The 288,358-nt window shown below is 41.5% G+C and overlaps 2 protein-coding genes, 3 long non-coding RNA genes and 2 pseudogenes across 13 annotated transcripts; 3 read left to right on the top strand and 4 right to left on the bottom strand.

The window, feature by feature from the left end:
- The first annotated feature begins 88,682 nt into the window (after positions 1 to 88,682).
- Positions 88,683 to 238,863, top strand: LOC110988584 (uncharacterized). Of its 9 annotated transcripts, none has more exons than XM_087135699.1 (9): positions 88,711 to 88,849; positions 102,429 to 102,580; positions 137,932 to 138,049; positions 162,173 to 162,314; positions 178,411 to 178,619; positions 199,480 to 199,683; positions 218,879 to 219,020; positions 229,747 to 229,810; positions 236,172 to 238,863. In XM_087135699.1, the coding sequence occupies exons 2-8, from the start codon at positions 102,439 to 102,441 to the stop codon at positions 229,783 to 229,785; spliced, it is 996 nt and encodes a 331-aa protein (XP_086991825.1). In that variant the 5' UTR covers positions 88,711 to 88,849; positions 102,429 to 102,438; the 3' UTR covers positions 229,786 to 229,810; positions 236,172 to 238,863. The 9 variants fall into 9 exon arrangements, with proteins under 9 accessions (XP_086991824.1, XP_086991825.1, XP_086991826.1 ...); XM_087135700.1 differs by lacking the exon at positions 236,172 to 238,863 and adding an exon at positions 229,927 to 231,142; XM_087135698.1 differs by lacking the exons at positions 88,711 to 88,849; positions 229,747 to 229,810; positions 236,172 to 238,863 and adding exons at positions 88,683 to 88,704; positions 229,927 to 231,142.
- LOC110990246 (uncharacterized) lies at positions 117,111 to 123,598 on the top strand. Its single transcript, XM_022255138.2, has 11 exons — positions 117,111 to 117,932; positions 118,198 to 118,262; positions 118,884 to 118,964; positions 119,330 to 119,404; positions 119,597 to 119,668; positions 119,907 to 119,936; positions 120,458 to 120,532; positions 120,943 to 121,017; positions 121,265 to 121,342; positions 121,781 to 121,849; positions 122,223 to 123,598. The coding sequence occupies exons 1-11, from the start codon at positions 117,752 to 117,754 to the stop codon at positions 122,769 to 122,771; spliced, it is 1,350 nt and encodes a 449-aa protein (XP_022110830.2). The 5' UTR covers positions 117,111 to 117,751; the 3' UTR covers positions 122,772 to 123,598.
- Positions 121,873 to 126,578, bottom strand: LOC147799372 (uncharacterized). The gene is made up of 2 exons (XR_015425011.1): positions 126,079 to 126,578; positions 121,873 to 124,919 (listed from the first exon to the last, which is right to left on the bottom strand). It is a non-coding gene; the product is annotated as an uncharacterized LOC147799372 (long non-coding RNA).
- On the bottom strand, positions 130,794 to 132,433 carry LOC147799373 (uncharacterized; annotated as a pseudogene).
- LOC147799374 (uncharacterized) lies at positions 179,510 to 203,058 on the bottom strand. Its single transcript, XR_015425012.1, has 4 exons — positions 201,610 to 203,058; positions 201,038 to 201,118; positions 199,078 to 199,177; positions 179,510 to 180,341 (listed from the first exon to the last, which is right to left on the bottom strand). It is a non-coding gene; the product is annotated as an uncharacterized LOC147799374 (long non-coding RNA).
- Positions 211,760 to 228,322, bottom strand: LOC147799375 (uncharacterized). Its single transcript, XR_015425010.1, has 3 exons — positions 228,301 to 228,322; positions 219,817 to 220,013; positions 211,760 to 213,341 (listed from the first exon to the last, which is right to left on the bottom strand). It is a non-coding gene; the product is annotated as an uncharacterized LOC147799375 (long non-coding RNA).
- A 19,975-nt stretch (positions 238,864 to 258,838) lies between the features above and the next one.
- Positions 258,839 to 263,817, top strand: LOC147799376 (uncharacterized; annotated as a pseudogene).
- The last annotated feature ends 24,541 nt before the right edge of the window (positions 263,818 to 288,358 follow it).

Here is a 288,358-nt window from a genome sequence, read left to right on the forward strand (position 1 = left end):
CTCGAACTCTCTCATTTTTCTAAGATAATTCTCGAACTCGTCAAAATCTGGTCAGGTAACTAGTACCAGTATGTAGAGAAACAAATGCTAGTTTAGATGACTGCACGATTGGCTCATTTGGAGAATTTTCAAATTTTCTAAGCAGAGATATAGAGAGCGTGCCCACGACCAAAGGTGCAGCGTACAGTACAGATAATGCTTGAAAATCAGAAAATAGAATTCGTATCACACTCTAACTTTTGCTTTCTTTCAAAGATAATTTCCAAATTCGTAAGTATATTGTTATGAATCTTGCACTAGTGGTTAGAGAAATATGTTGTCTTTGAGATGACACCACGATTGGCTCTTTCTGAAAACTTTTAGATTTTCTAAGCAGATAAAGAGACCATACCCAAGACCAAACGTCCAGCGAAAAGTACAGACAATCCTGGAAACGAAAAAAATACTATGCGTAACACACTAGTTCAACTCCTTTTTTTCAAAGATAATTCTCGACCTCGCCAAAATCTGGTCAAGAAACTAGTACCACTCTTTAGAGAAACATATTCTCTTTAAGGTGACACCACGATTGGCTCACTTGGAGAATTTTCAGATTTTCTAAGCAGAGATATAGAGAGCGTGCCCACGAGAAATGTGCAGCGTACAGTACAGACAATGCTGGAAACCAGAGAACAGAATTTGTAACACACTCTAGCTCTATCCTCTTTTTCTAAGACAATTCCCGAATTCTTCAAAATCTGCTGAAGAAACTAGTACCAGTCTGTAGAGAAACATATTCTCTTGAACATGAAACCACGATTGGCTCGTTCTGAAAACTTTTAGATTTTCTAAGCAGAGATAAAGAGACCGTACCCAAGACCAAACATGCAGCGTACAGTACCGACAATGCTGGAAACGAAAAAAATACTATGCGTAACACACACTAGTTCAACTCCTTTTTTTCAAAGACAATTCTCGACCTCGCCAAAATCTGGTCAGGTAACTACTACCAGTCTGTAGAGAAACATATTTTCTTTAAGGTGACACCACGATTGGCTCAGTTGGAGAATTTTCAGATTTTCTAAGCAGAGATAAAGAGAGTGTGCCCACGACCAAAGGTGCAGTGTACAGTACAAGAAAATGTGGAAAAACAGAAAATAGAATTCGTAACACACTCTAACTTTTGCTTTCTTTCCGGGATAATTCCCGAATTCGTCAAAATCTGGTAAAGAAACTAGTACCAGTCTGTAGAGAAACATATTCTCTTTAACATGAAACCACGATTGGCTCGTTCGGAAAACTTTTAGATTTTTTAAGCAGAGATATAGAAACCGTACCCAAGACCAAACGTGAAGCGTACAGTACAGACAATGCAGGAAACGAAAAAACAGAATTCGTAACACACTCTAATTCTCTCTTTTTTTCTAAGATAACTCTCGAACTCGCCAAAATCTGGTCAAGAAACCAGTACCTCTCTGTAGAGAACATATTCTCTTTAAGATGACATTGGATCATTTGGAGAGTTTTCAGAATTTATAAGCAGAGATATTGAGACCGTAACCACGACCAAAGGTGCAGCGTACATTACCGAAAATCCTCGAAACGAGAAAACAGAATTCGTAACACACTCTAACTCTCTCCTGTTTTTCTAAGATAATTATCAAACTCGTCAAAATCTGGTCAAGAAACTAGTACCACTCTGTAGAGAAACATATTTTCTTTAACGTGAAACCACGATTGGCTCAGTTGGAAATTTTTCAGATTTTCTAAGCAGAGATAAACAGAGCGTGCCCACGACCAAAGGTGCAGCGTACAGTACAGAAAATGTGGAAAATCAGAAAATAGAATTCGTAACACACTCTTACTTTTGCTCTCTTTCAAGGATAATTCCCGAATTCGTCAGTATATTGTTATGAATCTTGCACTACTGGTTAGAAAAACATGTTGTCTTTGAGATGACACCACGATTGGCTCGTTCTGAAAACTTTTAGATTTTGTAAGCAGAGATATGGAGACCGTACCCAAGACCAAACAGACAATGTGGCAAACGATAAAATACAATGCGTAAAACACTCTAAATCTCTCATTTTTCTAAGATAATTCCCGAACTCGTCAAAATCTGGTCAAGAAACTAGTACCACTCTTTAGAGAAACATATTCTCTTTAAGGTGACACCACGATTGGCTCACTTGGAGAATTTTCAGATTTTCTAAGCAGAGATATAGAGAGCGTGCCCACGACAAATGTGCAGCGTACAGTACAGACAATGCTGGAAACCAGAGAACAGAATTTGTAACACACTCTAGTTCAACTCCTTTTTTTCAAAGACAATTCTCGACCTCGCCAAAATCTGGTCAGGTAACTACTACCAGTCTGTAGAGAAACATATTTTCTTTAAGGTGACACCACGATTGGCTCAGTTGGAGAATTTTCAGATTTTCTAAGCAGAGATGAAGAGAGTGTGCCCACGACCAAAGGTGCAGCGTACAGTACAAGAAAATGTGGAAAAACAGAAAATAGAATTCGTAACACACTCTAACTTTTGCTTTCTTTCCAGGATAATTCCCGAATTCGTCAAAATCTGGTCAGGTAACTAGTACCAGTCTGTAGAGAAACATACTTTCTTAAAGATGACACCACGATTGGCTTGTTCGGAAAACTTTTAGATTTTTTAAGCAGAGATATAGAGACCGTACCCAAGACCAAACGTGAAGCGTACAGTACAGACAATGCAGGAAACGAAAAAACAGAACTCGTAACACACTCTAATTCTCTCTTTTTTTCTAAGATAATTCTCGAACTCGCAAAAATCTGGTCAAGAAACCAGTACCTCTCTGTAGAGAACATATTCTCTTTAAGATGACATTGGATCATTGGATCATTTGGAGAGTTTTCAGAATTTATAAGCAGAGATATAGAGACCGTAACCACGACCAAAGGTGCAGCGTACATTACCGAAAATCCTGGAAACGAGAAAACAGAATTCGTAACACACTCTAACTCTTTCCTGTTTTTCTAAGATAATTATCAAACTCGTCAAAATCTGGTCAGGAAACTAGTACCACTCTGTAGAGAAACATATTCTCTTTATGATGACACCACGATTGGCTCATTTGGAGAATTTTCAGTTTTTCTAAGCAGAGATAAAGAGAGCGCGCCCACGACCAAACATGCAGCGTACAGTACAGACAACGTGGCAAACGATAAAATACTATGCGTAACATACTCAAACTCTCTCATTTTTCTAAGATAATTATCAAACTCGTCAAAATCTGGTCAGGAAACTAGTACCACTCTGTAGAGAAACATATTCTCTTTATGATGACACCACGATTGGCTCAGTTGGAAATTTTTCAGATTTTCTAAGCAGAGATAAACAGAGCGTGCCCACGACCCAAAGGTGCAGCGTACAGTACAGAAAATGTGGAAAATCAGAAAATAGAATTCGTAACACACTCTTACTTTTGCTCTCTTTCAAGGATAATTCCCGAATTCGTCAGTATATTGTTATGAATCTTGCACTACTGGTAAGAAAAACATGTTGTCTTTGAGATGACACCACGATTGGCTCGTTCTGAAAACTTTTAGATTTTGTAAGCAGGGATATAGAAACCATACCCTAGACCAAACAGACAATGTGGCAAACGATAAAATACAATGCGTAAAACACTCTAGCTCTCTCCTCTTTTTCTAAGATAATTCTCGAACTCGTCAAAATCTGGTCAAGAAACTAGTTCCACTCTGTAGAGAACATATTTTCTTCAAGATGACACCACCATTGGATCATTTGGAGAGTTTTCAGAATTTATAAGCAGAGATATAGAGACCGTAACCACGACCAAAGGTGCAGCGTACATTACCGACAATCCTGGAAACGAGAAAACAGAATTCGTAACACACTCTAACTCTCTCCTGTTTTTCTAAGGTAATTATCAAACTCGTCAAAATCTGGTCAGGAAACTAGTACCACTCTGTAGAGAAACATATTCTCTTTATGATGACACCACGATTGGCTCATTTGGAGAATTTTCAGTTTTTCTAAGCAGAGATTAAGAGAGCGCGCCCACGACCAATGGTGCAGCGTACAGTACAGACAATGTTGCAAACGATAAAATACTATGCGTAACACACTCGAACTCTCTCATTTTTCTAAGATAATTCTCGAACTCGTCAAAATCTGGTCAGGTAACTAGTACCAGTATGTAGAGAAACATATTCTTTTTTAGATGACACCACGATTGGTTCATTTGGAGAATTTTCAGATTTTCTAAGCAGAGATATAGAGAGCGTGCCCACGAACAAAGGTGCAGCGTACTGTACAGAAAATGTGGAAAATCAGAAAATAGAATTCGTAACACACTCTTACTTTTGCTCTCTTTCAAGGATAATTCCCAAATTCGTCAGTATATTGTTATGAATCTTGCACTAGTGGTTAGAAAAACACGTTGTCTTTGAGATGACACCACGATTGGCTCGTTCTGAAAACTTTTAGATTTTGTAAGCAGAGATATGGAGACCGTACCCAAGACCAAACAGACAATGTGGCAAACGATAAAATACAATGCGTAACACACTCTAAATCTCTCATTTTCTAAGATAATTCTTGAACTCGTCAAAATCTGGTCAAGAAACTAGTACCACTCTTTAGAGAAACATATTCTCTTTAAGGTGACACCACGATTGGCTCACTTGGAGAATTTTCAGATTTTCTAAGCAGAGATATAGAGAGCGTGCCCACGACAAATGTGCAGCGTACAGTACAGACAATGCTGGAAACCAGAGAACAGAATTTGTAACACACTCTAGCTCTATCCTCTTTTTCTAAGACAATTCCAGAATTCTTCAAAATCTGCTGAAGAAACTAGTACCAGTCTGTAGAGAAACATATTCTCTTGAACATGAAACCACGATTGGCTCGTTCTGAAAACTTTTAGATTTTCTAAGCAGAGATAAAGAGACCGTACCCAAGACCAAACATGCAGCGTACAGTACCGACAATGCTGGAAACGAAAAAAATACTATGCGTAACACACACTAGTTCAACTCCTTTTTTTCAAAGACAATTCTCGACCTCGCCAAAATCTGGTCAGGTAACTACTACCAGTCTGTAGAGAAACATATTTTCTTTAAGGTGACACCACGATTGTCTCACTTGGAGAATTTCAGATTTTCTAAGCAGAGATAAAGAGAGTGTGCCCACGACCAAAGGTGCAGCGTACAGTACAAGAAAATGTGGAAAAACAGAAAATAGAATTCGTAACACACTCTAACTTTTGCTTTCTTTCCGGGATAATTCCCGAATTCGTCAAAATCTGGTGAAGAAACTAGTACCAGTCTGTAGAGAAACATATTCTCTTTAACATGAAACCACGATTGGCTCGTTCGGAAAACTTTTAGATTTTCTAAGCAGAGATATAGAGACCGTACCCAAGACCAAACGTGAAGCGTACAATACAGACAATGCAGGAAACGAAAAAACAGAATTCGTAACACACTCTAATTCTCTCTTTTTTTCTAAGATAACTCTCGAACTCGCCAAAATCTGGTCAAGAAACCAGTACCTCTCTGTAGAGAACATATTCTCTTTAAGATGACATTGGATCATTGGATCATTTGGAGAGTTTTCAGAATTTATAAGCAGAGATATAGAGACCGTAACCACGACCAAAGGTGCAGCGTACATTACCGAAAATCCTGGAAACGAGAAAACAGAATTCGTAACACACTCTAACTCTCTCCTGTTTTTCTAAGATAATTATCAAACTCGTCAAAATCTGGTCAAGAAACTAGTACCACTCTGTAGAGAAACATATTCTTTTTTAGATGACACCACGATTGGTTCATTTGGAGAATTTTCAGATTTTCTAAGCAGAGATATAGAGAGCGTGCCCACGAACAAAGGTGCAGCGTACTGTACAGAAAATGTGGAAAATCAGAAAATAGAATTCGTAACACACTCTTACTTTTGCTCTCTTTCAAGGATAATTCCCAAATTCGTCAGTATATTGTTATGAATCTTGCACTAGTGGTTAGAAAAACACGTTGTCTTTGAGATGACACCACGATTGGCTCGTTCTGAAAACTTTTAGATTTTGTAAGCAGAGATATGGAGACCGTACCCAAGACCAAACAGACAATGTGGCAAACGATAAAATACAATGCGTAACACACTCTAAATCTCTCATTTTTCTAAGATAATTCTTGAACTCGTCAAAATCTGGTCAAGAAACTAGTACCACTCTTTAGAGAAACATATTCTCTTTAAGGTGACACCACGATTGGCTCACTTGGAGAATTTTCAGATTTTCTAAGCAGAGATATAGAGAGCGTGCCCACGACAAATGTGCAGCGTACAGTACAGACAATGCTGGAAACCAGAGAACAGAATTTGTAACACACTCTAGCTCTATCCTCTTTTTCTAAGACAATTCCCGAATTCTTCAAAATCTGCTGAAGAAACTAGTACCAGTCTGTAGAGAAACATATTCTCTTGAACATGAAACCACGATTGGCTCGTTCTGAAAACTTTTAGATTTTCTAAGCAGAGATAAAGAGACCGTACCCAAGACCAAACATGCAGCGTACAGTACCGACAATGCTGGAAACGAAAAAAATACTATGCGTAACACACACTAGTTCAACTCCTTTTTTTCAAAGACAATTCTCGACCTCGCCAAAATCTGGTCAGGTAACTACTACCAGTCTGTAGAGAAACATATTTTCTTTAAGGTGACACCACGATTGGCTCAGTTGGAGAATTTTCAGATTTTCTAAGCAGAGATAAAGAGAGTGTGCCCACGACCAAAGGTGCAGCGTACAGTACAAGAAAATGTGGAAAAACAGAAAATAGAATTCGTAACACACTCTAACTTTTGCTTTCTTTCCGGGATAATTCCCGAATTCGTCAAAATCTGGTGAAGAAACTAGTACCAGTCTGTAGAGAAACATATTCTCTTTAACATGAAACCACGATTGGCTCGTTCGGAAAACTTTTAGATTTTCTAAGCAGAGATATAGAGACCGTACCCAAGACCAAACGTGAAGCGTACAGTACAGACAATGCAGGAAACGAAAAAACAGAATTCGTAACACACTCTAATTCTCTCTTTTTTTCTAAGATAACTCTCGAACTCGCCAAAATCTGGTCAAGAAACCAGTACCTCTCTGTAGAGAACATATTCTCTTTAAGATGACATTGGATCATTGGATCATTTGGAGAGTTTTCAGAATTTATAAGCAGAGATATAGAGACCGTAACCACGACCAAAGGTGCAGCGTACATTACCGAAAATCCTGGAAACGAGAAAACAGAATTCGTAACACACTTTAACTCTCTCCTGTTTTTCTAAGATAATTATCAAACTCGTCAAAATCTGGTCAAGAAACTAGTACCAGTATGTAGAGAAACATATTCTTTTTTAGATGACACCACGATTGGTTCATTTGGAGAATTTTCAGATTTTCTAAGCAGAGATATAGAGAGCGTGCCCACGAACAAAGGTGCAGCGTACTGTACAGAAAATGTGGAAAATCAGAAAATAGAATTCGTATCACACTCTAACTTTTGCTCTCTTTCAAGGATAATTCCCAAATTCGTCAGTATAATGTTATGAATCTTGCACTAGTGGTTAGAAAAACACGTTGTCTTTGAGATGACACCACGATTGGCTTGTTCTGAAAACTTTTAGATTTTGTAAGCAGAGATATGGAGACCGTACCCAAGACCAAACATGCAGCGTACAGTACCGACAATGCTGGAAACGAAAAAAATACTATGCGTAACACACACTAGTTCAACTCCTTTTTTTCAAAGACAATTCTCGACCTCGCCAAAATCTGGTCAGGTAACTACTACCAGTCTGTAGAGAAACATATTTTCTTTAAGGTGACACCACGATTGGCTCAGTTGGAGAATTTTCAGATTTTCTAAGCAGAGATAAAGAGAGTGTGCCCACGACCAAAGGTGCAGCGTACAGTACAAGAAAATGTGGAAAAACAGAAAATAGAATTCGTAACACACTCTAACTTTTGCTTTCTTTCCGGGATAATTCCCGAATTCGTCAAAATCTGGTGAAGAAACTAGTACCAGTCTGTAGAGAAACATATTCTCTTTAACATGAAACCACGATTGGCTCGTTCGGAAAACTTTTAGATTTTTTAAGCAGAGATATAGAGACCGTACCCAAGACCAAACGTGAAGCGTACCGTACAGACAATGCAGGAAACGAAAAAACAGAATTCGTAACACACTCTAATTCTCTCTTTTTTTCTAAGATAATTCTCGAACTCGCCAAAATCTGGTCAAGAAACCAGTACCTCTCTGTAGAGAACATATTCTCTTTCAGATGACATTGGATCATTGGATCATTTGGAGAGTTTTCAGAATTTATAAGCAGAGATATAGAGACCGTAACCACGACCAAAGGTGCAGCGTACATTACCGAAAATCCTCGAAACGAGAAAACAAAATTCGTAACACACTCTAACTCTCTCCTTTTTTTCTAAGATAATCATCAAACTCGTCAAAATCTGGTCAAGAAACTAGTACCACTCTGTAGAGAAACATATTCTCTTTATGATGACACCACGATTGGCTCATTTGGAGAATTTTCAGTTTTTCTAAGCAGAGATAAAGAGAGCGCGCCCACGACCAATGGTGCAGCGTACAGTACAGACAATGTGGCAAACGATAAAATACTATGCGTAACACACTCGAACTCTCTCATTTTTCTAAGATAATTCTCGACCTCGCCAAAATCTGGTCAAGAAACTAGTACCACTCTTTAGAGAAACATATTCTCTTTAAGGTGACACCACGATTGGCTCACTTGGAGAATTTTCAGATTTTCTAAGCAGAGATATAGAGAGCGTGCCCACGACAAATGTGCAGCGTACAGTACAGACAATGCTGGAAACCAGAGAACAGAATTTGTAACACACTCTAGCTCTATCCTCTTTTTCTAAGACAATTCCCGAATTCTTCAAAATCTGCTGAAGAAACTAGTACCAGTCTGTAGAGAAACATATTCTCTTGAACATGAAACCACGATTGGCTCGTTCTGAAAACTTTTAGATTTTCTAAGCAGAGATAAAGAGACCGTACCCAAGACCAAACATGCAGCGTACAGTACCGACAATGCTGGAAACGAAAAAAATACTATGCGTAACACACACTAGTTCAACTCCTTTTTTTCAAAGACAATTCTCGACCTCGCCAAAATCTGGTCAGGTAACTACTACCAGTCTGTAGAGAAACATATTTTCTTTAAGGTGACACCACGATTGGCTCAGTTGGAGAATTTTCAAATTTTCTAAGCAGAGATAAAGAGAGTGTGCCTACGACCAAAGGTGCAGCGTACAGTACAAGAAAATGTGGAAAAACAGAAAATAGAATTCGTAACACACTCTAACTTTTGCTTTCTTTCCGGGATAATTCCCGAATTCGTCAAAATCTGGTAAAGAAACTAGTACCAGTCTGTAGAGAAACATATTCTCTTTAACATGAAACCACGATTGGCTCGTTCGGAAAACTTTTAGATTTTCTAAGCAGAGATATAGAGACCGTACCCAAGACCAAACGTGAAGCGTACAGTACAGACAATGCAGGAAACGAAAAAACAGAATTCGTAACACACTCTAATTCTCTCTTTTTTTCTAAGATAACTCTCGAACTCGCCAAAATCTGGTCAAGAAACCAGTACCTCTCTGTAGAGAACATATTCTCTTTAAGATGACATTGGATCATTGGATCATTTGGAGAGTTTTCAGAATTTATAAGCAGAGATATAGAGACCGTAACCACGACCAAAGGTGCAGCGTACATTACCGAAAATCCTGGAAACGAGAAAACAGAATTCGTAACACACTTTAACTCTCTCCTGTTTTTCTAAGATAATTATCAAACTCGTCAAAATCTGGTCAAGAAACTAGTACCAGTATGTAGAGAAACAAATTCTAGTTTAGATGACACCACGATTGGTTCATTTGGAGAATTTTCAGATTTTCTAAGCAGAGATATAGAGAGCGTGCCCACGAACAAAGGTGCAGCGTACTGTACAGAAAATGTGGAAAATCAGAAAATAGAATTCGTATCACACTCTAACTTTTGCTCTCTTTCAAGGATAATTCCCAAATTCGTCAGTATAATGTTATGAATCTTGCACTAGTGGTTAGAAAAACACGTTGTCTTTGAGATGACACCACGATTGGCTTGTTCTGAAAACTTTTAGATTTTGTAAGCAGAGATATGGAGACCGTACCCAAGACCAAACATGCAGCGTACAGTACCGACAATGCTGGAAACGAAAAAAATACTATGCGTAACACACACTAGTTCAACTCCTTTTTTTCAAAGACAATTCTCGACCTCGCCAAAATCTGGTCAGGTAACTACTACCAGTCTGTAGAGAAACATATTTTCTTTAAGGTGACACCACGATTGGCTCAGTTGGAGAATTTTCAGATTTTCTAAGCAGAGATAAAGAGAGTGTGCCCACGACCAAAGGTGCAGCGTACAGTACAAGAAAATGTGGAAAAACAGAAAATAGAATTCGTAACACACTCTAACTTTTGCTTTCTTTCCGGGATAATTCCCGAATTCGTCAAAATCTGGTAAAGAAACTAGTACCAGTCTGTAGAGAAACATATTCTCTTTAACATGAAACCACGATTGGCTCGTTCGGAAAACTTTTAGATTTTTTAAGCAGAGATATAGAGACCGTACCCAAGACCAAACGTGAAGCGTACAGTACAGACAATGCAGGAAACGAAAAAACAGAATTCGTAACACACTCTAATTCTCTCTTTTTTTCTAAGATAATTCTCGAACTCGCCAAAATCTGGTCAAGAAACCAGTACCTCTCTGTAGAGAACATATTCTCTTTAAGATGACATTGGATCATTGGATCATTTGGAGAGTTTTCAGAATTTATAAGCAGAGATATAGAGACCGTAACCACGACCAAAGGTGCAGCGTACATTACCGAAAATCCTCGAAACGAGAAAACAAAATTCGTAACACACTCTAACTCTCTCCTTTTTTTCTAAGATAATCATCAAACTCGCCAAAATCTGGTCAAGAAACCAGTACCTCTCTGTAGAGAACATATTCTCTTTAAGATGACATTGGATCATTGGATCATTTGGAGAGTTTTCAGAATTTATAAGCAGAGATATAGAGACCGTACCCAAGACCAAACATGCAGCGTACAGTACCGACAATGCTGGAAACGAAAAAAATACTATGCGTAACACACACTAGTTCAACTCCTTTTTTTCAAAGACAATTCTCGACCTCGCCAAAATCTGGTCAGGTAACTACTACCAGTCTGTAGAGAAACATATTTTCTTTAAGGTGACACCACGATTGGCTCAGTTGGAGAATTTTCAGTTTTTCTAAGCAGAGATAAAGAGAGCGCGCCCACGACCAATGGTGCAGCGTACAGTACAGACAATGTTGCAAACGATAAAATACTATGCGTAACACAGTCGAACTCTCTCATTTTTCTAAGATAATTCTCGAACTCGTCAAAATCTGGTCAAGAAACTAGTACCACTCTTTAGAGAAACATATTCTCTTTAAGGTGACACCACGATTGGCTCACTTGGAGAATTTTCAGATTTTGTAAGCAGAGATATAGAGAGCGTGCCCACGACAAATGTGCAGCGTACAGTACAGACAATGCTGGAAACCAGAGAACAGAATTTGTAACACACTCTAGCTCTATCCTCTTTTTCTAAGACAATTCCCGAATTCTTCAAAATCGTCTGAAGAAACTAGTACCAGTCTGTAGAGAAACATATTCTCTTGAACATGAAACCACGATTGGCTCGTTCTGAAAACTTTTAGATTTTGTAAGCAGAGATATGGAGACCGTACCCAAGACCAAACAGACAATGTGGCAAACGATAAAATACAATGCGTAACACACTCTAAATCTCTCATTTTTCTAAGATAATTCTTGAACTCGTCAAAATCTGGTCAAGAAACTAGTACCACTCTTTAGAGAAACATATTCTCTTTAAGGTGACACCACGATTGGCTCACTTGGAGAATTTTCAGATTTTCTAAGCAGAGATATAGAGAGCGTGCCCACGACAAATGTGCAGCGTACAGTACAGACAATGCTGGAAACCAGAGAACAGAATTTGTAACACACTCTAGCTCTATCCTCTTTTTCTAAGACAATTCCCGAATTCTTCAAAATCTGCTGAAGAAACTAGTACCAGTCTGTAGAGAAACATATTCTCTTGAACATGAAACCACGATTGGCTCGTTCTGAAAACTTTTAGATTTTCTAAGCAGAGATAAAGAGACCGTACCCAAGACCAAACATGCAGCGTACAGTACCGACAATGCTGGAAACGAAAAAAAATACTATGCGTAACACACACTAGTTCAACTCCTTTTTTTCAAAGACAATTCTCGACCTCGCCAAAATCTGGTCAGGTAACTACTACCAGTCTGTAGAGAAACATATTTTCTTTAAGGTGACACCACGATTGGCTCAGTTGGAGAATTTTCAGATTTTCTAAGCAGAGATAAAGAGAGTGTGCCCACGACCAAAGGTGCAGCGTACAGTACAAGAAAATGTGGAAAAACAGAAAATAGAATTCGTAACACACTCTAACTTTTGCTTTCTTTCCGGGATAATTCCCGAATTCGTCAAAATCTGGTAAAGAAACTAGTACCAGTCTGTAGAGAAACATATTCTCTTTAACATGAAACCACGATTGGCTCGTTCGGAAAACTTTTAGATTTTCTAAGCAGAGATATAGAGACCGTACCCAAGACGAAACGTGAAGCGTACAGTACAGACAATGCAGGAAACGAAAAAACAGAATTCGTAACACACTCTAATTCTCTCTTTTTTTCTAAGATAACTCTCGAACTCGCCAAAATCTGGTCAAGAAACCAGTACCTCTCTGTAGAGAACATATTCTCTTTAAGATGACATTGGATCATTTGGAGAGTTTTCAGAATTTATAAGCAGAGATATAGAGACCGTAACCACGACCAAAGGTGCAGCGTACATTACCGAAAATCCTGGAAACGAGAAAACAGAATTCGTAACACACTTTAACTCTCTCCTGTTTTTCTAAGATAATTATCAAACTCGTCAAAATCTGGTCAAGAAACTAGTACCAGTATGTAGAGAAACATATTCTTTTTTAGATGACACCACGATTGGTTCATTTGGAGAATTTTCAGATTGTCTAAGCAGAGATATAGAGAGCGTGCCCACGAACAAAGGTGCAGCGTACTGTACAGAAAATGTGGAAAATCAGAAAATAGAATTCGTATCACACTCTAACTTTTGCTCTCTTTCAAGGATAATTCCCAAATTCGTCAGTATAATGTTATGAATCTTGCACTAGTGGTTAGAAAAACACGTTGTCTTTGAGATGACACCACGATTGGCTTGTTCTGAAAACTTTTAGATTTTGTAAGCAGAGATATGGAGACCGTACCCAAGACCAAACATGCAGCGTACAGCACCGACAATGCTGGAAACGAAAAAAATACTATGCGTAACACACACTAGTTCAACTCCTTTTTTTCAAAGACAATTCTCGACCTCGCCAAAATCTGGTCAGGTAACTACTACCAGTCTGTAGAGAAACATATTTTCTTTAAGGTGACACCACGATTGGCTCAGTTGGAGAATTTTCAGATTTTCTAAGCAGAGATAAAGAGAGTGTGCCCACGACCAAAGGTGCAGCGTACAGTACAAGAAAATGTGGAAAAACAGAAAATAGAATTCGTAACACACTCTAACTTTTGCTTTCTTTCCGGGATAATTCCCGAATTCGTCAAAATCTGGTAAAGAAACTAGTACCAGTCTGTAGAGAAACATATTCTCTTTAACATGAAACCACGATTGGCTCGTTCGGAAAACTTTTAGATTTTTTAAGCAGAGATATAGAGACCGTACCCAAGACCAAACGTGAAGCGTACAGTACAGACAATGCAGGAAACGAAAAAACAGAATTCGTAACACACTCTAATTCTCTCTTTTTTTCTAAGATAATTCTCGAACTCGCCAAAATCTGGTCAAGAAACCAGTACCTCTCTGTAGAGAACATATTCTCTTTAAGATGACATTGGATCATTGGATCATTTGGAGAGTTTTCAGAATTTATAAGCAGAGATATAGAGACCGTAACCACGACCAAAGGTGCAGCGTACATTACCGAAAATCCTCGAAACGAGAAAACAAAATTCGTAACACACTCTAACTCTCTCCTTTTTTTCTAAGATAATCATCAAACTCGCCAAAATCTGGTCAAGAAACCAGTACCTCTCTGTAGAGAACATATTCTCTTTAAGATGACATTGGATCATTGGATCATTTGGAGAGTTTTCAGAATTTATAAGCAGAGATATAGAGACCGTACCCAAGACCAAACATGCAGCGTACAGTACCGACAATGCTGGAAACGAAAAAAATACTATGCGTAACACACACTAGTTCAACTCCTTTTTTTCAAAGACAATTCTCGACCTCGCCAAAATCTGGTCAGGTAACTACTACCAGTCTGTAGAGAAACATATTTTCTTTAAGGTGACACCACGATTGGCTCAGTTGGAGAATTTTCAGTTTTTCTAAGCAGAGATAAAGAGAGCGCGCCCACGACCAATGGTGCAGCGTACAGTACAGACAATGTTGCAAACGATAAAATACTATGCGTAACACACTCAAACTCTCTCATTTTTCTAAGATAATTCTCGAACTCGTCAAAATCTGGTCAAGAAACTAGTACCACTCTTTAGAGAAACATATTCTCTTTAAGGTGACACCACGATTGGCTCACTTGGAGAATTTTCAGATTTTGTAAGCAGAGATATAGAGAGCGTGCCCACGACAAATGTGCAGCGTACAGTACAGACAATGCTGGAAACCAGAGAACAGAATTTGTAACACACTCTAGCTCTATCCTCTTTTTCTAAGACAATTCCCGAATTCTTCAAAATCGTCTGAAGAAACTAGTACCAGTCTGTAGCAGAAACATATTCTCTTGAACATGAAACCACGATTGGCTCGTTCTGAAAACTTTTAGATTTTGTAAGCAGAGATATGGAGACCGTACCCAAGACCAAACAGACAATGTGGCAAACGATAAAATACAATGCGTAACACACTCTAAATCTCTCATTTTTCTAAGATAATTCTTGAACTCGTCAAATCTGGACAAGAAACTAGTACCACACTGTAGAGAAACATATTCTCTTTAAGGTGACACCACGATTGGCTCACTTGGAGAATTTTCAGATTTTCTAAGCAGAGATATAGAGAGCGTGCCCACGACAAATGTGCAGCGTACAGTACAGACAATGCTGGAAACCAGAGAACAGAATTTGTAACACACTCTAGCTCTATCCTCTTTTTCTAAGACAATTCCCGAATTCTTCAAAATCTGCTGAAGAAACTAGTACCAGTCTGTAGAGAAACATATTCTCTTGAACATGAAACCACGATTGGCTCGTTCTGAAAACTTTTAGATTTTCTAAGCAGAGATAAAGAGACCGTACCCAAGACCAAACATGCAGCGTACAGTACCGACAATGCTGGAAACGAAAAAAATACTATGCGTAACACACACTAGTTCAACTCCTTTTTTTCAAAGACAATTCTCGACCTCGCCAAAATCTGGTCAGGTAACTACTACCAGTCTGTAGAGAAACATATTTTCTTTAAGGTGACACCACGATTGGCTCAGTTGGAGAATTTTCAGATTTTCTAAGCAGAGATAAAGAGAGTGTGCCCACGACCAAAGGTGCAGCGTACAGTACAAGAAAATGTGGAAAAACAGAAAATAGAATTCGTAACACACTCTAACTTTTGCTTTCTTTCCGGGATAATTCCCGAATTCGTCAAAATCTGGTAAAGAAACTAGTACCAGTCTGTAGAGAAACATATTCTCTTTAACATGAAACCACGATTGGCTCGTTCGGAAAACTTTTAGATTTTCTAAGCAGAGATATAGAGACCGTACCCAAGACGAAACGTGAAGCGTACAGTACAGACAATGCAGGAAACGAAAAAACAGAATTCGTAACACACTCTAATTCTCTCTTTTTTTCTAAGATAACTCTCGAACTCGCCAAAATCTGGTCAAGAAACCAGTACCTCTCTGTAGAGAACATATTCTCTTTAAGATGACATTGGATCATTTGGAGAGTTTTCAGAATTTATAAGCAGAGATATAGAGACCGTAACCACGACCAAAGGTGCAGCGTACATTACCGAAAATCCTGGAAACGAGAAAACAGAATTCGTAACACACTTTAACTCTCTCCTGTTTTTCTAAGATAATTATCAAACTCGTCAAAATCTGGTCAAGAAACTAGTACCAGTATGTAGAGAAACATATTCTTTTTTAGATGACACCACGATTGGTTCATTTGGAGAATTTTCAGATTGTCTAAGCAGAGATATAGAGAGCGTGCCCACGAACAAAGGTGCAGCGTACTGTACAGAAAATGTGGAAAATCAGAAAATAGAATTCGTATCACACTCTAACTTTTGCTCTCTTTCAAGGATAATTCCCAAATTCGTCAGTATAATGTTATGAATCTTGCACTAGTGGTTAGAAAAACACGTTGTCTTTGAGATGACACCACGATTGGCTTGTTCTGAAAACTTTTAGATTTTGTAAGCAGAGATATGGAGACCGTACCCAAGACCAAACATGCAGCGTACAGCACCGACAATGCTGGAAACGAAAAAAATACTATGCGTAACACACACTAGTTCAACTCCTTTTTTTCAAAGACAATTCTCGACCTCGCCAAAATCTGGTCAGGTAACTACTACCAGTCTGTAGAGAAACATATTTTCTTTAAGGTGACACCACGATTGGCTCAGTTGGAGAATTTTCAGATTTTCTAAGCAGAGATAAAGAGAGTGTGCCCACGACCAAAGGTGCAGCGTACAGTACAAGAAAATGTGGAAAAACAGAAAATAGAATTCGTAACACACTCTAACTTTTGCTTTCTTTCCGGGATAATTCCCGAATTCGTCAAAATCTGGTGAAGAAACTAGTACCAGTCTGTAGAGAAACATATTCTCTTTAACATGAAACCACGATTGGCTCGTTCGGAAAACTTTTAGATTTTTTAAGCAGAGATATAGAGACCGTACCCAAGACCAAACGTGAAGCGTACAGTACAGACAATGCAGGAAACGAAAAAACAGAATTCGTAACACACTCTAATTCTCTCTTTTTTTCTAAGATAATTCTCGAACTCGCCAAAATCTGGTCAAGAAACCAGTACCTCTCTGTAGAGAACATATTCTCTTTAAGATGACATTGGATCATTGGATCATTTGGAGAGTTTTCAGAATTTATAAGCAGAGATATAGAGACCGTAACCACGACCAAAGGTGCAGCGTACATTACCGAAAATCCTCGAAACGAGAAAACAAAATTCGTAACACACTCTAACTCTCTCCTTTTTTTCTAAGATAATCATCAAACTCGTCAAAATCTGGTCAAGAAACTAGTACCACTCTGTAGAGAAACATATTCTCTTTATGATGACACCACGATTGGCTCATTTGGAGAATTTTCAGTTTTTCTAAGCAGAGATAAAGAGAGCGCGCCCACGACCAATGGTGCAGCGTACAGTACAGACAATGTGGCAAACGATAAAATACTATGCGTAACACACTCAAACTCTCTCATTTTTCTAAGATAATTCTCGAACTCGTCAAAATCTGGTCAGGTAACTAGTACCAGTATGTAGAGAAACAAATTCTAGTTTAGATGACTGCACGATTGGCTCATTTGGAGAATTTTCAGATTTTCTAAGCAGAGATATAGAGAGCGTGCCCACGACCAAAGGTGCAGCGTACAGTACAGATAATGCTTGAAAATCAGAAAATAGAATTCGTATCACACTCTAACTTTTGCTTTCTTTCAAAGATAATTTCCAAATTCGTAAGTATATTGTTATGAATCTTGCACTAGTGGTTAGAGAAATATGTTGTCTTTGAGATGACACCACGATTGGCTCTTTCTGAAAACTTTTAGATTTTGTAAGCAGAGATATGGAGACCGTACCCAAGACCAAACAGACAATGTGGCAAACGATAAAATACAATGCGTAACACACTCTAAATCTCTCATTTTTCTAAGATAATTCCCGAACTCGTCAAAATCTGGTCAAGAAACTAGTACCACTCTTTAGAGAAACATATTCTCTTTAAGGTGACACCACGATTGGCTCACTTGGAGAATTTTCAGATTTTCTAAGCAGAGATATAGAGAGCGTGCCCACGACAAATGTGCAGCGTACAGTACAGACAATGCTGGAAACCAGAGAACAGAATTTGTAACACACTCTAGCTCTATCCTCTTTTTCTAAGACAATTCCCGAATTCTTCAAAATCTGCTGAAGAAACTAGTACCAGTCTGTAGAGAAACATATTCTCTTGAACATGAAACCACGATTGGCTCGTTCTGAAAACTTTTAGATTTTCTAAGCAGAGATAAAGAGACCGTACCCAAGACCAAACATGCAGCGTACAGTACCGACAATGCTGGAAACGAAAAAAATACTATGCGTAACACACACTAGTTCAACTCCTTTTTTTCAAAGACAATTCTCGACCTCGCCAAAATCTGGTCAGGTAACTACTACCAGTCTGTAGAGAAACATATTTTCTTTAAGGTGACACCACGATTGGCTCAGTTGGAGAATTTTCAGATTTTCTAAGCAGAGATAAAGAGAGTGTGCCCACGACCAAAGGTGCAGGGTACAGTACAAGAAAATGTGGAAAAACAGAAAATAGAATTCGTAACACACTCTAACTTTTGCTTTCTTTCCAGGATAATTCCCGAATTCGTCAAAATCTGGTCAGGTAACTAGTACCACTCTGTAGAGAACATATTCTCTTTAAGATGACATTGGATCATTGGATCATTTGGAGAGTTTTCAGAATTTATAAGCAGAGATATAGAGGACCGTAACCACGAACAAAGGTGCAGCGTAAATTGCCGAAAATCCTAGAAACGAGAAAACAGAATTCGTAACACACTCTAACTCTCTCCTTTTTTCTAAGATAATCATCAAACTCGTCAAAATCTGGTCAAGAAACTAGTACCACTCTGTAGAGAAACATATTCTCTTTATGATGACACCACGATTGGCTCATTTGGAGAATTTTCAGTTTTTTCTAAGCAGAGATAAAGAGAGCGCGCCCACGACCAATGGTGCAGCGTACAGTACAGACAATGTGGCAAACGATAAAATACTATGCGTAACACACTCAAACTCTCTCATTTTTCTAAGATAATTCTCGAACTCGTCAAAATCTGGTCAGGTAACTAGTACCAGTATGTAGAGAAACAAATTCTAGTTTAGATGACTGCACGATTGGCTCATTTGGAGAATTTTCAGATTTTCTAAGCAGAGATATAGAGAGCGTGCCCACGACCAAAGGTGCAGCGTACAGTACAGATAATGCTTGAAAATCAGAAAATAGAATTCGTATCACACTCTAACTTTTGCTTTCTTTCAAAGATAATTTCCAAATTCGTAAGTATATTGTTATGAATCTTGCACTAGTGGTTAGAGAAATATGTTGTCTTTGAGATGACACCACGATTGGCTCTTTCTGAAAACTTTTAGATTTTGTAAGCAGAGATATGGAGACCGTACCCAAGACCAAACAGACAATGTGGCAAACGATAAAATACAATGCGTAACACACTCTAAATCTCTCATTTTTCTAAGATAATTCTTGAACTCGTCAAAATCTGGTCAAGAAACTAGTACCACTCTTTAGAGAAACATATTCTCTTTAAGGTGACACCACGATTGGCTCACTTGGAGAATTTTCAGATTTTCTAAGCAGAGATATAGAGAGCGTGCCCACGACAAATGTGCAGCGTACAGTACAGACAATGCTGGAAACCAGAGAACAGAATTTGTAACACACTCTAGCTCTATCCTCTTTTTCTAAGACAATTCCCGAATTCTTCAAAATCTGCTGAAGAAACTAGTACCAGTCTGTAGAGAAACATATTCTCTTGAACATGAAACCACGATTGGCTCGTTCTGAAAACTTTTAGATTTTCTAAGCAGAGATAAAGAGACCGTACCCAAGACCAAACATGCAGCGTACAGTACCGACAATGCTGGAAACGAAAAAAATACTATGCGTAACACACACTAGTTCAACTCCTTTTTTTCAAAGACAATTCTCGACCTCGCCAAAATCTGGTCAGGTAACTACTACCAGTCTGTAGAGAAACATATTTTCTTTAAGGTGACACCACGATTGGCTCAGTTGGAGAATTTTCAGATTTTCTAAGCAGAGATAAAGAGAGTGTGCCCACGACCAAAGGTGCAGCGTACAGTACAAGAAAATGTGGAAAAACAGAAAATAGAATTCGTAACACACTCTAACTTTTGCTTTCTTTCCAGGATAATTCCCGAATTCGTCAAAATCTGGTCAGGTAACTAGTACCACTCTGTAGAGAACATATTCTCTTTAAGATTACAATTGGATCATTGGATCATTTGGAGAGTTTTCAGAATTTATAAGCATAGATATAGAGACCGTAACCACGACCAAAGGTGCAGCGTACATTGCCGAAAATCCTCGAAACGAGAAAACAGAATTCGTAACACACTCTAACTCTCTCCTTTTTTCTAAGATAATCATCAAACTCGTCAAAATCTGGTCAAGAAACTAGTACCACTCTGTAGAGAAACATATTCTCTTTATGATGACACCACGATTGGCTCATTTGGAGAATTTTCAGTTTTTCTAAGCAGAGATAAAGAGAGCGCGCCCACGACCAATGGTGCAGCGTACAGTACAGACAATGTGGCAAACGATAAAATACTATGCGTAACACACTCAAACTCTCTCATTTTTCTAAGATAATTCTCGAACTCGTCAAAATCTGGTCAGGTAACTAGTACCCAGTATGTAGAGAAACAAATTCTAGTTTAGATGACTGCACGATGGCTCATTTGGAGAATTTTCAGATTTTCTAAGCAGAGATATAGAGAGCGTGCCCACGACCAAAGGTGCAGCGTACAGTACAGATAATGCTTGAAAATCAGAAAATAGAATTCGTATCACACTCTAACTTTTGCTTTCTTTCAAAGATAATTTCCAAATTCGTAAGTATATTGTTATGAATCTTGCACTAGTGGTTAGAGAAATATGTTGTCTTTGAGATGACACCACGATTGGCTCTTTCTGAAAACTTTTAGATTTTGTAAGCAGAGATATGGAGACCGTACCCAAGACCAAACAGACAATGTGGCAAACGATAAAATACAATGCGTAACACACTCTAAATCTCTCATTTTTCTAAGATAATTCTTGAACTCGTCAAAATCTGGTCAAGAAACTAGTACCACTCTTTAGAGAAACATATTCTCTTTAAGGTGACACCACGATTGGCTCACTTGGAGAATTTTCAGATTTTCTAAGCAGAGATATAGAGAGCGTGCCCACGACAAATGTGCAGCGTACAGTACAGACAATGCTGGAAACCAGAGAACAGAATTTGTAACACACTCTAGCTCTATCCTCTTTTTCTAAGACAATTCCCGAATTCTTCAAAATCTGCTGAAGAAACTAGTACCAGTCTGTAGAGAAACATATTCTCTTGAACATGAAACCACGATTGGCTCGTTCTGAAAACTTTTAGATTTTCTAAGCAGAGATAAAGAGACCGTACCCAAGACCAAACATGCAGCGTACAGTACCGACAATGCTGGAAACGAAAAAAATACTATGCGTAACACACACTAGTTCAACTCCTTTTTTTCAAAGACAATTCTCGACCTCGCCAAAATCTGGTCAGGTAACTACTACCAGTCTGTAGAGAAACATATTTTCTTTAAGGTGACACCACGATTGGCTCAGTTGGAGAATTTTCAGATTTTCTAAGCAGAGATAAAGAGAGTGTGCCCACGACCAAAGGTGCAGCGTACAGTACAAGAAAATGTGGAAAAACAGAAAATAGAATTCGTAACACACTCTAACTTTTGCTTTCTTTCCGGGATAATTCCCGAATTCGTCAAAATCTGGTAAAGAAACTAGTACTAGTCTGTAGAGAAACATATTCTCTTTAACATGAAACCACGATTGGCTCGTTCGGAAAACTTTTAGATTTTCTAAGCAGAGATATAGAGACCGTACCCAAGACGAAACGTGAAGCGTACAGTACAGACAATGCAGGAAACGAAAAAACAGAATTCGTAACACACTCTAATTCTCTCTTTTTTTCTAAGATAACTCTCGAACTCGCCAAAATCTGGTCAAGAAACCAGTACCTCTCTGTAGAGAACATATTCTCTTTAAGATGACATTGGATCATTTGGAGAGTTTTCAGAATTTATAAGCAGAGATATAGAGACCGTAACCACGACCAAAGGTGCAGCGTACATTACCGAAAATCCTGGAAACGAGAAAACAGAATTCGTAACACACTTTAACTCTCTCCTGTTTTTCTAAGATAATTATCAAACTCGTCAAAATCTGGTCAAGAAACTAGTACCAGTATGTAGAGAAACATATTCTTTTTTAGATGACACCACGATTGGTTCATTTGGAGAATTTTCAGATTGTCTAAGCAGAGATATAGAGAGCGTGCCCACGAACAAAGGTGCAGCGTACTGTACAGAAAATGTGGAAAATCAGAAAATAGAATTCGTATCACACTCTAACTTTTGCTCTCTTTCAAGGATAATTCCCAAATTCGTCAGTATAATGTTATGAATCTTGCACTAGTGGTTAGAAAAACACGTTGTCTTTGAGATGACACCACGATTGGCTTGTTCTGAAAACTTTTAGATTTTGTAAGCAGAGATATGGAGACCGTACCCAAGACCAAACATGCAGCGTACAGCACCGACAATGCTGGAAACGAAAAAAATACTATGCGTAACACACACTAGTTCAACTCCTTTTTTTCAAAGACAATTCTCGACCTCGCCAAAATCTGGTCAGGTAACTACTACCAGTCTGTAGAGAAACATATTTTCTTTAAGGTGACACCACGATTGGCTCAGTTGGAGAATTTTCAGATTTTCTAAGCAGAGATAAAGAGAGTGTGCCCACGACCAAAGGTGCAGCGTACAGTACAAGAAAATGTGGAAAAACAGAAAATAGAATTCGTAACACACTCTAACTTTTGCTTTCTTTCCGGGATAATTCCCGAATTCGTCAAAATCTGGTAAAGAAACTAGTACTAGTCTGTAGAGAAACATATTCTCTTTAACATGAAACCACGATTGGCTCGTTCGGAAAACTTTTAGATTTTCTAAGCAGAGATATAGAGACCGTACCCAAGACGAAACGTGAAGCGTACAGTACAGACAATGCAGGAAACGAAAAAACAGAATTCGTAACACACTCTAATTCTCTCTTTTTTTCTAAGATAACTCTCGAACTCGCCAAAATCTGGTCAAGAAACCAGTACCTCTCTGTAGAGAACATATTCTCTTTAAGATGACATTGGATCATTTGGAGAGTTTTCAGAATTTATAAGCAGAGATATAGAGACCGTAACCACGACCAAAGGTGCAGCGTACATTACCGAAAATCCTGGAAACGAGAAAACAGAATTCGTAACACACTTTAACTCTCTCCTGTTTTTCTAAGATAATTATCAAACTCGTCAAAATCTGGTCAAGAAACTAGTACCAGTATGTAGAGAAACATATTCTTTTTTAGATGACACCACGATTGGTTCATTTGGAGAATTTTCAGATTGTCTAAGCAGAGATATAGAGAGCGTGCCCACGAACAAAGGTGCAGCGTACTGTACAGAAAATGTGGAAAATCAGAAAATAGAATTCGTATCACACTCTAACTTTTGCTCTCTTTCAAGGATAATTCCCAAATTCGTCAGTATAATGTTATGAATCTTGCACTAGTGGTTAGAAAAACACGTTGTCTTTGAGATGACACCACGATTGGCTTGTTCTGAAAACTTTTAGATTTTGTAAGCAGAGATATGGAGACCGTACCCAAGACCAAACATGCAGCGTACAGCACCGACAATGCTGGAAACGAAAAAAATACTATGCGTAACACACACTAGTTCAACTCCTTTTTTTCAAAGACAATTCTCGACCTCGCCAAAATCTGGTCAGGTAACTACTACCAGTCTGTAGAGAAACATATTTTCTTTAAGGTGACACCACGATTGGCTCAGTTGGAGAATTTTCAGATTTTCTAAGCAGAGATAAAGAGAGTGTGCCCACGACCAAAGGTGCAGCGTACAGTACAAGAAAATGTGGAAAAACAGAAAATAGAATTCGTAACACACTCTAACTTTTGCTTTCTTTCCGGGATAATTCCCGAATTCGTCAAAATCTGGTGAAGAAACTAGTACCAGTCTGTAGAGAAACATATTCTCTTTAACATGAAACCACGATTGGCTCGTTCGGAAAACTTTTAGATTTTTTAAGCAGAGATATAGAGACCGTACCCAAGACCAAACGTGAAGCGTACAGTACAGACAATGCAGGAAACGAAAAAACAGAATTCGTAACACACTCTAATTCTCTCTTTTTTTCTAAGATAATTCTCGAACTCGCCAAAATCTGGTCAAGAAACCAGTACCTCTCTGTAGAGAACATATTCTCTTTAAGATGACATTGGATCATTGGATCATTTGGAGAGTTTTCAGAATTTATAAGCAGAGATATAGAGACCGTAACCACGACCAAAGGTGCAGCGTACATTACCGAAAATCCTCGAAACGAGAAAACAAAATTCGTAACACACTCTAACTCTCTCCTTTTTTTCTAAGATAATCATCAAACTCGTCAAAATCTGGTCAAGAAACTAGTACCACTCTGTAGAGAAACATATTCTCTTTATGATGACACCACGATTGGCTCATTTGGAGAATTTTCAGTTTTTCTAAGCAGAGATAAAGAGAGCGCGCCCACGACCAATGGTGCAGCGTACAGTACAGACAATGTGGCAAACGATAAAATACTATGCGTAACACACTCAAACTCTCTCATTTTTCTAAGATAATTCTCGAACTCGTCAAAATCTGGTCAGGTAACTAGTACCAGTATGTAGAGAAACAAATTCTAGTTTAGATGACTGCACGATTGGCTCATTTGGAGAATTTTCAGATTTTCTAAGCAGAGATATAGAGAGCGTGCCCACGACCAAAGGTGCAGCGTACAGTACAGATAATGCTTGAAAATCAGAAAATAGAATTCGTATCACACTCTAACTTTTGCTTTCTTTCAAAGATAATTTCCAAATTCGTAAGTATATTGTTATGAATCTTGCACTAGTGGTTAGAGAAATATGTTGTCTTTGAGATGACACCACGATTGGCTCTTTCTGAAAACTTTTAGATTTTGTAAGCAGAGATATGGAGACCGTACCCAAGACCAAACAGACAATGTGGCAAACGATAAAATACAATGCGTAACACACTCTAAATCTCTCATTTTTCTAAGATAATTCCCGAACTCGTCAAAATCTGGTCAAGAAACTAGTACCACTCTTTAGAGAAACATATTCTCTTTAAGGTGACACCACGATTGGCTCACTTGGAGAATTTTCAGATTTTCTAAGCAGAGATATAGAGAGCGTGCCCACGACAAATGTGCAGCGTACAGTACAGACAATGCTGGAAACCAGAGAACAGAATTTGTAACACACTCTAGCTCTATCCTCTTTTTCTAAGACAATTCCCGAATTCTTCAAAATCTGCTGAAGAAACTAGTACCAGTCTGTAGAGAAACATATTCTCTTGAACATGAAACCACGATTGGCTCGTTCTGAAAACTTTTAGATTTTCTAAGCAGAGATAAAGAGACCGTACCCAAGACCAAACATGCAGCGTACAGTACCGACAATGCTGGAAACGAAAAAAATACTATGCGTAACACACACTAGTTCAACTCCTTTTTTTCAAAGACAATTCTCGACCTCGCCAAAATCTGGTCAGGTAACTACTACCAGTCTGTAGAGAAACATATTTTGTTTAAGGTGACACCACGATTGGCTCAGTTGGAGAATTTTCAGATTTTCTAAGCAGAGATAAAGAGAGTGTGCCCACGACCAAAGGTGCAGGGTACAGTACAAGAAAATGTGGAAAAACAGAAAATAGAATTCGTAACACACTCTAACTTTTGCTTTCTTTCCAGGATAATTCCCGAATTCGTCAAAATCTGGTCAGGTAACTAGTACCACTCTGTAGAGAACATATTCTCTTTAAGATGACATTGGATCATTGGATCATTTGGAGAGTTTTCAGAATTTATAAGCAGAGATATAGAGACCGTAACCACGAACAAAGGTGCAGCGTACATTGCCGAAAATCCTCGAAACGAGAAAACAGAATTCGTAACACACTCTAACTCTCTCCTTTTTTCTAAGATAATCATCAAACTCGTCAAAATCTGGTCAAGAAACTAGTACCACTCTGTAGAGAAACATATTCTCTTTATGATGACACCACGATTGGCTCATTTGGAGAATTTTCAGTTTTTCTAAGCAGAGATAAAGAGAGCGCGCCCACGACCAATGGTGCAGCGTACAGTACAGACAATGTGGCAAACGATAAAATACTATGCGTAACACACTCAAACTCTCTCATTTTTCTAAGATAATTCTCGAACTCGTCAAAATCTGGTCAGGTAACTAGTACCAGTATGTAGAGAAACAAATTCTAGTTTAGATGACTGCACGATTGGCTCATTTGGAGAATTTTCAGATTTTCTAAGCAGAGATATAGAGAGCGTGCCCACGACCAAAGGTGCAGCGTACAGTACAGATAATGCTTGAAAATCAGAAAATAGAATTCGTATCACACTCTAACTTTTGCTTTCTTTCAAAGATAATTTCCAAATTCGTAAGTATATTGTTATGAATCTTGCACTAGTGGTTAGAGAAATATGTTGTCTTTGAGATGACACCACGATTGGCTCTTTCTGAAAACTTTTAGATTTTCTAAGCAGATAAAGAGACCATACCCAAGACCAAACGTGCAGCGTAAAGTACAGACAATCCTGGAAACGAAAAAAATACTATGCGTAACACACTAGTTCAACTCCTTTTTTTCAAAGATAATTCTCGACCTCGCCAAAATCTGGTCAAGAAACTAGTACCACTCTTTAGAGAAACATATTCTCTTTAAGGTGACACCACGATTGGCTCACTTGGAGAATTTTCAGATTTTCTAAGCAGAGATATAGAGAGCGTGCCCACGAGAAATGTGCAGCGTACAGTACAGACAATGCTGGAAACCAGAGAACAGAATTTGTAACACACTCTACCTCTATCCTCTTTTTCTAAGACAATTCCCGAATTCTTCAAAATCTGCTGAAGAAACTAGTACCAGTCTGTAGAGAAACATATTCTCTTGAACATGAAACCACGATTGGCTCGTTCGGAAAACTTTTAGATTTTCTAAGCAGAGATAAAGAGACCGTACCCAAGACCAAACATGCAGCGTACAGTACCGACAATGCAGGAAACGAAAAAACAGAATTCGTAACACACTCTAATTCTCTCTTTTTTTCTAAGATAACTCTCGAACTCGCCAAAATCTGGTCAAGAAACCAGTACCTCTTTGTAGAGAACATATTCTCTTTAAGATGACATTGGATCATTGGATCATTTGGAGAGTTTTCAGAATTTATAAGCAGAGATATTGAGACCGTAACCACGACCAAAGGTGCAGCGTACATTACCGAAAATCCTCGAAACGAGAAAACAGAATTCGTAACACACTCTAACTCTCTCCTGTTTTTCTAAGATAATTATCAAACTCGTCAAAATCTGGTCAAGAAACTAGTACCACTCTGTAGAGAAACATATTTTCTTTAACGTGAAACCACGATTGGCTCAGTTGGAAATTTTTCAGATTTTCTAAGCAGAGATAAACAGAGCGTGCCCACGACCCAAAGGTGCAGCGTACAGTACAGAAAATGTGGAAAATCAGAAAATAGAATTCGTAACACACTCTTACTTTTGCTCTCTTTCAAGGATAATTCCCGAATTCGTCAGTATATTGTTATGAATCTTGCACTACTGGTAAGAAAACATGTTGTCTTTGAGATGACACCACGATTGGCTCGTTCTGAAAACTTTTAGATTTTGTAAGCAGAGATATAGAAACCATACCCTAGACCAAACAGACAATGTGGCAAACGATAAAATACAATGCGTAAAACACTCTAGCTCTCTCCTCTTTTTCTAAGATAATTCTCGAACTCGCCAAAATCTGGTCAAGAAACCAGTACCTCTCTGTAGAGAACATATTCTCTTTAAGATGACATTGGATCATTGGATCATTTGGAGAGTTTTCAGAATTTATAAGCAGAGATATAGAGACCGTAACCACGACCAAAGGTGCAGCGTACATTACCGAAAATCCTCGAAACGAGAAAACAAAATTCGTAACACACTCTAACTCTCTCCTTTTTTTCTAAGATAATCATCAAACTCGTCAAAATCTGGTCAAGAAACTAGTACCACTCTGTAGAGAAACATATTCTCTTCAAGATGACACCACCATTGGATCATTTGGAGAGTTTTCAGAATTTATAAGCAGAGATATAGAGACCGTAACCACGACCAAAGGTGCAGCGTACATTACCGACAATCCTGGAAACGAGAAAACAGAATTAGTAACACACTCTAACTCTCTCCTGTTTTTCTAAGGTAATTATCAAACTCGTCAAAATCTGGTCAGGAAACTAGTACCACGCTGTAGAGAAACATATTCTCTTTATGATGACACCACGATTGGCTCATTTGGAGAATTTTCAGTTTTTCTAAGCAGAGATAAAGAGAGCGCGCCCACGACCAATGGTGCAGCGTACAGTACAGACAATGTTGCAAACGATAAAATACTATGCGTAACACACTCGAACTCTCTCATTTTTCTAAGATAATTCTCGAACTCGTCAAAATCTGGTCAGGTAACTAGTACCAGTATGTAGAGAAACATATTCTTTTTTAGATGACACCACGATTGGTTCATTTGGAGAATTTTCAGATTTTCTAAGCAGAGATATAGAGAGCGTGCCCACGACCAAAGGTGCAGCGTACTGTACAGAAAATGTGGAAAATCAGAAAATACAATTCGTAACACACTCTTACTTTTGCTCTCTTTCAAGGATAATTCCCAAATTCGTCAGTATATTGTTATGAATCTTGCACAAGTGGTTAGAAAAACACGTTGTCTTTGAGATGACACCACGATTGGCTCGTTCTGAAAACTTTTAGATTTTGTAAGCAGAGATATGGAGACCGTACCCAAGACCAAACAGACAATGTGGCAAACGATAAAATACAATGCGTAACACACTCTAAATCTCTCCTGTTTTTCTAAGATAATTCTCGAACTCGTCAAAATCTGGTCAAGAAACTAGTACCACTCTGTAGACAAACATATTCTCTTCAAGGTGACACTACGATTGGCTCACTTGGAGAATTTTCAGATTTTCTAAGCAGAGATATAGAGAGCGTGCCCACGACAAATGTGCAGCGTACAGTACAGACAATGCTGGAAACCAGAGAACAGAATTTGTAACACACTCTAGCTCTATCCTCTTTTTCTAAGACAATTCCCGAATTCTTCAAAATCTGCTGAAGAAACTAGTACCAGTCTGTAGAGAAACATATTCTCTTGAACATGAAACCACGATTGGCTCGTTCTGAAAACTTTTAGATTTTCTAAGCAGAGATAAAGAGACCGTACCCAAGACCAAACATGCAGCGTACAGTACCGACAATGCTGGAAACGAAAAAAATACTATGCGTAACACACACTAGTTCAACTCCTTTTTTTCAAAGACAATTCTCGACCTCGCCAAAATCTGGTCAGGTAACTACTACCAGTCTGTAGAGAAACATATTTTCTTTAAGGTGACACCACGATTGGCTCAGTTGGAGAATTTTCAGATTTTCTAAGCAGAGATAAAGAGAGTGTGCCCACGACCAAAGGTGCAGCGTACAGTACAAGAAAATGTGGAAAAACAGAAAATAGAATTCGTAACACACTCTAACTTTTGCTTTCTTTCCGGGATAATTCCCGAATTCGTCAAAATCTGGTAAAGAAACTAGTACCAGTCTGTAGAGAAACATATTCTCTTTAACATGAAACCACGATTGGCTCGTTCGGAAAACTTTTAGATTTTCTAAGCAGAGATATAGAGACCGTACCCAAGACGAAACGTGAAGCGTACAGTACAGACAATGCAGGAAACGAAAAAACAGAATTCGTAACACACTCTAATTCTCTCTTTTTTTCTAAGATAACTCTCGAACTCGCCAAAATCTGGTCAAGAAACCAGTACCTCTCTGTAGAGAACATATTCTCTTTAAGATGACATTGGATCATTTGGAGAGTTTTCAGAATTTATAAGCAGAGATATAGAGACCGTAACCACGACCAAAGGTGCAGCGTACATTACCGAAAATCCTGGAAACGAGAAAACAGAATTCGTAACACACTTTAACTCTCTCCTGTTTTTCTAAGATAATTATCAAACTCGTCAAAATCTGGTCAAGAAACTAGTACCAGTATGTAGAGAAACATATTCTTTTTTAGATGACACCACGATTGGTTCATTTGGAGAATTTTCAGATTGTCTAAGCAGAGATATAGAGAGCGTGCCCACGAACAAAGGTGCAGCGTACTGTACAGAAAATGTGGAAAATCAGAAAATAGAATTCGTATCACACTCTAACTTTTGCTCTCTTTCAAGGATAATTCCCAAATTCGTCAGTATAATGTTATGAATCTTGCACTAGTGGTTAGAAAAACACGTTGTCTTTGAGATGACACCACGATTGGCTTGTTCTGAAAACTTTTAGATTTTGTAAGCAGAGATATGGAGACCGTACCCAAGACCAAACATGCAGCGTACAGCACCGACAATGCTGGAAACGAAAAAAATACTATGCGTAACACACACTAGTTCAACTCCTTTTTTTCAAAGACAATTCTCGACCTCGCCAAAATCTGGTCAGGTAACTACTACCAGTCTGTAGAGAAACATATTTTCTTTAAGGTGACACCACGATTGGCTCAGTTGGAGAATTTTCAGATTTTCTAAGCAGAGATAAAGAGAGTGTGCCCACGACCAAAGGTGCAGCGTACAGTACAAGAAAATGTGGAAAAACAGAAAATAGAATTCGTAACACACTCTAACTTTTGCTTTCTTTCCGGGATAATTCCCGAATTCGTCAAAATCTGGTGAAGAAACTAGTACCAGTCTGTAGAGAAACATATTCTCTTTAACATGAAACCACGATTGGCTCGTTCGGAAAACTTTTAGATTTTTTAAGCAGAGATATAGAGACCGTACCCAAGACCAAACGTGAAGCGTACAGTACAGACAATGCAGGAAACGAAAAAACAGAATTCGTAACACACTCTAATTCTCTCTTTTTTTCTAAGATAATTCTCGAACTCGCCAAAATCTGGTCAAGAAACCAGTACCTCTCTGTAGAGAACATATTCTCTTTAAGATGACATTGGATCATTGGATCATTTGGAGAGTTTTCAGAATTTATAAGCAGAGATATAGAGACCGTAACCACGACCAAAGGTGCAGCGTACATTACCGAAAATCCTCGAAACGAGAAAACAAAATTCGTAACACACTCTAACTCTCTCCTTTTTTTCTAAGATAATCATCAAACTCGTCAAAATCTGGTCAAGAAACTAGTACCACTCTGTAGAGAAACATATTCTCTTTATGATGACACCACGATTGGCTCATTTGGAGAATTTTCAGTTTTTCTAAGCAGAGATAAAGAGAGCGCGCCCACGACCAATGGTGCAGCGTACAGTACAGACAATGTGGCAAACGATAAAATACTATGCGTAACACACTCAAACTCTCTCATTTTTCTAAGATAATTCTCGAACTCGTCAAAATCTGGTCAGGTAACTAGTACCAGTATGTAGAGAAACAAATTCTAGTTTAGATGACTGCACGATTGGCTCATTTGGAGAATTTTCAGATTTTCTAAGCAGAGATATAGAGAGCGTGCCCACGACCAAAGGTGCAGCGTACAGTACAGATAATGCTTGAAAATCAGAAAATAGAATTCGTATCACACTCTAACTTTTGCTTTCTTTCAAAGATAATTTCCAAATTCGTAAGTATATTGTTATGAATCTTGCACTAGTGGTTAGAGAAATATGTTGTCTTTGAGATGACACCACGATTGGCTCTTTCTGAAAACTTTTAGATTTTGTAAGCAGAGATATGGAGACCGTACCCAAGACCAAACAGACAATGTGGCAAACGATAAAATACAATGCGTAACACACTCTAAATCTCTCATTTTTCTAAGATAATTCCCGAACTCGTCAAAATCTGGTCAAGAAACTAGTACCACTCTTTAGAGAAACATATTCTCTTTAAGGTGACACCACGATTGGCTCACTTGGAGAATTTTCAGATTTTCTAAGCAGAGATATAGAGAGCGTGCCCACGACAAATGTGCAGCGTACAGTACAGACAATGCTGGAAACCAGAGAACAGAATTTGTAACACACTCTAGCTCTATCCTCTTTTTCTAAGACAATTCCCGAATTCTTCAAAATCTGCTGAAGAAACTAGTACCAGTCTGTAGAGAAACATATTCTCTTGAACATGAAACCACGATTGGCTCGTTCTGAAAACTTTTAGATTTTCTAAGCAGAGATAAAGAGACCGTACCCAAGACCAAACATGCAGCGTACAGTACCGACAATGCTGGAAACGAAAAAAATACTATGCGTAACACACACTAGTTCAACTCCTTTTTTTCAAAGACAATTCTCGACCTCGCCAAAATCTGGTCAGGTAACTACTACCAGTCTGTAGAGAAACATATTTTGTTTAAGGTGACACCACGATTGGCTCAGTTGGAGAATTTTCAGATTTTCTAAGCAGAGATAAAGAGAGTGTGCCCACGACCAAAGGTGCAGCGTACAGTACAAGAAAATGTGGAAAAACAGAAAATAGAATTCGTAACACACTCTAACTTTTGCTTTCTTTCCAGGATAATTCCCGAATTCGTCAAAATCTGGTCAGGTAACTAGTACCACTCTGTAGAGAACATATTCTCTTTAAGATGACATTGGATCATTGGATCATTTGGAGAGTTTTCAGAATTTATAAGCAGAGATATAGAGACCGTAACCACGACCAAAGGTGCAGCGTACATTGCCGAAAATCCTCGAAACGAGAAAACAGAATTCGTAACACACTCTAACTCTCTCCTTTTTTCTAAGATAATCATCAAACTCGTCAAAATCTGGTCAAGAAACTAGTACCACTCTGTAGAGAAACATATTCTCTTTATGATGACACCACGATTGGCTCATTTGGAGAATTTTCAGTTTTTCTAAGCAGAGATAAAGAGAGCGCGCCCACGACCAATGGTGCAGCGTACAGTACAGACAATGTGGCAAACGATAAAATACTATGCGTAACACACTCGAACTCTCTCATTTTTCTAAGATAATTCTCGAACTCGTCAAAATCTGGTCAGGTAACTAGTACCAGTATGTAGAGAAACAAATTCTAGTTTAGATGACTGCACGATTGGCTCATTTGGAGAATTTTCAGATTTTCTAAGCAGAGATATAGAGAGCGCGCCCACGACCAAAGGTGCAGCGTACAGTACAGATAATGCTTGAAAATCAGAAAATAGAATTCGTATCACACTCTAACTTTTGCTTTCTTTCAAAGATAATTTCCAAATTCGTAAGTATATTGTTATGAATCTTGCACTAGTGGTTAGAGAAATATGTTGTCTTTGAGATGACACCACGATTGGCTCTTTCTGAAAACTTTTAGATTTTCTAAGCAGATAAAGAGACCATACCCAAGACCAAACGTGCAGCGTAAAGTACAGACAATCCTGGAAACGAAAAAAATACTATGCGTAACACACTAGTTCAACTCCTTTTTTTCAAAGATAATTCTCGACCTCGCCAAAATCTGGTCAAGAAACTAGTACCACTCTTTAGAGAAACATATTCTCTTTAAGGTGACACCACGATTGGCTCACTTGGAGAATTTTCAGATTTTCTAAGCAGAGATATAGAGAGCGTGCCCACGAGAAATGTGCAGCGTACAGTACAGACAATGCTGGAAACCAGAGAACAGAATTTGTAACACACTCTACCTCTATCCTCTTTTTCTAAGACAATTCCCGAATTCTTCAAAATCTGCTGAAGAAACTAGTACCAGTCTGTAGAGAAACATATTCTCTTGAACATGAAACCACGATTGGCTCGTTCTGAAAACTTTTAGATTTTTTAAGCAGAGATATAGAGACCGTACCCAAGACCAAACGTGAAGCGTACAGTACAGACAATGCAGGAAACGAAAAAACAGAATTCGTAACACACTCTAATTCTCTCTTTTTTTCTAAGATAATTCTCGAACTCGCCAAAATCTGGTCAAGAAACCAGTACCTCTCTGTAGAGAACATATTCTCTTTAAGATGACATTGGATCATTGGATCATTTGGAGAGTTTTCAGAATTTATAAGCAGAGATATAGAGACCGTAACCACGACCAAAGGTGCAGCGTACATTACCGAAAATCCTCGAAACGAGAAAACAAAATTCGTAACACACTCTAACTCTCTCCTTTTTTTCTAAGATAATCATCAAACTCGTCAAAATCTGGTCAAGAAACTAGTACCACTCTGTAGAGAAACATATTCTCTTTATGATGACACCACGATTGGCTCATTTGGAGAATTTTCAGTTTTTCTAAGCAGAGATAAAGAGAGCGCGCCCACGACCAATGGTGCAGCGTACAGTACAGACAATGTGGCAAACGATAAAATACTATGCGTAACACACTCAAACTCTCTCATTTTTCTAAGATAATTCTCGAACTCGTCAAAATCTGGTCAGGTAACTAGTACCAGTATGTAGAGAAACAAATTCTAGTTTAGATGACTGCACGATTGGCTCATTTGGAGAATTTTCAGATTTTCTAAGCAGAGATATAGAGAGCGTGCCCACGACCAAAGGTGCAGCGTACAGTACAGATAATGCTTGAAAATCAGAAAATAGAATTCGTATCACACTCTAACTTTTGCTTTCTTTCAAAGATAATTTCCAAATTCGTAAGTATATTGTTATGAATCTTGCACTAGTGGTTAGAGAAATATGTTGTCTTTGAGATGACACCACGATTGGCTCTTTCTGAAAACTTTTAGATTTTGTAAGCAGAGATATGGAGACCGTACCCAAGACCAAACAGACAATGTGGCAAACGATAAAATACAATGCGTAACACACTCTAAATCTCTCATTTTTCTAAGATAATTCCCGAACTCGTCAAAATCTGGTCAAGAAACTAGTACCACTCTTTAGAGAAACATATTCTCTTTAAGGTGACACCACGATTGGCTCACTTGGAGAATTTTCAGATTTTCTAAGCAGAGATATAGAGAGCGTGCCCACGACAAATGTGCAGCGTACAGTACAGACAATGCTGGAAACCAGAGAACAGAATTTGTAACACACTCTAGCTCTATCCTCTTTTTCTAAGACAATTCCCGAATTCTTCAAAATCTGCTGAAGAAACTAGTACCAGTCTGTAGAGAAACATATTCTCTTGAACATGAAACCACGATTGGCTCGTTCTGAAAACTTTTAGATTTTCTAAGCAGAGATAAAGAGACCGTACCCAAGACCAAACATGCAGCGTACAGTACCGACAATGCTGGAAACGAAAAAAATACTATGCGTAACACACACTAGTTCAACTCCTTTTTTTCAAAGACAATTCTCGACCTCGCCAAAATCTGGTCAGGTAACTACTACCAGTCTGTAGAGAAACATATTTTGTTTAAGGTGACACCACGATTGGCTCAGTTGGAGAATTTTCAGATTTTCTAAGCAGAGATAAAGAGAGTGTGCCCACGACCAAAGGTGCAGCGTACAGTACAAGAAAATGTGGAAAAACAGAAAATAGAATTCGTAACACACTCTAACTTTTGCTTTCTTTCCAGGATAATTCCCGAATTCGTCAAAATCTGGTCAGGTAACTAGTACCACTCTGTAGAGAACATATTCTCTTTAAGATGACATTGGATCATTGGATCATTTGGAGAGTTTTCAGAATTTATAAGCAGAGATATAGAGACCGTAACCACGACCAAAGGTGCAGCGTACATTGCCGAAAATCCTCGAAACGAGAAAACAGAATTCGTAACACACTCTAACTCTCTCCTTTTTTCTAAGATAATCATCAAACTCGTCAAAATCTGGTCAAGAAACTAGTACCACTCTGTAGAGAAACATATTCTCTTTATGATGACACCACGATTGGCTCATTTGGAGAATTTTCAGTTTTTCTAAGCAGAGATAAAGAGAGCGCGCCCACGACCAATGGTGCAGCGTACAGTACAGACAATGTGGCAAACGATAAAATACTATGCGTAACACACTCGAACTCTCTCATTTTTCTAAGATAATTCTCGAACTCGTCAAAATCTGGTCAGGTAACTAGTACCAGTATGTAGAGAAACAAATTCTAGTTTAGATGACTGCACGATTGGCTCATTTGGAGAATTTTCAGATTTTCTAAGCAGAGATATAGAGAGCGCGCCCACGACCAAAGGTGCAGCGTACAGTACAGATAATGCTTGAAAATCAGAAAATAGAATTCGTATCACACTCTAACTTTTGCTTTCTTTCAAAGATAATTTCCAAATTCGTAAGTATATTGTTATGAATCTTGCACTAGTGGTTAGAGAAATATGTTGTCTTTGAGATGACACCACGATTGGCTCTTTCTGAAAACTTTTAGATTTTCTAAGCAGATAAAGAGACCATACCCAAGACCAAACGTGCAGCGTAAAGTACAGACAATCCTGGAAACGAAAAAAATACTATGCGTAACACACTAGTTCAACTCCTTTTTTTCAAAGATAATTCTCGACCTCGCCAAAATCTGGTCAAGAAACTAGTACCACTCTTTAGAGAAACATATTCTCTTTAAGGTGACACCACGATTGGCTCACTTGGAGAATTTTCAGATTTTCTAAGCAGAGATATAGAGAGCGTGCCCACGAGAAATGTGCAGCGTACAGTACAGACAATGCTGGAAACCAGAGAACAGAATTTGTAACACACTCTACCTCTATCCTCTTTTTCTAAGACAATTCCCGAATTCTTCAAAATCTGCTGAAGAAACTAGTACCAGTCTGTAGAGAAACATATTCTCTTGAACATGAAACCACGATTGGCTCGTTCTGAAAACTTTTAGATTTTCTAAGCAGAGATAAAGAGACCGTACCCAAGACCAAACATGCAGCGTACAGTACCGACAATGCAGGAAACGAAAAAACAGAATTCGTAACACACTCTAATTCTCTCTTTTTTTCTAAGATAACTCTCGAACTCGCCAAAATCTGGTCAAGAAACCAGTACCTCTTTGTAGAGAACATATTCTCTTTAAGATGACATTGGATCATTGGATCATTTGGAGAGTTTTCAGAATTTATAAGCAGAGATATTGAGACCGTAACCACGACCAAAGGTGCAGCGTACATTACCGAAAATCCTCGAAACGAGAAAACAGAATTCGTAACACACTCTAACTCTCTCCTGTTTTTCTAAGATAATTATCAAACTCGTCAAAATCTGGTCAAGAAACTAGTACCACTCTGTAGAGAAACATATTTTCTTTAACGTGAAACCACGATTGGCTCAGTTGGAAATTTTTCAGATTTTCTAAGCAGAGATAAACAGAGCGTGCCCACGACCCAAAGGTGCAGCGTACAGTACAGAAAATGTGGAAAATCAGAAAATAGAATTCGTAACACACTCTTACTTTTGCTCTCTTTCAAGGATAATTCCCGAATTCGTCAGTATATTGTTATGAATCTTGCACTACTGGTAAGAAAACATGTTGTCTTTGAGATGACACCACGATTGGCTCGTTCTGAAAACTTTTAGATTTTGTAAGCAGAGATATAGAAACCATACCCTAGACCAAACAGACAATGTGGCAAACGATAAAATACAATGCGTAAAACACTCTAGCTCTCTCCTCTTTTTCTAAGATAATTCTCGAACTCGCCAAAATCTGGTCAAGAAACCAGTACCTCTCTGTAGAGAACATATTCTCTTTAAGATGACATTGGATCATTGGATCATTTGGAGAGTTTTCAGAATTTATAAGCAGAGATATAGAGACCGTAACCACGACCAAAGGTGCAGCGTACATTACCGAAAATCCTCGAAACGAGAAAACAAAATTCGTAACACACTCTAACTCTCTCCTTTTTTTCTAAGATAATCATCAAACTCGTCAAAATCTGGTCAAGAAACTAGTACCACTCTGTAGAGAAACATATTCTCTTCAAGATGACACCACCATTGGATCATTTGGAGAGTTTTCAGAATTTATAAGCAGAGATATAGAGACCGTAACCACGACCAAAGGTGCAGCGTACATTACCGACAATCCTGGAAACGAGAAAACAGAATTAGTAACACACTCTAACTCTCTCCTGTTTTTCTAAGGTAATTATCAAACTCGTCAAAATCTGGTCAGGAAACTAGTACCACTCTGTAGAGAAACATATTCTCTTTATGATGACACCACGATTGGCTCATTTGGAGAATTTTCAGTTTTTCTAAGCAGAGATAAAGAGAGCGCGCCCACGACCAATGGTGCAGCGTACAGTACAGACAATGTTGCAAACGATAAAATACTATGCGTAACACACTCGAACTCTCTCATTTTTCTAAGATAATTCTCGAACTCGTCAAAATCTGGTCAGGTAACTAGTACCAGTATGTAGAGAAACATATTCTTTTTTAGATGACACCACGATTGGTTCATTTGGAGAATTTTCAGATTTTCTAAGCAGAGATATAGAGAGCGTGCCCACGACCAAAGGTGCAGCGTACTGTACAGAAAATGTGGAAAATCAGAAAATACAATTCGTAACACACTCTTACTTTTGCTCTCTTTCAAGGATAATTCCCAAATTCGTCAGTATATTGTTATGAATCTTGCACAAGTGGTTAGAAAAACACGTTGTCTTTCAGATGACACCACGATTGGCTCGTTCTGAAAACTTTTAGATTTTGTAAGCAGAGATATGGAGACCGTACCCAAGACCAAACAGACAACGTGGCAAACGATAAAATACAATGCGTAACACACTCTAAATCTCTCCTGTTTTTCTAAGATAATTCTCGAACTCGTCAAAATCTGGTCAAGAAACTAGTACCACTCTTTAGAGAAACATATTCTCTTTAAGGTGACACCACGATTGGCTCACTTGGAGAATTTTCAGATTTTCTAAGCAGAGATATAGAGAGCGTGCCCACGACAAATGTGCAGCGTACAGTACAGACAATGCTGGAAACCAGAGAACAGAATTTGTAACACACTCTAGCTCTATCCTCTTTTTCTAAGACAATTCCCGAATTCTTCAAAATCTGCTGAAGAAACTAGTACCAGTCTGTAGAGAAACATATTCTCTTGAACATGAAACCACGATTGGCTCGTTCTGAAAACTTTTAGATTTTCTAAGCAGAGATAAAGAGACCGTACCCAAGACCAAACATGCAGCGTACAGTACCGACAATGCTGGAAACGAAAAAAATACTATGCGTAACACACACTAGTTCAACTCCTTTTTTTCAAAGACAATTCTCGACCTCGCCAAAATCTGGTCAGGTAACTACTACCAGTCTGTAGAGAAACATATTTTCTTTAAGGTGACACCACGATTGGCTCAGTTGGAGAATTTTCAGATTTTCTAAGCAGAGATAAAGAGAGTGTGCCCACGACCAAAGGTGCAGCGTACAGTACAAGAAAATGTGGAAAAACAGAAAATAGAATTCGTAACACACTCTAACTTTTGCTTTCTTTCCGGGATAATTCCCGAATTCGTCAAAATCTGGTAAAGAAACTAGTACCAGTCTGTAGAGAAACATATTCTCTTTAACATGAAACCACGATTGGCTCGTTCGGAAAACTTTTAGATTTTCTAAGCAGAGATATAGAGACCGTACCCAAGACGAAACGTGAAGCGTACAGTACAGACAATGCAGGAAACGAAAAAACAGAATTCGTAACACACTCTAATTCTCTCTTTTTTTCTAAGATAACTCTCGAACTCGCCAAAATCTGGTCAAGAAACCAGTACCTCTCTGTAGAGAACATATTCTCTTTAAGATGACATTGGATCATTTGGAGAGTTTTCAGAATTTATAAGCAGAGATATTGAGACCGTAACCACGACCAAAGGTGCAGCGTACATTACCGAAAATCCTCGAAACGAGAAAACAGAATTCGTAACACACTCTAACTCTCTCCTGTTTTTCTAAGATAATTATCAAACTCGTCAAAATCTGGTCAAGAAACTAGTACCACTCTGTAGAGAAACATATTTTCTTTAACGTGAAACCACGATTGGCTCAGTCGGAAATTTTTCAGATTTTCTAAGCAGAGATAAACAGAGCGTGCCCACGACCCAAAGGTGCAGCGTACAGTACAGAAAATGTGGAAAATCAGAAAATAGAATTCGTAACACACTCTTACTTTTGCTCTCTTTCAAGGATAATTCCCGAATTCGTCAGTATATTGTTATGAATCTTGCACTACTGGTAAGAAAAACATGTTGTCTTTGAGATGACATCACGATTGGCTCGTTCTGAAAACTTTTAGATTTTGTAAGCAGAGATATAGAAACCATACCCTAGACCAAACAGACAATGTGGCAAACGATAAAATACAATGCGTAAAACACTCTAGCTCTCTCCTCTTTTTCTAAGATAATTCTCGAACTCGTCAAAATCTGGTCAAGAAACTAGTTCCACTCTGTAGAGAACATATTTTCTTCAAGATGACACCACCATTGGATCATTTGGAGAGTTTTCAGAATTTATAAGCAGAGATATAGAGACCGTAACCACGACCAAAGGTGCAGCGTACATTACCGACAATCCTGGAAACGAGAAAACAGAATTAGTAACACACTCTAACTCTCTCCTGTTTTTCTAAGGTAATTATCAAACTCGTCAAAATCTGGTCAGGAAACTAGTACCACTCTGTAGAGAAACATATTCTCTTTATGATGACACCACGATTGGCTCATTTGGAGAATTTTCAGTTTTTCTAAGCAGAGATAAAGAGAGCGCGCCCACGACCAATGGTGCAGCGTACAGTACAGACAATGTTGCAAACGATAAAATACTATGCGTAACACACTCGAACTCTCTCATTTTTCTAAGATAATTCTCGAACTCGTCAAAATCTGGTCAGGTAACTAGTACCAGTATGTAAAGAAACATATTCTTTTTTAGATGACACCACGATTGGTTCATTTGGAGAATTTTCAGATTTTCTAAGCAGAGATATAGAGAGCGTGCCCACGAACAAAGGTGCAGCGTACTGTAAAGAAAATGTGGAAAATCAGAAAATAGAATTCGTAACACACTCTTACTTTTGCTCTCTTTCAAGGATAATTCCCAAATTCGTCAGTATATTGTTATGAATCTTGCACTAGTGGTTAGAAAAACACGTTGTCTTTGAGATGACACCACGATTGGCTCGTTCTGAAAACTTTTAGATTTTGTAAGCAGAGATATGGAGACCGTACCCAAGACCAAACAGACAATGTGGCAAACGATAAAATACAATGCGTAACACACTCTAAATCTCTCATTTTTCTAAGATAATTCTTGAACTCGTCAAAATCTGGTCAAGAAACTAGTACCACTCTTTAGAGAAACATATTCTCTTTAAGGTGACACCACGATTGGCTCACTTGGAGAATTTTCAGATTTTCTAAGCAGAGATATAGAGAGCGTGCCCACGACAAATGTGCAGCGTACAGTACAGACAATGCTGGAAACCAGAGAACAGAATTTGTAACACACTCTAGCTCTATCCTCTTTTTCTAAGACAATTCCCGAATTCTTCAAAATCTGCTGAAGAAACTAGTACCAGTCTGTAGAGAAACATATTCTCTTGAACATGAAACCACGATTGGCTCGTTCTGAAAACTTTTAGATTTTCTAAGCAGAGATAAAGAGACCGTACCCAAGACCAAACATGCAGCGTACAGTACCGACAATGCTGGAAACGAAAAAAATACTATGCGTAACACACACTAGTTCAACTCCTTTTTTTCAAAGACAATTCTCGACCTCGCCAAAATCTGGTCAGGTAACTACTACCAGTCTGTAGAGAAACATATTTTCTTTAAGGTGACACCACGATTGGCTCAGTTGGAGAATTTTCAGATTTTCTAAGCAGAGATAAAGAGAGTGTGCCCACGACCAAAGGTGCAGCGTACAGTACAAGAAAATGTGGAAAAACAGAAAATAGAATTCGTAACACACTCTAACTTTTGCTTTCTTTCCGGGATAATTCCCGAATTCGTCAAAATCTGGTGAAGAAACTAGTACCAGTCTGTAGAGAAACATATTCTCTTTAACATGAAACCACGATTGGCTCGTTCGGAAAACTTTTAGATTTTTTAAGCAGAGATATAGAGACCGTACCCAAGACCAAACGTGAAGCGTACAGTACAGACAATGCAGGAAACGAAAAAACAGAATTCGTAACACACTCTAATTCTCTCTTTTTTTCTAAGATAATTCTCGAACTCGCCAAAATCTGGTCAAGAAACCAGTACCTCTCTGTAGAGAACATATTCTCTTTAAGATGACATTGGATCATTGGATCATTTGGAGAGTTTTCAGAATTTATAAGCAGAGATATAGAGACCGTAACCACGACCAAAGGTGCAGCGTACATTACCGAAAATCCTCGAAACGAGAAAACAAAATTCGTAACACACTCTAACTCTCTCCTTTTTTTCTAAGATAATCATCAAACTCGTCAAAATCTGGTCAAGAAACTAGTACCACTCTGTAGAGAAACATATTCTCTTCAAGATGACACCACCATTGGATCATTTGGAGAGTTTTCAGAATTTATAAGCAGAGATATAGAGACCGTAACCACGACCAAAGGTGCAGCGTACAGTACCGACAATGCTGGAAACGAAAAAAATACTATGCGTAACACACACTAGTTCAACTCCTTTTTTTCAAAGACAATTCTTGACCTCGCCAAAATCTGGTCAGGTAACTACTACCAGTCTGTAGAGAAACATATTTTCTTTAAGGTGACACCACGATTGGCTCAGTTGGAGAATTTTCAGATTTTCTAAGCAGAGATAAAGAGAGTGTGCCCACGACCAAAGGTGCAGCGTACAGTACAAGAAAATGTGGAAAAACAGAAAATAGAATTCGTAACACACTCTAACTTTTGCTTTCTTTCCGGGATAATTCCCGAATTCGTCAAAATCTGGTGAAGAAACTAGTACCAGTCTGTAGAGAAACATATTCTCTTTAACATGAAACCACGATTGGCTCGTTCGGAAAACTTTTAGATTTTTTAAGCAGAGATATAGAGACCGTACCCAAGACCAAACGTGAAGCGTACAGTACAGACAATGCAGGAAACGAAAAAACAGAATTCGTAACACACTCTAATTCTTTCTTTTTTTCTAAGATAATTCTCGAACTCGCCAAAATCTGGTCAAGAAACCAGTACCTCTCTGTAGAGAACATATTCTCTTTAAGATGACATTGGATCATTGGATCATTTGGAGAGTTTTCAGAATTTATAAGCAGAGATATAGAGACCGTAACCACGACCAAAGGTGCAGCGTACATTACCGAAAATCCTCGAAACGAGAAAACAGAATTCGTAACACACTCTAACTCTCTCCTGTTTTTCTACAGTAATTATCAAACTCGTCAAAATCTGGTCAGGAAACTAGTACCACTCTGTAGAGAAACATATTCTCTTTATGATGACACCACGATTGGCTCATTTGGAGAATTTTCAGTTTTTCTAAGCAGAGATAAAGAGAGCGCGCCCACTACCAATGGTGCAGCGTACAGTACAGACAATGTTGCAAACGATAAAATACTATGCGTAACACACTCGAACTCTCTCATTTTTCTAAGATAATTCTCGAACTCGTCAAAATCTGGTCAGGTAACTAGTACCAGTATGTAGAGAAACAAATTCTAGTTTAGATGACTGCACGATTGGCTCATTTGGAGAATTTTCAGATTTTCTAAGCAGAGATATAGAGAGCGTGCCCACGACCAAAGGTGCAGCGTACAGTACAGATAATGCTTGAAAATCAGAAAATAGAATTCGTATCACACTCTAACTTTTGCTTTCTTTCAAAGATAATTTCCAAATTCGTAAGTATATTGTTATGAATCTTGCACTAGTGGTTAGAGAAATATGTTGTCTTTGAGATGACACCACGATTGGCTCTTTCTGAAAACTTTTAGATTTTCTAAGCAGATAAAGAGACTGTACCCAAGACCAAACGTGCAGCGTAAAGTACAGACAAAGCTGGAAACGAAAAAAATACTATGCGTAACACACTAGTTCAACTCCTTTTTTTCAAAGATAATTCTCGACCTCGCCAAAATCTGGTCAAGAAACTAGTACCAGTCTGTAGAGAAACATATTTTCTTAAAGATGACACCACGATTGGCTCAGTTGGAGAATTTTCAGATTTTCTAAGCAGAGATATAGAGAGCGTGCCCACGACAAATGTGCAGCGTACAGTACAGACAATGCTGAAAACCAGAGAACAGAATTTGTAACACACTCTAGCTCTATCCTCTTTTTCTAAGACAATTCCCGAATTCTTCAAAATCTGCTGAAGAAACTAGTACCAGTCTGTAGAGAAACATATTCTCTTTAACATGAAACCACGATTGGCTCGTTCTGAAAACTTTTAGATTTTCTAAGCAGAGATAAAGAGACCGTACCCAAGACCAAACATGCAGCGTACAGTAACGACAATGCTGGAAACGAAAAAAATACTATGCGTAACACACACTAGTTCAACTCCTTTTTTTCAAAGACAATTCTCGACCTCGCCAAAATCTGGTCAGGTAACTACTACCAGTCTGTAGAGAAACATATTTTCTTTAACGTGAAACCACGATTGGCTCAGTTAGAAATTTTTCAGATTTTCTAAGCAGAGATAAACAGAGCGTGCCCACGACCAAAGGTGCAGCGTACAGTACAGAAAATGTGGAAAATCAGAAAATAGAATTCGTAACACACTCTTACTTTTGCTCTCTTTCAAGGATAATTCCCGAATTCGTCAGTATATTGTTATGAATCTTGCACTACTGGTTAGAAAACATGTTGTCTTTGAGATGACACCACGATTGGCTCGTTCTGAAAACTTTTAGATTTTGTAAGCAGAGATATAGAAACCATACCCTAGACCAAACAGACAATGTGGCAAACGATAAAATACAATGCGTAAAACACTCTAGCTCTCTCCTCTTTTTCTAAGATAATTCTCGAACTCGTCAAAATCTGGTCAAGAAACTAATTCCAATCTGTAGAGAACATATTTTCTTCAAGATGACACCACCATTGGATCATTTGGAGAGTTTTCAGAATTTATAAGCAGAGATATAGAGACCGTAACCACGACCAAAGGTGCAGCGTACATTACCGACAATCCTGGAAACGAGAAAACAGAATTCGTAACACACTCTAACTCTCTCCTGTTTTTCTAAGGTAATTATCAAACTCGTCAAAATCTGGTCAGGAAACTAGTACCACTCTGTAGAGAAACATATTCTCTTTATGATGACACCACGATTGGCTCATTTGGAGAATTTTCAGTTGTTCTAAGCAGAGATAAAGAGAGCGCGCCCACGACCAATGGTGCAGCGTACAGTACAGACAATGTTGCAAACGATAAAATACTATGCGTAACACACTCGAACTCTCTCATTTTTCTAAGATAATTCTCGAACTCGTCAAAATCTGGTCAGGTAACTAGTACCAGTATGTAGAGAAACATATTCTTTTTTAGATGACACCACGATTGGTTCATTTGGAGAATTTTCAGATTTTCTAAGCAGAGATATAGAGAGCGTGCCCACGACCAAAGGTGCAGCGTACTGTACAGAAAATGTGGAAAATCAGAAAATAGAATTCGTAACACACTCTTACTTTTGCTCTCTTTCAAGGATAATTCCCAAATTCGTCAGTATATTGTTATGAATCTTGCACTAGTGGTTAGAAAAACACGTTGTCTTTGAGATGACACCACGATTGGCTCGTTCTGAAAACTTTTAGATTTTGTAAGCAGAGATATGGAGACCGTACCCAAGACCAAACAGACAATGTGGCAAACGATACAATACAATGCGTAACACACTCTAAATCTCTCATTTTTCTAAGATAATTCTTGAACTCGTCAAAATCTGGTCAAGAAACTAGTACCACTCTTTAGAGAAACATATTCTCTTTAAGGTGACACCACGATTGGATCACTTGGAGAATTTTCAGATTTTCTAAGCAGAGATATAGAGAGCGTGCCCACGACAAATGTGCAGCGTACGGTACAGACAATGCTGGAACCAGAGAACAGAATTTGTAACACACTCTAGCTCTATCCTCTTTTTCTAAGACAATTCCCGAATTCTTCAAAATCTGCTGAAGAAACTAGTACCAGTCTGTAGAGAAACATATTCTCTTTAACATGAAACCACGATTGGCTCGTTCTGAAAACTTTTAGATTTTCTAAGCAGAGATAAAGAGACCGTACCCAAGACCAAACATGCAGCGTACAGTACCGACAATGCTGGAAACGAAAAAAATACTATGCGTAACACACACTAGTTCAACTCCTTCTTTTCAAAGACAATTCTCGACCTCGCCAAAATCTGGTCAGGTAACTACTACCAGTCTGTAGAGAAACATATTTTCTTTAACGTGAAACCACGATTGGCTCAGTTGGAAATTTTTCAGATTTTCTAAGCAGAGATAAAGAGAGCGTGCCCACGACCAAAGGTGCAGCGTACAGTACAGAAAATGTGGAAAATCAGAAAATAGAATTCGTAACACACTCTTACTTTTGCTCTCTTTCAAGGATAATTCCCGAATTCGTCAGTATATTGTTATGAATCTTGCACTACTGGTTAGAAAAACATGTTGTCTTTGAGATGACACCACGATTGGCTCGTTCTGAAAACTTTTAGATTTTGTAAGCAGAGATATAGAAACCATACCCTAGACCAAACAGACAATGTGGCAAACGATAAAATACAATGCGTAAAACACTCTAGCTCTCTCCTCTTTTTCTAAGATAATTCTCGAACTCGTCAAAATCTGGACAAGAAACTAATTCCACTCTGTAGAGAACATATTTTCTTCAAGATGACACCACCATTGGATCATTTGGAGAGTTTTCAGAATTTATAAGCAGAGATATAGAGACCGTAACCACGACCAAAGGTGCAGCGTACATTACCGACAATCCTGGAAACGAGAAAACAGAATTCGTAACACACTCTAACTCTCTCCTGTTTTTCTAAGGTAATTATCAAACTCGTCAAAATCTGGTCAGGAAACTAGTACCACTCTGTAGAGAAACATATTCTCTTTATGATGACACCACGATTGGCTCATTTGGAGAATTTTCAGTTTTTCTAAGCAGAGATAAAGAGAGCGCGCCCACGACCAATGGTGCAGCGTACAGTACAGACAATGTTGCAAACGATAAAATACTATGCGTAACACACTCGAACTCTCTCATTTTTCTAAGATAATTCTCGAACTCGTCAAAATCTGGTCAGGTAACTAGTACCAGTATGTAGAGAAACATATTCTTTTTTAGATGACACCACGATTGGTTCATTTGGAGAATTTTCAGATTTTCTAAGCAGAGATATAGAGAGCGTGCCCACGAACAAAGGTGCAGCGTACTGTACAGAAAATGTGGAAAATCAGAAAATAGAATTCGTAACACACTCTTACTTTTGCTCTCTTTCAAGGATAATTCCCAAATTCGTCAGTATATTGTTATGAATCTTGCACTAGTGGTTAGAAAAACACGTTGTCTTTCAGATGACACCACGATTGGCTCGTTCTGAAAACTTTTAGATTTTGTAAGCAGAGATATGGAGACCGTACCCAAGAAGAAACAGACAATGTGGCAAACGATAAAATACAATGCGTAACACACTCTAAATCTCTCATTTTTCTAAGATAATTCTCGAACTCGTCAAAATCTGGTCAAGAAACTAGTACCACTCTTTAGAGAAACATATTCTCTTTAAGGTGACACCACGATTGGCTCACTTGGAGAATTTTCAGATTTTCTAAGCAGAGATATAGAGAGCGTGCCCACGACAAATGTGCAGCGTACAGTACAGACAATGCTGGAAACCAGAGAACAGAATTTGTAACACACTCTAGCTCTATCCTCTTTTTCTAAGACAATTCCCGAATTCTTCAAAATCTGCTGAAGAAACTAGTACCAGTCTGTAGAGAAACATATTCTCTTGAACATGAAACCACGATTGGCTCGTTCTGAAAACTTTTAGATTTTCTAAGCAGAGATAAAGAGAGCGCGCCCACGACCAAAGGTGCAGCGTACAGTACAGACAATGCTGGAAACAAAAAAATACTGTGCGTAACACACACTAGTTCAACTCCTTTTCTTCAAAGACAAATCTCGACCTCGCCAAAATCTGGTCAGGTAACTAGTAACAGTCTGTAGAGAAACATATTTTCTTTAAGGTGACACCACGATTGGCTCAGTTGGAGAATTTTCAGATTTTCTAAGCAGAGATAAAGAGAGTGTGCCCACGACCAAAGGTGCAGCGTACAGTACAAGAAAATGTGGAAAAACAGTAAATAGAATTCGTAACACACTCTAACTTTTGCTTTCTTTCCAGGATAATTCCCGAATTCGTCAAAATCTGGGGAAGAAACTAGTACCGGTCTGTAGAGAAACATATTCTCTTTAACATGAAACCACGATTGGCTGGTTCTGAAAACTTTTAGATTTTCTAAGCAGAGATATAGAGACCGTACCCAAGACCAAACGTGAAGTGTACAGTACAGACAATGCAGGAAACGAAAAAACAGAATTCGTAACACACTCTAATTCTCTCTTTTTTTCTAAGATAATTCTCGAACTCGCAAAAATCTGGTCAAGAAACCAGTACCTCTCTGTAGAGAACATATTCTCTTTAAGATGACATTGGATCATTGGATCATTTGGAGAGTTTTCAGAATTTATAAGCAGAGATATAGAGACCGTAACCACGACCAAAGGTGCAGCGTACATTACCGAAAATCCTGGAAACGAGAAAACAGAATTCGTAACACACTCTAACTCTCTCCTGTTTTTCTAAGATAATCATCAAACTCGTCAAAATCTGGTCAAGAAACTAGTACCACTCTGTAGAGAAACATATTCTCTTTATGATGACACCACGATTGGCTCATTTGGAGAATTTTCAGTTTTTCTAAGCAGAGATAAAGAGAGCGCGCCCACGACCAATGGTGCAGCGTACAGTACAGACAATGTGGCAAACGATAAAATACTATGCGTAACACACTCAAACTCTCTCATTTTTCTAAGATAATTCTCGAACTCGTCAAAATCTGGTCAGGTAACTAGTACCAGTATGTAGAGAAACAAATTCTAGTTTAGATGACTGCACGATTGGCTCATTTGGAGAATTTTCAGATTTTCTAAGCAGAGATATAGAGAGCGTGCCCACGACAAATGTGCAGCGTACAGTACAGACAATGCTGAAAACCAGAGAACAGAATTTGTAACACACTCTAGCTCTATCCTCTTTTTCTAAGACAATTCCCGAATTCTTCAAAATCTGCTGAAGAAACTAGTACCAGTCTGTAGAGAAACATATTCTCTTGAACATGAAACCACGATTGGCTCGTTCTGAAAACTTTTAGATTTTCTAAGCAGAGATAAAGAGACCGTACCCAAGACCAAACGTGCAGCGTAAAGTACAGACAAAGCTGGAAACGAAAAAAATACTATGCGTAACACACTAGTTCAACTCCTTTTTTTCAAAGATAATTCTCGACCTCGCCAAAATCTGGTCAGGTAACTAGTACCAGTCTGTAGAGAAACATATTTTCTTAAAGATGACACCACGATTGGCTCAGTTGGAGAATTTTCAGATTTTCTAAGCAGAGATATAGAGAGCGTGCCCACGACAAATGTGCAGCGTACAGTACAGACAATGCTGAAAACCAGAGAACAGAATTTGTAACACACTCTAGCTCTATCCTCTTTTTCTAAGACAATTCCCGAATTCTTCAAAATCTGCTGAAGAAACTAGTACCAGTCTGTAGAGAAACATATTCTCTTTAACATGAAACCACGATTGGCTCGTTCTGAAAACTTTTAGATTTTCTAAGCAGAGATAAAGAGACCGTACCCAAGACCAAACATGCAGCGTACAGTACCGACAATGCTGGAAACGAAAAAAATACTATGCGTAACACACACTAGTTCAACTCCTTTTTTTCAAAGACAATTCTCGACCTCGCCAAAATCTGGTCAGGTAACTACTACCAGTCTGTAGAGAAACATATTCTCTTTAACATGAAACCACGATTGGCTCGTTCGGAAAACTTTTAGATTTTTTAAGCAGAGATATAGAGACCGTACCCAAGACCAAACGTGAAGCGTACAGTACAGACAATGCAGGAAACGAAAAAACAGAATTCGTAACACACTCTAATTCTCTCTTTTTTTCTAAGATAATTCTCGAACTCGCCAAAATCTGGTCAAGAAACCAGTACCTCTCTGTAGAGAACATATTCTCTTTAAGATGACATTGGATCATTGGATCATTTGGAGAGTTTTCAGAATTTATAAGCAAAGATATAGAGACCGTAACCACGACCAAAGGTGCAGCGTACATTACCGAAAATCCTGGAAACGAGAAAACAGAATTCGTAACACACTCTAACTCTCTCCTGTTTTTCTAAGATAATCATCAAACTCGTCAAAATCTGGTCAAGAAACTAGTACCACTCTGTAGAGAAACATATTCTCTTTATGATGACACCACGATTGGCTCATTTGGAGAATTTTCAGTTTTTCTAAGCAGAGATAAAGAGAGCGCGCCCACGACCAATGGTGCAGCGTACAGTACAGACAATGTGGCAAACGATAAAATACTATGCGTAACACACTCAAACTCTCTCATTTTTCTAAGATAATTCTCGAACTCGTCAAAATCTGGTCAGGTAACTAGTACCAGTATGTAGAGAAACAAATTCTAGTTTAGATGACTGCACGATTGGCTCATTTGGAGAATTTTCAGATTTTCTAAGCAGAGATATAGAGAGCGTGCCCACGACAAATGTGCAGCGTACAGTACAGACAATGCTGAAAACCAGAGAACAGAATTTGTAACACACTCTAGCTCTATCCTCTTTTTCTAAGACAATTCCCGAATTCTTCAAAATCTGCTGAAGAAACTAGTACCAGTCTGTAGAGAAACATATTCTCTTTAACATGAAACCACGATTGGCTCGTTCTGAAAACTTTTAGATTTTCTAAGCAGAGATAAAGAGACCGTACCCAAGACCAAACGTGCAGCGTAAAGTACAGACAAAGCTGGAAACGAAAAAAATACTATGAGTAACACACTAGTTCAACTCCTTTTTTTCAAAGATAATTCTCGACCTCGCCAAAATCTGTTCAAGAAACTAGTACCACTCTTTAGAGAAACATATTCTCTTTAAGGTGACACCACGATTGGCTCACTTGGAGAATTTTCAGATTTTCTAAGCAGAGATATAGAGAGCGTGCCCACGACAAATGTGCAGCGTACAGTACAGACAATGCTGGAAACCAGAGAACAGAATTTGTAACACACTCTAGCTCTATCCTCTTTTTCTAAGACAATTCCCGAATTCTTCAAAATCTGCTGAGGAAACTAGTACCAGTCTGTAGAGAAACATATTCTCTTGAACATGAAACCACGATTGGCTCGTTCTGAAAACTTTTAGATTTTCTAAGCAGAGATAAAGAGACCGTACCCAAGACCAAACATGCAGCGTACAGTACCGACAATGCTGGAAACGAAAAAAATACTATGCGTAACACACACTAGTTCAACTCCTTTTTTTCAAAGACAATTCTCGACCTCGCCAAAATCTGGTCAGGTAACTACTACCAGTCTGTAGAGAAACATATTTTCTTTAAGGTGACACCACGATTGGCTCAGTTGGAGAATTTTCAGATTTTCTAAGCAGAGATAAAGAGAGTGTGCCCACGACCAAAGGTGCAGCGTACAGTACAAGAAAATGTGGAAAAACAGAAAATAGAATTCGTAACACACTCTAACTTTTGCTTTCTTTCCGGGATAATTCCCGAATTCGTCAAAATCTGGTAAAGAAACTAGTACCAGTCTGTAGAGAAACATATTCTCTTTAACATGAAACCACGATTGGCTCACTTGGAGAATTTTCAGATTTTCTAAGCAGAGATATAGAGACCGTACCCAAGACGAAACGTGAAGCGTACGGTACAGACAATGCAGGAAACGAAAAAACAGAATTCGTAACACACTCTAATTCTCTCTTTTTTTCTAAGATAACTCTCGAACTCGCCAAAATCTGGTCAAGAAACCAGTACCTCTCTGTAGAGAACATATTCTCTTTAAGATGACATTGGATCATTGGATCATATGGAGAGTTTTCAGAATTTATAAGCAGAGATATAGAGACCGTAACCACGACCAAAGGTGCAGCGTACATTACCGAAAATCCTGGAAACGAGAAAACAGAATTCGTAACACACTCTAACTCTCTCCTGTTTTTCTAAGATAATTATCAAACTCGTCAAAATCTGGTCAAGAAACTAGTACCACTCTGTAGAGAAACATATTTTCTTTAACGTGAAACCACGATTGGCTCAGTTGGAAATTTTTCAGATTTTCTAAGCAGAGATAAACAGAGCGTGCCCACGACCCAAAGGTGCAGCGTACAGTAGAGAAAATGTGGAAAATCAGAAAATAGAATTCGTAACACACTCTTACTTTTGCTCTCTTTCAAGGATAATTCCCGAATTCGTCAGTATATTGTTATGAATCTTGCACTACTGGTTAGAAAAACATGTTGTCTTTGAGATGACACCACGATTGGCTCGTTCTGAAAACTTTTAGATTTTGTAAGCAGAGATATAGAAACCATACCCTAGACCAAACAGACAATGTGGCAAACGATAAAATATAATGCGTAAAACACTCTAGCTCTCTCCTCTTTTTCTAAGATAATTCTCGAACTCGTCAAAATCTGGTCAAGAAACTAGTTCCACTCTGTAGAGAACATATTTTCTTCAAGATGACACCACCATTGGATCATTTGAAGAGTTTTCAGAATTTATAAGCAGAGATATAGAGACCGTAACCACGACCAAAGGTGCAGCGTACATTACCGACAATCCTGGAAACGAGAAAACAGAATTCGTAACACACTCTAACTCTCTCCTGTTTTTCTAAGGTAATTATCAAACTCGTCAAAATCTGGTCAGGAAACTAGTACCACTCTGTAGAGAAACATATTCTCTTTATGATGACACCACGATTGGCTCATTTGGAGAATTTTCAGTTTTTCTAAGCAGAGATAAAGAGAGCGCGCCCACGACCAATGGTGCAGCGTACAGTACAGACAATGCTGAAAACCAGAGAACAGAATTTGTAACACACTCTAGCTCTATCCTCTTTTTCTAAAACAATTCCCGAATTCTTCAAAATCTGCTGAAGAAGCTAGTACCAGTCTGTAGAGAAACATATTCTCTTTAATATGAAACCACGATTGGCTCGTTCTGAAAACTTTTAGATTTTCTAAGCAGAGATTAAGAGACCGTACCCAAGACCAAACATGCAGCGTACAGTACCGACAATGCTGGAAACGAAAAAAATACTATGCGTAACACACACTAGTTCAACTCCTTTTTTTCAAAGATAATTTTCGACCTCGCCAAAATCTGGTCAGGTAACTAGTACCAGTCTGTAGGGAAACTGTTTTCTTTAAGGTGACACCACGATTGGCTCAGTTGGAGAATTTTCAGATTTTCTAAGCAGAGATAAAGAGAGTGTGCCCACGACCAAAGGTGCAGCGTACAGTACAAGAAAATGTGGAAAAACAGAAAATAGAATTCGTAACACACTCTAACTTTTGCTCTCTTTCCAGGATAATCCTCGAACTCGTCAAAATCTGGTCAAGAAACTAGTTCCTCTCTGTAGAGAACATATTCTCTTTAAGATGACACCACCATTGGATCATTTGGAGAGTTTTCAGTTTTTCTAAGCAGAGATAAAGAGAGTGCGTCCACGACCAATGGTGCAGCGTACAGTACAGACAATGTGGAAAACAATAAAATACAGTGCGTAACACACTCTAGCTCTCCCCTCGTTTTCTAAGATAATTCTCGACCTCGCCAAAATCTGGTCAAGAAACTAGTACCAGTCTGTAGAGAAACTGTTTTCTTTAAGGTGACACCACGATTGGCTCAGTTGGAGAATTTTCAGATTTTCTAAGCAGAGATAAAGAGAGTATGCCCACGACTAAAGGTGCAGCGTAGAGTACAAGAAAATGTGGAAAAACAGAAAATAGAATTCGTAACACACTCTAACTTTTGTTCTTTTTCCAGGATAATTCTCAAACTCGTCAAAATCTGGTCAAGAAACTAGTTCCTCTCTGTAGAGAACATATTCTCTTTAAGATGACACCACCATTGGATCATTTGGAGAGTTTTCAGTTTTTCTAAGCAGAGATAAAGAGAGTGCGTCCACGACCAATGGTGCAGCGTACAGTACAGACAATGTGGAAAACGATAAAATACAGTGCGTAACACACTCTAGCTCTCCCCTCGTTTTCTTAGATAATTCTCAAACTCGTCAAAATCTGGTCAAGAAACTAGTACCACTCTGTAGAGAAACATATTTTCTTTAACGTGAAAACACGATTGGCTCAGTTGGAAATTTTTCAGATTTTCTAAGCTGAGATAAACAGAGCGTGCCCACGACCAAAGGTGCAGCGTACTGTACAGAAAATAGAATTCGTAACACATTCTTACTTTTGCTCTCTTTCAAGGATAATTCCCAAATTCGTCAGTATATTGTTATGAATCTTGCACTAGTGGTTAGAAAAACATGTTGTCTTTGAGATGACACCACGATTGGCTCGTTCTGAAATTTTTTAGATTTTCTAAGCAGAGATAAAGAGACCGTACCCAAGACCAAACATGCAGCGTACAGTACCGACAATGCTGGAAACGAAAAAAATACTATGCGTAACACACACTAGTTCAACTCCTTTTTTTCAAAGATAATTCTCGACCTCGCCAAAATCTGGTCAGGTAACTAGTACCAGTCTGTAGAGAAACTGTTTTCTTTAAGGTGACACCACGATTGGCTCAGTTGGAGAATTTTCAGATTTTCTAAGCAGAGATAAAGAGAGTGTGCCCACGACCAAAGGTGCAGCGTACAGTACAAGAAAATGTGGAAAAACAGAAAATAGAATCCGTAACACACTCTAACTTTTGCTTTCTTTCCAGGATAATTCCCGAATTCGTCAAAATCAGGTGAAGAAACTAGTACCAGTCTGTAGAGAAACATATTCTCTTTAACATGAAACCACGATTGGCCCGTTCTGAAAACTTTTAGATTTTCTAAGCAGAGATATAGAGACCGTACCCACAACCAAAGGTGCAGCGTACATTACCGACAATGCTGGAAACGAGAAAACAGAATTCGTAACACACTCAAACTCTCTCCTGTTTTTCTAACATAATTATCAAACTCGTCAAAATCTGGTCAGGAAACTAGTACCACTCTGTAGAGAAACATATTCTGTTTTAGATGACACCACGATTGGCTCATTTGGAGAATTTTCAGATTTTCTAAGCAGAGATAAAGAGAGTGTGCCCACGACCAAAGGTGCAGCGTACAGTACAAGAAAATGTGGAAAAATAGAAAATAGAATTCGTAACACACTCTAACTTTTGCTTTCTTTCCAGGATAATTCCCGAATTCGTCAAAATCTGGTGAAGAAACTACTACCAGTCTGTAGAGAAACATATTCTCTTTAACATGAAACCATGATTGGTTCGTTCTGAAAACTTTTAGATTTTCTAAGCAGAGATATAGAGACCGTACCCGAGATCAAACGTGAAGCGTACAGTACAGACAATGCAGGAAACGAAAAAAAGAGAATTCGTAACACACTCTAATTCTCTCTTTTTTTCTAAGATAATTCTCGAACTAGTCAAAATCTGGTCCAGAAACCAGTACCTGTCTGTAGAGAACATATTCTCTTTAAGATGACACCACCATTGGATCATTTGGAGAGTTTTCAGAATTTATAAGCAGAGATATAGAGATCGTAACCACGACCAAAGGTGCAGCGTGCATTACCGAAAATCCTGGAAACGAGAAAACAGAATTCGTAACACACTCTAACTCTCTCCTGTTTTTCTAAGATAATTATCAAACTCGTCAAAATCTGGTCAGGAAACTAGTAACACTCTGTAGAGAAACATATTCTCTTTATGATGACACCACGATTGGCTCATTTGGAGAATTTTCAGTTTTTCTAAACAGAGATAAAGAGAGCGCGCCCACGACCAATGGTGCAAACGATAAAATACTATGCGTAACACAAACGAACTCTCTCCTGTTTTTCTAAGATAATTCTCGAACTCGTCAAAATCTGGTCAGGTAACTAGTACCAGTCTGTAGAGAAACATATTCTGTTTTAGATGACACCACGATTGGCTCATTTCGACAATTTTCAGATTTTCTAAGCAGAGATAAAGAGAGTGTGCCCACGACCAAAGGTGCAGCGTACAGTACAAGAAAATGTGGAAAAACAGAAAATAGAATTCGTAACACACTCTAACTTTTGCTCTCTTTCCAGGATAATTCTCGAACTCGTCAAAATCTGGTCAAGAAACTAGTTCCTCTCTGTAGAGAACATATTCTTTTTAAGATGACACCACCATTGGATCATTTGGAGAGTTTTCAGTTTTTCTAAGCAGAGATAAAGAGAGTGCGTCCACGACCAATGGTGCAGCGTACAGTACCGACAATGTTGCAAACGATAAAATACTATGCGTAACACACTCTAACTCTCTCCTGTTTTTCTAAGATAATTCTCGAACTCGTCAAAATCTGGTCAAGAAACTAGTACCACTCTGTAGAGAAACATATTTTCTTTAAAGTGACACCACGATTGGCTCACTTGGAGAATTTTCAGATTTTCTAAGCAGAGATATAGAGACCGTGCCCACGACAAATGTGCAGCGTACAGTACAGACAATGCTAGAAACCAGAGAACAGAATTCGTAACACACTCTAGCTCCATCCTCTTTTTCTAAGACAATTCTCGAACTTGCCAATATCTGGTCAGGAAACTACTACCAGTCTGTGGAGAAACATATTCTCTTTAACATGAAACCACGATTGGCTCGTTCTGAAAACTTTTAGATTTTCTAAGCAGAGATATAGAGACCGTACCCACAACCAAAGGTGCAGCGTACATTACCGACAATGCTGGAAACGAGAAAACAGAATTCGTAACACACTCTAACTCTCTCCTGTTTTTCTAAGATAATTATCAATCTCGTCAAAATCTGGTCAGGAAACTAGTACCACTCTGTAGAGAAACATATTCTCTTAATGATGACACCACGATTGGCTCATTTGGAGAATTTTCAGTTTTTCTAAGCAGAGATAAAGAGAGTGCGCCCACGACTAAAGGTGCAACGTACAGTACAGACAATGTGGCAAACGATAAAATACAATGCGTAACACACTCTAACTCTCTCCTGTTTTTCTAAGATAATTATCAAACACGTCAAAATTTGGTCAGGAAACTAGTACCACTCTGTAGAGAAACATATTCTGTTTTAGATGACACCACGATTGGCTCATTTGGAGAATTTATAGTATTCTAAGGAGAGATATACAGAGCCTCCCCCGACTGAACGTGCAGCGTACACAACAGACAGTGTGGGATATGAGAAAATAGGATGCAACCACACTCTAACTTTTGCTTTCTTTCCAGGATAATTCCCGAATTCGTAAATATGTTGTTATGAATCTTGCAGTAGTGGTTAGAAAAACATGTTTTTTTTCGATGACACCACGATTGGCTCGTTCTAACAGTTTTTTTAGATTTTCTAAGCAGAGATATAGAGACCGTACCCAAGACCGAACGTGCAGCGTACAGTACCGAAATTCTGGAAACGAGAAAACAGAATTCGTAACACACTCTAACTCTCTCCTGTTTTTCTAAGATAATTATCAAACTCGTCAAAATCTGGTCAGAAAACTAGTACTACTCTGTAGAAAAAACATATTCTCTTTAAGGTGACAGCACGATTGGCTCACTTGGAGAATTTTCAGATTTTCTAAGCAGAGATACAAATAGTGTGCCCACGACCAAAGGTGCAGCGTACAGTACAAGAAAATGTGGAAAAACAGAAAATAGAATTCGTAACACACTCTAACTTTTGCTTTCTTTCCAGGATAATTCCCGAATTCGTCAAAATCTGGTGAAGAAACTAGTACCATTCTGTGGAGAAACATATTCTCTTTAACATGTAACCACGATTGGCTCGTTCTGAAAACATTTAGATTTTCTAAGCAGAGATATTAGAGACTGTACCCAAGACCAAACATGCAGCGTACAGTACCGACAATGCTGGAAACGAAAAAAATACTATGCGTAACACACACTAGTTCAACTCCTTTTTTTTCAAAAATAATTCTCGACCTCGCCAAAATCTGGTCAGGTAACTAGTACCAGTCTGTAGAGAAACATATTTTCTTCAAGGTGACACCACGATTGGCTCATTTGGAGAATTTTCAGATTTTCTAAGCAGAGATAAAGAGAGTGTGCCCACGACCAAAGGTGCAGCGTACAGTACAAGAAAATGTGGAAAAACAGAAAATAGAATTCGTAACACACTCTAACTTTTGCTTTCTTTCCAGGATAATTCCCGAATTCGTCAAAATCTGGTGAAGATACTAGTACCAGTCTGTAGAGAAACATAATCTGTTTTAGATGATACCACGATTGGCTCGGTCTGAAAACTTTTAGATTTTCTAAGCAGAGATATAAAGAGCGTGCCCACCACCAAAGGTGCAGCGTACATTACCGACAAAGCTGGAAACGAGAAAACAGAATTCCTAACACACTCTAACTCTCTCCTTTTTTCTAAGATAATTATCAAACTTGTCAAAATCTGGTCAGGAAACTAGTACCAATCTGTAGAGAAATATATTTTCTTCATGATAAAAGCACGATTGGCTCATTTTGAGAGTTTTCAGAATTTATAAGCAGAGATACAAAGAGCGTGCCCACGACGAATAGAATTCGTAACACACTCTAACTTTTGCTTTCTTTACAGGATAATTCCCGAATTCGTCGATATATTGTGATGAATCTTGCACTAGTGGTTAGAAAAACAATGCTGTCTTTTAGATGACACCACGATTGGCTCGTTCTGAAATTTTTAGATATTTTAAGCAGAAATATAGAGACCGGAACCACGACCAAACGTGAAGCGTACAGTACAGACAATGCTGGAAACGATAAAGTACAATGCGTAACACACTCTCACTCTCTCCTTTTTTCTCAGACAATTCTCGAACTCGCAAATATCTGATCAGGAATCTAGTACCACTCTGTAGAGAAACATATTCTCTTTAAGATGACACCACGATTTACTCATTTGGAGAATTTATAGTATTCTAAGCAAAGATAAATAGAGCCTCCCCCGACTGAACCTGCAGTGTACACTACAGACAGTGTGTTACATGAGAAAATAGGATGCGACCACACTCTAACTTTTGCTTTCTTTCCAGGATAATTCCCGAATTCGTCAATATATTGTTATGAATCTTGCACTAGTGGTTAGAAAAACATGTTGTCTTTTAGATGACACGTTCTGAACACTTTTAGATTTTCTGAGCAGAGATATAGAGACCCTAACCACGACCAAACGTGAAGCGTACAGTACAGACAATGCTGGAAACGAAAAACAGAATTCGTAACACACTCTAATTCTCTCCTTTTTTCTAAGATAATGCTCGAAATCGCAAAAATCTGGTCAGGAAACTAGTACCAGTTTGTAGAGAAACATATTCTCTTTAAGATGACACCACGATTGGCTCATTTGGAGAGTTTTCAGAATTTATAAGCAGAGATATAGAGACTGGAACCACGACCAAACGTGAAGCGTACAGTACAGACAATGTGGCAAACGATAAAATACAATGCGTAACACACTCTAACTCTCTCATTTTTCTAAGATAATTCTCGAACTCGTCAAAATCTGGTGAAGAAACTAGTACCACTCTGTAGAGAAACATATTTTCTTTAAGATGAGACCACAATTGGCTCATTTGGAGAGTTTTCAGCATTTATAAGCAGAGATATAGAGACCGTACCCACGACCAAACGTGAAAAGTACAGTATAGACAATGCAGGAAACGAAAAAACAGAATTCGTAACACACTCTAATTCTCTCCATTTTTTCGAATGTCACGGGTCAGGACAGGGTAGTGCTTTTTTGCACTTCGTTGTGGTGAGTCCGCCAGTGTTTTATGACCGGATGCTCCAAGGGAAACAGACAACAGTCCAGAAATAATTAATCGTGAATCACACTAGTATTCAGTTTTAACTTCACTGTAATATTTGTTAACTTATCTCCAGATCACAAAAAAAAGATGACAAAGTTACCCCAATAAGGTTCTGATACAAAAGACAATTCCCCCAAAATAGGTTTCTCTAATAAATTCCCCGGCCTTAGTAAATTCCTAATCTAAATTCCCCGGACGCCGGTCGGGACCGCCCTCACTCTACACAGTGGCTGCGTACACAAGAAAAAGCATAACATGACATGAGCATGCAGTACGGTACACATATGGTCGCACATGTAACGAACGGTCGATCACATGTGATGAACACACATGTGATCGCTAGAATTGTTGACAGGATTTGTGGGCACAAAATATCTCATTTAGGAGACGTCCAATTGGCTGGACAGTCAACCAGCAAATCGTAGAGAGTCGAACATTCGTGCATGTCAACCCAGGATGACCATCAACAAAAATGCTATATCGGTCATCCAGTCCCAAGAAAGACAAGACAGAAACACCACTATGCTGTTCCCTGACATGGCGCAAGAGGCGGGCTGGAAATGAGTGCCCAAATAAAATCACTGATATTTTGCCTGACATAGCCCAGGAGGAAACTTAGGCAGTTATTGTTTTCTGTGTACTTCACAATACAACCGCACTCTAGCAAGATTACAAGCAAAAATGTCTTATGGATGATTAAGGGTGGAGACCTCATATACGAGAAGGAAGCAAGCAGCTGATGGAATCCCTTCTGGACTCTATAATCAAAAAAAAAAAAAAACCCAACAGTTACATATAATACATTATAGTCAGGTAATGGCATTAGGCCAGCAACCGAACCGCTTCTGTCGAAGACGGTCGGATCGTCTTAGGACAGTTTCAGGTGCAGGTAACGGAGCACGACCCTTGGTACTTGGTGATGAAGCACTGGTCTTCATTGATGTGTTGCGAGGGGGTCCACTTATACATGTATCTTTCTTTGTTAGGGCATCCTCCACCACAGGTGTGTGTGAAGAAGGCTGTGAGCTTGGAGTGGTACTATCAGGACAGGGTATGACTGTCCATTCATACTCATCGGAGGAAGAATTACCTTCAGCCTCACTCTCGTCATTACCCTCAACGAAGGGTAGGTTGAGAGGGGGCATACCCAAATTAGACCCAACAGACCCCCCCTAGGATCAAGGACTAACATCTTCCGATTGACCCACTGCAGAGCACCCCCATCAAATGGCCTGACCGCATACAGACCCCCCTCTTCATTACGCTTCACCACGATATGCTGCAATTCACCATAAGTGTTTGCTAACTTGTGTCTACCTGTGAACGCGCACTCCTTCAACAGTACCCGGCTACCAACAGGGAGGGGGCTTGTGTGCACGCGCTTGTCGTAACGACGCTTGTTCGCCTGTGCTGCTTTCAGCAGGCGCTGCTTTGCTAACCCATGTGCTTCTTGGATGAGTTTAGCCTGTCGCTCCACAATGCTTTCATCCCAGTTGGAATGAGTACGGTTTATTAGTTGATCTAGTGGCACCGTCGGCTCACGGCCAAACATAAGTGTGTATGGGGTGAATCCGGTCACGCCGTGTGGCGTGGAGTTGTATATGAAAACCAAATGGGGAAGCAAATCTGGCCATTGACTACGGTTCTTGCGATCAAGTGATTTGATTAACCCACAGAGTGTCTTGTTAAAACGCTCGGTTTGAGCGTTTCCTTGAGGATGATATGGGGTTGTCCTCGTCTTGCGAACTCCATACAATTTGCACAATTCCTGAATGACATTGCCCTCAAAATTTCGGCCTCTGTCCGAATGCAATTGCATTGGGACCCCGTACCGAACAAACCAATGGTCCCTCAATGCTCGGGCCACTGTGGATGCTTTCTGATCCCTGCAGGGCACAGCTACTGCAAACTTTGTAAAAGAGTCCGTCATGACGAGGACATCCTCGATATTGCCTCGTCCCTTGTCAAGTTTGAGAAAATCGATCACTAACCGCTCTAAGGGTTGAAAGGACAACAGATGTTGCAAGGGTGCTCGTACAGTAGGGGTAGGAATCTTGGTGATAGTACAATGATAGCAAAGGCGAATATGTTCGCGAATGTAGGTATTCATGCCCGGCCAGAAATCGCCTCTTCAAGAAGGACAAAGTTCTCCCAACCCCCTGATGTCCCCACTGATCATGGGCCGCCTCTACTAGGGTGTTGCGAAGAGACTTTGGAACCAAGAGTTGCTCTATTTGCCCAAGACCAGGTTCATCCACAACCCGATACAGAACACCATTATGTTCAGCCAGATGAGGCCACTCCTTAACCCATCCCTTCACTTCAGTGGTAAAAAGGCCAGGGTCAAAGCCCAGGCTCCCAACGTCTGTCCCACAGGACCCAGACTTTCCCTAGGGCATCATCCTTCTTTTGCAAAGAAGTCAAGTCACTGAAAGAAAAGGACGGCAATACTGAAGGTGTGACACCGGGCAAATCACCCGTGTCCACAGGAGAACTAAGCTCATCTCCCTGAACAGCCTGTAGGTGTGCAGGAATAGGGGAACTCAGAGTTACTGGTTCAAATAACTCAGCCACCTCCACAACATCTTCTGGGGGGTTCCGACTAAGGGCATCGGCGCACTTATTCGTACGGCCAGAGCGGTATCTGATTTCCAACTCGAAAGGGGCAAGTTGCGCAACCCAGCGCTGCTCGGTTGCTCCTAGTTTGGCAGTTTGAATATGTGCTACAGGATTATTATCGGTCCAAACTACGGTTTTCCTCCCCAAAAGGTACTCTTTGAACTTCTCAGACACCGCCCACTTAAGGGCGAGCAGCTCCAGTTTGAAACTAGAAAAGTCACTATAGTTACGTTCTGCCCCTCGCAACCCCCTACTGGCATATGCCACCGGGTGAAGGTTGCCACTCTCATCGTACTGAGAGAGACAGGCCCCACGACATTTCATGGATGCGTCTATCTCGAGAACAAAATCCCTATCAAAACGAGGGAATGCAAGCACCGGGGCCTCACAAAGAGCACACTTAAGGGTCTCAAAGGCTTTATTGGCCTCTGCTGACCATTCAAATGGTCCAGCATACTTCCCTGCTTGTTCCTGTGACTTAACACTCAGTTTGTGCAAAGGTGCAGCGATGGACGAAAACCCTTTCACGTATCGCCTATAATAAGAGGCGAGGCCTAAAAAGGACCTCAGCTGACTGGAACTGGAGGGGATTGGCCAATCTCTAACTCTAGCAACCTTCTCTGGGTCTACTGCAATGCCCTTATCACCACCACATGCCCCAAGTGTGAGATCAATGTCTGGAAGAGCTTGCACTTTGATCCCTTTAACTTCAAACCGTTTTCCTTTATGCGCGAGAACACCCTGTCAAGCCTGACTAGGTGTTCCTCAAAGGTCTCAGAGAATACGAGGACGTCATCCAAATACAGGATGACTTCGGATAAGTTAAGGTCTCCGAAAATGAGCTCCATCACCCGTTGGAAGGTGCTGGGGCTATTTGTCAGACCTTGAGGCAAGCGAAGAAATTCATACAGGCCCCAGGGGACCCGGAAAGCTGTCTTTGGAATGGAGCTGGGATGCAAGGACACCTGAAAATATCCATGCGTCAAGTCTAGTGATGAGAAATACCGGGACCCACCAAGGGCCTCAAGGGTTTCCTCTATTCTTGGTAGAGGGAAAGCATCCTTGTGTATTTTTGCATTGAGGCATCTGTAGTCTATACAGAGCCGTAACTGTCCGTTCTTTTTCTTGACTAAGACCACTGGGCTTGCACAGGAACTAGTCGACCTCCGAATGATATTTCTGTCTAACAAGTCTTGCAACATTTGCTTAACCTCGGTTATTTGGCAAGGCACCACCCTCATGTAGGGGAGGTTCACATGCCTATCATCGGTGAGCTTAATTTCGTGGGGGATAAGGTTACAATACCCCAAATCTAATGGACTTGACGAAAAGGCATCATTATGTCTCTGAATTAGCCTAGCTGCCTCAACAGCTTCATTGTCGCTAAGGTTTTTCAAACTTAAACCAGGGGGCAAGAGAAATTCTTCCCCATCGGGAAATACAAATGGCTCCCTAGGTTTATCCAAAGTCTCTCCCTGAGGGACTTCCTCAGACTTCTGTTTAGGAGATTCAACACTAACCTCAGCAAAGTCAGTATCAATAGAGACAGTACTCTGCACAGAGACAGTAATCTCATCGCTACCAGGATTCACTACAATCTTTTCAGTCGACCTCACCAAGGTAGCGGTGGCTACCTTGACATTACGGGGTATCAACACTGGTTCAAAGCCAGTGTTGATGATAACCAACATGATTGAGGTACTGTCAGCATGATGAACACCTTCAAGTACGTAACAAGACCAGCATGGCTCATCATTACATGTATCCATTACAGGATCATCCTTATGACATGGGCAAAGAGGGCAAGCATGTAACAACAAGGGGCCCCTGTCTGGGCTCACATGCGCCGCATCCCTAACTACATCACAACTAACAATCTTACCTGACTCTGGGGGGATGGATGCACTCTCTTGTATCCTCACATCATAAGTAGGGTGATCCTTATCAGCATCCTTGTCATAACCTACACAACATTTCTCAACTGATCGAACCCATCTCAATGCCAGATCCCAATCTGACCCTGGTTGTACATTGGCTATACACCCTTGGTGGTGAGCAATCATCCGTAACACATTACAACCCAGCAATATTGGGTACTTTTCCCTACGTGGATTGGGGTCTCCAGTGGATGCACAGTTAGTAACAAGGAAACTTGCAGTTAGCTCCTGTCCAAATATCCTGATCTGTGTTCTTAAATAGCCCTTGACAGGTATTTCCTGGTCATTTGCTCTTCTCAGATTTATAAATGTCCCTACATTGCCTAACTTCCGTACAACCTGCTCTAAGTGTTGATGATAAAATTTGAAAGACAGGAGCGAAGTCTCTGCCCCAGTATCAAGGATGCAATCTACCGTTTACCCCCGATGCATATTTCAGCAGTAGGACTTTTGGCAAGGAGCTCACGACGAAGAGTGTGTACATCCACCCTATCACCCCGGTTTGCTCATATGTGTGGGTATCAGAAGTGAGCACCTCGCTGCCCTCTGCCACAGCGCCCTCTATGACAGAGGGGGAGCATTTCCCGAACTTGACTGCAATGCTGGCTGCGGATTTGAATTTGGTTTTCCTGTCTCAGAACTACCACTGTGACTAGTATTTCGGGCCTCATCGTTTTGGCGTTTGTAGCAAGTCTCAATTACATGGCCACGTTTCTTACAGTAAGTGCATCGTGGTACTGGCCTACTAGATTGCTTTGGCTCCTCTATGTGTACAGCGAGCCTGTTTACTGCTGCACTCAAGTCAGCGATTGCCTTACTTGTTTGCCCTCGGTTTGAAAGCACACCTTCCATGACCTTAAGGAGTTGAGCCTGACCATTCACTGAAGTGTCTAAGGCTTTCTGGGTTGCACCCCCTGCAACTACCTTATCAACCACCATTGGTTCAATGTCACGGCAAGGACTCCCATTAACATCATCCAAATCCTGGAAAAGCCCGACCGCCAAATCGCGAAATTCGAAAAATGAAACTGCAGGGTTATCCATCTCTAACCGACGCAGCTCACGACGCAAATCTGGCCTTGCAGCACCCTTTACAAATTGCTCCCTAAGAGCCTTCTCGCGGAGATGCGCAAGAGCTTCAGCCTCCTGAGGATCAGCAGCTGCTGCCTCGACACGGTTATAAAACATCATCAACGCACGCCCAAAGTCAGCCAATAATTCACCCTCCAACTGGGTGCGCGCATAAAATGCAGAGTTAAGAGACTGCACCGATTCCCGCGAGCCAAATCTAGTGTTCAGAACTTTGACTAGCTTTTCCCAATCTTCCCACCTCATACAGCCATTCCCCCAATGTAGGTTCCCCGGCCCTCCTGGGTTGACCATAAAATTTTGATAATTTAGCTGTTGGCACCCGTTGGCATTTTAAGCCCTGGAGGGCACCAGCCAGTGTTTCTGCTAAGGCCTTCTGGGATTCTGCAATGATTTCTCCTACATTTGGATTTGCCATATCTGGGTTTGCCATGTCTGGGGCAGGGGACCAGTCAAGCAATAAGGAGAAATATGAAAATATTAAACTAGTCTTGCCCAAGTTACACACAAGATATGATTCTCAGTAGGGCTAGAGTAACCCAAACATGTATGGCTCACGGTTAAAAGAAAATCTAAACGATAACACTGCCTGTGCTACCCTATGGTTGTCTCATACAAAACTAGAAGGAAGCATATATATGTGCTCAATGCGAAGCACCGACTACAAAAATGCTCTGACAGTATATTAAATACTAAGGGTGGGGAAAACTAAGTACGATATCCCACACACAATTAGTATACTGCAATAAGGCACAAATACTAGTAAAAAAGCATCAGTCGGAAAAATTGCCGCAGCACCAAAAATCCTCCTGGAAGACAACACAGAGAGCAAACAGCAGGAACAACAATGTTGGCAACAGGATGTGCCACGTCTGGCTTGAACATGCAGAATTCTTGCTTGCCACTGTACTTAATTCAAGAGCATCTATAACGGTGACGCAGAGTGACATGCAGCACGCAGGAGAGTGTTGTCCACGTTCACGACTAATCACCAAGAGAAACCAGCCAGCGCCCGGGGAATGTTATTTCAAGAATCAACAGGTCAGAAAAAGACTAAATTACCATGTACACGGATCAACTATAATGCTGTTATACCCCTAGAGCATCTTGTCTACGACGCCAGAATGTCACGGGTCAGGACAGGGTAGTGCAGTTTTGCACTTCGTTGTGGTGAGTCCGCCAGTGTTTTATGACCGGATGCTCCAAGGGAAACAGACAACAGACCAGAAATAATCAATCGTCAATCACACTAGTATTCAGTTTTAACTTCACTGTAATATTTGTTAACTTATCTCCAGATCACAAAAAAAAGATGACAACGTTACCCCAATAAGGTTCTGATACAAAAGACAATTCCTCAAAGATAGGTTTCTCTAATAAATTCCCCGGCCTTAGTAAATTCCTAATCTAAATTCCCCGGACGCCGGTCGGGACCGCCCTCGCTCTACACAGTGGCTGCGTACACAAGAAAAAGCACAACATGACATGAGCATGCAGTACGGTACACATATGGTCGCACATGTAACGAACGGTCGATCACATGTGATGAACACACATGTGATCGCTAGAATTGTTGACAGGGTTTTTGGGCACAAAACATCTCATTTAGGAGACGTCCAATTGGCTGGACAGTCAACCAGCAATCGTAGGGAGGGTGAATGCACTCTCCCAACCTCAAGATTACAACAACAATGGCATATGTGAGAAACAAAAAGCAGAAAAATAGGCCCAATTAAAAACGCTTGCCTCACCATTCGGTGTCAGCCAGAAAAGGAGCGAGCGTTCGTCCGGAAGACACATTTCCCTATAATATTCATACGCTAGAACAATACCAAAAATGTTGCAAAATGAAGACGCGCAAGTTTAGACCCAATATTAATTATTGAAAATTTTTGGAGGTTAATTGCCTTTACATTGGCACGTAAATGATAGATTCCAACGAGACTTTATTACAAAATAATTGGACTAATATGTGTGAGGGCGACAGGCCCTTGGGCGGTAATTCGCCTTCCAGAAGTTTCCCGAAGACAACAATACGGTGTTTCTGAAAAGGCTACCGACCCTCACACTAAGATAATTCTCGACCCCGCCAAAATCTGGTCAGGAAACTAGTACCAGTCCGTAGAGAAATCATATTCTCTTTATGAAGACACCATGATTGGCTCATTTGGAGATTTTTCAGATTTTCTAAGCAGAGATATAGAGACCGTACCCACGACCAAACGTGCAGCGTACAGTACAGACAATGCCGGAAACGAAAAAATACAGTGCGTAACACACTCTAACTCTCTCATTTTTCTAAGATAATTCTCGAACTCGTAAAAATCTGGTCAGGAAACTAGTACCACTCTGTAGAGAAACATATTCTCTTTAAGATGACACCACGATTGGCTCATTTGGAGAATTTTCCGATTTCCTAAGCAGAGATTAAGAGAGCGTACCGACGACCAAAGATGCAGCGTACATTACCGACAATGCTGGAAACGAAAAAAACAGAATTCGTAAGAAACTCTAACTCTCTCCTGTTTTTCTAAGATAATTATCAAGCTCATCAAAATACGGCCAGGAAACTAGTACCACCCTGTAGAGAAACATATTATCTTGATGAAGACACCACGATTGGCTCATTTGGAGATTTTTCAGATTTTCTAAGCAGAGATAAAGAGAGCGTGCCCACGACCAGAGGTGCAGCGTACAGTACAGACAATGTGGCAAACGATAAAATACAATGCGTAACACTCTCGAACTCTCTCTTTTTTCTAAAATAATTCTCGAACTCGTCAAAATCTGGTCAGGTAACTAGTACCACTCTGTAGAGAAACATATTTTCTTTAAGATGACACCACGATTGGCTCATTTGGAGAATTATAGTATTCTAAGCAGAGATATATAGAGCCTCCCCCGACTGAACGTGCAGCGTACACAACAGACAGTGTGGGACATGAGAAAATAGGATGCGACCACACTCTAACTTTTGCGTTCTTTCCAGGATAATTCCCGAATTCGTCAATATATTGTTATGAATCTTGCACTAGTGGTTAGAAAAACATGTTGTCTTTTAGATGACACCACGATTGGCTCGTTCTGAAAACTTTTAGATTTTCTAAGCAGAGATATAGAGACCCTAACCACGACCAAACGTGAAGAGTACAGTACAGACAATGCTGGAAACGAGAAAACAGAATTCAGGAAAGTCAGGAAACTAGTACCACTCTGTAGAAAAATCATATTCTCTTTATGATGAAACCACGATTGGCTCATTTGAAGAATTTATAGTATTCTAAGCAGAGATATATAGAGCCTCCCCCGACTGAACGTGCAGCGTACACAACAGACAGTGTGGGACATAAGAAAATAGGATGCGACCACACTCCAACTTTTGCTTTCTTTCCAAGATATTTCTTGAATTCATCACTATAATGTCATGAATCATGCACTAGTGGCTAGGAAAACATGATGTCTTTTAGATGACACCACGATTGGCTCGTTCTGAAAGCTTTTAGATTTTCTAAGCAGAGATATAGAGACAGTACCCACGACCAAACGTAAAGCGTACAGTACAGACAATGCTGGAAACGAAAAAACAGAATTCGTAACACACTCTAACTCTCTCCTCTTTTTCTAAGATAATTGTCAAACTCGTCAAAATCTGGTCAGGAAACTAGTACCACTCTGTAGAGAAACCTACTATTTTCTTTAACATGACACCACGATGGGTTCAATCGGAGAGCTTTCAGAATTTATAAGCAGAGATATAGAGACCGTAACCACGACCAAACGTGGAGCGTACAGTACAGACAATGCGGGAAACGAAAAAACCGAATTCGTAACAGACTTTAATTCTCTCCTTTGTTTCTAAGATAATTCTCGACCTCGCCAAAGTTTGGTCAGGAAACTAGTACCAGTCTGTAGAGAAGCATATTCTCTTTAAGATGACACCACGATTGGCTCATTTGGAGATTTTTCAGATTTTCTAAGCAGAGATGAAGAGAGCGTGCCCACTACCAAACGTGAAGCGTACAGTACAGACAATGTGGCAAACGATAATATACAATGCGTAACACACTCGAACTCTCTCATTTTTCTAAGATAATTCTCGAACTCGTCAAAATCTGGTCAAGAAACTAGTACCAGTCTGTAGAGAAACATATTTTCTTTAAGATGACACCATGATTGGCTCAGTTGGAGAATTTTCAGAATTTCTAAACAGAGATACTGAGACCGTACCCACGACCAAACGTGCAGCGTACAGTACAGACGATGCTGGAAACGAGAAAACAGAATTCGTAACCCACTCTAACTCTTTCCTTTTTTTCTCAGACAATTCTCGAACTCGCCAATATCTGGTCAAGAAACTGGTACCAGTCTGTAGAGAAACACATTCTCTTGAATATGACATCCCGATTGGCTCATTTGGAGAATTTTCAGATTTTTTAAGGAGAGATATAGAGAACGTACCCACAACCAAACGTGCAGCGTACAGTGCAGACAATGTGATAAACGATAAAATACAATGCGTAACACACTCGAACTCTCTCTTTTTTCTAAGATAATTCTCGAACTCGTCAAAATCTGGTGAAGAAACTAGTACCAGTCCGTAGAGAAACGTATTCCGTTTTAGATGACACCACGATTGGCTCGTTCTGAAAACTTTAAGATTTTCTAAGCAGAGATATAGAGACCGTACCCACGACCAAAGGTGTAGCGTACAGTACCGACAATGCCGGAAACGAAAAAACAGAATTCGTAACACACTCTAAATCTCTCCTTTTTTTCTAAGATAATTCTCGATTTTGCCATAATCTGGTGAAAAAATTAGTACCAGTCTGTAGAGACACATATTCTCTTTAAGATGACACCACGATTGGCTCATTTGGAGAATTTAAGAATTTATAAGCAGAGATAAAGAGACCGTACCCAAGACCAAACGTGCAGCGTACAGTACAGACAATGCTGGAAACGAGAAAACAGAATTCGTAACACACTCTAATTCTCTCCTTTTTTTCTAAGATTAATCTCGAACTCGTCTAAATTTGGTGAAGAAACTAGTACCAGTCTGTAGAGAAACATATTCTGTTTCAGATGACTCCACGATTGGCTCGTCCTGAAAACTTTTAAATTTTCTAAGCAGAGATATAGAGACCGTACCCACGACCAAAGGTGTAGCGTACAGTACAGACAATGCGGAAAACGAGAAAACAGAATTTGTAACACACTCTAATTCTCTCCTTTTTTCTAAGATAATTCTCGAACTCGCCAAAATCTGGTCAAGAAACTAGTACCAGTCTGTAGAGAAACGTAACCACGACCAAACGTGTAGCGTACAGTGCAGACAATGCGGGAAACGAAAAAACAGAATTCGTAACACACTATAATTGTCTCTTTTTTTCTGAGATTAATCTCGAACTCGTAAAAATCTGGTCAAGAAACTAGTACCACTCTGTAGAGAAACATATTCTTTTGAAGATGACACCAAGATTGGCTCATTTGGAGAATTTTCAGAATTTATAAGCAGAGATAAAGAGACCGTACCCAAGACCAAACGTGCAGCGTACAGTACTGACAATGCTGGAAACGAGAAAACAGAATTCGTAACATACTGTAACTCTCTCCTTATTTTCTGAGACAATTCTCGAACTTGTCAAAATCTGGTCAAGAAACTAGTACCACTCTGTAGAGAAACATATTCTCTTGAAGATGACACCAAGATTGGCTCATTTGGAGAATTTGCATATATTTTTAAGCAGAGATATAGAGACCGTAACCACGACCAAACGTGGAGCGTACAGTACAGACAATGCGGGAAACGAAAAAACAGAATTAGTAACACACTCTAATTCTCTCCTTTTTTTCTAAGATTAATCTCGAAATTGGTCAAAATCTGGTAAGGAAACTGGTACCAGTCTGTAGAAAAACACATTCTCTTGAATATGACATCCCGATTGGCTCATTTGGACAGTTTTCAGATTTTCTAAGCAGAGATATAGAGAGCGTACCCACAACCAAACGTGCAGCGTTACAGTACAGAAAATGTGGAAAATCAGAAAATAGAATTCATAACACACTCTAACTTTTGCTTTCTTTCTAGGATAATTCCCGAATTCGTCAATATATTGTTATTAATTTTGCACTAGTGGTTAGAAAAACATGTTGTGTCTTTTAGATGACAGCACGATTGGCTCATTTGGAGAATTTTCAGAATTTCTAAGCAGAGATGTAGAGAAAGTACCCACGACCAAACGTGCAGCGTACAGTACAGGCAATGCTGGAAACGAGAAAACAGAATTCGTAACCCACTATAACTCTCTCCTTTTTTCTCAGAAAATCCACGAACTCGCATATACTGGTCAGGAAACTAGTACCAGTCTGTCGAGAAACATATTCTCTTTAAGCTGACACCACGATTGGCTCATTTGGAGAATTTTCAGAATTTCTAAGCAGAGATATAGATACCGTAACCACGACCAAACGTGCAGCGTACAGTACCCACAATGCGGGAAACGAAAAAACAGAATTCGTAACACACTATAATTGTCTCTTTTTTTCTGAGATTAATCTCGAACTCGTAAAAATCTGGTCAAGAAACTAGTACCACTCTGTAGAAAAACATATTTTCTTTAAGGTTACACCTCGATTGGCTCATTTGGAGAATTTTCAGAATTTCTAAACAGAGATATAGAGACCGTAACCACGACCAAAGGTGTAGCGTACAGTACAGACAATGCGGAAAACGAAAAAACAGCATTCCTAACACACTCTATTTTTCTCTTTTTTCTAAGATTAATCTCGAACTGGTCAAAATCTGGTCAAGAAACTAGTACCACTCTGTAGAGAAACATATTCTCTTTAAGATGACACCACGATTGGCTCATTTGGAGAATTTTCAGAATTTCTAAGCAGAGATAAAGAGACCGTACCCAAGACCAAATGTGCAGCGTACAGTATAGACAATGCTGGAAACGAGAAAACAGAATTCGTAACACATTGTAATTCTCTCCTTTTTTTCTACGATTAATCTCGAACTCGTCTAAATTTGGTGAAGAAACTAGTACCACTCTGTAGAGAAACATATTTTGTTTTAGATGACTCCACGATTGGCTCGTTCTGAAAACTTTTACATTTTCTAAGCAGAGATATAGAGACCGTACCCACGACCAAAGGTGTAGCGTACAGTACAGACAATGCAGAAAACGAAAAAACAGAATTCGTAACACACTCTGATTCTCTCCTTTTTTTAAGATAATTCTCGATTTCGCCAAAATCTGGTGAAGAAACTAGTACCAGTCTGTAGAGACACATATTCTCTTTAAGATAACACCAAGATTGGCTCATTTGGAGAATTTTCAGAATTTATAAGCAGAGATAAAGAGACCGTACCCAAGACCAAACGTGCAGCGTACAGTACTGACAATGCTGGAAACGAGAAAACAGAATTCGTAACATACTGTAACTCTCTCCTTTTTTTCTGAGACAATTCTCGAACTTGTCAAAATCTGGTCAAGAAACTAGTACCACTCTGTAGAGAAACATATTCTATTGAAGGTGACACCAAAATGGGCTCATTTGGAGAATTTGCATATATTTTTAAGCAGAGATATAGAGACCGTAACCACGACCAAACGTGGAGCGTACAGTACAGACAATGCGGGAAACGAAAAAACAGAATTAGTAACACACTCTAATTCTCTCCTTTTTTTCTAAGATTAATCTCGAAATTGGTCAAAATCTGGTAAGGAAACTGGTACCAGTCTGTAGAAAAACACATTCTCTTGAATATGACATCCCGATTGGCTCATTTGGACAGTTTTCAGATTTTCTAAGCAGAGATATAGAGAGCGTACCCACAACCAAACGTGCAGCGTTACAGTACAGAAAATGTGGAAAATCAGAAAATAGAATTCATAACACACTCTAACTTTTGCTTTCTTTCTAGGATAATTCCCGAATTCGTCAATATATTGTTATTAATTTTGCACTAGTGGTTAGAAAAACATGTTGTGTCTTTTAGATGACAGCACGATTGGCTCATTTGGAGAATTTTCAGAATTTCTAAGCAGAGATGTAGAGAAAGTACCCACGACCAAACGTGCAGCGTACAGTACAGGCAATGCTGGAAACGAGAAAACAGAATTCGTAACACACTCTAATTCTCTCCTTTTTTTCTAAGATTAATCTCGAACTCGTCTAAATTTGGTGAAGAAACTAGTACCAGTCTGTAGAGAAACATATTCTGTTTTAGATGACTCCACGATTGGCTCGTTCTGAAAACTTTTAAATTTTCTAAGCAGAGATATAGAGACCGTACCCACGACCAAACGTGCAGCGTACAGTACCCACAATGCGGGAAACGAAAAAAAAAAAAACAGAATTCGTAACCCACTATAACTCTCTCCTTTTTTCTCAGAAAATCCACGAACTCGCATATACTGGTCAGGAAACTAGTACCAGTCTGTAGAGAAACATATTCTCTTTAAGCTGACACCACGATTGGCTCATTTGGAGAATTTTCAGAATTTCTAAGCAGAGATATAGAGACCGTAACCACGACCAAACGTGCAGCGTACAGTACCCACAATGCGGGAAACGAAAAAACAGAATTCGTAACACACTCTAATTCTCTCTTTTTTTCTAAGATTAATCTCGAACTCGTCAAAATCTGGTAAGGAAACTAGTACCACTCTGTAGAGAAACATATTCTCTTTAAGATGACACCACGATTGGCTCATTTGGAGAATTTTCAGAATTTCTAAGCAGAGATAAAGAGACCGTACCCAAGACCAAACGTGCAGCGTACAGTATAGACAATGCTGGAAACGAGAAAACAGAATTCGTAACACATTGTAATTCTCTCCTTTTTTTCTACGATTAATCTCGAACTCGTCTAAATTTGGTGAAGAAACTAGTACCACTCTGTAGAGAAACATATTCTGTTTTAGATGACTCCACGATTGGCTCGTTCTGAAAACTTTTAAATTTTCTAAGCAGAGATATAGAGACCGTACCCACGACCAAAGGTGCAGCGTACAGTACAGACAATGCTGGAAACGAGAAAACAGAATTTGTAACCCACTCTAACTCTCTCCTTTTTTTCTAAGATTTATCTCTTAATCGTCAAAATCTGGTCAGGAAACTAGTACCAGTCTGTAGAGAAACCTATTTTCTTTAAGATGACTGCCCGATTGGCTCATTTGGACAGTTTTCAGATTTTCTAAGCAGAGATATAGAGAGCGTACCCACAACCAAACGTGCAGCGTTACAGTACAGAAAATGTGGAAAATCAGAAAATAGAATTCGTAACACACTCTAACTTTTGCTTTCTTTCTAGGATAATTCCCGAATTCGTCAATATATCTTTATTAATTTTGCACTAGTGGTTAGAAAAACATGTTGTGTCTTTTAGATGACAGCACGATTGGCTCATTTGGAGAATTTTCAGAATTTCTAAGCAGAGATTTAGAGACCGTAGCCATGACCAAACTTGCAGCGTACAGTACCCGCAATGCGGGAAACGAAAAAACAGAATTCGTAACACACTCTAATTCTCTCCTTTTTTTCTAAGATTAATCTCGAACTCGTCAAAATCTGGTAAGGAAACTAGTACGACTCTGTACAGAAACATATTCTTTTTAAGAATGACATCCCGATTGGCTCATTTGGAGAATTTTCAGATTTTCTAAGCAGAGATATAGAGAGCGTACCCACAACCAAACGTGCAGCGTACAGTGCAGACAATGTGGCAAACGATAAAATACAATGCGTAACACACTCGAACTCTCTCATTTTTCTAAGATAATTCTCGAACTCGTCAAAATCTGGTGAAGAAACTAGTACCAGTCTGTAGAGAAACGTATTCCGTTTTAGATGACACCACGATTGGCTCGTTCTGAAAACTTTTAGATTTTCTAAGCAGAGATATAGAGACCGTACCCACGACCAAAGGTGTAGCGTACAGTACAGACAATGCGGGAAACGAAAAAACAGAATTCGTAACACACTCTAATTCTCTCCTTTTTTTCTAAGATAATTCTCGATTTCGCCAAAATCTGGTGAAGAAACTAGTACCAGTCTGTAGAGACACATATTCTTTTTAAGATGACACCACGATTGGCTTATTTGGAGAATTTCAGAATTTATAAGCAGAGATAAAGAGACCGTACCCAAGACCAAACGTGCAGCGTACAGTATAGACAATGCTGGAAACGAGAAAACAGAATTCGTAACACACTCTAATTCTCTCCTTTTTTTCTAAGATTAATCTCGAACTCGTCTAAATTTGGTGAAGAAACTAGTACCAGTCTGTAGAGAAACATATTCTGTTTTAGATGACTCTACGATTGGCTCATCCTGAATGACACCACGATTGGCTCGTTCTGAGAACTTTTAAATTTTCTAAGCAGAGATATAGAGACTGAACCCACGACCAAAGGTGCAGCGTACAGTACAGACAATGCTGGAACCAAAAAACGGAATTTTTAACCCACTCTAACTCTCTCCTTTTTTTCTCAGACAATTCTCGAACTCACCAATATCTGGTCAGGAATCTGGTACCAGTCTGTAGAGAAACATATTCTCTTTAAGATGACACCACGATTTGCTCTTTTGGAGAATTTTCAGATTTTCTAAGCAGAGATAAAGAGAGTGTGCCCACGACCAAATGTGCAGCGTACAGTACAGAAAATAAGAAAAATCAGAAAATAGAATTCGTAACACACTCTAATTCTCTCCTTTTTTTCTAAGATAATTGTCGGACTCGTCAATACTGGTCAGGAAACTAGTACCAATGTTCAGAGAAACATATTGTCTTTACGATGACACGATTATGGTAGTTTGCCTCATGTGGAAGATTTTAGATTTTCTAAGCAGAGATGAATAGAGCCTACCCACGACCAAACGTGCAGCCTACACTACAGACAATGTGGGAAGCGAGAAAATAGAATGCGTAACACACTCTAACTCTAAGCAGAGACTCTAAGCAGAGATATGGAGAGCTTAAACACTACCAAACGTGCAGCGTACAGCACAGAAAATGTGGAAAATGCGAAAATAGAATTCGGAACACACTCTAACTCTCCCCTTTTTTCTAAGATAATTCTCGAAATGGTCAAAATCTGGCCAAGAAACTAGTACCAGTTGTTAGAAAAACATTCTTTTTTAGATGACACCACGATTGTGTTGTTCCGAAAACTTTTAGATTTTCTAAGCAGAGACATAGAGAGCCTAAACACTTCCAAACGCGCACCGTACAGTACAGAAAATGTGGAAAATGAGAAAATAAAATTCGTAACACACCCCAACTCTTTCCTTTTGTCTAAGATAATTCTCCAATTCGTCAAAATCTGGCCACGAAACTAGTACCTGTCCGTAGAGAAACATATTTTCTTTAAGATGACACCACGATTGGCTCATTTGGAGAATTTTTAGATATTCTAAGCAGAGATATATAGAGCATGCCCCAACCGAACGTGCAGCGTACAGTACAGACAATGTGGGAAACGAGAAAATAGAATGCGTAACACACTCTCGCCTACTTTCTTGGATAATTCTCGAACTTGTTAAAATATGGTCAAGAATCTAGAACCAGTCCGTAGGCTGAATGTTTGGTGAGGCAGATGGCACCTATAAATCTCACCTTTTAAAATTCAACAATTTTCCAAGTGATACAATCCTGGTGTCATCTGGAAGAGAATATGTTTCTCTATCCACATATGCAAGTCTACTGACCCTATTTTTACGAGGGAGAAAATTATCTTGGAAAGAAAGCTAGAGTTAGAGTGTGTTACGCATTCTATTTTCTCATTTCGCTCAATGTCTGTACTGTACGCTGCACGTTGGGTCGTGGGTAGGCTCTATATATCTCCCTGCTTAGAAAACGTAACAATTTTCGGAACGAGCCAATTGTGGTGTGATCTTAAAGAGAATATGTTTTTCTACCCACTAGTGGAAGTTTCAAGACCATATATTGACGAGTTCGAGAATTATCTTGGAAAGACGGCGAGAGTAGGAGTGTGTTACGCATTTTATTTTCTCATTTCCCCCATTTTTGTACTGTCCGCTGCACGTTGGGTCGTGGATAGGCTCTATATATCTCTGTTTAGAAAATCTAAAAATTCTTCAAATCAGCCAACCGTTGTGTTATCTTAAAGAAACATGTTTCTCTACCCACTGGTACAAGTTTGATGACCATATCTACAGTTTGAGAATTATCCTGGAAAGAAAGCGAGAGTTAGATTGTGTTACGCATTCTATTTTCTCATTTCCCACATTGTCTGCACTGTACGCTGCACGATGCAACTAGTGCAAGGTGGATTTATTCCACCTTCTTCCCCTACCTGTGCTTCTGCAGTGGGTCTTCAGGGAGTGCAACAAACACCTTGATTTATTCCACCTTCTTCCCCTTCTGCTCCTGCAGTGGTTCCTCAGGGAGTGCCACAACAACTTCATGAAGTGACTGGGGAGGCGTTTGTTCCTGAGAGATGTGATCAGTGTGTTTCTTCTCCTTTTGTCTCAGTTGAATCCAAGTGATTTCAAGTGGATGGCATTGGCAATTAAGGTCTGTCACCAAAACGAAAGGATAGTCAATCTGAAAATGTCCTTATCAAGATGAAAGGAAACAAAGGAGATTCCTACACGACTGAAAAGTCAGGCAAGTCTATGTGTGCCAAACGTGGAAGTGTAGACAGTGTTCTCATTTCGTTGTCTTGGCCGTGATTGTAACAAGATATCACAGATGAACAAACCAGACTGAACAATGCATCTCACGAGATGGGTTCCCTGCAAAGGCAGCGCGAATGGACTCGATTGCAAGACATGTTTCTGTGGACCGCATGGCTAAGCCCTACCACGAATATCAATATTCCCTTCCAAAGGCGGAGTCAACTTCAGAACGATGGGTTGTTTGCAGAGGCATGTTTCTGAACATTTTGAAAATATCGGACAAACAGATTCGAACTGTGCTATCAAAGCTCGACAGCTGCGGGGTTCTTAAAGGGGAAAAGAGAGGGAAAAGGTAGAAACAAGACAGGGGTAATATTTTGAGAGAAGAGGTAAAGGCACAAATTTCCTCGCTTGGAATTGCACTATTGCCGTGCAAATAGTAAATGCCAGTACTTGTCGTCTTCATTGAGCACAAGCATTATGCATGACATGTACAAGAGAAATCATCCTGCTGGCGCTTCTTTGTCATTTTACAGGAATATATTCTTCGCTCTTAACCTCAAGTTCATTACCCTAAGAAAGATTGCTGCGGATTGTGTGAATCATACAAGCATTCAAACGACTCCCAGAAAAGATAACTTCAGGCAGGCTATCTGAAACATACCCAAGAGAAAGAAAAAGTGCGTTCCATCAAAACCATGGCAAAGAAGAAATCAATGGCATCTGCTACTTATGCTGCTGCTGTTTTTGACTTACAGTCAGTTATATATCTTCCTCGATCTCAGAGATCAGGGATTTTCTACAAGAGGCGCCTTGCCTGCTTCAACTTCACTGTTTTCAACCTAGCCAACAAGGAAGGGCACTGCTACATTTCACGTGAAGGTGAGACCAAACGTGGTTCCTGCGAAATTGCCTCATACTTATATCATTTTTTGCATACACTTGATATCCAGGGTGTCAAATCTGTTGATCTGTTTTCTGATGGGTGTTTCGGTCAAAAATAAGAATTCGGTCTTGCCAACCATGCTGATGTATTTTGTTTCCAAGTCGACCACTGTCCAGTGCATCACTCTCCATTATTTTGAAACCAACCATGGACACTCCGAGGGGGATTCTATGCACAGTACCATCGAGAGATCACTGCAGCAAGTTGGTGACATGTTTGTTCCAGCTCAATTGGTGGTACTGTGCAAGATGGCCAGAAGAACCCCAAGTCCGTATAATGTTGTAACTGTCAAATCATTTGACATCTTGGATTGGAAATCCTGTTCCCAGAAGCAAGGCATCTTAAGAGTTCACTTTTCTGACGATGGCCAGCGTATTGACTGGACACGCTTCTTGCAGATACAGGTGAGGAAGAATATGCCAGATCACATCTTCTTCAGGTACTCACATACAGATGGGAATTTCTCTTCCATCAATCTGAGTGGAACAAGGCGAAATGTAGAAACGGATGCCACCCTTGTCCCTCAACAACTTTACGTGTCCAAACCAAAGATATCTGCATGTAAGTACGAAGATCTGATGAAACTTTGCACAGGATCAACTTCAGTCATTCGTCACCCAGAATACCAGGATTTCTATAGGAAACTTCCTCACTATTCTTCAAGCAAAAAGTGAATTCATTTCTAGCGTCTATTCCAAACACGTTTCTCTTCCTTGGAAGAAATATACATGTATATAGGCCTACACTATTTGCCTTTTAAAAAGTTTATTTCAAATAGCATCCAACAATACAGATATATAAATATAATTAGATAAGTAAAAAAAAACAAATTTGCAGACATCCACTCCTCAACAAGTAACAAAATAATAATAACAAAATAATGCCTTTAAAAAATACAATGGTAGTTTGTAAAATGTTCTTATTTAGAAAAGGAAACACAAATCAAAGAAGAATTGCACACTTAAAACGGGTAAACCCTGGGCCTCACTTTTCAATCCACAACTGGAGCTGCAGGCCTCCTACAAAGTTTTCAAAATGGAATTCTGGACTTCTCCAGTTACACAGCGTGTGAAATACATTGGAGTAATTCCCAATGTGCAGCGTACGGTGCAGACAATGCGGGAATGGAAAAAATAGTATGCCTGACCAACTCAAACTCTTGCTTTCTTTCCAAGATATTTCTCTAACCCGTCAAAATATGGTAATGAAACTTGTACCAGTAGATAGAGAAAGATATTCTCTTTCAGATGACACCACGGTGGCGGATTTTGGAAAATGTTTGGATTTCCTAAGCCGAGATATTTAGAGACCTACTAACGACACAACGTCAAAATACAATACGGACAATGTGGGAAACGAGAAATTAGTATGCGAGACCAACTCAAACTCTGGCTTTCTTTCCAAGATATTTCTCTAACCCGTCAAAATATGGTCATGAAACTTGTATAAGTTTATAGAAAAACGTATTCACTTGATATGATACCGAGATTGGCTCATTTGGAAATTTTTGATATTTTGTAAGCAGAGATATACTGAGACCTACCCAAGACCCAACGTGCAGCGTACGCTACATACAATGTCAGAAATGAGAAAATAGTATGAGTGACCAACTCAAACTCTTACATTCTTTCCAAGATAATTCTCTAACCTGTCAAAATATGGTCATGAACTTGTACGATTGGGTACGAAATCATATTCTCCTTCAGATGACACCACGCTTGGCTCATTGGCATTTTTTGGGGATTTTCTAAGCTGAGACATTTACAGCTTACCCACTACCCAACGTGCAGCGTACGGTACAGACGTGGGAAATGAGAAAATGGTATGCGTGACCAACTCAAACTCTTGCCTTCTTTCCAAGATAATTCTCTAACCCGTCAAAATATGGTCATGAAACTTGTATACGGAATCATATTCTGCTTCCGATGACACTACGATTGGCTCATTAGGATTTTTTTTTTTGAATTTTCTAAGCTGAGATATTCAGAGCTTACCCACGACCCAACGTGCAGCGTACGGTACACACACTGTGGGAAATGAGAAAATAGTATGCGAAACCAACTCAAACTCTTGCCTTTATTCCAAAATAATTCTATCACCTGTCAAAATATGGTCCTGAAACTTTTACCAGTGGGAAGAAAATCGTAGTATCTTTCAGATGACACCCGATTGGCTCATTTTTAAATTTTTTTTTACATTTTTTTAAACTGAGATATTTAGAGCTTACCCAATGACCCAACGGGCAGCGTACAGTCAAAGTGAAAAATGAGTAAAGAGTATGCGTGATACACTCAACCTTTTGCCTTCTTTCCAATATAATAATTCCGTTACCTGTCAAAATATGGTCTTGAACCTGGTACCAGTGGATAGAAAAACCACATTCTCTCTCAGATGACACCACGCTTGGCAGATTGGGGCAATTTTTGGATTTTCTAAGGAGATATAAAGAGACCTTCCGACGACTAATTAGCGTTGAGCGTACAGTACAAACAATGAAGGAAATGAGAAAATGCGTGAACAACTCAAACTCTTATCTTCCTTTCAAGATAATTCTCTAACCTGTGAAAATTTTGTCATTAAACCTGTACCAGTGGATAGAGAAACATATTTTCTTTCAGTTGACACAACGATTGGCTCATTTGGAAATCTTTTAGGTTTTCTAAGCTGAGATATATGAAGCCTACCCTATCACCCAACGGACACTGAGGGTACGGTAGAATGTGGGAAACAAGCAAATAGTATACGTGACAATCAAACTCTTGCCTTCTTTTCAAGAACCTGTCAAAATATGGTCATGAAACTTGAACCAGTGGATATAGAAACTTATTCGTGGGTGGGCCCTATATATCTCAGCTTATTAAATCCAAAAATTATCCATTTGAGCCAATTGTGGTGTCATCTTAAAGAGAATATGTTTCTCTACCCACTGGTACAAGTTTCATGACCATATTTTGACAAGTTAGACAATTATCATCGAAACAAGGGAATAGTTGGAGTTGGTCACACTCTGTATTTCGAAATTTCCCTTTTGTCCTTTGGTAAGGCTAAGTGTTTTTCAAACAGACAAGACCTATATATCTAAATATCTAAGAAAATCCAAAAAAATTCCAAATGAGCCAACCGTGGTGTCGTCTGAAAGAAAATATGTTTCTCTATCCACTGGTACAAGTTTCGTGACCATATTTTGACAGGTTAAGTAATTATCATCGAATGAAGGGAAGATATTGAAGCGGTTATGCTTCGTATTTTCTCATTTCCCACATTGTGAGTACTGTACGCTTCACGTTGGGTCATTGGGTATACGCTCTATATTCTCAGCTTAGAAAATCCGAAAATGTCGAAATGAAATTGTTCCCGCCCAAAAATGTCCGCATATATTGGATCATAAATGACCCAAAAATTGTTAACATTCTGGCGATTTTGGTGGCATCTGAAAGGGCATATGTTAGTCTATCCAATGACATTAAGTTTCATATTAATTTATCTTAAAATGCCCCCTCCCCCCAAAAAAAACTTCTGGTGGCCAGAATTTGATAGACTTTCTGCCTGTCACTCATCACATCAAGTAGAGTTGATATCTGTTGAAAAATTGGGGGGGGGGTACTTTTTCACAGAAAGAGTTTTCTTGTTTTACCGTTCAAATTCCCATCTTTCCAACACTAGTGTATTTTTATTTCATCTGTCCCGTTCTGTTTTTAATTATACACCTCTGTTAATAGCAAGGTCAACAGCGACACATCGAGGGGCAGTCGATCATACGTGGTCAGTCTGTCTTCCCCTGGTAGTATGCCTAGCTGTGAATGCCAGGATTGGCTCAGGTCAAGGTTACCGTGCAAACATTTGTTTGCAGTACTGACCAATGTGGAAGGCATATCATGAGAAAGTCTACCCTTCGCATATTGCGAATGTCCTTTCAACACCCTTGATAAAGATGGTGTCAGCTGGAATTCCGATTCCTGCAGCACTTCATCCATTGAAGTCAGTCTTCCCATAGACCATGACACCCATGATGAGGAACAGGTGCCAAGTTATAGCTGTTTTTTGAAGAAAGCAGCTAATTTTTTTGCAAGGAAAAGCTACTTGTCCTGTGAGATATGGCATACTTGATCCGCAAAGAGGAGGCACTGAAAAAGATGGAGGTAGAGCTTGAGTCGACATTGTCTCAAATGCAACAGTACCTCACTAGTGAGGAAAACCTTACAGTTGATGTCACAGTGGCTAAGGCAGCCAAAAGGAAAATAGATAATGGAAGCAAGCCAAAGGCTAACCTACCTCTGCTAAAGAAAAAGAAGTTGGAAACTTGAAGAGGTGAAAGAGAAGACAACAAAAAGGTAGAGCAGAAACCAACAAGTGTCGGCGTCATTGATGGTTACTTTCTTATGTTTGCCCCATCTGACTCAGGTACAGGCTGTAAGACAAGGACATTGAGATCGTGTTTTCCATTATGAAATTAACATCAGCAACTTATTCTTTCAATATTATAAATATGGTCAATCAATATTCCACTCCCCAGAAAGATGTTGTCATCTTTTGTTAAAAAGTGAAATCGAAGTTATTGTTGTGAATTTGCAGTACACAACAGCCTTGCTATACAGTTGCTGTAAAGTTTTAGCATACCCACATAATCTGAATGTGTTATTTCATCGCTTTTCATGACTCTTTCATCATCATTTTATCATTTTCATCAGCAGCACGTTCTGAAGATTTTCACATTCTCAAGGCCCCTTCAGCGTTACCTTCAGTGTCAGGTGAGTATCCGTTTTTTTTTGCCTTTGAGAAAACTTCTGCAGGAACGCAACGTCACACCCTCAATAATTTCTGATTTCTTAATCCTCGACAAGGTTTTCCTCGTTTCTCTCATTTTAAAGTTAGCATCATCTGTCACATTCGTTTTCCTCTCTATAATTTGTTTCTTTTAATTTCTTTTTTTTTCAAACTGGAGCTCCATCTCCATCTCATTTCAATTCACTTTGAGGAGTCTGTTGCAGACCACATTTTATTTATTTCTGTTAACAGCACCATCTGCATCTTATGACATGAGCACCTCCGATGTCTCACGAAAGCAGTCTTCAAAGTCGAGTGAGTAGTTTACTGAAAACACTCACCTTCACTTTCTTTAATAAATTCACTTTGTAGAGTCTGTTGCCGACCACATTTTTCATTTCTGTTCACAGCACCATCTGCATCTCATGACATGAGCACCGCCAGTGAGTAGTTTACTAAAAACGCCCATCTTAACTTTCTTAATTGAACTTTACATATAGTCTTCCACTATTTATGCAATTGTATTATTCTGTTCATAGCCTGCAGTGCAGTCTTGAAAGTATAAAATGCAGGAATTATCGACAGCTTTTTGTCGCATTACTTTTTCACAAATCAAAAAGACAGAAAGCACAGAGGCATTCTTAAGTTCATCCATTGAGGTTCAATAACCAGCCGTTCCAAAAAGGCAGGTGGAGAGAGGACTCTGCAACTCCTATTTTGACAAGTATGAATAATTATTTCATCGGCATACATGTTCAGTTTATTTTCTAGTTTTTCCTGTATTCAACTTAGAACTGCTGATCCCGTTGGCTTTCTGTAATATATTCTTAAATGCCCGTCTGACTCTTTCCAATAACATAATTTTTAAAAGTTGTCTTATCTGACCAGGTGACTTGAAAGAAATGCATGCAGCAGAGCAGAAGAAAAAGGTTTCATTTGATCAAGGTGTCAGAGACAAAGAAGGTAACCTTTTCCATTGCAGCTTACGAAAGTAATATTAGGCAAATCTTACTGCTCATCAAACAGTCCTTAGTTTAGTTTGTAAATTAAAAATTTCTTATTCTTATGAAATGTAGATGTAAAGTGTCTCCTCAAGGAATTGAGACAAGAGAGAGAAGTGTCACTGCCAAAGAAAAATACCCAACGCTATCACGTTGCAGGTGATGTTCTAGAACACCAAGATTTCTTGAGCCTTAGACATCCCAAGTGGATAAATGACAAGGTGAGAAGTATATTATGGTGCCTTTAAGGGAAAACGAGCAATTGGCACAATAATTAGGCAAAGGTCTCGTAATCCCCATTCCCCAATTTGTGACAATTTTACACCACTATCCAGGTCTGTAGAAAAAAATGAATCTGCTTTGTACAACCCGGTCTTTTAATTCATTCATTCATTTTTGTCTTTTCTTTGGGATAGGTAATCAATGGGTATTTGCACTCAATGCAAACAGAACACAACCTGAGCAGCTCAAAACATGTCTTCGTTTTGCCGTCGTACGTAGCAGTGCAGTGGACCGTTGGATGGAAACCTTGGTTGTTCAAGAAGGTAAAGTGTGTGTAATATATTCAAATCCAATGTGCAGTCTGGCTGAAACTGTTTGTAATCGTTTCTTATGAACAGGCTTCGCAAAATGATTTATCAATCAAGGGAGGGTCATACATTTGAGCATAAATTTGCTATCTTTTATGACAAATTGTTGTCTTACATAGGTGAAGTTTGGTATGTTTCAGTTTCTTTATGCTCATCAATAAAATCAGAACCACTGGATACTCCTTGTTGCAAATGTTCCAAAGATGACAGTTTCAATATTGGATTCTCTATATGGAAGACACAATTCTATATTCATAAAAAAGTTCATGTAAGTTTTCAAAGAAAGTGTACCGCATTCATTAGATGTCATTGCACTTTGGAAATTAGGGAATAAACGTGTGCTTGGCCAGTCTTAAACGCGCGTTAAAGACCGTCTATTCCCATTCATAGAGTCAACAGAAGTTGGCATATGATGGATTTCCAACGATTCTGCTCTACAATTTTCTTTTCATTTTTCCGAGCACCCTGTCCATAACAATGACACGCATGGTTGAGTTCTGCTTCTTTGAATCATTGTAATGGACGTAAAATTCATGCTATTTATAAGTCTTATGTAAGACTGCCCTGCTCTCACTGGAAAAGTTAGCTTAGGAATAAATGGTTGCATGAGTAGCATTGTTGATGTGTGTGTTGCTGATTAATTTTTAGATTTTTTTTTTACTTAACCAAGGCATACATGGAACTTCGTGGGAAGAAAACTGGTCAAATGTTAGGACATGGACAACTGACAATCGGCTGATGTCAGCAAAGCACATGGATGGCAGCTCCTGTTGTGCATTTGTGATGCTGGTAATGACACGAATGGTTTAACAATCAAGTCAGTAACCCAAATCAAATAACAAACTCTGGAGAATCGTCTCAACTTGGATCCGCTAGGGTAAACGACATAACTGTATGCATGTACAGTAATCAGATACGTTTGCGTGTAACAATGCATTTTTTCTGATGATTTCATCGATGTGTTAAGAATAAAATATTCTAAGACTATATAAGACACAAGTTTCGATTCTTGTCCGCTGTAAGCCATGATACGAATGACTTTCTGTGTTGTTAAGTGATTAAATATTATGAGACTCAAAATGACTCAAGCCTAATGTTCGACTTGAATGAACCTTCATCTAATTACATGACTTGACTCGAATCACTCCAAAAACAATTCACTGATTAAATGTGCTATTCTGCTTGTTTGGTCCATATGCAATTTCAGATGCGTTGTGGACCATCAAAAAAGCACGATTGGATGGATTTTGGCACTACGTGTATAAAGGCATTGCCCTAATGAGTTTCGTTCCTTTCAGACGGTCCGGTTTCACTTCAAAGTGCATTAACGAGGTACACAGTTGGGATCGTTGCTTTCCAGTTGTACCCGTTTGACTTTTTTTATTCAAATAACTTTTCTGCAATGTATCAATCTTGGTGTGAGATTTATCACCAAGACATCCATTGAAGTGATCGTGCACTATGGACATTGTCTGCGAAGGTATCTGTAATTTGTTCGCGTTTCACATCGCCATATGTTTAGAGAGAATACATGTAGTTGGCATTTTAGTTTTCAAGACAAGTCAACTTTACCTGAGGTCTGGCATAATGATGTAGGTGGCAACCCTATTTAGTTGGGATGTTTAGATTTTCTAAGTTTCCATCTGTACAGTTTTTGATCACTAACAGACATTTTTGATTATGTTGCATCTGGTCTTTCCTATAACAGGTGCTTTAATGTCAATGTCCACATAAGTGCTATAATGTTATTCTGCTTTAGATATCGGGAACAGTTGGCCCCTTTACAATTTTGTAGGAATAATTCTCCATATGATGAATTTTGGATTATCGATCTGCTTTTCATCAATAGGCCTGGTATTTTCAGAAATATGAATTTTATCCTATAGTTTATAAGTGGCGTTCATATATCCTCTGCAATCTTCAACTTGCAGTTGAGTATCGCGAGGCGAAACTATTGTTACTGTGCTTGTACGTTATGTGAGGGTTGAGGTCAAACAGAGTTTGTCTGAGCTCTATATGTAAAAATCATGTGATCCCAATTTGTGTCTCCAATGTTAACTAAATTGGTTGTCACATTGCTGTGTATAAACCGTTATCCAAGTTAGTGTCCTGGTGGTGCTTCATAATTGCAAATGATGTAATTACAGTGCTACGCACAAGACAATTTTGTACCCGCGAGCCGGGTACATTTGAGGAGAAAACACTAAGTATGAAAATTGGGTGCAGGTGACTCTACAGTACATCCTGGCGCAAGCCGGGTTCACTTGTACATGTACATGTACACTGTATATGAATGTACAGTACAGTACTGTACACGTACTGGCACATATCATAATATGCATATACATGTACTTGAACATGTACATGTACATGTACATATGACTGACGACGAGCACCACGGACCACTCACCCATGGTCCGTGCCTGAACGCAGTGTGGATTGGGTCAAAACGTCACACGTTGTTTTATTCATACATGTATTACGTCTATGTTGCATTATTCATGTTGTACCCGGCCTGCGCCCCATTTTTGCTTTTTTTTTGGAGTGTGACTAAGTTGTAAAGCGCCGCCCATCCCAGCGGCGCTATGCAATCTTTGGTCGTAAGTACACTGTACATGTACATGTACTTCTTCACGTTTTTGTGTGGAATTGTGGGAGTGTGTCGATGTCGGAAGTCCAGTGCCTCAAAGTCTGAATTTTCGGCTGCTTTTGTCACTTATCCACCATATTATGAAAGAAAGAGAAGTAAGTTACAACGGTATGATTGTAATTAGCATTCTGCCTTTGCTGTAGCTCCAAAATTAGTGACAACTTAGGCCTAATACAAAGAAAAAGTTGCATCAACACCCAGGAAGAGAATGAGGGTGAGCTCCAGTCTAGAGATTGACCGGTGTAAACCACAAGAAAGAGAGGTGGATGACGTCAAGTAGATTTTTAGAGCATTGGCCCACTGTGTGAGCAGAATTTCCGCCAGCAGGAGAGCTTGACATCAAATTGAAACTTCTTTAACTTGTTCACGCAGCCAAAGTGGAAGATCTTAGCAATTAAAGCCTATTAATCTCCAAGATTTTCCATTTAGATGCTTGAACAAGTACATGTATTTAATTTTGAATTTGATATCAAGTCTTCTTCATGAATTTTCCCCAACTTACGAGGGATTCAAAGGTACTTACCTACAGTATCAGGGATGGCTGATATAAATCACTTTGATTTAAATCACTGAGTTAAACATGGGAGTAGATTTGTGCTGGACTGATCTTAAACATGGGTTAAATCTGGCTCGGGAGAATGGATGTGACAAATGTCTAAGCCACAGTGTTGTGTCCATGTAAGTTCACCCCGTCCACTTAGTTTGTGCACATGTGCTAAAATTCGGCAAGTCGAGGTCACTTTCTGTAGCTTGTTAAAATGGCGACGCCAGCCAGCAAATGACTACACCAAAATCTATCTGCGGAGATCTTCCGCACTGTGTAAACGCTTGCTGAATGAATAAATAATCAGGCTTCAGATTTCATTTTGTGATGTGTTTCTTGTTAAAAGTGACTTTTGGGAGAAAATGGGGTGAAAGATGTATGTGTATGTTACATGTCTGAACTTGAAAAGGGTTTTTTAAACTTGAAAATCTGAATTGTTCTCCAGTAAGTCCACACATGCTGCATATCCTGATAACTGAAACAGTGTTTGAAAAAGGCACCATGTTATGTTTAAGCCGTAGCAAATTGTCCTTTGTTAGTTCGATCAATTTCAATTTTGGCTCTCTGTTGACCAGTCGGCCGTGGTTTAAGTGTGCACAGGTGCAAGTTCATGTACATGTATAGTACATGTACCTCATCAACGCACGTAATTACTACGGACTAATGATTCTCGTGCAAGATATTAAATTCGCAATAACTTAAAAATACTACCGATGTTTTAATTAGACCTTTGGATGAACTGGAGAAGTTGTTTTAAAGTGGAAAAGAGCGTGGACGTATTTTCTTTCCAATCTGATTGTGTTCATTTTTTGTAAAAATCACTTTTGCAAAATTTGTTTCAAATTTGTGCAACTTGGTTCATATAATGCGGTGGTTTATTGTTGTCTAATCCATTTTTAGTTATTAGGTTATCTTCATGAACTTTTTTTTGGTGTTGTTAAAATTAATTATGATCTTCATCCGTGAAAAGAAAGTCGGAACGATATTCAACGTCGCCTGCCTCGAAATCCACAGTAAAGTGCTCAAGTACGCATGCGCTAGCTCTCAACTAAGTGGTGCACGAGGGCATGGGAGTGAACATACGTGTGTGTCCATGGTACGTAAATAGCGCCCTCAGGAGGAGAGATGGAGACATGCTGTGCCATTTTGGAGAAGGGAAATAAAGCTGGGTAATTGTTCAGAGTATTTCTAAATTTCTCATGTATTTACTGCATTTACTGAACCTTGAACATAACATATTTTGGCGATGAAGGAGGATAGAATGTACTTACAGGGATTTTACGCCTCGGCATCGATTCCACCTCCTCCATTTTTTTCTCTTAACACCTTGAACTGCGTCCGCTCCATGGATGCAGTGGAGAGGTATGTTTGAAACATACACAATTGCATCAGGCGCCAAAACTTACTCTGCTGTTCGTAAATGTACATGGCCTTGGTATTGAAGGTCAGCACATATTCCATGCATTGCCACAAGAGAATGCAGTTGACAAATATGAAGCTGCTCTCCATGTCCTTGACAGACATTTCCAGCTCAAACTGAACATTGTGGCTGAATGCTACAAATTTCACAGATGTTCCCAATTGCCAGGGGAATCTGTTGAGGATTACATTTGCGAGTTACGTGCGCTTGCATCCTACTGCAACTTTTGTAATATGTCAGATGAACTCATCAGAGATCAATTCGTTGAACGCACATGTACTCAACGCAGATTTGAGAGAGACTTCTTCTGGAACCAGAGCCAACACTTGCAAATGCAATCACCATTGCCCGATCAGTTGAGTCAGCACTGAGAGAGTCCAAAATCATCAGAGAGAAATCTGGCCATACAGCAGATGTGGACGTACATACAGTTAAACACTGTAGGCCTCGTAAACATCACTGACTGTGCCAACATCATACTACTGCTGATAAAGTGCACACCCCGAAACCAGCAACGGTGCAGACACAGTATTTTACAGATGTGGTGAACAATCCCACAAGGCTAACAACCTGAACTGCAAAGCTAGGACTGCTACATGTATATGCACTAAATGCCGTAATTGGGACATTACACTCGTGTTTGTCAGTCTACATGCAATCCAGTTCATGGTATACACACCGAAGAAGATCCTGTCACTCTTCCTGCGTACAGTGATTCCAATGTCCTGACAATCCAGCATACTTCGCATGTGGACAGTGTCAAGTGCTCTGTCATTCTTTGCTCATCTGTTCCCTTTTCATGATTGTTGATACTGGTGCTGCTGTGTCAATACTACATTTGGAAAGTTCTTCGCATGTGAGGCCTTGCAACCTACAACAGATAAACTTACTACATACCTTCGTGATCCCATTACGTTCCACACCACTGTACGTCTTGTGAAGGATCCAAAGCGAAGTGTCTATGGGGTCGCTGTTTCACATTACGAACTGACCACCCAGCTTTGACAACATTGCTTTCTATATGTGGTACTGGTCACAAACCAATGTGCATTGCCAGATGGGTGGCACGCTTGCTGAACTTCGACTACGACGTTGAATTTTGTGCTGGAGCACACAATCGAGTGGCTGATGGTCTATCCAGATGAAATTATTGTTCAGTGGATCTCAGCCTTACTGGTTGATACTTCTGCGGTCACAAAGACTGAACTCCAAACTGCAACAATGACAGACACAGTCCTTCAACCTGTGCCTGACTACATCATCTCTGGTTGGCCCTCTTAGCAGAAAATTACCTCCGAGATACAACCCTACTTCACCCTCAAGGATGAACTTTCAGTTGTTGATAACTGTGTTATGCGAGGCGATCATTTTGTTATTCCATGTGCTCCTCAGCCTGGCTTAATTACCTTAACACATCAAGGGCACCAAGGCATCGTTTGCACAAAACAACGCCTATGTTAATGCTACTGGTGGCCAGAAATGGACAAGCAGATCAAGCACCAAATTCACAACTGTTCTGCTTGTCAAGCTTGTGACAAGACAATGTATACTCGCACTCCATCACTACAGCCTGTTCCCCTTCCTGCAAAACAATGGCAAAAGCTAGCTATTTACATTTGCGGTCCCTTTGAACATGGCCGACACAACTGCAGATTCGCAATTGTCGTTGAGGACTACTACAGTAAGTGGTCAGAAATTGCCTTTACAGCTGAGGCCACTTCACGGTCCATCTGCTCCATGCTTGACTCTCTTTTTGCAAGTGAAGGGCTTCCTGATGAACTGGTTTCAGACAATGGAACACAGTACAGTAAAAAAGATAATCGATGACTCGCGGTGTCGTGTTGCTGGTAGCGATGTTTAGGCTGCTGGTGCTGCTAGCCTTCATCAGGCAACTGAGGTCTGGATGCTGCAGAGTCCGCTACATACCGCTGGACCGCGTCCTCCGTGTGTCCCCCGCCGTGTATTGTGGACGCAGTACGGGTGACCTCAGCGGGCGTCGCACGCTCCATTCCATGGGCGTGAGGGGGCGTGTCCTCGGTGTGGCTACACCGAGGACATGGGTACACAGTTTATTTTTGCCGACTTTCAGTCGTACCTAAGTCAGTGAGGAATATAACACATTCGCACATCTCTGTACCACCCGCAGGCAAACGGTGTTGTTGAGCAATTTAATCACATTCTTAAGCAAGCCCTCCAAATTGCGACTCATGAACACAAATCTTGGAAAGCTGCAACTCTGGAACTACTGACAGCATATCAAGCAATTGTACATGCTACTACTGGCAAGTAACTGGCAGACCTCCCACGTAACCAGCCCATGACTGCGAACCTGAACATTCGGTCCACATAGACTGGCCGATGTATATCACCTTACATCCACAGCAGAGTGGAACATCACTGACTGTTTAGTGACCAGGCAGGCAAGGTGCTTAACGTGGGACTTGTGGTTTTACAGCTCTAGTCAAGCGTAAAACACAAACAGAGGCTTGGTGCACCTGCATCCTGTTTACAGTCTGGATAACCATTCTTAGGACTTACCTGTCTCTAGCTATGAGGAAGAAAATGCATAGGACATTCTTCACCTTTCTTGGGGTAAACAAAGGAGCACGAAGGAGTATGAAATCAACATTTCCTGTGGAGTAAGCTGGAAAGGATCAGAGAATTTACTGAAGCAAAGCTCAAAGAAGAAATATAGAATTTAATGAAAGAAAAGTAAAAGAGGGAAACTCACAAATGGAAGCATAGTCCTGGTCATATAGACAAAAGGCTAACCCATCCCAAGACCTACTTTGGGTTGGGATACACCAAAAAAAATTGCCAACCCTGCTTCCTACTAGTTGTTGAGCAAGAGTGTTCCTGTCAGTGTATTGCATTGGATTGACCTTTAATTAACCTAATAACCTTTAATAAAGTGTTAATTTAAGATTTAAATGCTAAATCAGAAGTTTTTTGTTAAAGTATCCTGCTTTGAATTTTAAACATCTAAAAACTCCACTATTGGACCTTTTTCCTTGAGAGATCTCACGTTCTTTTCCTTCATGTTTAAATAAAGTATGTGGATTGTTAAGTGCCAGGTGAAAACTTACATGTAGAAGGCTTACATTAATGTGTCTTTGTCCCTTACTTGATTTCAGATATTTTTAGTTTTGCACTCTAATAATGCATGTGTATGTAAATTACATGTATAAGGACTGATTCAGAGTAACAAAGGGATATTATCAAACAAATATTTCGTAAGAACTATTGAGATCCAGTAAGTAGACAAGTAGTACTCCTTTTTGAATTTTGAATGGGATAGGTCTTTTTTTCAAATTTTTGCTGTTGACTATCACGGGGTTGTTCTACACACCACTTTTGTCCTTACCTTGGGCTGATTAACTTCAAATCCAGCAAATTGTAAGACTATTACCTGAGGATGTATGCCAAATAATGATGTAATCGTGACATCAACTGATTTATTATAGAATTTTGAATATTTAAATTTTCCCCATATGTTTTGTACACGTTTTCAATGCAACATTTTGGTTGTTCACATGTCATCAAAGTCACACAAAGCAAAGACCTCGAAGCAAATATAATGCTATGATAATCATGTCATGATGATGTCACAAAGTAATTTATCATTAAATTTTCAATATTCAAATATTATGTTAATGTTGTTAAAATCCATATAAAATCAACCGTGGCCTCCCGCAACATTCTGTTTGCGGCAAGTACCAGGGTAAAATTGGGTCTTCAATTCCTCTTGTGTGGGTCAAATCACGTGACTTTCCTTCCGGTTTAAACCGGAACTGGGCTTATCATTTTTAATAAAAGCAGTAATGTGTATCAAGTTGTTTTCAACGGTGTTAGTTGGTGGAGGTATAGTACTCTTGAAATCATCTACTGATGACGTCACATAATTGTTGAGTGCCCTCTAGCGACAGGTTGAAAATTTTGAAAACTGGATTTTTTGGAGGTGTCTATGGCAAAGTCTGTCCGACTCGCCTGAAAATTGACGTGGATGATGGTATTTACCCAGTTAACACATACATGTATGTGAAATTTGGGACAGGTGACGTCATCATACCGGAAGTTACTTTAAAAAATCCTTTTGTTCTACAAAGTTTGGTAAAAAATCAACTGTAAAAGATTTCAGAGTGGATTGTCCGTTAGATGATAGCTGAAACATTGAAGTCAACTGCATGAATTTTTTAATTGGTGTACTTTTTCACAATGTTTGCGAACTCGAAAATCCCATTCGCATACTGTGCATTGGCTATTGCCTGTGTGGACGTGCAATAACTGCCTGTACCATAGGCAGTGCAATGCGCAAACATGTGGCGGGGAAAGCATGGGAGCATAAATTGTCACGCCCCACTGTGGGAAGGAGGGAAGCGGTCCCATTGAAATTTAAACTGCAGACTTAACAACAACTGTTGGAATCCTGCCCATTCCAACTTCCTTTTTTATCAAACCAAACAGGTTCCAAATAGCTAAATGTTTGTCTACCGACAAACACAACATTCCTCTTGTTGTTTTCTTTATCGTTATCCAGGCTTACGTGACTGGCCCTTCAGGAGTAGTAAGGTTGGTGTAGTTACTCTTTCCTCGCATTCCACCTCATAGTTATCCTTGAGGTGGATGAGTCCCTTGTGGCAGCGAGTGCAATCGACGGCCCTGTCAGCCATGAGTTCCTGTAGGAACTTGGGGGAATGTTGCATTTCTTCAGTGATGCCTTGATGTGATATTTACACCTTTTCTTCTGGCCACCAACTGTGACCGTCTGCCAGTACACCACAGAAGACCTGGTAAGGGAGATGCTTGGGGCCCTTGTGACATGTGTGGCCGACCCATTGCAGCTGACGGCGTAGCAAGAGGACTTCCATTGGGGACACACCTAGACGTGTTTGTGACCCGTTGCCACCAGTGCACTCCCAGAATGCGGCACAAGCATCAGTTGTAGTATGTCTCCAGGGTATGGATCTGTGATCAGTAAGGAATGCAGGCCCCAGGATGGACACAGAGACTGCATTGAAGACTGCCATCTTTGTTTGGAAGGTAAACCTATAATTGAAGAAGACTCTAGCCAAGATTCTTCATCCCCTGGTCGGCAAGTCCCATGCAGCATCACATCAAGAACTCAGACCAGTTTTCATCTATCATCCAAGACCTCAAGCTGCAGCCAGGCGACGACATGGTCAGCTTTGATGTTGTGTCACTTTTCACCAATGTCCCCACTTCTGATGCCATCACCATAGCAAGGGGCAGACTCCAGGTGGACACCACCCTCAAGGATCACACGGACCTCAACCCAAGCCAGCTCCATGACTACCTTATCACCCGCGTCAATTCAACCAGCTTCCAATGGCGGGACAAATTCTTTAAACAGTTAGCTGGAACCTCTACGGGATGGCTATTTCCCCGGTTCTGGCTGACGTATTCATGGAGGAATTAAAGCAGACCGGCATCGCCACCACAGACTATCGTCCAAAGATCTAGCTCCGGTATGTGGATGACACATTTGTCATCTGACAGCACAGGCAAGACAACCTTCAACAATTCTTGGAGCTCCTCAACGGGCTTCACAGCAGCTCCAGTTCACCATGGAAAAAGAGAGAAGTGGCAGCATTTCCTTTCCTGATGTTGAGGTATCCAGAAGTCAAGATGGCCACCTCACCTGTGAGGTGTACCGCAAACCCACTTACACCAACAGATACCTCAGCGGCTCCTCCGTCCATCACCCCAAAATCAAGTTTTTTTTTTGCAGGGCTTACAACATCTGTGACAAGGAACACCTCGCAGAAGAAATGCACCACATCTCCACAGCACTTCAATGCAACAGCTACAAACCCCAGCAGATCAAGACTCAAGACCCAAGACCAAGATCCCCTCCGGGCGGAAGGGTCTCCTATACCCAAAGCCAATCAGATGAGGCCCCTAGTTCTGTTACTCTCCCCTACCTAGGTTGTACTTCCCACCACATCCAGCACGTCCTGAGCAAGCATGACATCAAGGTATTCCACACAGCCCCTCTCAAGATCCACAACATGCTGAAATCCCACAAAGACTGACAAGCTGCGTGTCACCGACCAGGGGTGTACAAGTTTCCCTGCTAATGCGATAATGTGTATATTGGCGAGACTAGTAGGGACCCCCCCACCAGACTCAAAGAACACCAAGCTCATTGCAGGAAGGGAGAGTATGAGAAGTCAGTGATAGTCAAGCATTCCCACTCTGAAGACCACCGCATCAACTGGGACCAAGCCCACCTCATCACCAGCATCGAGCACTGGTACCCAAGATGCATCAGAGAAGCCTTGGAGACTCTCAAGCACAACACCGTTCCCTAAGACATCAGCTTCGCCATCAGTGACATCTGGCAACCCCTGCTCCCCTCCCAGCCCAATGGGTCCTCTATACCCTAGGACACCCCCACCCCACCTATGGGTCTTCTAGACCTCCCGGCCACCTCACCCTGCCCACAAATATGCCCTACTGACCTGCTGGACCCCGTCCCACATGAGCACCCAGCTGAATCCACCAGTAGCATCCTTGTCACACCCCACTGTATCCTGTCACCTTATATAAAAAGCATCACCATCAACATCTCTTCAGCCTCCTGACGATGGCCTGAGCATGCAGTCTGAAACATTGAGTATACTCTTGGGTCTTTTCAGAACCACACATACTCATAAGAGATATATTCCTTCGCATGGTGCTACAGCAAGCCTTTCCACCTTTTGCTGAAGAGGCCGAAGGATAGGTTGCATCTTCAAGATGCAACCTATCCTTTGGCTACACATATCAGAATGTGAATCCTAAGGCCCAAAAAAGACTCCAGTTTCTGCTCATGGGCTTGGTCCAAAAGTGATGTACATGCACATATAATTGAGCACATTGCCTTGTTACTATGACAAGTGTGAATTAACAACTTTGAATTAATAAAAAGACCATATAATATGACAAGAGGCAATGGTTTCATCTCGCTCAAACAAGAGGCTTCTATTCTGGGCAGTATTGAGCTTGTTGAAAAACAATAGCGCAACCACGATGGAAAACTTCCTTTGTTTGGTTCACAGACATAGGCGCAGGTCCGAATCAATATTTGCTATGGCTGGAAATTACACCGAGTATTTGGCAGCATCCATGGCCAGTTCCCATAGAATGATGTGTTATATCAAGCCGCAGCCAACTGATTCAGACACGGCCTTCGTGTAAAGATACATAAAGGATGTCATCCGATAAGAGTGCCCTACTGAAATATATGGAGGCATACGGGATTCCTTCACCATATGTATTACTCAACCCCACCCATCAAAAACACATTGAAATTACGCAGTAGCAGAACTCCTGCTGATCAAGTAAGTTTGGCGGCTTTTGGAAATTGTTCTATGTGAAAAAAACTTCTTTATTTTGCTGATGCAGGGCTACTTTGACCCGTGCAGTGACCAAGAAACCGGAGACTTTTTGTTTTTGGCTTAAGCTGGGGATGGTCACGTTGGCAGACGATCACGTTGTCAATGAAATGCCAGTGGCATGAGCGAGGGTGCATCCAAGTCATCTTGTGCTTATTTGATTGTTTGAAGTTTATGTTTAGACTGTGTTCTGAACAGAGAGACGGTAGGCGCAGGCCGTTACAGTTGAGAGTTCCCACTCCATGTGCACCAAGGACACCTTCCCACACAGGTTAGTCACAGCCAACTTGAGCATTAAAGTCACCAAGGAGGACAACTTTGTTTTCCACTGTGATGCATCAAAGCTACTTACCCAGTTGCTTGTAAAACTCCTTCACAGCTTCCTCAGAAACTGGCGTCGGGGCATTGGCACTTAATATTGTGAGTGACTCAGCCTTAAATAGCAAGTGGCCGTACGGTGAAACACCAATGGAAGTCTCAGGCACACCTTTAACATGTGCTGAGCACATAATGAGCCAAAACCATGCTGTGTAGGACCCCCATCTGGGTAGCCCTTCCAGAAGAAAGTGTATCCAAATGTCGGCTCTACCAAAGAACCCTTGCTGTGAAGACGGGTGTTGCTCTAAGTAGCGATGTCGACACTGTAGCATGCCAGTTCTGCAGCAACAAGGGCTGTGCGCCAGCAGGGTTTGAATATTTCATGACACTAGCTTCAAATCCCTGCCGAGATCCAGATCTACTTGGGCTCACCTGATGCATGAGAGACAATTCATGGTTTGAATTTGGAGTGTCCTCTTCGTAGCGTTTGTCTGACAGGACACGACCTACAAGGCAGCAGATGGTTAAAATAGAAAAAAATGTCTCAGTGACATTTTACCCATATCAGGGGCAGTGGTTGGTGTGACGTGTACGCATATTATACCTATGGGGATCATCGCAGCTCTGAGATCCCCTGCAGTTCAGCCTGGGGTGGCAGGATGCCCAGTTACCTTGCGCTGCTACGAGGAGGCTGTAGGGATCCTGATGGTGGAGAGGCTATGTACTGGCACGGGAGACTTATGCACTAGGCTCCCTTTTCTCCCCAAAATGGGGCTAGCCATCAACTGCAGCAGAAGACAGGAAACAGGGTGTGCAATGCTAACTACAACTTCACTCCTGCACAAGATGCATCACACACATACCGTGTGGCGAGGCCACAAACACACACTTCTGCTTAAAAAGAAAGGGGTTGGAATCTACCCCCTTGGAATTGTTTTTTTTTGTGAAGACCCTTCCACAAAGGAGTATTTTCACTGATTATTTCTTAGGACCATTTCTTTATCAATTTCGTGTTAAAAAGTTGACATACCATTGTCAAGAAGTCCTTTTGAGGGGGGGTGCTGTTAACATGCACTTAGATGTACTTGTATGCATGCTCAATGCTTGCATGGATAGGCTGACACTTATGAGGGCATAAACTACCAGTACATGTACCCAATATAAATAACCACAAAACGAAACCCTTGCCAAATGTAAACTTCAAAGATGCACTGTTGATGAGGATATTTCTGTACATGCCAGGTTCCCAAAAGATTGGGCATAGGGCTGTGAAACTCTAAAGGGGGGGAACACCGACTAACTTAACCTAGATACAATGCAAATCAAATAGAGTTGAACTCATTTGAAGTTTTAAGTCGAAGTGTTTGTACCAGATAACCTGATGCCAAAACTTCTCTCAACAAAAAAGAAAATTGTGTATATTTTTTAACAGACAAGCCCCTCAGAAAGACCTTTAAATAAAAATGAGCTGTGAAAAAATCAGTACAAAATTTGATGCAAATTGGGTAAAAATATTTGGCCCTTTTCTTTCTCTTTCACTCCCACCGTACCAGCATATTTGCCATGACTCATCCTTTCTGACACTGAAAATTATATTTAAGTTTGCCTTCATCAAAAATATATAGTGAGTACAACATATTCATTGTGAATGTCATATTTGACAGAATTTCGATGACATTTGAGAATTTTGACATAAAATGCATAATGTAGGTTGTAAGTACCAAATATGTTGTTGCAAGTAACATTAGGGCTAAAAAATTCATCGTGCATTGTTCATTTTGCTGTTAGTTTTTTAGATCCCTGCTCAGAATTACATAGATCTAAGGGCATTTGATTTTCATCACAAATCTTACTTTATGTCTTGTACCTCATTTGTTTACACATGTAATTTTAGTTTTCAGTACGAAGATAAAAATCCCAAATTGTTACACTTCCATGGAGGGGCTCACAAATATCGAATGAAAAAGAGGGCGCATTTTCCTGGCTATTGTCAAAGGTCAAACAGCCCACAAGGCAGCAAAACATTTCTGCAATGTCACTGTTAAATATTGAAGGACATCCTGAAGTTGTCATTATCAGTATTTTAGAGCAGGGTTTACTGAAACATACTTGACCACTTCGTGCTGGGGGCATATATAAATGTTGATTCTGCTGAGCCTGGATATTTCTTTATTTCAATTTTCAAAATTCCTTAAAACTTCATATCTTCTTTTACTGGACACTTACACCCACACATAGGATTGTCTGATGGCTACTCTAATCTGACAAACAACATCTGTTGACGCCGGAGTATTTCATCTAGGCTTGCTGCCTTGTAAAAAGAGCCCAGATTGTGCAGTGTTACATAATTTGCTTTTGTTCCCAAGCTGGCAGAGTGTGCTGCTGACCTCTTTTCAACAGGGGCCAGATTAGCATGCAGCAGTAGTGTGTGGCTCATCACTGCAGCGATGGAACGCTTTTGTCCCCAGTTGTAATCTGCAGACGGATTCGCAGTGAATGCCACAGTGTGGTATACAGTTTCAAAACAAGGCTGGATTATCTCCATTATTTATAGTGGAAAAATGTTGGTACATTTAATTTCCAGCATCCTGGGCTTTTGTTACGAGTATGGTCTTTTGTTACAGGGCCCAGTTTCTTTTGTCTGATTTCAGATACCCCGCCTGCGCATATAAAGATAACATGCCCGAAACTGGGCTGCCAGGCAGCAAGTTGTGAAAAAAAGTGTCATTGTTGAAGTTGTAAAAGGATGATGGTGGTTTGGGGTCCTTTTGTGCATTACTTTTTGATTTAGCCTACTGGCTGTTTTTTACAGTTGATATCATTGACAGAACCGAATGATGTTCACGAATGTCAACTTCAGGACTTGCATTTGTGGGACATGTTTTTCAATTTTGTTATACTTTTAATGTAAATATTGTCTTTCACCACACAAATCTGTTCAAAATTAGTGCATATCCCAGTAATTTTTGGGTTACTAGGATTTACAGGTTGTTCATGTCTGTCAAAAGTGCAACTTTGAGACCATAATTAATCCAATAAGTGTCTAATGGCTCATATTTTGTGTGTCAACTGTTGTTTTCCTACCATCAAGGTAATTTCAGGAATTTTCTCAGGCAAATCCGAGTCAGGTTACATGGGAGATACAATGTACATGTAGTCTAGGCTGGATGCACTTTTCATTCCTCTGTAGCATTGTGCAGCTCCTCCAATCCACCTGGACCGGGGAGGTATTCAGTTATTTGGCGCAAAATGACTCCTGTTGTAACCTGTACGTCATGTTTGCCTCAGTTCATTTTGAAGAAAACACATTGTAGTTGACCTACGTGTAACAGCATTTCCGAGCAAAAAATGACAACTTACTGTACATACCAGTTGGTTTTCAACACTTATGATCCCAAATCAGTATACATATGTGTACCTTAGGTGGCCTGCAAGCACATGTCACTCCAGCTAGCTGGGAGCTGTTTATATAAGTCTCGTACTCACGAAGTGTGAGACCTACGTGTAAACTTGCAGACACCTGTATATGTAAATGTTGAATTGGCCGGTGACAAACTAGTGACTCATTTTAAGCGATTCAATATTCAAATAGTCAAATTTCAAGTCAAAACGGTGCCAATTTCCCTCCCCCCCTTTTTTGATAACCTATTTTTTTTGTTCTGTGCTAACGCTGTGCATCAGCTGCTTCCGTTGTTTAGCAACACCGTGAAATCAGCTTTGAGAACTAGACACCCTGTTTCCAAACTGTGTCTTTTTTTAACAATGGGATTTTCATCCATGGATGATCTATTACATTTGGATAATGTATGAATGTAAAAAAAACCTGTGAAATTCCAAGTTGGACTGATTTTGTGGCGTATGTTTGAAGTTCTAATGTCTGTCTGTCCCTAACAGTGGCAAAGTCACTTGACACTAACACTAAATTAACTTTATTTTGTATGGCATGAGGACTGCTAACAAAAACATGGTTATTTTCTATTTTACATCTGTTTCAGATTTGAAAAGATGAGCACTGAGGCCAGAATTATCGATGAGACTCTTTTTGAGAAGAGTGTACAGGATGTTCGTGCTGATGCAACAGACACCAGCCTACTTATTATTGGTCATGTGGACAATAATCCTGGTCTGGTTGATGTGGTGCACACAGGTAAAATTAGTGCTGTGATAAACAAACAACCCTAAATCTGAGAATTTGGTTCTGGGAAATGATGCCTCATAACAAGAAAATGATAATCAAGTTGCATTGTTGTACATGTATGTCTGCTGGCCTACGACTGGCCACCAGGCCTGGACATCAGCAATACTCTTTAAGATATTCATAGTTTGCTGGATCATGACAGAGTAGGAAATACATACATTTAAATGTATGGCGGAGTTGGGTTGGTGAAGTACTGGTAGTTCTTTCCTCGCCTTTTACCTCCTTGGCCCAAGTTTGATTCATATAGTCAGTCCACATGTGGATTGGGTTTTTCAGTCGCAACCCGATTCCGTGGGTTTTACTCAGAAATTTCCTCTCTGGCATTTTCCTCCCACCTGTAAAAATATGACTGCTTCTTATTGTCTTCTCAATGTAGATGTTGGTGAGTGTGAGTTGTTTGGCAGCTGCCCTAGGTGTGCTTGTATGCCATTGACTCTATCACTTTAATGTCATTATTATCTTTGATCGTCTTTTTCGGCTAGTGCGAAGCAAATGCGAGCCTATGTAATACCGATTTCCATCTTCTGTCTGTCCGACCGTCTTCAAATGTTTCAAGTTTTTCCTTGCATTTGAGTGCTTGTTTGCTTCCTCTTGGAATTCTATCAGTATTTAAATAGTCTCATATGGCATTAATGCTTAGAAACTTATGAATTTAATGAAAATACTCTGTAATACATACAGGTACAAATGTGTCCATAGTAGTATACATGTACATGTGGCATGTTCTTCATAAAATGGACCAAAATGCAACTCCGGATGTCATTTTTCAAACCTTGACTTTGATCATGTACAATACAAACTAGCACCTTCAGATTTATAAAAATGATTATATGGCGATAATTAGGCATAATATGTACTTATGGTGGACATTTGGTTGGCTACCAGTGTAGATCAAAGAGAGTTGAATTCATTTTAAGTTTTACTTCAAAGTGTGTTGCACCAGAGGACTTGATTTCAAAACTTCTCTCAACAAGAAGAAGAATTCAGTATATTTTCGACTGATGTATTTTAAAGCACCTAAGAAATAACTTATATAAGCCACGTAAAAAAGAGCACTAAATTGACGGAAAATGATGAGAAAAGTTTGGCTCTCTTCATTCTCTTACCGTTTATAATCACTCCCACTATACCAACATATTTGCCAGGTCTTGTATATTTCGACCACCAAAATTATCTTTACATTCGGTTGCATCAAAAATTTATAATGAGTACAATATGTTCGTTGCAAACGTTATATTTTACAGAATTTTGATGATGTTCAAGAATTTTGACAGAAAGTGCATGACGTTCGAGAATGCCGAAAATGCTGTCACATGTAGTTCTCAAAAATTCAATGCGCGATTTTCAGTTTGCGGGTTATTTTGGAGATAACTTGCTGAAAATAAAATTAAAATTAACCGCTCTGAGCATTAGATTTTCATCATAAATCGTTTTTTATGTCTTGAATGTCATTTTTTTGCAAATGTCATTCAGAAAGACTGATTTTCTTTTGAGAAAAATTGTTCTGAAGAGAAAAATCGTGGAGTGTGGCCATTCCATGGAGGGGCTCATGAATATCGAATAAAAAGAGGGCGCACCATCTGGGTTGATGTCAAAGGTCAAACAGGCCACAATGCAAGGAAATATTTCTCAAATGTCACCGTGAGAGATTGATGGAAGCCGCAACATCACCACGATTGATATTTTGGACTGCAGTTTTGGGAACATACTTGAAGAAAATGTGTACATCGATGGATTTTACTCGCTTTTTTTTGCAGTCGATTTTTTGACACTTATGACAGAATCGAATGACATTCGTGACTTCCGACTTCGGGACCCGATTAATTGTGAGAGGTACTTTTAAATTTTGTGATTATGGTTTTAATATGTGTAAATATTATCACCTTTCACCACAAATAAATCTGTGTAAAATAACTTCGGGGATTATCACTCCTCAGTAAATTCTATTGGCTCAGATTTTAACAGGGTGTTCATGTCCATCAAAATTGCTATCGTTCGAGACTTTAATTAATTAACTCCAATTAAGTTGAAAGGTTGACACGGTCATCATTGTTCCATATATCAGCCATGGCTTCCCTCATTACATCAAACATTGGATATTAATTCTCTGCGGTTCACTTCAGAAAAAATGAACCCCCAAAGTTGAACATTATCTTATGGTCCATATTTTGAGGAACCTGCCATATGTACAGAGCACTGCACATGTACATGTATACATGTATATACACGTATAGACGGTGTTAAGACACATACAAATGTACATGAACACTATGTGGGGAAAATGTAAGGGGATGGGGGGAACTCCAAGTGACAGATTAGGATGTACATGTACATGTATGTTTGGGGTACCTTTATGAGGAGAATCAGGGGGAAAAGGTACATGTACATGTGTGTATCTGTAGAAAGTGGATGAAATGCTGGATAAGGTTGGCATAATGGATGAGCTTGATAAGTGGGATGATGGGACAGCCAGAGTAAGAAGTGAAGGGAATAATACGAGCAGGAGTGGGGTAGCAGATGGCTCGGATGATGGGGACGGGGAGGTACATGTAGGAAATGGACAAGATGATGGAGGGGTGGAGTCAGATATGGATGCAAAGATAAGGTGGATGTGGAGTTGGAGATACATGTAGAAAGGATGAGAGGGATCAAAGTAGACATAGCAGGTATGGGATGATGGTGGGTAGAATTGTAGAAGATGGGATGACGGGGTTGGATGCAAAGTGCGAAACTGTACTTTAGAGGAATTTAAATTACCTGTCAAACTCACAAATGCACTGCTTATCTGGGCATCCAGGTCTAGTCTGACTGTACTGGATCCACATTCTTTAGGTATTCCTCTCTCCTGTAAAGAACTATGAAGCCTTTGTATGCATGTCTCCCTTGATGGTGGTCTTTGCTGATTTACTTTTGTGCATCTGTATTGTTGTACATGTATGTCAATCAATCTTGTTAAAAATTTTGGTGAATCTTGCTTAGTATTTTTTTATTTAATTAAGTAACCATAGTTGGATTTCTCTTCACATACACTGTACATGTAAGCTGTTATTACAGGAAAGAAATTCAAACTCATAGCAAGCAGTGAGCCACTAAAACTAGAATGGCTTTGCCATTCTAGTTTTCCAGAAAGTTGGGTCAGGCAGGAGGTTTTTTATACTGCTTTCGTTTTCCTCAAGATTTTTTTCTCTTGGCTTTGTCACAAGTTTGCGAAGAAAGGCATTCTTTTTCTTGTTTTTTTTTTTGGCTTTTTTGCAAGTTGCCAAAAAAAGGTGTTCCTTTTCTTGTGATTTTTTTGCTTTTTTGCAAGTTCCGAAAAAGGCATTCTTTTGATTCTTTTTTTCCTTTTCATCGGCTTTTTGGAAATTTTGTGAAAAAGGCATTTCTTTTGTTCATTTTTTTGGGGGGCTTTATTGCAATTTTGCACAAAAAGGCATTCTTTTTGTTCATTTTTTTTCATGTTTCTTCCCTCTTCTGTTGCTAAACCCATTTGTTTTGTGCACATTTCTTCCACTATCAACTTCATTCCCTTTGCAGTTTTGGACCTTAGGCGTCATCCCTAAATTGACTGTGTTCCACGGCGTGGACATTACACAGAATCCCTGCCGAACAAAAGAGCACTTGACAACCCGGCTCCGCAGACAGAACACAATATGCAAGCTTTATTTAAATTACCAACCTCATGAATACCCCGTCCTTCCACGTATAGGCTGGCAATCTGTGGCAACGCGAATTCCACTGAATTAGCATGTGGCCGACTAACTGCGGCGCGGCTGGCGGACTTCTCGAGACAAAATGCCGATTGGCAGGCCGACATGAAAAACCACAAGGTTTTGAAGTCTGCCAGACCTCCTGGTGCGAATTCGGTAACGGATGCTTGCATCAGTGGTGTGGCACATGAGGGCAGAAAGCTGTTTGAATTGTTTGTCAGTGCAGACAATTCAGGAGTATATTTAATATATTTCAGGAGTGGCAACATGTATTTTTAGAGCAACTACAATGCCATTTTATCAGTATTTGTCGTACATTGAACCTCCGAGTGGATGCTGAATGAAAATCCACAACAGCTGCACTTAACAACCCTATTTCGTACCCACGCTATGCCATGTTCTTGCGTCCGTAGCATCTCCCCTTTCGGCACTAGGGCGCAGGCCAACGTTCATGTACATGAACTAGTTACGTTGCTCTCTAGAATAAATATAGCCACCCTATGCAATTAATTCAGTTATACAACGACCCCTGCTAAAGAGAAATCACGCTTCCTACCACCTCAACCACTTGCTGCCGGGGGCTTTGTTAGCGGAGCCATAGGCCTTATGTTTTCAACTTTTACAAATTCACATATTAGAATATTAGAATTAAAGGTGAGTTCATCACAACAGAATTTTCTAGTCTGCACCAATATCAAGAGGAGCATTAGTATTGAAGCACATACAACTTTCTGCTTAAAAACGCAATGACGGTTAATCTATTTTTTGAGCCATACACTACTGATTTAATTGAGGTACCCCTCGAACTCGTACTCGCTCGCACCTGGCGGTTAAAGCCTCGTATCCCCTCAAAAATTTTGCGAGGGAAAACGAGCGCTCGCGATACCCGCGAGCGTAAACGAGCCCTCGCGGGCACGCTCGCGAGACAGCACGAGCGCTGTCGAGTACAGTAAACAACGAGCGTTAGCGAGTGCCACTGGTGGGTGACGGATGACCTCCACGCGTGCTCCGAATACCGGCCCAGTCACGACTCAGTGGCCGTTTACAGTCGTGAAGTCGTTGCGGCCCTTCTGCAAACTTCGTTGCTGCAAGTCTTAAATTCCACGATGACGTTTACAGTGGAAATCGGGAGACATGTGATTGATTCAGTGGCATTGTATTGGCGCTAAAAAGGTGGCCTTTATGGAAATTTCGTAAAATTTTATTGGTCGTTCGTTACTGCGGAAAGGTACTGTGAAGGGATTTTTTTACCTTTGGTTCTTGGTTCAGAAATATTTAGCAGAGCCATGACTCGCTAGGCTTAGTTTAAGTTTACAGTAATTGCTTTGCAATTTCACTTTCAATGAAGCTGAGCATTTTTGATCTCTGAGCAAAAATTAGCTGGCATTTATTTACCCCCAATTTTTTTTCGGCAATCATTTTTAGGGAAAGGTCGGACAGTTGACGTCTTTGTACACATGCACATGTACAAAATGTAACGACAACAGTTTTTGTTAGTTGTTATTTGTTTTGTTATCCATGATACCTGGAAGTGGCGGATTCCACTGTTGGATATCAGATTAAATAAATAAAAATAAATATGATTAGTGGGTTCGGATTGATTGTGTAACCAGATAAAGTAAATGATACCCTTGTTAGACTATGCAGGTCAGGTCATTCCAGCCACCTTGGCTTAATCATACTTTCACAGTCTATTCGCGATAATGTTTCGCCCTACCATGAACGCTTGAAAATATGACAAGCGCAAGTCATCTGCAGCTGTCTTCAAGGAAACCACGTTCCTACAGCATCACCTTATCTTTCTTTGACGGTTAAAGTTGTCAATCAGGCCTACGGCCTTGGCATTTTGTCTAGGCAGTATGGACAGTGTGGTGAAAGTAAAGTCTTGTATAAGTTGTAGCGGTAATAGGGACAAGATTCTTCAGTCATTTGGCGGAATTCTGTCTATCTTGTTTCGACTTACCGGCTCTAATTTTAAGATCTTACTTATTCTTTAGCTCCGATCATAGAAATTGACATTTAACTTTTGACACTGAAATCACTTTCCAGCATACTTTTCTTCTCGTTGTATTTTGACGGTCAAGTTTTTATAACCGTAAATATTCTGGAATAATATTTACAAATCCCTGTTACCTCCATGAGTCACGTCTTTTTACCAGGAAATATACCTCCATGGTACATGTACACATACACAGTGCGTGTACTAGCGCTCAGCATGTATCCCACGTATACATGTACATGTACATGTACATTGTACAGTACTGTACTGTACACGTACAGCGTAATTATTCTGATGCAGCAGTCGCACGAGCAAAGCGCACGTGGTGTGGCCGGTTCCGTACAATGCCGTCGCACAGACCTGACGCCAGGGTAGGATTTGGAGATAAATGTAATTTGAGACATCGGTTTTCATTGGCTCTTTTATGGACAAGAAATGGTAACGTTGCAAACGGACCAATGACATTCAATGTGTGAAGAGTATTCTTGCGCGGTTCAGCGTGTGTCAGCGATCGCTGTTTTCCAAAAGTATAGACGGTAGATAGACTACAGCGTTACCAACACGGTTCGCAAAGAAGCCATTTATTGGGAAGGAGAGGGACATATTAAGTTGATCTACAAAGGCAGTAAAAACTCATGGCGATGAGAATGGTTGGAACGTGGAAACAAACTCTGGATGATTTTTTTCCGAGTTCATTTGGAAATTAAAGGAGCCGGTCAAAGCAAGTGGTACAATACTGAAATAAACCATGCATCATTGGAAAAATGCGATTGTGACTAGCATCAGCCCCAATCAAGTTAAGGAAGACGAATTACCGTATATCGGGTGATATTCTCTATTCCTTTCTATACTCTGTGTTTTTGGGGGATGGGGAAAGATAAGTTTGTGATTTTATTAAGTCGACCTTGGATGACATGGTCCCTTTCCATGCACGTGTTAAGCATTTGGATAATTCGTGAGTAAATGGCTTTTATAAACGTGGTTATTTTTTATTATTTTATAATGGCTAATTTTAAAATCTAAAAGCCTGTGTATTATTCTCTTATCTATACTGACTCTATCGTTTCCATTAATTTTAAACAAATGTGACTTAACTCTTCCTTGATATTCCAGTAGTCTGCTGTTATATTTTAGGTAATGACAACCGTACCTGGGCTAAGTGTACATGTAGTTCGATTTCATTTTTTTGTGTATTTATTTTTGGCCTAAATTCACATTTACTGAGAAATAGCCAAAAATTAAAGTTCGTAAGTGACAAATACATGTACTGTACATGTAGATACAAACAATACATTCATGGGACGGCGTTAATGTTAATTGATTACTGTTGTTGTTATTGTTTTTCTTGATGAGCCCATCCTTATTTGCCAATATGTTTGCATGCCGCAGTCATCTTCAGGTAAACGTGTTGTTTTTAAATATCTGCAGAAATGAATTCAACAGAAAGATCTAAACCCCGGGTTTTTATGGGTTTTTTGAAAGCATTGTAAGAAAATTGATTTTTTGCCGGCTGTGCTCGCATTTTCCGAAGTTCACTGCTAATAACAAAAGAGTGTTCCCCCCAAAAAAAATAAATTTACACGCACGTTAATTCCCACATATTTCTGGACTGTTAAAGTTTGAAATAATTGGTGTTCCAGGCTAAGGCCCGTATTATGTGTATACGCTTCACGTCACGGTCATAATTACAATCTTTAACACCTTGTATCCCCAGCAGACTCAAGGGAGTGATCAAAGATTTTTGTCGCGAGGGGAAATACAAGATCCTGGATTGGACTGATCCCGGTGCTTATTGATAAGGACCAGTAGCTATCTGCTTGGATGTTAAATATACAACTTTTTGGCAGGCCAACAGCGATATTAAGTGAAAAATACACAAATACATTAATTCTCTCTTGATCACCATGTGTTATTTTTTTAAACGAATGCCATTAGTAATTGATTTGGGGCAATTTATTTTAAATGCGTGTTTATTTCGTTGAACTGTAGATAAAAACACATAAAGCGAAATATCCCATTAACTCCTAAATGTGCTTTGAGCGGGCTTCAGCTCATTTACATAAAAACTGCAACGGAGTAGTCAGACGCCTGTATGACATACAAAGACTACACAATGTACATGTACATAATTACGTGACGGGAACCAGTCCAGATCCTGAGTGAGCTGCCTGAAGTGCGTGCATGCGCAAAACCTATACATGAGGCATTTCCTTTGCGAAGTGTGCAACTGTCTATCAGAAGTGAAAACCCGTTTTGAGTGTAGTGAACCTTACTCCCACTATAGGCTCCCATTTCGAGTTTATCTTGGCGAGAGCAACATGGTCCGAAGACTTTCTCTGTACGCGAAGTCTCGCATCTGTCTGCTAGATTCTTCCGGGGCTCGCCAAAAACAGATTATCGAAGACCTACAGAAGGACGGCATAGTCGTAACTCCACGAACGGTACGACTGTTTCTAAAGAAATTTAAAACAACGGGATCTTTCGCGAATAGAGCGGGGTGTGGGCGTCCTCGAAAATTTCCAGCATCCCTAAATCAGCTTATTCACGATTTGTACGAAAATGACGACGAGCTAACTTCTCGTGATGTCAGCCTTATTTTGTATAACATATTTGGTCTTGAGGTGGCAGAATCAACTATTCGCCGCATTCGTTTAAAGTTAGGTTGGGTGGCGAGTGGACCGGCCTACTGCCAACTAATACGTGACGCCAACAAACAAGCACGCCTTGATTTCTGCCGTGATGCTGTAGGTCGTGGTGACACCTTCGACGACGTTATTTTCACAGATGAGTGTACGGTGCAGCTCGACAGGCACAGCAAGCTGACGTTTCGAAAGAAAGGCTGTCCAAGGAAACTCAAGCCGAAAGCCAAACACCCAGTTAAGCTGCATGTGTGGGCGGGCATTTCAAAGCGGGGGAAGACTTTCAAGACATAATGGACAGTCACTTCTACCGGGAGGAAATTCTGGAGAAAACACTTCTCCCTTTCATCCAGAAGCGCTTCCCACGTGGGCATCGCTTCCAGCAGGACAACGATCCCAAGCATACAGCTCGAGAAACTAAAGAATTTATGCAACAGACCGGGATCAACTGGTTTCCTTTTCCCGCAGAATCGCCCGATCTTAACCCCATAGAATGTCTGTGGCACGAACTCAAGCACTTTCTTCGACGCAAGGTTAAACCAGCGAGCAAAGATGAACTCGTCGAAGGAATTCACCTCTTCTGGCGAACCAAGGTGACAGTAGAGTCGTGCACACGGTACATCAACCACCTGAAGAAAGTTATTCCCGCAGTGATAGAAGGCAGTGGGCGAGCAACGGGATTTTGAATCAGCTAAAAAACCAACCGGCTCTTTTCAGAGCCAACACAACTTCAAAAATGAGATAGCATTCTTGTCATTCGTGATTATTCTGGGGTTACATTTAAAACCTAGAGAGCAACGAGGAATCCATGAAACCACTCGATATACTTCTTTTATAAATTGAGCCTGACTAACTTCTTAACATAAACTTTTTGATTTCTCACTTTTAAAATAACACGAGGATTGTGGTTACTAGCCGCCACACTTTGTCCCCTGTCACATTTGTCACATTCAAATCGAACCCCCCCCCAAAAAATAACCTCCAAAAATCCTCAATAAAAAGGAATATATGAACAGTTTTTGCGATAAGTCCAAAGGTCTTAAGCTCAATGAGACGCATGTACAATAGTTATGAACATTGCCAAAAAACCACTCAAGTTCATTGGTTTACAAATCAAAAATGGGTTTCTATACTCAAACATTACAAACTGGAACCATATATGCTTAATAAACTAAGGACAAAGGAAAGAGACAACTCTCAGTTACAAAGATCGTATTGATCCAAATCATTAACAGAAAGACATATACGTTTCTAAAGACCCTCAACCCCTCAATAAAGACGACAACAATATCTACCAGAAATAAGCCTAAACAAACGCTCACCAGTTTATGTGTAAAGTTCCAAGGAAGAGGTATAGGAAATTTGTCGCTCAATTAAAATTTCCGCTACATACATTTCCATATGACTTGAAATCATAATAGCTGATAATAGTTATGGGTATGGGCTTGTACCCTCCTTTACATTCGTTTCCAGTCATGTCAAGAGGAAAAAATATTAATGACAAACGTAGGTAGGTACATCAGAACACAACACATAGTCCTGGGTAACAGAGGCAATAACCTTGTGCTCGTCCTTCCCATATATGCATTGCAGACTGTCCAAATATGTTACATTTTCAAAGGTCCTCCTTTTTGCGAGGGGGGAATAGTTGAGCTCTTAGCGACTTTAAAGCCACGAAACATGATTGGTCACTGGGGCATGGGCATGTACATTGTACAGTAGACATACAAATACAGTAATGTACATGTACACTCTATACTCTATTTTTATAACTAGACACATCCCTAGCCCTCCCGCATTTCACGTACTCGCCCGTATGTCCACCCTAGCACTCAAACATGTATGTCCACTCAGTTCAAGTGTGCCTGTGAAAATACCCTTACAAAATATATGTGTACCCGCACGTCCGCGTAAGTATAATGTACATCTGCTCCCCCATCCAACAATATAGACCTACATGTAATTTTTTTTTTGAGAACCAGAATTTAGGTTTGGCTTAAGTTAGGGTTAGACGCACCCCTTCTCCCATTTCACGCACTCGCCCGTAAGTCCACTCAGGCACTCGTAATTTCCCGCATGTCTGCGAAACCCTTGCACAGTATTTGAGTATACATTGTACGTATCAGCAACACAGCCGTTTTGCATGGAAATCCCGATTTCAATATTAGAATTTCAAAGAAAATGAAGATGCTCAAGAAGAATGAACAAAACTGAGCTTGTTGAAATTGCACGACGTTAAGACCGTCTTATTAATCATAAAAAATTATACTTTTGTATCTGTACAACGTGTCTGCATGCGATCACTGAGCATGAGTGATGCGATCACGGTGCCGTTTCCCCTTCCCCCTTAAATAAAAAATTAGCAGCAAGAATTTGTGAGACAAAGGGGAAATCCAGAAAAAAAAAGCATCTTGAGACCACTTTACGGGATATTTAACATCACAGGGGAGGAGAAATCGTCGGAATTGGTATTCATGACACTAAATTAAAAAAATCAAAAATTAAAACTACTTTCTTCATTATTGTGTGTCGGATACCAAAATTTGAACAACCGACTTATCCTGCACGCAACACATATTTATTGTTTGGGCACCCACTAAGACAAAAAAAAAGTTCCAAGCACCATTTGACTTGGAGCCCCATATCTTTGACCACCCATAAAGGCAGACTCCCGTAGTTTGAAGCACCATTGACTTGGAATGCCATCATAAATCAATGTTTGGGCTTCCACCGAGGCCAAAGAGCGCCAGGTCGAAACAACAATTCGTTAGGACAGTGCCAGAACAATTCAAAACTTCACCAAACTGAAATGATTTTATATACATATCTAATGTCAACTCATGTTTCCAGACACCGTTCTTTAATTAACTTTCTTCGTTTGCACTCCCCTGTTGCACTAACTCAAGGGAGGACATGGTTGCAACAACTGTTAGACACTCGCTACTCCTTCGACTTTGTCATACAATGCACAGCATAGAATTTTATCTACTCTATTATTTTCATCATGTCAACAGTAAGGAATCGTTCATAAATTAAGTTGGTGTTTTATCCGCTTTAAAGATATTGCCCCACGCGCAGTGCACGGCTCAAGAAAGAAAAAAACCCATTCATGAAATCCTTAATCCATAACAGGTAGTAAAATTGCTATAATTTCCTCTGAAAATACTTTTCTTCCAGAAACAAATGGATACCATCTGGCCTATAAAGGTTGAAAAATGCCCTTTGAAATTAGTTGTGCTTTATCAAAAAGACACGAAGACGTTGGGAAACAAGAGCGCGCCCACTTGTTGACAGCTATACCATGCCTGCCGATTGCCTCCTGGGGGTTAGCCCCAAAGTAAAATGCTGGTGGGATGGATTTCGGACCAGGGCAAAAATGTTCGGGGGTCAAGCTCTCTGCTGCTATGAACAAACATAACGCCTCTGTCGTATTGAGAAGAAATCAACTTGACACATTAGTGCCTGAATGAACCACAATAGGTCCTCTCATATCCTGTAATCAATCTCGTCGGGTCATATACAGGCACTTCCAGGACAATAAAAAATTGCCTGGGTTAAATTTTAACCCCAGGGAAGGTGAAAACTGCAAGTACTCATTACTTTAGGTTGTTTCAACCCAATATTATGGGTGTTTGAAATAGATTTCTGGTTTACAAACAATGTTGATATCCACTCATTTGGTGGTTGAAAAATTAAACACAAAAGAATTCTCATCCTAAAATTGGGTCAACACAGCCCGTATTTGGGTAGTTCCAGATTTTACCCTTCCTTGGGTTAAATTAAAGCCATGCAATTACTTTTTTCAACGTCCTGAACTTTTTTGAGGGGTCTTGCGTCCCAATAACTTAATACTGAATCCCCAGTGATCCCTTCTGGCACAGTGAAGACGGATAAATGACGGAAAGAATATTGAGGTCAAGCCTCGGGCACTCAACCTTTAAATGTTGACCACGGGCAACTCAAGTTAACACCGCTCCGGACCGCCAATACCCCATCCTTTCATCTCAATGGGTTGAAAACTCAATTCGTAAGCAGTTTTGGCGGCCCCAGTCCGAAATGAGTGAGCTCTTTTTTTCCACAGAAAGGCACTGTTTTCTTCAAGTTCGCGTTTGAAATTGCTATGCATTCAGTACAGACCCATGAATGGGCAAAAGAGAGGGCCAAGGCCCGATGGACGACATGATACATACTCGTGCAAGGTTGTTAATGGATAAAAATCCGGGTTGTTGGTGGCATTTAGTTGAATTCTTTGAGGGGAGTCGGTTTTGTTATTTTCACTGTATGGGAAGGAAGTCGGCGCTGATAAATGGGGAACTCCATTTGCCAACTCGATGTGAGATAGACACAACACAGATTCTTATAACTTGAAATGTATGAAACCAAAGAGAATGCACACACCACGGCAGCTATAGTAAATGCATGCATGTACCTGTACATGTATATGTACAGTAGTTTTGTTTCATACTGTGCAGAGTACGTGGATTTTTCTTCCGTGCATGCACACGTGGATTCCTCACTACCTCAAACTCGGCCGCAGAAAGTCTATGTCCATGGACCAGAAGCAGCCATGGACGACAGTGATAAATATTCCCAAACCAAAAATCAAGAAAATATAATTTTCACAGGTGTTCAAGAAACATATCAAAGGAAAGCTCACTTCCTCATCTTTCATTTCCCTTCCAATTTTCAGTGGACCAACCGGTGACTTTTGAAAAAATTCTCTTCAGAGAAAACCCACCGCTCAAAACAGTCACGAGGCCATCGCCATTTTGAAAATTGATGCCTACACTCTATTGCAAAATACAGCAATTAGGAGGGCCCTGATAATTTCCTAAAATACAAGGTGGCAGTCCCACTCCCACCCCAGGATTTTATCCACCGTACAATTCACGTGCACAGACTCTAGTACTAGCAGACTCTAATACTTGCCCGCTTTGGCAATTATTGTCATCTTTACTGGCCAGCAACATGCAGCTGTACATGTGTGTGCATTTTACGAGGGCATCCTAGGATTGACCATACACTCTGACACCGAATGAGGTCTCAAAAAACCACGATTCTTTTTACCTCATACGTTTCAGTCATGGCGACATTACAACTAAATGATTTTTGACCCAAACCGATAGTAAGATGCGCCCTCGGAGTCTCAATCAAGTCTCGTGCGTGAGACCGTGGTGAGACACTGCAGCTTATGACGGGAGCAAAATAGGGGCTGTAGTAATAATGATTAAAAACAAATTAAAAAAAAAAATCGACAACATTTACATGACGATCTACCACTCACTCCGTATGATTTCAAATACATTTTCATACTCAAAATTATATAAACTTTTTCATCAAAACGTCTGTTTAATCTAAACAAATGCAGTTTTTCCGTGGTTGTAAATTGGCGGAAAACTCAACAATTTTTTTTCTGGGGGGCGGGGCAAGTGTTGCACCCTATCCTGTTAGGGAGTCAACTACAAAGGCGTAGAAAAATGCATGTGACGTGATGGGTTCGTCAACTGCGCGGCTGGGGCATAGTATAGTGCCGGAGAGCTCGCCAGAAAAGTGGAGACATATTCGTGGAAGTTCCTTTTTTTTCTTAGGACTTATTTACGAACTAATTTTCCCTAAATCAAGAAACCCTTCATCATGTCACAATGGGTCCAGTTAAAGAATGGATTTTTTGCGTGGTAACTTTTTATCCTTGATTTGTTGCGATCCTATCGGAACCGCTTAGACCAATTCTGAACTAGGAAAAGTGTTGTCGTAAATGCCACCGATCCTGCGGGAATTTTTATCGACAATTTTGAAAATAACTTAATTTTAATGTAGTGTAAGGACGTGCGCGCTGGAAAAACCAGAGGTCACGACCCACCGACCTGTAATCTGAATTCAAATTAAGATGTAAGTTTTACATCGCACTTGTCGTCAGCAGAGGAATTTTCTGTGACGTAAAATTGACAGTGTAATTATCCTGCAACCCCGTTGGCCCTGTAAAAATTTCGCGTCGGGAGGGTAACTGCGATCGACACTTTACAATTTACACATTTTGTTGGAACTGGCAGCAGTCTCCGAAGGTGCTACCAGAGAAAGATACAGTGCGATGACGGCTAAAAGAAAAGGCGCAACCGCTCCTGCTTTGAGTTGTTGAGGTCATTGCTCTCAGACCCGCACCAGTCCTGTTCTAATGTACATTTACTTCTATAGCGGTAGAAACCTTTTTTTTCGCGATACGCACGCCAACAAGTTTCGCTTTGGCTGCATGTTATTCATATACATGTACCTGTACAGTACCCACAATCACCCTTACTGTTGAAAACGATTTTGTTTGAAAAGGCACATACGCATGTTAATGCAATTGGCTATTATTACTCAATGTATTGAACTCGCTAAACAAATTTATACTATCCACGATTCATGATGTAAAGGTCAGAGTATACTGTATTAATATAGGACTCAATTACTAATATTTGTAGGCCACAAAGCCTAACCGGCCGAGTCTTCCCCATGACCTGAGTAATTGATGTGTGTTGGGGGCATCAACGACCTCAGGGTAATGGGTGTTCAAACTATGACGGGTCACATAAGTTGTCTGTCATTACTTGATCTTAAACAGTGCAAGTGAAACCCATACAGTACATAACAACAGTACTAGTACTACACGTATAGAGTGATCCACCTGCGACATCACTTCTTAAAAACTTGGCACACGGGAAAGTTGGGACTTTGAGTATACACCGTTATATGTACACATACACCGAGCCCCGGAAATTTGCGCAAGAGTGTAACCATGTCTCTGAGGCAGTTATACAAAATTCCTAGAGAAGTGTTGGTTTCGTTTGACGATAAGTCGACAAGCATAATGCCTACAAAACTCATCAAAAACGTGAAACCCGGCATAGAAAGCGGTGAGAGGGTGGAAGTGCTATGGGAAGGGGAATACCTTCCGTGCGAAGTTCTCCGATTTTCAGGTAAGTCAACATGAACTCTCAAACTTTTTGCCTCCACTTTTATTGTTTTAAATGGCTTTCTCAGCCAAACAGAAAGTGAAAGTACTATAGATGCTGTTGAAGGTCTCTACAATATGTCTCAATCATTTTTAAGTATAAGAGAAATTGCGCTGTTGTTTTAAATTGCCGCTGCCAATGTAAATAATGAGAAAGAAATGCTCATGGTGTGGTTTTGCATACAGTTATTTCAATTTCGAATCGTTTTGCCTTCTTCACTTCTGCATAGACGACCACTCTGATCTGCTTTTTCTACAAAGAGCTCTTTCGAGGACCAAAGAAACCGTGGCTAAGGTAGGCCAAAGTGTGTTTTATGTACCTCCAAGGGGCAAGTTCCAACCGCGTTTTCGCTGACTTGGTTTGTGTAAAGCGCATCTATCCCACCCAGGTTGACTTCGGATGGAAATTTGTCCGACGTATCGTGAATAAGTCTAGGAACAGCCGTAAACGTTTGATGTTTGTATCATTTGAAAAATTCTGAACTCTTCTTCACTGAATTCATAATAGAATTTCCGGAACAAACTTCGAAAAAAAAAAGCCTCTTCAAATCCTCCACATTTAGAATCTTTTAAATTCCTGTGATGCTCGCCCTTGCCAAAACTTGCTTCTGCTTGTTTCATTCCGGGATAAAACTTTCCGTCCAGACAAAGTGACTAGGACTATTTTTGTTATCTATTTATTTTTGGTACGACGTTGCCACGAGAGTCCACGTACGGTATTTTGTAAATGAGTTCCAACGCCTCAGTTAATGGGTCTATTCCCGGGTCGTAATTGAGCAGACTTAAAGGGAAATGGCAAGTTCATGGATGAATTTCAAACACCAGAATGAAGCATACATTTTCACCTATGTCCTCCCAGGGCTACCCATAAGTTTGGTCTAATTTCATAGTCGCAGCTTATGCTTCATCTATTTAGGTTCAAGGGACGAATGAGAAAAGAAAAACGACAGATGTCCAAGATGCAGAAACTGCCAGTGCCAGAAATTCCAAGACAAAGGCAAGTACATGTATACAAGGGTATTAACGGGAAACACCGTCATAGTAAAGTCTTAGGAACTTGCTACAAATTAACTTACTATCTTGTATATTTTGTAATGGAAATCATAGGAAACAATAGACTTGAGACATAAAAATTGTGCATGTTATAAGTATAACCCAATATAAACAGTTTCCCACCCGAACTCGACCGTGCGTAATCATGAACAAAATCAAATTGCTACGCGTCTTTAGACGCATAATACATAAATTCGTGAAGATTTTTCTCGTTTAATAATGTAAGTACTATTCTGAAAATGTTTGGTAATGGTTCAAAGGACCAGTAACATAGAAAGGGCTCGTGCATGTACCGGTTTTCCTCATCAGGTACGAAGAACAACTGAGAACCCCCAAAAGCCGCAGGAACAAACTGCACAGACGTCTGGAGCATCAAAGATAAAGGTAAGAGTATACATCTACTCCACGTACAAGGCAAACACCCATGACTCGGGGAAAAAAAACTTAGGTCTAGTTTCATTTTGTTAAAGTATCAGAACTGCTGAATGTTTGATGAAGTGTTAAAACGAAGGGTGGGGAGGCAGGATAAATAAAACAATAAATGGCTTGTAATTGGGAATGTATTGCTTTCATCAGGTTCAAACAAATTTAAAGAAGAAAGGAAAAACGCAGAAGGTCAAAGAGGCGAGAACTACTGGTACATCAAAGGTAACGGTTATTTTAGGAAATTCACACACACAATATTGTAAACGTTTCTCAGGGGAAAAGGTTAAATTTTTTATTTAAACCATAAGAGTGTCACTTTCATTTTTTTGCAAATTGTCATATTTCCATAAGTTTAAAGGACGCTTTCCCCGCCGTTAATCGAACATGAACACACCGCTCGTGTTTAGTACGTGTTCCATCACCAATAACTGTGTATCATGGTAATGTCTTTTCCTGACAGGCAAAGAAGGTGCAGAAAAGGCCAGCTAAGGTAAGTAAATGTACATGTATACGACAGCTGCTTCCCATTTGCACTTTATAATAATTAGCATATTCGTGTGTATGTGCACATGGATTACGAAATTCTCACATTAAGATCTTCCCAAATCTCACATCATTTTAGAAGAAAAAGATTAATAGGAGGAGGGCCTAGGAATCCTGTGGGAATCGAATAATCAAATCAATCATGCCTCCAAAAGGTGGTCAATCTATTGACTTGGTTTTGCCTCACTGATGACCGCACCAAAATTAGCCATGTCAGTTTTTCGTAGGTCTGTAGTGTCATAAGGGAACGACCACTGGTTAATTACTATCATTTCAAAATTGAGGTTTTCCAAGTTGGTAACTCGGATTCATTTAAACGAGAGGAAGGTGGCCGGGTATTAAAACTCCTTCTAATATTCTAGCTTTGGTCTAAAACTGCCAACACAGAATACAGAAAAACTTGGAAATATGTACAAGCATGCTTTGAAATGCACACTTTACATGTAAATATTTTGCACCTTAAATTAGGAGAAGAAGAGAGCAACTGTCCTGGCTCGGTTCTGTGTTGACGATGACGATGTAGAGGCTGTGGAAGAGCAGTTGGTGAGTTGGAAAATGTTGATGTACATGTACAGTTGCGCGTTAATAAGAGCAACGACAATACAAGATTGTGAATACAAGATCGTGATACCGGTGTATTATCATTCCTTATAATACATGTATACAGTTTTACAAGGCTCCTGTTGAAACATGGGCATTTCCCAGTCCAAAGGACCTCTTACTAACAAGGTCAATTGAGCATGTTGATATTCTTCCATAGAGTTATGGAAATTTTGCCACGTCAAGGCAAACTACAGTAATGCCGTCCACAAGTTAAGTTGAGAAACTTCTCCCTTCAAACATTAGTGGAGATCACGCTTCAAAACCCTCTAGGTATACATGTATTTCATCTGTGGGCAAAGCGTTTGACGTCTTTTAACAAAGGTCCATAATTTGCATTTATCTGTTATCAGGAGAGGCTTGAACCACCCCAATCACCTAGGGACCACCACGGGTCAGAAGAAACAGACGGCCCTGTTCTAGCACATGTAAGTGGTACACTCTAACAAGTACTACACAAGTCAGTGCTACCGAAGTACCAGGTTATTTTCAATCCACAAAAGAATTGTCCTTGATTTTTTCATTAAAAAATTATCCCTTTTGCATATACATGTATAGGCCCTAAAAGCACTAAAAACACTGAATTCAAGGAACTCCGACCTTTTGGAACAGTGCGTGTCGAGTACTTGTGTTTAAATCATTGAGATACTATGTTGTCTCGTTCTGTTTCTTTAGACTGCAGATGATGATCAGGCTGCTGAAACCCCGGCCCGTACCAGCTTAGGGTCACCGGATACTATAAGTCCCGAACAGGTATGCGCCCATGATACACTTTTAATAGGCCTACTCCCAAAAGTTAATGCTAACAGTAGAGTCAAAAACACTCAATCTTGAGCGGGTATGTGGCCAAAAATAAGGCATAGACTTTCATTCAAGAGAGGACACGCCAAGCAATATCCAATAATGACAGTCTATCAAAATGACATTATTAATCCTTATTTTGATTGAAACCTTTGCTTATATGTACGTGTAAGGACCATTTTGAAAAGTAGATACTGCAGTCATCAACTTCATTGCTACGTCATTGCATGCCAAATCGAGCCACTCAGCAGCCAATAGCCAAATTGTCTGCCTGTGTTAGCAGATATAAAGTTCATGTATGTACATGTAGATGTATGACATATTTTTCAACTACGTGTACATGTGTATTTAAAGGCACCGTTTCACACGTTACACGCTTTCTGTTGGCAGATACCATACTTCCCGGAGCTCAGTTTTCTATCCGATGAAATGAACAGCAACATGGGAAGCCCCCTAGAAGTAAGCATTCCATTTGACAACAATGGGAATATATGAATTTTTGTTTATTTCATCCTTACTGGAGACTGCACAAGTATATATTTCGCGGCATTCACACAGATTCCTTCCCTCTCCGAAATGAGTGAACAGAGTAAAAACTACATAACTCTGCCAGGTTTGGGGATTTGCAATCCAATTTAGGAGTGGAATTTAATCACAGTTCCACGTATTTCCCGAATGGGCTATCTCTCACTATAAAAACAGCACCAATCTTGTGGTAGGCCACAGCTCTCTCCCACTGGTCTGTATCTAAACATGAGAGATATGTGAGTTGTCATGATTGCATAATGTCACTCATTAGCCTAATGCAGTCTTTCCTTCATTTGCTTCACAGGATTCTTGGTCCCCTGCATATAAAACAAGTACTCCAGCCAAAACACCGATGGCAAGAATTTCAGTAACCGATTTGGAGATGTTTCGTAAAATGGCGAGTCAGATTGACGACTTGTGGAAACACAAGTTCGTCCCTGACTCGCCATCAAAGCGTTCATCTCCAGTCCCTCAAGTGACACCACCACGAATGGGATCATCAAGGCCTGCCTTATCTAATACCGCTTCCACCCCCTCAGACCCTCCAATGAATCTCTCGTCTCTTTCGACGGAAATAATAGCGGACCATAAAGACAGCTCGTCCTCTGAGGCGAACTTTGCGCTTTCGTTGGTCCGTTTATTATTTTCGAAGGAAGAGATGAAGGCAAGTAATTGTAGGGGCGTTAGGGGGAAGACGAAGCTTGACCCAGTAAGATTGAACCACATTAAAGGAATTCTGAAGGGTCGAACATCCCTCCCTCCAGAAACGTTTGAGAAATACTGGAGAAGAGATTGCTTTAAAGCCATTGATGAGGGGTGCAGACGACTTAATCGCTCCAGATCCTTATTGTAATTAGTACACTTCAGGTATGATTAATAGCTAGCTAAAAATATAGCTACCACCAATATAAACTGTCCGGTTTCTGGTCAGCATCTTGCGCCAAAAGTGGTGCGGTAACGCATTTTGTAACCCTCATCTTTTTTTCTGGAATTGATGTACATATACATTGTGTACAGCACGGGTTGTCCATCGCGACTGTAGTAAAATTAATATTGAGACATCATAAATTCATACGGATTCCTTGGATTGAATTTCATTATTTCGCGTACTGAGACTGATTTTGGGGAAAAACTAACATTGAATACAAGTGCAGTTGTACATGCACACCGATTAATTTGACAAATTAAATTATTGTTCATTTTGGCTTTCCAGATTTCTGCCCTCACCTTTTTGCCGGCTGTTATTGATTTGTAATCTTCCCTACACACTGTACATTGTAATTACTCCGTTTTGGTGCTGTGACTGTACATTTTCATTTTGAAGATGTTTTGTTTATGCAGAGATGTCCAGTATTTGACAGTTGATACTGAATCTTTCTCTTGGGGAACTTGAGAATGACCTTACATATTTCATTTTTAAAGTATCTCTCAATACCAACGCATTCTACAAAATTCTTGTAATGTACATGTAGGTCATAGTTACGATCAGGTGTTGCAAATGTTACGTTATTTTATGAAAAAACAAAGACAGACCTGATAAAGTTTTATTACAATGAAAGAGTTGCAACAACGGTCTGTCATCCTGTGTAAAGGTCGACATTCTTCCTTTTGACAACACCACTATACACGATTATGAGGTAGAAATCAACAGTTAACCGAAATTGTATGACGTCAAAATATGTTTAAAAAAATGAATAAAACTATTTGATCGTAAAACAATGAACACCCAAATTCGGAGTGAACTTTAATTCACTCCGAACTATGTAGAAACATTTGTGGTCATGTTAATTAGTTACCTGATTTAATACGCTGACCACAAGACGGCCATAGTTGATTTTACAGCCCATGCTCTCAGCAAATACAATGTATTACATGTAGTCCATGAACAGCTGTTGAAGAAATACCGACTGTCCATTTTCTAAAGTATCTCACAGAACCAGAATTTCTTAACTTAACCTGAGCTCTCCCAGGAACACGTGGCCGTTGTCGTGTTTTGTTACGGATGGCTATAAATATTCAGATTGCAGCGGCTACAAAGATGCTTGTACCTTACTCCAGTAAAATGTGGTCAGTAATCAACTTTGTGAGTTGGAATTCGGGTTCTTCAAAATTCTTTTGAAAATGTAAGCTTTTAGTTTGGACTTTACGGATCGACGAACATGACGACGACGGCTTTCCTAGTTCTAGATCGGTTTAACCAGTTCCGAATCGCAACATATACACGTTCTTCTTCACAAATAAAGAGTAAACACGAGGGAAACCTGTTTATGAAAAAAACTGATTTTTCATTGAAGAATTTCTTCATTTAGAGAAAAATCAATTCATATCTTGGGACATCACTGAATTAAAACGTACAACTTCCGTAACTTTCAATGTTCAGCTGTACATCAAGATAAAGGGGGGCCTATTCTTGAAGTGTATTAATATGTTATGTGGAGTATTTATGACCTTGGGTCATCCTTTCATTTTGAAAGCTTAGTTTTGGAAAGCTATACAAGTGAACTGTGTACTTGACTTAACGAGAATGTTTCATGTGCATTCGATTTGCTACGAATTTCTACCGTTGATTGGTATTGATTTTTCCCCAGAATCGAAGTTTTTTATCCTTACGCAACCCTCTATTTTATACATATTTTTCTGTATTTTGCATATGCTGCTGATTTCATTCCTGCTATAGTTCTACCTACATGTATGGTAGCGTATATTCGGCATTCGTCCCCGATTTGACATAATAGACTGGAAAAGGACCAGGACATCGTTAGTACTGCCATTAGGGCGGATGAACCGTCCGGGAAAGAACAATTTACTGGATATCAACTGGATAGCCACAATTCCATCAATGCACTTCCCAGGCTACACGTATTTTCTAAATTTCATTATAGGCCTACATGTACATATGCATTTATAGAGGCCCTCTAGTCCTACATGACAGTTACATGCTGGAAATTCGTGGACAGTTCCGGCTGTCGGTGATCCCTGCCATATATCGACGGACCTGCAACTGAAAGAAAAAAGTTCATGTCAAGTAATCTGTTTTTATAGTACTTGAAAGGTTTGGAATTACTTTCTACTGTTGCTAACAATAACAAAGGAATCGTTATTCGGGAATGTGTAGGCTTACACCACGGTCTCCTTGTAGTAGTACATTTTATTTAGGAAGCAACCGGGTTATCGAAATGAAAGTAAGAATACTATAATGTCCCAATTTACGCCTATCCTACGAATAGGCTACTTTTTAAAACTTATTTTAAATACATGTATGTCTCGTGTATATACAGTTCTGAAAGACTGAATAATCCTCACACATCACAGGAACTTCAATCGACGATAATAGATTTTAAAGTCGAAAGAAAAGTAACGAAACGTGTTTGTTATTTTTAATGACTGTTAATTTTCTTTTACTGGTGTTGACAAAGGCAAAGTGTAGTCTGCAGTATTGGTCTCAGTCACTTTGTAGTAATTTTAAAATCCCTGAGAATGGGGTGCAATCTCAATATTTCGACCAAGGGAATGGTGTAATGGAGCCATCCTACTTTTTCGTAGTGGAGAATGTAAAGATTCTTTCAATTTCCAACAAACAAATCCATGCCGTGAAATACGAATTTGTTACGCATGCACGAGTAGTGAATTCAGTCCGGCACGTAAGCACATGTGATCCAAAACCAGCAGCAAAAAATAAATGTAGATGTTTGTTTGATTTCAGTAAATGCTTTTAAAAAGGAGACTTTGAAAGATACTTGGATGCGACAGGCATTCAAACCAGATATCATCCCCTAGGCCTATGACTGTGAAATGGGATCGATGGAGATGCCAAGAATTTGGTGGTGTTCCCACCCCCTGTTTCTTCCAAACCGACCGATCATGTCAAAGTGTGAGTTTGAAAATCCGGCCCAAATCCCTCTTGAAGAAATCTTTGGGAAAACTAGTACAAGACGAAATTTGCATCCTTTCAAAAATGCGCTTTTTCGAAAAATAGGCCTATAGGCTATGAATCGGAAATACAAAGGCGAGGTTCCTTAGTTTTCGAGCAATTAGGTTCGGAAAACAGTATAAGAAAATTACAATGCGCCAAAATAATTTCTGCCATAAACTGATCGACATAATTCGTAAGCGGTGTAGTTTGACGTACACCAGACAGTGCAAGTGGAACGTAGGCCTACCTGGCTGCCGCAGGTTTGATAAATTCCAAACTTCAATGTTGCTTGTGCCATGCCGTTTCCGTCCTGTGATCGGATTACATGTATCAGGCGGAACATGGCGTGGAATTATATGTTATGGAATCTAGCTGTGTCAAATGTGTGAAAAATCCATGTTCAGGTGATGCGAAAGAAAATATCCTGAACTAAAACCTGCTAATTAATGCAAAAAAAAGGACGACTGCCTTCGACAACATACGGACTTGCTACACGTGCAAAAAGGGAATTCCCCCCGGTGAGAAATGGCCAGCGCAATATGCACGGCGAACAAGGACACCAGCGTGCCAGTGTTTTTTGAACACACTGGTTTCCGACTGTCGAGTCACATCGGCCGTATGACAATCACGCTTTGCACTTGTGCTAACGTACCCTTATACATTGTACATGTACATAAACCTGTACGTGTACAGTACATACATGTACACGTACATGTACACGTACATGTACATGTGTTTGTATTATACTGTACACTGTACATGTACATGTGGCTTGATTGCCTGTGACTTAGTGACTTGAGCATATTTCTTTCCCATTCACCAATAAAGTATTCTTTGTGAAAAACAAACAAGAAAAAAGAAAAACAAAAAGAACCAAATCATACAAAACAACTGGGGTACATTTGCCCCGGATGGATGCGTCGTGTGTGTTAGTTTCACAGCCACAAAAACCTGACTTTGCCAATCGGGAACAAGATATTTGCCCCATACATGTATTTCAGGTTTGTACATCAGGGTACTGATTTAACAGTATTTATTTTGGGATGAATGCGTGAATATCCGGGCTGTTCTAAATGTTAAGAGAGGTGAGCTGGACTACATGTGCGAACGTTTTTAACACTTTTCAATTTTTTGGTTACTTGGATTACCCCGAGAACTTTTACTAAAAAACCAAGACAAAGAAAAATAACAGAAAGAAAATAAAAATGGCATTTACATTTGCAAAATGGTCTTGAAAAATTAGTTTGTTGTTAAACGTGCAAAGCCTTCCCTGAAGGCTGAAGTCACACTGCTTGCGTGAACTTCATGGACGAGCACATTGATGCACTCAACCCCACGTTATCGCTTGTATGTCCACCCAATCGCTCGTATCTCCACGTATCAAAGCCACCATGCAATAGATGCACAGTAGATATCTGTTCCATGTACAGTACATGTACACTATATGATCGTGTATAATACATGTATTTCCACACCGCGACCTAATTCTATGAAAGTGAATCTTTGCCCCTGGGGAAGATTCCAATAGGATCGAATCGTCTGCAAACCGACAAGTTTTGCATATTGTTTATATCTCGAAAACACTGCTGAAGCATTCGTCAGTGCAGACGTTTGTTCCACTCGACCACAGAGCTTGCCGGCGTCGGCTACCTGGTTGTGTCAGATCGAAGTTGTAGCGGGTACCGCCAACAACTACGTGTATATTCAACAGTTAGTAAAACATCGTATATGTTGTAATACACGTTGGGCATGGTTAAAACAAATAAAAATAATAATTAACATTTCCCATGAGCAAATCCACCCTTCAACATACGTACAATGGAAGTTTAACCCTGTACCGTTGGGCAATGAAGCCATGAGTACCAACAAAGACCCTTGCATGATGCATCTCTTTCTGCAGTCTCTATGGAATGGTAATTTACAATGTGTTTTGTTGAGGTTGAGTAGAGGCTCCGTGATACCAGTGTGTAGCTTAATTTTAAAAATTAATATTTAATCGTAAATCTTTTGATATGTCAGTACGGATTTCCCTCCTTTAAAATCTCCCCACATGCTACATGTAAATCCTTTTCGAATAAAATAGTAATGCATGTTTGGGAGTGTGTCTCTTGTGGGAATTAAAATATGCCATGCCTCCTACAGATGATCAATCTACTAACTTCCTATTGCCCCACCGATGACCATGCCAAGATAAGTCATAATACCTTTACCTAGGTATGTAGGAGAGGTTATAAGGGCAAGATCGCCGGTAGATAACCACTAGGGGGTCATAAAAAATATGTCCGTTTAGCTGTCATTTCAAATTGGATGCTTGCTTTTGAAGTTGGAGAGGTCAAACACAGATTTGTTTAAATGGGAGAAATAATGCGTCAATTATTTGAATCCGTTATTAGATCTTTACAAATTCTGAAAAAAAGGTTTCAGAAGTCGGGAAAAGGCGTTAATTCGACGTACTAGTTTTCAGTATTACGTACCAATAGTTTCATTAAAAAAAGAGAGAATTTGATCAAACCCCTCCAAAAACAGACACATTGGCCTACATGTACTCACAGCAACTAAAAAAGTCCAAGGAATGCCAAATATGATGAACAATATTTCAGTGGTGGGAAAATGGCTTTGGTTCGAAACATTTCTGAACAACATGTAGCACTTTTTATGTAGGCCTAAAGGGCCTACGCTGAACCTCCTCCTTAAAAATTGAAAATTCTAGAAATCAAAATAGTATTTAATTTTTCGCAAAAAAAACCCTTTATGCAACCTTCAGGCTTAGTTGTTCAGGCTAAAACACATTCATGTACATCAACTAAATTCAACGTAATCAAACGTACATGTACATCACTCAAGCATGTTGTACATGTACTTGTATATCACCCCGAACACCAGCAATAACACGTAATTAGTGCCCATGTATCCGTAAACAAAAGGTTTGCCAACAGGTTTTACACAATCTTTAATAGGCCAATTGCTTAATTTTAATTCTTTTATACAACGCATTGGGATCATCCTCACGGACTTAAAATCAAGGTTGCGTTCTTCGGGACAGATGACGTGACCTTCAAACAGAAACACCGCCTGCTAAAAACTAAGCACTGTTCCAGTGAATTTGCTGAGAAGCAAGTACATACATATATCAAAATGGAAGCCCACCTTCAGGTAATCACAAAATTAAAAATCCACGTCAGTTACCCACCACCCCTTCCCAGACAATAAAGTCCACATTCCTGACGGAACTGACATGTATTAATATAAACAGATCGTCGATCAGGTAATACCGAATGCCTGCACGGAAAATTCCTTCCGGAAAGAACACAGCATGTACGAAAATATGTACGAAATGCCAACTTTCAAATGCAGATATACAGTTACGGTAGTTATTTTACTTGCCGACACGACCTGACGGACAACGCAAGGGGCAAAGTCCCTCGTTTGTCGATAACGATGAAATGCAAACACACTGTACAAATACATTACAGTTTGATCCCAAACGAACACGAGGACAGTTCCTTTTGTTGAAAATCATGCTTCCGCAATCCAGTCACTACAGTAAATTTCAATTTGGAGACAGGAATGGTCTAACCTTCGCACTTTCCACTCAAATTGTATAAGCAGTTGAACAGAAATAAAATGCATGGGTAAACCATGATGAAGCGAGCCATTCTCGGGTCGACCACAATTACGGACGTAACCGCAACCTGACCTGATCACAGTCACATACTGGAAGCTTGTTCGTACTTGGGAAGTTAGCCAAAGTTTACACGGGTCAATGGACCCTCGTAGTCGCTCGTTTTACAGTTGTGTCTTTTACGTGCGGGCGCGAGGATAATCGAGCGAGTTCGCGCGAGGGCAAAAAACCGCGAGGATTTGCGAGACATCTCGAGCGGTTACGAGATCTCGTAAACACACTTTAACGCTCGTAAGACCACGTACTCGCTCGCATTTTCATGGGTACTTCAATTAAATCACAAGTGTATGTACATGTACATTTCATGCTGCAATGCTGGTGGCGCAAACAAGCAAGCACGGTGGAACTTGAAAGTCGGTGTGGGCGCTGGGCATGGCATCTGGTTAATTCATGCGTTGGGAGTACAATGTCTATAGTCTTTCTCATTTATTTCGGGTTGATTATTTTCATTTTACCTTTTGCCTACAGGTTAAATTGGTTCATGTATCTACACTTATTTTACATGTAGGCCTACTGCAGGTACATGTACATGTATGTGGTCCCTGCTTTTGGTATCATGGGAGGGGCTTAGACAAGTTCAAAATTGATTGTGGCCTTTGGCTCATTCAACTTGATGTTTGGGGAGAAAAGATATCAAAGCCTTACTTACAGTCCCGAAAAATGCTTCCCTTTTACTCGAAACATACATTGTATTATTAGGAAGAGTCTGGGACAGAACCTCCCTTTTGGGGGATGTGGTGGGTGTATTTAACCTACAGATTTTTTTCAATGTGGCCTTTATGGATGGGGGGGGTGGTGACGATATTCAAATGACGTGTCATGTCGGGGGGTTGATGCAAAAATTGTTGGATTCAAATGGTCTAATTAGCAATTAGTAAAACCAAAGCAGTTTTGAAAATGGATTCTTCTGACCAAATGGTATTGCTAGAAATTAAGTATTTATTAAAGTTTGGGGATATCATGGGGAGGGGACTGAAGAAGTCGAGTATTATTATCATACTTTATTTTCAGCAAACGAATCGTATCTCTTTTGTCTTGTTTTCTTTTTAGGTACATGTACGCTGTCTCGGGTGAAAGATTCTGCGATGGTTATTCATGTTCTCAGATGTGTAAAGGAACCTGCAGAGGAAACGTCCTCCAAGATTTTGCAAACATATAAAGCTTAAAAAACAAAAAATCCAAACATGTAAAAATCTGATTATGTTCTAAAAGATTCCGAATTCGGCCTGGTTGTTGGGTGGTGGGTCACTTTTTAAAAACTTGCCAAATATTAATGAAAATAAGAAAACAAATTCTTTATTTCTGTAGCTGACTACTGTGACTACATGTATGGCTGGAGCATGTAGAACGACTTAACAGGAGTATCACTGTCTTTTAATAGGGGCTTGCTGGCAGGGTAGAAACAAAAATAAATTGGACGCGGGTACCTCCTTTCTTTTTCTTTTCATTTTTATGGAATGCAGGAATCTATCTCTCGTTTGAAACTGTGGTGGCTCTGAAAAGAGCTGTTGGGTTTTATGCTTGGATGATGTGCTGCACATGTCCAGGGACCATTCGTGTTTACTTCTTGTGGACACGCTCTCGTAAGTGGGACATCCTTCTGTCATCTTTTCTGTTCGTTTCAGATTTAAAGGTGACTTTGCAGAGGTTGCAGCTTCCTAGCGCCTTCTCTTGGATGTCTGGCATGTACTCATCTGGGGAGCCTGGGTTTGCATCGACGGCCTCCAAAAATGTCAAGAAGTGATACGGAATAAGTTGAGATGGGTAGGTGATGGAAAGTTGTGGTAGAATGCAACTGCCTCGGGATTCCTCGGGGGTCTGTCAGGACTGTGTTGGCACAGGTCAGTTGGTGGACATTTTGTGAAAATGACCATGCCATCTCTGCAATCCAGATGTGTCTTGAAGAATTTCATGTCGTCCAGGAAGTTTTCTGCGTTCTTGATGTCCCCGTAGGGCCCAGCAAGAAATTGGTGTGCCTGGTCATAGTCTTCGTTTGTGTATGGGCTGGGTCTGTCCTTGCTCTTCCTGTGGCTAACCTTGATAGGTACTTTACTATGTGTCAACCCCTTCCAGTACCCTTCCAGAGTTTCCAGAGCAGCATCAAACACTTGCCCTTCTTGCTCCTTCAATGCTTGCCCGGTCAAGTGTTGCTGTGTTGGAGGGAGTTCATCAGGCAAGGCATCTGGTAGGTATACTGATGTTGCTGCAGTGGTGAGAATTTCCCATACATGCTCTTTGGGGTTATGCGCTGAGAAGCCGGGACAGAATGTGGTTGCAGAGAACGTCAAGATTCATATCTTTTATCTTAATGTCTGCACCACCATCCGCGACGATCGTCACACAAGATTTCCCAGTTTTCTCTATCAGTGGTATCAAATCGTTGCAGCGGCTTGCAACAGTTATTTTTGTGTGAGGGCCTCTATTTACAACATCAATGGCAGTGCACTCTGGAAGCCTGTCAAAGGACAATGAACAGAGAAGATGCAGTCTTGTTTACAACTTTATTTACAAGTGATTGATTTTCCTTTATTATTCAAGTGTAAATATCACTGGATGTCTTATTACAAATATGTTAATGAGCAGGGGTATCCATGGCGGCAATGCAATGCATGCAATGTTGAAACAGTTCCATTGCAACTTTTGGTGGCATTACCACACCACTGAAAGCTGGTATCCGCCCGATATGATGCTGGTGGCTCAAACTAGTAAAATCCTAGTTACACCACTGTAAATGGAGTAATCTATTCAGCTGCTGTATGGAGAATATACAAAGAAATGCATTGACAAACCAAAGAAATCAATTCATATACTATCAGGCAAAATGGTGCATTGTCCACGATTAATTCAACATACAAACCTACCAATAGCTCTGTCTTCCAAGCTTGTCAACCGTCAGCTCAGGTGGGGATGAAGGTGTCATTTGCATGTACATTTACCTGGCTGGCATTATCAGGTGTCATTTGCATGTACCTGGCTGGCATTATCAAGTACCCTGGTGTAGGGAACTCATGGTTGTAGAGGTTGGGGCTGTCATCAGTTGGGAAAATCTGTTGGACAGAACATCTCTGGTCAAATGCAGGGGCACACAAGCTTACATGCAGTTTGTTCTTCTTGCCAACAGAAAACAGTACTGAGGTGTCAGCAAACTTGCTGCAAGCCTCTCTTGCATACTTGACTCAAGCTGAGTAATTATGGTCATTGATGTTCTCTTTCCTCCTTTCGTTATGCTTCGCAGGCACCCTGGCAGCTATGAGGCCCTTGAATCTCTTTGCAGCACTGTTCCTAAGAGATATGGTGGTTTGATCCAGCAGTGAATAGTATTTATTCCTGTCAACCAAAATAAAAATTTCGTTTGAATTGTTGAAAACATAATTGTACTTTTTCATGCCACCTTCCCCCCCAAAAAAAGTTAGAGAAAGTTCATCTTATTTGTTTCAACTCGCTTATTTATAAATCACAGTGTGCGCAGTCAAACCTCAGTTTTTAAATGGTAACTGTGCATGTGTTACACAACAAAGCCTTTGCCACACGATGCTTGTCTTTTGAAGTAATTTTTAGCAAATATTTGACATCATAAGCTTCCTTCAGACTGAAAGCGGACAGTACCACGTAACATGATTCAATACATGTATCTGAACACTGAGTTGTGATCATGTTAATTTAATGTTTATTCAATCAACTTCAAGTTGATAAATAAATGGACCTTCATTCAAAAAATTCACACATTTGACCATACTTTGCGAGAATTACATGTACTTGAATTACATCCAACATACCTATGTTTCATTTGAGTTCCGCCAGACCAGGTGTTACTTTCAGCCAGTGCTGCTTGATACTAGTCAAAGATGTGCCACATTTCCCTGTTGTCGATCCCCAATGCCTGTGAGCCTCAAAGCCATTCTCTTCGGCTAATTTTTTTGTGGTGTCCACTATGTGGGGAAACAGTTTGGCAATGGGAGGTCTGCCTCCTTTTGCCCGGGTCTCGTCCTTGTTTGTTGTCCCTTTCCGTTTTGGAGTGTCAAATTCTGCAATAGGAAAAGTAAGCTGGGATAAAAAACATGTCAGGGTAACGGCCTGTGTATCATGAAATGATTGGATGGAAAGGAACTATTGTATGTTGATGTTCCCGATGGATCTTGTGATCAATCTCAAAGGATTTTGTAAATGTTTTGAGTTCCAGATTTCTTTACAAAATACATTGCACCAGATCATGCCAGTGCGCATCAAGTAACAGTCATGGTAATGTGAGGACACTGACAGTTGTGACTTTCGAATGAAATTAAATACACTGATACACCAAAGTTCAACAGCATGTAATGAGGGCAAGATTACCAAGTTTTTACATAACGAGTTTGGAAACACAGTGGGGAAAGTAGCATGAACGTCCACGAGAACATCACAAGCATAGGTCTGTGACGAGATAGAGATTCGTCAGCATAATATGAAATCTACTTCAGCTACACTGTATATGTACATGTATTTTAGTTACAGCATGGAGGAAGTAAAGGTTACAATTCACAGAACATGAGGTTTAGGGAAGACGCCTTATGTAGTCCATCAACTGCTTACGACCAATTATAAAATTTAATGCTAGTTTTTAAACACAACGTTTTCGGTGCTGGAAAATGTGCACCCATGAATTATTAGCCAAGTTATGCATCAAAAGTCCTTGACGTCCATATTGATTTGCCCAGGAAAATGATTCTGACATTTTATACACAAAGTTACTGGGAGGTTTTTCTGAACGATGTATTTGTAGCCATACATTTTTTCTCACTTTGCTAAGTACAAGATTAATACCAAATATTATCACATCCAAATTTACCTTTTAGTGGTCTCCTTTGCTCAAATGGTCTTTCGCGAAGTTGTGCCAAACGGGCAACACCTGGGAGAAGTTCGTTCCCTTAGGAAACCATGTTCGACATGAAGTCTTGACTTGATTTGGTGTTCTTGGACGAAATTGCAAGAAAGACACTATTGTTGGTGACCAAGCGTGCTTAGCTACTGTTGCCAAACACCCAGGGCCATTTCTAAAGAGAGCTCCATTCACCATTATCAAGTGGGAGCTGAAGCGAGGCAGTATTGGGGTACTTAGAAATGGTCATACTTGTGGATATATATTCACATGGTTTGAGTTGCATTACCTGCAGGATTCATGCCATAAATATTTCCCGTTAAATTTTTTTTCTGGTTTGAAACCACTTCACACGTGTATAGACCTAGCCTAAAAACATGCAATCGCAGATTATAAAAGTACCTTTTCTAGCGTAACAACACTATCATAAAATGTATATTATGATGTGCAAAAATCATTCCAAACCGTCTTCAGTTTGCATGTTCGCACAAATGAAGAATTCCTGAATCGTAACCTTTAATGTTGATACATGTAGTGGAAATGGGGGAACTTCTTTTCCGCAGAACGGTTATCAGTATATTCATGAGGTCCAGAGATATCATGCTTATTCATGATGCTTTTTGTTGCGATGGCAAAAGGGTGAACGGCCACCCCGCTCATTAAACCAGTCACGCTTCAGCGAACACCACCGTTGTGTCTGTGAATATTCCCCCTACTTAGCAAAGCCAGACCAATTGGAAAAAATGCAGACAATACACAGAAGAACGGTCAGTCAGTCAATTTAGGGATGATGCCTTAATCAAACTTATAGCCTTACTTATACCCTTACGCCTACATGTAGATGGTCCCGGAACAATGTCCTAATGATGACGTCATTGAGGGATTTATTATTGATTTTTCAACATTCATTTCATCCCATTGACTTTATACACATTTTTAAGGCAATGTTTTGGTCATTTACCTTCCTTCAGTGGTCCTCAAAGTTACAGCCAGCAAAAACCATAGGGCAAATACATGTATAACACTAAGATAATTATGTCATCAAGTGATTTAATGTGAAATTTTGAATTTTTAAATGTGTGCTACATCTTCAAAACTCCATATGAAATGAACCATGGCCTCCACAACATTCTGTTTGCATCTATTGGCAGAATCTACATGTAATTTGGTCTTCAATTCATCTTGTGTGGGTCAAATCACGTGACCCTTCCTTCTGGTCGAAACCAGAAGTGGGCTTATTGTTTAAAAGTGATAATAGATATTGACTTGTTTTCAATGGTGTTAGTCTCTTGGGGTATTTTACTCTTCAAAACATCTACTGATGATGTCATGCAAGCCCTCTTGCGACAGGTTGAAAATTTCCCAAAATGAATTTTGAATAGATGTCTGTGGCCAAGTGTTTTGGAATCGCTAGAAAATTGGTTTGTATGATGATATTTACCCATTCATTACAGGTGAGAAGTTTGGGGCCAATGATGTCATCAGACTGGAAGTTACAATAAAAAGTCTTTTTAGTCTTAAAAATAAGGTTAAAAATCAACCATGAAAGCTGTAAGCGTGAATTGTCCATGAGATGTTAGTTAAATCATTGGAGTCAATTGCATGAAGTGCATAACTGTTGTACTTCTTTACAAGAAGCACTGCTGACAAAGATCATTTACAGTATTTGGGTACTCAAAAACCTCATTCGCATACTGTGCATTAGCTACTTTGTGCGTGGTTGTGCAATATCTACCTGTAATTAAGGCGGCGCACAATGCATGTATGTAGGGCATACATACTCAGGAGCTAGCAAATTTCCAAGCATGTGCCACGGAGAGTGGATCGCATTGTATAGGATGCCAAAAGGGACAAAAACCAAAAGTGTTTAATATCTGTAATCTGTGCTTTTTCCGTGATAACAATAGTTTTTTTGTTATAAAGGTCTAATTGAGGTGAATCCTTTACAATACTTTATCTCCTGAAGTGCATGTCCAATTAGGTTGGGAGTCAATTTCTTTGTTCATCTTTATCGTTCATAAGCACCTAGTCAGTTTCCCTATATGATTTGTTTCATGATTTATGTTCAAAAAGCCTTATCCTCTTTGAGTGATCCCTGTTTACCACTTCCTAGGTTGTATTAATGTGTAACTGGGGTGTAATCCGTGGTTGCATGGTGTTTCAGGTTTAATGGCTTCTGGCTAACACCCACCAACATCGGGCTGGGTAGCTCAGTTGGTAGAGCACTGGTACGATATTCCAGAGGCCGCAGGTTCAAATCTCACTCCAGTCAATTTCTTTGTTCATTGTTATAATCATTCACAAGCACCGAGTCAGTTTCCCTGTATGATTTGTTTCATGGCATAGGTTGAAACTTGGCAGGTATTTTAGAAAAGGAGGTATAATAGCTGAAATTGACCTCATGTGATGATGACAGCATCAACTGACCATGTAACGTGACATTACAAGTACACTTGTCAAAGCAGTATGTCTTGTGAAGAACAACACATCCGATTGGTTTCAAACCTCGCAGATATCTCGAAAGGGGAGGGCTTCAGAAGAACATTAATTGACCTGATGTGTGGATGACACCATCATATGACAAGTCACATGACATTAAAGGTACATTCTTTAAAGTCCAATGTCTCGTGAACCACATGTCTGTTCGGGTTGGAATTAGGAAGACAGCTAGAAGTGTTATAGACAAGGTGGCATGATGTAAAGGATACAAACTTTAATTTGTTATATCTCCTAATGTTCGAAAAGGTTAGAATATTTTGTCATAATGAGGTCAGCAAAATATTATTAGAAACTTTGGGGATGATTTGTAGCTTGTGGATAGATGTTTGAGTAAGAAGTGAGAAATCCAAATCCTGTGTTTTTCAGGGGTTACAGAAAATCCAAAGAAATGTAAATGCAGCTTGAAAACAGAAGCATCTTGTATGTTTCACCAAATTATGAAAAGTTTAAGAACAATGTGCCAAACAAAATTTAGGTCGTGCACTGGTGATATACATGTATCAGAGAAATATTTCAATGATTTCTGTTTTTGACAATTTCATTTAGTTTTGTGTATTTCCTCAAATTAACAATAATGAAAAGGTAATTAGTGCATAATAATTAAATTTTAATTGGATGATTTATTTTGTTTTATAGACTTATAAGTTGCAAATCAAATGGAATTATTAAATGTAACAGTGATGGAAATAGCTGGATTGGCTTTGCATCTTGTGCTAAAAAACGAGACACATGAAACTGATGTGCAATTTTTGCAAATGGAAATTTCTTATAAAATAATGCATGTGGCAAGCTTGCGGCACGGATTGGAAACCTGCCCCGGCCCCTTAAGGCTTCACAGCAAAAATGAAATGTTTAAGAAAACAAACTCACCCGCCACTTTTTGCCCTAGTTTCGTGCAGCACAAGGCCTACGGAGGCCCATAGGACACACCTGTATATAATGTTTACAGTAAAATTGAAAAGTAGTCTTTCTGAAGCTTGTTGGTGCTTCATGTCTTGTATCATTCCTATTCAGTTGCTTATAAAATATGGAAAATTAGCATTTCCATTCAATTTGTATTGCAGGTTCAGATGTTTCTCAGATGCATGAGTTCCTGAAAGATGACCAAGTGATGTATGTCTTAGCACGGCTTGACACCACCTATGATATGTCAACCACTGTTAAGTTTGTCTATGTTCACTGGTGAGTAATTGAGAATTAAGTTATGTTAAGAGATTATTTTGTGTATGAAATAGTATCAAGTTTGTTTCAACGTTGTTTGCTTCATGCCACTATGTATTGAGAAATGTATGTTCTTGTACAGTAGTCTGAGAAAGGTTGTATACTAGTCAGTAATGGGTCAACTTTTTTATGCTCTGCTGTTGAAGTCAACGGTACAGACCTTTTCTGCCTTGTCCTTTTGTGGGTAAATGTGTGCAAACATGAAATACATTGTGAGGACCTCCACACAAAAGAATTCATCATAATGTTGAGTTAGAAGATGTCCATTGTGAATTTTGGCCACAAAACGAGTCCTGTGTAGTGGGAGATCAAATTTCACGCTCTGAGTACAGTCGTTTTCCAATCTCCAGATCTGCCATCAGCTCAAATAGACCTCAAAGTCCAGTGCAATGTGGTCAGTACCCAGTGAGCAGGAAATACATGTACAAGACTACAATTTCCAAATTGTAAACTTTTAATCTGGACAGAGGTTCGACGACATTAACGACGACACTCTATTTCAAATAAATTCTCTGACTGACCGTATAAAATGTATGCTCATGGGAGGTAATGAACCCAGTTGCCTTTTTAAGGGCTACAGCTTTTGATTGACAATGCCTGACCCAGCATTTCTTTTTATTTATAGACCTAGACCACGCGTGGTTTTATTTTTCCCCGCCCCACTGCGTACTCTTTATTTTTATTCTGTGCAGTCAATCCGCCAAAAATAATCATTCTCCCGATCTTAGCATTTCTTTTAATACAACCAATGATAATTGACAATGTTAAGAGCTTATATATTGTTTGGTTGCTGGTTTCTTGTCTATGTCTTGGCAATAGGTATGTTGACGGTTGGGCATGGAGGATGTCAGTTGATGACTGTGGTTTGATAAGCTAGGAGAGCAGTTTATTCGGTACACAGATGCCAAGCTGCAGTCCTCCGTTTATACACAGTAACAGAAAAACGTTTTGAGACTCGGCCTTCTGTTATGCCAAAAAACCTTGTGCGTGGACAATTGTGACAACTCCGCGATTTTGTTTCACCTGTTGGACAAAATTCAAAGTTTTTTTTTCAACAGAAAGCGAAAGCCTTTATTAGTGAAAATTGCCAGCATCAGGTGAGTGTCTGTGATTCTGTCGGCGCACCGCAGCTGCCTACAAGTACCCAGAATGTAGTCATCTGTGAAAGTATTATGCAAATCTGTACCCTTTGTTATGCAGGAACACTAAGTAGGTCAATGGCGCCGACGGTCGGGCAGCCAGGGTGTGCCGACCCCGGGGCGTAGGTCTATTTTAATTTTATTGGAATCCAGTTCCCTAGCCCTTAATTGTTGCACAAGAGTCATGTTCAGTCCTCGAGGTCCTTCTTTATGATTAGCACTTTTGTGCCTCAGAGTTTGTCAGTGTGTGATTGGTTAGCCCAAATTCATTCACTTTGAAATAGTTGGCACTGGCCAGCGCCTTTCACTGCTGTAATGACAACGGCAACTGTCTTCCTTCAGAGGCACAATTTTAAATTCCCAACGACTGCTGGTAATCTGATTGGAGCTTGCCATCCAATCGCAAAGAAATACTTTGTATAAATGTTTGAGGAGATCCACCGGTCACCTATTCGTGGAACCCGTCAGAGAAGTACACACACAGACACAGGAGCTGTCAATTACTGTTTAGAAAGGGGAATTTTTTTTGCCTACTGAATAATTTTTTACTTTTATTTTGATCGGAAAGGCCCTGGGCCGTTAAAAATTTGATGCCCAAATGTTTTTGTGATGTAAATACGCAAATACACGAGAGGGAATTAGAATTCATGTTTATTGTTGGTCAGTTTTTGCATAATTTTTTAGGGAGAAGGGGCGTAGGTTAATTTCAGAATGAAGTCTTTCAATCTTAAAACAAAGACGGGGCATGTATTTCAAAAATCTTGCATGTCTTAGCCTTTTAAATAAGCATTTTTCCCAATACTTAATGACAGCATACCCGTTTTCTGCTTTAGATTTTTGGCGAGCTGCAAAGCAAGTGCAAGCCTATGTAATGCCGATTTTCGGTCTTCTTTCTGTCTGTCGGGCCATCCGCCCTCCAAAGGTGTTAAAATGTGCCATTGAGTGCCGGTTTGCTTCTTCTTGGAATTCCATCAGTATTTAAATCGTCTCATATGGCACTAATGCTTGGAAACTTATGAATTTAATGAAAATTATAAAAGATGAATGTTAACCCTAACCCCTTGGGTGTATGTAAAATCATATTGAAATTGGAGGATTTGTTACTGTTAGGGTTAAAGTTTTGAGTTATTTTGTGTATTTGCCCTGCATTATGTACAGTACATATGGTATGTACTGAACATTTGTGTAATGTACGTCTGTATGTTTAGGTGCACTGATGTTCCCAAACAATCGTGGACGTTAAACAAAAGAATTAATGACCATCCACAATTCCTGATACATCCACGATTGCCAAACGTGTACAAAACATTCCAAAAAGTATGATCAAAAGAGGACAATAGGAACATCCACAATTGCTTAAAAATATGTTTACATGGGTGTACATGTGAGTGTGTAAACGCCTTCAATCGTGGACCTTTAACAATAGGGATAATAGGGTCCACGGTTGCTGAAGAGTCCACGGTTAGAAAACATGTACAAAACATATGGGAGGTCTTCTGCAAAGGTTAAAGTATGAACAAAAGAGGAACAATAAGGAGTCCACGATTGAAGGCGTTTACACACATGTGTGCGTGTATGTATAGACAGTGTTCTGACACATACAAATGTAAATGTACATTATTTGGGGAAAATGCAAAGGATGGGGGGGGACTCCAAGTGAGAGATTAGTATGTTTGTTGGGGGAGGGGTATCTGTAGGAGGAGGATCATGGGGACAAAGTACATGTATGAAGAAAGTGGATGAAATGCTGGATAAGGTTGGTATAATGGTTGGGCTGGATTAGTGGGATGATGGGACAGCCAGAGTAAGAAGTGAAGGGAATAATGGGCAGGGGTGGAGTAGGAGATAGATAGGATGATGGGGTTGGATACAAATTGCAGAACTGTACATGTACCCAGTACTTAAGAGGAATTTTAATTATGCACCATCTGTCAAACTTACAAATGCACTGCTTATATAATCATGCAGGTCCTGTCTGACTGTACTAGCTGGACCCAATTTCTATGGGCATTCCTCTCTCCTGTAAAGAACTGTGAAGCCTTTGTACCTGTGTCTCCCTTGGTGGTGCTCTTTGTTGATTTCATTTTAAATGACAGGCGCCTTTCAACTCACAGTCTGCACACAGCACTGAGTAGGTTTTTTTCTCATAGAGTACAATGAATTGTATTGCTAAGGTTGATAAAATAGCTTGTACATCTGTATTGCAGTCATATGTCAACCAATCTTGTAAAAAATTTTGATGAAGCTTTGTTAGTATTTACTTGTTTGATTTAGTAACCATATTTGTATAACTTGGATGTCTCTTTCCTGTTATTACAAGAAAGAAATTCAAATTCATAACAAGTAATGAGCCATGGCGGCTTTGCCGTTCTAGTTGTGTCTCATGTTTACTATGTTTTTGGTTAAAATTCAATTATCCCGAGTTTACGATCATATCCAGAAACACCCTGTACATCATTTTTTTGTTGACCATGCCAGCAACCTCAAGGTCATAACCCCGGAGCAACTTTGAGAAGTACTTCAAGTGAATTTTTAGACTCAATAGTCTCTAGAAAATGTACGTGTTAAAGTGGTGAATAAAGTGGGTATTTTTGTCTCATAGTTTTCTTTTTTATTAGATATCAGGGATGTGATTGCTCTGTTTTTTTCCAGAATTGCATTTTTTTGGGCCTCAAAAGTTGACCCTTGTGAATCACGCGAATCGGTTGAGAAAATCGGGGGTACAATATGCTAATTAAATATTCATATCGCATTTGCATGCATGCCAAAATAAACGGAAGAATAAACTCACACGTCGGACTACCTCGGACGTCTGCATTATATTTACAATATGCACAGTACATGTACATGTATACAATGTACATGTACATGTATGTAATGTACACTACTGTGCAACGTACATGTACTTTTATATTCCTCACATGTCCTCATATCTGAGAACGAGGTTTTACAAGACTGGTATTTCACGTGCATTATACATGAGTAAAATGTGAAACCTGGTGCTCGTATCGAGCCCAGCTGCATCGCATGTACGATCACCACTGTGTAAACCGTACGCACACGATTTGACTTCAGACACATGAGAACGATGTCAACACACGCATGCTCCATTGGCTGCAGGCTTCTCCCATAGAGACATGTTCTCGGTGTTGGTGTGCACGTGGGAGTAGTATGGTTCACATTGTTGTATGCGTATATGTACATCCATGTTGCATTCTGGGCTCGATACGTGTACTGCTCTATGTAGTCTAGTTCCTGCAGACGTTGAATGCAGTATCAGTAAGGTAATTCACTTGTTTGAAGATCAAATTAACATAATTTTGCAGTTCGTGTACATGTGCACATTCGTAGTATCATACCGTGTGCGTGTGTACAGTTGTACACGTGCATACGGGTACATGTACAGTACAAAGTCAGAGCCAACGTGTCGCTCTCCAAGTTCAACAAGAAAATTCTCTCAAAAGGAGACTTGTTAGCAAGAGAGCTAGATAAATATGTCACCAATAACTTTAAATGGAATTGGTTGGAAAAGCATGTCATGGTGGACGGCCTGAAAGTGCAGTTAAGCCAGTGTTTTGTCAAACCAACACTCACAGGAAAAGTACTCTATACTTTCTGCCATGATGATGGGGCTGCATACCCGCGGGTAATAGTAGTTTATTTTACTTTTGCAGTCCCAGACCCTCATAACTGTTATTTGTCTTGTTATGTATTCAGATTTTTCTGAACTTTGCTTTGTTTGTTCTCGTGATGGTCAAATAAATAATAATAATAATAACATCAAGTATGCGGCCAGCGGCAAAAAAGCCCTGGTATCGCACGCCAAACTCTCCTAGCATGTAAAGGCTTGGTGAGTTCAACGTGAAAATCTGAAGCTGGTGCTAGACAGGCATCGTTGCTAAAATCACATGTAATCACATTTGTGGCATGTTTGGAAAGAATTCCAGTCCATAGGCTGATGGACAACACTAATTTTACCCTGCAGCGACCTTTTTTTTTTTAGTACATGTATGTCCCAAAAGCAACAAAATATTGAAGCATATCAAATTATTAGGCCGAACAAAAATTTACTTACATTAAAATGCTTTCTGAAACAAATTAAATTTCCCATTTTTTAAAAAGTAATTGAAGCTACATGTACAAATAGTTTCCTTAATTAAGCAGTTTCAGGGTAAGTGTGAATGATAAACTTTTTTTAATGATTTTATTTACTGAAGCATTGCACTTCTCTTTTATTCAGGCGTAGGTTCTTGGAGTGTTGGCAGAGCACAGTATACCTATGACCATGGCACAAGTAGTTATTGAACCAGCTTATTAGCTTACAGTACAAAGGATACCCTTGTGCTCACTTGTAGCTCCCTGCCAATGGACAGAACATCAGCAGGCTACAAGATGCATGGTCTGAAAAAAACTTTCCGTGATAAGACTCTTAAACACATGAAGACTGCACTATTCTGCCTTCTGTGTTCGCAGTACTGGTGAGCTACTACTCTGCTGATGAGGGTCGAATCATGGTTGAGCATCTTGCAGCTGTCGAGTTAATCAGGGTTAATACAGACTCTATCATGAAAGCCCTGGATGACCCCTTTCGAAAACATGAAATCCCCTGGAAAAACCTCATGGCCATCTTGACGGATTCCTGTTATGGGACATGCAATGTGGGGGCAGAGTTACGATTTCTATATTTTGATCTTCTGTGCAATATGCAGTCGCTTTATAATTTGTAACTTTTAAATTTGTTTTTGCATTTTTATGACCTTTTTTGTATCTGGTTCGTACATATGTTGTTGTGTTGTTATTTTTGTGTACACAAGGGTCCCCAGTTAGTGGGCCTGTTTGCCTGTTCGGGGTTTCCCTTTTGCACCACAGGTTGGTTTCCATGTTTTGTGCAATAAAGGTAATAAACTAAACTGATGAGAGGACCAAAGAGTGGTCTTGAGGTGCAGATAAGAAAGAACAAATATTCAGAATTACTGGATGTTACACAATGCTTGCAAAAAGTTTTATGAGCCTTTCGAGCATCATGTTGAAGGCCTCTTAAATAATGTTATCATTGACCATCGGTGGTCAGTTGAGCTCAAGGAGTTACTCTAGGAGGTTTGTGAGCTTTGGAATATCTCATTTATGGTGCCAGAGAGGTTCATAAGCTACCGGTGGCTGTCATGCTACGATTGCTCACTTTTAACGCTTCGCATGTGGGATGCCTATCAGGTATTTTACTATGGCTTCATGACAAGAGGACAGAGCCGTGTATCTCAGTGAGATTATGGTGATTTTCCGGAGACATGATATCAGCAAATATGCACATGAAAAGGCTTAGGGAGATTTGGAAAGTGCTTGGTTCCAAGAACATGACTGATGATGGTGTAGCGGTCTCCAGAGACGGAGCCTCACGCGTGCCTTTGGTCGACCCGAAGAGCAGCTGTATAGGCGACCAGGAGGGCAGGTCCGTTTGGAGGCAGTCTACCGCCAGGCGCCGAAGCCCAACAAGTTGCACCCACGGGTCTGGTCTCGGGGGCTGGCAGAAAGGGGGCCGGTACCGTGGGTTATTGGTACTGGGGGATTTCCTGGACGAACTCAATAAAGACTCTGGTTTGCTTCAAATTTGATTGGTTGATTATTTTAATATTGGCACTCTCTTAAACAGGAGACTCCTAAATAGGCAACTCCTAATTAGGCGGCTTGTGGATTTGCAAATTGTTTACACCACCTACGTCTTTACTTGCACTGTTTACTGCTGAATTACGTAAAAGATGACCATAAAAGAGATGTGAGTGCTTATCAGGACTAATTACAATAATTGAATGAAGTTGCACTAACCTAGTGCCCAGTAATCACTCTCCAGCACAGCGTTCTGCTCTGACAGCCAAACCAAGCAGCAGTACGAACTCGTCACGCACAAATATGACCGAACAACAGAAAGACAGGAAAGACCGCGAGTAGCTCGCGCGCACTCCTTATATACCCATGCGCGGGTTATGATTATGGGATATAAATGCTTAACTGCAAATGATTAAAGAGGGTGCTCTAACCACCCCACTATTTCGCTACAATGGGAAGAAGCGCAAGCAATGCATCATTTCCAAAGTTTTGTTCCAAGCGAAGTCGCTCCTTACACTTTGTTTTTACCAGGCAGTGCTTCTTCTGAAGAGTTACGTAGTGCTCTTTCAGTCAAAGCAGCCTATGGTCCATGTCCTTGCCGACTAACAAGAATAGCTGTTCAGAGACTTCCTGTCATGTTACATCAAACAGGAAGAGGTCATTGGAAAGTCACCAACATGTACATGTAGTTAGCTTAAAGCTACACATATGCCTCTAACTGATAGCAAGTTTCTGAAGAAGCATATGTTCGTCGGGTCAAAGGCAAAAGACATTTTGAAAATGATGAATGCCACTGATTCGCTCTTGTTGGAGTTTAACCACCGAACATTATCTGCTTACCAAGCATGTGGCAAATACCTCCAGAGAAAGCTACCTCTTGACAGTCCTGTACTCAAGGCATTGTCAAGTATAGTTCCAGCAGCACATGGCCACCATATGTCCCGTAAACTGTTAAAAGAGCTACTTCCCCTATTGCCATCTTCAATGCTCAGTGATTCGAAAGAGACAGCTGGGACCTTGAAGTTCATAGGTAAAGTATTGTATAACTCAAAAGTAATATACATGTTATGCTTTTTTTATTTCAAAAGTTAAAATCTGTGAAGCTTATCATTAAATCAGTTTTTAAGACGATTTTGCTTTGTAAATATTGCCTCTTTATGTACATGTAGGTACATGGTAGATCATCACCTCCCCCCAATGCCAGACGAGATGCAGATCGATGAGTGGTGGACACATATCCTGAAGAGTGGCTCCTATCCTTCCTTGTGCAAAGTTCTGACAGTTTGTTCCATCGTCTCAGGCCCACAGGTGAGTACATCTACGTGAACATGCCTATGGTGTTACAAAATTGTTTTAGTAAAGACTAAAGATTTTTCATAAACTGTTACAGGTTGGCATTTTTTGCATTGGGAGTTTAATTAAAGTAACTAAATTTCTATTTTGCACTGACAGGTTATATCTTCCTTCAATACTATGGGTGATGTGATGAGATGTAAAAGTAGTAGGATGAAGGAGGATACATATGGGGCCATTCAATGTGTCAGGTCTGCTCTAAGGGCAAGGAGGACAACAGCGACCAAGGAGACATTGAAGGAGCCAGTAGACAGAACCTTAGAAACATTAGGAATTTAAGTTTTGTATATCATCTGAAGTTGAAACCTCTAAGAGACGAGGGAAAAACAACGGAGGATTATGGAAATTAAGAAAGCTGTGCATAGCAAGAAGGCTGCCAAACAATCCCTAGATGAAAAGAGCAAAATGGAACAGATCAGACACCTGAACCTACAGGGGAAGAAGGCAAGGACCACGGTTCTTCAAAATTTGGCCAAGAGAGTGCAGGAGAAAAAGAAATCCCACACTAGAACTTGGATTGTCAATAAATCATGTCTTGAAGCTAGTGTCGAAAATCATAAGACAGACAGAAAATAAAATACAAATGTCTGTCCATGACACAATTTGTGTTGGAAAGACTACTTACATGGATAGGGGCTTCAGTTGATGAGTCTTCACATTCTTGCAGGTACACACCGGCCTACGTGTGCATGCCGTTTAGTTTTGTCGTCATCCAAGGCAATCAAAAGCCTTGTGATTTAAAAATCCCAGGATCGATGATTTCACACATGTATTTGCTTTTTTAATCTCATATGCACATTAAAATTTTTTTATACGACAGAGGATTTTATTATTCTAAACACATTACAATATATTTGATTAATTCGCTGGTGTTTTCATGAAGTGACAAAAACCTGCTGGCAGAAAATTGAATCTTTTTTAATCGGGAGTTTTTCCTGCCATTTTACTTCCTTTGATCTGATGAACAAATTAGCAGAGTTTCAAAGCAAAATGTTGTTTAATTTCATAGCAGCTGTAAACAAATAACCAACAAAAAGGTTAGCCTCTGTGTTTCTCTATTTTCATGAAGTAACAAAAAGTCACATCATTTAATCCTTGCACAAGCCTGGGTGTACACGTCTGTGCAAACGATGCTGTACGTAAACACCCGCGCGTGTGTTGAAATGCAGGAAAGCGTTGTCCATGTGTGATTTTTGCCAAGTTGCAGCATATAGAGAGTCTGCTTTTTTGTGACAGTCTGAGAAAAATTCACCTTATTTGTGTCACCGACGCTTTGAGTTGCAGATGCGGTGCCCACTTTACACATTCCAAAAATAACCAGTAGATATACATGAACATGTACTTGTACACCGAGCGTCTGTCTGTGCACCACCCATAGAATGTTCGGGTTGACTGCGGTTGCTGCGGCAGGCATGCATAATTCAAGAGCATTAGCATAACAATTGCGTTCATCCTGGGGCTGCCTCATTAAATGTTCTTTTCGTGAGTGAACTTCGATGCGGTCGCCGCAGTTCCTAGCAACAGGGCTTAACCACGGTGACCACGTGCAGTTAAACTGCAGCGACCTTTTAGACAAGCTCTTTAATGGCTGATGCCTGTAGTCTCACTACTGTCCCCCCAGCTTTGAACATTGTTCCGCTACCACCGCTACCATCAGCCTCTTGTCCACCATATTGCATGACAATTCTCAGTATAAGATGTGTGTTCATCATAGTGATAAATACAGCTGCTTTGACGTTTTTAGAGAAGGCTTTGATGACAGTCTCAGGACTTGCTAAGTTCAGAAGGAATTGGGGTTCTACAGAAGGTATAAGGTCTAATATGTTGTTGGCTGACACATCATGTCATTTAAAAGTGGCTTGCAGTTTTATTCATAACATGGTCCAGTCTTAAGGGCCAGCAGTGTTCTAACCTGATTTGGACTTGTAATACTGAAGCTATAGTGCTTTGAAGGGTGCACATTTAATATCATGTGACCTGTCACCTCATGACATCGTAACATGAGGTCAGTAGCATGACATTTCTAAATCAAGACCGGAGTGAGCTAAGGGTGCCTTCATCTTCATTCCTTTTCCTCCCGATTATTGACTGGGTGATGAAGATGACAGCTGACCAGAAAAGGAATGGTATACAGTGGATACTTTGGTCTCGGCTTGATGACCTGGACTTTGCTGATAATTTGGCTCTACTGTCCCACAACCAGCAGCAGATGCAGGACAAGCTAGCCCGCAAGACTCGAGGACTCGTCTGTAAAAGTAGGCCTGAACATCCACCAAAAGAAGACGAAATTCTTTAAGATGAACAGTACGTGTACTGACACTCTATTGCTACAACGAAATGCTCTTGAGGAGGTGGACTCCTTCACCTACCTAAGCATCATCAATAGGGAGGGAGGGATAGATGCAGGCCAGGATTGGGAAGGTTTGGGTAGCCTTTCTATAGCTCCAGACAGTGTTGGACTCCAGGGGACTTCGAAGGGTGTTATTGTTGGTACTATGAGGCTCATTCAAGATACTCCCTTAACTACCTTAACTATATGCGGTAGCATATTGGAAGGCCTTAGCTGGCCGTTTAGGGGAAACACGCTAGGAACTAGTCATGCCCCATTTCTGCTGGCAAGAAGGACGAGGATAAAGGGTTAGTCATTTGAACAGGGGCACTGGCTAAGCCCCTGTCTCCAAGGTCCATTGCTGGTCTACTGAGCCAGCCAGGACCCCTTAGAGTGTACTCCTTCTAACATTTCCCGTGCATGTCTTGCCATCACTGGCAAGTACACCCCATCTATCGATTGCCATGACCCAGAGGAACTCACAGGCCACCTGCGTCAGTATTCTCCTGGAAACTGCAGTAGGCATTAGTCGCAGTTTTGCTTCAGAGAGAAAATAACCTCACCAGTAAGATCGACCAAGTGTACCTCTGCTCGCCCCATCACCGAAAGCACCAGTGCAGGCTTCCCGCACTCAGCTGGGTCCACCCCACCTGCTACACCATCCGGCCAAGGCACCTAACACACTAAAAGATTTCCATGAGTGTTGTAGAGCCCACTGGATTCTTACCCTGTCAAGGCTTCAGACCACCACAGCCCATCCACGGCTCCAGTTTTCAACTGGGCATCTCCGGGACATATCTGACCATGCCTTGACTGGTCTTTCAGCCTGGAATGATACAGCCCGCACTGGCGAAAACCAGCAGTGCTCCTCTGCAGGGAACATGGACCTTGCTTCTGTTTCAGCAGTTGTATCTTAGTCAGGGAGCACGGGCTTCACTATGTGACAGTTCAATTGTAATAGCCTATTATTTCAACCGTCAAGTTGCGACACTTTTCCACCAGTTATGCATTTTAACAGGGGAAACTTGTAATGGATGGAAGACCATGTGATCAACCTTGAGCAGTCCTTATCCCAGGGCTTGATAATACAGTGGCGGACATGTTCTCCCTCTTTGAGTGATGCCACCCTGAATGCCAGCACTGAGTTGGCCTCCCTCCTGCCCGTTGCTACTTCCAGAGGAAACAGTGAACTGCAGTCCGTTGTGAAGGTCGCATTTACTAGGAGCCATATGATGTCCGCCTCATCCCAACGTACACCACAGACAGGCAACATGCTCGCACTGATGCACGAGTCTGAACATGGCATCAAAAAAGATCAACAATTAGTTCCATCGTTGAGGTAGAAGAACCTAATCAAGTTTTAAATTACGCTGATTATTGACAGAAACAAAGATAACGTGTTGGTCAACCTTCACTTTCGAGAAGAAATCTGTTATTTTTCATTTCATTCTGGGATAGCATAGTGAGCAACCAGTACAAGTACCGAAACAATTATATGTCAACCTCAACCCCCATGGACTTCCTCATGTGAGAATGGGCGCAACATGGCAGCTAATAATTGCCATAGGAACAAAGTTGATTACAAGTATGATCGATTGCTGGTAACAAGTATAGCTTCCTGTGTTCATTTTGTGACAGGTTAATAGATATTGTGCTGTCATTAACTATTTATAAGTAAGGGAACCCAACCACCAGCATTGATACGTTTGAACCTCTAAACTGTAGTCCCAGCATACACTGCAGCGTATTTTCTATTTTGGAATGGTTAATGGGGGGGGGGAAGCATGGGGAAAGACTGAATTTCATCTCGGGTTTTATTTTCACATTTTTTGGGATCTAGATTACACAAGTGTTGAATTACACGTAAGTATAGTGCACAGCTTGATTGCACTGCCAGGCCATGCTTAAAAAACAAAATGGCTCACTAGCTAAAATGCTACCAGCTGGACAGTCTTTGCTATCAAATTTGCCAACCCAGACTGGCCATCATTCCCCGATGAACATGGTCAAAGCTATATCAGGGCCCGTGATCTAAGGTATCCACATCTGCAAGTATCTACATCTTGTCTTATTTTCTGGGGCTTGCCCTTCAGACATCTACAAGGCTACAGGTTGAAAGTCTTCCTCTACCTTCAACATTTGCCATCTGATAGATATCTTCAGGTTGACTCCGCACGTGGCAAGGTGGTCTTACTGTCAGCAGAGCAGAGGTCAAGGTGACCTCCTGCAGACCAGGCAAATGACAAGTCATTGTAATGACCTCATTTTGATGAGTCTGGTCTTTGACCTACATGTACTCTAGTGGTGCATCTGTTGTAGTCAACCCCCCACCTGAGACTGGTGCTACACTGCATATGTAGTAACTGTTTGGGCAGATAAATGTAGTGGACTCCTCCCCCACATACATGTGAGGGGCAGATGTGCCGAATATGGTTCCTACTCAAACTGTCCCCACCTGCCTGTCCTCCCCATTCTTGCACTGACTTGAGTTACCTTCAGTAAGAAGGAAGATTATGACAGCTTGACTGTAATGCAGTTTGGGATGTCAGGGTGCTCTATGTATTCAGCGAATATCAATAGGTGCATGGGAAATTTGCATATGTACTGACTATTTGGGTATTTATTGTCTAGCAGACTTGTCCCACATGAATGTGGGGGAGGACTTTATAACAAACATTTTAGGTCACTCGACCTGTCATCCAATGACGTCATCATCACATGGTGTCCATTTTCGTCTATCACACTTCCCTCTATAAACTTACCCTTACAAAAATGTCCCATGAGGGTATCCCATGGGAACATTTTCCATGGGATTACATGGTGAATTGGCCACTATGAAGCATGGGATTTTTACCCATGGGATTTTGCGCATGTGTATTTTAAGAACCCCATGTAATCTCCCAAAATATTCCCATGGTGATTCAATTGTCATATACCATGATGATTTTCCCACACATCCAATGGTGATTTACCCATGTGTCCCATGGTGATTTACCCTTGTGTCCCATAGTGATTTTCCCATGCGTCCCATGGTGGTTGCCCCATTTGTGTCATGGTGGTTGCCTCATTTGTCCCATGGTGATTGTCCCATGCATCCCATGGTGATTTTCCCATTTGTCCCGTGGTGGTTGCCCCATTTGTCCCATGGGGATTGTCCCATGCATCCCATGGTGATTTTCCCATGCGTCCTATGGTGATTTTCCCATGTCGATTGTCCCTTGCATCTCATGGTGATTGTTCCATGTCAATTGTTCCTTGCGTCCCATGGTGATTTACCCATGCCTCCCATGGTGATTTACCCATGCCTCCCATGGTGAATGTCCTGTGCATCTCATGGTGACGGGCAAAGTTGCAGTCATCAAATCAACATTCCATTGCAAACTGTGTACTAATGTGTACTGCAGCTAATGTGGTTTACAATACAACAAAGCCTCTAAGTGTACCTGTGTAGATGCCATATCAGTGCAAATCTCAGTGTTCTCTTGATGATTGCAAACATTTGAATAGTGTTTGTGTGGCGTTTCCGTGGTGTCCGCATACAAATCACATTGTATTCCGATGTAGAGTATAAAAACCCTATGGTGTTCCCATACTGATCATAAAAGCACCATGGTGTTCCCATGCAGATCATAAAAACCCTGTGGTGTTCCCATGCTGATCATAAAAGCACCATGGTGTTCCCATGCTGATCATAAAAACCCTGTGGTGTTCCCATGCTGATCGTAAAAACCCCATGGTGTTCCCATGCTGATCATAAAAACCCCATGGTGTTCCCATGCTGATCATAAAAGCCTCATGGTGTTCCCATGGTATCCACAAAATTACCTATGGTGATCACTTCAACCAACTTTTTTTTGCCAGTCCCATGGCGTACACATGGGGTCCCATGGGATGCCCATGGAATGCCCATGGGATCTGCATGGGACATTTTTGTAAGGGTAGGGCCAGAGTAAAGGTTCCCGCGATGACATATATTTTGGTTGTACATATGTTAGCGCAATACACGTTTACTAAATTCTAGTGCAGGAAATCCTCAATGCATGCAAAAGCTAGGAATGCCGATATACATGTACAAGATACATAAATTGGATAAACTGCACATGCAATGCTTTATGCATGATGGGTAAACTACATGCACAATGTCCTGTATGTCTTGGGAACACTGCACGTGCAATGGGTCCTTGCTCTTTCCTCCTAGAGTTCTTTTTACCACAAGTGTGAATTTTAGAACTGTGAATAAGCAATGTGCATAGACATGTCCCTATAAACTGTGGCACGTCATCACTAAACAAAAGCCTCATGCCTTGTATATGTAAATCTGATTACGATAAAAAACGAACTACATGAAGTTGATCAGTTTGGCATGGCCAGTGCACAACAAACCAACATAATGCTTACATGTACTTCGTTGGTGCATGGGTACATTCCTTTGTACATGAACAGATCAAATGGGATAATTATAATCCACCATGGGTGAAAGAGATCTTACATGTACATCTTCAGTGTTCTCCACAGCCTAAAATTATTGCAGGGCGACACATGATGCAGGTGCATAACGTGAAGCCATTATGACATAGGGTCTAGGGCCTGCTCAAGGGCCCCAGGAAACTTTGGATTATAGATGCTTTGAGGTGCAATCTGAGGTATTTCCTGGGCACTTTCTTTAGACTTCTTGAATCAGATCTGCTCATGTTGAAATGAAGGCAAGATTGTTTTCGGGAGGTTGTCATACGTTGATCTTTTTGGGGGGTATTTTCTTTGTTTTACTGATCTGAACTCCCCTTCAAGTGGATGGTTCAGAATTACATGTACAGTGTGTATGTGCTCACAGTGCGAGTGGATGATGTGCAGTCACTTCCCTAATTCCAGATCTCAAAAATAACTCCATAGTAATGTAACCCGTGGTTCACATTTCAAAATAGCAGGAACCAAATTTCATATTAATTTAATTTCCTTTTGAAAAAACTCTTGACCTCACACAACTCAGAATTTAACGTATGTACAAAAGAGATTTTGTTTTATTGGAGGGGATATACAAGCCAATCAATATGAGAAATATTAAGTGAATCCAGAGAGCACCAATTCAGATGGCCATAAATTGAAATAGGAGATTTACAGAAAAATGCTGGATCTTGTTAAGTTAGAATACACTTTGAGCTCAAGAAAAAAATGGCACCAAAGTTCTAGATTAGAGATGAGTTGCAATGAGTTGTTCCAAGGTGGGAGAACAGGAGTCTGTCATATTGTGTAGCCAGTTGGCAAAGTGAAGAGCAAAAGTTCAGCAGGAGAAATGTAATGCAAAGGAATACGTATGGATCTTGCTAGGTTGATGTTGGTGATTAATGCCAAAGATGCCAAGGTGTACTTGTGCTGTGTCTGCAAGTCACAATATATGAAGCTTGGTGGCTGAGATGCCTGGCAACAGCTCTTCAGGTGGACTACAGAAACTCCCGTCCGGCACCCTCTTTCAGAACATGCAGATCAGTAACTAAGATAGAGAGCCTAAGATAGAGAGCATAGTGGTCCATGCCACATTAGTAATATAAAAACAGTTACAAGGTCAGACCAGCTCAACCGACTTTCTATGGGTTACGTGCTTTGGTAGCTGTACATTTTGTATAAACCTCAAAATAAAATACCATCGTGCATGTAACTTGTAAATTAACATGTAAAGGGAAAATATATCTGAGGCACTGACTTAAAACAAATCTTAAAACTAGACAGGATCACCCTAGGAATACATTTCTCAGTCCAACATATCATAAAGTAGGAATCAGTTGGCGAAAACTCCAACTCTTAATCAGACTGTTTATATATAGGTCTATATGAAAACAAAGTCTAAAGCTTGACCAAGAGACAATTCGTATCTCTAACTTCTGATTAATTCAGTGCATATCAGAATCTACTGAATATTCACGAAACCCTGTTCAAATAAACCATAGAAAAGCTTTGCAAAAGCATCAGTCCTAACTGTAGGACTACTGTCAGTCGTTAACTTACACCATGGATGTGATGGATAATAAGTCCTGACTTACACATACAGTGTATATTCAAAATCTGCAGATGAGCACTCAGCTGAAGTTCATAGCTTTCACAGCTTGGGTAAGGTGTGAACAACAACTAGGGATTAAGTGTCGCAACATCCTGCTGATCTCCTGAAAAGTTTACTGGGAATGTACACACTGGTGTACTAGTCAGAGAATAAAGTCAGTGGATACAAAGAGCATCCTGTGATCTCCTAGGAAAGCAGGAACATTAGAGATAAACAAAATAAAGAGTAGGCTATTTGACAAAAGGAATAGGCAATAGATCAAAGGTTCACGACCGGAACACTGCATTCTTACCAGTAGAAAAGTCAAAAGCTCAGGAAAGAACAATTACAGTATGCAAAAGGAATACATAGTCATATACAAATAAAATGTGAAATTATAACCCAAGACCTCTTTTAGAATGGGGTTACATCAAGATTCCAGTGACAAAATCCTATAATACCGGTGAAATATAGTCAGTAGTCCACCTCATGTATTGTAAAAACTACATGTACAAAATTACTTTTAACATTAAAGTTTTTAATTTGGACTAACCGGATCGTCAAAGGTGACAACACTTCCAGTTCTGAGTCTGTTTAACCAGTTTCGAAAAATAGTGACAAGTTTTTTTCTCATATAAAAAGCTGGCTAGAGCCATTGTAGCAAGCTTCTCTTCTAATTGAGAATTTCTTGATTTTGTGCTTTTGTACTACATGTGTTCTGCATTCTGCTTTGATCACAAATGGTGTGAGGTGCTTTTCTGTTGTGCTGAATAATGATGGCAAACTCATCATGTTTGTTCCATAAAGTGTAGTAAACATCTTTGCATTCAAATGAACTGTGAAGATGATGGAGAATAGGGAAAATCCAATGGGAAAAAGAGCAAGGCGGTGAGAATTTGGCTGGGTAGCAAAACTTTAGCTGGGCGGTCTAATCTTTTGGCAGGGTGGCCCACCCTGCTAAAACCCCTCATGGAGAACTCTGTCTTTCCTAAATGCCGATGCCACTTGTTCTGGATTGGATCGAAGCTTCTTTATGCTTAAAAAAATCTACGTAGGAATCCACTTTTCAGCCAGAACCACCCTAACAAGTAATTTCCTGACAAACTATATATATTGAAATTTTGTCCATGTAACAAAATTCCAGTTCAATGTTAAAATGCAGTACATTTTAAATGGTTAAAAACAGGCATGGATCGAAGGCAAATGCACCTGGCCCTGACGTCCGACACAATTCATTATGAGCGTGTAGTTGGGTACATTTTAAAATGTACATATTTGCATGCCAAATCCAGAAAAAAATGACATGCTGTATATTTAGTCAACAGATTTTTAAGTAATAAGGGAGACACAGAGCATTTTTAATCAATATACAATGGATGTAAGAGTTTCTATGACTTTAGTCTAACAAGATGAACGTAGATCAAATGTTATGAACATGAAACATTTGGCCCTGCAATATATTTGGCTCCTGTTATTATCCTTCCTCACAAGTCAGAGTGCGAGTTGGGAATCTGGCAAAATTGCTTTTATTAATTTTCTGGAAAATGACATTTGTACAAAATTTTTACTTCTTAAAAACCTCACCAGGAAATACAGTTTTGGAGACCGAACCAAAAGGTTTTCCTTTGGAAGTGATCTGGAATGATCCAAAATCTTGAGCTTTGAAACAGCTATACATTGTTCATGTATATCTACTGTATTTCACTCAACAAATGGTATAACCCATCAGACGTCATGTAGAAAAGCCCCAGGCAACTATAGCAACCCATCCATCCAGTGTACTTTGTTTTCTAAGAAAGTGTTATTCTAAAATTAGCGCATAAGACATTCAAACTGAAACTGTTCATATCTCAAATGCATCATGTACCACATTAGCTGTTGTTGCAATGAAGCAACAAAATATACTGTCACAGCATGCAGTTCCCCCAAAGCTCTAGCTTATAGTAGTGCCACTTAACTCTGAACAAGAAAATACAATACAGGCATGGATTGTGTTGCTTTCACCATTATCTTGAGGAATATTTGGATTTTTTAAAATTGCAAATTAACAACGCATAGTGTTCTTCACTGGCTAAAATACTTTTAGCAGGGTGGCAGGCAATCCCAATCTGAATATTAAAATGCATACTCTTCACACTCTTTCCACAGAGTGTGGTAAACTTCAATCGCGATTACATAAACTATAGAAAAATCTGACGACGCAAATTAAAAGCCATGACTACGGGGCTATCCTGTTTGCATGCAGGTTGCCCATGCATGTGAAATTCTTTCTTGACCAATAGGCAGTAGTTAATTGCCAAAGTGCGCATGCACGCTCAGGTTGAGACAGCTGCATGAGTGTAAATGGCCTCTCAGAATGGCGTCTTATAGGATATGTCTATTAAGACAACAAAATGGAGTGGAAGGGTAGCCTGGTAGGAAAAACGGCAGGGTGGTAAAACTTTGCGAGGGGGGGTAACATTCTGGCTGCGTGGCCCTCCTGGCTTAAACCACTCACGATAAGCACTGGTAAAATGGCTACTGATCCACATAAACGGCATCGTACCGCACTGCATCGTAGTAATCTAATTACTGTTTGGGTAAAAATTATTCAGCTTGCGGAAAGCGGTTTGATCTGTAGAGAAATCCAAAGTTGGCTTACTGGAAAAGGATGTATAAACCATTCTTATCGTGGCAGCTCTTATCCCTCATAGAATTCAGTGGCCCTAATAAGATCCGCCACTAGAGGGATGCAGTGTAATTTCAAGTTGTAGACGCAAAAAATAAACAAGGGTCTCGACAGAAGCTTGCAGTTTCAATAATGTATTGTACATCTTCCACTTCAAGATTAGTAGTGACCATTGTAACGAAGCTCAGTCCAGACAGAGATTCAGTATACACAAGTTCAAATGATTATCTCCAACAAAGCTTAGTCTTTGCAGTATGGGTTACGCAGCTCCAGAGAGACGAGTAGAGTATTACATTAACTTGCAAGGCTCTGTGAAAACTGCAATAAACCCAAGTACACATGTGTTGTTATACGTGTAACAAGGCAAGAATTATCATGTACATGTATAAGAATCCAGTGTTTTCTTATGAAAAAACTAATCCAAGACTGAAGCTCTTAAAAACACTACAAAGTTATCATATCAGTAATTCTCATTATTAAACAATACTTCCATGCTTCTTCTGAGATTAAGGCCTTCCAAACAAACAGGAAAGACATGTTTATTGCTCATTCATTTTGGATGATTTGGTGACCAATATGTATCATGCAACAAAAATGACTGTTACAACATGTGCTTTTAGAAAAGGTAAACTCCAGTAGATCAACAGAGGGCACACTACAGGTTTTCCAGGGGCTGCAGTTATAATTCTCTTAAGGGAATAAGGGAACTTTTCACTCAGGAAAAGTGATAAGGTTTGCTATTGTTCAGGCAGAAAAGCCCATTCTTACAAAGTGACCCATAGACATCATCCAAAGAACTCTTCACAGTAACCAAGCAACATCAAAAATTTGAGAAAAACTTGGACAAAACCCGGTCATTGGTTTTCTGCATAGCACGAGGGAACTTGACTTGGTTGGTCAAGATTGGGGCAAAATACTGCAAGATATTTGTTAAGAGAACCAAATAAAAAGTCTGAAATATGTTTCTCAGAAAACAATATTTTTGAAACATTACTGGCAAATCAACAGTCTCAGAAACCCTGTGAATTTATCATCATTCAGAGATAAACTTTTAAAAATGTCAGAGCAGGGAGAGGATTTTAAAAACCTAGGGCGAAACATCCCAGCAACTCAGTTCTGCATTGGAGGTCTGTTTTCCTTCGCCCAAGGTCCATGTGTGGGGTAGAAATTCTCGGAAAGGGAGAACGAAGCTGATGTTTTTGTCAGACCAACAGAACAGACATTTTCACGGACACAATTCTAAAAGATGGAATGAAGTCCTTCCTTGATAAATATTATCTAAATGGTAACCACATTGGTGCAGGCTAATGACCCTGAAACAAAGAGTCGTTTAAGATTTGACTACATTGCAGAAGAGTGCTCTGTCCGGCTGTGGGCTTTTCAGTCAGTGAAGCTCCAAAATTTCGATTAATTAAATGTTGCAAGGTTTACAAACTAAACATTGTAAAAACGCTGGGCAATTTTTGGCCAAAGTTTGGAACTTGGTGAATCACTTTACAGTTGTGTAAATATATTATTTAACTGCAATGTTTTTCTCCTCTAATATGGGCAAACTTGTCTGATTGCTAAACATTTCCAGCAACAATTAAAAGTCTTATTAATAAGATTTACTATATTTGATGGTTACCCCTACCAAGGTACTTTTGTAATGTCGGGCCAATCAGTGCTTCCATTCCTTCATTTCCAGTACCTTGTTTATGATTGATTTATGAACAAAAACGAACGAGGGAGGGAAAAAATGAAAAGCCAAGAAAAAGGAATTAAGATGAATACAAGTCTTATTGGTGTTTCATTTCCCGCACTAACTAACAGATGAGTTTATTTCCTAATGTCAGTGAAAAAGACCAGCAAAGTGGAGCTACCTATGATATCTTTGAAAACATCTGCAAATTGCCTGCAAATGCTAGTTGAATTCAGGAGAAAAAATGATTTTCTCCAATGTTAGACACAAATAAAGACAGGGTCAGCCCCCGTGAAACTAATTATGGCAATTTGCTTTAGGAGAAATAACCACTTCCTGCCGGGAACTCCGGGATCGGAGACGTATGGTTTATATGGCGTGGTCGGGGTCTCCGAACTGGGACAAAGGAAACAGGGCCCTGTAACAAAAGACCGTACTCCAAACAAAAGACCAGGCTGCTGGGCATTACCGACATTTTTCACTCTCAAAAGTGGTGATAATCCAGCCTTGTTTTGAAATCGTATACCAGGGTTTGGGGCATTGAGAGCAAGTGGATTACCACCGGGGACAAAAGCGCTCCACCACCGCAGCGATGAGCCACACAGTACCGCTGCACACTAATTTGGCCCCTATTGAAAAGAGGTCAGCAGTGCACTAAGCCAGGTTTGTGAACAAAAGATACCGCACAATCTGGGCTCTGTTTACAAGGCTGCTGGACTGGCTGAAATACTCGGGCGTCAATGAAGGTCACCTGTCAACTTAGAGTAGTGCCTAAAGATTACTTGGTGCTGCTATAAACGATGAATTTTTGAAGATTGATGATGAATTTTTGAAGGATTTTGAAAACTGAAAAAATGATAGTCATGCCGGCCCAGCATCATCAGCATTGAAAAATGCCCCGGCATGAAGTGGATAACAAGAAGGTTGCAAAGACCAGCCAATAAACTTTTGTGTAAAATCAAAAAAAGAACAAAAGGAAGGCCATGGGAAAATTTTGATTTGTAGATGCTCTGTGATGTTTTTTTCTGCCTCTTGGTGCAATCATTGGCCATATTTTCTTGCAATATGCATATTTTTACTTTAAGTGTTTCTTTTTATTTTTATTCTATTTGTTTGCTTCAGTTGCAAGTTGTTGAAATGGTTACATAAACCCATAAAAGAATAAATATATCAGGTATGTTGATAAAAGTTAGAAATGAAAATAAAAAATGCTTACCGAAACACAGACTGGACAAGCATGAATCAACTTTGAATCAACAATATAACTTAAGGGATAAAACAGAATATATAAACAACAGGACATAGAAACAATTCCATAAGGCTAGAAAAAAAAAATTAGTTTGCAAACTTTCTAAAGTTGGGTAAATAAAAATCATGCTCTTAGGAGATGAAAAATGCAATATAAAACGGAAAAATGACTAAGAATTGTATTAAAGTTAAGCAACAGCAACAATTTTAACAATGCACATGTATAAATCCATGAATATGTATAAAAGAATGCACATCACATGTCCAAGGTTCTGGATTTTTTCAAGTGCGGACTTAGTTGTTGTTGCCTGCCTGCCTACGGTGTATTCCATTCACGTCTATTTCTGCTATTTCGTATCTTGAGGATCGGTCTTCTCAAAGATTGTATCCTAGAGTCAAAGCCTCTTTGGGCAATTATGCATTTGTGTTGCAATAACATTTCAGTGAGTTTTAATTCCCCAAATTGTTTGAAAGCTTGTACAAAACTGTGCACACAGAGTACGTAAAAACTGTGTAGGCAGGGCCCAACTTTGTGCACCCTACGCCAGTTGTGACAAAGCCCGCTACCGGTGAAAGTGTAAAAATATTTATCTCATTTCAAATTGCGGTAAAATGTGTGCTACGATGGGTTCTAGTGGAGATTCTTAGTAATTACTACTTCTCATACAGTAACGGCTGTAAAGAGTCCCACTGACCAAAAAAATGAATAACCGGTTGGCCTCAGGATGTTGTTTACACTCAAGGCTTGCACTTTGAGCTGCACCAGCCACACAATCTGTATTTTCTACACATATACATGTACTGTACATTAGATTCAGTTGCATGGATTACAGGGGTCCAGTACTGTTCGGTGCTGGAAAGTACATGCAAAGTTTGGCCTGGCAGTCACATCGGTAGAGAAAGAAGCAACAGAAAAATCTAGCCTGTTGATTGCAAAAAAGTTGCACATGAAATTTGGCATGTTTAACCAAAATAGTGCCAATTTGCCCAAAACCAGAGATATCACACCCTTGAATATATTTGGGGATGGGTTTTGAGCAAGTTTGTTTTTACAGAATCATTTTGTCATTTTTTCGTTAAGTACATGTAGATACTACCGACATGAACAGCTTTATCAATTGTGCTGGGCACATTTATAAATGATCCTATTAGACAGAGTTAGTAATTCATTCAGTTTAAGTGATGACAAATTTACAGTTGTGCATTCTCACACAGGACATCAAATTATTTCTGTTCAGAACAGTGCGCTAACCTTACATATCTAGTGTGGACTTGTGAACAAAAGATGTCCACACGATACAGGAAAGGAAGACGTCCTGTGGACTTACACATATGTCCATAGGACGTTTCTCCTTCTATGAAAAAGACGTTTAGAGGCATTTTAAGGGTAGGGGTTATCTGTCATATTGGAAGAGGAATAGTCAAGGAAACCTTTTACAAAAAGCCAGCTGAAAAAAGTGTTCCCAGTTCAAGAAAAAAATGAGTATTTTCACTGAGTTTTCTTAACTGCACGAAAAGAAAGGAATGTCCACACTAGGTATGTAAGGTAAGTGTGGGTGGGTTTTTCCGTATGTTGCTTTGAATTGACCAATGAATAAGTGAATTTGATACCAGTTTGCTTACCGCTTATTTGTGTATCATGTCCAGTTAAGTCAGTCAGGGCAAAACAATGGTGAACAATTGCTTTCCTGTTCCTAGAATTCCCCGTTCCTCCCCACTCTGGCTCTGACCTTGAGTTGCTTTCAAAAAGAAGGATGATGGGACTGCAATGCAGTGAATAATAATAGATGCATGCTACATGTACATTTACATATGTAGTGATGGGGTAGGAATTCTCGAGCCGACTTGTCCCACACGAGGGGGAGGAATTTGTGAGTATTATAAATATGTAACCTTGCAAATCCTCCATATCGTTACACCATTTCTACACACTTTTCCCCAAGGAACTCAGTTTGTCTCTTGGATGCATGAAGGAACAATGCAAAGTACTACACTTCATAGTGTGCTCAAACTCAGCGATGTTTCACATTTCAGGATTGGAGTAGATGTACCCCTCATAAAGAAAGCACGCTTTGGAGTTGTACATGAATCAGTTTGTAAACACCTACAGCCTTGTCATTTGACACTGGAAACGGACTCAACAACTGATATCACGAAGGAAACAATGCTTCAGAAGGTAAGCTAAATTAATAATTTAAATTAGCTTTTATGGAGCAGTGGTACCCAAAATGTACAAGGAAAGAAAACAAACTGGATGGTTTGACATGGTTATTATTTGAGGTTCAGGAGTCCTTTCCCCCTCTCTACCCTTAACCCCTTCACCTCGGGATGTTTTTACGGCAACCTACCTGGCTGCTGGGTTTATTTTTCCAATTTTGCTAACGGCAACTGCAGATGCCTACATTGGCCACCAGGCCTATCTGCCAAGTTTGCTTGGTCACACACTGCACACAGCCTGGCTCTGTGTAGTCATGAACCCTGCTGGGATATTTGGATTCCATTCAACAAAATACCAGGGACCCAGCACTTGCCTTGCCTACGCGACAACACCAACTACCCAAGGACGCTTGGCCACAGCGGAGAGTGCAGTGCCCGCTAAGTCATACGGTCTATGCTTGCTTTTAGTGGGCACCGTGGCTCGTGTGCCCGCTTCCCAGTAGTCCATGCATGCCGAGCATCAATGCCCAGCCCCAACTTGAACATTGAGTGTGCTTCACAAGTTTTTATTTCAGCTAATACCCAGTGAAGACTTCCCATAAAATTTCCCTAATGTTTTTATTTTCCGCAAAGTTTGCTTATAATTTTCTTGCACATTTCTAAGTTTATTTGGCAAGTTCTATTCAAATCCCCTTTCCGTATATAATGGTATATATAAACAGCCCCTTCTAAGTTTGAACCTTCCCATGAAAACTATCTTTCCAAACTAATCCTCCCCGTAATTATAAAATAAACAGACACAAGAAAAACACAATTTTCTCACTTTTCTTCTTCTCTGTACGACTTGTCATTTCTTTTTTTCTCTCCTCATATGTACAATCACTTTATCTTCAATTTTATATAAAAAAGGAACCTTTCAGTAAAAACTTAGCCAAAAAAAAAAAAAAAAAGAGAGTAGTTGCACTACACGATGTCTTCAAATAAGTGGAAACTGTTGTAAAAAAGTTAGCCAAAAAAAGGAAAGAAAATAGAGAGCAGTTGCATTACACGATGTCTTGACACAGGAGAAAATTCTTGTGAAAAAGTTTGCCAAAATTGTACACGATTAAGTAATTGATTCAAGTATAATAAACCTTGAAGGATTTGCCTCAAAATTCATGTACTATTTCTTGGAATACAGGAAACTTTACATAAATAAGCAGTTGATTCAAGTGTGATAAACCTGGAAACAAGGAACAGCGCAAAATGACACTTCACAAATTTCACACATCACTTTAGTCTCTTTTCTTTTGCCATTTCTATAACAAACATCACACCATCTGTAGAATGTAGCTTGTTTTCCAGTTTGGGGAATTTCTGCGGCAAAGTGCTTTCCTATCAGTCTACCTGGACCAGAAAGACGGGTTGGTCTACGCAAAGTGGAACTTGGCTAATTTCACACATCAATTTAGTCACTTTTCATTCACCGTTTCTAGAACAAACATAAAATATCATGAACTCTTTCATTTATGATGTCTTGGAATACAGGAAACTTTGCATAAATAAGCAACTGCTAAAGTGTGATATTCCTTGAAACAAGGAACAGCGCAAAGTGGCACTTCACAAATTTCACACATCACTTTAGTCTCCTTTCTTTTGCCATTTCTATAACAAACATCACACCATCTGCTAGAAATGTAGCTTGTTTTCCAGTTTGGGGAATTTCTACGGCAAAATGTTTTCCTATCAGTCTACCTGGACCAGGAAGACAGGTTGGTCTACCTCTAGATCGATACAATGGCAAATTTTGTGCTCTGGCAGAATTGATACACCTTTATGCCAAACCTCCCACACTTCTTGGGGTGGTACTACTTGAACGTCAGTCTCCCTTTGAATTTCCAAAGAGACTCGTCAGTAGTAATCTTGCTGGACGGAATGTAGACAGACTTGAACTTCTCGGTCAGTTCATTTATCACTGGACGAAGCTTGTAGAGTCGATCAGTCACATCTGCAAGCCTGTTATCGATGAAATGCAGATAGGCCAGCAAGTCCATAAACCTGTTGCGGGGCATGGTTTCAGGAAAAAACAGAGTCTGAAGTATTGAGTCTCTCATCCAGTAGGACTTCAAGTCGGATTTCGGAATCAGTCCCATGACTATCATCATGGACAGGAACACTGACATCTCATCTGGTGTTGTGTCAAACCAGCTTCGCATGTGACTTGGACTTGCTTCTGGTTGACTTCTCGGGTGTTCAGCGGCATAGTGGTTGGTCTCGTTGGCAATGTGCAACGTCAGCTCTGGGGTGAAAACCTACTCGAAGATCTCAAAGGAGTGCTGTTCTTGTCCAGTTCTTGTACTTGAACACCCGCTGTGCCTTGAAAGCCATGTCGGCTGGGGAAGTTGTCATCAGCTGTCCATTGAATGGACGAAGTCTTGACCTTCCATGCAGGCCTCGCTAATGGTGGTTGCCCGTTAGAATCGCTGTCACTAGTTACATTTTCTGAACTAAGTTCAGATTCTGACATGAAATCTGAACCACTAGTCGTGGTCAAAGTTTCCTCGTTGCTGGAAGACATTGTGTAATGCAACTGAAAGGCCGGGAAGCGGCCAAGCGAATATATACCCAGTGCCACAGAAAACGCTGCTTTCGACGAAACAAATAACTAATTACACTGAACAATGGCCCATCTATACCCTGAGTGCATGGTGCTGGTGTGCTGCCCACGTGTTCCCAGCCCAGTAGGGCCGTAAACAATGGCGCGAACACCATGTCAATGGCCTGTATTCATCATGCTCTGAGCCCACACAAAACGTGTTGCACAAGCCCTATCCACGGCTTCGAGCTCCGCTCCATGGAGATTACCCAGGGTATTCAATCAAAGACAAAGGGGTGTTTTGATGGAAAAAAAACATTTACCAAGTATCAGGGGATCAATGAACTCTCTAGGTTGCCCCAGATTTCCATTCAATGCAAAGGTCCCTACAGCTGCTTCCCGGTTATTAGACTTTCCTCCCGGTTTGCAAGCTGACTATTATGGAATATGGTCAACAGCTTTCCTATTCAAACTTTTCTCAGCTGCTTCTTTACACCCTCTTGCTCAGGAACTCACCTGAGCTATTCTCATTTCCTGTATTTATTCAGCATAACTGTTGTGTACACCAGCTTGTCCTAAATTGGTCCCCAAAGGCCTTTGCATCAGCTGCCCAAAGGACCTCCTGTTGAGCATCATCCTGGCCTTGGAACTAAAAAAGATGATATTGCTTAGTCACCATAACCTTTTTGCTATTTTATCTGCTGTTTGATTTCTTTCTTTACAACTGCTAATTCTGTACCAATTATTTCATCATCCATCTATTTATACCAAAATTCTTTAATGGCTCTACCCATCTGCTCAATTGTACTTGTAATTCCAGAGTTAGTAATAAAGCCAAGATTTAGAAAACATCAGTTGCAAATTGTGTTGCAAAATACTGCAAAATTGGTGAAATGTTGACCGTTGTTTGCTCACTGTAGATAAACGACTCATTCAAAAGTGATTATGCTACATCAAAATTTGATATCAAAAACATAATCTTTTGTGGGATGCAGATATACTCAGAAATAGCATGAGCATAATCAAGACAAACACACATCCAATTCAAATTCACAACTATAACATGGACACAAAACATAAGTGCTAGACACACTTCAGCAAATAATGTTCTAAATGCAGACATCATCAACCATTCATTATCGTTTCTCTTTCACAACAGTGATAGCCATCATTGCAGATAAGTTACATCATTCAGGACATCATTCACTGATCATTTCTGTTCCAGTATCATAATTTTCAGAATATACATGTAGGCTGCTTGGAGTATAAGCCGCACCGGCATCTTATCAGCATCTTGGTGCTGACAATACCAACCCTCAATCTTCAAGCAACGTGCAAATGAAGTTTGCAATTAAACCTAAACTTCCATAAGTCCTTGAAATTACCAAGCCTCCTGCGTTCACATTCCCCTGCCAAGCCTACATATGCAAATTTCCCATGTGCCTATTACAATTCACTGAAAAGACTTGATAATGCATCCTGCCCCTTGACCCTCCACAATGCACTGCAATCCCGCCGCCATGTTCGTCCTTCTTTTCTCAGCGCCTTTCGTTTACGGACATGTCTTTTATGGCATTTTCGAAGTTGCAAGTTCCATACCCTTTTGCGTTTGTGAATTTACTTGATTTCTGTTTATAAATAAAGAGTGATTTCTTATCTATCGGTAAGAATGGTTATTCTCGTATTTCGTATCTTGTATTTTGTATATTTTGTTGTTCTTTTCTGCCCCCTTTTGCTGTGCATTATCTACAGGTTTGGGTGTGGCCTACTGTAGTGTGTTGTGTATGGCCATTGAACAGGACTGGGCAGCCCTTTGTTCTCTGTGTGGTGCGTGCGTTCGAGTAATAATGGCCCAATGCTGTATGGGTCTGGCCGTGGAGTGGGTCTTGGCGGGCTGCCCTGCTTCTTTGTGGTGTGGTTTGCGCTATTCGATTAATGGCCTTGACCAGACCCAGTGGAATGAATAGGCCGGGGTTGAGCCAGCTATACGACAACACTACCAGACTTTTATCTACATGTACATGATTAGGTTGAGTGAGCTATGCCGCTACAATACCCTGATCACTGATGACCATTACCAGAATAGATCGGGCTGAGCGAGTGGTAACACAGCCCTTGATCACTGATGACCGCTTCGTACACCTACCGACTGGGTAGAGCGTGCTGGGCCACAACACTACCCTGGGTCATCGACACCCACTCCACATATTTACATATCGGGTTGAGTGAGCTATGCCACAACACTACCGTTGATCAAAGTGACCATAGAATGATGCGTGGTTCCTTCTCTATGCTGCGGGTACCGGGCATCGCTACCTACAGCATCCCCGGGTGACCATACCGACTGATGACCCAGCAGGGCTCGCGAGGCAACGGTCTGCTGTCTGCCCAGGGTCCCTCCCCCTTCTGCCAACCAGGCGGTGCTCGCTTGGAAGCCAGGCCAGTCAGCACCCTCCAAGCGGGCAACGGGTTCCACTGTGGTGGTTGACGCACTCCACTGCTTCTGCCACGGGTGAGTCCTGCAATTCAGCATGGTACTCAGCCTCCAGTTGCATCAGATGATGCCGTCCCCTTTGGATTGCTACGCCGCCGGGGCTTTCGTCTGCCATACCCCATCCGCAGCTCTTTTCTGCCGATGGCTTTGTCCATTGGCACTGCACTTGGGGCGAGTAAACTTATTCCCCTGTTCGCCGGGTTTGGGCGTTTGGCATTCACCCCCAGTTCCTATGCTCTGAAACCCTCTGCCGGTCTCCCTACTACCAACGCCTTCAGTGGAAGACATGTATTCACTGTTGTGGCTCACCAGTCTACACCGGGACGGCCTCACGCCTCCCTGGCTAGCCTACAACGACCGCCACACGCCAGGAACTACAGCTGTCAGACGAACCTCACAGCCGTTCACTCAAGCATGACTCGGAAGTTATAATGCCTCGGGTCGATTGGTCATTGTTTTCAGGGGTGGCCCCTTCAGAGGCACCTCCTACATGTAACTGCATATGGGCTCTTCACTGACCACTTTTTGGGCTACAGAACTGCATCATTGCCATAGTTCTCAAACGTCACTCATCATTGCAGCTTCTGGCTACTGGCTAGGTTATCCGCCCAGGGTGTTTCCGTCTCTCGCTTCGACCCAGCATGACCTGCATGCCAGACATACTGCCAGTGTTCTGGGTTTTTAGGTTTTTTCTTTGGGTTCTACGACCGGATTGCTGCACAAAGAAGCGTAAATGCAAGAAATTTCACTCTACACCTAGTCAAGATATTTCTTCATCGGGTTTGGTGACAGCAGTACCCCCTCTCGGAGACACTGTCCACTTTAGCCAGCCACCTTGAGTCAATCTCCACTCCCCCTGCGACTGCACTTTATCAGAATGTCCCGTGTGAGGATCTCATTCTGGATCCTCACCCGGATTTGTAGCTGACTCCACCTCTGACTTCAGATACAGTTTCATCTCCAGCTTCACACCCAGCCCTGTCGGTGTGTCTAATACACGACGGCGCCCATTTACACATGGTTTTTTAATTGAATTTATGCTTACTAAATTCATTCAATAGTAATAATAATAATTCTTCAACTTAACCTGGTTCTACTTATGACTCACATCTAACTCCACCCCTACCTTCACCTCTGCCTTAATCTGTCCACTGTTTGGGGCATCCACGCATGCAGGAACTACATTGTACATGTACACTCTACCGGGCCACCTTACGTCATTTGCTCGTGCGGCCCCTGGTGATGGTGAGTCTGGGTCACATATACCAAATCCTGACTGCAGCTTGAAAAATTGGTCATAGGCCTATCGCTACACTATGCATCAAACTGCCGGCTAGCACCCAAGACTCTCTTGCTGGGGCCAGCTAGGTGGGAAATAGAGAAATTTGCTCTCTGAGTGTCGCTTCACCTTTTTATGGAGCTGTCCCGGTGAATAAACGCGATACGATCAGCCTAATGTGTGTTTTATTCTGACCATACATGTAGGTCTTCTGTTCATTAATGCGTGTGGTAGATGTCATTGCCCTGCTTGCAGACCCATCGAGCCCTCTCATGTCTGAAACCTTGTCATCGGAGGCACTCAGGCGAGTAACAACCAACTGCGATCTCTAGACATGAGTTCCACACATGCGTTCTTCTGAAGTGGGCGTGTCCGAAGCTTAAATACTGTGACTGTTACGAGGTTTGACAAAAGTGTGCCTACTGGCCGTGCTCAGTTTTGTCAACGGTTTGGCACAGTTGCCTTTCACGAACGATTGTGATTAATGGCGCGCGTGACAATTTGGTTTGAATATACGTATTTGTAATTAGGTTTTTGTAACTTGAAACCATGCGAGAAGATATGATTCGTCTGCGACTGTGACATCACTATGTTAATGCACGCAGACATTTCCATGCGTAAAAAAATGAACTTCAAAGTACAATTTTGCAAACCGCATTTTTTACGGAGACGTTGTTGGGTTCTTGCTGTAGTTCAAGAGTTGATGTAAATTTTTAATATTGTCACTATCAAGCTAAAATTTTTTGTTGAGAAAGATTGCCCGATCTCGTTCGCCTATTTTGGATTTAGAAGGTCAAGTTCACGTATTGAACAAGAATCTTCACATCCATATACGTTTTACCGGTTTCGTGATGAAGCAAATATTTCAGTTTGTTTGGAGACTTTAAATAATGAATCACTCAAATAGATCAACCCATCTGAACTCAAAACATTCCAAAAAGATTTCCTGTTTTTTAAAGGTGTTTCACTTGTTTTGCACATCTATTTTTTCTCCTTTTTGCAACTCCAACTGCAACTTTGCAAATGTCGCTTGGGTAGCTTCAGATTTGCCAATCTGTTAAGACCAATGACAGATTGTTTCTAGACAGCAGTTACCAGTGAACATTAAGTTTTGAGAGTCTGAAAAGTCTTGGAAATAAGTACACTTACATGTAGATAAGAGAATAAATTAAATAATGTCTTGAACTGTCAATGATGACAATACAGAACCACCAGACATTAATTTACAAGGAAACAAGGGAGCTTTGACTGCAAGCAAAATTCAGTGTTTTGTTGATTTATTGAAAATGCCAATCGTGAATCAGTACAGAAAGTTTACACATCTCATTCTTTCTTTAACCACTTCATGCCGGGGCATTTTTCAATGCTGACGATGCTGGGTGGGCATGACTATCATTTTTTACGTTTTCAAAATCTTTCAAAAATTCATCATTTCATTTAACGGTCGTTTATAGCCGCACCAAGTAATCTTTAGGCACTACTCTAAGTTGACAGGTGACCTTCATTGACCGCCCGAGTATTTCAGCCAGGCCAGCAGCCTTGTAAACAGAGCCCAGATTGTGTGGTGTTGTATAACTGTCTTATGTTCACGAACCTAGCTTAGTGCACTGCTGACCTCTTTTCAATAGGGGCCAGATTAGCATGCAGCGGTGCTGTGTGGCTCATCGCTGCGGCGGTGGAGCGCTTTTGTCCCCGGTGGTAATCCGCTCGCTCTCAATGCCCCAAACCCTGGTATAGGGTTTCAAAAGAAGGCTGGATTATCACCACTTTTGAGAGTGAAAAATGTCGGTAATGCCCTGTAGCCTGGTCTTTTGTTCAGAGTACGGTCTTTTGTTACAGGGCCCTGTTTCCTTTGTCCGAGTTCGGAGACCCCGGCCACCCATATAAACCATACGTCTGCGATCCCTGAGTCCCTGGCAGGAAGCGGTTAAAGAAGTAAAGGCAGCTTTACCATTTCCTGCCGGGGACTCCGGAGAGCAGCAGTGCACTAAGCCAGGTTTGTGAACAAAAGACAGTTATACAACACTGCACAATTTGGGCTCTGTTTACAAGGCTGCAGGCCTGGCGTCAATGAAGGTCACCTGTCAACTTAGAGTAGTGCCTAAAGATTACTTGGTGCGGCTATAAACGACCGTTAAATGGAAATGATGAATTTTCGAAGGATTTTGAAAACGAAAAAAATGATAGTCATGCAGGCCCAGCATCATCAACATTAAAAAATGCACCGGCATGAAGTGGTTAAATGGTCCAGATTTCCTGTGTTTGTAGTCATTTTCAAAGACATCAGCAACAGCTGTATGGATAGAACACCTGAATTATGAAATCGTGTAGTGGCTTTGTTGTTCAACCGCATTTAATGAGGACTCGTGGACAACATACACGTATGTGCTTTGAAGGTTTACATCCAAAATACCCACTTTTTTAGTCTTTCATTTTATATCAAATAATTTGAAAACTTTAAATAAATCTTTGCCGTCTAATAAAATGTCATCCATACGCTTCAACTCATTTTGACTAATTTTTAATTCTTTCTTTGCAGTCATCAGAGTCATCCTTGACATGCTTGAAATTCCAAATCATCAGCTCAGGCATCACGGTATCCGTGTAATTGCTCCAACTGGAAAAAAATTATAACACTCATGTACTATCAAAAGGTTGTAAAAATAATAATTGGTTTCTCCATATTTGTAGATTTCCAACGGTATTCCTCATCTTGTGTCAGAATCACTTCAATTCAAATTAAATAAAAGATGTTTCTTTTGATTGTTGTTATGTTCAATGTGAGGTGTAAATGCTGCCTTTATCAACTGCAACAAATTCCTGCCAAAAAATGTAACAATCACCTGTTGACCCCAAGACAAGCCAGGCAATGCGAATAAATTACAGATGTTTGCCGGTATAAAGTTCACCACACACATAAAAAAATGATCTGTCATGTCCGTTTTTTGCAGGGTCTTACTTTTCAGCCAACCGAGTTTGACAAAAACTTTTAACCTAAGCCTAGGCCCACCTTTTAACATTTCCAAACATCATTTGGCTAGCACAATGCGAAATGATATCATCCTGGACCAGGTAGTGCCAGGACTGCCAAGGTTGTAAATTGAGGTCTTCAGCATGTCCAGAACTGTGAAAGTGGGGCTTGTAGTTGTACGGTCACGAGATGGAGGAATCCGTCAGTCAGTGCAGTGGGTGCGGGCCCCAAGCCAACCACATGGCCGCCAGCTGCAGTTTCGCGACTGGGGCCGGTGTCAACTTTCTTCCCACGGGTGTCAGCTTCCAGGCACGCTAGATGGCTTGCCAAGCATGGTAGCCATGAAGTGATTCTGACGTTTCTGATCTCCGACAGAAACAAATAAGCCCATAATTTCACATTTTCACGAAACATGCAGCATTAGCTCTGAACTAGAGAATTCTCCAACTTTTCACGACACGGTACACAGTACGTCACGTTCAATTTCAAATCGAAATGTCACCAAAAATATGATATTCAAGGAGTGTTCTCATGATTAAAAAAATTTTTAGCTGTCTTCCCGCAGTGAAAATAATGAACACTGCACCCTTGTTCACCAAAATTTAAGAAGGTAGATTTCTGTAAAAAGTGCGGTTTAAAAATATCCTTACTTTTTCCGACAAATACTGAAAAAATTTGCGATTTTATTCAAAAATTTATCGAAAATTTGACCTTGCATAAATTTATTTTGGAATGGAATATTTTTATCATCTAAAAAATATTTTTATGAATCCATCTAAGCAACTGGGGTGACTAGAAAGCGCCAGATATGATAGATGTCGTCACTGGAAAGAGGGGATGTAATTGGAGAGTAATTGGAGGGGATGTAATTGGAATTGGAGAGGGATTAAAAATTAATATTCATAAGCGATAAAGAGGGGCGCCATTGTCAAGTTTTTTGTCGCATGCGCAAACTCACCTTCACAAGCGGCCAATCGTGCTTTCACAACTGTGCCCTGCATAATTGAAACGAAAAGGCGGACTCGGCAAGACTTTGTTGATTTCACCATTTATCCATCCGCAATCTCTATTCCATCAAATAAATGGGAAATAATGCTTCAATGTAGGATAAAAGAGTTTGGCTGTGGAGCGGTCTTCCATCTCTGGACTCTCCTTACCTGCAATTTGCAATGCATACGGATTGATCTTAATTCTCTGTGCATATGGCTGTAGTCCTCCAACTGAACCCCTTGACATCGGGACTTTTTTCTGAAAGATGACTCTGAGAATTCCAGCCTTGCTTGACCACTGCAAATTCTCAGTTTGTGGCCTGCGTGCTCTGCACGCTTTGATTTAAACAGTGAAAAGGCTCATTGTTCTGTGGCATGCGGCTCTACTCACACATTCCCATTGCCTCTTTTCAAAGTGGGGACTATTGTGAAGCTGGTGACTATTACTTTTCATTTCTTGGCAAGACACAAAGGCCAATCACCATATGTACAAGAGCCAGGGTATGCCTTCTTTCACCATGTTTGCTTGAGCGTGGGGTGAGAATAATAGCTGAAAACTGGGCTGAGGGATCTCAATTTTTACAGCGGCTCTCACCACTTCCCTGTGAGAAGGGGTTAAAGATTCAAGTGGCCACATCGAACATAGTGCAGTGTAACAGGGCTCGCTATTCTTTTCTTGTAACGAATACTTCAGCTTCTGTTTACATGTTGGCCCATCTTCCCAGCAATTACCTCCAGTGGTGAACCATTACCGAGCACCTGTCGGCGGACTTCCCCTTCGTACTTCTAGGTCTGGATGTGTCTGTGATGATGGATGTGTCGCTTTTCAAATGGGGCCTTTCTTCCTCCACTCGATGTCTCCGGGGTCTGGTACACTGCCTCTCAAGACAAACACATCCACAGGTTGGAGCTCCAAGCAGTGTTCCATGCTTTTCACCACTTCCGACAACACCTAGTAAGCCGTTCCGTTCGAGTCCAGAGTGACAACTCCACGCAGTGATGTGCATCAACCACCAGGGTGGTCATCCATACAGCGGGAACCAGCAACAGCAAAGCAGTCACTCTCCTTGGGACGTCATCCAACCAATACGGTGGATTCTTCACCCGAACGTGCTAAGCTAGATCTTTGTGGAGACTGAGCGTCTCCTTATTGACATCTTTGCTTCCACCAACAAAACCCATCTCCATACGTTCTGCTCTAGGTTCCCTCACACATGGGCATGGGTAACAGGCACCCTACAGTTCAACTGGTTGGGCCTTCTGGCGTATGTCTTTCCTTTAATATCCTGCACGCCCTGTCCAAAATAGAACAAGAGCCATGTCGGGTCCTCCTCATTGCTCTGTCCTGGCTTTGCCAACTGTGGTTTCTAAGACTGACAGGACTCCCGGTACAATGGCCGCTGGTCCTTCCAGTCAGGGAGGACACTCTTTGCCAACCCAAATCAGGGACCCTCCACCCAGCACCGGAGAGTCTTCACTTGATGTACTGGATGTCGTCCAACGATCCTTCAGGGTGTTTGGCCTTTATGCAGATGCTGCGTCTGCAGGTGCAACGACCATGATGTTTCTCCAACCGAAGCTCCTGTGAGTTCCGTTGCAGACTTCCTCACGTATCTGTCTTACTCGGGCCTCCAGATTGCCACCATCCGCAACTACTGGTCGGCCTTGGCAGCTGCTCACTTGGGCTTCAGTGATGGATTGACTGTCTCTGACTGCACGCTGCCATCCACCATCTCCTTTGAGGAATGTTTGTCAAGTGTCCCCACGTCAAACGCCTCATTTTATCCTGAGACCTTGGGAGCGTCCTACGCGTTGTTGCTGGTCCCCCATTCGGACTGCTGTCCGATACATCTTACCTCCATCCCAGCATCAAACTGGTATTCCTCTTTATGGTCGTTATATTGAGACAAGGTAGCGAACTTCATGTCCTATCCATTGCCGATGGTCACATCTGCTGGGAGCCACAGGGTTCGCCCTATCCCAACCATCAGGTTTCTTACTAAAAACCAGATACCTACCTTCCAGCCTCCCAACATTCTTGTTTCCGACAGCCTCACTTTCGGGAGATGACTCTGACAAGAGATGGTGCCTGGTCCGGGCTCTCAAGTGTTATCCTGCCAGGACTGAGCATCGCTGAGAATCTAATTCCCAGCTCTTCATCACCACAACGAAACTCTTTCATCTGGCGTCGAAGGACACTGCAGTTTAACACAAACAACACGAGCCCACTTGAGACAAGATGGCACTTAAGACGATCATATTTCTTTAGTCCCGTTCAAAATGTACACATGCCTATGAGAGAAAACTTAATATGAGCTATGCTAAGACGAGAACACGGACAAGACAAGAAATTTAGCCTAACTGGCAGTGTCAAAACCATTGTCCATGGCATTTTTAATACGAGTACAATTGAAAAGCATCTTCAAGAGCTTAATCCCAGTAATCCCAGTAAGGAGTCATCTAAAATCTTGTCCGGGATAAGTTGAGGATAAACTGTGAAAGAGTGTTACGGTGGAATGTTGAGGGCTACTGGAAATTTTCCCCACAATCTCCCTGAAATAAAGCTATCAGTATTTGTTTACACAGTCTCGTTCCCCCCCCTCTGCAGTTTTGGTCAGGCAGGCCACTCAAGGACACTTGTGGTTTTGATGACAAACAAGCCACAGGACTGCACTCCTTACACACAGCTTTTTGAAACTTCTCTAATTGTATCATTTGGAATAAATATACATCAACCCTTTCATGAAATATAAAGCTGCTTCAGGGTTTTTCTTCTCCTGGAAAGCTATGGTCTTACTTCAGGCACATACAACTTTATTGTATTTAATATGGCAATGTTACTGCACAAAAGACATTAACAAGAAGAGATCGGGTACAGGCCCTGTATTTCAATAAATCTTCCTGTTATATCTTTCTTCTTTGCCAAAAAATCAAGGTATAATATACGGAAAGTTAAACCATATTGTTGCTTTGCATTTTATTATCTCTTGATGTGAAATACTGAAATTCTGTTATTACAATCATGATTGGACAATTCTGGCTAGGGAACCTTTAAAAAATTTATAGTAAACACTTCCAGTTTTGAATTCAGAAGTGAATGGATGTGGAGGTACATGTACATGTATCAAAGGGCACAGGTAACACAACTTGTACATTTAACAAGTAAATGAAGCAAAATAAGCAGAGGGACTGACAAAGTCAGTAAGTTTTTCCAAACAACCATCTGATTCAGTCTACAACAGGTATTGAACATGTGACAAAAAATCATGGTGTGTGGAGTTACTCAAGGTCAGTCTCTGGAAACCGCAAACCACTTTAGATAGTAACCACCTATTACAAGCCCACTGGTAATGTAAACAGTCCTTCATAGTAAGTGACCTACTAATGCAAAAATTTCTCCACAATTTCCCCTCAATAAATGAACTGCTACTTGCGGGGAAATTGTGGGGAAAGTATTCACTCCCCCCACAATTTTACCACAACTTGTCCCGGACGAGATTTGAGATGACTCCTAAGTGATTCCTGATGGAACGCGTCAGTATTTCTCAAAGAAATACTCATCCGCTCGGCAATTTGCGCTGCAGTTTTGCCAATGATGACTTAGCGACTCTGTTCCTTGTGCTGCTAGAGGGGCTTTATTCTAGACGACAATAGGTGTTGCGATGTCGCGGCATCAAAGGAGTTTTGATCACAGCGGGTCTGGTCCGAAAGAGGTGTTTTTTAAGCCAAACAGGAACAATTATGGGTAAACCTGACTTGAAAATAGATTCAGTTCCGAATGAATCGAGAAAAATCCATGTTCATTCCCCCTGAATGCAACATTCCAAGTTCAAAAATCATGGGATTGCAGTGTATGATTGTGGAGGGTCAAGGGTAGAATGCATATCAAGTCTTTTCAGCGAATTGTAATAGGCACATGGGAAATTTGCATATGTAGACTGGGAAGGGGTAAGTATCACCAGGAGACCCGACCCACACTAATGTGTTCTGGCTGGGTGGGCCATGTGGCAGTTCTTCATACTTGTGAAATCATAAACAACATGGATTACACAATGATAAAAACAGACCAAAATGAATAGACACACAATTTGTGAGGTGTGAACTGTACTTACAGTAAAGTCTATTCAGTCTCTCTGGACTAGTTTCCATTTCCAACATTGCCAACATGTGAGTTGAGTGACCGTAAATTGCAGCCAATGATAATATGTCTGCCTTGTCCCCAGAGTGCCGTGCTGGTTGCACGTGTTGCTGGCCAGGTAGGCTATGCTGAGGTGGTTTCTAGTCACTGATTTCATCCTTCAAATGTTACAATATAAGCTGCATTGACATTTCCAATGTGGGAATCACCATACAAGCTGTGTCCTATACATGAACATGAACATGTTTTCAGAAAATTATGACATATCGTATCCTTTTTGAACACTGTAAAAGGTTAACTGTTAAAGCTGAATTATTTTGCATGGGCCAACAAACTTGGGGAGAGAAACTGTCATTTTGATTTTGTTTGGTGAAAATTTAATAAATTAATGCCGTGTCAGAAAATTTGCTGTACACCAACAGTTAGTTAGCTAAGGATATTCCGTGTAGAATAGGTACACGTGTTTCATGAACTCAACCACTGCATTATATTAGCATAGAATTATTATAATAAAGGTGCATTATCATGCAATGCAAATGAACATACCGAGCTGGCTGTGACTGATTTTAAGGATTAAATTTAGATTCCAAACTTCTCTTACCTCGCTAACTGTTTAATATTATTAAAACCAGGCCTTAATTTGCCCTTCAAGCTGATGCTTCCAGCCCTTTCATCGCCTTGTAGGATCAGTCTGCTTTCTAAATTTGCAACAAGATGTATTGCATGTATGCAAGCCTTTCTGGATGTGGTCACTTCTTCAATTTCTTTCTGCATTTTTACTTCAAGTTTATCTCTTGATTCACATCTCTCACATCCTACCGTAAGATTAGTTTTTTCAATTTCTCATCAAACATGGTAGTAGAGAATACAACGTACAGTTATAAACTTATTACTGGGAAATTGAATGTAAAGTTTTTAATTATGAGAAAACTGTCAGGGTCCAACCAAATTTTGGAAGGTATGGCATATTAGTTTTATAGATTTCTTAGAGTATCAAGAAGAGTTGACATCAAAGTTACCTGAAACTTGTTAAAATAGAGTATTGCATTCTTTGATACATATATGTGACTAGTGAGAAACTGCTGCCAAAAAACCTAAATTTGTTACCAAAATAGTAAAAATTGTGTGGTGCCCTTGTTATGTGTGAAACCAAGTTTTATTTTAAAAAAAATTACCATGTGAAAAACTTTCAAACTGCTTTTAAAAATTTTACAAGCAACAAAATAATCACAGTTTCGTCACTCTAAAGGGCCCCTCACTGTATACTATATCCTGCAACCTTGTCCAAATATCTTTGTACACCCACCTTCTCTAAATGACTCATGTAACGTGTGCTAAAAAAATTAAACCAAATAAAAACTCACACTGAAACTTCTGGGAGCATTATAGCACAAACAATTTTTGCATGTTTTTATTGTACCAGTATCATGGACTTAAAATGTTGCATGCTACTAGTATATCCTCCCAAAATGAAAATGTGGTTAAATGCACAGAATGATTGTAAAAATTATCTTTAAGAGCCTTATATCCATTATTAAGGGATCACTATTGTAAGAAGAATCTACTTTAATTCAATGAGAATTTTTCAAGTGACTTTGTTTTCACTTTGAAAAGAGTAAAACTCATTTTGCAATCATGTTGCCCTTTTACATCTTTATCCCATTTATAGCTTGAAGAAACAGCAGGGACCATCTCCAAAGTGATGGAAATGAGTGACATAGAGGGTAGACAGGAAAGAGGTTTTACACAAACACAGTCACAGAATTCAAGTAAAATTCCTGGAAAATCAAGTACAGCTACAAGAATTGCTGAGGTCAGTCGGGAAGGTGCATCTGTCACATTTTCACCTGAAGTTTCGGATGCAATAGATGATTTAAGGCAAGTTATTTATTCGGTTATATATATTACACCAAAATTAATAATGCTATATTATGTTCAAATCGTTTGTGCCGAAGATTTTGAGGTGCCTTTGGTTTTTGCAGTAACAAAAAACAAGCATATTTTTATATGGATTTGATATACAAGCTGCAAAACCAAGAGATATTTTTTGGCAAAGTAGGAATGCCTCTGCCACAGTACTGCTAACAGGCCTTTTCCCATCATTATGCAGGTGCAATGTCATTTTACACCATTGCATTAGCTGAACAAAGATGTTTTGATTGAGTACATGCAGTGGCGAAGGAATTAATGTCTGGATCAGAATATTCTCAATAATGTCAATGGAAATGTATAACCCCTCTTTAAAAATTTGGGTCCACTCGGCTTGATTTACCCAGTGCACGCATGCACCAGTGCATGTAAATTTTGCCTTAGGATGCACGACGTGCATGTAACTTTTAACCACCAAAATACTCATTTCCTACATATATTTGCCAAATTATGGTGCATGTGGGTTTTTTCCTAGTGCATGTAGGTTTTTTGGTCTACACGCACCAATGCATGCCACTTTTTTTGTATATCGTGCCCTGGGTCCACTGTTTAGTTGAGACCACCATAAGACAAGACACAAGACCAGTCATACCAGTCATAAGTAACAGGGTGAACAATGACAAAGGAATGCTTTGGTTGCAGTTTATTTGAATGGTTTGTGACTTGAATTCAGACTAAAGGTCTTGTGTGGTTTTGTGAAGGTCTTAAGTGGTCTTGACTACAACAATGATTACATATAAACTTAGTTTCATTATGTTGTGTCGAGTTTTCCCTTATTATGTGCCATTCCCTCATTTTGATGCACTTCTTTATCTTTCATATGTTCATATTGTGTCACGATCCATTATTTGTGTGTGTATGTCTCTTTTCTCTTTTTGCTTGTGCATGTGTTTATGTGCATAGTCGTACGTTGATTCTACAAGGAATTCCTTTTACAAAGTACTTTTATAAGGTCAACTGGGGGACTCCAATTACAATCTCAGAAACAGCACAATAGGCGGGAGGCTTGCCCATTTAACAGATATCTGCTGTCACAGTCCGCCACTTAACCAGGGTGCTGAGGTTAATCTCCAGTGCCCATGTTATTTGCTGTTCCCGAACTGAGCGACACACTAGGCTGCCCACCGGGTTGCCTCCACTTCGGTCTCTCTGCTCAAGTTTGTGTGCAGGACGGAGCCTACTAGAGCGGAACTCAACACCGCAAGCCTACTGAGACAAACTACTCTGCCACTGGTAATGGCTCACCAAGGCTCACGCAGAGATGAGTCCATGCCTCACCTGCCGATCCAAGGGACTGCTTCATGCATAAGCCCACTGACCTTTTTAACAGGGACACCCAGGCATGAATCAGACAATGACGCTCCCCGGACCTATTCCCCATCACTTGTTAGCTCTGCCCTGGTGAATGCGCCATTGGAATGCAGATTCACCACCACGGCTCTCCAGTCAGAATCTAGGGCAACCAAACCCACCTGCCTGCAATGCTGCTTAGGCTTTTGCATGTCCCATGTCATTCTATCCACCAGCTTCTCCTTGGGAAGAATGCTTCCGAATCTACCATCACTGCAGCTCATCACATACTGCCTCCTTCCGATCATGAATCAAAGATCAACCATTCTTCCATTGCTCCCGCCCATCCGGCTTTGTTTGCAAACTCTTCCACAGATTGTTCTGTGCATAAGAAATATAAAAATGTTCTACATCTTTTTCTGTGGGTTAAACTATACATGTACATGTAGTAAGAAGTTGTTTTCCTCCAAATATCAAGATGCATCTTCTTCAGCTATACTCTCACTTTTCCTTCCTTCATTCTTATGGGAGGAAAGTTTATTTCTATTCTTTTCCTCCTTCGGTGGATAGTGGAACAAGGCATGAATGAGTGACAATGAAACACTCTTGCACTTTTGGTAGGTCACAAGTGAGCCTACCATACTGTATCTTTAATCAACAATTTTATCTGAAGGGTGCACAGCAGTGGTAACAGTGGTCCTAGTGATCGATCAAATTAGCCATTACAACAATAGATGGACTGCACATACAGGAGGTGTACAAGTTTGTTAAAATAGAGGAAAAAATAGCTAAAGTTATATCAATTCCTGTACCTTATTGAATGCATTGATTAGTCCTATGAAACTGAGTGGGATGCAGTACATAAATGTATGCATGGGGAATAAAAAGACGGGATTTAAGGGGCATTATATCTTAACCACTTATTGTCGGGGACTCTCGGATCGGAGACGTATGGTTTATATGGGTGGCCGGGGTCTCCAAACTCGGACAAAGGAAACAGGGCCCTATAACAAAAGACCGCACTCCAAACAAAAGACCAGGCTGCTGGGCATTACCGGCATTTTTCACTCTCAAAAGTGGTGATAATCCAGCCTTGTTTTGAAACCCTATACCAGGGTTTTGGGCATTGAGAGCGAGCGGATTACCACCATGGACAAAAATGCTCCACCACTGCAGCGATGAGCCACACAGCACCGCTGCACGCTAATCTGGCCCCTATTGAAAAGAGGTCAGCAATGCATTGAGCCAGGCTCGTGAACAAAAGACAGTTATACAACACCGCACAATCTGGGCTCTGTTTACAAGGCTGCAGGCCTTGCTGAAATACTTTGGCGTCAATGAAGGTCACCTATCAACTTAGAGTAGTGCCTAAAGATTACTTAGTGCGGCTATAAACGACTGTTAAATGAAATGATGAATTTTTGAAGGATTTTGAAAATGGAAAAAATGATAGTCATGCTGGCCCAGCATCATCAACATTGAAAAATGCCGCGGCACGAAGTGGTTAAAGTAATTTACCTCTTTCATCAAATCAAATTTTATATGATGCTATATAAATCATGCTGTTTTAGAACGTGTAAAAAAAAATCTAGGGGGTTGTTGGGGGCTCTGGAGAGGGCTGGTTCCTTTGTGTGTCTGGCTGTTGCACTCCACCTGCTTGTGGACAGGCATCACACTAGGAATCTCAACGCCGTGAATTTGGAGTGAATATATAATTTGCAATGAATTTATCGTGAAACTTGTTTCCACGGCGATTTCAGGGTGGGTTATCTGTTGAAATCAGCGCGAAATAATCCCCTGCATGACCCGGTGAGGACAAAATGGGCTTCAGTAAAAACAATGTGAAAACACAGTGAGGCCTCCCGAGAAGCCCAGCTCATTAACTTTGTGTTTGCGTTAATCTGTTGATCAATTCATGGCTAAGTGGAGATTTCAGTGAGTCCGAAGTATCTTACAAAGTGGATACTCATTAAACTCTGATGAGTTAGATCCAGGCAAGAGTTACGGCAGCACTGTATTGTCTTGGGCGTAACGACCATAAGGTTGCTAAAGGTTTCCATGAAATTTCAGCCCAGCATCAAAAAAGTCCATCATATTCAGCACTTCCAAAATAACCGCGTCAAAAAGCCCAGCAATGCTTAGAAAATTCTTGGAAAATGGTATTAAAATACAAACTTCAGTTTTTTCCACTTGGTGGCGCTTGCCAGTTGCTGCTCAGTATCGGCATTAATAATACCCCCCGACATTACAACCGAAATGACATGAGCGACATTGCATGAGATACGGCCGCTCGCACGCACAACCTTTTGACCACGTTTCCCTTCACGGTTTTAATCACATGCAGTAACGGCATAGTATACTGGTACTCATCACTGGAAATGTACCAATAACCCAGAACCAGTTAAAAGCCAACTACCTCATGAATCATGCAGCAGATTGACCTTTGTGGTCCAGTATGTAATCCGATAGATGCTTACGACATCTTACGTCAAGTTTTGTGGAATTAAAGGGACCGATCTGGATTTTAGGGCCAAAAAAGCAAATTTGTATATTGCGGCTGTTGGAAAGGACCAAGTGGACCAAAGCATCATTTTTCCTCCTAATATTTGTAAACTTGGGTGCTTACAAAATTTTACATAAAGTTGGGTCTCTGTTTTTTAAGATCCTGAGAACTTTTTCAAGCAGTGACAGCGCATGTGAAATTTGGCGAAAAATCCTCTGCACATTCGATGAATCACAGTAACATGTACATATATACTATGTGCAAGATTTTGGTCATGTCCGAATCACTTGGCTACGGCATGATATGACACACCGATCTGTGCTGGCGGCTGTGGCTTACAGCTGTGTGATTTGAACATCGTGCGCAGCACACAAACTGCATCAACATCCACCGCGACATCCTGACTGCAGTAGTAGGGATAGGAGAGTTCTGGAGCACCTACCCTTTCCTCCCCTTTCAACCACTTGCGCCGTGGATTCCCACTTCACTCACCTTGAACTCTTGACCTCGGTGCACTTTTTGTAAACAACCCGTGACTCGACGCCAACCCCCTTTCACCCACACGTGCTGGGGATTTCCACTTCACTGACCTTGAACTTTTGACCCCGGTGCACTTTTTGTGTAAACAACTCGTGACTAGCACCGATCGCACCAGCAATCACTCACAAACAAAAAAGGGACTTCCCCTTGCTACAAGTCGAGACTTGCCCGATCTGAACTCGTGACCTCTACTTGAAGCATGGCTCTGTTCAAAGCAAAACACGCTATGTTTACAACCGCCTTATATATAAAAATAACAATATCAAAAAAAACCATGTCAAGTCAAGTCGTTACAAAAATGATAAAAATTTTAGAGACCTACATATAAATAGAGACATGAGCAACCCACAACACCGACCTCTACTATCAACCTTTAATCGATTTAAGAAGGCGTTTTTAGAAGATTTTGTTAAGCGGTATAATATTCCATTACCAGCACCAAAAACAACCAAAACCCGTAAATCTCACACTAAACCCGAGCTCATTGAAGCTATACGGGCAGATCAAAAACAATTAAGGTACCTCCCGCGTCAGTCATATCGGCAGCTGTTGAAAACGGTACAAAAATATAATATTCCTTTTGCAAACAAAGACAACTATGTCAAACAGGACTTTATTGAAGCGATTAAAGCTTACACTCAGCCCGAGGAAATTGCAGAAGTCGACATTAGAAACGTCAGGCGCTTTCAGGGTAATTTTCGCAATTGGGAATTGATACCCCGTTTCTTTGAATACGGTTTGATACACTTTTTTGATTTTTACAAAACTTTCATCGAGAAAAAAGCTTTGGAAGAACTAAAAGAAATTGGTTCGTACAAATTGCAAACAAATATCAAAGTTCAGTTTAGATTGGAAAAACCCGAAAAAACTGAATTTGGCGTATTCCCCTTTCGGAGCGACAACGATGCAGTCGCAAATAAAGCCGACCTTAAAAACGCACTCACTGAACAGAGGGGAAAACAAATAAAAGAGGTGGAGGGTCATACACAAAAAGGCTTGGGTTGGATCTTTGACAAAGTCGTCGCTTTCTACATCAACATGGTTAAATATAATCCAGTGGGTTCTTCTTACATTCCGTTGCCTAAAGAATTGGGAGACAAAAAAGCAATCATAAATGTCGAAAATAAAGATCAAGAATGTATCCGATGGGCGTTGCGGGCAGCTTTAAAATTATATTCTGACAACGTCAAAGCCAGCTAGAAACAAATTCACAATATAAAGTAAATAAGGAGCGAACATCGACTTACAGGTCAGAATCAGATGGTTTAAATTTTACAAACGTAAGCTTTCCAACTCCGATTTCACAAATCCCACGTATCGAATCGCAAAATAACTTGGCGATCAATGTGTTTGGTTACACTAAAAAAGACGGTCTTTACATTCTTTACAAAAGCAAGCGTCCAGAAGAACTGATCAATTTACTTTATTTCACCTGAGATGAAGAAAATCACTACTGTTGGATTAAAAACTTTTCTCGGTTGACGAGTGATATCGATCATCACAACGGCCAAAAACACTGGTGTTTTAATTGCATGTCGCATTTCGAAACGGAAGAAAAGTTAACCAGACACAAAGAAGATTGTCAAGGCTTAAACGTTCCCACATGTTTCCAAATAACAGTCATTTACTCTTGGAAAAAGGAATTTACCCTTACGAATATATCGATTCCTTTGATCGTTTTCAAGAAACAAAACTACCGCCAGTAGACGCTTTCTATAGCTCTTTGAAGCAGTCCACCGTGACCGAGCAAGAATACGCTCGTGCGGAAACAGTATGGCAAGCCTTTCATTGTAAAAACCTATGCGACTTCCATGACCTATACATGGAAACGGACGTGTTATTGCTAGCGGCTGTTTTTGAAAACTTCCGGAAAGTCTGTAAACAACACTACTGCCTTGACCCGGCTAACTATTACACGTCACTGGGTCTGTCGTGGGATGCACTCTTAAAACATTCGGGTATACAATTGGAACTACTGACAGACATTGATAAGCACTTGTTCTTTGAAAGGGCAAAAAGGGGTGGAATTTCGAGTGTAGGAGCCAAACGATATGCAAAGGCCAATAATCCAGAACTACCTGACTACAACCCAAATAAGCGAGAGTCACAGATCATGTTCCTAGACGCAAATAATTTATACGGCTGGGCGATGAGCAAATATCTGCCTGTAGGGGAATTTACCTGAGAAACAGACTTAGAAAAATTTACGTACTATTACATCCAAGAGGTGCGACTAACTGACGACTACGGTTACATGTTTGAGATTACTATGGATTACCCGGAACGTCACCATGACAAATACAATGACTTTCCACTTGCACCCGAAAATATGTCGGTACTGAACGAATGGCTTTCAAGCTATCAACAAAATTTAATTAGCAACAGAGTAGCGAGTGAAGCGAGCACGGTAGACAAACTCGTGGCCACGTTGGACACCAAACGAAAATATGTGTGCCATTACCGTACATTGCAAAAGTATCTCAAACTAGGGTTGTGGATCAAAGAAGTTCACCGAGTATTGAAATTTCGTCAAAAGCCGTGGATGAAGGGTTACATCGATAAAAACACAAAATTGCGCAAATTGGCCAAATCTGATTTTGAGAAAGACTTTTTCAAATTGATGAATAACTCGGTCTTTGGCAAGACAATGGAAAATGTCAAATATCGAATTGACGGTCATTTATTGAGGGACGTACAAGACGCTGACAAGTACAGAAAATTAACTTATAAACCAAATTACAAATCGACGGTACCATTTAAGGAGTGCGAGCTTTCGTTTGTGGAGATGTACCGAACCAAAACAAAATTAAATAAGCCAATCTATTGTGGTGTAAGTATTCTCGATATCTCAAAAACGTTGATGTACGCTAAAAGCCAATTTTGGTGAGGGGGTACGCTTACTTTACATGGACACTGATTCTCTCTTAGTCCAGATCGAGCGAAGCTCACATTCCTTGGTCGACTATCTGAGTAAAAATCATTCATTATTTGACTTTAGTAATTACCCGCCCGATCATCAACTTTACAGCACCAAAAATAAAAAAGTCAAAGGCAAAATGAAAGACGAATTTGGTGGAAAAACAATTTTAGAAGCTGTTTGCATCAGACCAAAATGTATTCGATTCTGACAGTCGATCAAAATTTAAAGAAGGCGAAAGGGGTCACAAAAGTAGTTACCGAGAAACGGTTAACCCACGAGATGTATAAAAGCTGCCTATTTGACCGGGTTTCTTATTTCAATAAACAGCAATTATTTAGATAAGATAAACATCGGATGTTTACTCTGTCGCAAAACAAACTAAGCCTCTCGCCGTTAGACACAAAGCGCTACATATTGCTGAATGGAATCGATATGTTAGCTTACGGGCACAAGCGAAGCGAGTATTACCGAAGCGAACCTAAGCTAATCAACAACGAAGCGAGCGAAGCGAACTTAAGCTACTCCCGTTATTACTCCGGTAATTCCGTGTCTTCGGGTACGACCTGAAGTTCCTCTTTGACGAAACTTCTATTTGGGCCGTTTAACAGATAATATAAAGTTGGGCCCGTTTTATCCGCTTACCATTCACCCGTTTAAATTTACAGGTGCGCTTTTCAATTTGGTAAACGTCCACAGATGAGACCGGATCTGTTGCCGGTCTGACGGTGCCACCCTCTTGCTCACCAGGGTAATAGAGATACCTAACGACCACATCTGGAGGAAGTTCTTTTTGGGTAGTTCTCACAGGTGCACACGGTGTTTGGCTCGCTACGCTCGCTAATTTTATAGCTTCTGCAGGAACGGCATCGATTAAACGCATTTTTTCCTCGTTCAACGATTTCACGACCTGGGGCAAACGTTCTACCCATTCAACGTTTCGTTCACCCACGTTTATCATTTCTTGAGCGTATTGGTGGCCGAATAAACGCTCGGCTAAAGTGCGGTTAAACCTTTCCACGATTCCTTGAGATCTGTCAACACCCGGCACACCCACTTGAATTTCTACTCCGTGTTTTGCCATTAATCTTTTAAACTCGCCTTTAAATTCAGATCCCGAGTCTACCATTACGAATTTGGGCCAGGTCAGATGTGATCACTCGTAAATTTTCTTGGTCGCTTCACTCACTTGCTCGACGGTTTTACTGGTCAACGGCTCGGCTTCTTTATACCGGGAACCCACGTCTACCACGGTCAAAGCGTGTTTAAACGTTTTTCTTTTAACTCGGTCCCAGGGTAAATAAAGTACATCCATTTGACGCGCGTAATTAGGTTCAACTGATTCTGATTGCAACATTGTAGGTCTGGGTACGTAATTTGGTTTTGGTAAATATATTTGCCAAATGGCCTGCTTTTTTAGCCAGTTCCTGAACACTGATTTGTCAGATGATCGACCGCGCTTTCTCCTCGCCAGTAACCCTGTGGGCTGTAAAATAGTTTTTAAAAGTTTGGTCCATTTTAGAATAAGTTACGCAAATCGATAAGCTAAGAAACCAACCAAGGCTGTCCCGAATATAATCCAAACAAACTGGCGAATCTTTTGATCTTCGGAAGGCTCGTAAAAATCGGATAACTTAGGCTCTGGCGGTAACGGCGTAATACTCTTACCGGTCAATTCCGAATAAGCTCATAGGGCTTCGTCCACGTTTACAAATGTCTGCTGACTCATGCATTCTTGTTGCATTCGTTCGTTTAAAAAGTCTAGCATGTGTACGCGGTTTTGTTCCCAGGATTCTTTCGCTTGCGCCAATTGCTCCAACGCGAGGTCGTGACGCTATTGTTCGCTCGCTATGCTCGCTTCACTTTTTGATAAACTACTAAATAAAAAATTTGGCCCGTGAATGCCAAGGCGTTTACTATCGCTCCTCCCACCATCATCAAAGCACTAGCCATTTTTAAAATAAGGTTAAATTAAAATAAATGAATATTGAAGTTAAAGATCAATTGTTGGAGATTCAAGCAGACCAAACAGAAATTCAGCAGATGCTGGGTGATATCCGCGCCGATATAGATCACATGGGTGATATGGTTTTAGAGACCCAGAGTGAAACGTTTAGAAGGTCAAGTAAACTAATAGAATACCAAGATTTATTTTTTACGGTGGGTGTATCCTTCATTGCGTTTTCTTTTCTTTTTAAAATATTTCAATAAGAATCGTAAATTAGACTAGTATATTATAAAAGTAATATGTCACAACAATACACCAAAAAGCTAAACCCGAGTCGCAGGCTTAAAGTTCCTCGCGCGATTAAAGGCGAAAGGCGGGAAGTAACAATTACACACAACCCGAGTACCATAGCCGGACGACGTCATTGTACCCGGCACCGCCAAACTGGCTTTTAAACTCGATCTAGACGGCGCCTCGGACGACAACCGTACCATGTACAACAACGTGGCGAGAAACCTGGTTTCGGAAATAAACGTGAGTCTACAAGGAAACAAAATCGTAAGTTACCGAGATGCGGACGTATTTCACAATTTTATGGACAATTGGCTACCTCTGTCGCAGACTAAAAACATGGCGTGCTTTGGTTTGGAAAAGGAAAACGTGGTCAAGATATGTCTCGGTGCTGGCGATAAAAAGGAAGCCGAAAACAACGGTAAAGATAAAGCGATTGGGATGCTTTTAAAAACAGATACGCGATTCCACTGGACACGCCGATGTTGACAGATCATTCTCCATTCTACCCGTCGTGGTTTAAAGAGCCTCTGACGTATCAACTGACTTTTAACGGGCACGACAAAGTGGTCATCGTGTCAGATACTGCCGCAGAATACTCCATTTCAGACCTGACCTTGGAATACGAAGTCGTCACCAATCGAGATCTGGCGCAAACCCTGAGGAACAAAAAAACGATGTATTACCTATTCGACCGAGTGCATTCCTGGAAGAAGCAATCGGTAAACAAGTCTGACACGCTATGGAACATCAGCATCGACCAGACGATCAAGAGCTTGAAGGAATTTTGATCCTGTTTAGAGACTCGGCTATAAAAAATCCCCAGAGATTTTATAATCTGCATATAACAAAAACGATTGTGACGGTCGAAGGTAAACCGAACCAATTGTACTCGCAGGGTCTGTTTGAATATCAACATTGGAATGAAATTACAAAATATTTTGGCGATTCGGATAGAGAATCGGCAAGAGCGGTGACCAAGGACTTAAACTTGACTGAAGTAGATATGGCCGAATACTTAAGAGATAAGTACGGTCTCTGGCTCGATTTCAGAAGTTCGGACGATAACAGCGCTCACGGATTGGGTAGACCACTCGGCGGCGGTGGAGATATATCGATACAGATGGAAAGAGCGAGCAAAACCGCGGGACCTCTGACGATGTACGTGTTTTTGGTGATGGATTCTCAACTCACGGTCGAAGACGGAAACTTCAAGAGTTTGGTTTATTGAAATGAGTGAACCGAATGAAAGAAGCGACCAGAGCAAGCAATGAGCGAAGCGAGTGAATGAAATGAACCAGATGTACAAGAATCTGCATTGCGCCTTGATCGTGGGTAAGACGGGTAGCGGGAAGACTAACATGATTTTAAATCTTTTAGAGACTGAATATAAATTTGTGTTTGAAGCTATCGTAATTATCTGTCCGACGCTTTTTAAGAATAAAACGTATTTAAAATGCCCATGGATATACACCGACGAAAATGTTTACCTGTGTGATTTAGATCGAGAGAAACTAGAATTAAACGAGGCAGTCGAACTTTATCAGAAAATTTTCGATGGAATAAATATGTTGTTTATCGTTGATGATTGCGCGGCCGATCAATTTATTAAGTATTGCAAAAAATCTAAGAATAACAATACGTGCAGTCTCAGTAAGATGGCATTCTTGGGCCGACATTACCTTCACATCTGCTCGCTACTTACCCAAAAGTATAATTCCATTTTAAAAGATTTTAGAGAGAATACGGCATGGGCCGCTATCTTCCATTGCAAATATCGTAATTCGTTTGACCAGTGTCTCGACGAAAACGACGTAGTACTGGAAGAAAAACGAGATCAAATCAAAATATATTTACGCGATTTTCGATTTAGTAAATTGGTGTTAAACACGGAGCCACCGGTGAGCTATTTCGTTCAATAAAAATGAGAAAAAATTTTAAAATACTACTAATAAAAGTAATAATGAAAAAAAACTGCGCGAAGTGTCGTTGGCTTTTAAACTTGACAAACTTTAAAATGCAGAAAACAGGCAAAATTAACTACTACACAATTGAGTACCTACGCCCAAAGCAAACGTTCAGCAAATTTAAAACGTATATATTTAAATGGACAACATCAAAAGCGTTCTCACCAATTCAAAAAGTGAAGTGAGCGAAGCAAGCGTTAAAGACAGACTCTGCTCGATAGTTGCGTCAGGTGAAAGTTAGAAGTACCTACGTAAAGAATACTCGATTAAAGAAATTGAAGCTCTGTCACCCAAAGACCAAGAAAAATTATTCAATTTGTACGAAGTTAAATTTGGCAAAGAGATCGTGAAAACTCTAGGTCACGCGATTTTGAGCCTCTACTCTCGCTTGCTCGGTATAGCTACTCCGATCGATCTACTCGGGTTCAACGTCAACTTAATGTCCGAAGAAGTGCTGACCAAAGACCTAAACAACGACCCAATTATAAGTCAGACCATGGGTCACTTACTTACCGAGATCTGTTACAAGTACAGAGTGTATCTGTCACCACTTACAGCCGCGTTAATTACCACTAAACACCTAGAGTTTAACAAAAGTTCTGTTAATTAAAAGAGGATGTCAACGAACAAAGCAAATGAAACGAACAAAGTGAACACTCCAGCGAACAGTCCGGTAAAGAAAAACGTACAGATGGTAACTAAAAGTAAAAATCTGAAGCGTGTAGAACAAGGTAAGAAATTAGCCGAGCACAACAAAAAGATGAAGCAGCAGCTCGCCAAGATGAAATTAGCGAACGAAGCGAGCAAAGAGAGCTGCGAAGAGAGCAACCAAAATAAAATTTATCAAATGGCCATCGAGGACAGAAACTTGATATTTGGTGGATTGGCTATTGGAGCGCTTGCGGTCTATTTAATTTGGAAAAACAAGTTTACGAAACTAACCGTTCAACCAAAAAGTGAACGAAGCGAGCAAAACGAGCGAAGCGAGTATTCTGAGCAAAATTCGAGCCAAAAAACGCGTTGAAATTGACCGTGCTGTCAAGCAGTGCATTGGCTACCCAGGGTTGGTTGGTAGCACAGGGTATATTACCCGCGAGCTGTGAGTACCATCGTTAGTAGTATTGTGGCTAGCACCAAAACCAACGCCGGCTCCTCCTTCCAAAGGTGGAATTACCGATTGGATCAAACGTCAACTGTGGAACCTGGCAAACGTGTTGAAGAAACTCGCTTTGAAACCTTTAGGCGCTTTGCCTGGAATCATCGGTAGCGTTTTGAGTTGGATTTTTAACGTGGCGAGTAAAGCCGTTGGATGGGTGGCAGAGCACGTGTGGACTTTGTTTGTAGACGTGGGTGTTTTGATTTTGACGTACGTGCAAAAGAATGGGTAAATGGGCCAAAAAAAATTTAACCTCACCTCAAATTTGGGGTGAGGTTTTTTTACGCCTTAAATCAAACCGTTTAAGTTAAAATTTTATATAACGTAAAACCGATGACACCCACGGCAACGGCTCCGATGGTTAAGGAGAGTTTTTCTTCATTGTGCGCGTCTAAAGGCTTACTTAAAACTGGCTTTACAATTGGCTTTACAATTGGCCTCGGTAACACTTCCGGATCTTTTTTGTTCGCCTCAGTCGCTTCTTCATTAAAATCAGCTTCGCTATTTAAACTCGGTACGTATCCAGTCTTCATATCCGTAGTCGCGACTTGTAAATTATTGTTATATCCCTCAAAAGTGCCGATGCGTAAGTCCATGTCGGAGGGCACCAGGTACAAACCCGGAGCAACTACGAAGTTAAAAGGCGTTTTCGCGTATTGTAGCGAATCTTGAAATTGGTCGATCGACTGTTCGAGATCGGGGTCCGAATTAATTAAAGATTCCACGATCGTAATAAATTGCCGTTGCGCGTCTAATCCGGTGCCGGTGGCCAAAACGCTGGTCTTGGTCTGTGCCTGTGCCCCGAGTAACGCGTAGACGTAAGCTCGAATTGATTCGTTTACCTTGGTGATTCCCACGTCCGTCAACCGAGACTTTTTAGGAACAAAATCCCACCAGGCCAAAGTGACCGCGTCCGACTGTGAAATCCAGGTGACCGTGTAGGTACTCGCGTGACCGGAACCTTTAGGCGGTTTAGCCCATCCAAATCCCATGTAAGTAGATCCCGCGTATTTACCGTTGGTCACGTGTAACTCGTGCGCGTCGTAGTTTTTACCGGGACAGGTACGTAACCGTTGTCGTAATAATAAGCGGTACCTAATCCGTTTGACAAAGTGTCGCGAGTTTGTTTATACGATTTATTCGGGTCTACTTCGTATAAAAGACACGTGTCCGTAAACTTCCGATGGTCGTAATTATTGCGTAACGCGTCAAATACGTCGTCGCTAGGAATGGGCATCACGCAGTCGTAAAATATTTTTCGTACGGTGTAATATACGTGAAAAATAATAAAGCCGACACGTATGGATTGGGGTCGGACAGCAGATCAAAACCCACACCGCAGGCCGTTGTCGTGCAATAGACCGCGAAATTAAATTGATTTTGGTAAAACGATATCGACTCGGTAGACCAGCGATTGACGGCTTTGTCCGTGGTTACTTTCGGTAATTTATACGCGTGCGTTAAATTTGGAAACTCGGCTGTAAAGGAATTGTCTTCATTGACTGAAATTGTTATACTACTAAAATTGCCTCCCATTTATTTTATAAGATTTTTAAAGGAGGTGCCATCGGTTGGGTGAAAATGGTCAGGTTGATCGTTTTGTTCTGTTTGATCGGTGTGCTCGCTTCATATTTAACCGACTTTGTAAAACTTACTCCCCAAGTTTTTTCATAAGATCTTTTTTTACCACCGCCCGTTCATTGGCTAGCGCTTCTGCTCTCTCGTTGACTTGACGTTCGAATTCTTCTTTGGTGTTCGCTTCGCTCGCTCGCAATTTTGTAGACGTACGCGATCTGATCTTTTCTTTCATTTCGTTGAACTTTTCAGCTCGGATAAAATAAGGACAAATTCCTCCTGGGATATGTCACCGTCTTCAATCGCGTGAGATACGTATTCCTCGATGGTGTTTAATTTAGCCTCTGCCAAAATTCGAATTTGGTCGTGTTTTTAGTTTTGTGGGTGACTCTACGGGTGGTGTATTGCAATATCGCGTAAGCGCCAAACGCACCGATAGCGATGCCTTCCATCACAAGTCCGACAGGTTCGGTGACGACTCCCAAAATGGCGGGAATGCCGACGGCTGCTGAGGTCGCGCCCAGGGCTTCCACGCTGTACTCCACGTATCCGAGTGTGGTTAAAAGTTGTTTGATCTTTCTGTAACTATTTTCCCTCGCGTCGCGTTCTCTTTGGATTTGAGATTTGATTTCTTCGATCTTTCTGAGTCTGTAAATTTTGGTGCTCACTTTGCTCGCTTCAGCCGAGTTTAAAGTCAAATCCGGGTGTTTACTTAAATCCGGGTATACGTTAGTCGTCATCTTTTATAATTACGCGTTTTAAAAATGTCTAACTCGATTGAAATTTTGCTGATGTTATTCAAGAGCTCACCTCTATCGTTTTTAACAGAAAAAGTCAATTCACTGATGTTCCTGTCGATCAACTTTTTAGGCGTTTCACAGTGATTACAGGTGTGAGGCTCGGTAGCTATCACTTTCAGCAAGTCTAAAGACTGCCTGTTATAAAAATTATCAAATGTATTTAATTGTCTGCAATGAATAAATGCTAGTTTCAATGGGTTCAAATCGTACTTGCCTTCGTAAATAACGTTGGGTAAAAGTTTTATTTTGAGTAAGTTCAGTAGCTTGGACACTTCTTTATTTAGTCGCAACTTGAGACTGGGGTCCGTAATGGCCAAAGTCACCCGTTTAGATTCTGAGTGAACTGTAAAAGAAACGCCCGGAATCGAGTTTAATAAAAAGTGAAACCAGTCCATGCTATAATAACCGGGGGATACCACCATGCTTCCTCTTTGGCCCTGGGGTAATGGTTCAGATGAGCTTTGCAAATGAAGTCTGTCGTATATAGGTTCAGTTAGCCCCGCCAAAAACAGTCTTTTAGTTAATTCTCTTCTGGGTCTCGTGGGTGTTACGGGGGATCCAGTTGGGGAATTCCCTTCGTAAATTTCATCTAAAGCTTGTCTTTGTCCCTCGAGCATTGAAGCTGATTTTACTTTTTTATCGTCGATATCAAAAGCTAAGCGAGCTTGCATTTCTGATGGTTGTCTTTGGTTTAACTGATCTTCTAAAGTTGCGATTTCTTGGTTTAGCTGCTCAATTTCATCAGCGATGATTCTAATCTCTTCCGCTAATTTGCCTCTTTTATTTGCTTGGATCTATCTGATTTTAGCTTTTTGTACTAATTCTGAATTGGGAGATACGTCCGTTCTTTCCACTGATGGTATTCCTGGAGGTCGTTCGCCAAGTACCCTGCGGGCCTACCGTCCAAGTTTGTATCCCACTCAATTTCAGTGGCATTTGATATGTTAAAATATCCAGTTTAAAACTGAATATTCTTTACTTGGATGACCTTGTCGCCTTTGGTGTTGTTGATGACTTCTCTCAATTTAAACGTCTGCTCTTCTCGGTTAAGTTAAGTGGGTCTCCATCTTATTATATACGTTTTGAAAAATCTTGTTTGGTGAGGTTAAATTTATCGAGGGCGTTTTCCCAGTGCTTATCCGAAACTTGAAATAGATCTTTCACTTGAGATTCGGTTTCCCCAGTTGTCTCTTGATAACACACCCCGATTAAAGCCTTCAACGGTTTACCTCTAGAGATCTTACCGTTTAAAACTTGGTTTAACTTATATTCTATTTCACCCGCTTCGCCGTTTTTAAAACAAATGTTGTACTTCTGCAACGTTTTTCTCGATTTTGGTGGTGGCGGTTTCCTCCAAATGTGATGCTTGTAATATCGATCTCCCATGTCTGCGGAGGGGGTAAGAAGTGAGCGAAGCGAACCCAAAAATTAGACCGCAGTGTTTACACGCGTATCTTTCATCTATTTCAAGTATTTGGTGGTTACAAGCGGGTATAGATTTACTTTGTTTTTGAGATCCCGGTATGTGTACTTCCTTTAGATTCAGCAAGTGACAAAGCTCCGCATCAATCATCTTTTATTAATAGTTCATTTATTTAAGGTAAAAAAAAATAAACCCCAGTTATTCCGAGGAATAACCGAGGTTACATTGATTTTTCAAATTTAATCGACTTTCAATTCAAATTTGCTAAACGCTTGCAACGCCGACTTACTCGAAATTAGTCCGTCGTTTCTAATTTTCAACATTGCCGCTGTCACTCACAAAATGATTAATTTACTCGGGTCAAAGAGACCGTAAGTGACATTGGGGTCGCAGTTGTCGGCATTGAGATGCTCGTGGTCGTCTGAAGCGATAAATACTTGAGTTGACATGGTTCTGATTTTTCCGGCTTTGACCAAAATTTTTCTCATTTTTATTCGGGCGGGATTTCTACTTTAATTAAATTTTCCACGTCAGCGTCGTATTCAATAATTAATCCAATTTTGTATAAATCCGCGTTGAGTTTAGTCGAGTTTTTTTTTTTTTCGGGCAGTGGCTCGTTCTCTCGCACGTGCCTCAGCTTTTTATGCTTGCCGTCTACGAGCACCACGTGATCCATTCCTTCCAACTCGACACAATTTACGCAGCAGGTGCAGTACGTACAACCAAAACATTCGATACAATGGGCGTCCTCGCAACTGTCCAAGGCATTTGAATTTCGGCAGTCGTATGAATTAAAACAAGCCACGCAATTTATACATCTACCGCAATCGTCGCAGGTAGAGCAGTCCTTACATCTGACGCAATCGTTACATTGGTGACAATTGTGGCATTCTTTACAATCGGTGCATTTGCGTAAACTTTTGGAATTTAAACAACGAAAGCAATCGTACGAATCTATCAAGTTGATCGAATTTCTGGTATCTTTGCAAAAATAACAATTCACGTTTGTAGTTTTATCTACCATTTATTTTTATGTATTTTTATTATTGTTTATTTTTTTTTTGTTTTTTATAAGGGACCAGTGACGGGATTAAGTGTAAACTTTATTTTCCCGGTGTTGAGATTCATAGTGTCACTGGTCCTCATCCATCCCCTAAATCTCTCACGTGTTGGCTCCAAGCACCACATCCTGGGACCTCACCTCATCAGGCATGCTAAACCTGGTGAGGGGTGATTTTAACACTTCATCACCAGGGGAATGACCTCCATGATGCAGGTTACCGGCCTAGGTAGATGAAGTCCCTTAAGAACTCAAATGCTAGGTGTTCAAGACCAAGGCGAGCCACCTAGATGAAGGCAATCGGCTGTGATCTGGCATGAACAGGGATGAGCTCTACCATGTGACATTGCCCAAGACACGCTGTATGAGGATGACAACCACTATTCAATCCATACTGGCTCAGTCATCGTCCGGAACAAGGACTGCACTTTTCATTGCTGGCCATTAGGACAGAGATGAAAAGTATGCGACTGATGGACCAAAATCATTATGTGTTAGAAACAACATTACTATTGGCTCTGGGAATGTTACAGCAGTAGGAAAAGTTGAACTAACACACAAAATGAAGAGATACCCATGGAATATCCTTAGGCTCTGTGAGGTGTCTTGGAAAAACTTTGGAGAAATGTTTACCCCAGAGGGCCATAAACTCTACTTCAGTGGCAGTGAAAATAGACATGAGCATGGAGATCGCTTCCTCATTCACAAAGACACTGCAAATGCAATCATGGGATGCCATCCAATCTCCAGCCAGCTGGCTTATTATCATTCGTCTGAAAGCATGACCTTTTAACATCATCTTCATCAAGCTTATGCTCCAACAACTAATTATGATGATGATGTTGTTGATGACTTCTATGAGCAACTCCAACTTAGACCTGAATTGAACTGATGCGATTGTGATGTCATCGGGTGACAAGTCATGTGTCATTAAAGGAGTACCCTTTATAGTGCTATATCTCATGAAGTAAATGTCCTATTGGGCTGAACTTTGGGGATAGGTAGAAAGGAAACAGTTTGAGATGGAAATGGATTTCATCTCATGGTGGTATCATTATATAAGTCATGTGACATATATCGAGATGACTTACTGGAATGTTTCCACTGCTTTATTTCCATTTTTGGCCATTATTTAACATTATTATTCAATGATTCTGTCAAAACCCTTTTTTTCAGCTCCATGGTTGTTCACAACCACGTCTTCTCTCATTTTTTTGGTGATCTCAAAGAGATATTAGAGCACGATAAACTCCACATACTGGCAATCATGTTTAGATACATTCAATTACAGGTTAGAGTGAGAACTGTGTTAAGTGGGGGAGAGTGGGTAAAATGGTACCTTTAACTTTGAAGCCAATGATATATAAGAATACACTATAGGCACTCAAAATGAAGCATATGAAACAACTTGATTTGTTGTATTGTGCTTTAGGTACCACAAATGTTCAAAAATCATTGTAACGGTAACAAATTTAGAGTGTTAAATCACTGTTTTTTGAGCCCCAAGTGTAGGGTAAAAGGACCCTTTTTGAGGAAAAAATGGCTCCATAGTGCCCTATATAATTGTATGTACAGTGGAACACTGCTATAACGAACACATAGGGGTCCACACTAAATATTCGGAACAGCGGTCATTCGGTATAGCGAAATTTACAGCTGAACGTTTCGTTGCCATGTTGAATAGCACCCTCTTTTGTCTAACTGGAATGCCCCCTCTTGTGATACTATGGTTCTCTGTTTTTTGTGATGTTTTCCTGTTGCATTCACGTTTGAGGTTTCTAGAAATGCATCTGTTAATAATTTTTTTTTTTTATTAAATCTCAAGTTACAAAATTGATATTTAGTTTATCCTAAAAGTCGTGAAGCTACCGCTCAGGATCGATCTCTGATACATGCTGTGGCAAATGTCGGTTAATTTGCAATTACATAATGTTTGGTAGGTTTTGTGCACAAAATATTGGGAGCCAAGGACGCTGTTCGGTTTAGCCGAATGGCTGGTATAGCGGTGTTCCACTGTACTTTATTGAAAGTAGGCTGTAACAGTGATGACTTAGCATACTACAGTGTATGTAAAGTTCAAGCTAACTCATATTGCATTACATTATTTTCATGTGATATTTGCAAAGACACCATATCATACCAGTCATCCTAAGATGACAACTGTCTGAAACTGAACGATGTTACTGAAGCTCTCAAAGAGGCCAGACTCATGAATGTTGGCACTGACATTATCTACCCATATAAATATCACTGTAATGTCAATGCTAGATGGCATTGTGTTCCGTTTATCCCACTCTCCCCAAAGCCCTTCAAATCCAACATCAGTGTGCCTTATGGAGTCAGACTCAACCCCATTTTTTTCCTCTGTACCCTGGAAAAGTACTTAGACAACGTGACCCAGGAACACTCAAGACACCCTTTAACTTTTAAGAAACACAGTGGCGTAACAAGGGTACATTTTGCAGTAGGCATTTGAGAGGCCCCCATTTGTGGAGGGGGGCACGCAGTGGGTTTGGTCAAAGTTGAAACAAAAATACCCAAATGGACTACCGGTATCACCAGAATTTTTCCTTCTCTAATTTCTGACTGGGGAGGGAATGGGAGGAGGGCACACGGGGGGCACAGGCCTGGGAGGGGGACATTACCACGTATCCCCCTTTACCATTGAGGGGGCATGAGGAAATCTCAAGTGCTCCTGACAGATTCTCCATTATATGGTGCAACCACATGCCATACATTGAGACAAAAAGGTTCATTACATACATGCATGTCAGTGATAGTCCACATATCAGATTACTGGTATTTATTTAGGAGTGATGTACATGTACATGAACACTTACAAAAATGTTTATTTTTATACACTGACATAACTATAACAATGGCTTAAAGCAATAATGTTTTCATAGATTAATTTTCAAGATTTTGTTACTTAGTCACATTGTTTGTTTATTCGCTGAAAAATGTAATCTGAATCAACATTTCTTTAGTTCATGAAGCATTTCTCAATGTTTGTGCAACTGTTTCATCTCACCATGTACTGTAAAGTAAAAAAAACCAACTAGAGTTAAGAAAGTTGAGATAACCGTTGCACCGTTTGATATATCTTTTTTTAATACAAGAGATTTCTGATACAAGATAACAGTGGAAATGCACTTTTAACAAGTACCGGTATTAAAACTGAAATCTGTGCTGTAAATAGTGTTCATCTTCTTGCCAAATAACAAAGAATGTTTATGGTTTTTGATGTGCTTGATATCAGTTTTTATATTTCTGCTCAAATGAGTTTATTTTTAGTGGCTTGCAATCAGTTTATAATTTCATTGTTTTGCCCTTATATAGATCAGATAACAGTCCAACTAACTGGCTGGTTGCTGGATATGAAGGAGGAAATCCCAAATCACAGATAGTGGTTGTTAAGTCAGGAAATGATGGTCTTGCTGGAATGAAAGAGCTGTTAGAGGATAATTCAGTGTTTTATGGATTATTGCGGGTTAGCAATGAAATAGATGACATCTCTACCATCAAGTTTGTATACATAACTTGGTAAGTGAGATTTTCTGTTTCCATGAAGTATTTTTCAGTCCATGTCCCTTGGTGAAAAGCTGAGGGAAAATAGAATGCTCTTTGGATTACTGCGGGAGGCTTTCTTCACCATGTGAAGCAGTGAGTATCTGTATGTACTATTGCTTGGCTGAATGGCATGTGGGGTACCTGGTATGATGTGCTTTGTCACCGACGTGCACGTGAAAACACTTTTGGTCCCCCAATTAACTGATATCCCCTAATGGCTTCTTTAGCTGGGCCCGATGTGTATTGCATAAGCCTGACTAATTTCAAGTCACTGTTTTCACATACCTGATCAACATGAACTTGAAACGCTCTAAGGAAATGATGATAATGCAAAGGATTCCTATCAAACACTTGTAACTCGACCTTTGGTAAATTGAGCAAGCCAAGAAACTGTTCTCGAGAAAGATCACAGTATTAGTACGTCTCATGTGAACCAGAATCTTTCTGATCTAAAATGTTAGGATACATGACTAATCACCCCATATTACATTTGGAAATTGAGCCTTTGCTTCTGTGGCTGCTTTGAAGCCGGTAGTTCACTGGCTATTTTGCAGCAAATTATTCAAATAGGGCCATTTTTTCAGAATGGGATCCAATTCCTTCAGAAGTGGAGATAATATCTGTATTTTGAAACCTGCTTTCCCTTCACCAATTCTATTTCTTTTAAATATTAGCCTAATCGTGGAACCTATTTCCTGCACTCGTTAAATTTTAATAATTATTGTCAGTTTAGTTAAAGAAATATTTCTTTTATAAAATACAAGCAAATAAATGGGGCATAGCCCGTCCTTATTATTCGAAATGATGTATATTTTCTCTTGGGGGGGGGTTATCAAGCTATTCTTTCTGAGTATCCTTATGTACTCAATTCTATTTGACAGATAAGGCTCTGCTTTTCGAAACGAAAGATTGCCGAAACCAAATGGAATGATTGCCAGAAATCTTTCCTATAAGTATAATTGTAGGGCACAAAATTAAATGACAAGAGTGCATCGTCAGATTAAACGGGATCAACCCAGTTTTTCCCAGTCGCTTCGTTCTCCCAAATTTTTTGCATGTACGGTTTGGATAGGACTGAAGAACAAAAGATTGGGGAACATTACGTACCCTCTAAACCATGATGAAACTATCTATATACATGTAAGCCTTATGGAATGCGATGACGTCCACACTTTCTGCACACTTTTTGGAGTTAGTCATGTTTGAAAAAGACCCAGGCCTTGAACCATTTGAACCTGGTGCCACTTGTTTTAACGAATGCAGCGGCTAAAACCAATGTGTATTTTAAACTGCGGCCATTAGCAAAAATCTGTGACATTATACTCACCGTTAATCTTATACAATTATCCTCCAGCACCTACTTCCCCAAAGGCATGCAAGGCCAGTGTAGCAGCTGGTCTGTCAATCCCTATATATGCATCAATAACACCCAATTCAATGTTCTTTCCAAATAAAGAATATATACATGTTCAAGAGTCTGTCCGTTTTGTATTTATGCCGATTAACTACAAACTGTTGGACCAGGCTGTTCGTCCCTTACTAATGAGCAGCCTGGCCCAGGAAGCTAGCAGGGTGGACTTTGAGTCGTCTTAGACTCCAAGATGGCTGACTGGAGTGATGGTGGGATCTCCAAATTTTGGGGAGGAGAGAAATTTACAATAAGTTTCAAAGTCTTAGACTTTCCGCAAGCATATGAAAACATATTGGATGTGATTTAGTTTTGCAATTTTTTAAAAAGAATTATAATGAGCCCCGAAGAGATCCCAAGCATTTCATGCATTAACTTTCATTTGGTTTTAATGATGTCACCGTGAATATTTTATACAAATTATGACATCTCGATATAATTATGCATTATAATGGACGTGGGTTTTAATTGGACAAAACAATCTCACACACTGGAATTTCTGAAACTTGGCAGGTAGGTCTGATACTGTTGTTGTAGCAGATTATGGATGACCATTCAGCAGTGTTGTGTGAACAACAGTCGACTGTCGGTAATACGATCTCGGGTAAGACGAGACTCCGGTTTAGACGAGCATATTTGCCAATCCTGACTGAATTGTGCACATTCCTATGAGGGAAAATATATGTAATACGAGCTTGGATGTTATGAGATTTCGGTTAAGACAAGCATTTTTTTAGGCGCTGGCTGAGTGCAAATCTTTTGTTATCTGTCTATTTAGCACAAGTGTTGTTGAAGGCAACTTGTCAATTAGCCAGTCCATTCAATTTTGAAAGGCGCTTGCATAATTTATGCGTGTACTGTGGAACAGCGCTGTGGTTTTCCCTCAACGAATCGAGCTGTTTGTGTCTGGTGCTGCAAGAGAGACAAACAATCGGCATTTTGCATTTGCAGTTCCCTTATGCGTGCCCAACGTAGAAATTCTGTGTGGCTGCTCTCATATCGCCTGAACACAAGCGAGTGCCGCCAAAAGTGCTACAGTATTTAGGACAGTGGTTAACAAAAGAAATCTTTTGTTTGATTCCCCCACCCCCCAAAAATTCCCAAGACCAATGTCCCCCAGGAAACTACATGTAATAACAATTGTGTTCCGTAACCAAACACCTGGCCCCAAAGCTGCCCACTCTCCGTCTAAAAATTGTTACCCGCTCCCCACCGTAACATGAAAGTATCACCCCTTCCGATTTTGACATTTCTATAAGTTCTCAATTTAAGAAAATCATGACTATACCGTGGTTTTCAGTCCAAAAATGTTAAAGAAAATAATAACCACATGTGTTTGGGGAAAAAGTGTATCCCCTGCTGATAATTTTTTCACCACTCCCACACGCCTTTCCAAAGTAAAATCAGACATTCACCCTCTGCTGTCAACATCACCAGTAACTGGTTTCCTCACACTTGTATGTGCAACGATCACTGCTCTGGTGTTGGTTACCAACTAAAATGTTAATGTACTTACGTTACGTGCACGCATGTGGAGCTCATCACGGCGTGCGGGGCCGGGGACTTGTCGCTCCAATTTCCAAATCGACATGACTGGTGGAAATTCTGCTTCCTCCGTTCTTACATTTTGTAATTTTTATTAAAAGTCTTTATTCACTTAACTATATCTGTAGAATATAGATAGTTAAGTTCTTAGAGGGCGCTATTACAACTCAATGGTGCTGAGCCCATTTCCTTAAAAAATTGGTGGCGCTCTTCAAAACCATGACGTTACTTGAAGTCTCCATTTTGATGCAAGAATGTTGGTGTATTTTTCACCTTTTTAGTCTGGCATGTTACCCAATCTGGGTGAGTAAACCCTTGTTAATTGTTCATTATTACTTCTGTGTTAAAACTTTGAGGGATAAGTGGTTATTCTTACTATATTTGTCATCCAAAGTTTCATGTGTATTTTTTGATTATTGTCGCATGGTTGGGACTGTTTGTTAATGTTTTTTACTGATTACTGTTGTGATCCTTTATTGTATTTCATCATAAAGCAAAGCCAAGCCAAGTCAAAGCCAAAACCTAAAGCCTTAAGACAAAGAAAGGCAGAGAGAAATAGACAGAAAAAAACTGGAAAGAAAGAAATAAACCACGGCTTTATCGGCCAAGAGTAACACAGGAAATCAGTTTTCACTTGTGAGATTAAAACCCAACCAGCTACCCCCCGTTCTACACAGTACCTCTCTTTCATAAACAAACTTTTAAAATTCAAATTCGTAAATAAAACAATACTATGTGCCTTGTAACAAAAAAGTTATGCTCACATGTAGTTGTACACATTTACGCTTTACGTACGGTCGATCGGTGATACACACGTTCAGCAACAAGACCGCAACTTTCGCGTAAGACGAGAAGTCTGGATTATACACCCTTAAGTTGCACCACCAACTAGACTTGCCTTTGTCATGATCTCAACCGGAATGGAGGCCCTGCTAGGCTTTCAGAAATCATCCTCCCTCCCAAATGTGATAAGAAATCTTTGCCTATAGCTCAGACATACTGATCAAACTTCTTTGGTAACAATGGATGCTTAAGCTGGCAAGGAATCAAACTGTAAATTCATTTTGTCACGCTGTCTTCTTTTTATTTGTTCTTATTTGGGGTCGACTGATATTGATGACTGGTGTCTGGCTTGACAGGCCCACAACCGGTACAGTTTAACACAAATTTCAACAAAATCGAAAGAGGGTGCTTTTCCTGTAGCTACTATTTTAATTTGCAGAGTAACAGTTGTTATTCGGAATGAAATCTTTTTCATTTACCATCATATGTTTGTTTGATGTGTGCTGTTGTGATAACTTCTTTTCAGCTGTTTTGATATTGTTTGGTACTGTCGCTGAGACTGGGGGAACTTTGACGTAGACAACTCTCACTGTGTTGTCTTATGAGAGTGCAGCCAGCAACATACCGGCATGATCATGGCTTCAGTGACTGTATTCTATATATATTTTGTACCTGATCAAGTCATTGTTACTTCATGCCCAGACTATGCCAGTTACTTCAAGGCTAGTTGATTCTGTCTCAATAAAGACTTGTCTGACATACACGGTGTTGCCAGCTAGAACTGCCAAAGGAATATTCACCTCAAATTCCACTGGTAAAATGGACTAAACATGGAATAACCTGTATGTTTGTGCCAGGTGGCGACCCTACATGGATATAACCAGGTCTCCTGCGTTTGCATACCCCTGCCTAGCCTACATATGCAAATTTCCCATGTGGCTATTACAATTCGCTGAAAGGACTTGATTATGCATTCTGCCCCTTGACCCTCCACAATGCACTGTGGTCCCACCGCCATGTTCGTCCTTCTTTTCTCAGCGCCTATCATTTACGGATGTGTCTTCATGGCATTTTCAGAGTTTTGGTTCTGTTACCTCTCAGGTTTATGAATTGACTTGATTCCTGATTACAAATAAAGAGTGGTTTCTTATCTGTTGGTAAGAGGGCTTATTTTTGTATTTTTGTTGTTCTTTTCTACCCCTTTTCCTGTACATTATCTGCTTGTTTGGATGTGACCTACCATTGTAGTGTGCTGTTCATGGCCATTGAACGGGGCTCACGGGCAGCCATTAGTTTTCAATGTGGTGCGTGCGTTCGAACAATGAAGGCCCACCGTGTTCTGTATGGGTCTGGCCGTGGAGTGGGGCTTGGCGGGTGACCCCTTTGTGGTGCTGTGTGCATTATCTGAGATTAACGGCCGTGTCATGGAAAGACCCAGTGGAGTTAATGGGCTGGGGTTGAGCGTGTTACATGTACAGTATGCCGCAACACTAGCCTTGATCACTGATGAGGAATCTGTACACCTGCTAACCGGGCTGAGCGTGCTGTGCTTCAACACTACCCTTGGTCTCAATGCTCACTCCACATATCTACAGATTGGGTTGAGGGTGCTATGCTGCAACACTACCCTTGATCACCGACAACCACTGCTTGGATTGATCGGATTGAGTGTGTAACTACCACAGCACTACTCTTGATCTCTGACAGCCACTCTGCACACCTACTGATCGGGTGGAGTGCGCTGCACTGCAACACTGCCCATGATCTCTGGCGTCCATTCTGCATAATTTACGGATCAGGTTGAGCATGCCTTACTACAACACTACCCCTGATTATGGTTGACCAGAGCATAGCGAGCTATTCCTCTTTATGCTTCGGATGCCGAGCGGTGCTACCTACCACATCCCCGAGCGACCCTGCCTACCGATGACTAAGCGAGTCTCAGGGGTGACGGCCCACCACCTACCTGGTCCATTACTAGCTTCTACTCGCCATGCTTCTTCCACTTGGAAATTGGGCCAGTCTGCCTCCTCCAAGCGGGCAACAGGCTCCACAGTGGGTTCCCTGCGCTTCACTCCTTCTGCCGTTAGTGAATCTACAGCACAGCATGGTGCACAGCCTCATGTATGTTGCGCTGACAGGACTGGTCCCTGTTCAGTCAAAGTTACCTACGGCACACTCCAGGCACTGGGCTAACACTCAGATCCCCCATCACCACTATATTGCATTGCAGTCAACTTTAGTGCAGAGTGGTGCTGCACTCCAGGCAAGTAAGCTTACTCTCCTGCTAGCCAGGTCTTGGCGGCTGACATTCACCCCCTGTTCCTGTGCTCTGAAGTCCTTTGGCAATCTCCCTTCTACCATGGAAGACCTTTATTCATCGGTATTGCTCACCAGGTTAAACACTGGGATGGCTCCATGCTGCTAAGGCCGGCTACAATGACCGCCACACACCATGAACTACAGCCGTCAGACGAACTCCACAGCGGCTCGCTCAGACGTGACTTGGACGTTACAATACCCTATTTTCCCCGGAAACAAGCCCATTTAGAGGCGTCACAAAACTATGTGGGCTCTTTACTAACCCATCAGCCTGCTGCATCGCTGTGGTTTTTGAATGCCATCCATCACCACAGCTTCTGGCTACCGGCTAGGGCTCTCCATCTAGGGTGCTTCTGTCACAGCTCCCTGGCGGCTCAGCCCACTGCAGCTGATCACGACCTGCATTCTGGACATAATGCTGACACCGCAGGTTTTAAGGTTCTTCTTTCGGGTTCTACGACCAGATCACCCGCACATAAGAAGTGTAAACACTAATCATTTTTTACAGGGTTCAAATTCAAAAACCTCGCTCTCCACATAAAGGAGCTTGTCCAAAGGTTGAACCACTGTTTGAACGTGGACACCGCGGTTTTCACAGGTCCATTAGCAACCAGCCGACTGTCCACTGCCTGTGCCAACTTACCATATCAAAGGAACTGACTAACAAAGCCCCCTTTTGTTATTTAAATTTTACACCGGGTGCAGTTAGTGGAATCCGACCGCGGCACAGACACTTTGGAGAGTCGTGGCCATCGCATCTATTTTAATTTATTGGAATCCAGTCCCTAGCCCTTAATGGTTGCAGGAGAGTCAAGTTCAGTTGACTTGCAGTCCTTGAGGTCCTTCTTTATAAGTTGCACTTTTGTGCCACAGAGTTTGTCAGTGCGTGATTGGTTAGCCCAAATTCATGACTTTGAAATAGTCAGCACTGGACAAACCCGTTCACTGCTGTAATTACAAAGTCAATTGTCTTCTTTCAGAGGCACACTTTTAAATTCCCAACAACTGCTGGTATACCGATCGAAGCTTGCTATCCAATCTCAAAGAAATACTTTGTATGAATGTTTGAGAACCACTGCCTATTCTTGCGAATTGTGGTGGTGGAAACACGTGCGCAATGGTTCACGCCAGGCTGAACCATTGGAAAAGAAGGAATGAAGGAAATGTGGCAACCAGTCAATGTACAATTTCTGCCAAAAAGGGTTGCGAATGGTCCACTACTTGTACATCGTATAAGACTGCAGCTCTACAATTTTTCTGCAGGTTCTCTCTCAAAGAGTGATCTCATGTCTATATTTGTGTTTTCTGTGTTCATGTATGCACTACTCGTATTCGAAATGAGTGTGTTTCCACTAAATTTCCAGATGCAGCAAGAACAAAGAGCTAATTGTCCACCCCTCCAGATGCATCACTCAATCTTACAATGCAATAGACATCATGTGCCAGTTTCCTGTAGTCATGACAAACGTAAGGCACGATTCAAAAATCAGTGATTTTTTACATTGATTACAAAAACGTCAAAACAAAATTTCCCTTCCCAATTCCGATAAAAATACGGCCAAATAAGTTCGCTTGACTACGCTCACATCCGAAGAGCCCAACTAATTGCGCAACACTGAATTATTCAAATTGCTGCAAAAGATCCAGCGTACCCGCCAATGACACTGTGTTTTCATGACGTACATTTTGCAAGACACAGCTATCCAATCGCAATACATGTATTCCTTCATAACATCATGCTTCTTCAGAGACCATCTCGCACGCGGCTGACCGCGCCACGTGGTGGGCGAGTGAGCTCGGACTTTCAATAAATCGTGTCATGCAGCTAAGTGTCGAAAATCGTAAGACAGACGGAAAATAAAATTAAAAATGTCTCTCTGTGACACAATATGTGTTGGAAAGACTACTTACATGGATAGAGGCTTCAGTTGATGAGTCTTTACATTCTTGCAGGTACACACATGCCTACATGCGCATGCCATTTAGCTTTCGTCGTCATCCATGGTGTTCGGAAGCCTTTTAAAAATCCCTGGATCGATGCTTTCACATATATTTGCTTTTTTTAATCTCGCATGCACATTAACATTTTTCATATGACAGTGAATTGTATTATTCTAAATACATCACAATATATTTGATTAATTTGTCAGTGTTTTCACAAAGTGACAAAACCTGCCGGCGGAAAATCAAATATTTTTCAATCTGGAGTTTTCCCACCATTTTACTTCCTTTGATCTAAAGAACAAATTAGCAAAGTTTCAAAGCGAAATGTTGTTTAATTTTGTAGTAACTATAAACAAACAACTAACAAAAGGCTTAGCCTCTGTGTTTCTCTATTTTCACGAAGTGACAAAAAGTCACGTTGTTATGCTTGCACGAGTCTGGGGGTACACATGCATACGAACGATACTGTACACGTACATCTACATGAACACCTGCGTGCGTGTTGAAATACCGGATAGCGCTCTCTGTGTGTGATTCGATGTTGGGCCGAGTAAAATATATATTTTTGGGCATGTGGGGACAATTTGTAGCATATACAGAGTCTGCTTTTTGTGACTTTTTGAGAAGAATTCACCGCGTTTATGTCCCCAACGCTTTATGCCCCATCGAGCTCTCCGACAGCCGAAACTTCGTCATTGGGGGCACTCAGTCGCAGTAACAATCAACCACGATCTCCAGACAGGCTCCCCTCTATCTCTGACTGGTGATCACGCCATTCAATTCAGTATCCATGCCTAGGGCGTCTGAGTTTAACTGAACTTCACGTTGTCGTGAATCCACATGCTCCTTTCATCTAATAATTCCAGGCTCCAGCATATATCCTTCTGTTTGGCCTGGCCATGCCTCACATACTCTCCGGACACGAGTTCCTTTGTAGTGGGCATATCCAAAGCGTGTATACTGTGGACGTTATGAGGTGTGCCTACTGTCAGTGCTCACTGTTTTAATGGCTTATAATGGTTGCATGTCAAACTGCGCCCCACGTAATCAAAATGAAGAGGCATACTCAGTAATTTTTTTGTCAATGTCACCATTTTATCCACTCATGCTCTTTGTTGTAGCGAATAAATGGGAATATTTAATACTTGGATGCAAAGCAACAACATGCTTAACTTTCCATATATAGTACCATGATAGTTTTGATTTAATAAAAATATATTACAGCAAGCTTGTTTGAGATACAAGGCCTGAACACGATCTCTTCTTGTTTTAATGTACTTTTGTGCAGTAACATTGCCAGATTAATTACAAATAAAGTAGTATTTGCCTGAGGTAAGACCATCCCCATCAGTTAAAGAAAACTTTGTATATAATGAAGCTTTCAAAAAGCTCTGTGAAGTGCAGTCCTCTGCCTGTGGCTCTTCTGCCACCAAAACCACAGGTATCCTGAGTGGCCTGCCTGGCCAAAACCGTAAAGTTGGGGAGGGGGGTAGGGGAGAATGTGTATACAAATACTGATAACTTCATTCCAGGAAGATTGTGGGAAGTTTTCAGAAGCCTTCAACATTGCACAGCAACACTCTTCTGTAGTTTATCAACTTTTCCTGGACAAGATTTGAGATGACTTCTAACTCAAGGATACAAACAGCCACTTCAAACATAGTACAATGTAACAAGGCACATTGTTAATTTCTTAGCAAATACTTTAGCCTCTTTTTGCATGTTGGCCAGCCTTAATTTCATCCGGATGTGACCATGATGACGGACGCGTCACTGTTCAGATGGGGGAGCCTCTCTTTCTCCACTCCGCACCTCTGGGGTCTAGGACACTGCCTTTTAAGGCAAACAAATCAAAATGTCAAAACTCCAAGCGGTGTTCAACGCCCTTCGTCACTTTTAACAGCATTTAGTAGGTTGTTCTGCTCGAGTCCCGAGTGACACCTAGCAAGCAGTGGCATGCATTAATCATCAGAGCAACACTCACCCTCCTCAACTCCTGCATCTTTGCTTGACAGCTCATCATGTGGACAATTAATCAGGGGATCAAGCTCAAACTGTCCACTTAGCGGAATTCAGCAACGGACACACTCTCAGGCGCTGTCTCTCAGGCGCTGTCCGACTGACAGAGTGGACTTCTTTATCTGAATGTTGTCAGCCAGATTTTCGCAGAGATCAAGCTTCCTCTATTCGACCTCTTCGTTCCCGCCGACAATACCCACCTTCCGACATTTCGCTCCAGGTTCCCTCATCTGTGGGTGTGGGCAACAGACGCCCAACGGATCAACTGGCTGGGCCCTCTGGCATACACCTTCCCTCCAATCTCCCTCATCCCACTGGTCGTGTCCAAGGTAGAATGGAGCTATGTCGGATCCTCCTCGTAGCCCTGTTCTGGCCTCAACAAGTGTGGTTTCAAAGACTGACAAAACATCCTCCGTCAGCCCACGCCAAGGATCCTCCACCCACCACTGGAGAACCTTCACTCGACGTGCTGGATATTGTCCAATGATCTTTCAGGGTGTAAGGTTCTTCCACGGAGGCTGCGTCTATTTCGGTCAGGGGTCGACAACTGTCCACTCACAAGATTTATATCACCCGACTACATTTTACTAGATAGTGTGACGACCACGATGTTTCTCCAACCAAAGCTCCTATGAGTTCCATCGAAGACTTCTTCTTGTATGTGTTCCACTCAGGCTTCCAGATTGCCCCAATCCACGACTAGCGGTCCGCCTTGCTGGTTGTCCACTCAAGCTTCACCGATGGCTCGACTCTCTCTGACAACGCTGCGATCCAATATCTCCTTTGAGAAATTTTTGTTGAGAGTCCTCATGTCAAATGCCTTGTCTTATCCTGGGAGCTCGGAAGCTTTCCTCGAGTTCGTACAAGTGTCCTCCCCCACTGAACCACTGGCTGATGAGTCTGACCAGCATCTTAGCATCAAGTTGGCACTCCTCCTCACAGTTGTTACATTGAGATGAGGTAGTGAGCCACATGCCCTGTCAATTGCCATTGGTCACATCCGCTGGGAGCCATATGGGGTTTGTCTTATCCGAACCATCCGGTTCCTGACGAAAAACCAGATGCCTGCCTTCCGACATATTCATTCTCACTTTCAGGAGACGACTCTGACAAGAGATGGGCTCGAATTCCGACTCTTAAGTGGTATCTTGCCACGACGAAGTATCGCCAAGAATCTTATTCCCAGCTCTTCGTCACCATGACAAAACCTTTACACCCGGCATCAAAGGACACTATTGCCCGATGGACTGTCTCGGCCATTATCTTCACTAACCGAGACTGGCCAGCACAACATGATGAGACAACCCGATCTCACGTCAGGGCCCACAACGTTCAGGCCGTCCCTGCGTCCTGGTCATGCTTCAGAGGAGTTCCTTTTGCTGAAATCTGCCAGGCGGTTTGCTTGAAATCTCCCTCCACCTTCACTGAAGAGCTACCTGAAAGATGTTCTGCTGAGCGAAACAGCCCATGGCAGAGTGACCCTGCGCTCCACAGTCCAGACAATGTCCAGCACTGTTCGAGGCTGGGCGGTGAATACTTTGACTAAGAAGTTTCTCCTGGTGAGTGTTCGCTCTTTCGACACCCGCCTTATGTTCCTGTTTCTACACTCCCGCCGCCGACCCACCTTCAGGGTTCGGTGCCACCCTGCATATGTAGGCTGGACAGGGATAAATGAACCAGGAGACTCCTCCCGGGCCTGACCACTGAACATCTTCCCTGACCAGTACTGTTTGACGGTTATAGTATGTTTGAGTATAGAGCAAACAGGACTGGCAGAGGTGTGTTAATCTACAATAAAGGGTTCATGAAGACCTCCATGGACATCCCGTTGACTGATTATTTAACAGATTTACTAGTATGCCAGTAAGATGATGGCGGATGTAAAAATAAAAGAAAACTTTTTTTGGTTGTTTAAATTTATTGACCCCTCAAATGGAATGTTTTATTCTTGACAAATGACATTGTTATGTGTGACATACATTTGAGAACCCAAAATAGCAGCAAAATTACAGCCAGGCACCTATTTAATACATCTGGACCCAAGAGGAGCATAGACATTAGACATGAACAGTTTACGTGCCTGTGGAAAGTTCAAACATAAATACAAATTATGTGTTCATGTCGTGGCATACATAAATGGGGCACCCACAACCCATACATGTGAGCATATTGAGTGGAATAGGCCAAGCCGATTTGGAAGCATTTTGTACCCTTTGTCATTAGCCTTTCACTAAAGCTCTTCTTCATCTTCGTTCAAGGGCTTTCTTTGATTTCCCAGAGATCATAGATGCAGCATCAGACTTCAGTAATCATTTAAATTTAATCCCAAACAAGTCTTACAAGTTGGAAGAAAACACTTTGGTCAAAATGTGCACTGGTTTGGAGCTTGCCATCGGTTCTGACCATTTGACCCTAGTCAGCCTGACTTTCAAAGTCAAAATTGTTCTAAATTTCACTTTGGTTGCAAAATCATGCAGGCATGGCCATCTTTATAATACAGGTGTTGCCACAGCCTGCAGCAACACATGTGGTTGGCATGATGTGTACAGTCATTGCAAATCCTCTTTTTGTTTCACAGACATGCAAAAAAATGCAACAATCCCAAAGCTTAAAGTATAGATCCATGGCACTGCTTATGAATAAAAATATCTTCAAGCAAGAAGGATCATGTTCATGCTCAGTGCAATCATGTCTGGATTGGACTAGTCATGGTTTTGATTCACTGGCACTAGGCCCACACGATTGACTTGTCTGTACCATGGAGAAAAGAGACAAGATAGTGGTTGCTCGTGACTGTCAAGTTGTGTAGTGTGTGTGAACTGACTAGCCAAGCTTGGTGTGTACAAACTTTACGTGGACAGGGTGCATTGCTATCATGTGGTTGCTCTTGACATTGATATTTAAATGACCTGACCTAAATTTGAGTTTGCCATTCTGAACACAGAGTGAACAGAATATTCATGTTTCAACATACACCATTCTTGCCGTGTATGGTCGTCATTGTCAAGTACTCTTTTGTTAAAAAAAAGTTTGTGGAATCCAGCGGACTTCCCCCGTGAAGAACAGTTAGGCCTTACTGGAATCCCTGTAAAACCCCAAAAAATGAATTTTCCAAACTGGACCCAAAAAATCCACTTGACAGCATTTGATGCACTAGCGCCAAGGTCATGTCTTCTCAAATTGTATGTCACAGATACGCGGATTTTCTCTCTTATTGAGATACAAGTCGGGGGCGGGGCTGGCTCCCCAAAAACCTTAAAGTAAAAATATTCTTCCATTAAACAAAACACTTTACTTCTACAGTCTGGATATAATTTAAAAATTAAAACCACTTTTCTTGGACCCTTTAAAGACCATATATGTGTTTCTGTTATCAATGACATCATTGTCCCACTTAATGATGTTGAACCACCCATTGTTCCCCAGATATGTATCCTCTATAGTAATATTTGAAATCTACAGCCATACTGACTTGCCTTACAAAGACCTTCTTATGTCAACACATAAGTCAACTTCTGGAACCCCCCTTACCTGTTATGCATTACTTTTGCATATTTCTCCAGCTATTTGTAGCAGCAGCACTTGCATGCTGGGGGCGGATCCTGAGTCTCTGCAGGGTGGAGAATAAACTCGCGTTAAGGGATGTGTGACACAAGAAAATGCACAAGAAGGATGGTGTACATTTACTGATCTGGTTCTTTAAATGGCGTTGCTACATTGCAGGAAAAAGAAGACCCTGACAGATACAAAATAAAAGAAATATTAAGAATAAGCCCTGAAACAACAACACGCAAAATATGGAGAAACTAGCGAATCAAAATAATTGTCAAAGCAAACTGCTTGGGCAAATTGTGCTTAAACATAAATACAAATATAAACTCTGGCAAAAAATGCAACATAATCCTGGTCTGCTTTCTGTACAAATCTGCATTGGAAATTACCAATTTAGCAAGAAGCCTACATTAAAAGACACATAATCTCACTTCCTTCTATTACACAACCAATACACTAGGGAGAGCAAGGCATGTGAGTGTTTAAACTTGCTAGCCCAGGCAGTCATCCACTTAATCTAAAAGGTAAACAAAACTCAGGACTGGCTTGTGGGCTAAGAGATGCAATGCATAGACTTGACCTAGTCCATCAACGATTACATTCCAAAGATTTTACATGAAATTACTAACTATAGAAGGCCATCAGTAAACAGAAATGTAAGCAGCACACAAGAAATAAGCCAACCTTAAACTAATAAGAAACTAATACAGCTAAAAGTAACAGTGGTAACTAGATTTAGAATCATCTCTACATGTAAACAGCTCTTCCTTCAATTACAAATCTTTATACTGTACATGTATGGAAGAGAGCTGCTGTAGACCTCAGAGCAAAGAGACACATGTCTAGAGAAAATAAGACTCTAGCTTCATATAAAACAGGATACAACAAAAGAAGATACATGTACATGTACACCCTAATTGCTGCATAAAGCACAAGGAAAATGGTAAAGTTGTACTAGAAACAAGCCGAAATAATCTTAATTTAAATACTGAATAAAAGGGAACTTAACTCCACAATCAAACCAAAATAGCGAATAAAAGAAATGGTCGAATGGGATGATGTTTAAGTGACACAAGCACAATTAGAGTCTAAATAGTATCTGCGAGAGGAATCTCAACAATTCAGTCAAACTTCGAAGTTATCTCTATTGGGTATAGTTATTTTCAATGGGTATAGTTGGTCTACACTACATACAACCCAAGAATTGATACATTTATAAAGTCAATCGATGAGGAAAAGTACATTCCTTGAACAGCTCTTCCTTCAATTGCAAATCTTTATACATGTACAATACAAACTTAACCCAGCCTTGGCTATCTCAAACTGCTGGAGAACTTGATGCTTGAGGTACCAAAAGAAAGGTCCGCAGGCCCAGGCCTGAAGCCTCTGCAAAGGCAAAAATATGACGAAAAGCCGGGCGGAAAGCTGGGCCTTCTGTCTGTGAAGTGGCAGCCATGGAAGAGGAACGCGCACGGGACACAGTGGGCTCAGCAAAAACTAGCAGGGAATGGCGTCTCCGTGCGCGGTATAAATAGTAAAAACATACAATGCCCCTAAATAACTTTGATACTGCCCTGTTATTAAATCCAGGAATGTAACAAAGACTATTCCAAAAGTGTCTTGAGGGAATCCCAGGCAATTCAAGCACATCCATCATAAGAGAAACCAGAACTATTTCTAATACAGGTGTATAAAAACGACATGTAAGTTTGAAAGTGATGAGATATGTTGCCATGCAACAATATAAACATAAAGGTGAAAGGTTGAGGTGTGCTCCACTCACGATCAAACATTGGCAGCTCCCCACAGTATAATTTCAAATTATTGTTCCTTTCTATCAATTGAACGGTTTATTGAACTCAAAACACTTGTGAAATGAATATAAAAATTTTACACAAATGAGAATTTCCCAATGTAATAGTAAATGTGATTACTTACTGCACTAGCAGACCTTAAAAGTTCAGACAGAATGCCTTTGATTAATTTATCTACAGTCCCATTGTGGCATGGTCCCTTTCAACAAATCAGATGACAGGCATGGAAACCCTACCACGTGGCCGCACTGTGCAGCTCCAATCTTAGAAAGTGTGCCAGATGCCCGCCCATTTTAGCCAGTGCCAAAATGATGTTGCGAGACTGTGACTGCAATCATTGGCCAGCATCCTTCAGTCATCAGTAAATTGTGAATTATTCATATTGCCTTTAATGGTCAAAGCATTGAATAAAGGCTAAACAACGACATCTGCTGGCTATACCACTGAGAAGTTTAGGGAGGTTATTTAGAACTTCATAATGTTAGAATTTGGAATAAAAGTAACTGAGTAATCAACATTTTTCCTATACTTGAGGGAAGAGTTATTATATTTAAGCAGTTTCAGACAAGTTAGCAGCTTGAAGGCATCTGTTATCTGTATGAGAGCCTTCACAACAACGATTTATTAAAATTTTCCTACACACATTTAGAATGGAATCAGCTGCTAGGCCTCTGTTTGGCAAATCAGTCACATACATGTACATGTACAGTATGTCGCTGTGTACTTGGGTCCAACTGTTCATAGAGCTCAAGCCGTGATACCGTTCCGATACCTTAGGGGGCTTACCAGTAAGGCCTGACTGTTCTTCTTGAGGGAAGTCTGCTGGAGTTCGCGAACTTTTTTTAACAAAAGAGCATTTGACAACGATGACCGTATGCGGCAAGAACGGTGTATGTTAATCTGCAAACATGAATATTCCACCACTTTCCGATCACGTTCAGAACGCCCTATCCAAATTTAGGTCAGGTCATTTAAATATCAATGTCAACTGGAAAGTCTGCAATTGGAACGGCTGATTTCATGACCTGGGTGTACAGGAGAGTCCGGCCAATCTGCGATTGGAAGGGCATATTCATTATAATCGTCAGCTATTATACTAATCTGAGTTCGGAACTCCTGACATAAATGATTGGTACAGGTTCAGTGATGACATGCAATTAGTTGAATGTACATGTATGTACCCGCAACTACACAGTACCCGCCAGGCCCCGCAGAGCATGCAGCACTGCGCCACTTATGCACAACATATACTCGCGATCACCTGCTCTGAGCAGCCACACGCTGGCAATGCACCATGCCCAACGAATGTACACATTGTGATAGAGTCTTCTGTATTTGTCGGAAATTTTGTATTACAAATCAGTGTTTAATTTTGTGATCTGTGATATACCAAATTGTTCCCCGTAATTCCTCCGCCGTGGGAAGGCTGAATTGTAAACTGGTGCCGGGTTGAATTCATTCACCAAAATAGGGATCATTTATTCTTTTTTGTATTTATTTCTTTTTATTAATTGTATCTTTGTGAAAGAAAAAGTTCTGTTTGCTTATAGTCATAATTACTGTCCGTGTAAAGTGATTAAAAATATTTTGTTTGCTGTAAGCTTTCCTGGCATTGTTTACATGGGGTTTCATCCCTCCCCTTGAAGAAAATGGAAGAGCCGAGTCATATGAACGTGATGGACCATCCAGGGCGCACCTCGTCTATCGACATACATCATGCATATGCGTAAAGTCATTAGCACTCAGGTGATCTGCTCAAGTGTACAATGCCCTGTACAGGCACAGGGTTTTGGGAAGGGGAAGTTTTGAATAGTGACGTTATTTTACTTCACATCGCATTCGCGTGAAGTACAACTCAAAATTCATGATGTAAAGGTAGAATAATGGACCCTAATACAGTTTCCTTTAATGCAGGTTCACACCGATAATGATGTCATAATGCATTTGCTGCTATAAAATTCGCCAGAGGGCAAATTATGTTCAATATTTGCCAACTCTCACATAATAACCGCGAACGTGAACATAATTTTTTTACGTAAGTTGGTACCGAATTTGCTCTGCGAATTTTCTTAACTGAACACCCGCTTCACAAAATTTGCAGCTGATAATGCTTCTTGAAGTCAAAACTGCATTTCAACATAAAGTCGACTCTCATTACGAAATCCACGTAGAAACGTTCGTTCTCTTCGAAATTCGTTATAGGTGGAACACAGGGCAATGACTTCGGTGCATTGTTGTACATATGCACGTTTATGCATGCACTGCAAAAAGATCTCGCGGTTATAGTTAATCAAGTATACTGTGATCTGTTTAGAATAATAAAATTCACTGTCATATGAAAACATGTTTAATGTGCATGTGAGATTTAAAAAAAGCAAATACATGTGACAGCATCGATCCAGGGATTTTTGAAAGGCTTTCAATCGCCATGGATAAAAACGAAGCTAAAGTGCATGCACATGTATGCCTGGGTGTACATGCAAGTCTGGGTGTACATGCAAGTATGTGGAGACTTATCAAATGGAGCCCCCATCCATGCAAATAGTCTTTCCAACACAAATTGTGTCACAGAGAGACATTCTTATTTAATTATCCGTCTGTCTTATGATTTTGGACACTAGCTGTAGACATAGATAGTCTGAGTTCACTCGCCCACTGTGGCGCTGCCGCCCGCACGTGAGATGGTCGCTGAAGGAGTATGATATTATGAAGGAATATTGCAATTGGATAAGCTGTGTCTTGCAAAATGTACGTCTTGAAAATGCACAGTCTCATTGGTGAGTACGCTAGGTTTTTTTGCAGCAATATGAATAATTCAGTGTTCAGCAATTAGTTGGGCTCTTGAGATGTGGGAGTAGTCAAGCGAACGTATTTGGGCGTATTTTTATCGGAATTGGGAAGCGAATTTTTTTTTGACGTTTGTGTACTCAATGTAGAAAATCACTGATTTTTATTGGTGCTTTACGCTTGTCATGACTACAGGAAACTGGCAAAGCATGTCTGTGTATCGCATTGTAAGAATGCGTGACACATCTGGAGGGGCAGGCGATTAGCCTCGTTTCGAGTACGAGCAGTACATTTTCAAATTTAACACATGAACACAGAAAACACAAACATAGATATGAGATCAATTTTTGTGAATGAACATACAGAAAAATTTGTTACAGCAGTGTTTTTCGACTTGCAACTGCTGCATTCGTAGGCTATAAGATGTACACTGTACATGCAGTGGAACGTCAGTGACCCTTTTTGGCAGGAACTGTACATTGACTGGTTGCCACATTTCCCTCATGCCTTCTTTGACAACGGTTTGGCCCGGCAGGAACCAGTGTGATGCACTGCGCACATGTTTTCACCACCGCGATTCGCAAACATTTGTTATAAATGGGCTGTCAACAATGGTTTTCAGGCAATGGAGCCACAAAACCATACGTTGTAACAGGAATTTCACACATTGCTATTTCACTGTAACAGATTTCGCCAGGACTGACCACAGACTTGTGTTTGTTATAACCAGAGTTTTGTTCTAGCCAAGTTTGTAATAACGAGAGTCGACTGTATATCAGTTTTTTAAATCAGTTTTTTGAAATTGAAAATCTTGCACTCTCTGCTTCGATAACTTTGACGACACTTATTTCTTTGGTGTGGCTAAAGACTTTTGACTTTGAGGAACAAAATATAGTAAAGGAAGCATGTACCGGTAGCACACCAACTATAAACTGAAATTTACATTCTGACTCACCAATTAGTCTGACGTCAATTTATTTTCTTGTACTTTTAGGGTAGGTAGTAAAGTGAAACCTATGACAAAAGCTAAGGTGGCAACGCACAAAGGAGTCTGCGGAGAGATGTTCCAACCTGCACATATTGAGGTATTTGCATCAGAATTAGCAGATTTATTGGAGACTGACATAATGAACAAGGTAGGTTGATGTATATAAGGACTTGGTCCTCATACATTATTTCAAGGCTCGTTTGATCTTGGGAAAAATTTAAGTGCCTTGACTTTCTTACAGTGTTTACTTTTAGCCCAAATAAGTACCACTCTGTAAAAAAAAACAGGCTGTGTGCTCCTTGAAAATTGCTAGAGCCACTGGTAAAAATTACGAGTTTATATATGTAGTATAAGAGGATCATCCATGTTTCATTTATGTGGCACAGGAAGTTTCTTGGTTTACAAGTGTGCATAAACTTTATTGCATGTAGGAGAAATAGGTGGTGTACTTGACTGAAGGAAAAGAAATAGAGAATGATTATACAAGTTAGAGAATATCAATTTAAGATATACAAGACACAGCAGTGGCAATAGCAAACTGTAAAGAACACTGTCCAAGTCAGAGAGTCTTCAGTAAAACACAAAAAGTTGAAGTTCTCTCAATAAATCATGAGCACAATGGTCTGTAGTAAAACACTTTCTTATCGCATGAGGCAATAAAGGTAAGACTTTAGGAACCATGGCTATCAAAGGCTAACAGTGCTAAATGAGATCTAATCCGTTGTCTCAACACTTCCAGCCAGCAACCTTGCCCATTTGGACCAGCTGTTGGGCAGGCATAACCCACAATGGCCTAGTAGTAGTACATACCATGGAGGAAGGAACACATCCTCCATGTACATACTAATGAGGCATAGTACATATAAAATGAAGTAGCCGGAATCTGGATGACCCCCTAGCGTGGAGTTGGCTAGAAAATCACAGGGGAATGTTAATGGTCTCACCTGACACACTTTTGACCACAGTGAAAGGCGTAGCGTCCACTGCCAGCCGGTGTCTCTGCAGGCCGAGACTGCGTGCCTGTTTTGTGGCCAGTATAATGCTCGGCCAGTATAACTGCCTCTCTTGGCCTGTACTGGCCGGTCTGGCCCGTCAGCATTTCAAAGTCACTGAATTGAGAGTTTACTTCTCCGGCCCTCCACTGATAAATAATGGGGATTTAAGTGGATTAGTGTCAACTGCGTTAATGAGCTAAATTTCTTGCTTGGAGTGGTACATGTATCTTTCTCAATCTCATACAGATACCGTGAATGAAAGTATGGACGAATAAGCCAGAGTACAGGTTACATAATACTTTAAACTCATGACTCTACTGGTTCATGGTCTTGATCCGTTGATTTTATGAAAGTTTCATCAGAAGGATCTTATGATATGAGAAAACAATCTTTATGCAACATTACTGTGATTCGCTTAAACTCATCTTTTTTGTGCTTTGTAAAGGGCAGCCATTATTTGCAAATCTGCATCACCACAGTCTCAAACGCAAGAATGAAAACGACATATGGCATTTGCTTGTTTTAATTGGTTGCGAATGGCAAAATGATACCAGCTTGCACGCGCTTACATTGCGCACTAACTGCAGGCTTGCTGCAGCGCTGCGAGGTGTTCATGCTCAGTACACAAGTGCACTTGACATGCCCTGTAGCTTGTAGCTCCACCATTGCTACGGTGGCTTAATTGTTTTCCGTAGTCCTCTCCCTTTTACAAAACAAATACAAAAAAGAAAATTGAAAGAGTAAATTTTCCATGAGAAGTCACTCATGTGTAATAATGTGCTAAAGGTAACAATTGAAAAATGGTTTTTAACAAAGGACAAATTCACTGAAGTGGAAAATTTCCCATTGCTCAGCATGTTTGAAATCTTCATGAAGGGTTTTTTGTCTTCAAGTTTATGGTGGATGGTGATGTCACAACTTCTTGCATCAAGTTTGGTGACATTTCATGCTTCTATACTTAATTAGTAATGTCAAAATATTAACCCTCCTATGCTTAGATACATTCTTGACACAGTTGTCATATCAGTCAAAATCAGTCAAATTTCCCATATGGGTTTGTGTGCTGGGAGAAATCAAGTGGAAGGCATTTTTGACTGTTTTGACGGTTAAAACAGAAGGAGGGTTAAAAAGTAATGCATAAAAATTAATTTGTAATACATAAAAATGAATCAGTCATGCAAAAAGATTAATTTGTCATTCTGACTAATTGATCTATTCCGTGACTGTTGGTTGGTCACACTAATCACATTTTCAGAAATAAAATATACACTTACACAGGATTCAACATTTCAACTGAATTTGACACATTAATAACACATTAACGTTACGCCAATTTCAATTTGAAAGACTTTTCCACATTTTAATTTGTTTGTACCTTGGAATAATATATATACATATGTGTATTTATATTTAAAATGCAATTATATTAAATAAATATTTACATTGAGGTTTGAATATATCATAATTCATGTACAAAACATTAGGAAAACCTTTTTTCTTAGAAAATGAGATGACTGAGGCTCCCTTAATTTATGCAGTGCTCCTACTCTAAAACACAAGTTCCTCTCATTTCTGAATCAGTGTCTGCAACCTTTCTTCATAAGTAGCTTAAACAAGACAAATGGGATAATGGCGAACCAGCCCTAAATCCCATGTTATTTCAAAATTAACGAGGATTGAATGCAACTTTTAAATTCAACATTTAAAAGCCACAGTCTACTGCGCTCTACGTACCCAAACAGTCACTACATATGCAAATTTCCCAGGAACCTATTATTGTTTGCTGAAAGGATTTGATCACGCGTAGTGCACCCAGACCTCCCACAATGGAACGCGGTTTCGCCGCCATGATCTTCCTTCTTTTCTCAGTGCCGTAAAGTAGCGGACATGTCTTTCGAGGCATCTTCGATTTCGAGCTTCCGTTTTTGCTTCATCGGTTTCGGGTCAATTTGATCACCTTTTTGAATAAAGTATGACCTTGAATTTTTACCTATTTTCTCTTTTATATTTTTTTGGGTGTTTTTCTTCTGTTTTTCTTATGTGCACCCTGCAGGTATTTACTGTCAGTACTAGGAGGTTCTACGCCCGTGTCTACCTTACCGGTTGATTCTAGGCCTTACTCGGTTGATTTCATATACCCAGCAAGAAGTGGGACCGAGGGGTACCCCCCAACATGTCCAATCCCTGTACACATTCCAGACTATTGTTACTTAACACATCCCCCAAGATGTCTGAAAGGAATTCCCCAGATTCCTGCGAGACAATGACCAACACAAAGCAGGAGGGGTTCTCTCATACCTTGCTGCATATGTGATTTCAGGGGGTCGCTGTCAGGATCTGTCATACTCCCCCCTCTTCCCCGGCTACTAAGACAAGGAAAAGGCCTTGCCGTTGTCAAGGGGGCTCCAGCTGGAATCTGGCCAGGCCCCTGGTTCGTTCGGCCCCACGGAGCTGACGGGGAAGCTCCGTGGTTGACTGTGGAAGACCCGAGCAGGGACACCGCCACAATCTGGCAAGGACCCTGTCTCTTTGGTCAATCGCTGGCGTTGCGAGCCAACCGGGACTTCCGAGGGAGTACTCCAAGCGGACATCTTCCGGGCCCGCCTTACCATCACCGCATGCCACGCCCTCCGACCGCCATGGCCCAGAGGAACCCACTCGGGGTTCCAGCCAGCACTCCCCCGGCGACTCCGAAGAACACCCACCATCAGTTAGCAAAGAAGACTACTTCTCCAGCAGTTTCTGGGCGTACTCATTGCGGCCCAGCTTTCGAAGCCACCGGCTCGGGCTCCTCGCAAGTGCCGGGACCCACCCTGCCTGGTGCACCACCGAGCCATGATACCCCGCAGCCGGGCAGTTCTTCGTCAGGCTCCGCAGAGCCTCTTGGGCCTTTATGCCCCCGGGGCTTCAAACCACCGAAGCCCATTCGAGGCTCGGGGTTTCAACTGGGCATTACCGGGTCATCGGACCTTATCTCTCCTGGTCCTTCCAGGCGGAAGGACCAGGAGTTCCCGCCGACCTCGACCGGGAATGCTCCCCGGGTGTTCCGTCGCCCACGGCCCCGCCTACTATCTCCGTTGTCGGGTCATCCACTACCGGGAAGCACAAACGTTCCCCCTCTTTATCGAGTTCTTCGAAATCTAAGAAGAGACACCGCTCCGATCAGGGGCTTATTCTTTGCAGTGGATGTTGGTCTTTCTATCTATTAATGAAGCCACCATTGGCCTCCACCGCTCCGGACCCGTTCTTAGCAGACCAGACCCTTCCACCTCCCTCGGCTGCAAGTCAACCGAGACACGGGACGGAGTTCTACACCGGACTCGTAAGAGCAGGGCGTTTCCGAGCCGTCAGAACGGGCCGCCCCCCGGGAGGGCACCCGTGCCTCAGAGCGAGGTACGGAGCTGTCTCTGACTGTACAACCAGCATTTTCTTCGGACGAGGATGCAGTTGGCTCTGTCAGTGCCGTCACTCTAAGTGCTCGGCCTGCCATCAGCCACTCCGCCCGAAGAGGACTCTGGCCACGGCTCGTTCAAACGCCATGCGGCTTGAATGGAGTCTATGGGACCTATTTTTCCTGAACTCCCGCTTGACCACTCATGTGTAGAAATCTTCAAGTCCCTTGATAAGTCAAAGGAATAGCGTGCCCTTCCTAACCAAGCAACAGCATTTTATCATTTCCCTCCGGAAGATTTTAAGAATTTCTTGTCAATTACAGACTTTCCAGAAGCAGCCAAACACAAAATCTCTGCTGATTTGGGAAAACCGTCTGCTAAGGCGACATACTGGAATAAAGACAAGTCCCTGCTGGAATCCATGCTCACAAAGCCTGACAAAGCTGACCCCTTCGGGCTCCGCTGCACGGCCTTTCTTCTCCTTTTGTCGGAATACATCGCCCGTGCTTGCTCGAATATCCTGTCTGGCAACTTCAACGAGAAGATCCAACGCCCTTGATGCGATGCATATTCCTTACGAAGGAGTTAAATCTTGCCATCAGCAGTTGCCGACATGCTTGAGGTGGAGGCTAAGCGGGTCGATGCGGCCAAGAAACCATCCTCCCGCAAGCCACCGTCTTTGACTCTGCAGCGAACTCAGCAACGTAATGTCAGCCAAGACGGGCCCACTTCAAGCCAGACTTTTTTGATGTGTCGCCCTTTTCGCCGGCCTCTTCTACGATCAAGCCAACGCCGGGCATCATCCCACGTCACTCCCAAGGCGAGTCAAACCTTCCAGCGCCGCGGGGAATTCATCGCGTGCTCCCCGTTCGTTTGAGGGACGCTGCATATGACTGTTCCGTTTTGCCTTCAGTGACTGCCGTTTCCGAACCCGTCGGTGGCTGCTTTCAACTGTCCACGGGGGTCTAGAAAAACATCCCCTCGGACAGCTGGGTCCTCTCAACTCTCGCCCATGGATATTCTCTCGAGTTCACAAGCACCCCGCCGTCCGAGGCGATACTACGTCCGACTCCTGTTTCCCACAACAAGGACCAACGCGTGGCGCAGGAGTCGGAGATAAATTCCCTTCTTCAGAAACGGGCTATTGTTATGTTAAACCCGACCAGTTGGGAGTAGGGTTCGTTCCAACATTCTTCCTTACACCCAAGAAGGGAACAGACAACTGGCGTCGTATCATCAACCTGAAGTCATTGAACAAATTCATACGTCCAAAGAAGTTTCGTATGGAAACTTTCTTGACAGTGGTACGCTACCTACCGGTTCCATCCTGGGCCTCATCGATCGATCTTTGCAATGCTTATCTCCACATACCCATTCACGATCGGGACCGCAAGTTCCTCCGATTCATATACAAAGGGAGAGCTTACCAATTCCGGGCCCTGCCATTCGGCCCATCAACTTCACCCAGGGTCTTCACACGAATTACCAACACCATTACAGCTTATCTCCGGGCCCTGCCATTCGGCCCATCAACTTCACCCAGGGTCTTCACACGAATTACCAACACCATTACAGCTTATCTGCGCCAACTAGACATTTTTATTTTCCAGTACTTAGACGAGTGGTTGATCGTTGGCCGATCTCGAGACAAAGCCATAGTCGCAACCTGTTTCACCTGCGACATCACTTCCCGTCTCGGCTTTCTTATCAACCATGAAAAGTTGAACCTGACGCATCTACTATGCTGGGCCGCGGATCACTCAATCAACGTGCAAGCAATCCACATTGCAAGGCTGGACAATTCCATAGCAGACGCTCTGTCTCACGGCACAATTTGCAGAACGGAATGGACCCTTCATGCCGACATAGTCAAATCCCTGTTCTCGGCAATAGAAAGATCACACTGCGATCTCTTTGCATCAACAGACAATACTCAACTCCTGGTGGTTCCCCAGGCTGACCAGGCTCCTGGTTCACCGGCCCTTCATCCTTCCGGCAAGGCCAGACATCCTTCGACTGCCGAAGTCAGGACTTCTTCATCCAGCACCAGAAAGTCTTCACTTAACGTGCTGGACATTGTGCAACAATCCTTCCGCTTGGCAGGACTTTCTCACGATGCAGCAGCCATGACCGCGCGAGGAAGACGCCCTTCAACCCGCAAGGTGTACGACAGCTGAATACGACATTTTACTACGTGGTGCAACGAACATGCTGTGGCTCCAACCGACGATTCTTTAAATACTTTAACAGAATTTTTCATGTACCTTTTCAACCTGGGCTTACAAGTCTCAACGATCCACAACTATAGATCAGCCTTGGCCGCTATACATTCTGACTTTTTAGACGGCTCCTCTATATCCAATAATACCGCCCTTTATTATCTCCTACGTGGCATGTTTATTGAGCGCCCACATATAAATGCTTAGTCATGTCATGGGATCTGAGCAAAGTTCTAAGGATGCACACAGGTGCGCCCTTTGAACCTTTAAGAAATGCCACCCTACTTACATGCCAGTGTTAGATTAGCCTTTTTACTAGCTGTGACCACTTCCAGGAGGGGCTGCGAATTGCAAGCCCTTTCAAATGCTAAGGGACACCTACTTTGGGGACCACACGGCATACGCCTTATTCCATCTATCGGCTTCCTAACCAAAAAGCAGTCTCCTTCCTTTGAGCCACCAGACATTTTTGTCCCAACTATCGCTTCGCATACGGGAGACGATGGGGACAAGCTCTGGTGTCCGATTCGTACACTGAAGTGTTATCTATCAAAAACCAAGAATCTTAGAGGTACAGTTTCCCAACTTTTTATTACTTCTAGCAATCCACACCGACCAGCAGCGAGAGACAACCATAGCCTGTTGGACACAACACCGTATCCCTAGACATCAGTTTCAAGCTCAGCGACATCTGGCACCCCCTACTAGAACCGAAGCAGACACCCACTACCGGGCACTTTGGGCCCTTTGGACAGAAGGAAAATGTGCATTTAGCACATCGGTAATTTCTTGCCAGGTATCATGCTTGGCAGCTGCTGTTATTTTCACAGAAAATTTAGGCCTCAGCACCTCTTATCGTTTTTCCCATTCAGGAAGAATGGTCAACTTTTCATTCTCAGAAAAGTTAGGCTTTCTTGACTGCTTACCATCTTTGGTGGCCATTGTTATAATTATTAAACTGAGTCAGAGATGTCAAATTATGAATGATATATTTCACAATCAAAGTGTTGCGATAAAGTTAATCTTGATCGCGTCATTACAACAGCGATTTCAAAATGTCGTTTATTTAGTGGGGTTTCAATGCGTCTAAACACCTCCATGAGAGAGGGTCGTGTATCAAACGCACGTTTGATTTATTTTTGGTTGTGGTTTGTAAATGCAATAGGCTTAAAATGATGTGCCAAAAATGGGAAAAATCAGCTTTTTAACTGTCTGCATCCGTCCAGCATCTTGATTGACTGACAATGGAAACTAAGCAGCCATTGTTGATGAGTGATTTATGCGCATGAGCAACACGTCAGCTTTATGAGACATTTACAGGTAAGGCCAGAGTAAAGGTTCACGCGATGACATGATATATTGATCACACACACGTTAGCGTAATACACGTTCCTGATATATCATGCAGGGTGTCCTCAATATACCACTAAAAAGGGTTGGCCTGACAACGGACACGTGTATTGGGTAAACCGCACACGCTATGCCTTAAGTGGTGTCACTGACCTGTGAACGTGACGAAGGGAAATGCTGCATGCTCACACATGGGCACTGCATTCCGTTCACTACAATTACATGCATGTTGGCATGTCTTTAAAATCGTGGGATACGTGTTAAACCCCTTTTAAATTGAAGAGTCCGATGTTTCGAAGTCCGATCACGATAAACAAAGAACTACACTGAGTTATCCAACGTGCAAGAATGACTGTAAAATAATGCTTACGGTATCGATCTGTGCACCCTTGGTGTAGATATTAATGTCACCACCAAGCAGTCTGTTCACGAAGAGTGCTGGCTTGATTTGAAATTTTGATTTGGCACAACTGATTCACGAAATCTCATGAAATGGGATTAACGATTTACCTTTAGGAAAAAGGTATCACGTGCCCCTCCGAAATGATCTGGGTTGCACAGGATCACCAGGAATACTTTCCTGACGGGTCAACGTACAGTACATCTCCGTACATGGAAAAAGACAACATTAATCCACTGGGGCATCCATTTCTTCAGCCAGATCGAATCAACTAACACGCAGCCTGGACATTCTTTTCAAGAAAATGTTAGTCAGGGTAAAAAAACTACGCTCGTGACACCTGTACTATATATTATTTTGCAGGACCTGCGTCGGGACCAAAATACAAATTATGCCTGCGCCGCTCTGCTACAACCTCCACCGCCCCGATTTTGTCCACTGGATTTCCCCGATTCTGCCATCCTAAGTTTCCAAAGTACGAACAAGTTTATTGCGCTACGTTGGGATAAGTTTGTCGACATTTATATTGGAAATTATGCAGTACCGTCTTCAGATCTGGATACAACGTAGACCCGTAAACAGGGCCCAACGAATATTCCGCCGTCGTATACTGGTACGACGGAGGAGTATTTGTTGGGCCCTGTCCAGACGCAACGTAAAAACTGTACGTACCGTGAAGAAACTGAAGACAGATTTTCGTAGTTTTGGATCGCAAACCGATTCAGTCCGACCGCGGACGGACAATCCACAACTTAATCGCCCACATTGTGTGAAGGAGATCCTTTGTTTTCTTCAAAATAAAAGCTTTTAATTTGATATACATGTAAACAGGATTGTCAAAAGCGTAGCTGCCATTTTCTCGATCGGTTTATAATTATCTGGATTAGCAAGTTCGGACAAAAAGAATCAAGCTAGAAAGTGAGAAATCGTACGTATCAATCAGAACCACCCGACAAAATCAGATTTTCTGGCAATGCATTTAATTTTGGTCGTGTAACGAAATTTTATTGACTCTGAAACTCAATTGGGTGTATGTTTTGAAAATTTCACAAAAATATATACGGTGGCTTACCTGAACACGGACCTTCATCTCATTCCGCGGTACAGTGTAAGAACAAGCCACGTGAAACAGGCACGGACCAACTACGACCGTACCACTGATTGACCAATCACGTACCCGCATAGCACTGACGTCACATAAAAATTGATTATGCACGTGTACTTGGGTAGGCGATCTGTATTGCGAACATTAACGAGGCCAAAAGTCTTTATGATAAAATTAAAGTGCCATTTTTAATTAACAGCCATTTGATTCAATCATTCATTTTGTCGCATGGAGGGCCAGCTTTTGCCTTAATTACGGGTTTCATGGAGTTCCCTCTGAATAAAAGCTAATCCACGCCGCGTCCAGGCTTTTCACTGGTACTACATGTATATTCGCTTCCAAAAATAAAAAAAAAATTGAAAAGGAATAAATTATTACAAGAAAAACCCTGCTTGTCAAAAATCAGCTTCTGATAGCCAAATGCACGTCCCATCAACTTTAGTGTTGTAAATTTGTTTCTAAGAGCCTGAGGAAAGTGGCCAGGAAAAAGCCTCGGTCCAAATTTCTCTGGGCACCCTCACCAAAAGCTAATACATCACATTTGACACTGAAAAATGCTGGATTTTCACTGTCTGTTGCGACGTATGTAGTCTAGACCTAGCATAAAAATGGAAGAACAGGATTCCCCATCATGGAGTCTTCTCATAATCACCTATCTGAAAAGAATTTCCGGGGAATATAGTCTGCAATTAAACCCGTAGTTTTGTTGGACACTGCCTTGGTCCGCACGATGCCGTTATTATTGGTACCGGCACCGATTGTGTATACTAGATGGCTAATCATGCGCAGTGGGACCAACTGACATTCAACTTGTTTAAGTCCTTTCGTTTTGTTTTGTCAATTATCTGAAATTAAACAGTCACAATTATTTTTTTTTTAGAAAAAACACAGACATAATGATTAATTTGATTTTAGTTTTAACTATGACATCTGCACAACTGCATATTTATGAATTTATATATATGGTCCTCAAATCACAAATTCAGGGGAAAACAGGTGAACTAGAGCAAATCATCATGGCGGCATGTGGTAAACAATTTTTTCTGCGCGGCGGCGATGCCTCAGATGTGGTTTATTTGCAATACTAAAGTATTGCAAATAAATCACATGGGCATACTCGGGGCTGATTTTAGGACATAGTAACTGTATCAAGCTGTATTCATTCTACAAGGCCTTTGCAAAGTAACATGTGGCTCTAGAATACAACTTTAATGAGCGATTGTCCGCATGACTCCCAGGTGAAGTGTCAACTTCGGTGCATGCGCTGCCATAAATGTAAATGTATTTTGGAAAGTTCGGAAAAGGTGGTCACGGTGTGAAAAATACTGCTTTTAATTTGATAACAGATTTTCTCTTCAGCATGATTTTTCAATAACAAACTTTTTTTTATCACTTCCATGCATTTTAATTCAGAATATTTTGAACTTTCGCCAAGGTCTACGTGTAAGATAAAGAAACTTGGGCAATAGTTCTGATGGTAAGTCGATGAATTTTGGGTGTGTGTATGTGCTTGTATCGAGCTCATTTTGTTGAAATCAGTTTAATTAGCATGTGCATTATTCTTTACAAATGCTTTCATTTTTTTCCATTTAGGTGACAAGCTGGCTAATGAGGAAAACAAGCCTTGATGATTGCCGAGGTGTAGGGCAGTTCATAGACAAAAACAATACACGATCAAAGTCAAGAAACACTTAAAATGCACTTTTCTGTAATTTCTGAATTTTTCTGTTATGAAAAAGAGGACAAGGTTGTTGTGTGGCGTTACTTTTACTTGAGTAAGGTTATTGAGACAAATTTAATGACAGATGAATAGTTGGATTGATGTCTAATTAAGAAAAAAATCGGAGATCGGGGGAAAGGGGCGGATGTGGGCGGTGATGCTAAGACTTTATTTTGATAGCTAGAAACACTATTTTCAGACCATGTTGCACTTATGTGTAGGCATGTGGATGTATTCAGTGAGTTTCAGCCTCCGTGTATTTCCTTTACTTTCAGAAAGTGGTTCATTGTTTTACGGCCATCAGATTTTTTTTATCTTATTATAAATTTTTTTGGCTAGTTTGAGTCATTGACTTGGTTGTACTTTTTGCAGAAGTTCCTTATTCGACAAAGTTTTGTAAGGTATGTTCAAGATTTTGTTGTGACAAAAGCTTTTGAAAATTGTTGTAATATTTTTCCCTCTTAAATTATTCATTAAAATCGGACAAGCACTTTTGCAAAATAAAAGCCAAAGCTGGGGTAGCATTTCATCCAGTTCTCCAGCATTTTGTATTGAACATCGATGTTCCAGGAAGAGTTTGAGGGTTTGTAATCCTAAGTGGAAAAAAGGTAAGTCAGAGAAAGGACAGCGTATTTATTATTGCCACATCTTTTTAAACCGTGTCTTAGAAAGTTGCAATTGACCTTTCGCCTAAATTACTGATTTCGAGCATACAAAAATCGGTTGAGCACTAACAGTTCTTTCATAAAAATGGTGTAGCTCGTATTTACCACAGTAAACGCCAAGCTTAACTGTGAACTTCCAGTGTGAGTCCCGAAAGAAAGTACACTTCGTCATTCTTGCAAATTCCAGCGGTTGACCGTGTCAAGTGGGATATACAGGCAACAAGGAAACACCCCAAATGTGATGGGCTCTTGATCATTAGGTGAAACTTTGTGCTTGTTTCAACGAGACAGGTTTTGAGTTAATAGAACTATTAAGGCCAAAATGTTATTTAGGACATTTGTCACCCTCGATAAATACACGTACATGAATTCTCATATCTTTTCATCACTAGAAATTTAAAAAGTGAATCAATGAACGTTTGAATCAGGTGTCTGTTATTAATTCTTTCAATACCCAGAACATGGAAGTTCCTGAAGTCATTTACGGCGTACTAGCGGGGGCTCAATACCACAAACTAAACCATGTTATGCACTCGTACTACTCTTTGATTCCCTTGCCCCGTAAGGATTGTAAGGAATTGAATTACATGTTACAGTTTTCCCCGTGAGAAGAAAGGCCGACAGAATTTTGAATGCTCTATTAAACGAGCAAATGTATCCCCCCCCCAAAAAAAAATAAAAGATGTGTCATGTATTGAAGCGAGACAGCCTGAAAACTATGTGACAGACAAGAAACCAGGCAAAGCCAATCATTTACGAAAACATTTATCCAGAAGACTCGGTCAGATCCACATTTTGTTCTATGCATGAAATCTCTAAATTTTTCATGTTTGCACTGTCGGTAAACGCGTATTTTAGGATTAGAGGTATTTTTCGCAAAAGTTTATTGTCGGCAATTTTTATCCGCTTTTCCCAAACCTTTGGGATTTCATGCAGCTGGGACCTGGGTACTAAAAATAATCCTTTTCTACGTATAAATTTGCTTGGTCATAATTTTGCAGTTGTGTGTTCTCACACTGGTTGTCGAAGTATTTTCTGTTGGGTTTTCTCGTGTATCGTGCTGGGTCACACGACCAGGGCCGATAAATAAAGTGAATTCAACATCGCTTGTTCGTGTTGTGTGTCTGGTGAGGTCAGTTGGGGAAAACACGATGGAACAATTGCTTCTTTGTCCTAAGGAATGGGTAGTTTTTTAATCATTTCTTTAGGAATTTCAAGGAAGAATCAGCAGCGCTGATTTTGTTTTCTCGGCGTAGGTCAAAGGGTTGTCGGCTGGTCGTCTATATTTCCCGTGGATAAATTTGTTCACGCTTATATTGACATCGGTCAATCAAATTATATGTCGCATCATGTCCACAAAACGTCGTTCGTATAAGTGTACTTGAGGATGTTTGCATTTACAGATATTTTTCTCATACAAGTTTATATTTTACAAAAGCCTCCTGTCAGCTTTCCGTAAAGTGGATACTTCCAACGCGAATAGCTTTGTCAAATGTGTGAGGATTTATCTGGCCGCTGGGCCACCACTCACTGTTCGTTCGGAGTTGTGAATTCATTTGCTTCGATTACTGACAGTTTTACAGATGTTTGTTCTCAGTCTCACACTGGTCACACAAACACTTCCTTTTTGGCTGTGTGTGTTTTCGTGGATCGCACTGAATATGGGCTGATAAATAAGTGAATTTGACACCAGTTTGCCGACCGCTTGGTCGTGTATCGTCCAGTCTTGTCCAGTCTAGTTGGGTAAGACTTGGGTTAAAAATTACGTCCTTGTTCCCGTAATTTTGAAGGTCACCATGATTTTTAAAAGAAATTGAAGACAGGGTCGGCTGCATAAAAAGTATCCTTCGGCGATCGAAGCCACAGGGTCGATCGAATGGTTGGTCACCCGTCCATCGAAAAAAAAAATTGTTTCACGATTTCAGTGACGACAGTCAACTCCACGTTTTGTATTAAATTTGACGGGCATGGCACGGTTTCCATAAATTCAAAGAAATTATGACTTTGCTTTCCGCCAAAAATCTGTTTGCATGATCGTGCAGCTAGGAAAAATAATTATTTCAAAGAATGGTTTGCAAAATCATTTGGGGATTGGGTAGGCCTATATTCTTTTTCTCGTACAAATTTATATTTTACGGAAACATTCGGGATTGCGGTTTATACGCAGCAAGGTATGAGACGGAGAGAACCCCCCGCCCTGCTTTGTCTTGGTCATTGTCTCGTAGGAATCTGGGGGATTCCTTTCAGACATCTTGGGGGATGTGTTAAGTAACAATAGTCTGGAATGTGTATAGGGATTGGACATGTGGGGGGGGGGGTACCCCTCGGTCTCATTTCTTGCTGGGTATATTGCGGTTGACTAAATGGCATGGATTGGTTGGGGCTTAGTGGTCTATCCGGGCAAACTGCATCTGCGTGTATAGCGTTCTTGCACACACGTTATAGAGAGCGTGTCGTCCACTCCCTGTACAGCCACACACGCTGTAACGTGTAAACGTTTACTCAGGCCGTAACTGTGTGTAGCACTAAGATAAGTAGGGTGCTTTTTTTTTCCTGAATCTGAAATTGAGCACCTCTATGAAGTTAGCAGGGTGCTTAGATTTTATTTGCAACTTAATTTTTTTTAATACGGTTTGTGAATATGGGCCCAGGCCTTTGTCTGCAATAGGTCACTATTAAAGTCCCAATGTTTGGCTGAGTAGGATTAAGCCGATTAAAGAAATCCCATTGTGACGTTCATCAGCAGTTGACTCATACAAGAAAGTGGCAACACAAAGAATCTCCTGGCAGTAGGCCTTTAAGCACAGGTTTAGCCGGTACCCCGCCAGTAGAAGGGGGATTATAAGCTACTGGCCAGAAAGGGCTGGCCAGTATAGAAACCGGCCAGCAGTGGACATAACGCCTAAGGTAAATGTACACTAACTAAAGACGCTGTGAATTTAGGAAATCAAAAGTAGCAACTTAAATGTACATGTATAAGTGCTAGTATGTTCCCAAGTTAATACAAAATCACTGACAGTGGACATAGTGATAATCTTAACTTTCTCATGACACATGAAAATACTGATTTCATAAGTCTCACAAAAACCTGAATAAAATCTTAGCTTCACAAAATATTCATGAAAAATACAATGGCAATGAGTCGTATTATCTAGAATATAAAAGAATAAATAAAAGTAGTGATTAAGCTGCAGGAACATGAACCAAAAGATAGGGAGTAATCCTGCCTTGAAGAAGAATGTGAGACCATAATTTATCCAAGCTTAGCTCTAAAATGGTTGTCAACCAGGGTTCAAAGAATTACACATGTACTTTAATTCAACACAAGCCAAAGTTAAAAATGTAAACTTATAAGAAATGTAAAGTTGTAGAAGTTTCAGTTAATTTGGTATTCACTCGCAAGGTGGTTCTGTGCAGGCCTATGGTCAAAGCAAGGGACAAAGAAGTCACTGTACTGGAGCATGTACACAGGGTACATGTATCTTTTTGACCTGGCCTTGTGGGTGGCTGGGTATTCAGGGTCCAGTCCACTAATTCAAGCCCCATTGAAAACAGTGTAAAATCAGCACCATTCAGGGCCCAATAGCATGCACGCCAACATCCCTGAGATTTATGAAGCACAAATGAAATTCTTGTCTGGTCACTTATCTATCAATTTCTTTTCAATTTTTTATGGGTTAACCAATTACATTTTTAATTATTCCCACAAAACAAAATCACCCCCCCAAAATGTGATTTTTCCTAAGTCTGATTTCAGCCATTTTTCAAGTGGCAACCCTCAACTTTCTTGGGCACTTAGGACCATTTTTCAACCGTAGGTTTTAGCCCTTCTGCTCTCATATGAAAGCTCAAAGACCCAGGGAGTTGATCCTGGCAACGATTTACACAATCTCAACATTTTGGGGGCCAAACAATCTCCTTTTTCCAAAGATACTGTGGGGGGCACTTTTAATGCTAATGAGCTGGTCAAAAATTCTCACTTGAATTAGTGGTCTGCACCTTTCAGGCCTGCTGTACATGGGTTTTGGCTACCACCACTTCTGGCTACAACTCATAAATAATTCATGTACATGTATACGTATTAGAGGGGATGGTGCACATGCAGTGCCTGGCCACGTTTACAAACACTAGGTAATTGTGTGGCACATTTTGCATTTGTACAGTACATACATGTAGTGCTTTCACGAAAATTCACCTAGTGTTTGTAAATGAAACACAGATGATCCTTGCATACTATCAGCTCAAAATGTTTTCAGTGGCTCCAGCATTTCAACTGTTGCTTTTCTGGCTGTTATTCTGATCACCTCTATAGGGACCCTTACTTTTTTTGCATCAGGGCACTGATTGTAATCTGTCATGTCTTTGTTACTTGTTATGTGCAGGGCTGCATACGTGAGGGTAACAGCAATTAATTTTACCTTTGCAGTCCCTGACGCGACTTTGCAGTCCACTCGTCTTGTCCGTGTATTCAGTTGTTGTTCACCTGTGGTCCCCGTGTGTGCTTATTTGTTTTCTTTTGTTTCCTTTGTTCATCCTTGTTATTTTGTTTTCATTGATTTATGTTTATGTACACGTACACTGTTTAAAGGAACCAGAAAATGGAAATATTTTTATAACTTTCTCTAAAACCTTGAAATTGCATCTTTTTCTTTCATTTAACCTCATTTTAAATGTTTGATTTGCAATTTTAACCTATATTTTGATGGTTTTATACTAATGTTATTTTCATATTCATAAGCAGAACTATGATGTCATCTAAGGCACTGAATCTCAGTGTTGCACTGATTTGTGCACAGAAAATGTCTCAAGTTTTTTTCACCATGTCCATGGCAGATTTCATTTTCTTTTACAAGTTATTGATTACTACTTGTATGGCCGTCATCCAGCAAATATCCTTTTCATAGAAATGTTGTCAGATAGTAAATTTGGGGTTCACAATTTGAACATGAAAACGTGCAACCTTAACCATGTCTTCCTGGATTTACATCAAAGCAAAAGTGCCCTCACTTGTCCAGAAATGCTTGGCCAATTTTTAATGTTTGAAAAAGTGCACTGTTCAGTTCACGTAACTCAAAAAAGATGTCAAACAGTCTTCATACATGGAAGAAGAGTACAGATATACACAAAAAGTGATTCTAAGAAAAAGTTATTTCCTGGATCTGTTATATTGCTTTAGTCAAGTAATAATGACAACAAACCAGAAGAGATTGAAATGGAAGGCGCTGTTTTTAGCTCAGCATTTATTGTAAAGGATGGATTAAACATCTAACTCACCAGAAGTCACAATTGCATGAATGTCATCAAACAGTTGATCCTGTTGCCTTCTGTGACATCCATACAGCGCCATGGATGACCCATACATATGTGTGCGTGATTTCATCTTTATGTCAAGCTTCAACCGTTTTTCGTATGTATCCAATGTATAATGAAAATGTGTATTTTCCTCATTTCAGGTGATGGCAGCATCTGGGACAAAATTGAATGTAAGGACTTAGAGATTGCCTTTTCTACCTACCCCGAATGTGTTAAAAGTAGAATATAATTTTATGCAATTAAGACAACATGAAGATTTTCTCATAAGATCAAGGAGGTAAAATTAATTTTCATATGTTGAGAGGGAAAAATCCAAACAGCACATCTCAAGATTTTTTGACTGTCGTAGTAATAAAGCTTGAATTTTACAGTAGTATGTCAAGTTCATTGTTTGTTCATCTGCCAGAAATGGTCATGGAAGTGACAAAGTAACTGAATGAACGTTATTGTAGTTTATTTAAAATAGCGTCCTTTTCAACTGTTTAATATACAAGGCAAGTTTGTGTATGTTGTCTTTTGATTCCTCTTTTTATGTAATGGTTATTTTAACTGAAAAGGTATTGTCATATATGGTTTAGGGAATTTAGCTGGTGTTCACTTGAACTGTATTAAGATGGCGATAATGATGAACATGTATCACAAGGTTTCAAATTGAATTCTTTACAACTTTTGAAGATATGTTTTCTGTATGAAGAATACACTAATTTTCAGTCAGTTTGAAATCTCAGCCAAAAAAATGGTTACTGTGACTGCTTGGGTAACTTTACCTGCCCCCTGCTAACAGGAATCTACCCAGTGCTATAAATAGTTAGGAAATCAACATCTATAAGCTTGAATTCTAGTATTTCAAGTCCAGTATGGTTAAATCGATAGATTAGCCTTTACCTTTTTATTGATGTCTTGAAAATTTGTTAAATGGAGATTTCTATGTGTAGCCATAATTTTCAAATTAATTTTACCGGTATACAGGGATGAAAGTATAACTAACTACTAATGCTATTACTTTTACTAGATGTTAGATCATCACAGTAGTTGAGCATGCAAGAATGATGTCCGATTACAAAGACTGTGTCTTTACCAAGGTGAGCAGTAAATTGCTCTCACTTTTCTGCTAGCCGGTTTACTTTGAAAAGCAGGGGAAGGAATTGTTTGTGCTTAGATGTGGAACATTGTGCATGCATTTCAAAACCTGTCTATATATACAGCTTGGAAAGTCACTTTTGATAAGCATTGCACATCAATTTTGAACCAAATGTGTCTGTGGTGTTTGGCAAACGAGCCTAGTCCATCTGTTCCATTGCAAATTGCGTGAAGAAAAAATATCTAAATACCTAGCTGCCAGGAACTTGACCTGTGCTCTTTAAGTAAAAATTATGTGCTACTTACAAAAATCTTCAGAATGAACCTACTTTTGAAAATTTCTTCAGACTCCCAAGCTTTTGTTATTCCATCAGTTCAGCCAATATGAATTCATACACCAGATGCAACTTGTGTATGCAGTCAAGTGTTGTGCATAGGGTGATACATTTGTCTTGACGTCTTTTGTTGTTGCTAAGCTAATACATAACATACTTTTGGTGGAAAACATGATCTTTGCCAACTAAACCCATTCTTCACTCTCCAGATATGGTAATAGTGCATACATTGTGTCACTACTGATAAGATACTGGCAATTTTACCTCGCCTGGAATCATGTCACTCTGTGATCACGTGAGATTGTGCTGGCTTTAACACATGGTGTCTCATGAACAGATCTAGGTCCTTAGGTAAGAGTACTACCAGAAAGATATCAGCTTTAGGGTGGGTATCACCTTTGATGGCAGAAAATCATGGGTGTAGACACAAGGGGGCCTGGAAGGAAGGGCGCGTTGCCCCCCAAAAGAATTCCTATTGCCCCCACCCCCCAAAAAAGATAAAATAAAGTCAATGGGTATTGAACAAGCTAGGTTAACAAAAGCTTGCCCAACAAAACCACACCGCTGACAGCTGGTGCCCCCATGTGCGCCCCATGAAGTCCTAGCTACACCACTGCAGAGAAGGCACGTAATTTCTTTGTGCTATTATAGGGCTCAGCAGAATCTATATCAAACGTCACTTCTGTGATGCTCATTTAATTCTAGGATTTTAATAAACATGTACTTGGGGGCTGTTCAAATTTTTCAGAATTTTCACGGTCGTACAAAGCGTGTATACAAAGGGGGGGTGTGGGCTGTATACGACTTTTTGGATCCGGTAAGATGTTGATATCTCAGAAGTATTCTCATTCAAATGTAAAATGTGAAATTCAAGAAAAAAACAAGAATTTACGTAATCACCGGTTGCGCACTGAAAGCTGGTTCCGATGGAGAGTCAAATCCGAAAGGTTCACATGCATCAAGCCCACAGCCGCCGCCACCCGCGCCACCTTAAGCGCGACCCGACCCGCCGCGGCCAAGTGGCCCAACCATGGAGTCTGTACGTACAATGCAAGTACATGTGGTGTACGTACACGAGCCCAGCTTATCACACGTCTCTCAGCTCAGCTTAGTAAATACAGCATGACACGCCATTACTTCGATTTTATTTCGACAATCAGTCCCACAATCGGGGATTTCAGAGACGACGCGTCAAACGGCGACGATGTAGAGTATTGGGAATATGGCCAACTACAATGTATGTAACGTTTGACATCGTGACACATCGTTCACACGTGTATCAATGTTTAACAACGTAATTTATTAAGGGTTGATATGATTTATTTATTGCCAAATATGATTGGAGTATAATTTTCTACCTGTAGTAACTTTACATTAGTCTTCAGCCATTTCAATAAAACTTGAAATTTTTTAGGAACCCATTTTCACATACACTTTTCTTTGCGTCAAAAGACTATCATCTCTCCATGGTGAAATTGTGTAAAGTATTGTTGCGCACCCGCAAATCTTGGAATTCTAGCGCCCCCTAGTTTTACTCGTTCTCGGTCCTTGCATTTCTCAGGGTCTCTTATTTAGCTCAGCTATGCCTTATGGACATGTAGCAGAGACGCTAATTTTGTATTAAGTTATTCATGCTGTACTCTGGCATGATCGCGTGTTCCTTCACTCCTTTATCCTTGTGTTTTCTCTGCTCAGTTTTGGCATGTCGAAATTCCCCTCCATGTGGCTGCGTGGTTGGGCGTGGTAAGGTTCCCTGAAATGCTAATGTCCAGAAACCTCAAACTTTGTAACTGTCAATCATTCGCTAGAGATGACCGGGTAAGCACTTTCATGCACCCGGCTCTACACTTGGTACACGTGACTTCTTATTCTGTATTTTACATTGCTACACACGACCCTTAGATTCTTGCGCACGACTTTAGCAGGAAGTCATGTGACCCTTTGAGATGGAAGATTTTCATTGGTTGAGCTGTTCAGCGACGCTCATATTTTATTAATTCCTAAGCCTCTAGAATCCTATAAATAGAGCAGATTTTCCTTAGCTCGTCGGTCAGGTGCGGCGGACCAAACCCTTATTGCGAGAGCGGAACCCAACGTAGTGCGGCGGTTGGACCCTTACCGAGAGAAGTGCGATAATAACCATTCTTATGGCGAAGAAATGTAACCATATGAATGGCCAGCTAGCTTAGCTTGGACCGATGCGAGAGCGGTACGAATTAACCCAGGGTGCTAGTGAGAGTCGTAGCGGCCCGTTACCGCTACGTCCGAACCGATTGCCGGGCGAGACACCCCCGTGTCCCCCGCCACCCTTGTCCTGCTAACTAGCCCAGTCCTCCCCGTCTCTACGCTGAGCCAATGGTACACAGTGCGGCGACTTTATCATTGCGCTCATCACATTGCGGTCTGAGCGGCAGTGCGGTCGGTACATACCGGCGCTGGCCCCGTCCAGCCCTTGCTAGTCACCGTGGTGGTCCGGGACAGCTCCCACCACGGCCCGGCCCGATGAATGTAGCCTAGCTGTGCGATGCTACACACACGTACCGTACCCACTCCGTCTGACTTGCATTTCCAATGGTCCTGCCAAACCGTAGTTTAGTTACACTCATATACGACTTCGCCTCTCTATAACTTTGCCTTTTGTGTGTTGTATTATGTTAAGCTACACCTTCTTCAAACCCACATTGAACTTTGATGAAGAGAAGTGAGAGCAATAAACCAACCATACAGTTTGACTGTCACCCAAACCCCTTTGTTTCACGTCCACCCTTTAATAAATTGTTGACCCCAAATATCACATCCCGTAGACACTAATGAAGTCCATGCTACCATCGACTTGATATTTAGGGAACGCAACACTGGCGGCAGCGGTGGGATCTAAACTTATGTCAGTATACTGTAGTACATGTAATACTACTCGATCACACTTATTGCTCGAATTTAGCTTTGTTCAAGCAAGTTACAACACCAAGTAGCTTGAACGCGAGTCATATGCATGTGTACATGTACCAGTACACGAAACTGTGCGACTGCGGTTACTCTATATGCCCGAGTTACTATAGCAACCACTCCTTCGTGAACTCTCTGAACTACCACAGAACTCAGTGTACGTGCAGCCTGCACGTCTAGTGACCATGCCGAAGAAGTACACAAAATCGCGGCGGCTGAACGCTTCGGCTGCCGGAGATGACCTTGACCTATCCCTCGAGTCAGTCACCCTGGCCGACCACACGGACCAGCTGGAAACTCTCAGGCAGCGACTTGACCAGGCAGAGAAGCGGGCTGCGGAAGCAGAGCGACGGGTCACCGCACTGACGCAGTCGAGTGCGCCCTCTACACCCCAGTCCCAGCCGGAGAAGTCACCGAATCTGCTGAGCGACTCCCCAGCGCAACCCAGTCTCACATCCACCGCCACACTTTCCCCCGTGAAAGACTTTGAGCCCCTTGAATCCTCAGTACGAGTTAATAAAATGGACAAATCCAGCAAAAACTTTGAAGTCCCTTTACCCAGGCAGGGTGAATTCAATGGAACTGGGGCATGGGAAGGTTTCATTCGACCTTTCATGGCCCTCGCAAAGGCCTGTGAATGGTCAATGGAGGAGAAGAAATTTCGTCTCATGAGCAGCCTCAAAGGCAAGGCTGCCGAGTTCGTTTTTTTACAACTCGACTCCTCCATTGTCAATGACTTTGATAAACTCAATTCAGCGTTGGAAAGCCGATTCGCAGAAAGGCGAACTCAGAACGCATGGCTCACTCTACTTGAAGCCAAGAAACTGTCCCCAAAAGACAATCTGACTGAATATGTGGCGGACATCCGCCGCCTTGTCATGCGAGGATACCCTACAGCCGATGCTGGCACAAGAGAGAGTATTGCCCTACGACATTTCTTAAAGGGGCTCCCCGATCAACAAACCACCGTAGCGATCGGCATGACAAACCCCCAAACGCTGGAGGAGGCCAGAACAGCCGTTGAAAACTACACCAGTCTGCGTGAAAATCTCTCCACCGGGAAAACTTCCCTTCGCGTTCACGCTGTTCAACCTGCCGAAAAGCACGAAGGAGCGGCTTCAGCCACTGAGGCGACGGCAAAGCAGGAGTTCGTCACGCAGAAGCAGATGAAGCAGTTTTCTGACAACCTTGATCGCCGATTAAATGGCATAGTCAAGTTGATCAAAGGAAATGGGTTTGGCCAAAAGCCAAAAGCTGGATCCAAACCTACTGACAGAAACGATGCTAAAAGCAAATCTGACTCCACTTGCTTCAAGTGTGGTGAACCGGGCCACTTCGCTAACAAGTGCCCTGAGCTGGCAGCCAAGGAGGCTGTCGCCATTCAGCCTAAGTCGGAAAACTAACTGGGACCGTGCCGTCCGGCCTGGTAACGGTCCCACCCTCTGAACACATAATCAGAATAGCCCGACAGCCATTCCGTGGCATATCTGCATTTTTGCAGGTGCAAATCAACGGTGCAGAGACCGAACTCTCAGTCGACACAGGCGCAGCAGTGACTGTAGTTTCGTCAGAACTTTTCAGCAGAATTCCTGACGAAAAGCGACCTGATCTTCAGCCCCCTCGCGAGCCCTTGAAATTACAGACTGCGAACAATGAACATATTGCCATCCAAGGCGTGGCCACTATCGACTTGGCCATTGGACAGCAACGTTTCCAGTGGGACGCTTACGTTGCTCCCATTGGAGACGAAGGAATTCTCGTCTATGATTTCCTCTATTTCTATGACTGCGTGTTAGAAGCACGAGGTGGCATACGAATTGCCGGTAACTGGTTCAAGTGGACGATCAAAGGCACTCCTCCATGTGCCGTGAAGATCGCACTGAAAGAGACCACCGTCATTCCCGCATGCAGTGAGTGGATAGCGGAAGGTGTCGCTGACGATCAAAAACTTGGCACGAACTTTGCAGTTGTAGAACCGGCACCAAGCGAAAGTCGAACGCAATGTCTCGTGGTCGGCAGTTCCCTTGTTGACCCCAGCCGAAAAGATATCGGCATACCTGTCAGACTCATGAACACGTCACCCGAGGACGTTGAGCTCCAAGCGGGTACGGCGCTTGGATACCTGCATGAGATTGATGAGATAGAACTCATAGCCAAGCATGAGAACAACGAGGAGGATTACGCTTTCCGCGTGATACGTGCGTGTAGAGTCCATGCACACCAGCCTACACTCGCAGTCCACTCACACGTCCCTGTCGCTCCTGACTCTCCTGCAGCTTCTAGTCAGTGGTCAGAAGATCTTAATTGTCTGTATGACCGGAGCTGCGAAAATTTGCCCCCTCAGCAGCAGAAGACATTGCGCGAACTGTTATCCAAACACGAGAACAGCTTTGCCAAGTCCCCAGAGGACTTGGGCAGAACATCAGTAGTGCAACACGCTATTGACACCGGCGATGCTCGCCCCATACGCCAGCCTCCCCGCCGTCCCCCCAAGGCATTTCAGGGCGAGGAGGAGAAAGTTCTCGAGAGTCAGCTCAAGGCAGGTGTCATCAGAGAGTCGACATCCCCTTGGGCATCGCCAATGGTTTTCGTGCGGAAAAAGGACGGTACAACCCGCCCGTGTGTCGACTATCGCAAATTGAACAATGTGACGCGTCGTGATGCGTACCCCTTACCCCGTGTTGATGACTGTCTAGATTGCCTCAGCGGGGCTAAAATCTTCAGCACGCTCGATTTGCAGTCCGGATACTGGCAAATTGAGGTGAAAGAGGCAGATCGTCCGAAAACAGCGTTTGTGACCCGGACTGGCCTGTATGAATACGTAACAATGCCATTCGGACTTTGTAACGCGCCCAGCACGTTTGAGCGCTGCATGGAGCTTGTACTGAAAGGCCTGCAGTGGAAAACGCTTCTGATATATCTGGACGACATCATCATTCTATCCTCCACATTCCAAGAACACATACAACGACTTGATGAAGTTTTGTTGCGACTTGGCAGGGCTGGACTCAAACTCAAGCCAAGTAAGTGTGAGCTATTCCGTGAGGAAGTTCTCTTTCTTGGCCACATCATCACCCAAGATGGTGTGAAGCCCGACCCCAGCAAGGTTTCTGCGGTCCAGAACTGGCCACTACCGAAAAACATCACAGACGTCCGCTCTTTTCTTGGACTATGCTCACACTATCGTCGGTTCATCGCCAAGTTTGCCACGATAGCAAGCCCCTTAAACCGTCTGTTAGAGGCCGGACTGACGTTTAAGTGGACCCCTGACTGTCAGACGGCTTTTGACACTTTAAAGGCCGCATTGACCTGTGATGAAATAATGTCTTATCCCAACAACGATGGACTTTTCATCATCGACACCGATGCCTCTGATACCGGCATCGGGGCAACCCTGTCACAACTTCAGTGGTGTGACCAGACGCAACGAGAAGAAGAAAGACCGATAGCATATGCTAGCCGATCCCTGACGAAAACACAACGGCGATACTGTACTACCAGAAGAGAACTACTCGCCATTGTGACTTTTGTTCAGTACTTCAGGCACTATTTGCTTGGAAGACAGTTCCTGATCCGGACTGACCACAGTGCTCTGAGGTGGGTAATGTCCTTCAGGGACCCAGTGGACCAAATGGCCCGATGGCTGGAGATCATGGCCCAGTTTGACTTTAAGATCGAACATCGTGCGGGGAAGAAGCATGGCAACGCAGATGCCCTCTCTAGGGTGCCGTGCGACCCCGACGATTGCCCGTGCTATGACGGGACATCCATCCTCGCTGATCTGCCGTGTGGTGGTTGCGACAAGTGTGTCGCAAAAAGTGAGTTGTGGTCCGATTTTCATAAAGTCGACGACGTGATCCCCCTATCAGCCAGAAACGTGTACACTACTTCTGCTGAGGTTCCACCCCCTCTGAGTACCCTGACTCGTACCCCACACGAGTCACCATCGAATGACGTCACCCCAAAATCAGCCACACCCGTGTCCTTTGTGACAGTCCTCGTGCTGATGGCAACAGTGGTAACACTCCTACTCGGCCGTGTTCGCAACCTAGGTGAAAGTATTTGGCGCTCGTGCAATATGTTCACCGGCGACTGCAAGGAAAGAGTTCTTGACAGCCGTTTTGTAAACACAGCCTCAACTGGAGAAACTCCCGGGCAAGCCAATATGCCCACCGCCATTCGGGTTGTACGGCCCTCGAACCGAACTAAACTTGCAACTGAATCCTCTGATCCACATGGCAAAGAGTTGAACTGTAACGTGCCCTGCATCCCCCACACGGATGCCAATGCCGGTTTAAGTGCCGGGCAGCAACTTACAGAACAATTAAATCAGCAATGGACAGCAAGACGACCAAGATGACGAGGTCACGAGCGCTCGTGCCCCTTTGAGCTCCCCTGTCGGTCCCCGCGCCGGAAGGGCTACATCTTGGGTCGGCGGCTACACCACAGAGGAAATTGCTGCACTTCAAAGAGCAGATCCTGACCTCAGTTTCATCATTGACTCGATAACACAATCCTCCCAAAGGCCGAGCAGAGACAGAATTGCACGCGAGAGTCCAGCCACTAGAAACCTCTGGTTGTTATGGCAACAACTTGTGCTCAAAGACGGCGTCCTGTGCAAACGATGGGTGACATCTGATAAAACCCAGTCGTATCTACAACTGGTTGTTCCACAAGAACTGCAGAATGCTGTTCTCAAAGCAACACACAATGCCGTCACATCTGCTCATCTTGGAGTCAAGAAGACTGTAGCTAAGACAAAACGCCAGTTTTACTGGTATAAGTTGAAGGAGTCAGTGCGCGAGTGGATCCGAAAATGTGCTACATGTGGCGCTCGCAAGCGGCCACACCTAACCCCGCGAGCTCCCCTTGAAGACTACCGAGTAGGTCCGCCAATGGACAGACTTGTCACCGATATCTTGGGCCCTCTCCCTGAAACCGTCAGAGGGAACAAGTATATTCTCCTTGTCGGTGACCAGTTCACTAAATGGATGGAGGCATACCCCATACCAGATCAAACAGCAGAGACAGTTGCTCATTGTTTGGTCTACGATTTCATCTCCAGATTTGGTGCCCCACTCGATATCCATTCTGATCAAGGGCGAACTTATGAATCCAAACTGTTTCAGCAAGTCTGCAAACTTCTCGAGATCCACAAAACGAGAACTTCCCCCTATCATCCCTCATCAAATGGCCAAGCTGAACGTTTTAATCAAGTGCTACTTGACATGATTTCAGCCTACGTTGACGATGACCAACGCAATTGGGATGTTCACCTCCCTCTCCTGACTTCAGCTTACAGAAGCAGTCAGCATGAAACGACCGGATACATCCCAAACATGCTCATGTTCGGTCGAGAAACCCATACTGCAATTGACTTGGTGCTCGGTGGGCCAACCAACAATGAAGCACCACGAGACCAATGCGACTATGTCATCTCACTGAAACAGCGAATGGAGAAAATTCATCGCCTAGTTCGTGAACATTTGGGCAAGTCAGCACAACGCCAGAAAAAGGACCATGATCCGCGTGTTGCCCAACAGAACTACCGAGCTGGTGATTTTGTGTACATGCGCGACAGTACAAAAACCCCGGGATTGTCGCCAAAACTCAAACACGCAAAGTGGAAAGGACCTTGTATTGTTCTACGAACACTTAGTGATCTCCTTTTTGAGATCAGACTTAAGCAACGCGGAAAAGCCAAAGTCATTCACCATGATCGGCTGAAGCGGTATTACAGTGATGATGACATCCCCAAATGGATGAGAGACTTGCAAAAGACTTTGCTCAAAAACTGTGACCTGTGCGAGCAACCCGACAGTCTCTCACCCAACCCCCAAGAGAAATCCAGCTCCAGAGTCACCAATGTCCCAAAGCATCAGCCGCCTGCTGAAACCACAGCATCCCCTCCGACAACATCTGAGGCCCCTGCTTACTCCACTCGGAGAAGTCCTCGCCCCCATCGTAAACCCGCGAGATTCAGGGATCTCGCATAGCCAACACAGATTGCACACTCTAGTGTTCCCGTGCGGTCAGGGAGGCGGCAGTCGTGTCGATTACCATGGACACTGGACAGAAACCGCAACGTTCTGACAACGTTTTGGGGATACCATGGCAACTGACGTACACAGACACGAAAAACATACCGTTGCCATGTTCACAGAATGTTCTACCCAATCAGGAGATGACGTGCCGGTGGGCCCCGTTCACAACCCCTCCCCCCCAAAAGAAAAACTCATCTTCCACAAAACTTAGCCCTCACACGATTTCTTTCCAGCTTGCTGAGAACACCTACTTCTTCAAGATGCAATGCCACTTCTGCAACAAGTTTCTACGCAATGCGGATGCCTTTGATAAGCACTGTAAGCGCATCCACTGGCCGTGGTTTATGCGGGACTTTCTCTGTACATTTTGCAAGAAAGGATACTCCAACCAACCCCGCCTTTCATCTCACGTGTTGAGCAACCTTCACCTAAAACGCCGCAGTGAGTTCTCTGGTACAACCCCACCGCGGCAAAGAGTTTCCCTACAACGTGATGCTTGGCTCTCACGCCATCTGCAGAGTGCGGATATTTCTGCTGATCAGAAGGCACGACTGGAGCACCATGCCTTCATCCTCGCCGATGACCTGGCGCCATCTCGCCATCCTTCCGAACTAACCTCTGCCTTGAATGCCTCGTCGCCGGCCAGTCTCTCTGTGTGCAGCACCCCACTGCAGGACGAGCATCCTGTCCACGAACGACCAAGTACCCAGCTAACTAGCCATGAAACGGTGGCCACCAGCCCTCAACAGCCGCTCTCTCTACTGGCAACTTCTGTACTGGCTCAGGCCCCGGCGATACCTGAGTTCACACCGGCTCGCCCTACCCTTGAGGAGACTCGACCCCCACTGAGGCCAGCCGCATCTCGCCTTATACCGCGTCCAGCTCCCACCGCTGCAGCTCGCCGGTCGGGACAACGTCCATCTACCGCTCCTCCCATAACCCTTGACGACATCATGGACAAACTTCGCCAACAGGATGAACGAATGGCAAGGTTGGAACATTCCGTTAAAGCAAAATTAGTAGAAATTGCTCAGGCCCAATCTCGCCACATGGCGACAAAAATCGACGATGAAGCCAAAAAGGTAACGGTGGCAGTGCTTCGGCAAAGCGATGCAGTGCGGAAGTACATGAAAACGGTGGCCGAGGCACTAGCCGAGACCTTTCAATTTCAGTAAAGCGGGCCTGCGTAAGTTTGTTATTTTCCTGGATTTTACACTAAGCATACTTATTTCTAGATTGTGAGTTTTGTAGATTAGACTAGCTTTTGCCGTAGTGGTAGCCCAAAACGCGGTGGCAGTCTTCATGAACTGAACTCTTAGTGTTTTTTTCTATACTGCCAATGAACATTACAGCTTCCATGAACTACTCGTGAAATTTTCGCCACTTTTGAACAAGAACTCTATTTCCTTCGTTTACAACGAGGACGTTGTAAAAACTCGAGGGGGAATAGTGTTGCGCACCCGCAAATCTTGGAATTCTAGCGCCCCCTAGTTTTACTCGTTCTCGGTCCTTGCATTTCTCAGGGTCTCTTATTTAGCTCAGCTATGCCTTATGGACATGTAGCAGAGACGCTAATTTTGTATTAAGTTATTCATGCTGTACTCTGGCATGATCGCGTGTTCCTTCACTCCTTTATCCTTGTGTTTTCTCTGCTCAGTTTTGGCATGTCGAAATTCCCCTCCATGTGGCTGCGTGGTTGGGCGTGGTAAGGTTCCCTGAAATGCTAATGTCCAGAAACCTCAAACTTTGTAACTGTCAATCATTCGCTAGAGATGACCGGGTAAGCACTTTCATGCACCCGGCTCTACACTTGGTACACGTGACTTCTTATTCTGTATTTTACATTGCTACACACGACCCTTAGATTCTTGCGCACGACTTTAGCAGGAAGTCATGTGACCCTTTGAGATGGAAGATTTTCATTGGTTGAGCTGTTCAGCGACGCTCATATTTTATTAATTCCTAAGCCTCTAGAATCCTATAAATAGAGCAGATTTTCCTTAGCTCGTCGGTCAGGTGCGGCGGACCAAACCCTTATTGCGAGAGCGGAACCCAACGTAGTGCGGCGGTTGGACCCTTACCGAGAGAAGTGCGATAATAACCATTCTTATGGCGAAGAAATGTAACCATATGAATGGCCAGCTAGCTTAGCTTGGACCGATGCGAGAGCGGTACGAATTAACCCAGGGTGCTAGTGAGAGTCGTAGCGGCCCGTCACCGCTACGTCCGAACCGATTGCCGGGCGAGACACCCCCGTGTCCCCCGCCACCCTTGTCCTGCTAACTAGCCCAGTCCTCCCCGTCTCTACGCTGAGCCAATGGTACACAGTGCGGCGACTTTATCATTGCGCTCATCACATTGCGGTCTGAGCGGCAGTGCGGTCGGTACATACCGGCGCTGGCCCCGTCCAGCCCTTGCTAGTCACCGTGGTGGTCCGGGACAGCTCCCACCACGGCCCGGCCCGATGAATGTAGCCTAGCTGTGCGATGCTACACACACGTACCGTACCCACTCCGTCTGACTTGCATTTCCAATGGTCCTGCCAAACCGTAGTTTAGTTACACTCATATACGACTTCGCCTCTCTATAACTTTGCCTTTTGTGTGTTGTATTATGTTAAGCTACACCTTCTTCAAACCCACATTGAACTTTGATGAAGAGAAGTGAGAGCAATAAACCAACCATACAGTTTGACTGTCACCCAAACCCCTTTGTTTCACGTCCACCCTTTAATAAATTGTTGACCCCAAATATCACATCCCGTAGACACTAATGAAGTCCATGCTACCATCGACTTGATATTTAGGGAACGCAACAGTATAAAGGCTGACACATGTACATTTTAAACATCTTTAGATTTGAAAAATGTTCACTCTGCAATTGATGGTGATTGAATATTGTGGCGAAACAGGGTAGCTGCGCAGACTTGTGTTTAGTCTGGGCCAGCAGCAATTTAAAAATCTCACGCGCCAAGTGTATCACCAACTATTAAGAATAGTTCAAGGCAACGATTTATCATTTACACTGACTGGGGCAAATGGCAGAATATTACGTAAAGATCTAATTACTACAGTTAAATCATATATCAAACCGGCATCGCTTGAAGAGGTTGACATTCGAAGAATTAGACGCTTTTGAAGTAATTTTAGAAATTGGGAGCTAATTCCTAATGTCTTTGAAGACGATTTAATTAGATATTTAAAATTTTACAAAAAGCATATCCAAGACAAAGCATTAGCCGAGTTTGAAGAAATTCGTTCATACAAGTTACAAACGGTAACAAAGGTTCAGTTCAAAATGGAAAAACCCACGGACGTATATAAAAAAAAACCTGGACTTGCAACGCCTTTGTATGAAAAAGAAGCCAACCAGCGGCCATTTTACCGAGCCGAATGCAAAGGCGTGGGTTGGCTCCCTACTATTGACGTCAGGAAGAACAAAGGCGGGCATTACCAGGAAAGCTTTGTATTCGGCTCGGTAAAATGGCTGCGAGTGGATTCAATGACTCTATAAGCTGATTAAGGGCATTGCGAGTCCAGATTTTATTATACACGTCCGTGGAAAAACCCCGGAGAAACAAAATAGAAGGATCCCAATAGGACGCTTTTAGCATCGATCTGCGCACTTCCTCGTTTGAAAACGAGGCCGTATGTGTCAGCTTCAATTCTTGATACAATCAGACAATTGAAAGTAAGGAGTCAAGACACAAAATACATAAAGGTATGTTAAATTCAGACTTTTCAGACTGCAAATTTTTATGGAAGAGTCTTTCAGGATGGCTCGACACTTGAATTCAAAAGAAAAAATAATGGCAATTTACCGCGAACTATTGTACCTGCGATGGTCATTTATCTTATGCAGTGGGCGTGGTTTAAACTGAAGTGGCATCACACTTGCGAACCGGTACTGCATGTACTGTGTCGACTCCGCGGGCGCGCGCGACGAAGTTCAACACAGAGAGCCTCAGTTTCGATGCGGATATGCGTAGACGGTGCAAATGTGAACGTGATAAAATTAACCCCGTAGGAGCGACTTATATTCCATTTCCAAAATATTTGGTAGGCAAGAAAGCAGTAATTAACGTTCAAAACAAAGATCAAGAGTGCATTCGTTGGTCGTTGAGAGCGGCTTTAAAATTATTTTCAGACAAAGTAAACCACCAGCTAGAAACTAATTTAAATTATAAGATACTCTATGATAGAACTTCGATATGTTCAACAGACGACGGTTTAAATTTCACAAACGTAGACTTTTCAACACCCATTTCTTAGATTCCAAATAAACAAGACCCACTTTTTGTAATTTACGCAGATTTTGAATCTTTTTTGGAGCGTCTTCCACCAAAATCGTTAAACACGACAAAAAGCGAATTCACAAGCCTTGCGGCTATTCATACGCATTTGTCAGATGCGACGGTAAGTGCGCGAGTAGCAAAACTTATAGAGGCCAAGACGCAGCAGTTTGTTTTGTGGAATCGCTTTCCATAGAAGTACAAACAATTAACGAAATATTTATAAACCCAGAGCCACTAGCCTGGTCGCACGATTTGCAGAAAATCTACGAGCAATGTTATATATGATGGATCTGTGAAGGGACAATTTATAAAACAAAGGAGTCCCAATGTAAATGTGAAATCCTAGTCAAACCGAAAACAGAAAATCAAAAAGACGCTTGTAAAGTGATAAACGATTGTGGTTTCATAGAATACATTTATATGAGCTGCAGAAAGCCCATCAGCAATTTTCGAAAAGTCCGGGATCATTGCCACATCACGGGTAAATATAGAGGCCCAGCACACGCCAACTGCAATTTAAAGTTAAGAATCGTATCCAATAAAACGCCCATTCAAGTAATTTTACACAATTTGGAGAAATATGACGCGCATTTAATTATCCAGGGCGCTAGTAAATTTAACGGCAGTAAAATTAACGTGACTGCAAACAATTCTGAAAATTACATTTCATTTTCTCGGTTTCTCGACTTATTTCATTTTATGGCAGCTTTGCTAGATAGATTAGTTAAAAATTGTTCTCCAGACGATTTTAAATTTCTTCGCGAAAGGTTCCCAGATAACACGGATTTACTTTTAGAAAAGGGTATTTATCCATTTGAATATATAGACTCTTTTGGTAAATGTTTAAAGAAAATAAATTTCCTCCTCAAGAAGCGTTTTTACAGCTCATTAAAGCAGCAGTCTGTTACGAAAGAAGAATATTCCTGTGCCCAAAAAGTGTGGCAAAGTTCAATTGTAAAAACCTAGGACTATCACGATCTATACGTCAAAACGGACGTGCTCTTATTGGCAGGCGTGTCTGAAAACTTTAGACAAGTATGGAAAACAAATTATGCCTTAGACCCGGCCAACTATTATACATCGCCGGGCTTATCGTGGGATGCGCTTTTAAAACATTCTGGTATTAAACTCGAGCTGTTGAGTGACATCGACAAGCATCTGTTTTGTGAACGTGCTAAACTAGGTGGCTATGCAAAAGCAAGTAATTTTAGTTTACCAGATTACGATCCAAACGAGCCAACGTCGCACATTATGTACCTGGACGCAAATAATTTGTACGGTTGGGCCATGAGTAAACCGTTGCCTTTATGTGAATTTCATTGGAAGACAGTCACGACTAAATTTACTCACGAATATATCGTAAAACTTTCACCAAACGCATCCACGGGTTAGATGTTAGAAGTAACGTTAGATTATCCAAAATATTTTCACAATTTACACAACGATTTTCCATTGGCGCATGAGAATATTTTGGTGCCAAACAAATGACTTTCAGATTACCAAAATAATTTGATTTATAGCGGAGAAAAAGTTACTTCTCTGGAAAAGCTCGTTATTACATTGAATACAAAACACAAATATGTCGGTCATTATCGAACACTTCAAAATATGTAGATCTGGGCCTTCAGCTAAAAGAAGTGCATCGAGTAATGTCGTTTGAAGAAGCGCCTTGGATGAAAAATTACCTCGACAAAAATACAGACTTACGCAAAAAGCAAAGTCTGACTTTGAAAAAGACTTTTTTTAAATTGATGAACAAATCGGTATTTGGCAAGACGATGGAAAATGTAAGATCCTGCATTGACGGTCATTTGTTGAGAGACCAACATGACTACCACAGTATAAGAAACTAACTTTTAAACCAAATCATAAAACGACTCCGCCGTTTGAAGAATGCGACATCTCGTTTGTCAAAATGTATCGCACAAAAATAAAGTTAAATAAACAAATTTATTGCGGTGTGAGCGTGCTCGATCTGTCTAAAACGTTAATGTATGATTTTTTACTACAACGAGCTGAAATCGAGTTTGGGTAACCAAGTAAGCTTGTTGTACACCGATACAGATTCTTTGTTGGTAGAGATTCAAACCGACGATATAACCAAGTATTTACGCAAAAATCGAAAATTATTTGATTTTAGTAATTTTCCACCCAATCATCAACTTAAAGACACCAACAACAAAAAGTCATTGGTAAAATGAAAGACGAATTTGGTGGTCAATTTATTTCTGAAGCTTTTTGCATTAGGCCAAAATGTACTCCATTTTAACGGAGCAACAAAACCTGAAAAAGGCAAAAGGAGTCACAAAACGTTTGGGAAAAGTTCCCGCGATTATTTTTTCTGGCGCTGCGGATGTTTGTTTTACTCGGTCTAATTTGACAGCTTCTGCAGGCTTTGCGTCAATTAATCGCGTTTTTTCATTGTTTAGCGATTTTACGGCTTGCAGCAAACGGACTACCCATTGCACGTTTTCTCCGTCGGGTTTTAACATTTCTTGCGCGTATTGATATCGAAACTACTGTTCGGCCAATGTCCTGTTGTATTGTTCTACGATTCCCTGCGACCTATGAACTCCAGGTTTGCCTACTTGTATTCGGACGCCTTTATCCACAAACGTCTTTTTAAACTCGCCTTTAAATTTCTATCCCGAGTCTACGTTTATATTCTTGGGCCAATTTAGCGGTGGTCTTTTGCAAATGTTTTTTACGGCTTCTAAAGCTTGTTGGGCCGTTTTACTAGTCAACGGTTCGGATTCTTTGTACCTAGAAGCCACGTCCACGACAGTTGAAGCGTATTTAAAAGTCTTTCTTTTGACGCGATCCCAGGGCAAATATAATATATTCATCTGATGCGTGCCATTTACAACGGCATGTTCCGATTGCAAAGTACTTGGCCTTGGTATGTATCTAGGGGCAGGTAGATAAATTTGCCAAACGGCTTGCTTTTTAACCAACTCCATAGTACTGACTTGGTCTCACCAGTCTTTTGGTGCAAATTATTTACGGCACCTTCACCCTTCCAATAGCCTTGTGGGCTGTAAAACAACTTACTAAAATCTTTGTCCATTTAAAATGAAGTCACGCCAATCGATACGCTAAAAAAGACCAAAGCCGTGCCTCTTAAAATCCACACCAATTTTCTAACTCGCTGATCTTCCGAAGGTACGTAAAAATCTGGCAACTTGGGCTCTGGTGGCAAGGGCAATACTTTACCTGTTAATTCTGAGTAAGCTCGCAACGCCTCGTCCACGCTAGTAAATCCGTACTTACTCGCGCGCTCTTGCCTCATACGTTCGTTTAAATAGTCCAACAAATGAACCCGATTTTCTTCCCAGTTTTGCTTAGCTCGCGCCAGTTGTTCCAAACCTAGGTCGTGTCGGTAATATAAGTGGAGCTGATCGACCCCCAAATGAGGCGGTTTGAGGCGGGAGTCAGTGAGGCGGTTTGAGGCGCGAGGCAGTGAGGCCTCGGGATGAGGCGGGAGGCGGATGCGGGTAGGTCGCGGCGAGAGGCGGGTGGTCAGGCGGGAGGCGGATGCGGAAATTGATAATCACCGCAAAATTGCTGACGGGAGTGTGATGAACCAATGGATGGGGTCGTAGGATCGACGTCTCGTGACGCAACCCCGGCCAGACGGTAGGTTGATTGGTTGTGCGGTTACTGGGTGGTGACTGAATGCCAGAAAAGTTAAGGATACTCATGAAGCGCATTTAAAACGCTGCGGTGGTGCTGGCTCGTCATTCGCTATTCCACATCCGAAGAAGGAAATTGAAGGCATGGGCACAGGCAAAAGGCGTGAAAAGTCGAAAACACTCACCGTTCGCATCTTGATCAAACTCATCACGGACGAGATACTACACCTTGTCAACCGCGCGCAGAAACAACTCGGCTGCGAGGGGTGCGAAAAGGGCAGGCCGAGTCAGTATGATCATGCCTGTACGTTTTTTGGAGTCTGTCCCGAGTCCCGCATCGAGGAATATTTTAGCGATTACATAGAAAAGGTGATGCAGTCGCTGGACACGAACAGTGTGAAGCCGACATTTCACGCCGTAGCCAGTCTGTTAGGTGCAGCTGAATTCATCGGAAATGATATGGACCTGAACAATGATTTAGATTTTGTGATAGAGGACACTGTCAGTACATGAAAGAACAAAATGGATCAAATCAGCGGTTTTTTCTATGACAATAAAATTATTAGCACAGCCGAAATAATACAGTTTGCTGTCGATATTGTCAAAGAAGAAGAGGAAGTAAAAGAACAAGATCGATGTAGCCTAAACGGCCTGTAGTTAAGCTGTATGAGTCAGAAAGCTTAAAATCCAGAAAGCTTTTAAATCTGTGTTTTGACGAAAGACTGAATATCACAGCGGTGATCCAGCCCTGACCATTGTCAGGGAGGCATTCTCCGGATAATAAAACCCCACAAAATGACCATTTCAACGGCAGCCGCATCGAGCCTCTTCCGCCCGTGCAATCAAAGCCCAAAAATGACCGTCGCAACGGCAGCCGCACCGACCCACATCTTGTACACGCGCGTATAGGCCGAACGATGATAACGCACTGCCTACCCGCATCTGTCTAACGTCCGCCCGGACGATAGAACCTCATTAATGCTACCGAGACGTGTCCAGGCCCGCCTGGACAAAGGGACTTCATAAACGCTGCCAGCGCGCTCCCCCGTGCGCCTGCACGATAGAAGATCATTAATGCTGCCCACACCCAGCGCCATCCGCCCGCATCCCTTACCAATGTTCCGTACGCGAGAGCGATAGAGGGCGGCACTACATCCGGACGGAGGGGAAAGTCCTTCTTGGTTACAAAAAGTGAAAAGAAGAAATAACAAACTTTGCCTTCATCGTGGACTCCTAATACCCGCATTTTTTATTTACACTATCCAATCCATGAACACATACATGTACGTGTGCCGCATGCCGCGCTCACTCCTATATAAGCACTTGCGATCGCGCAAAGGCGACATCCTACTCGTTCTACACGCCAACCCCGTGTCTGAAAAATAAATACACAGGTAAATAATCAAACGTAACCCGAACTCAAACGTAAGCTGGAAAATGTCGCAGCCCTGGGAGAGTCCCGACTACACCGACAGCGAGATGGAACAGATCGTGAGAATGACAGACGCGCCGGCTCAACCGTGAGAGAGCCCCAACTACACTAACAGCGAATTGGGGGAGATTCAGAAAATCGCGGACGAGATTCTTAATACAGTAAGTACCTAGTGGGTGTCATAGTTAACTTTTGCGCTTGTGTTTTTGTTCGTTTCGTTTGTTCAGTTTTGTTTTGCTTATTGTTTGTTTTTCGCCCTCCCTCCCCATGGCGTATCTAAGGTTGGTGACGCGATGACTTACTCCACCGTACCATTTTTGTATCTGCAGGATCAGCGCACTAGCGGGACTGACACCGTCCTCCCCTTAAACTCCAAGGGGGAAAAATCAAGAAATTGGGTACCGACGGCGAATGGGAGGAGAGTCAGAGAAGCGAGGACGAGACTTTTGAAACTGTAAGTACATGGGAAACGGCCGTGGGAAAAGTTATCGCCCTTGTTGCGCGATCGAGCCGCCTTCATGCGCGTGATTTTTCATTAATTATTACTATTACTGACGGAGTGCTTTTTGGCCTTTTTTCTCTCTTATTTTCCTGTCACTTGCTCTACTCCGCGCGTGATTGTGTTTTGTTTTTATTTTTTCGTTTTATTTAGTTATTTGCTTAGTATTTCTAGTTATTTTTTAATATTGATATAGATGTATTTGTATTTATTTTATTCAGTCTTCCCGGTTGGTAATTTCCCCTCTCCTGTATATAGTGGCTGAGAGTTTGACGCCGTGACTCAAGCTCTTTAATTTGTATTTTCTGTTCGTTAAGAACCTAAGACGTTTCAGGAAAACGACACTTCCTTCCAACACCTCCAAGGGAAAAAATGTCAAGAAACTGGGCAGTGTTTACCAGTGCCCAGAGTGCAACAAGAGGTTTACTCGTCGAGATTCTATGCTGCGTCACGCCAACCTGCACGACGGCACAAAAGGATTTTTTTGTCCTGAGTGCGACGCAACGTTCAAGCGACGGCACAACATGCGGCGCCATCTGCGTCAGCGTCACCACAGCCCTAAGCTCGAGCCCAAGATTACGGCAAAGGCCGACCCGGCCCAACATCCCCGTCCCGCCGCCGTCGTGGATGAAGACCAGCCCGGCTGCAGCCACTGGCACGCTCCTCTACCCCAACCTCGCCCTTCCGCCGGGGACGGCAGAAAAGAGCATCGAAGTCCCGTGTGTGGAAAGGCGTGTACCCGCTCCGATTCGGTGAGGCGTCACGTCGCCAAAGCGCACTTTGAGCCAGCCCCCCGTCCGAGGAACAAGGGGGAGTTTGCGGAGGATCCGGCAATTTGCCCGCTGGAGGGGGGTGACATCATCACGAGAACCGTACGCGACAACTGGGGTAGTATTCGCTCGCATCGCACCGAGGACCAGCGCGCCGACGAGGAGGATTTTAACATCCGCACAGTGAGATCCACCCAAAACTACAAGACAGTAGCGAAAGCCCTTCTCTCTAGTCACACTGGCGACCACTTGGTGAATATTTCGTTTGGGGCGTTTTTCGCCTCCCAGGTACCGGGGAATGTAAATATATTCAGCCTGATACGTACTGCTACCTTTTAAGACCCATCTCTTTTGAAAGTCCTCGAGCTGCCGCACGCTTCATCGACGGTATCCAAAGGATGAACATTGAGGCTTATTTCCGGAAAAGTATTCCCGACTGGTCTTCATTCCTGCTCACCAACGTCAGACTGCGCATTACTAGGCCCGCTGACCCGCTCCGCGAGGACCCGGTTGATTTTTAGGACGGAACAGGGGACAATGAAGACCCTGCGATTGACTTGGTGTACAGACGGAACTGGCCCGCGATGAGAACCCATCGTCTTGTCGACCGGACGGTGCAGGATATTTATAACGTGCGACTGAATCGGCCAGAGACATCCTACCGCCGTATCGTGCGTAGTATTCTACAGAGACTGACGTGTCGGGTTAAAGTGAACATTTCTTTCGGGTTCATCTTGCGCCACGTGGAAACGGGAGATTTGCGGTATTTTCATCCATCCCACAATAACGCGACCCTCGTCCCCGCTGCAGTCACCGTCGCCAACCGAGCCGATGCCGACGGATTGGTGAGCTGTCTGGAAGACATGGACGTTCTGGAGTACCTGCGGCAGCAGAGACCGGTACCAAATGGACCGTGGTAACGCTGACTAATTTGGCCATTTACGTAAACAAAATGCCGCAATTTTACATCGGGGCCCCGACCCCCCTATCTCATTACGTTCGTAACAACCCTGGCCTCAACAGTCTCACCCACAACGCCCATCGCGGGGAGGTACACGACCAACTTGTGTTTCTTCCGATGTCTCACTCGCCACCGCGGAGCGCCTCTGGATGCGCTAGAAACACCGACGAAACGGTTGGTGTAACGTTTCGAGGGGGAGACGCAATGACGAATCACCGAGGGCGTGACGTTAGACGATCTGGCCACGGCGGAAGACCTGTTCGAGGTAAAAATCCAGGTGTACAGCCTCTCACCACCGACTACGGAGCCACCCACGAACCAAGGTCCAAAGGTGAAGTTAGTGCGCCGTTCATTTCAAAGGTACCTGACCACGCTACGCGTAAACCTGTACGGTAACCACTTCTCGTACATTGCCGATATGAACGCGCATAGCCGGTTGTTCGAGTGTCAGAAATGCAGGATGGTGTTTACCAAATCGTTCAAACTCCAACGCCACGAGCCCACGTGCGATGCACAAGTTTCCGGTTTCCTTCTGGCAGAAGTGGGTATTGACATCGAGGACGATCTGAATTTTTTTCCCTACCGCGCCACCTTCGCTTACGAGTGTATTTTCGAGCAGTTGCCTAGAGACGGAGATCGCGACGGATAGCTAACCTGGTGCGATCGCCACGAACTGCTCAGCGTCAGCGTGGCCAGCAACGTTCCCGGTTTCGAGGACGCGAAATGCTTCATGACGGGTGGCGACCCGGCCGAACTCGCACAGAACATGCTGGACTACTTGTACCAGATAGGTGACGAGGCGTACGAACGCATGTTATACCTGTTTTAGGGTGTATTCACTCGCATCCACGAACTGGAAGATGAATACTACCTGGACGACGAGGCCCTTCCCATGATAGGCTACTTGGAGAATCTGCGCCAGGAGTTGGACGACTACCTGCGCGAAATGCCCGTCATCGGATTCAACTCCAGTAGGTACGACATCAACGTCATAAAGAAACATCTGTACAGATGGTTACTGGCTGCCGATGATGAGATCCAAATGACGACCAAGCGGGCCGGGTCGTACATGTGCCTGAAAACGCGGAAATTGAAATTCCTGGACATTTCCAATTATTTGGCCCCCGGCTATTCCTACGACAAGTTCTTAAAGGCATACTACTGCTCTCACACCAAAGGTTTCTTTCCCTACGAATACATGACCAGCCTGGACAAACTGAACGAAACGCAGCTCCCACCGCATGATGCCTTCTTCAGCACGTTGAAAGGGGCAACATTTTGGAGGAGGAGTACGCGCACTACCAACGCTGCTGGCGAGATCGCGGGATGGAGACGTTGCGCGACTTTCTGGTGTGGTACAATAATCTGGACGTCACCCCGTTCCTTGAGGCTGTGCAAAAGATGTTTGCCTTCTACAGGGTGCGGGGAATGGACATGTTCAAATGCGCCATATCCGTGCCCGGCCTGTCCCTGTACTACCTGTTTCTAATGTTACCAAGAGACATCAGCTTCTCCCTCATCGACTGGGAGAACAAGGACCTGTATTATCTCTTGAAGCAAAACATCGTGGGTGGTCCGTCTATCGTGTTCCACAGGTACCACGAAAAGGGCAAGACTCTGATCCGCAACGGCCCAAGACCAGCGCCAACATCGTCGGCTTTGACGCCAATGCCCTCTTCTTGTGGTCCCTGATGCAACCCATGCCGGTAGGAACTTTTCTCCGTAGGAGGGAGGAGGACGGGTTCAGGCCAGTACAGAGCCACAAGTTCTCGGTGAGAGCGTCGGAGTGGCTGGAATGGACGGAGCGAACCGAGGGCATCTTCATCCGCCACCAGCTTAACTTAACACCGTCTATCAGTTTCACGGTTGTTTCTGGCGCGGTCACCGGTGCCACTTGAACCCGCGAGAGACCAACGACGTCAGGAAGAAGTCGCGTGAAGAATTACGGGAGCAGACCGAAAAAATGTCGGAGTATATCCGTTCTCGGGGTCACAGATTGGTGGAGATATGGGAATGCGCCTGGCTGGAGGTGTTGTCGACAAATTGTTACGCGGCTGAGTTTGTCCAAACCGTACGGCTACCTTTACAGAAGGAGAGCCTGGACCAGAATCGCATCATGCAGGGAGTGGTCAACGACGAACTGTTTGGACTGGTTGAATGCGACATCGAGGTCCCAGATCACCTATGAGACAGGTTTGCTGAAATGCCTCCCATTTTTAAGAACGTTGACACCAGCCGCGACGACATCGGAGAGCACATGCGCCAGTACGCGGAGAGGGAGGGATTTATGAAAAATCCTCGCCGCAGCCTCATCGGGAGCATGTTCGGTAAGGAGTCATCTCAAATCTCGTCCGGGATAAGTTGGGGGAAAACTGCGGTGGAGTGTTGCGGTGGAATGTTGAAGGCTGCTGACATTTTTCCCACAATCTCCCTGCAATGAAGCTATCAGTATTTGTATACACATTCCTCCGCCCCCCTGCGGTTTTGGCCAGGCAGGCCACTCAAGGACACCTGTGGTTCTGGTGACGGACGAGCCACAGGCAAAGACTGCAAATCTAAGAACTGCTCACTCCCTACACAGTTTCATGAAACTGCTCTATCTGTATCACTTGAAATAAATATATTTTGACCCTTTTGAAGAATGCAAAGCTTCATTTTTTATCTGACTGAAAAGCTTTGGTATTACTTCAGGCTCTTATAACTTTATTTGCATTCAATCTGGCGATATTACTGTACAAAAGGTCATGAACAATATGCCCTTTAATTTGTATCTCAAACAATCTCGATATCTTTTTATTAGGAAAAGAAATCTTGGCATAATATAAGGAAGGTTGGGTAGAGAATGTTGATGTCAAATGCTGAAAATTTGTTGTTAACACTATGATCAGACAATTCTGGTTTGGGGAACCTTTCAAAAAGTTAAAGTGAATAGTGCATAATGATCTTGGACAGAATTATGGAAACCATTTAGGTCAAGCTTAATATGCTACCTTAATGAAAGAGCCACATGTATTAAACAAGGAAAATAATTTGTAAATAAATGTACTTGAAAATAAAGTAAGAGGTCAACAACGTATCTTTGGGATTCACAATGTTAACTAAGATTTTAATAATCTAAAATATTCAGGTTTTCCTGAGATTTTAGAAGCATAAAATTATTAAGTATTACGTAAATGTGACAAATTAAAGATTACCCCTTTAATGCGTGATTTGCACACTACAAAATCTCATACCATGGTGTTTAGTCAATGTACAGTAAATGCATGCATTCGCCCATCATTTTATGGTGTTGGTCATTTCTGGCGAATGTGTTTGCATGCACCATTAAGGAGTTGAACGGTTGGGCATCTGCTGTCTGTGTGGCTGTCCTGAAACTCGGAGTCTTGCTTGACCAAAAATAGCCCGCATTATGCTGTCCTCAAGCTTGCGAATATTCAGGCTTTTCTTAGATAGGGGATCTCTCATTTTACCGGTAACATTTTTACAAGCAAGTTCACCTTCCGAAAACTCCTTTTCAAGAGCAATGAACACAGCATTCGCCCCATTGCTTCAGGCTTTGATGCTGCTCGGGATGTCACTCGACTGAGAGCTATTTTATAGTCATCAACATCCCGCACAAGATCATCCACATCGCCCAGAACATTTGCTGTGATCTTTGGCAGGAACGTATTTTGGGACGACAGCTGGAGTAGGACGCTTTGGTGAGAGAAGAAGTGAGAGGGGATAATGCTGGCACAGAAGAATTTGCTGAAGCCTCTTGTATCTTTTTTGGCATCACAGAGTACAAATAGTTTTGACATATTTCTTGGATTTACAATCGAAACAATTTTGTCCAGGTCACTGTTAATTTAACTGTGTTTTTTGTAACTTAATGAGTTTAATTTCTGGTTCATGAAATGAGGCAATTAATTCATAGAATAAGGAAAGTTTCAGTACGTGGAAATGATGTACACAGTTCGTTAAATTCAAATCTGTAAAGAACATGAATTAACTCATCCGTGTTTTGGTTTTGTTTTCAGGATAATAGATATTAGTTACGTCTCGACCACATCTTTTAATACTCAGTTTATTTTGTGCTGGTGAATTAAATCAACCGTGTGTTATAACTCTCCTCAAATTTTGAAACCTTGCATTTTGGATCAACAAATGACTTCAGAACTGAATGGGTATAATCACGGAGGTATAACAAGGGGCAGAGATAACACGCTTATTCATTTGCCAAGTTAGTGTAACAAGTTAATATAAGAGGAAATAACAAAGTGTGTAATTTTCCCCCCAAAAAACTATCTGACTCAGTCCTCTACACTGAAGGCATGACCGCAGAGAAAGTCAATGTGTTCAGTGATCCAAGGTCAGTTTCTAGAAACCACAAACCACTTAACTACTGACCACCTGTTACAAGCCCACTGATAATGTAAACAGTCCTTCACAGTGAGTGACCTACTAATGCAAAATTCCCCCACAAGTTCCCCGCAATAAATGCACAGCTACTTGCGGGGAAATTGTGGGGGGAAGGATTCAGTTTCCCGACATTTTTACCACAACTTATCCCGGACGAGATTTGAGATGACTCCTAAGCGGATGTTACTGGTTACCCCTCTGCTTAAATGGTATCTCCAGCATGGACTCTGAGTCACCCGCGTCTATCAGCTGATTCAATATCGGTCATCTCCGTGCTTTCGACTGTTTGGTGAGGCCGTCAGCGACGCCAGGCGGGACGGGGATGCCGATCCAGCGAAGGCCATCATCGCCGACACGATGAAACTGTTGGGAAACTCCGTCTACGGAAAGACCGTGACGAACCAGGAAAAGCATCGGGATGTGCGGATATGCGGCAACGACGATGAAGCGGTGCGACTCATCAACAGCCCGCACTTTAGAGCGATACATCAGCTAGACGACAGTCTGTACGAGGTGGAACTGAACAAATCGTCGATTCGCCTCGGTACCCCGTTACAGATTGGCTTTTTTTCGTGTACCAATACGCAAAACTGCGCATGTTGGAGTTCTACTTCAACTTCCTCTTGAAATTCGTCGACACGGCAGACTTCCAGCTGTGCGAGATGGATACGGATTCGGCTTACTTGGCCATATCCAGTAAGTGCCTCGATGATGTTGTGAAACCGGACATGCAAGCAGAGTACCAGCGAGAAATGTCGGACTGGTTTCCACGCGATAATACTCCCGCCCATCGCGCCTACGACAAGAGAACGCCCAGGCTCTTCAAAGTCGAGTGGGAAGGAGACGGAATCGTGGCCCTATGCAGCAAAACCTATTATTGCTTCGGGGCCAAAGACAAAATAAGCTGCAAGGGTCTCAATAAAGCTTCAAACAACATCACCAAACGGAAATACCTCGAAACGTTGGAGACGCAGGTGGTGGGCGAAGGCGTCAACCGCGGGTTTAGAATGAGGCAGGACGGTTCCATGTACACCTGTGAGCAGGTCAAGAGAGGGTTTACTTACCTCTACCCAAAGAGAAAGGTAGCGGACGATGGCGTTTCCACCACCTACCTGGACATATGACCGGCCAAATTATATATATTCGCCCGTCCGCATGCGCGGGTCCATTTTGTCCGATGGGTGCGCGACTGAGGCACCCTTCCACCGCCGTGATAGCGGGTCCCACCGGCAGCGGGAAAACCCAGTTCGTGAAGCGCTTGATTCTTGCCGAAGGCCATACGCTCATCGAGCCACCCCCGGAGAACATTGTTTGGTGCTACGGGGAATACCAAGATGCTTACGACCATCTGGCTAGTCTGGTGCCTCAAATACGATTTGTGGAGGGCTATCCTGACGAACCAGAGAAACCTGGTTGTGATAGATGACCTTATGTCCGAAAGCGGTAACAATGCCAAGATTACTGAACTGTTCACTAAAGGGAGTCACCACCGAAACCTGTCCGTCGTCCTCATTCTGCAGAACCAGTTTTACAAGGGCAAAGAAATGCGCACCATCATTTTGAACGTGCATTACTTGATTCTCTTCAAAAACCCGAGAGACGCCTCGCAAATCAACCATTTGGCGAGACAGATGTACCCGAGGAGAGTGAAATACATGATGGAGGCTTACCGCAACGCTACTTCCGTCCCGTACGGCTACCTCTTCGTCGACCTGAAACTGGATACGCCCGAGACCATGAGGCTCAGGACTAGTATTCTGCCGGGAGAATATCCCATCGTTTACGTGCTGAAGGTATAAATGCGGGCGTTTTAAAACGCCCGTGCTCATTCGAAGATGTCGAGGCGCGTGTGTCACAATGCTCTCTACCTCCACGTGTTGGTCCGGGGAAGTGACAAGCAGCGACAGGGCATTATCCAAGGAGCCAATGGGGAATCGCTCCTATGTTTATGCGAGTGCGCTCTGAACATCCTCAACGGCAACGTTCGACTCAAACCGGCGGAAAAAAGCGGTTGGCTAAGTACAAACGTCACCTGCGGCTTCTCAGTGACAGAAAGATCGGAGCACCAAAGAAAAAGAAAATCTTGCGCCAAAAGGGCTGGTTCCTCGGAGCCTTACTCACCCCGGTTCTGAGCGCCTTGGGTGGGTTACTGTTCAAGTAAACATGGAGCACGTCAAGAAAAGGGTTCTCGTCCCGCAAGAAACCCTTGCGAAGTTACAGTCGGCCAGAAGATTGGAACAGACCCCTACCACACGAGTAGTGCACGGCTTGGACACTGATATGAGGGAGCTCCTCGATAGACAAAATCTCTCGGACGACGAGAAAATCAAGCTGTATCAACAGACGCTGCACCGTTACATAAACTTGAATAAACAGAGAACGGCGCCCCTGACCATGACGCTTGAAACAAAGAAATAAAAAAACGACGGGCAACCGCCCAAGCTGGAACGCATGCCGCTCGCATCTCCTTGGAAAGAGTCTGCGCCGAATCCTGACAAGGACTTCGAGGTAAAAGTACACCTGCGAGAAGAACCAGCTGAAGAAGAGTCGTACGATCTTCCCAGGCTGTTTGCGGAGGCCACTCATCTCAAGTCAACGCCCCGCAGAAAGAGAACAAAGACCCGGTCCCCGAGGCCCGTGCGTTTGAGTCCGAAGTGGACACCGTATTAATACGTAAGAAATACCCGCAGACGCCCATTTCAGACTTTGTCACCATGGACCGTTGTCTGCCAAAGTCAGGCTGCGGACTGAAACAGCTCGCGAGAAGAGTTCGCTTTTGGTGCGTATACAGTCGCGGTAGCGTGGTCATCCAGAACACGGACTTCGACAATGGAACCGTACCAGACGTACCTGAAGCGGATTTACAACGATCCCCAACACCCAGCGGCGTTGGGTGGGACGGAGGGCTGTCTACCGTGCTGCCAGAAAGGCCGGCATAGACTTCAACCGGCGGCAGATTCGAACTTGGCTGAGTCAGCAACCCACGTACACGCTGCACAAACCGGTGCAAAAGCGCTTTAAGCTGAACAGAGTCATCGTCGGGGGCATCGACCACCAATGGCAGGCAGACCTGGTAGATATGAGGGTGCTTAGTCGCTTCAACTCCAATTTCAAATATCTTCTAACGTGCATCGACGTACTGTCTAAGTACGCCTGGGCCGTTCCACTCAAGAGTAAAACCGGCGCATCACTCGTCGAGGGTTTCGCTACAATTTTGAAGAGCGGACGAAAACCCATAGCGCTACAGACCGACAAAGGCACGGAGTTCACCAACCGCCCGTTCCAGTCTTTCCTCCGGCAGCATAACATCTCTTTTTTCACCACCCACAACGAGACGAAAGCCAGTGTGGTGGAGAGGTTCAATCGGACCCTCAAGACCAAGATGTATAAATACTTTACGGCATCCAACGGTCGAGCCTACGTCCGTGCTCTGCCAAAATTAATGACTGCCTACAATAACGCCTACCACCAGAGCATCAAAGCGGCCCCGGCCTCCGTAAACGAACACAATGCCGAACGGATGTGGAAAACTCTGTACAACGCTGTGGACTCCACACACCGGCCGACCTCTTACATCTTCAACGTGGGCGACACGGTGCGAATCAGCATGGCGGCAAGACCCTTTAAAAAGGGGTATCTTCCAGGCTGGACCACCGAACTCTCCAATGGCAGGCAGACCTGGTAGATATGAGGGTGCTTAGTCGCTTCAACTCCAATTTCAAATATCTTCTAACGTGCATCGACGTACTGTCTAAGTACGCCTGGGCGCATCACTCGTCGAGGGTTTCGCTACAATTTTGAAGAGCGGACGAAAACCCATAGCGCTACAGACCGACAAAGGCACGGAGTTCACCAACCGCCCGTTCCAGTCTTTCCTCCGGCAGCATAACATCTCTTTTTTCACCACCCACAACGAGACGAAAGCCAGTGTGGTGGAGAGGTTCAATCGGACCCTCAAGACCAAGATGTATAAATACTTTACGGCATCCAACGGTCGAGCCTACGTCCGCGCTCTGCCAAAATTAATGACTGCCTACAATAACGCCTACCACCAGAGCATCAAAGCGGCCCCGGCCTCCGTAAACGAACACAATGCCGAACGGATGTGGAAAACTCTGTACGACGCCGTGGACTCCACACACCGGCCGACCTCTTACATCTTCAACGTGGGCGACACGGTGCGAATCAGCATGGCGGCAAGACCCTTTAAAAAGGGGTATCTTTCGGGCTGGACCACCGAACTCTTTACCGTCATCACATGGCTCCCGCCTCGTCCACCCGTGTACAGGTTGAAAGATTTCGACGGTGATGATTTGGTCGGGACTTTTTACGGACACGAGCTGTAACGGGTGATCAAGTCGGACGATTTGTACGGGGTGGAGGGGGTACTGCAGAGACGAAAACGCGGAAAACGACGGAGTACTTCGTGAAGTTTCTGGGCTACGCTGACAGCTGGGTGATGAGACTGCACAAGCTATAAAACCCCACCGTCCCAGGATGGGGTCACCATTGTACCGGTTAGCCACGGCGGATTCATTCTATGTCACGCTTCCCAGCAATAGCTCCATGGACGTCCACCCCAACAATAAGCTCAGCCATTTCTTCTCCAGTTTGCTCACTCCCCTGTCTTTTGAGGGGGATCGGGAGGTGGCCTTGTCTGAAGTGACTTACCCGCACCATTGGATGAATGTGCCCGAGGGCAATCTGTTAGCCTGCTCGGGGGGACAAGCCGATTCCAGATTTCACTTCCACCACCTTCCAGAGGGGTATTATCCGGTGCCCGAGGAATTACTGTCAAGTTTTGAACCACCCATCGATCACGATGGCGAAAAGTCATCATCAAAACAGGCGACGGGTAGTGCTCAAACTGCTGGGGAGTCTGGCGAACTTACTCGGCTTTGACGACGGTGCGACCTTAACGGGGACCGTAAAGAGCACGAGAGTCGTGGACCTCCGGCCCTTTCATTCGATGTTTCTCTACTCTAACGTCGTCGAGTACCAGACCGTGGGCGACACGCGCGCCCCATTGCTGCGCATCGTAAACGTAGATGGCGAGTACGGCAGCATCGTGACCGAAACCTTCGACAGCCCCCACTACATCCCCTTGAGGCACAAGTTTGTGGACACGATCGAAATAGATATAAGGGACGATACCAGTCAGCCCATTCCATTTGTGAGCGGAAGAGTCATCGTGAAGCTCCACTTTCGAAGGCGGCGGTCCACCTTCCTACGGTGATCAGTATGAGTGGATATTATCGCCCCAACGTCAAGCATTACGAGGTTTACTACTTGGGTCAGGTTGGCCGCGGTCCTCCGGTGTTCACCGGGCCGACAAATCAGAGAGGGTACGGTCTCGGGGGAATTTGGGGCGGTCTTTTCCGCTCCGCCATGCCTCTCATCAAGCAGGGTGCCAAGACTTTGGGCCGCGAGGCCATACGAACCGGTGTGGGAATCGCTCAGGATGCCCTTGAGGGATAAAAAGGAAAACCGGCGCCAGACGCGCCACTTCCTCGGCCGGCAGGAGAAGGAAGCGATCGAAGGACATCTTTGACTAACTACCTCGCACGCCCCAGCAACTCAAACCATGTCGCTGTTGCACGACAAGTCCTGCTAGTGCGTCAAGTCTGAACTGGACCTATTCTCTGTTCCACCCACGCAGACCAGCATCGAAAAGGGACAGTGGGAAGAGTTCCATCCCATCTCCTTCCACCCCTTCATACCCCTACCGAGCCATCTTGGAGACGCTGTGCAGCTACGGCATGGACGCCAAAACGTCCCAGCTCAGCGTGGCGTTGTTTTTCATGGACACCGCGGGCCACATGGACAGCGCCGACCCGAAAGCCAATGGCGAGCGTGCCAACCTCGGTCTGGAAAAAACGGGCCGAGTACACGAAACACAGCGGAGTGGTTGACATGATCGGACCGCTACGCAGCGACATTTTCTTCCAGGAAAAGCACATGCTGAACGGAGTCGATCTGAAACTGAAACTGATCTGGAGCAGCGACTCGTTCTGCATGATGGCCACTGGACCCGACACCACCTACAAAGTGGTAATTCTCAACGCCTCCCTGTTCGTAAGGAAGGTCAAAGTGAGCTCGGCCGTCATGCTAGGGCACGCTAGAGCCTTGGAAAAGGGCACCGCCAAGTATCCCATCAAACGCACTCTCTGCAAGATGGTCTCCGTGCCTCGGAGAAACCTCACCCTCAGTCAAGACCACGTGTTTTTGGGGCAACTGCCGAATCGAATCGTGGTGGGATGCGTGGCCAACGACGCCTTCAACGGGTGATACGGGAGAACCCCTTCAATTTCAAGCACATAGACATCTCCTTTTTGGCGGTGTACGTCGACGGAGATCAAATCCCGTACTCTCCGCTAAAGCCCAAATTTAGCGGGTGCAACAAGAATTACATCAGATCCTACCAGACCCTCTTCTCTGGCACTGATAAAATGTACAAGGACGAGGGCAATGGCATCACTCGCGACGACTTCGCCTCCGGGTACGCACTGTTTGCGTTTGATCTGAGCCCGGACCTGACTTCAGGTGGCCATTTCAGCCTCGTGAAGCGGGGCAACCTGCGGCTGGAACTACAGTTTGGGAACCCGCTGCAGGAAACCATCAACGTCATCATCTACGCCGAGTTCAACAACATTGTCGAATTGGACCGAGCTCGCAACGTGATCTTCGACTACGCCAGTTAATTCCATCGCGCGAGTATGGACAGTCACGAGATCGACCAGATACTACGGCACGACCGCTTTACCAAGCATTACTACAGGGGCGTTTTTGCCAGTGATCAGCTCCCCAAGAGTGCCGTCCCCAGACCCAGCACACTCGTGTTCAACACCGACCCGGCTTCAAAACCGGGCCGCCACTGGGTGGCCATCTACATCACCCGGAGCAGAGAGGCTGAGTACTTTGATTCTTACGGACAGCCGCCTCAACTGCCGCGGGTCAAGTCATTTCTCCGCAAAAATGCCAGTCGCATCCACCGTAATCGTCGCCCGCTTCAAGGACCGCTCTCCGCCGTCTGTGGACAGTACTGCATCTTCTTCCTGTTACAGCGTTGCCAGGGACAGAGTTTGAACAAGATAGTCAGCTTGTTCTCCTCGAATACAATGGACAACGACATACTCGTGAACGATTTCATACGAAGACATTTTCCTCGCGTGAAAACGTCCGTTTACGACGACCACTTTCTTATCAGGCAGCTGGCTAGGGCTTTATTGGAAAATAGAGACGGTTAAATGCTGTAGCTAAAGTTTATTAACAAGAGCGTATTTTGCACCACGTTCATATGGATATTAAATAAAGGTACGAGATTTAGGGTGAAGGGACGGTTTTGCTTAATGATAATGTATACGCTAGGTCAATTGGCTGATTATCTATTGAAGAGGTTTCTGAGATTTGCTGTAACAATAAACTACTATATCAAACGCTATATCGCCCGTTGACCACTCAAGGAATTTGGTCGAGTTCCGGTTGGTTTTAGGCACCTCATGTCGGTTCATCCTTTCCCCTACTTGTACTCGCACCATGCGTTTCGACCCTTCCACCCGCCTCTCGCCGCGCCCTACCCGCAACCGCCCCCCGCCTGACCACCCGCCTCTCGCCACGACCTACCCGCATCCGCCTCCCGCCTGACCACCCACCTCTCGCCGCGACCTACCCGCATCCGCCTCCCGCCTCAAACCGCCTCACTGCCTCCCGCCTCAAACCGCCTCACTGACTCCCGCCTCAAACCGCCTCATTTGGGGGTCGATTAGCTCCACTTATACTACTCGTGTCGCTTTCGTTCTTCGTCGAATCGTTTTTGATTCAGACTGCTAAATAAAAAATTGGACCCGTAAACGCCAATACATTTACTATAGCTCCTCCGACCATCATTAATACACTTGCCATTTTATTTTATATATTTTAAAACATGGCTCGAGAAATTAAAGATCAAACAAACAAAATGGCTGAAATGAGGGCCAACATTGATAGCAACTCTTACAGGCTTTTAGATCTAAGGAGAAACATTTTACAAGCGCGATCAATTCGGAGATTCATTCATTGCGTTTTATTTCTTGTTTAAATTTTTAAATTAAAAACATTCAGTTCTAAAACATGAATACACAATACACAAAGAAATTGAACCCAAGCCGCAGGCTAAAAGTTCGTCGTGCGATTAAAGGCGAAAGACACGAAGTCACTATTACACACCACCGAGCTCAATAGCTGCAACGCACACGCTAAACGTTAAATTCCCGGCATTGGGTATAGACGATGTTATAGTTCTGGGAACCGCAAAATTGGCTTTCAAGTTAGACCTCGAAGGAGGATCGGGCCACAATCGAACCGTGTTCAACAACGTAGCGAGGAACCTAACCTAATCTCCGAGTTGAACGTCAGTTTACAAGGGAACAGAATTGTAAGCTACCACAATGCGGACGTATTTCATAATTTAAAAGACCATTGGCTACCCGAGACTCTGACTAAAAACTTTTAGCTTTTAAAAATAAATACGCCATTCCGGTAGTATACCCAGCAAGAAATGAGACCTAGGGGTACCCCCCAACATGTCCAATCCCTATACACATACACATACACAAACACATTCCAGACTATTGTTACTTAACACATTCCCCCAAGATGTCTGAAAGGAATTCCCCAGATTCTTGCTAGACAATGACCAACACAAAGCAGGGGGGGGTTCTCTCCGTCCCATACCTTGCTGCATATGTCCGTTAGACGTTCCCATGTTGGCAGATCAGGGCCGTTTCTCCCTTGGGTTTTAAAGAACCATTAACTTATCAACTTACATTTAACAATCACGATAAAGTAGTTAAATCGACCGACACGGCTGTAGAATATTCAATTTCAGATTTGACGTTGGAATACGAGGTTGTGACCAACAAAGATCTAGCCCAAACGTTGAGGCAAAAACACAAAAGCTCTGTGTATTACTTGTTCGACCGGATTCATTCGTGGAAGAAACAGTCAGTCAACAAATCAGACACGTTGTGGAACATTAACATAGACCAAACGATTAAAAGTTAGAAAGGCGTTTTGGTTTTGTTAAAAGACCCGGCCCTTAAAGATTTTATAATCCGCACATTACAAAAACAATCGTCACGGTCGGAGGTAAACCGAATCAATTGTATGCGCAAGGACTATTTGAATATCAATACTTTTCTGAAATTTCCAAGTTCTTTGGCGATTCCGATACAGAATCAGGCTTAGCGGTCGTAAAAGATTTGAATCTAACAGGCGTTGACATGATCGCTTATTTGAAAGACAAGTGCGGTCTTTGGTTCAATTTCAGAAGTTCTGACGACAACTCGGCACATGGGTCGGGTATGCCGCTTGGTGGAGGTGGTGATATTTCGATTCAAATGGAGCGTGAAGCAGAAACTGCTGGGCCTTTGACAATGTACGTGGTTTTTGGTGCTGGACGCACAATTGACGGTAGAGGGCGGAAATTTTGAGAGCTTATTTTATTAAAAGTTTGGTTTATTAAAGTGAATATGTATAAATCACCTAACTGCGCCTTAATTGTTGGTGAAGCGGGCTAGGGAAAAACCAAATGGATCTTGAATCTTTTGGAATGCAAATATAAATTTGCCTTTGACGCGATCGTAATAATTTGTCCGACGTTGTTTAGAAATAAAACGTATTTAGAAAGGTTGTGGGTATACACCGACGAGAATGTGCATCTTTGTGATTTAGATCGAGAAACTCGCATTTAATGAAGCGGTCGACTGGTATCAAAACATTTTTGATGGAGTAAATACTTTGTTAATCGTGGACGATGGTGCGGCCGATCAATATGTCAAGTATCACAAAAAATCCAAAAAAGCAGCACGAGTGCGTTAACTAAAATGACATTTAGTGGGAGGCATAATTTTCACAGTTGTTGGTTGTTGACTCAAAAGTACAACACGGTGCTCAAACATTTCCGTGAAAACACCACCTGGATTGCAATGTTTTACACAAAAGATAGAAATTCCTTCGATCAGTGTTTAGACGAAAACGACGTTGTAACCAGATGAAGAACAAAATCAGTTGAAACGGCATTTGCGATTCAAAGGTTGAATCCAACGTAGAAGACAGACTTTGCTCAGTAGTAGCCCCTGGCGAAAGCAAAAAATATTTAGGCAAAGAATACAGCGTCAAAGATATCGAAACACTTGCACCGGCAGAACAAGAAAAATTGTTTAGTCTTTATGAGGTAAAATGTGGCAGAGAAATTGACAAAACGTTGGGTAACTCAATTTTGAGCTTGTACGCGCGACTTTTAGGCATCGCTACACCGATAGAATTTCTGGGATTTAACGTCGATTTAAAATCGGAAGAAAACTTACTGCAAGATTTAAACGACGATCCAATTATATCACAAACAATGGGTCATTTCTTGAGCGAGCTTTGTTATAAGTACGGGGTTTATTTATCACCCTTGGTAGCAACCTTAATGTGACAGTTTTCTCAATTATACATGTATATGCTGGTTTATTCAAATCTCTTACAACTGACTTGCCGCATCATTTATGGCTGATGAGTTCACTAGGTTCACAAACAGGTTCACGTAAAAACTGTGAAAAAATAAACAAAGAAATAACAATATGAGAGTAGAAATGGCGAGTGAGTCTTTACATGCATTCCTACGCTTCACTTGGTTAAACAAAGCTCTTTTTATACGTGTATACACTAAGCGAGTACTGCGAGACGTCAAAGGTCAACTCCACAGTGCACGTTCGAGCGGTCAGCGTAGCGGCCTTGTGGCACGCACACATACATGTAAGTGTGTATTTGCCTGCAACTGGGGACCCCCTATTGTTCCTCTTTTGTTTGTACTTTAACTTTTTTAGAAGACCACCCATATGTTTTGTACACAGTTGTCAATCGGGGACCCTCTGTCAATCTGGGACCTTATTGTCCTCTATTGTTCAAGGTCCCCAATTGAATGCAGAAACAAACTTATGCACACACACTCATATCCGGTGAGCATGTAGATATACGGTACATATTAGGTGATCGACGTGAACAATATCGTCGTGAAATAACTGATCAAATCACATGAAACTTCACTAAAATCACTAAGTTATGCTTATATAATCATTCTAAGCTGTAACGTACCTCTGTCCTAGGGTCCAGGTCTTGGAAACTAAGCACGAAATCACGAAGAATATAGCGAGTAAACTATTAAAGTGTCAGCCAAACGTGCTTGACACAAAGGACCATAAGAAAAACAAAGAAAAGACAGTGCCATCTCTTGACTGTACAGAGACGGGCCACGTCGGCAGTTACACTTAATTATGACTAAACATTTGGTCATCAACAAAATACGTCTATTATAAAAGAAGGTGGAAACAAACGAGGAACAAGTAACACCACCACCATCCAACAGCCCAGTGAAGGTGGTGACCAAAGTTAAAAATCCCAAACGAGTCGAGCAGGGCAAACGCCTGGCGGAACATAACAAAAAGATGAAACAGCAACTCGCTAAAATGAAACTAAGCGAATCAGTACCCGAAGAAAACTCGGGAAACAAAATTTATAAATCAATCGCCCGAAACAGAAATTTGATTCTGGGCAGTTTAGGGATTGGAGGAATTGTTTTTGCATTGTTTTTAAAAAAGAATACGGCACCAGTGACGGTCGCGCAGGCACCAGATCAAAAGATACCAAACCGGCGCAGGAAGTTTTAGACATGGAATAAATTTAAAATTGGTATATAAGAGTAACGCAAAATCGATAGACGTAAATGGAATCGCAAATACCATTTATCACGGTGCTGTAGTTTCAGCAATTTCCATGGGATACGCCATCCTCGGTAAAATACTATTGAAAATTTAAGCGCCCGATTTGGATCGACTGTCGGTAGAAGATGCAGCCAAACTAACCGCAATTGCCAGCGGCGCAAGTGGGGCAAGGTATCGTACCTGCAAGCTTACCAACGCTTAAAGATCGGTTTATTATAAATGGCAGAAGGTGGATTTAACCCAGAGGAAATTCCTCTGTTGAATAAAAGGGTAGAAAAAGTAAGGAGTCATCTAAAATCTCGTCCGGGATAAGTTAAGGATAAACTGTGGAAGAGTGCTGCGGGGGAATGTTGAAGGCTACTGGAAATTTCCCCACAATCTCCCCAAAATAAAGCTATCAGTATTTGTATACGCAATTAGAGTTAGAACCTATTCAACCCGAAGACATTGTTACGGAAGAACTCCCCAAGCAGCGGACCGATTCAGTCAGTGACATTGGAGAAGAAGCACAAACCGAAAGGCTAAATTGTAGAGAACCTGCTGCTTTAGATCAGTCGTTACAAACGGTCAAAGGAGAGCTTGTGTTAAACCAAGGCAAATTGAATGAATTAGACGCAAAAATAATTCAACAATTCAAAACGAATTAGAAGAAGCGCAATCGGATGGGGGACAGTGCGGAAACACAGCAACAGTTGGAAGATTTACGAGTGGAGAGACGTGGCAGGTTAGAAGTCATTGATTCTAATACCGATCAGATTCGGAGTCAGATTAATCGCATTAAAGAAACAATTGAAGCAGTTATGGACAGCGATACAACTTTACGCGAACGAATTCGAATTTTGTTTCGAGAGCAAGGCGTGACTATCGTAAGCATTTTGACGGCTTTTAGTTTAGTCGTGAGTACCATCGTAAGTTCAGTGGTTGCCGCTCTTGGAGCTGCGGAGACTCCTACTCCTGAACCAACGCCTGCACCAACACCTCCATCCAAAGGAGGAGTAACCAATTGGGTTAAAAGGCTATTGACAAATTTGGCAAACGTGTTGAAGAAGCTCGGTTTGAAAGCTTTGGGAGCATTACCCGGTATAATTGGTGGTGTGTTGAGTTGGATTTTAAACGTGGCGAGCAATGGTTGGATGAAGCAAACGGTGGATCGTCAATCACGTTTGGAGTTTGTTTTTAGCGGTGGGTTATTTGGTTTTGACTTTTATAAAAAAAAACGTAAATCAATAAAATCTTGAACAAAAATTAAACCCCTCCTCAAATTTGAGGAGGGGTTATTTTTATGCCATAATTTATTCTATTTCATTACTTTATACAACATGAAACCGAGTCCAGCGACGGTAATAATTCCAACAGTTAGCGACAATTTCTCTTCGTTGTGAATGTCTAAAGGTTTCTTTTCCTGTGGTGGTATTAATATAGGCTCTGATGGCAAATTCTCATCTGTAACTTCTTCATCAAAATCTGATGATAATGGCACTGCACTAGAATTTAAACTTGGTACGTAACCCGTTTGCATGTCGGCTGTTGCGATCTGAAGGTTGTTGTTGTAACCTTCAAACGCTCCGATACGTAAATCCATGTCAGAGGGCACCAAATACAACCCCGGTGCCACTACAAAATTTAGAGGCGATTTTGCGTATTGTAACGAATCTTGAAATTGGTTAATTGAGCTCCAAGTTCGGCACTAAATTAATCAAAGATTTTACGATTGTTATAAATTGCTGTTGTGCGTCTAATCCCGTACAGGGACTAAAACGCTAGTCTTTGTTTGGGCCTGGGCACCAGCAACGCAAAAACGTAAGCTCGGTCGATTCGTTTACTTTTGTAACGCCCACGTCCGTTAAGCTCGATTTTTTCGGAATAAAGTCCCACCAAGCGAACGTTACGGCGCCCGATTGCGCGATCCAAGTCACTGTGCATGTACTCGCGTGACCGGAGCCTTGAGGTGGATCGGCCCAACCAAAACCAATGTAAATGGACCCCACGTATTTGCCGTTGGGTACGTGTAAGTCGTAGGCTTCGTAATTTTTGCCGGGGACAGGTATGTACTCCTTGTCGTAATAATAAGCAGTACCCAAACTGTTCGATATCGTGTCCCTAATTTGTTTAAACGACTTGTTTGGATCGACGTTGTATAATCGGCAAGTGTCGATAAACTCGCAGTGGTTGTAATTGTTGTGCAATGCTTCAAATATGTCGTCACTCGGAATGGGCTTCACGCAGTCATAGACAAATTTTCTCACCGTGTAATACTCGTGGAAATTAAACAACTCCAATACGGATGGATTTGGTACAGACAATAGGTCAAAATCTACTCCGCAAGCCGTCGTCGCGCAATAGACGGCAAAATTAAACTGGTTCTGGTGAAACGATATCGCATCGCTTGTCAAGCGGTTTACTGCTTTGACCGTTTTCATTTGTACTCACGCGTTAAATTGGGAAAATCAGCTACAAATAAATTGCCTTTATTTACCACGATCACTAAATAAAGTTATGCCCAATCTTTTATAATATCATCATACTTAACCGACTTGGCTAAACTTATTCGCCAAATTTTTTCATAGGGTCTTTTTTAAAATCGGCTACCTGTTCATTGGCAAGTGCTTTCGCCTTTGCTCGCACTTGTCGGTCAAATTCTGCACTGACCATTTTGGCCTCTTGTAATTTGGTGCTCGTCTTGGATCTTATCTTTTCTTTCATTTTGTTAAATTTCTTCAGTTTGGACAAAATCAAAACAAATTCTTCTTGGGATATATCGCTGTCTTCTTCAGCGTGAGAAACGTGGTATCTAACTTGGGGTCGCACAGCACGCGGATTTGGTCGTTTTTTTTGGTTTTGTGAGCGAGTCTGCGACTGGCGTATTTCAATACCGCGTAGGCACCAAATGCGCCGATAGCGATGCCTTCCATAACTAGACCGATGGGGGCTGACACGCTGCCCAATAGCGCGGGGATTCCAACGGCGGCCAATGTTGCACCCAATACTTTGACTCCGTATTCTACAAAACCGATCGCGGTCAATATTCGTTTAATCCTTTTGTAACTAGTCTCTCGCGCGTCACGTTATCTTTGAATTGTGATTTGATTTCTTCGATCTTTCGTAGCCTGTAAATTTCAGTTTCTGTGAGTAATTTAACGCTTTCGCTCGAGTCTGACGCAACACACAACACGTACGAAGGTTGGCCGTCAAAATAATGAAAATGGATGTTTATTTCTCGGCAGTGTATCCAAAGTTTGTCAAAAGGATCGGTGTTTATATTCCCCTTGTAGATAACGTTTGGAACGGGCCTACCTCTCGGCAAATTTAAAGCTTTCCAACTTCTTTACCCAACTTTAGTCTTAGATTTAAATCTGTAATCAGAATTGACACAGTTTGACTTTTCGTGAACTTTAAAACTCACACCTGGAATGGCGTTTAAAATAAAATCAAACCAATCCATGTTGTAAAACCCCGGAGGAATGACAATGTTCCCGTGTTCCCCGCCTTGTAAAAAATCTGCGGGTGTTTCTCTTTTGTGCAAACGATGCATCACCGGAACGTTAGAACCAGAAGCCGTAACTAAAAGAGTGGGTTTGTCCGGTATGGCGCTTCTGACGGTTCTCGTTCTTTCTTTGTTGTCGTCGCCTAAAATTCCTTCTTGTATAAATTCTGAAGCGATACTGAGGGCTTCAGTATATGTTTAAACTTGTCCTTGTGTTACAAGTACAAGATAAATTAGCGTGTCGTCTTTCTCTTTACGCAGTGGCCCGGATGGTATTACTCTTATAGTCCAACGTTGATCTCTTAACATTTGTATTTAATGGTTGAGGTTAGTTATTTTTGCGTAATTACAACATTGAATATTTCTAAATTTCCCGATTTATAAGCTCGAATATAATCTCTTATTACGTCATAAAATAAAACAATAGTGTCTTTCTCCAATTCTTCGAACGGCATTTTGAGTCCAAGCGCTTCTACAACGTCCTTGTAGATTGTTTCAGCTTGTGTTAGGAGGACAGCCTCTATACTTGGTCTTTCTGCAGGTGGTTGTGGGGCATTTTTTGGTCTTGTTGCTTCGGGTCTCCTTTCTGCGGTACTTCCTTTGATTTGAGTTTGCCATTCAATTTTGGTATATTTTGTAATGTTAAAATACCCCGGTTTAAGGCTTACTTTTCTGACTTTAATCTTTTTATCGCCCGATAAATTGTCAATTTGATTTTCTAATTTAGACGTCTGTGGATTTTTGGTCAAATAAAAAGAACGCGTTTCCATTTTATTATACCATTTTAAACTTTTTGACGGCATCGTTAAAGTGCTTGTCTGAGACGTGAAACAGACTTTTAATTTCAATTTCTGAGCCTCGCATTATATACGTTTTGATAGCACACTGCCGTCAATGGTCTGACCGGTCGCCCTCGAGAAATTTTACCTGCTAAAATTTGGTTTTATTTGCATCCTATGAGTTCCGCTTGTTCTTTCGTTAATTGAATATTTAGATCTTTAAATATTTTGTCGGTTTTTGATTTGGGCTTTTTATAAACAAAACGCTGATTATATTTGCCGCCTACGTTTTTTACTTCAAAATCTAAATAAGGAGCTAATATTTCAAAACAGTCGGGACAATAGATAAATCCGTCTTTTATTCTTTTATTGTCGTGTGGACAATTATCTTTTGGTGGCGACCTGAAAATTTTTATACCGGTTAATACATTAATATCTTCGTCCGTCATTGTCTTTTAATAAATATTTATTTCTTTCAACTTTTCTTTTTTCTCGTCTTAGATGACAAAGTAGTTTAATGATATGTCCTTATCAAAATCAACTACTAAGCCTAGTTTTTCCAATTTCTCATTAAAATCGGAATCGTCGAGAGCGTTAAAGTCTTCGGGGTCGTTGCCACTTGTTCTAAGTCTCAGTCTATGACATTCCAAGTGGCCATCGCAGTCTAAGAAGAATACTAAAAATGATTCACACTGTAGGTTTTCACAGTTAACGCAATATTCACAAGTTTCACAATTATTGCAATCTTGGCAATCTTTGCAATAATAGAAATTCTGTTGATAGTGACAATTTTTAGAAAACTCGCAATTATAGCAATATTGGCAATTGTCACAATTAACGCATCTATTTGATTTTTTGCAATCTGTACAATTTGTGCAATATTTGCAAATGCTTCAATTATTACAATCTTCGCAATTTATTCAACTGTAACAAGGTTCACAACTGGCACAATTTAAGCAATGGTGGCAATTTTTGCAATCTACACAATTATAGGAATTCTGGCAGCGGTTACAATCACGAGAATCTATCACTTTAATTGATTTAGTCACATTTTAAAAAAGTGACATTTGTATGGCCTAGTTTCCATATCCATGACACTATATATACGTAATTATATTTTTTCCATTTTTTTACTTTATACATAATAAATTTGTTCGTTTAGTGTGAAAACAACCTCAGTTATTCTGAGTAATATCTGAGGTTTAAAAATTGTAAGTTATCTAATTACCAAAGTTAATCCACCTTTAACTTCACGAGAGTTTCTAATTCAGATTCAGTCTTGAGGACCAAATCCTCTAAATTATTTCAATTCCGATTTATTGGAAATAATTCTGTCATTTCGAACATTCAACAATGCCGTAGAGACTGTGTATCTGGCGCTGGCGCTGCAAGGAAGCAAACTGTGAGCTCCATAATATACGTCTTTTGAATAAATGAGTGATTGCACATGGCTTTTATATATAAATTTCTCAATATTTGACGAGACGATGAGCCTCTTTTGATGGTCAAATAACGAGGCACAAGAACCTATTTTAACATATATGTGATTTTTGTCTGTGTAGGGCGGTTTAACGACATATGGTACCCTGTTTAAATCGTTTATATATCGACTGGTTTTGTGAGCGTTTACTGTGAATGAAGGTATGATAGACCTAGTAGCCTGTTTTCCAATAAACTCGTAAATCGCCATATTTATAGTGTCGAATATACGCATCATTGGCCTTTGTAGTTGAAAACAAATTTGGTTACCTACAATATTATAGACAGCTTTATCCCGCGTTCCATATTTATAGACGTGATTTATGCTGTAACAAGTCGTTGACATCATAATTAACAGCCTTTTTTAGGCCTCCGTGTGTATTATAAATGGGTGAGCAATATCGAGTTACATTAGTGCCTTCTTTAATCACAGGGTTTAAAATAGTTAATTTGCTTGGGTCAAAAGGACCATATACGACATTGTGGTCAGTATTGTTAGCATTGAGACACTCGTGGTCGTCAGTTACAACATAAACTTGGGGTGACATGACTCTTTTTTCGGCTTTGTCTGAAGTTTTTATCACTTTTATTTGCCTCATCAGCCGCGTCTATTAAATCTTTAACGCCAAAGTCAACGCCATATTCAATTGTTAACCAAATTTTATATAAATCAGAATCGAGTTTAGACGCAAAATTAGGCAGCGGCTCGTTGTCTCTCTTGTGCCTCACCTTGTTGTGCTTGCCGTCCACTAGTACCACGTGATCCATACCGTCCAACTCTGAGCAATTTACGCAGTAGTTGCAATTATTACAACCAAAACATTATATACAATTGCTGCATACAGTCGTAGCAATTGCAGCAACTGTCCAAGGTATTTGAAAGTTGGCAGTCATAAGAATTTAAACAAGCTACGCAATTTATGCATTCTCCACACGAGTTGCAAGTAAAGCACTGAGTGCTTTTTGTACAGTCGTTACATTTACCCGTCAGAAACCGTCAGAATTGAAACAGCGCAAGCAACCATACGAATTTACAAAGTAAACCGAGTTTGTCGTGTATTGGCAAAAGTGACAATTGAAATTTGTTTCATTATTCATCATGCTTTATATTTGTCTAGTTTCTATTTATTTTCATTTTTATTGTAGAGTAAATTTTCGGTAATAGATATTTCCTTTGGCCTATAAACTTGTTTGCTGGTTTTAGTCTTTCTCACCAAGCAAATGCAATGTTTTTGGTTTTACTTAGATAAATGTTGAGAAATTCATTTATTTTCCCTCGGGGCGTTTCTAGGGAGCGGTCACAAGGGTTTGGGGGAGGCCCCGGTTGGTGGTCACGAGTGCTGAGAAAAGTAACTTCTGGTCTTAGCAGAAAATAGAAGTTGGCCCAATACACCTCATTTCATAACTAGGTTGGTGCCAAGCTGGGTTTGGGAGGCCAAAGGTCAACTGTCAAGTCCTTGGTTTGGAGGAAGTCCTGTAGGGGAATTATGGGCCAGTTGATGGTTGGGGAGCCCTTTTGGGGGTTTGGGGGTCAAAGGCCAAATGGCAAGCCCTTTTTGGGGTTTGGGGTCAAAGGCCAAATGGCAAGCCCTTTTGGGGTTTGGGCCGCTTGGGAGGTCAAAGCCCACTTAGGAGGTCAAAGGTCACGTGAAGGTCAAAGATCACGTGACAGCAGGAAATCGGGGTCTGGTCAACAACATACCGTTTCTTAACTACTGTTTGGGAATTGTGCTGCGTTGTAAGGCAGTAGAGATTATTGTTATATAAGTCTACCCTGTTGTGCTGTATAATTGCAAGGATTGTATTTGCTTGTGTGGTCAAGACTTGTCAGTTATAAGCCATCGGTAGATTATTTATTTAGACTTGAGGGTCACCCTGATCACTTTGAGGGTTACCTGGTCATTGAGGGTTATCTGGTTATTGTGAGGGTTTACCTGATCGCTGTGAGGATTATCCCGGTGTTGGTTAAGGATAAGGTTGATTAATCACGTTCGAGGTGCAGTTGACCACGTAAGACCACCTACCTGTGAGGTACATAATTAATTGCTTTTGTATATAAAGGATAACTTAGCACTGACATTTAATAAACCAATCATATAATTGCCTTTAGAATCACTAGTCACCGTGAGATTTAGTTCAGTCCTGTATCACTTGTATTGACATTTATTATAATCTTTATTGACATCGGAATGAATTATTCAATCACAGAGCGGTGGTAAACTTCCACAAAACAAACAGCCACCGTTCGATAACTGATATCCTTCTTTGCGTTTGAATAGCCGCTCATTCTTACGTAAGGTTAAATAAAATATATTTGTGGGGTTAGGCCAGGTCAATTCCATTTCGGATCAGCCCAGTCTGCTGGTCCGCCACAAAAAGGTGTCAGTTGTCCCGCCACAATGTTAAGGACTTTTTTGACTTTTCAAATGGAAACTTTATTTCATTCCATTGAAATGAACAAAAATACAATAAGTTACAAGAAATTAGAATATTTACACATAAAAGATTTGTTAGAGATACGATATAACCGGTAACAACCGTCAACAGTTGAAATTATTAAAATCGAGAAGAAGACATGTAGGGTAAACAAAAGAGAAAAACAACAGCAGCAAAATTTAGTCAGGAACATTGTACAATACATGGGAGGAAATATACACTATTGACCAAGTAACTAATGAAAATATTCTATGTGGCTGGGGGGGGTTACTAGAAGGAGAGGTGGAGGGCCTGCGTCACGAGGCAGAGGGACTACGGCTCATGTCTCGCCGAGGCGAGCAGCTTCCCCGGACTCAGGCCGGGCTGAGAGAGGGGAGGTGGGAGAAGGGGCGGAGTAGGCCGCCGGCATCTCTGGACGTGGGCAAATTTGCCCACTGCCGTGGCCAAGCTCCTTGAAGGGAAATGGGAGGGGAGGGGGATAGAACAGTAATTAGATGAGCCTTGTTATCCTACGATTGACCACAGTAAATAGGAGCCGTTAATATAACAATTATCTAAGATTTATAAACAAGGAAAAAGACATGTAAATGAGGTTGAAAACAGATCGCGTGAAAAACACGAATGAAGAATGAATACAAACAAGAAGTTACTAAATAATCATAAGAAGACCAAAAATCACAAATTAAAGTACAAAAAGATCATCAATTGGAAAAAATATACCAACAAGATCATTGACATTGAAATTGAAATGTAATCAAAAGTTTGTAATCAAGGACAGAAACAAACTGATGAACAAAAATAAATTAAACGAAATGACATACAACAGAATTGTAAATGAGAATTAAACTAAAACAAAGGACTGACAGGGGTAAACGACTACGCATTTTACCAGAGAGCACACTTGGATGAACAGGAATAAAATACGTATGTACGTTAAAGTAAGATAATCAAAAAAAGAAGGGGATACACAGAGAAAATTGTAAATACGAAGACAAGCTTTTCTAAATTTCCACACATTAGTTACTCGTTTAGTAGGTATAAACGAAGGCAGTATTGAAGGGAGGGGAGGGAAGAAGGGTAAAGGGAGGGAGGGAAAGGGGAGTGGGGATCCCGGCATCACTGGTGTGGGCATCTTAGACGCCCACTGTCGGGAATCCCCGGTTGGGGAGTGGTAGGACCGCCGAGGTGGGCTGTGGGTCAGCGGTGACTACCCACACAACGGCGATCCTGGGAGGGGAGGGAAAGTTTCAAAGAAAAACAAAAAGCTGATACAATACACATACAATTACACAATTGTATGAGCAGTATAATAGATGAGTGAGACGGAAAAGGAACATTTAACGATAAATAACAAAAACTAATGAGAAACCAAACTTACAAATATAATTTGATTAAAGAAACAGATAAACAGTAGAGAAAAAAGCTCGAGGGTCTCACCCGGTTGCACGAACAGCCGGGGAGACCCATTTAAACATGGTAAAGAAATTCACAAGAAAAAATACAAACTTTGGGCATAAAGATATACGTTGAGAAAATTAAGACACAAAAACATGATTAAAGACTTTATGACACACTGAATTTAAACCGAAGTTAATCCAAATCGAAGTTTATGAAATATAATAGATGTCACTGAAACACAATTTACGACAAGAAGCAATAGGGTAAGAAAAGGCCCGCGTCACGGGACGGTGGGATCCCCTCGCTCGACAAAGCGAGCAGCCGTCCCGGACTTAGGCCGTTAGGAAAAAAAAGCAAGAAGACAGTGATTAGATCAGCCATGTTATCTTGTCGTTAACTACTGTAAAGAGGGAGTTGTTGATATGCCATTTTTTGAAAAACAGATCAAGAGAGGAGTTCAAGTGGTGATAGTGATATTCGATGACGATTTTTGATTTTAGGCGGTGGGACCAGACGAGAAGAGGATCGGAAAAGGCAGTGGAGCGATAGGACCAGTAGATGACGTTTTTGAGGCTGACGATGAGATAATTTGCGAGTTTGACCGCGTCGCGGTCCCGACTCCTGGCGTTTGGGATCAGGATCCAGTAGAGGTCAAAGTTGAGACGGAGATCGGGAAGAAGACGGGAGAGCAGGGCGTGTAGTAGGTTGAGGGCTGGTTGGATGGCAGGGCACAGGAAGAAGAGGTGGATGACAGTTCCTTCCTCTCCGCACCATCCGCAGGAGGGGGAGATGTCGGAGTTGAGATGATGAAGAACAGGGAGAGAGGGCAGGAAGTTGTGAAGCAGACGGAACTGAACGTCGCCTTCTTTCTTGGAAGTAGGTAGCTTGTAGATCTGATTCCAGGGGATGGAGAGACTACAGTTCTTGAAAAAGCCAAGTCGATGCCAGTGGGTGATTGCGGTGGGAGGGTGAGAGTTGACGGAAACGTTGAAGATGTCGTTGAGAGTCTTTGAAGATAGCGAGAGTCCGTTGAGGTCGGGAGGGATGGAGAAGGGTATCGGGGTGTCCGGAAGACAGGGGACGGTGCGGAGAGGGGTCAGAGGAGAGAGCAGACCGGAGAAGCCGAAGAGCGACGGAAAAGACGAGCGGAGGGCGAGATGTAGACGGTAAAGCCACTTGTCGATGAGGCGGAGGGAAGGACGACGGATTCTCGAGGAGACACCAGGAAAATCTTTGGCTTCCAGCCAGCGACCGGAGGAGGGGTGGAGAAGATGGCGGACGATCCTGATCCCGCACGAGAGGAGCCGAGAGCAGGTGTTCCCATCGTCAGCCGCATGTTCGAGAAGAGTACTATTGATAGGAATATTGACAACATGGCTGATCGAATCCAAAGGTATGTCAATCCGAGCTCCGGATGCCGTCCAAGCGCGCAGTAGCTCGCCATAGAATGGAGGAATGCTGATGAAGAATTTTGGTTCGAGATTAATTTGAAAGAGTTCAAGGTAGAAGTCGAGTTTCTTGTAACGCCGGAGAAAATAACTGACCATGGAGTAGGCAGGATGAGGGCAAAGATCAAGAAAATGTTGAATAGTGGACATTCTGTAGGCGAGCGTGCGTGCTTGGAGGCATGCAAGACCGAGACTGCCCCTGTCGGGTCTTTGAAAGAGAATTTGTTTTTTAAGATAATGTCTTTTTCCCGGACCAGACGAAGTCGACCAGCGAATCTTGGAGTTCGCTCAGGACATTTTCGGGGTTAGAGAGAACGGCCAAGACGTGAAAGAGTTTTGACGCGGCTAGTTGATTGGCCACGAGAATTTTGCCTTTAAAGGACAAAGTAGAAGAGAGGCGTTTCCACTGACAGAGAGTCTTGTTAAGCTTTTCTTTACAGATAGTCCAGTTTTGTTTGAGAAAGTCGTGAGTGTTTCCCAAGCGAACTCCACTCCGAAACATTCGGGGCATTAAGTGTGCAAAGGGGTCCCCCCTACACATTCCTTTAGAGAAAATCACACTTTTTTGAAATCTAGGATGGTACAAAATCGTTTGAAAACGAACATAAGCCCTGATATCTACATTCCCGTTTTGTTCCTAATTCGGTGCGTTGATTCCTGAAATCAATTGGGCTGAGACAGCCTGTGGGCTGAATCATTCGGGGCGTTAATTAAGTGTGCCCAGGGGTCCCCCTTACACATTCCTTTCGAGAAAATCACACTTTTTTTTAAAATCTAGGATGGTAAAAATCGTTTGAAAACGGACATCAGGCCTGAAATCTACATTACCGTTTTTGTTCCTAATCGGGTGCGTTGATTCCTGAAATCAATACTATAGAGCGATTTGGTTTTTGCGTTTTCGTGTTTTGCACTTTCTAAATAGATTCCGACACTGTTTTATATCTCTGCTATTAAATTCCATGGTTCTTTACAAACTACCGAATTCATGTGCATGGTTCTTTACAAACTACCGAATTCATGTGCCACCAACATCCTTAACAGAATTAGAAGACTTAGTGTTTTTTTGTACACATTTCGGTGTGTTTTTCCTATATGTGAAAAAAATTCAGCTGTTCACGTTGTTTCATAGCTAAGATATATTCCCGCGAAGGATTTATTTAAACATTGCTTTTTTTCTGTAATTTGGACGTTTATTGGCTCTTTCTGCTATGTCGTGATCGGCCTTCGTAGACTGTCTAGCCAATTACGTGAACGATTGCTTGCAGCCGTAAAAATAACGTCCAGCCCAAAATCAGGCCAGCCGAAAATCCGGCCCGAATTTTGTGCCAATTTCAGCCTGGTGGTAAGTTGAGCCACGCAGACGGGGAGTAGTCTTGTACCTTGCACCTTATCTTAATATTCTTCGAACAAAACTTCCGCAATGGCTTCTAACAATTCACTGGTGTACGTTCCTCGATTGATATCATACGTAGAAGCAGGTTACCAATTTGTAGGATGTCTAGGATTTGTAGGCCATACAAAGTACAGTCGTCTCATATTGTTCCCACATATCATGCACCATGTGTCACCATCTGCAGTCACACCGGGCATTTCGGGTAATGTACAGAATGTCCCGAAACTTACAAACCGCCCCTGTCGTCGGGCAGTCCAACGCCAGTGTCACCGGCAGCAGCCGCCGTTGCAGCCAGCCAGTGCATCTGGTTCATCGTCTGCTGTCATGTCACACCGGATGTAAGTTTCGGCAGCATCAATCCGACTGGTGGCGCCCTTGCGCAGGCTTGGTAGCGGAGTAGATGCAAGGTTCATCGAACTTCCACTTTGATCGAAATACCTGTATCTAGAGCACGTACCGTTCAGATTCATAACAATCCCTTGCCCAAACGATAGGATGTAGTCATCTCACAGATGTAATCGTAACCTCAGTGGGGAAGGGGAAAAGTGGTAAGAAATTGGCTTTATATATTTTTTATATTCAAGGCGATTGTTTGGATTAAAGTTATTGAATTTCTGCAGCAAGTTTGCACGTTATGCACAGGTTACGTTGGAATGCCATCTGAATTTGCAGATGCATGGCTCTCGCTATATACATTGAAGAACATTGCTTTTTGGGATTTTCTCGCGGATTGGACTGCAGTCTGCTTCTCTTCCACACACTCTTAGTTAGTTCTGTAGCCCTTTAGGCTGACTCTGATTATTATTTAGATAGCTGTGATAAATATCCTAGCAAGAGAATTGGCATTTTTTTTGTAATGGCGTTATTGTAGTTTAGTACATGTATATAGCAACGTACTTTATGGTTTTACTGTTCCAGTTAACCGCATACATGTTCGTGGATGGGAGACACAAGGAATAATGACCAAGAGTGATAAACTATAGACCTGTGCGCCCCTTGCGTCGGGTAGCCCAAAAAACTTGTCAGCGGCCGCTGGCACAGCGCATACTACGGCCTCAGCGTCCATGCAAAGTGGTACCTACTCCGGCGGGGATATCACCGTGCATCATTGCGATGTCAGAACGTTTCTAGCGGCTCAGGCACAGCCTCAAGCGGAGCCGTTTACGCTGTCTGCGGCACCTGGGGGGAGCGCTACGATGTCCAATCCCTATCGTTTTTTGGGGTGGCACCAGCATGACCAGCACATCAACAGCAGCCACGAGTGGGCCTTCCGCCATGGGCGCCCCCTATGTCTCCAACGACTTTTCCTAACACCACCAACGTCGGTCACTATAGAAGAATCCCAATACGACGCTTTTAGCGTCAATCTGCGCACTTTCGCGTTTGAAAACGAGGCTGTATGTGTCAGCTACAACTCTTAGTATGATCAGATGATTGAAAGTAAGGAGTCAAGACACAAAAAAGTCTGAATTTAATATACCTTTATGTATTCATAAAGGTATATTAATTTTTTAATATTAATTTAATATACCTTTATGTATTCATAAAGGTATATTAAATTCAGACTTTTCAGGCTGAATGTTTTTGCGGAAGAGTCTTTCGGGATGCCTCGACACGTAAAATCAAAAGAAAAGTAACGGCATTCTTACCGCGAACTAACGTGCCTGCGATGGTCATGTATCTGTATATGCAGTGGGCGTGGTTTAAACTGAAGTGGTGTCACACTTCCGGATACTGCATGTACTGTGTCGACTCCGACACACCAGATGTGT

The sequence above is a fragment of the Acanthaster planci genome, linkage group LG04, assembly GCF_054643075.1.
Source record: "Acanthaster planci isolate LZ-2023a linkage group LG04, COTS_SCS, whole genome shotgun sequence".
NCBI classification, from domain to species: Eukaryota; Metazoa; Echinodermata; class Asteroidea; order Valvatida; family Acanthasteridae; genus Acanthaster; species Acanthaster planci.

What these genes read in the sequence shown, in the direction of transcription:
- LOC110988584 (XM_087135698.1), top strand. Translation starts at nt 102,439, where the DNA reads ATGAGCACTGAGGCCAGAATTATCGATGAGACTCTTTTTGAGAAGAGT. An exon ending in AGGAAACAATGCTTCAGAAG is followed by an intron (nt 162,315 to 178,410) that starts GTAAGCTAAATT and finishes TCCCATTTATAG; the next exon opens with CTTGAAGAAACAGCAGGGAC. An exon ending in AGACTGACATAATGAACAAG is followed by an intron (nt 219,021 to 229,926) that starts GTAGGTTGATGT and finishes TTTTCCATTTAG; the next exon opens with GTGACAAGCTGGCTAATGAG.
- LOC110990246 (XM_022255138.2), top strand. Translation starts at nt 117,752, where the DNA reads ATGTCTCTGAGGCAGTTATACAAAATTCCTAGAGAAGTGTTGGTTTCG. An exon ending in CGAAGTTCTCCGATTTTCAG is followed by an intron (nt 117,933 to 118,197) that starts GTAAGTCAACAT and finishes ACTTCTGCATAG; the next exon opens with ACGACCACTCTGATCTGCTT. An exon ending in ATACTATAAGTCCCGAACAG is followed by an intron (nt 121,343 to 121,780) that starts GTATGCGCCCAT and finishes TTCTGTTGGCAG; the next exon opens with ATACCATACTTCCCGGAGCT.